Raw genomic sequence first — 288358 nt, 5'->3', positions numbered from 1 at the left:
TTGTTCACAGTTAAGATTAGCAGTAATTGTTTGATCGTTGTCTAATAGTTCGTAATGGACAATTCCTTCCATATCCCACCATACACTCAACATGATCTTCTTTGGATGAAGTCCTCCTCTTAGTTGTTGAACTCTTCTTCCTCCTCAACTGATCCACGATCGGTGGCATTTAATGTTATGGTAAAGGATCCACTTCTCAGCACCTGTAACAAGCCTACCTAAAAATGGTGCCTGAAGGTGTTACAAAAGCAATGATTCACAATAAGCAACACACTGTTGCAGATTCTCTGGAGACAGTGCGTGTGCGACCCATTTTCCAACTACTGAAACCTTTCTGATTCTTTCCAGTTGGTGTAGCACGGTTGTATGAGCTACATTAAATTGTTCTGCAAGTTCGCTAGAGGTAATGGTGGGGTTTTCTGTGATGACAGCTTCCAACAATTTGGAATCAAGTGTTTTGGCTTGATTTTGGCTCGTTTTTCAAACTGAAATCCCTACTTTGGAAACAGAAAAACCACATCCTGCAATTTCTACCCAGTCACTGCATCGTCCTCATAAGTGCTCTGAATAGACTTTGCTGCTGTACTTGCACTGGCACCTTTATGAAACTCATAGAGTAAAACATTTCTAATGTGGTCTTTAGATGGGATGAACATGGGTTCAAATATTGTGGATGATTATGAACAATACTTCAATAATCTGAAAAAATAAAGTATAAATTAGTCACTGTGACATCAAAAAATTATAAGAAGAGGCACAAATTTAATAAATACTATCTAAAACTTTATTTTAAAAAAGTCGAATGTTACTTTTGCACCAACCTGATATATTGTGTTGGAAAGAGAGATTCCAAGCAGCAAAAAAGGTTTATGCTTAAACCCAGTGGGCAGAGGGGGGCCCACTTTTAGAGAGCGCCAGTGGCTTTCTAGGTGGAGCAGAAAGCAAATAATAAATGACGTCTCTTTCTCCGATGGAGTCATTCAAGAATCACTTAATCTGCATTTACCCTGTGCCTGGTACGGTGTTTGTGGAGATTCAACCCCCAAAGAACTCTTGGCCTAGTTTGCAAAACAGATGCACAATCAGACAAAAGCAATACAAATGGAATATGATGATGGGGGTTTGGGGTGTGCATGTGTGTAAGGGGAGAGCATGTGCTGTGGCAGTGTGAAGAAGGGTTAGCTTTGGAATGTGAGAAAGGCAATCTAGGTGGAGAGAGTGGAAGATGGAGGCCTGGAGGAATGCTGGGGGCTGGATGTGGATTACAAAGCAGGTCAGTGTTACTGGAGAAAAAGATGTGAGAGATAGAACAGTGAAAGTGAAGGCTGGGAAGGGATTTGGAGACCAGGTGTCAGGAACTTCATGTGAAACATTAAGGAAATCCTCCCACTTTGCAACTTCTTCATGAATTTAGCAGTTATTAAAAAAACAAAAACAGATATCATTTATTGCGTCCAGGCTATATTTAATTCTCATAACAACCCTATGAAGTAGGTATTATGATTCCAGTGATGAAATGGGCTTAGGAAAATTTAAAGCTCTCCAGTCACATAACTAATAAATACTGGCATTTGGATTTGAACCCACAGCTTTATGACTTCAAAGCTTGTGCCTTTAGCTATTAGGTGACTTTTTAATGATGGGTTTACCAACATTTTCAAAAGCATAATACCTATTTTAAGAGGATTGCATAATCCATAATGGATTTACTGACTAATATATTTATTTGAAGGCTTTTTATCTGTGCTGTGGAGAGCAAAGAAGAAAATAAACAAATCTGGTATAATAATTAGTATTATAATAGCTGAATTTTTGATTACCTACCATGTGCTAAGCACTGTGCTAAATGTTTTACATGGCATAATTCAATTTATTAATCACAACTGTGAGAGAGATGCTGCGATAATCCCCACTTAAGAGATGAAGAGACTGAGGCACAGAGAGGTTATATAGTTCATCTAGAGAACGGGCAGCTGCTCTCTATGTACTTACAGTCTAGTTAGGTTCAAGTTAAAGCACACGACAGTGACTTTTAGACAAGCCTATTTCCCTACTATCTACCTTGGAGACCAGCGACAGGTTCATACTTGTCTAGGCTATTCAGTTACACAAGAGACTGTGGTAAGAGGTTGTGTGCCGCTCTATATAGCAAATTGTATTCCATACTGTAGTTCGAGTTCTTGTCTGTATACAAGGAGTTAGCAGAATTTATTTTTTTATTTACATAGATATTTATTTTCTTTCCCTCAGATCATGTCTGCCTCTGTTATTTCTCATCATAAGTGCCTAAACAACCCTGATTCGCTTTGTTACATCTGTAGCAGTTTCACCATTCCCAGTCAAAGGACAAGCATCAGTGCATTTGTCAGGCAAGCCTATTTTACATATTTTAAAGTAAAATTTGGTGATCAAGATAAGTCTTGGGCCACTCACAAGGTGTGTAAGCAGTGTGCCAAGAGTTTATGAATGTGGATGAAGGGAACACGTGACAAATCGCCATTTGGTATACCTATGGTTTGGCGAGAGCCCAGAAGTCATTCAAGTGACTTTTGTATAGTTAAAACATCAGTATATAACAAGAAAAATAAACATAAAATAGAGTAGCCTAGTCTACCATCAGCTATACACCCAGTGCCTCATTCAGCTGAAATCCTAGTGCCAGTTTTCATTGAACTACCCTCTAAAAAAAACAGGTGTATGGTGAAGAACTAAGTTACAGCAACAATGAAGATTTTGAAATTGAAGATGACTCAGTTCATAAGGATTTGATCAGCATGAGTGGAATGATTTGGCATGAGATTTGGGACTGTCCAAAAAGGCTTCAAAACTCCTAGCATCAAGACTGCACAAGAAAAACTCGCTTGAGAAAGGAGCAAAGGTATCTACTTTCGATCAAGAGAAAGTGCATTTCTGCAGTACTTTCAAAGGGAAAAGAAGGGCTTCTTTGGAGGAAGGTGTGCCAGGTACATCTCACCTGTCCAAAACCCTTTTGCCCATTATACTTAGTTTGGGCTGAGGGAAATAGTTTAGGTTTCCCCCCTCTCAGAACTCTGGGCTCTTTCTGTCCAAGCCATTAGGATAGAAAAGAGAAACCAGTTTTAAGGTGAAGCCCACAGACCACCCCATTCTTCACCAACCCAGCCACTTAGTTCAGTCAAACCATCGAGTCTCAGGAGGCAGCGAGTGATGCAGACAGGATTAAGTGAGGCCTATACGTACAGATAATCACTCAGGTAATGAGATCATAGGCTTATACCCTTTGAAAACAGAAAACACATGTTAATTTATGTAACATAACCCACACACAAGTCTCTAAATCTGTAGGACTGTCTTATCGGAAAGACATCCAGTTGCAAGGCATTTGACATTCTTCTTGCCTGTAAATTAAACATCTTTGTTAATACACAGACATAGTTTAATTTTCAAATCAAAACAAACTTTAAATGAAGATAAACTTTAAAGACGGTTAGCTGCACTACTTTATAGTCTACCACTGAGCATTGTGATTTTCCTTGAATCACGATTTTTCTCCCTAAGATTACCTTCCTTGTCATTAAAAGAACTGTATTAAGTCCATTTTTAATTTATCCTGTTCATTTGCATAAACACAACAAGAGCAAAAAATGATCACTTATGATCTTTAGTTCTCCTTTGCTGGAACTTACACAAGGAACATTTAGGGTGACCTTCAGTCTGCCCTTCAGGTCACAGAAGCAGAACCACATACCTGGCATTCAGCCTTGCCTGTAAACATCTGTCTTTTCCAAGTCCTTCTGGTTTTCCATTGTGCCTTAAGGTCCCTTCTAGCCATCTTTCAGGAAAACAACCTTCATTCCTTCCCTGGAAAGATTGCCATGGACCGCACATCCAACCAAGGTACCAGGCCTTTTATCTCATGGGCTTTTATTACCTTTGAAAGTCAATCCCAGTTCCTCAGGGCTTTTTGGTAACAACCAGAGCCCAAGCATGTCTCCTTTAGGCATGACATTCCAGTCAAAGTCTTAGTAAAAAAAACCCCTCTATTAACAACTGGTCTTATTAGTTTTATGCAAAGAAACCTATGTCATTACTTACTTGTTTAGAATGCCAAACTCTGGAGGGATCGGATAGGGAGAAAAATATACAGTGTGAAGAAAAATCCTTGTCCTTTCAATATTCACTGAACTTGGATTTCTATTCTTTATTTTTTCATTTTTCCCCCCACTAAAAATATTTTGTTTGTTTGTTTTTCCATTATAATTATCCCACTTTTCCCCCCCTCTTGCTTCCCTGCACCCTGCCCCCACTTCTCCAACATTCAGTTCCCATCCAGTTGTCCATGTCCATGGGTCATTTATACATGTTCTTTGACTAGACCCTTCCTCTTCTTACTCCTTCTCTACCTCCCATCTCCCCCTTTGTTACTGTTAGTTTATTCCTTGTTTACATACCTCTGGTTCAATTTTGCTCATTTGTTTGTGTTGTTCATTAGTTTCCCATAATAGGTGATAGCATAAGGTATTTTTCTTTCTTTGCCTGGCTTATTTCGCTAAGCATAATTCTCTCTAGTTCCATCCATGTTGTTGCAAATGGTAGAAGTTTCTTCTTTCTTTCAGTATTCATTGTCATTTTCCTGCTTTGTACTCATGTTCCTCTCTGTCTCTCTCTGTTTCTTCATCTTCTTAAAGCAGACCCTTTAGCATCTCTTGCAATGCTGGTTTGGTGGAGATGTATTCTTTTAGCCTTCTTTGGTCTGGGAAACTCCTTATTTCACCTTCCATTTTGAATGAGAGTCTTGCTGGGTAGAGTATTCTTGGTTGTAGGCCTTTGTTTTTCATTGCTTGGAATATTTTTTGCCATTCCCATCTGGCTTGTAGCGTGTCTGCTGAGAAATCTGATGATAGCCTTATTGGAGCTCCCTTGTATGTTATTAGTTGTTTCTCTCTTGCTGCTTTTAGGATTCTCTCTTTGTCTTTGAATGTTGCCATTTTAATGATGATGTGTCTTGAAGTGGGCCTGTTGGGGTTCATTCATTGGGACCTTTTGTGCTTCCTGGACTTGCGTGACTCTTTCTCTCCTCATGTTAGGGAACTTTTCTGTCATTAGTTTTTCAAAGAGGTTTTCTATCCCTTGCTCTTCTTCTCCTTCTGGAATTCCTATGATACAGATATTATTACGTTTCATGTTGTCCTGCAGCTGTCTTAGAGCCTCTTCAGTCTTGTTCAGTCTTTTTTCACTTTGTTGCACTGTCTGGGAGTTTTTGTCTACATTGTCTTCCAACTCGCTGATCCGATCTTCTGTTTCCTCTAGCCTGCTTTTAATTCGTTCTACTGTGTTCTTCAATTCAGAGATCGTATTCTTCGTTTCCTCCTGGCTCTTATTGATAGCTTCTATGTCCTTTTTCATGCTGGTGTAATTCTCAGTAAGTTCCTTGTAGTTTTTCTGGAGTTCCTTGTAGTTTTCCTGGAGTTCTTTGTAGTTTCTGCTGAGCTCATTGAGCTTCTCCATAATCCATGCTTTCAATTCCATATCTGATAGTTTTCTCCCCTCTATTTCATTTAGCACTCTTTCTGGGGATTCTACCTTTCCTTTCGATGGGGGGTTGTTTCTCTGTCTCCCCATTTTTGTGACTCCTATTGTTTGTTGGTGCTTCTTAGAATGATCTACATTTCCTGGGTCTGCCTCTGGTGGTGTTAGATCCTGTACTAGTCTGGGCTTAGGCAGCCTGTTGGAGACTTCGAGGGATCTACTGCCTTTGTCTGACTTCTTTAGTTGTTAATCTATTCAGTCTGTGATTAGCTGTCAGGTTTAAGGACCATGGGTGTAGCAGCTTAATTCCTGTAGGCTGGGCTTTTGCTTCCCCTCAGGCTGACGACACTTGGAGGCGGGGGGGGGGGTGGAATGATCTGCCTGCAGCACTGGGGATGAGTCATCACTAGGATCTGGTCGGCTGCTTCCCCCGTTCTCCCCTCAAAGCCACCACACCAAACTCTCCCCAAGTGTCTCTAGTCCTCTCTGCCTTCCCTCCGCTCGAGCCCAGGGTAAGTGGGGACAAAATACTTTCGTATGTGATCCACTTAAGAGCTCTTTTTCTCCCTCTGTTTCTCTCTGGCTAGCAAGAAACCCTGTGGCTTTTTGCTTTTCACAGTTGGATACTATTTTACTTTCCACTCTGTGTCTGTAGGCTGGGAAGCTCAGCTGGGGGTTTAGACCCTGCCCTTCTCAGGGGGAACCCCAAGCTGCTGAGCTGTTTCTCAGTCCCTTCAGCTGCCACCCGTGTGAGCCCAGCCAGCCCTTCCGCGTCTCTGCACTCCCTACCAGTCACATTGTGATGTAGCGGCCTTTTCTGTCTCTCCGTGGTTATAAGACTTCTCTCCAGCTAGTGTTTGGTTGGTTATTCCTGATGATTTCTCCAAAATTAAGTTATAAATCCAGACTGGTTCTGGGAGGAGATTAGTGTAGATTCCACTTACTCTTCCGCCATCTTGTTTCTAATAAACTCATTTTCTAGTGCCTAGTAGGCATCACCTAATAAGATATTGGACTTAAAACACTTAGTGCTTAACAGATAGTAGAGATGTGATAAATGGTAGATACCACTATTATTACCTGCCCCTTTCAAACAAACTTGAATGACAGCTTATGTTTGCTATGAGGAATAAATGTGATAATGCATGTAAGGTACTTAGGATACTGTCTGGCACATAATAAGTGTGCAGTAAATGGCACAGTGGATAGTGTTGTTGTTGGTGGTTTTATTATTTTTAGGTTCTACTGCACTGAAATGGAATATTCTGCCTCTGATATTCTGGTTTGTCTGACTCTGCAGTTTGTCCTATTACATTATTTCAGATATGATGACTCCAAGCATGCTTATGTTTAGAGCTTTTCCTTATAACAACCATTGGCCCAACCATCACTACCACTATCACTGACCATGTGGTGTACTCAAGTGATAGTCTTCAAAAGCATGTAGAAAATGGAAGGGCTGATGTTACAAGAAATGGAGCAGAACCCTGGTTGCCTTAGAAAATCCTTTCTGTGTAATAATGGGATAGTTTCTGGTTTTCAGATCAGTATAGCTCCTGTATTCCTAAGCTGAAGACAGCTGGCAGAAGTGAATCAAAGGCTTTCCCCACCTTTTTTGTACTTTCATTGTCTGGATCAGAGGGTAGAGTGTATGTAGGCCATAAGTGTGCTCCTTAGATCAACCCCATCTCTGCACCAGAGCCAGCAGAAACTCTTTCCCCACTAGCAGTTGTTGGTCATTCCCCACCCCATCCCCCGCCAGTTTTCCTAGCAAGTGCAACTGTTATCAGGGAGACCCAAGTCAGGGGGCTCTCCCTCCTCAGTTCTTGTCTTGCTCATAAGAGAAGAATTCAGACGAGAGCTAAACATGTATAGTGGAATGAGATAGCAAGTTTATTTATGAAAACACATGAGCATGAAGCTGCAAGCAGGCACTTGGCTAATCTGAATGCCCCATATATAGAGGAAATAAAATTGTTAGTAAGTTTGTTAGTTTGTTAGTAAGTTTATTCTATATACTTCAGCATCTGGCTACAAGGGGCACTCAGCTATCTGAGTGCACAGACTATTGGGGTTCAGGGGTTATATACTTTAGTCAGTTTCTAGGTTCCCCCTCCTCCTCTCTCTTCCAGACCTTGGGACAATTATAAAGGCTTTCTTTTTCAGCTAGTACAGATGATACACACAGAATTTCAAGGGCTCCCCTCATACTGAGCTATCATAATTTTCCTTGTGATGTTTGGAATGTCTGGCAATCTTAATCAGACTGGGCTAAGGACTGCTGAATCAACGGGTCAGACATGTCTTCCTTTTGTTTCTAGCCTCCTGTTTTAAGTTCTCTATTATATTGTACTAAATAGGGGTCCTGCTTTATTTCTCCTCCAGCCATTCATTCCTGGCTGCTACCTAACACAACTGTGTGTGTGTGTGTGTGTTTTGAGCTTCATGGATATTTTAATGGACATTTGTAAATGGTGGATATCAGACATTGCTACCTTGCTGCCTTAATAACCCAGAATTCTCCCTGGATATAATCTATCTTCTCACTAAAGACTTCAGTGAGAAGGCACAAAAGTCCTTGGCTTTCTTTCCGCTGCTTTTGTTACTAGCTTTGCATCCCACTCCATCCCGGGGATCTTGTTTTTACCAGTCATCTCATTTTACCCAATGCAGGAGTCCTCTTCTATTTTATAAGAAACACCTGTGTTGTACTTTCCCAAAGCCTTGATCTCCCCTGGAAAGAAGGAGAGTAAGGGCAGAGGGAAGCTGACTAAAGCTGGGGGCTGGCTGTCAAGATGTGGGGGTGAGGAGGGTTGGGGGTGGGGATGCTGCTTTCTGTCTTCCTATCTGAGCTGAGAATCCAGGCAAATTGCAGGGTAGGAGGAAGGCAAACATCTTGCAAAGATCTCTTGAAAGATCTTGATATTGTTTGTAGATTCCAGGCTGATTAGGGGTTCCTTACCTAATAAAATATAAAAAATGATTTGTGTTGTTGTTGTTGCTCTTTTTTAATATCCTTCCCAAGGTATATCTCCCTTTCTATATTAACTTTCAAAATCTTTATACTGTGCACTCAGATCGATCTATTTGCCTTACTTTCACTCCTTGGAGCATTCTTATTTATTTTTCCATCACCTCTGGAATTTTGGACTTGGTTTATGTATCCCTTTGTCACCACTCCAGTATGTTGACATACAAGTAGTCTCCAACTTGTACACAGTGTGAGATCTCAAAGTTCATTCTGAAGTCAGTTGTTCGGAAGGTGACATGCATTTTTCCATAGGAGAAAAAATTGTTATAAATGATTGTTATATTTCCAGGCCAGCTCACAAAAGATTTTTTCGTAGCTTTAATATACTAGAACTGTGGTCCATTTGCAATGAAAAAGTAGAAATCTTACTAATTCAGCAAAAGCCAGAAGATGGACCAATGGAATAAGAAATGCTTTAGCTTGACTGCTGGCTGGCCCTGGAATGAAGGAGGTGGAATTGGATGAGGTAGATAGGGCTTTAATGGAGGCTCTCAAGGGGACTTTTGTGGAGTTTGGAAGGCTGGAGAGGGTCCTAACACTAGTTCTTCATTATTTCTAACTTTACTTCAAAACTGAAGGCTTTCACTAATAATGACTACTATATACTGAGTACAGTAGCCCTGGCTGGTTTGGCTCAGTGGATTGAGCGTCGGCCTGCGAGCTAAGTGTCGCTGGTTCGATCTTCCAGTCAGGGCACATCAGAGAAGGAAAACTCTGACTCCAAAAAACCTCCGCTGCCTTGCGGCATACCTCTTCAGGGGAAAGGCTAAGGGAGTAAACCCCGACAGAAAATCCGGAGCCGGAGTCCCTAAGGCGGTTTGACGTTGTAGTCAACACCGGCAACTCCTGCGGCGCACCTGAAGCCAAGCTGTATTGACTCGTCTTTCCCTTGGACCCTTCAGCTGCGAAGAGAGGGGGGGTCTGCTGCATGGGCAACAGCAGACCCTCCATATCACCCTGCCCAGGCTCTGTAGCTTCAGCTTCACTGGAGAGGACACTTCAGCGTCATCGTAAGATGTCGATTCAACACGGGAGGAGACAGATACCGTGTCACTCCCGAGTTGGACTGCACAGCCATTCTCGGCGGTGCAGATAGACTCTTAAGAAGCTACACCATCGTCTCTCGAGACGGACGGCTGCCGACGATACTGAGTACCTACTGTGTGTCAGACAATGTGCTAGGCAGTTGACATACCTGTTTCTCATTTTACCCTCAGAACAGCACTATAAGGTAAATACTACAATGACCTTTATTTTACAGATGAGGAGACTGAAGCTCAGAAAGTTAATGAGCTTGATGAAGGTTACACAGATAGCAGAATTGGAAACCAAAGCAGTAGTTTCCCATTTCCCAAACCTGTACTTTACCCTATGTACCCCACCACCCTTTTCTTTTCCTTATATGTAGCACTACTCCTTGGGCTATCAGCCATAATTAGAGTTGTTTGTTATTTCACAAAGGAAACAAAGATAAGAGAAATCGAGAGCAGCGGAGGGAGGTAGAAAAGGAAGGAAGAAGGAAAAGAGTTTTACTAGGTAAAAATTCAACTAATAAACCAGGTGCAGAAGTGCTTCTCAACTGTACTGTGCATAAAAATCACCAGATGCTTGTTAAAATGTAGATTATTACTCAGCAGGTCTGGGAAGGGGCTTAAGTTTTTGCATTCCTAACAAGCTCCCAGGTGACGTTGCTCCTGTTGGATCATTGGCAACGTTTTGAATAGCAAGGCTATATGGTGCAAAGGATAGATGGACAAAAATTTAAGCATTATTAACACCTCATTCCTAATTTAATCAAGATCAACTTTTATACTAAATAGTCACCAGTTATTATCTTTTCTCCTGTAAGCTGTCCCCAGGCCATTGCCTCTGCTTTGGGTCTGCCTATCTGTTTTAGCTTATGTTTTACTTTTTTTTATTGTTACTCTATTACAGTTGTCTCAACTACTTTTTAAAATACAGGTGTGAAAGACATATGTACATCTTCTACCACTCTGAGCTTTAAGAAATCTCAATCACACGTTAGTTTCTCTTGATACAAGATTAAGTCTCTAGCCATGGGGTTCCAGGTCTCAAAAGCTGTTCTTAGCTCTCTCTTTTTACCACTAGGAACGGTCTTATGACATATAACACTGCTGTCCCAGCTCTTTTTAATTTCCCTTCTCAGAACTACTGCCTTCATCTGGAGCAGGAAACAGCCTGGCTTTTTAAAGAGTCCAGATCTTTATTTTTTTTCTGCATAGTTGAAGTAATACCAAGAGTTTATTTAAGGCAGCCATTGAAAAGGTTCTTTGTAGAGTCCTCCCACCGATTCCAGAAGACCAATAAAATTTGTTTCCTGGAAGGTTATTTGCTTTATCTTGCCACCTTCTTTCCTCCCTCCTCTTAAGATTTTGATTGTGATCATTTTGAGCCATTCAAGCTTTTCTTCTATTTTTAGATTCTCTGACTCATTCTTCCCCAATAACAAGAGTCAGGGAGGGCCTTCTATTCTAGCCAAGCTCTATTTTTTAAAGTAGGAAATAATCTCTCACAGTATCTACAAATCAACTTGAGGATCTGTAGCCCACAATGACTCCATTACTTTTCCATCTTCTCTCTCTCTCCAACTGTGGCCTTTCTAACACCCTTTGCATGTAAGTGTTCACCCAGCCTCCACTTGAATATGCTAGATAGGTTCACATTTCATCATCGGATAAAAAAAAATTTGCTGAAAAACACTTGCAATCTTCTCTTTGTAACTTCCATACATTAATCTAACTTTTACCATATGGAGCAGAAATAACCCTTCAAATGTTCCACAACAGCTGTCATATCTTTCTTTAACCATCTCTTTCCTAGACCAAACATGCCCAATTCCTAATCAGTACTTGATAGTTTCTTGACTCTCATCTAGATGCACTACAGTTTGTAATTGTTCACCTTAAAATAGGGTCCCTAGAAATGGACATACTACTCCATGTGTGGTTTGACCAGTGCTGAGTCCATTGAAACACTTCCTTCCCATGATATTCGAATGCAATTCTATGATTGTGTTTATGATTACAGTTGTTTCGACTACTTTTTAAAATACAGGTGTTAAAGACATATGTGCATCTTCTACAACTTTGACCTCTAAGCAGTCTCAATAACACATTAGTTTCTCTTGTCAAAAGATTAGGTCTCTGGCCATGAGGTTCACATTTATCAAACATCTACTTTGGGTCAGATACTTAACATCTACTAAGAAACTTTTCAAAAGGTTTAGTGGCAGAGGTTCTCTGTTCTTTCTTAACCCATGGGTCCTACTATTATCTACTGTCCTCCAGGTCTCTCACTTATTGAGGACCTCCACACCTTACTTATTGTCTCTCCAACATTGGCCACCTTCCTGAATGATTTTAATGTCCTTGTAAATGACCCATCTACAGGTTTCATCTTTTCCATTATTTTCACCTCCACTCCATTTCACCAACCTATTCCTATAATCCACTTTATTCCCAGCAGATGACCTCACCTCTTATTTCATTACGCAAAAGTAAGCCAACAGATGCTAACTTTCATTTTCCGCCCTCACCCCACCCTGCCACAAATCTGTGTCCTTACACATCCTAACCTCCTTTCTTTTTATCTTGCAGTGGTAGGCATGACTTCTCCATTTCAAGGCTAATCCATCTACTTATGTTTTGGAGACAATCGACTCCCACCTCCTTGAACTTCCCTTATCAGTTATTTCCTCTCTTTATCAGTATCTTCAACAACTTTTTTTTTCATTTACACAATAACTTTATTGATTTGGACATGTTGAGTATGTCAGCTATCTCCCGCATAGAACATTAATTGTTCTCAATTAATGTCTTAAAATTTTTTTTTGATTTATTTATCGTTTTTCTATTACAGTTGTCCCACCTTTTCCCCCATTGCTATACCCCCACCCAGCCCACCCCTTCTCCTACAGTCAATCCTCACCTCGTTGTACATGTCCATGGGTTATTTATACTAGTTCTTTTACTAAACCCTTCCCCTACTTACTCCCTTTCTCTCTCCATGGCCCCTGTCCCTGGTAACTGTTAGTCTGTTTCTTGTTTACATGCCTCTCATTCAAAAGTACTTGTTCGTTTGTGTTGTTCATTATTTTCCTGTATTAGGTGATATCATACGGTATTTGTTGTTACCTGGCTTATTTCGCTAAACATAATTCTCTCTAGTTTCATCCATGTTGTCGCAAATGGTAGGAGTTCCTTTTTTCATTCTGCTGCATAGTATTCCATTGTGTAAACGTACCACAATTTTTTGATCCACTCATCCACAAAGGGGCAGTTAGGCTGTTTCCAGTACCTGGGTATTGTAAATAGCACTGCTATGAACATAGGGTGCATAAGTTCTTTTGAATTGGAGTTTCAGAATTCTTCAGGTATAAGCCTAGCAATGGAATCACTGGTTCAAAAGGCAGTTCCATTTTTAGTTTTCTGAAGAAATTCCATACTGCTTTCCATAGTGGCTGCACCAATCTGCATTCCTACCAACAGTGCAGTAGGGTTCCCGTTTCTCCACATCCTCGCCAGCACTTGTTCTTTGTTGATTTGTTGATGATGGCATTCTGACTGGTGTAAAGTGGTTTCTCATTGTGGTTTTTATTTGCATCTCTCTGATGGCTAGTGATGTTGAGCATTCTTTCATATACCTATGGATCCTCTGTATGTTCTCCCTGGAGAAGAGTCTGTTCAGGTCCTTTGCCCATTTTTTAATTGGATTGTCTGTCTTCTTGATGTTGAGTTGTATAAGTTATTTATATATCTTGGAGATCAAATCCTTGTCTGAGGTATCATTGGCAATTATGTTTTCCCATATGGTTAGTTCCCTTTTCATCTTGCTAATGCTTTCTTTTACTGAGCAGAAACTCTTTAGTTTAATGTCATCCCATTTGTTTATTCTTTCCTTTATTTCCTTTGCCTTAGGAGATGTATCAGTGAAAACATTGCTATGTGGGATATCTGAAAATTTCCTGCCTATGTTTTCCTCTAGGACTTTTATGGTGTCACAGCTTACATTTAAGTCTTTGATTCATCTTGAGTTTATTCTGGTGTGTGGTGTAAGTTGGTGGTCAAGTTTCATTTTCTTGCACATCCCTATTCAGTTCTCCCAGCACCATTTGTTGAAGAGACTCTTCTCACTCCATTTTATGTTCCTTCCCTCATTGTCAAATATTAGCTGACCATATAGACCTGGATTTATTTCTGGGCTCTCTCTTCTGTTCCATTGATCTATATGTCTGTTCTTATGCCAGTAATAGACTGTTTTGATAACAGTGGCTTTGCAGTATAGTTTGATATCAGGTATTGTGATTCTTCCAACTGTTTTCTTCTGTCTCAAGATTGCTGTGGCTTTTGAAGTCTTTTGGGGTTCCATATAAATTTTTGAAGTATTTGTCCTAGGTCTGTGGAATATGTCACTGGTATTTTAATAGAGATTGCACTGAATCGATAAATTGCTTTGGGTAGTATGGACATTTTATTGATGTTGATTTTTCTCATTCATGACCATGGTATATGCTTCCATTTATTTGTATCTTCCTTAATTTATTTCTTCAGTGTTATATAGTTTTCCAAGTACAGGTCTTTTATCTCTTTGATTAAGTTTATTCCTAGGTACTTTATTACCTTGTTGCTATAGTAAATGGGATTTCCTTTTCAGTTTCTATCTCTGATATTTTATTTTTGCTGTACAGAAATGCCTTTGATTTCTGAATATTGACTTTGTACCCTGCTATTTTGCCAAATTCACTTATTGTGTCGAGCAGTTTTTTCATGGAGTCTATAGGATTTTCTATGTACACTATCATGTCTTCTTCAAATAATGAGAATTTTACTTCCTCTTTTCCATTTTGGATGCCTTTTATTTATTTTTCTTGTCTGATTGCTGTGACTAGAACTTCCAAGATTATATTGAACAGGAGTGGAGAGAGTGGACATCCTTGTGTTCTTCCTGATCTCAGTGGGAAGGTTTTCAGTTTTTGCCAATTGAGTATGATGTTAGTTTCAGGTTTCTCGTATATGGCCTTTATTATGTTGAAGTATGCTCCCTCTATTCCCAGTTTGCTGAGTGTTTTCATCATAAATGGGTGTTGTACTTTATGAAATGCTTTTCCTGCATCCATTGATATGGTCAGGTGGTTTTTGTCTTTCATTTTGTTTATATGGTGTACTACATTTATTGATTTGCAAATATTAAACCATCCTTGCATCCCTGGCATGAATCCCACTTGATCATGGTGTATGATCTTTTTAATGTGTTGTTGGATCAAGTTTGCCAATATTTTGTTGAGGATTTTAGCATCTATGTTCATCAGGGATATTGGCCTGTAGTTTTCTTTCTTGGTTGCGTCTTGACCTGGTTTTTGAATTAGGGTATTACTGGCTTCATAGAAAGAGTTTGGGAGTCTTCCCTTTTCCTGTATTTTTTGGAATAGTTTGAGAAGGGTAGGTGTTATTTCTTCCCTAAATGTTGTATAAAATTTGCCTGTGAAGGCATCTGGTCCACAGCTTTTGTGTGTCCAGAGTTTTTTGATTTCTGCTTCAATTTCACTCTTTGTTATCAGTCTAGTCAGGCTTTCTGCTTCTTCTTCATTCAGTTTTGGAAGATAACATGTTTCTAGAAATCTGTACATTTCATCCAGGTTGTCAAGTTTCTTGCCATACAGTTGTTTGTAGTAATTTCTTACAATCCTTTGTATTTCTGCGGTATCAATTGTGATTTCTCCTCTTTTGTTTCTGATTTTGTTTATTTGGGTCCTTTCTCTTTTTTTCCTGATGAGCCTGGCTAAAGGCTTGTCAGTTTTGTTTATCTTTTCAAAAAACAAGCTCCAGATTACATTGATTTTTTGAATTGTTTGTTTAGTCTTTATGTCATTCAATTCTCCTCTGATCTTTTTAAAAAATATGCTTTATTGATTATGTTGTTACAGTTGTCCCGATTTCTTTTCCCTTTGTCCCCCTCCACCCAGTGACACCCTCCCTCCAGTTGTCCCCCCACTTAGTCCATGCCCATTGGTTGTCATGTAGTTCTTCTCAACATCTTCCTGTCTAGTCCACTTCCTCCTACTATGCTTCTTAATTTCTGTACCATCTCCCTCCCTTTCTCCCTCCCCCTCCCTGCTGCCTTCCCCTATAATGTTACCCATACCTATAATTCTTTTTCCATTCTCGTTGCCTACTTAGTTTGCCTCTGTTTCGATTCCCTAGCTTCTGTTGTTGGTTGTTGTGATAGTTTTCACTTTTAATGTTCATAGTTTTGACACTCTTTCTCCTACACAAGTTCCTCTAACATTTCATATAACAGTGGTTTGGATCTGATGAACTCCTTCAGTTTTACTTTGTCCTGGAAGCACTTTCTCTGCCCTTCTATTTTGAATGACAGCTTTGCTGGATAGAGTAATCGTGGTTGTAGGTTTTTGCTTTTCATTACTTTGAATATTTCTTGCCAGTTCCTTCTTGCCTGCAGTTTCTTTTGAGAAAATAGCTGATAGTTATTGGGACTCCTTTGTAGGTAACTCTCTTCTTCTTTCTTGCTGCTTTTAAGATTCTCTATTTATCCTTAATTTTGACATTTTGATTATAATGTGTCTTGGAGTGGTTCTCCCTGGGTCCAGTTTTTTTTTGGAATTCTGTGCTTCCTGGACCTGTAAGTCTATTTCCTTCCCAAAGTTGGGAAAGTTTTGCTTCATTATTTTTTAAAGTATATTTTATTGATTATATTCTTACAGTAGTTCCAATTTTTTTCCCTTTGTTCTCCTCCGCCCAGTATACCTCCCTCTCTAGCAGTCCCACCCCCCTTAGTTCATGTCCATGGGTCATGCATATAAGTTCTTTGGCTTCACCCCTTTTCATATTACTCATAACATTCACCTGTCTATTTTGTACAAACTGATTATTTTTCTTAGTCCCTGTACCATTTACCCATTTCTCCCCCTTCCCCCTCACAGCTGATAACCCTCCAAATGATCCCCATACCTATGATTCTCTTCCCATTCTTCTTTGCTTAGTTGGATTATTATTATTATTTTTTTTTAAGATTCAGTTGTTGATAGTTGTGAGTTTGTTGTCATTTTAGCGTTCATAGTTTTTATCTTCTTTTTCTTAAGTAAGTCCCTTTGGCATATAATAATGGCTTGGTGATGATGAACGCCTTCAGCTTCATCTTGTCTGGGAAGCACTTCATCTGCCCTTCCATTCCAAATGATAGCTTAGCTGGATAGAGTAATCCTGGTTGTAAGTTGCTTTTCATCACATTGAATACTCCTTGCCAGTCCATTCCTGCCTGCAAAGTGTCCTCTGAGAAATCAGCTGATAGTCCTGTAGGCACGCCCCTGTAGGCAACTCTCTACCTCTCTCTTGCTGCCCCCCCCCACAGGACTCTGTCTTTATCTTTCACCTTTGGCATCTCAATCATGATGCGTCCTGGTATGGTCCTGTCTGGGGCCATCTCGCTCGGGACCCTCCGTGCTTCCTGGACCTGTATGTCCATCTCCTTCACAAAATTTAGGAAGTTTTCCTCATTTTTTTCAATTCTTGCTTTCTCATTCTGCACTGGTTCACTGTTTTTTTCTTCCTTATGTTTCAAATTATTGATTTGAACCTCGGTTTCCTTCCCTTCACCATTGGTTTTGTGTGGATTTTCCTTCGTTTCACTTAGCACAGCCTTCACTTCTTCTCTTATGCGTTTGTCATACTCAAGCATATCTTTAAATCCTGTGAGCATCTTTATCACCAGTGTTTTGAATTCTGCATCTGTTAGGTTGTCTCTCTCCTCATCTGTTAGCTTGGCTATCTCCTCATTGCTTAGTTCTCCCACTGGAATCTTGATCTGTTCCCTCTTTTGGGCCATATTTCTCTGTCTCCTCATTTTGACAGGTGCCTATGTTTGCCTCTGCATCTCTGGTAGAGCTGTCGCTCCTGTTATGTTGTAATGGGCGGAACCTTAGGGATTTGTCAGTACAGGGTGACCTGTTTCACCACGTTGTGGCACTGTATGTGAGGGAGGGGTCCGAGAGGGAACAATGCCTCCTGCCAAGCACTCGCCCCTTTTCCAAGCAGCTCTCTCACTTCCACACTGGACTGGAGCCCCTCTAGTTACTGCCCTGGTCATTGTTCCCAGAGTGGGTGGGTCTTTGGACGTTCTAGGACCGTGGGGGCCCTTTAAACAAGTGGACTCTGCTGAGACAGGCAGTTTCTGCCTCCACCCCAACCCCCATTGGTCTGCACAGTCAGAAGCAATGAAGCTTAATTTTTCCTGGTGCTGGGACTGTGAGCTGTGAGGTCCAGTGAGGAGTTGGGAACATTCCCCAGGTGTCCCTCCTCACTTTTTAAAATGTGTGACTGCGCTTTCTGCTGGTCTGCTGCTGCTGCTGCCACCGCTATTGCTGCCACCACCACATGGCATCCTCTCCACCTCGGCTCCACTCCTCCTACCTGTCTGGATGAGTATTTCTTCTTTATATCTTTGTTTGCTGGACTTCCATGCAGTTTGATTTTCTGGAACTTCTGGTTGTTTCTACTTTTGAGGTAGTTGTATTCCTTCATAATTGTGGAGGGAGATGCAGCGTGTGTGTCTACACCTCCATCTTGGCCAGAAGTCCTCTCATTATTTTTTCACATAATTTTTCAATTTCTACTTCTTCTTCTTCACCTTCTAGCAACTGTATGATTCAGGTGTTGGCCCACTTATAGCTGTCCCATAGGTTTCTGAGCTTCTCCTCATTTTCCTCACTTCTCGTTTCCTCTTTCTGCACTGGTTGACTGTTCCTTCCCTATGTTCAGATTTGTTGACTTGATCTCTGATATTCTTTCCCTCACCACTAGTTTCATATGTGTTTTTGTTCATTTCAGCAGGACTAGCCTTCATTACTTCCCTGTTTTGTTTTAGATCTGCTGTTAGGTCTGTAAGCATTCATATAATCAAAGCTCTCCAACAGTGCCTCAGAAAGATTTCCTATCTGCTGCTTTGTTAGATAGATATTTGCTGTCTGGTCAGCTGCATCACCGGGATCTCTATCATGATCTGTGCCATCCTGACAGTTTTGTGTTTACCTTTGCTTCCTGGGCGAGGCTGTCACACCTCCTATGCTATAGGGGGTGGAGCCCCGTACACTCATCACAACTGGGCGACCCTTCTTGCCTCGCTGTGGCGTTTTCTTTGGAGGTGGGGGTCCAAGATGGATTCCTGCCATTCACTCTCCACTGAGAGACTGGGAGCCTCCTCCTCTGTCCCCACCCCCTCCGGGTCTAACAGTTCAAGGCAATGGGGGTTTGCCTTCCCTGGTGTTGGAATCACAAGCTGACAGGTCAGTTCTGCAGCTGGGGGTGCTTCCAAGGCCCTTCTCATCTCCCCTTAAATACGGGTGTCTGTGCTTACTGCCATCCCGCCACCATTGCTGCAGCTGCCGCCACCAGCATAGCTTGACCTCTCTGTCCTGGCTTCGCACCTCCTACCTGTTTAGACAAGCACCACTTCTTTATAACTTCATATGTTGGACTTCCATTTATTTTCCAGAACTTCTGGTTATTTCTGGTTTTGCGGTAGTTGTATTCCTTCTTAGTTGTGAAGGAAGATGGAGCATGTCAGTATAGGCCTCCATCTTGGCTGAAAGTCTCCTGTGTCAATTCTGCTCTAATCTTGATGATTTCTTTTCTTCTACTCACTCTGGACTTTGTTTGTTGTTGTTCTTCTAGTTCTTGTAGCTGTAGGGTTAGATTTTTTATTTGAGATTCTTCTATCTTTTTTAGGTATGCCTGTATTGCTATGAACTTTCCTCTCAGGACTGCTTTTCTGTGTCTCATAGGTTTTGTGCTGTTGTGTGTTCATTAACAACTCTTTTTTTCAGTGGCTGTTTCCCATCAGCATTTAGTATGCTCAGGTTTGTCCCATTAAAATTGGAAAGAAACAAAACTCTTTTGACTCTGTCCCCAACTGTTGCTCACCTTATTTCTTCTCTTCAATTATCGAGGAAGCTCTTCAAAAGAGTAGTCTATATTTGCTGTATCCATTTCCTCACTTCCCCCCATTCAAACTAAGTACTGCCCCGCTCTCCAGTCTGGCTTTTCTGCCTCAGAACACCACTGTTACTGCTCTTGTTAGGGAAGCCAATGACATCCTTATTGCCAATCCAACTAAAAAAATTTAGCCTTTATTTTATTGGATGTTTCTTTGTTGCATTTGACATAATTGCTCACTCTTATTCTACTTCTGTGTTTGTGACCCTCTTGAAAATGCCTACTCCTTGGCTGCTGTTCCTCTCACGGTTCTCCTCCTTTCTCTCCAGTTACTCATCATGTTCCTTTGTGGATTTTCCTCTGACACCCCTTAAATGCTGGTCTTTTGCATGATTTTTTCCATTCTATGCCTTTCTCCTAAATCATCTCATCTATTTCCATGTTTTTATCTACTATGCTGTTTACCTCCTAATCTATATCCTCAGACCTCTCTTGTGAGCTCCAAACATGAACACTCAATTGCAGCTAAACAGCTGGGACATGGTATGTCTCATAGGTACCTCAAAAACAAACTCAGTTCAGTTTGTTCATTAGATTCCAAACTGAGACCAACTCATAGATAGAGAGCAGCATGACAGCTAAGGAGGAGGGAAGGTAGTGGGTGGAGAGATTGAGCAAAGAGGGCAAAAGGACTCATGGACATGGACACCATTGTGGTGATTGGAGGAGGAAGGGGAGTATAAGGGAACTAAATGGTAATGAAAGAAAATACAATAAAAAATTAAAACAATGGAAAACTGAAAAAAAAAACCCATCAGTATGTCACAAATTTATCATTCTTACTCAAATCTGCCACTCCTCCTCTATCTACCTTAAAATCTCCATTTTGGTGACTCAGACCTCTACCCACACAGTTGTCCAGGCCTAAAACTTTGGAGTCATCTTAGACTGTTTGTTCAACCAGTCACCAAGACCTGTGAAGTCTGTCTTCTAAGTATGCATCTGATATTTTTTTCTTTATGTTACTACAGCATATCAGTCCAGACTCTTCATCATTTCTTTTTTAAAAAACTACTTAAATAGCTTCTCAACTGGTCTTTCGCTTCTTGGCCTACTCCCCTTTAATCTGTTCTCCACACTGATGCTAACATGAGTTTTCAGTAATGCAAACCAGATCTTATCTCTCCTATGAGTCAAGCTCTATCACTGCTCCCCACTAATTTCTGGAAGAGTCCAAACTGCTTCACATGTCTTACAAGGACCTTTCACAACCTGGCCCTGCTTACCTTTCCACTCTTATTTCCTGTTATATTTTTCTTATTCTCTTGCCTGAATAATATTAAACTGAACACACCCCATCATGCCTCCATGTCTTTGTACACACTGTCCTCTCTGCCCAGAATGACCCCTTGTCTTCCAACCAAACCCTTATTCAGCTTTCAAAATTAGACTTAGATGTAAAGGAAATTAGTGACAGTGACTTGCCTCTGTAGAGAACTGGGTAGTGGGGGCACAGGGGTGAGGGGCAGACTTACTTTGCCCATTTTCATGTACTTGTTGTATTTTTGCACCACAAATTTGAATTGGTTAAACAAAAAAATGTAAAGTGATCTTTAAAAAAAAAAGTCAGAGGACTTCTGGCCAAGATGGAGGCCTAGACAGACATGCTAGGTTTCCCTCCACAACTAAGAAGGAATACAACTACCTCAAAACTAGAGACAACCAGAAGTTTCAGAAAATCAAGATGCATGGAAGTTCAAGAAACAAAGATATAAAGAAGAAATCGTCATCCAGACAGGTAGGAGGGGTAGAGCCAGGGCAGAAAGGACACAGTGTGGTGGTGGTGGCAGCAGCGGCAGTGGCAGCAGCGATGGCAGCGGTAGGTCAGCAGAAAGCTCAGTCACACATTTTAAAAAGTGGAGAGGGACAATGGGAAGCATTCCCAGCTTCTGACCAGACTGCGAAGCTCACGGTGCCAGTGCCAGGGAAAATCAAGCCTCATTGCTTCTGACTGTGCAAACCAGTGGGGTTTGGGTCCGAGGAAGAAACCGCTGGTCTCTCAGCAGAGTCCGCTTGTTTAAAGAGCCCCCACTGTCCTGGAATGTCCAAAGACTTACCCACTCTGGGAATGATGGCCAGGGAAACAGCTAGAGAGGCACCAGTCCTATATGAAAATGAGAGAAATGCCTGGAAAAGGGGCAAGTGCTGAGCAAGCAGCATTGTTTTTTCTCACCCCTCCCCCACATACAGCTCCACAACATATTGAAACAGGTCGCCCTGTATTGATGAATACCTAAGGCTCCATCTCTTACAACATAATGGGAGTGACAGCTCTACCTAAGACACAGAGGCAAACAAACACAGGAGCCTGTCAGGCTGAGGAGACAGAGAAATATGGCTCAAAAGGGGGAATGGATCAAGGTTCCACTGGGAGAACTAAGTGACGAGGAGATAGCTGACGTAACTGATGCAGAATTCAAAACACTGGTAATAAAGATGCTCACAGGCTTGACAGACATGCTTGAGTACGGCAAACACATAAGGGAAGAAGTGAAGACTATGCTAAGTGAAATTAAGGAAAACCCACACAAAACCAATGGTGAAGGGAAGGAAACCTGAATTCAAATCAATGATTTGGAACATAAGGAAGAAAAAAAAACAAAAAAAAAGTCAATCAGTACAGAATGAAGAAAGAAGAATTGAAAAAAATGAGGAGAGGCTTAGGAACTTCTAGGACAACTTTAAATGTGCCAACATCTGAATCATAAGGGTGCCAGAAGAAGAAGAGCAAGAGCAAGAAATTAAAAGTTTATGTGAAAAAATAATGAAGGAAAACTTCCCAAATTTGGCAAAGGAAATAGACATACAAGTCCAGGAAGCACAGAGAGTCCCAAAAAAGCTAGACCCAAGGAGGACCACACCAAGACACATCATAATTAAAATGCCAAGGTTCAAGATAAAGAGAGAATCTTAAAAGCAGCAAGAGAAAAGCAGAGAGTTACCTTCAAAGGGGTGCCTATAAGACTATCAGCTTATTTCTCAAAAGAAACTTTGCAGGCAAGAAGGGACTGGCAAGAAGTATTCAAGGTGATGAAAAGCAAGGACTTAAAACCAAGATTACTCTCTCCAGCAAAGCTATCATTTAGAATGGAAGGGCCGATAAAGTGCTTTCCAGACAAGGCAAAGATAAAAGAGTTCATTATCACCAAGCCATTATTGTATGAAATGTTAAAGAGACTTATTTTTAAAAAAAGATCAAAACTATGAACACTAAAATGACAACAAACTCACAACTATCAACAACTGAATCTAAAAAGTAAAAACAAAATCCAACTAAGCAAAACAAAATAGAAACAGAATAATAGGTATAGGGATCATTTGGAGGGTTATCAGCTGTGAGGGGGAAGGGGGAGAAATGGGGAAGTGGTGCAGGGATTGAGAAGCATAATTGGTTGATACAAAATAGACAGGGGGAAGTTAAGAATAGTATAGGAAATGGTGAAGCCAAAGGATGTATGTGCATGACCCATGGACATGAACTAAGGGGTTTGAGATTGTTGGCAGAGGAGGGGTACTGGACAGAGGGGAGCAAAGGAGATAAAATTGGGACTACTGTAACAACATAATCCATAAGATATAGTTAAAAGAAGTCAGGAGTCATGTCCTCTAGAAAGTTGTGCCCCGCCCCCTTTTTCACCCCTTTGTAGTTTTCCCTCCCTTCTCTGTGCTACCTCTGGCCTAGTATGTGCTCTTGTAAGTAGAATAATCACATTGTGTTGAAATTTTGATTTTAAATTGTCTGTCTTCCCAAGTTGTGAGCTCCTTGAGGAAAGGGGCTGCATCTTATTTTTGGTTATTTCTCCAGAATGTAGCATAGTCCTCCATGAATGTTTGTTGAATTAATAAAGAAATGAGTGAAGAAATAAATGAAGTATGGGAAGGCCCTATCATAAATCAGGGCTCCAAAACCTGTGCTCTTTCCTGACCTCATTTACTCTGTCCCTTTGTCATGTATTGAAGCTAAAAGTAATACATACTCTATGTTTATTCTTAAGTGTTATCCATCACTCTATCAATTTGGGTTCAGCATCATCCATGGCTGCTGAAATCCTTTCCATTTTCTTTTTCATTTTTAAAATAAAATTTATTGGGTTAACATTGGTTAATAACATTATATAAATTTGATGTATACAACTTCATAATATGACATCTTTACACTTTATTGTGTGTTCACCATCCCAAAATTCAGTTTCCTTCTGTCACCTTGTATTTGTTCCTCTGTGCCTTCCAGCTTCTTTCAAAGTCCCTCCTACATTTATGTTATTGGCAGATTTCATGTGTAGTTATATGTCCTGTTTTGAGTCACTGAATCACAGAATTGAAATAATTTGGCTAATACTTCCTATTTATGGAACACTTACAGTGTGTTCAGCACTGTGTTAGATGCTCTTACATATGATATTGTTACAGCACTTGATACAAATGAGGGCATTGAAATCAGTATGGTTAAGCACTTTGCCCAGGGTCACATTGCACATAAGTAGTGAAACAGATCTGAACTGTGGTTTTTTGACTTTTAAGTTCATGCTTGATTCCTAACACTGCACTGATTAAAAGGGCCCTCCCCACTGTTTGACTATCAGGCAAGGGTTGGCTTGAACCCCTTAGTGTCTGGTGTTCATTACACCTCAAGGCAACCCATTCCAGCTTTGGACAGCTCTGACTGTTTTAAGAGCTCTTGTTTATAGTAAGCCAAATTATAAAAAAAGTTGACCAAGACACAGCTAAGAATAGAGCATTTTAGCTCCCTGCTAGAGCTTCCCATACAGTGTCACACCCAAACATTTGTTTGTTCAACTAGTTAGTTACAAACTCATCTCAACAAACAGCTGAAGCATCCAGCCTGTATTTTGCCATCTCATTTATAAGGAAATTATGGGAAACTGTCCAATGCCTGGATGAAATGAAATTTACTATAGCTGTCACATTCACCGATCTGCCAATCTAGTAACCAGATTTTTTAAAAAAGGAAATGAAGTCTGAGAGGGATATTTATTTTGGGGGGACAATTTGTCAATGATTCAAAGTAATGAGTTTCCAGTGGCAGACTTTCAGATATCACTGACAGACTGTCAGGAAGGTGGTTTTCAGGCACTGGGCTTCCCACTTCTCTTCAAATGACATCTAAGTAAGTAGGCGCCCCCATTTTCATTGCTATGAATTATACAGCACTGTTGTTTGCACCTGGTTTTATTTAGGCTTCTATTTCAGTTTTCTATACTTTTTTTTTCTTTGACTACATTCTGCCCTTGCATGTGTTTTCTCTAGTTCATTCCCTAAATATCTACATCCTCACCAAATACACATACACACACTCTCTCTGTTTTTTTAAGATTTCAGTTATTTATTTTTAGAGGGGAATGGAGGGAGAAAAAGAGAGAGAGAAACATCGATGTGCCAGAGATACATTGATTGGTTGCCTCTCGCATGCCCACAACCAGAGACCCAGCCTGTAACCCAGTCATGTGCCCTGACTGGGAATTGAACCAGCAATCTTTTGGTTTGCAGGCCAGCACTCAATTCACTGAGTCACACCAGCCAGTGCTCTCTTTGTGTTTTGAGAATCAGTGCATGCAGCCCCTCTTCTGGAAGCCTTCTCTGATGTCGCCAAGCCAAGTAATTCCTTCTCTTCCTGTGGGATGTAGTAGAAAGTGTACACAGTGTTCACGATGAAATAGACCTCCAGAAAATATTAGTTCCCTTCTCCTTTTCCTCCATGTATATCTCTAAAATAGTATTGATTACACTATATTATGTTTCTTGTTTATTTGCCCGGCTTCATCACCAGTTCTGAACTCATGTGTTCATCCATTTAGCAGATATTTATTGCATGTTTAATATATGCACAAGTCATTGTTAATGTGAGGTGCTGAGAATACTATGATTTCTGAAAATTGTGCTTTCACTATGTCTTCTTCATTGATATATTTATAGCATCTAGTATAGTGCCTGGCAAATAGAGTGCTCATTACATGCTTGTTAAGGAAAATCTCCAAGTGTGGTCTGTGGACTACTTGCATCTGGATCACTGAGGGGTGAAAGTTAAATATAAGTTCCTGGGTCTTGTTATAGATATATGGAGTCAGAATCTGTTAAGGATGGGCTGCAAGAATCTGCATTTTATCTAGTTCCACAGGTTTTTCTTTTACTTTTAAATTTGGAAATCATTACAAAATAGGAGAGATAGAGGGGAAAACTAATGCTTATTTTTGAAAAATGTAACTAAAATAAATTGAATCATTTTTGGGGGGTACCCAATTACTTTAGTTGAAGGAGTGGTATAAATGAAAAATGTAAGTGGGTGATTTGGTATAAGCTATAGAAAAGGTAACTCCAACATGCACGTACTGCTTTGGTGACCAGGGAAGTTACCCTCATGGCTGTGGTAAGGCAGCCTAAGGTTTGGCTCTCTTTACTGTCTCCCAGAGTGTGCTTATGAAAGAGATACTCTGCTATTCCAGATTCAGGGGCCCCCAACTTGCACAAGTTGGTTACGTGGTCACCCAATTCTTTGATGGATTTCACCTGCTCATCCAGGTAGTGAGTCTCAATGAAGTCACACAAATGAGTGTTATTTTTTTCAGTGGCCAGTTTGTGCAAGTCCAGTAGTGACTGATTCACACTTGTTTCCAAGTGTAATGGACAATCCATTGCATTCAGTTGATTCTCCCAGTCATTATGGTCTGGTTTCTTGATATCCTGAAGGGTGATTCAGCTACCTGGTTGGTTCTGCTGCTTCATTAGTTTCTTAGCATGTTTCCTCTCTTCATGAGATTGGTGAAGAAAATATATGGAAAATGTTTCAAAGCCACAACATTGCAGTCAAAGTAGTAAGACATGGACAGGTGGATGGAGGAAGCATGGAACTCCAGGTTGATATGGCGGTTGATGGTAGCCTCAAGTCCTGTGGTAATTCTGGTGCACATGTGAGGTGGATGTGGTCGTCATGATGGGTGGCTGAGGACAAGCGGCTTTGTGGAACTGGAGTGGTGGTGGGGGCCTTGGGACAGTCAAGGGCACTATGAGGAGGTGGCAGAAGGATGGATCCGGGCAGCTGGCTGAGATAGGGGTTGAGCGCTGGGGTCCGTTCAAGTACTGTTGAAGCAGAAAACCACGGTGACCCTTGGCAAAGACTGTCTGAATAATTTTTAATGCCTCTCACCATAGTAGGAAAATTCAATAAAGGAAGGAAAAGGCATCATTTAAAATTCTCTGGGAAAGTTTTTAAAAATAGGCTTGGAATATTCAAGTAATTAAATAAGGGTCCTTCTAAGTTTAATATGACAAATGGAATTATAGCAAAAAAATCCAATCTTAATTTAGGTTAAGTTTATGATGCCAGAGGGTTTTAATTTTTATAGAGCTATTTGTATTGATAGTATATATAAGGACTCTTTGTCTAACCTATGATATGTTGGTTCCCACACTATAGCCTTGGATCACAAATTTATTATTTTAAATTATGAGAGAATATGTCACAACTGTATTTGTTCTCTGACCCTGGTTATATATGTGACCTATCTGATGTCTAGTCCTTAATCAGGAATGATAGTAGTATTCATTGTCCATGAAAATTAGATTCATTTTTACTGTTTTATGCCATACTTTCCAAGAGCATACTGTTATGAAACATATTCTTTGGTATTAAGTTAAGCATATAAGATTTGAGTCAACCAAAGACAACATAACTTCCATTTCAGGAAGACTTTCTGATTTTATGACCATGTTCTTGGGACCATGAACTTTCCATTTGGGGTTTGTCTTGACATGATTCTCCTGGTCAAGAGCTGAGGTGTCAGTGCATCTTGGCACAAACCTCCTAAATATCCATAGATTTTTATTTCTTCTTCTCTCCTTATAATTTTACCTTAAAAAGATTTTTAATTTAAGGTATTGTTGGTGTCACTGCTGCTGAGCTGAATCATGACCTGTTGCCCTCAAGAGCTCACTGGGCATCATAACCAAGGACCTGAAGATTCTGTGCAGTGACTGCTACCTGGAGCTGAGCAAGGACTGGTACCAGCATTTCAGTGGCGATAACAAAGATCATGGAAAATTACTGAAAGAAAGCTGCACTCTGTATGTGGGAAATATTCTCTTTTATACAACCAAAGAGCAAATATTTGAGCTCTTTAGTAGATGTGGTGATGTGAGGAATGTATTTATGGGCTTGGATAAAATAAAGAAAACACATGTGGTTTCTGTTTTGTAGAATACCACAACAGAGAAGATGCTGAAAATGCCATGGGTCCTTAAACGGGACCCTCTTAGATGACCATATCATCCATACAGATGGGGATCTAGGCTTTAGAGTGGGCAGGCTGTATGGCTGTGGCTGATCTATGGGCCAGGTAAGAAATGAGCTTTGTAAATACTTTGACGCTGGTAGAAGAGACTTTGGAAAAGAAGCTGAGGCCCATGATAAGAGAGGAAAACCTTAGTGAAAAACCTTCAGCTCTAGCCTCTCAAAAAGTGTTTTCAAGAACAACTTCAGGTAAGCAAATAGCTCATCATTTCATAAAAGTTTAAATTACTTTATTTGCTGACCAGAAACCCTTTTGATGTATGTTTCTCTCTGAAAATTTATTAAATGGCACAAGAACAAACGTTCTTTTGTTCTTGTATTTTTGAAGCTGGCTGTCAGATTACCAGTTTGACTGTTAGATCATTAAAAGTAAAATTGTAATCAGGAACAAATTAAGTATGTAAGATCTGAATCAACGAAAGCACAAATACATTTTCAGAAGACATCAGTTGGATTGTATGACCATGTTCCCAGGACTTGAAAATGATCAATTTTTAGAGCTTGCATGAAATAAAGTCAAAGGAATGGAAATTTAAAAGAATATCGCAGGAATACAAGCACATTATTTTAAAACATAAACAATTACAGAAGAGTTTACAATGAAAGCAAAAATCCTCCTTCTCCACCTCTTCCTACCTTAGACTTATTCCCTGGGCAATAACTTTTCATTTTTGGTAGGTTTTTTGTTGTTGTTGTTGTTCCTTTCCTGGTAGTTTCCTCCAAATTTCTAAATAACATAACCTCCTGTACTATTTATTTTCATTTTAAACATCAGGCATTGACTTCCTGCTTTAATAGATGAGTATTTAGCTTATTTATACTCACATTTAGAAGTCTTTCTATCCTAATATAGTTTACAATACTTACCTTTTCAATTGGTATATAACATAGGTTAGGAAACTGTGTCCATCATGAAATTATCCAGGGGTTGAATCAATTAACCTTAGAGCACACACTATGTCTGGATGTCCTATTATGTAAGATAATACATTATTTTATTGTGTAAACCAGTTTGTTAACATACAGTTGAATGCATGCTGATACCAAATATTTTTTCTTAATTTCATCCTTGTGTAAAGGATTTAAATTGCTCCCTTGGGAACCCAAGCATACCTCTCCGTGGTTCATGACTTTTTGTCTGGAAAGTTAGATGAAATAATCTTTTTACTCTTGATTCCTTCACCCTGTGACCTGAGGTCATCCTCTCTGCTCAGTAAGAATCTTTCTTGGGCAGGGGGGGGAAAGGATATGCTGATTTTTATGGAGGACTATTAGGTGCTGTGCACTTTGCTAGAGGCTTTAAAACACAATCTCCTTTACTCTTTCCCCAGGCTTGTGTGGCTTAGTGGAATGAGTGCTGGTCTGTGAACCAAAGGGTTGCCAGTTCGATTCCCTGTCAGAGCACATGCCTGGGTTTCTGGCCAGGTCCCCAGTTGGGGGCGTGTGAGAGGCAACTACACATTGATGTTTCCCTTTCTTTCTCCCTCCTTTCCCCTCCCTAAAAATAAATAAAATCTTAAAAAAATACAATTTCCTTTACTCTTAAAAACTCTGTGCCCACTACCTAGGTGAGGTAAGTGACTATTGGATAGGAAAGTTCACCAACTAGTAAGTGTCAGAGCTGGGGGTCAAATTAAGGGAGTCTATGTCAAAGTTGGTGCCCTTAATTTATGGCACTCTATTGTCTCTTTTCCTTACCTTCAGTTAGGCAACTAGGTCCAAACCTATGAGTTTCCTTTTTCTCAGGAAACTATCCCACTGACTATATCATATCTGAACCCTCTCTCCCCCAAGAAAGCTTCTCAATTATATTCTCCTTTTTGCCTTGCTGTCCAGGATCACTCACACTCCACATCTAATGCAACCCAACCAATATTTATATTTTCTCTCTGGGAGAAAGAGGAACATCTGGCATGCATTTCTGGCCAATTTAGCTTAATAAATTACAGCAATGGAGTTTACTAATTTTTTAGCATCTTCCCTTTGCAAATTTCCTAAAATAGAAAAAAAAAAAAAGAATTTAAAGTTCATGGGATTAAAATTTGTTTCTTACCACAGGAGGTTTCTGGAGGAGCAACTTGGCATTTTCTCAACCACTCCTTTGATGAGGCTAATTGATAGGGAAAACAAGAAAATGGGAATATAATTTTGAATTTTTTTTTTTTTTAGATTTAACAAAATGTTAAACAAGGTTTCTCCTGAAACCCTTACTGCTGCTATTTTTTTAATTCAATGACACCACACTTTTCTAGTTCCCCTAAAACTATTTTTACTTTGCCCTTCATGTGATCCCCCTCCTACATCAACATGTGGTTTTTGACCAAGGTTCTAGCCTAAGTCCATGGTTCTTTTCACTTTTCAAATTCTCTCAGATGGTCCCATTGATTCTACTGTCTTTTTTTTTTTTTTTATCTTTTCTCTGATGACATCAAAAGCTGTATCTCCAGGCCATAATATTACCCCAAACCTGAAAAATCCCACAGGTATTTCAAATTTAACATATCCAGAACCAAACCCATTATCTCCTCCCCAAGCCTGCTCCTTTTGTTATACTCCCTGTCTCAAACAATATCATTACCCAGTCACCCCCATACCTGTAACCTGCTAGTCATTTTACCTCCTTACTTTCTCTTACTCCCCTCATAGCTATACACTGACCCAATCTTGATTTTATATTTCTCCATACATCAGATACCTAGTATTTGTAACCAACTCTTAGCTGATTTCTCTGCCTCCAGTTTTGAATCTATCCAACTCTCCACACAGCCCCCAGAACTAGCTTTTCAAAGTGCAGATATGAACATGTAACAACCCATTGCCTCCCAGATGGAGTACAAGCTTTGTCAGGACCACACAGATCTCCTCAAACTTGACAGCTTCATCTCCCAGCTTCATGTCTCACTCATAGGTCATATTTCAGCAATACCAAAATGCTTGCAGCCTTACATTTCTCCAAACATTTCTATTTCTTTGCTCATGCTGCAGCTTTGAAGCCCATCCCACCACTATTTATTCCTCCCTTTGCCTAGCTGACTGCTTGTCATCCTCTCAGACTCAACCCAGGCATCATTTCCTTAAGGAAGGCTTCCCTTAACCTAACACCCTATCCTGAACTGAGTTAGATGTCCCTTTTCTGTGCTTTCAAAGTATTCTGAACTTGCCTCTATCACAGCACTTGTCCTGTCATAGTTTTCTTGCCTGTATGCATGTATCCTTCATTAGATTATAAGCTTCCAGTGGTCAGTGACTATGCTTTATTCAGAATTGTACTCATCACATCATGCACAGTGCCTGGAACATATAATAACCCAATCAATGTTTGATGAATCAGCTATTTTGTGGCCATAACACACTATTAGCTCATTGAACTGACTTGTAACAACTTTATTATTTTTTTCATACAAATAATCAATACATAGTGTGGTAAGTACAATGATAGAGGTAAAACAAAAGACTAGAAATGGGACTCCTAACTTGGCCTGAGATGAGGGGAGATAGAGAAAATGTACTAATTCAAACTTAGGCTACAGTAATAGAAATAGAGTAAGAAGTAATAGAGTGGAACCAGAGAGGAGATAGTTTTGGTTTATTCTGTATAGTAAAACTATGCCTGAACAACAATATTTTAACCAGTGAACTAAGTTGGATTACTCAATAAATGCCAGTGGTTTGGAAAAAATAAAGCCAAACCTCAGGAATAGTTGAAGGAACAGGAAATGTTTAACCATGATAAGGAAGACTATAAGGGATTTAATAGTTTTCTTCAACTACTTTTTGTATTTGATTGATTATACTTACTATTAAAGTTCCAAATTTTTCCCCTTTGCCCCCCTCTGCCAGGTACCCCACATCCCCCAGCAATCCCACCTTACTTCATGTCTATGAGCCATACATGTAAGTTCTTTAGCTTCTCCATTTCCTATACTATTCTTTTTTTGTATGTTTTATTAATTGTGCTGTTATAGTTGTCCCAGTTTCTTTTCCCTTTGCTCCCCTCCACTCAGCAATGCCCCTCCCTCCAGCAGTCCCCTCCTTAATCCATGTCCATGGGTCATACATATAAGCTCTTCTCTACATGCACCCTGCCCATTCTGCACCCTCTACTATGCTTCTTAATTCCTGCACCATTTCCCTCCCTCTCCCCCTTTCCCCCTCCCAGATGACCCCCCAGCATGCTCCCCATACCTATGATTCTGTTCCTACTCTAGTTGTCTGCTTAGTTTCCTTTGTTTCCATTTCCTAGCTTCTGTTGTTGATAGTTGTGATACTGTTTTCATTTTAATGTTCATAGTTTTGATCCTTTTCTTAAATAAGTCCCTTTAATATTTCAGATAATAGTGGCTTGGTGATGATGAACTCCTTCAGCTTTACCTTGTCTGGGAAGCACTTTATGTGCCCTTCCATTCTGAATGATAGCTTTGCTGGATAAAGTAATCTTGGTTATAGGTCTTTGCTTTCCATCACTTTGAACATTTCCTGCCAGTCCCTTCTTGCCTGCAAAGTTTCTTTTGAGAAATCAGCTGACAGTCTTATAGGTACCTGTTTGTAGGTAATTCTCCTTTTCTCTCTTGCTGCTTTTAAGATTCTCTCTTCATCCTTAACCTTTGGCATTTTTATTATGTGTCTTGGTGTGCCTCCCTGGGTCTAGTTTGTTTGGGACTCTGTGCTTCCTGGACCGGTATGTCCATTTCCTTCTCCAAATTAGGAAAATTTTCCTTCCTTATTTTTTCACATAATTTTTCAATTTCTTACTCTCCCTCTTCACCTTCCAGCAACCCTATGATTCTAATGTTGGCATGTTTATAGCTGCCCCAGAGCTTTCTAAGCCTCTCCTCATTTTAAAAAATTATTATTTCCTCCTTCTGTACTGGTCGACTGTTTATTTCTTCCTTATGTTCCAATTCACTTTCATTAATTTGAACCCTGGCTTCCTTTCCTTCACCACTTGATTCATGTGGATTTTCCTTCATTTCAGCCAGGATAGCCTTCATCTTTACCCTGTTCTGTTTAACATTTGCTGTCAAGCCTGTGAGCATCTTTATCACCAATGACTTAAACTGTGCATCTGTTAAGCTCATTATCTCCTTATCCCTTAGGTATACTCTCTGTTCATTGCTTAGTTGTGTCACTGGGACCTTATTCTGCACCTCCCCTTCTGGGCCATACTTCTCTGTCTCCTCATCATGACAGCTTTCTGTGTTTGCCTCTGTGATTTGGGTGGGGCTGTCGCACCTCTTACATTATAGAGGGCGGAGCCTAGGTATTTATTAGTACTGGTGACCATTTCACTGCGTTTTGGTACTGTAAGTGGGGGAGGGGTCTGAGAGGGAAAAGTGCCAGTTGCTGCTGCTTTTCCAGATACTTCTCCCCCATCCTGTACTAAGCAAGCTCTCTCCTTTTCGAGACTAGTATCTTCTTCCTCCACCCCAGCATCCACTTGCTTTCACAGTCAGAAGCAATGCAGCTCTATTTTCTCCAGTGCTGGAACCGCAAGCTACATGTTCTGGTGTGGGGCTGGGATCACTTCTCGGGTTTCAACTCTTTGACTGTGTTTTTCACCCCGGGTGCAGCTAGCTGCACGTCCGCCAAGCACTGCTCCAGCAGCCACTGCTCTGTTCCTCTTTCTCTCCATCCTGGCTCCACCTCTCCTGCCTTTGTGGCTGATTATTTCTCCTCTATGCCTTTCCGGAACTTCCCTGTAGTTTTGATGTTCTGGATTTTCTTTTTTCTTTTTAGTTTTGAAGTGGTTGTAACTTTCTTTTTAGTTGTGAAGAGGTGCAGTGTGTGTATTTATACCTCCATCTTGGCCAGAAGTCTTTTTTCTTTTCTTTTCAGAATGACAATCAAACATTGGTATTTTTTATTTATTTTTATTTTTTATTTTATTTTTTGGTTTTTCAATTACGGTTGTCCCATTTTCCCTCCATTTCTCCCCCCCTCCGGCCCACTCCTTCTCCCACAATCATATCCCTCCCCATTGTCCATGTCCATGAGTCATTTATACACATTCTTTGACTAAACCTTTCCCTTACTTATCCCCCTTCTCTCCCTCCCCCCTCCCCCCTATTGACTGCTATTCTGCTCTTTGTCCTATTTAGTTCATTTGTTTGTGTTGTTCTTTAGTTTCCTGTATTAGGTGATATCATATGGCATTTTGCTTTCTTTGCCTGGCTTATTTCACTAAGCATAATTCTCTCTAGTTCTATCCATGTTGTTGCAAATGGCAGGAGTTCCTTCTTTCTCTCTGCTACATAGTATTCCATTGTGTAAATGTACCACAGTTTTTTGATCCATTCATCTACAGATGGGCATTTAGGCTGTTTCCAGCACTTAGCTATTGTAAACAGTGCTGCTATGAACATAGAGGTGCATAAGTTCTTTTGAATTAGTGTTTTAGGGTTTTTCGGGTATAGTCCTAGCAGTGGAATCGCTGGTTCAAAAGGCAGTTCCATTTTTAGTTTTTTGAGGAAATTCCAAACTGTTTTCCATAGTGGCTGCACCAGTCTGCATTCCCACCAACAGTGCAGTAGGGTTCCCATTTCTCCACATCCTCGCCAGCACTTGTTGTTTGTTGTTTGTTGATGATGGTCATTCTGACTGGTGTGAGGCAGTATCTCATTGTGGTTTTTATTTGCATCTCTCTGCTGGTTAGTAATGTTGAGCATTCTTTCATGTGTCTACGGACCTTCTGTATGTCCTCTTTGGAGAAGTGTTTGTTCAAGTCTTTTGCCCATTTTTGAATTGGGTTGTTTGTTTTCTTGATGTTGAGTCATATAAGCTCTTTATATACTTTGGAGATCAGTCCTCTGTCTGTGATGTCATTGGCAAATATGTTTTCCCATATGGTTGGTTTCCTTTTCTTCTTGCTAATGTTTTCTTTTGATGAGCAGAAACTTTTTAGTTTGATGTAGTCCCATTTGTTTATTTTTTCCTTTATTTCTCTTGCCTTAAGAGATGTATCCGTGAAGATATTGTTATGTGAGATATCTAAAATTTTCCTGTCTATGTTTTCCTCTAGGACTTTTATGGTGTCATGGCTTACATTTAAGTCTTTGATCCATCTTGAGTTTATTCTCGTGTGTGGTGTAAGTTGGTGGTCTAGTTTCATTTTTTTGCAAGTTCCTGTTCAGTTCTCCCAGCACCATTTGTTAAAGAGGCTCTTCTCACTCCATTTTATGTTCCTTCCTCCTTTATCAAATATTAGTTGACTATAGAGGCCTGGGTTTATTTCTGGACTCTATTCTATTCCACTGATCTATATGTCTGTTCTTATGCCAGTACCAGACTGTTTTGATCACAGTGGCTTTGTAGTATTGTTTGATATCTGGTGTTGTGATTCCTTCTGTCTCAAGATTGCTTTTGCGATTCTGGATCTTTTTTGGTTCCATATGAATTTTTGAAGTAATTGTTCTAGGTCAGTGAAATATGTCATTGGTATTTTAATAAGGATTGCATTGAATCTGTAAATTGCTTTGGGTAGTATGGCCATTTTGATGATGTTGATTCTTCCCATCCAAGAACATGGTATTTGCTTCCGTTTATTTGTACCTTCCTTAATTTCTTTCTTCAATGTTATGTAATTTTCAGAGTACAGGTCTTTTATCTCTTTGGTTAAGTTTACTCCTAGGTACTTTATTTTCTTGTTGCTATAGTAAATGGTATTTTCTTTTTTGTCTCTGTCTCTGATATTTTATTGTTGGTGTATAGAAATGCCTTAGATTTCTGTATATTTAGTTTGTACCCTGCTATTTTGCCAAATTCACTTATTATATCGAGCTGCCTTTTAGTGGAATTTATAGGGTTTTCTAGGTATACTATCATATCATCTGCATGTAATGATAGTTTTACTTCTTTCCCAATTTGGATGCCTTTTATTTCTTTTTCTTGTCTGATTGCTGTGGCTAGGACTTCCAACACTATGTTTAATAGGAGTGGAGAGAGTGGACAGCCTTGTCTAGTTCCTGATTTCAGGGGGAATGCTTTCAGTTTTTGTCCATTGATTATGATATTGGCTTCAGGTTTCTCATATAGAGCCTTAATTATGTTAAGGTATGCTCCCTCTATTCCCATTTTGCTGAGTGTTTTCATCCTAAATTGGGTGTTGTACTTTATTTATTTATTTTTCTCAGATTTAATGTGTTTTTTTTTTTAAGTATATTTTATTGATTATATTGTTACAATAGTTCCAATTTTTTTTTCCCCTTTGCTCCCCTCCGCCCAGCACCCCCCTTCCCCAGCAATCCCCTCTCCAAGTCCATGCCCATGGGTCGTACATACAAGCTCTCCCGCCTCACCCTTTCATATATTCTTCTTCTTCTTTTTTAAAATTAATTAATTAATTAGTTAAATATTTTAACAATAGAAAATAACAATTCCTCCCTCTCAGACTTAAGACCCTTTACAATCTTATAAAGGACAATGGATGAAGGTCTCGAGCTCCTCTAGCTGCTTCAAGCTGGACATGGTCGTCGTCCTACCTACCCGTGGGTCAAGAAATCCCTAATAAGAGTGGGGATGTGGAGGGGAGGGTGGCCTTCCCACAAGGGGAAGGATCGTGCAGACTCCAGGTTGGTTGGCTGTCTCTGGACAACGGCATGCTTGGTTTGACAGGCTGGCATCCTTGTTGTATTCTGGGGGCAACAGGGTTAAAGGACATCATTTAATCCGTAACCACTAGATGACAAAAGACAGGTATTAATTTTTCAATGTCCCACATTAGGGAAAAGAAGGGCTTCTTTGGAGGAAGGTGTGCCAGGTACATCTCACCTGTCCAAAACCCTTTTGCCCATTATACTTATTTTGGACTGAGGGAAATATTTTAGGTTTCCCCCATCTCAGGCCTCTGGGCTTTTTCTGTCCAAGCCATTAGGATAGAAAAGAGAAACCAGTTTTAAAGTGAAGCCCACAGACCACCCCGTTCTTCACCAACCCAGCCACTTAGTTCAGCCAAACCATTGAGTCTCAGGAGGCAGCAATGCAGACAGGATTAAGTGAGGCCTATGCATACAGATAATCACTCAGGTAATGAGATTGTAGGCTTATGCCCTTTGAAAACAGAAAACACATGTTAATTTATGTAACATAACCCACATACAAGTCTCTAAATCTGTAGGACTGTCTTATCGGAAGGAAAATCCTTGTCCTTCTAATATTCACTGAACTTGCATTTCTATTCTTTATATTTTTATTCCCCCCCCACTAAAAAATTTTCTGTTTGTTTGTTTTTCCACTACAGTTGTCTCACTTTTTTTTCCCCCTCTTGCTTCCCTGCACCCTGCCCCCCCCCCTACAGTCAGTCCCCACCCAGTTGTCCATGTCCATGGGTCATTCATACATGTTCTTTGACTAGACCCTTCCCCTTCTTACCCCTTCTCTCCCTCCCATCTCCCCCTTTGTTACTGTTAGTTTATTCCTTGTTTACATACCTCTGGTTCAATTTTGCTCATTTGTTTGTGTTGTTCATTAGTTTCCTGTAACAGGTGACAGCATAAGGTAATTTTCTTTTGTTGCCTGGCTTATTTCGCTAAGCATAATTCTCTCTAGTTCCAATCATGTTGTTGCAAATGGTAGAAGTTCCTTCTTTCTTTCAGTACTTATTCATTGTCATTTTCCCCCTTTGTACTCGTGTTCCTCTCTGTCTCTCTGTTTCTTCATCTTCTTAAAGCAGACCCTTTAGCGTCTCTTGCAATGCTGGTTTGGTGGAGATGTATTCTTTTAGCCTTCTTTTGTCTTGGAAACTCCTTATTTCACCTTCCATTTTGAATGAAAGCCTTGCTGGGTAGAGTATTCTTGGTTGTAGGCCTTTGTTTTTCATTGCTTGGAATATTTTTTGCCATTCCCTTCTGGCTTGTAGTGTTTCTGCTGAGAAATCTGATGATAGCCTTATTGGAGCTCCCTTGTATGTTATTAGTTGTTTCTCTCTTGCTGCTTTTAGGATTCTCTCTTTGTCTTTGAATGTTGGCATTTTAATTATGATGTGTCTTGAAGTGGGCCTGTTGGGGTTCATCTTCATTGGGACCCTCTGTGCTTCCTGGACTTGCGTGACTCTTTCTCTCGTCATGTTAGGAAAGTTTTCTGTCATTAGTTTTTCAAAGAGGTTTTCTATCCCTTGCTCTTCTTCTTCTCCTTCTGGAATTCCTATGATAGGGATATTATTACGTTTCATGTTGTCCTGCAGCTGTCTTAGAACCTCTTCAGTCTTGTTCAGTCTTTTTTCATTTTGTTGCATTGTCTGGGAGTTTTTGTGTAGGTTGTCCTCCAGCTCGCTGATGCGATCTTCTGCTTCCTCTAGCCTGCTTTTAATTCGTTCTACTGTGTTCTTCAATTCAGAGATCGTATTTTTCATTTCCTCCTGGCTCTTATTGATAGCTTCTATGTCCTTTTTCATGCTCACGTAATTTTCTGTGAGTTCCTTGTAGTTTTTCTGGAGTTCTTTGAAGTTTCCGCTGAGCTCATTCAGCTTCTCCATAATCCATGTTTTGAATTCCATATCTGATAGTTCGCTCCCCTCTATTTCATTTAGCACTCTTTCTGGGGATTCTACCTTTCCTTTTGATGGGAGGTTGTTTCTCTGTCTCCCCATTTTTTTGACTCCTATTGTTTGTTGGTGCTTCTTGGAATGATCTGCACTTCCTGGATCTGCCTCTGGTGGCGTCAGATCATGTACCAGTCTGGCCCTAGGCAGCCTGTTGGAGACTTCCAGGGATCTACTGCTGTTGTCTGTCTTCTTTGATTGTTAATCTATTCAATCTGTGATTAGCTGTCAGGCTTAAGGACTGTGGGTGTGGCAGCTTAATTCCTGTAGGCAGGGCTTTTGCTTCCGCCTCAGGCTGACGACACTTGGAGGGGAATGGTCTACCCGCAGTACTGGGGATGAGTCAGCACTGGGACCCAGTCAGCTGCTCCTCCAGTTCTCCCCTCAAAGCCACCGTGCCAAATTCTCCCCAAGTGTCTCCAGCCCTCATTGCCTTCCCTCTGCTTGAGCCCAGGGTAAGTGGTGGCCAAAATATTTTCGTATGTGATCCACTTAAGAGCTCTTTTTCTCCTGCTGTTTCTCTCCGGCTAGCAAGAAAGCCTGTGGCTTTTCGCTTTTCACAGCTGATACTATTTTACTTTCCACTCTGTCGCTGTAGGCTGGGAAGCCCAGCTGGGGGTTTAGACCCTGCCCTTCTCAGGGGGAATCCCCGGCTGCTGAGCTGTTTCTCAGCCCCTTCAGCTGCCACCCGTGGGAGCCCAGCCAGCCCTTCCACGTCTCCGCACTCCCTACCGGTCACGTTGTGATGTAGCGGCCTTTTCTGTCTCTCCGTGGTTATAAGACTTCTCTCCAGCTGGTGTTCGGTTCGTTATTCCAGATGATTTCTCCAAAATTACATTGTAAATCCAGACTAGTTCTAGGAGGAAGTTAGTGTAGCTTCCACTTACTCCTCCGCCATCTTGTTTCTCGAGATTTAATGTGTTTTATTGATTAAAATATTACATTTGTGCCAATTTCCCTTCCCTCTGCTCCCCTCCACCCGGTGGCACCCCTCCCTCCAGTTGTCCCCCCCTTTTAGATTATGTCCATTAGTTGTGCATACAGTTCCTCCCAACCTCTCTCCGTCTATTCCATTCCCTCCTACCATGATCCCCAATTCCTATATCATCTCCCTCCCTCTCCCCACTCCCCCTCCCTGTTGACCTCCCCCCAATATGCTTACCGTACCCACAGTTCCTTTTCCACTCTCGTTGCCTGTTTAGTTTGCCTTTGTTTCATCTCCCTAGCTTCTGTTTTTTAAACCAGTCCCTTTAACATCTCATATAACAGTGGTTTGGATCTAATGAACTCTTTCAGTTTTATTTTGTCCTGGAAACACTTTCTCTGCCCTCCTATTCTGAATGACAATTTCGCTGGATAGAGTATTCGTGGTTGTAGGTTTTGGATTTTCATTACTTTGAATATTTCTTGCCAGTCCCTTCTTGCCTGTAGGGTCTCTCTTGAGAAGTCAGCTGATAGTCTAATTGGGACCCCTTTGTACATAATTCTTTTCTTCTCTCTTGCTGCTTTTAAGATTCTCTCTTTATCTTTAATTTTTGACATTTTGATCATAATGTGTCTTGGAGTGGTTCTCCCTGGTTCCAGTTTCTTGGGAACTCTCCTTGCTTCCTGGACCTGCAAGTCTATTCCCTTCCCCAAGTCTGGGAAGTTCTCCTTTATTATATTTTCACTCAATTTTTCAAGTTCTAGTTCATCTTCCTTGCTCTCTGGCAAACCAATGATTCTTATGTTGGGCCTTTTATAGCTGTCCCAGAGGTTTCTGATCCTCTCATTGTTGCTTCCCATTTCCTCTCTCTGCATTGGTTGACTGCTTGTTCCTTCTCCATATTCCAGTTTGTTGAAATGTACTCTGGATTTTTTTTCCTCACCATCTGTCTCGTATGTGGTTTTGTTCCTTTCGTTATGAATGTTTTTCGCTTCTTTCTTATCTTTTTCCTGCTCTTTTGTGAATTCTGTAAGCCACCTGATAACAATGGCCCAGAACTGAGCCTCTGACAGGTTTCTTATCTGTTCATCTGTCAGGTTCTCTATCTGTTGCCTGGTGAGCTGTGCCACCGGGATTTCTATAGTTGTCTGCCTCATTTTGACAGATGCGTTTTGTTTTCTTGGGCCGGCTGTAAGGGGCAGTGCCTGTGTACGCGTCACAATTCAGCGACTGGCGCCTGTCTGCGACCTATTTCGCAGCCCTGTGGTGGTTTCTTTGGGGGCGGGGGTTCAAGATGGATTCACACAGTTATTCAGCTAGGAGATCGGGATCCGTCCTCCCGCCCCCCTGGGCCTCACTGTTCAAGGCGATGCGGCGGCCGCTCTCCCCAGCGCCAGGGTCGCGCACCGCCAGGGGCTTGACCGCAGCCTGGATTCCTCGCCGCCCCGCCGCTGTCCCAGGTTCGACCGCAAACAGCGCTGCCCTCTTTAACTCTTACCTGCCCAAATGGCACCGCTGGTTTATAACTTCATATGTTGGGCTTCCGTGTAGTTTTATTTTCTGGAATTTCTAGTTATCCTTTGTTTTGAAGTAGTTGTATTCCTCTCTAGTTGTAGAGGGAGACCTAGCGTGTCCGTCTAAGCCTCCATCTTGGCCGGAAGTCGGGTGTTGTACTTTATCAAATGCTTTTTCTGCATCTATTGATATGATCATGTGATTTTTGTCTTTCATTTTGTTTAGGTGATGTATTATATTTATTGATTCGCGAATATGAAACCATCCTTGCATCCCTGGGATGAATCCCACTTGATCGTGGTGTATGATCTTTTTGATGTATTGCTGGATCCTGTTTGCCAGTATTTTATTGAGGATTTTAGCATCTGTGTTCATCAGTGATATTGGCCTGTAATTTTCTTTTTTTGTTGTGTCTTGAGCTGGTTTTGGGATTAGGGTAATACTGGCTTCATAGAAAGAGTTTGGGATTTTTCCTTCTTCTTGAATTTTTTGGAATAGTTTGAGGAGGATAGGCATTAGTTCTTCTCTAAATATTTTGTAAAATTTGCCTGTGAAGCCATCCGGTCCAGGGCTTTTGTGTGCAGGGAGATTTTTTATTACTGTTTCAATTTCCTTCTTTGTTATTGGTCTGTTGAGACTTTCTATTTCCTCTTGATTCAGTTTTGGAAGGTTATGTTTTTGGAAATGTGTCCATTTCTTCTAGGTTGACAAATTTCTTGCCATAGAGTTGTTTGTAGTAATTTCTTACAATTGTTTGTATTTCTGGGGTATCAGTCGTGATTTCTCCTCTTTCATTTCTGATTTTGTTTATTTGGGTCTTCTCTCTTTTTTTCCTGTTGAGCCTGGCTAGAGGCTTGTCGATTTTGTTTATTTTTTCGAAGAACCAGCTCCTAGTGTTGTTGATTTTTTGGATTGTTTGTTTAGTCTCTATGTCATTTAATTCTGCGCTGATCTTGATGATTTCCTTCCTGCTTTTTGCCCTAGGCTTGGTTTGCTGTTGTTGTTCTAGTTCTAGTTCTTGTAGATTCAGGATTAGATTTTTTATTTGAGCTTCTTCTATCCTTTTCAGATATGCCTGTATTGCTATGAACTTCCCTCTTAGGACTGCTTTTGCTGTGTCTCATAGGTTTTGGGCTGTTGTGTGTTGTCATTAGTTTCTAGAAATTTCTTGATTTCTTCTTTGAGGTCATTGTTAACCCATTCATAATTTAATAGCATGTTATTCATTCTCCATGAGTTTGGGCATCTTTGATTTTTTTCTCTGAGGTTGATTTCTAGTTTCAAGGCATTGTGGTCTGAAAAGATGCTTGATATAATTTCAGTTTTCTTGAATTTGTTGAGGCTTGTTTCGTGTCCTATCATGCGGTCTATCTTTGAAAATGTCCATGTGCATTTGAAAAGAATGTATATGTCGCTTCTTTGGGGTGGAAAGTTCTATATATCAGTTAAGTCCATATGTTTTAGTGTGTTGTTCAATGCCTGTATATCCTTGGTGTTTCTTTGCTTTGATGATCTGTTTATTGTTAATAATGGAGTGTTAAAGTCCTCTACTATGAGTGTATTGTTGTTAATATCCCCTTGTGTTCTTCTAGTATTTGCTTTATGTATTTTGGTGCTCCTATGTTGGGTGCATATATGTTTATCAGTGTTATATCTTCTTGATGGATTGTTCCTTTAAGTATTATGAAATGTCCTTCTTTGTCTCTTTTTATTGCCCTTGCTTTAAAATTCATTTTGTCTGATATGAGGACTGCTCTCCTGGCTTTTGTTTCAGGTCCTTTTGCTTGGAATATTTTTTTATATCTCTTTACTTTCAGTCTATGTAAATCTTTTGTTTTGAGGTGTGTTTCTTGAAGACAGCAAATATGTGGATCCTGTTTTCTTATCCATTCTGTTACCCTATGTCTTTTAATTGGAGCATTTAATCCATTTACATTTAAGATTATTATTGACGTGTATTTATTTATTTCCCTTTGTACCTCTGTTTCTCTCCTCTTTTTTTTTCTTTCTTCTTTCTTCTTAGAACATTCACTTTAGCATCTCTTGCAATGCAGGTTTTGTGGAGATGTATTATTTTAGTCTTCCTTTGTCTGAGAAACTCCTTATTTCACCTTCCATTTTGAATGAGAGCTTTGCTGGGTAGAGTATTCTTGGTTGTAGGCCTTTGTTTTTCATTGCTTGAAATATTTTTGACCATTCCCTTCTGGCTTGTAGTGTTTCTTTTGAGAAATCGGTCGATAGCCTTATTGGAGCTCCCTTGTATGTTATTTGCTGCTTTTCTCTTGCTGCTTTTAGGATTCTCTCTTTGTCTTGGAATATTGCCATTTTAATTATGATGTGCCTTGGAGTGGGTTTTTTTGGGTTCCTCTTTATTGGAACTCTCTGTGCTTCCTGAACTTGTTTAACTTTTATTCTTATCAGATTGGGAAAATTTTCTGTCACCATTTTCCTATCAGTTTTTCTATTCCTTGTTCTTCTGATCCCTTTAACTCCAATGATTCTGATATTGTTCCTTCTTATGCTATCCTGTAATTCCCTTACTTCTTCTTCGTACTTTTTCAATCTTTTTCCATTTTGCTGTATTGTGTGGAAAATTTTCTGTATATTATCTTCTAACTCACAAATCTGATCCTCTGCTTCGTTTAGTCTGCTTTTGACTGATTCTACTGTGTTTTTCAGTTCAGAGATTGAATTCTTCATTTCTTCCTGGTTCTTGTTAATAGTTTCTATGTCTTTTTTTTATGCTGGTGTAGTTCTCTTCAAGTTCATTGTAATTTTCTTGGAGATGTTGGCAGCTTCCTTGGAGGTTGTCATAGTTGTTTTTAAGGTTGTCGAGTATATTGTGCTTCTTCACCACCATTGTTTTGAATTCCGTGTCTGACATTTGGGCTGTGTCTATTCCACGTACCTCTCTTTTTGGGGATTCCTCTTTTCATTGAGAGGTTATTTCTGCGTCTTACCATGTTCAATTCTTCCTGTTTGTTTTCATTTTTTGGGTTTGTCTGCTTTGCCTTCCCACCTTTGTGGTATGAGATTCTTTATGGGAGATCTGGGGGTTTCAGTGTTGCAGTCTCTCTGATCTCCTGAGCCTGATGTTCTTGGGGTTCCCTTTATGTCATTTGTTTATGCTGTCTGGTTATATTTCAGATGCTCTTTGGTAGGATCTTCCTTCTGGCTAGTTGATTGAGAGTCACTCTATCCACCTTGTCTTGAGTTCTTTTGTTGAGATGCTGTTAAAAACATAAACACACAGCCCAGGCAGGAGACCTGCTCCCTCCAAAGTATCCCCCACCCTCTATCCCGCTATCGTCAGCCAACGAGCCAGTATTAATATAAATGTAGAGAGATTAGAGCTTTTATACTATAAGAAGAATAGATAAGAGTTCTTTTTAGGGAGGAAAAATATGATTTTTGAGAGAGGGGATGATAGAGTAATAATAGTTGGGACTGTGCAAGATAGTAGGTAATATTTACATTGTATGTTAATAAAAATAGAAGAAAAGGAGGGAAGAATGCAGAATATAGTAAGAAAGAGGGATTGTATAGTATTGGATTCATATGGTAGTTATATTTTATTTATTTAGAGTGAAAGGGAGGCTAAACTAGACACAGAAACAAATAAACAACAATTAAAGAGAAAGATGGGACGGAGAGATTGTATGAAACAGATTAGAGATATAATTTTTTTTTGTTTTTCCCCCTTTCTCTCTTTTCCCTTTAAGGAAGAAAAAAAAAATGTTTTTACTTAGTTCAGCCTTTGTGTGTTGTCTTCTTTTTCTGCGTCCATAGCTGGTCTAATAAGGCAGGTCAGAGGTTCCTGTTCCTTGTAGTAGCAGTGTGCGTCCACGGTAGCTGGCACGGGTGTTCCTTTGGCACCTGTTGGAGCTAGCCGAGTTGCCCCCACGCGTGCTCCCCTGCACTCAAAAGGTGGCCCGAGAGCTTGCCTCAGGCCTGCTGATCCGTGTTCAGGGAGTTGGTCTCTCGCCTCTTAGGGTGGGGCCTCAGACACTTGTGCACAGTGGAACTGAGAGTCTGTGAGTCGCTGCTGCCCACTGTTCCTGTGCCGCAGCCACCTGCCATTCCCGCACCTGCCTGGGCGGGCACAAGCAGAGCCTGAGCAAGTGGTCTGCGCTCTGGCCTGGCGCCCACTGGAGCTGGCCAGGAGTGTCTGTGCACGGTCTTTTGTGTGTCCAGTGGGCCCTCCCTGTACCCACTGGGGCACTGATTTTGTGTTTGTTGGAGCGTGTCCGAGGGGCACCTGGACTCACAGCCCCATGCACCTAGGCCAGTGAATGAGCGCACTTCCCTATGCGCACCCTAGCGACCCAAGGGGAGGGTTGAGGAGTTCACGAGCGCGCCTCTGCGCCTGTGCTCCTCAAGAATGTCCTACCATCCCCAAACTTTCCACCCCTCTCCACAGTCCACAAGAGAAAAATATAAAGGAAAATTACATTCTCACTTGCACAGCAGTATGCTGTCTCCTATCCTTCAACGCCAATGCCACCTGGTCGAGTCCTGTCTCTGCCAGCGGGCAGAGATCCGCTCTCCTCCCGACTCTTCTCTGGGGAAGCCTATGGTCACAAAAAAGCCTTTGTGTACTTCCAGCCGCAGCTTGGGCAGCCACCCCAGTCAGGAATCCCATTTCGTCTCTTTTTCTTCCGCTATCCTCACTAAACAGGTTGTTCCCAGATGGTTTTTCTCTAATCCAGTAGGGCCAAGGCTCAACTCCTGCCAGTGTCCAGCTGCTCACTGAGATGTTCTGTCTACAATTAGCCCAAACTACAGACGGGTCTCGGGAGCCTGAAAGCACAGCCTCCCTTCACTCCTCCGCCATCTTCCTCCTCTCCACAAGTCTTATACTATTCTTTTTAAAAAAATATTTTAAAAAATTTTAGTATATTTTATTGATTGTGTTGTTACAGAAGTTCTAATTTTTTTCCCTTTGCTCCCCTCTGCCCAGTGCCCCCCTTTCCTCCAGCAATCCCACCCGCCCTTAGTTCATGTCCATGGATTGTGCATTTCAGTTCTTTGGCTTAATCCTTTTCCATACATTTCTTAACAACCCTCGGTATATTTTGTATCTACCAATTATGCTTCTTAATCCCTGCACATTTGCCCTTCTTCTCCCCTTTACCCCTCCCCACTGATAACCCTCCATATGATCTCCATATCTATTATTCTGATTCTGTTCTGTTTGCTTAGTTTGTTTTTAAATTCAGTTGTTGATAGTTGTAAGTGTGTTGTCATTTTAATGTTCATAGTTGTGATCTTCTTTTTCTTTTTTTTTTTATTGCTTAAACTGCTTTTTTTAATCATTCAATTTAATGAACATCTAAATGATAAACCCCAAAATAAATACCAATTTGTAAAACTGGGTCATTTTAATGTTCTTTACAATAAAATAAATAGTTTTCTTGATGGCTGCAGACATGTAAGTTCCTGTAATATTGTACTATGAAGAAACATCACACTCAAGTTACTTGTATGAAACTGCTGTCAAACCAGTAAGACTGCATTTATACATCCATCATTTTCAGGATTATTGGTAACCTGGACATATTTTCCCCAAATAACCTTGCCTCCTTGGGTCATAAGGCTCAACTCACTTATATTCACCTAGATGACAGTACCTTTGGTAATAACACCCAAAGTTGTATAGAGTGGGGATGAGGGATTCTTCTTTACACCAAGTATTGGCAGGCAAAAGGTGACTTTCAGTTCAGGATGTGTTACGTGGGCCTTATTGAAATGTAAGCCCATTGGCCTAATGAATCTTTCATATTTAGGTGGTTTTTAGTAAAACCATCTCCAACAAAATAGACTTTAGTAACCATTCTCTTCCATGCTTTTTTCTTTCTCTTTCCAGTTCGAATAACTTTTATACCTCTCTTTCTCCCTGGGCACAAACTTTGGGTAGAGGGACTTCCCATTTTCCCACTTTCTCTTTTTGTTTTTGTTTAATCATATTGGAAAGTACTTTGGCTCGGGACTGTCCCTCTCTGTCCAGTAGGTATGCAGGTACTGCTCCTTCTGGAGTTTTTTCATCATTCTTTTGTTTGGTGTTTCTCTTTTCATGCATCTTGATAGTCTTTTTCATTTGTATTTTCTCAGCATGGCGCTGTTTATGGTAGAGCTTAGCCTTCAGACCAATCATCTTTTTTGCCTTCTTTGAATGTTCATGAGCCTCTCGGCCTTCCTTCTTCCTCTTTTTCTCATGGTAATCCAAACGATATCCATAGCGCTTCCGGTGTAACTCAATATACTCGTTTTGTGGCATGGTTACGACCGCTGGGTGGCCGGGCACAGTACCTCATGCATGAAGATGCTTTCAACTTTCAGGTCTCAGAGACCCACAAACTAACTCCAAGCAACTCGTGACAGGAAAAGTGATCTTCTTTTTCTTAAATAAGTCCCTTTAACACATCATGTGATAATGGTTTGGTGATGATGAATTCCTTTAGCTTTACCTTGTCTTGGAAGTACTTTATCTGCCCTACCATTCTAAATGATAGCTTTGCTGGATACAGTAATCTTGGTTGTAGGTCCTTGCTTTTCATCACTTTGAATACTTCTTGCCAGCCCCTTCTTGCCTGCAAAGTTTCTTTTGAGAAATCAGCGATAGTCTTATCAGAACTCCTTTGTAAGCAACTCTTTGCTTTTCTCTTGCTGCTTTCAAGATTCTTTATCTTTAACCTTTGGTATTTTAATTATCAAGTGTCTTGATGAGGCCCTCTTTGAATCCAACTTGTTGGGGACTCTGTGCTTCCTGGTCATGTATGTCTATTTCCTTTACCAAATTAGGGAAGTCTTCTTTCATTAATTTTTCAAATATATTTTCAGTTTCTTGCTCTTCCTCTTCTCCTGGCACCCCTATGATTCATATGTTGGTTTGTTTAAAGTTGTCCCAGAGGTTCCTAAGCCTCTCCTCATTTTTTTTGAATTATCTTTTCTTTTTTCTGTTCTGGCTGATTGTTTATTTCTTCTTTTTGTTTCAATTCATTGATTTGAATCCCAGGTTTCTTCCCTTCACTGTTGGTTCCCTGTATATTTTTTCTTTATATAACTTAGGGTATCCTTCATTTCTTCCTTTATTTTGTGGCCATACTCAATTAGTCCTCTTAGCATCCTGATTATCAGTGTTTTGAACTCTGCATCTGATAAGTTGGCTTTCCCTGTTTTGTTTAGTTCTTTTTCTGTGTTTTTTTTTTTTTCCTGTTCTTTCATTTGGCCCATATTTCATTGTCTCCTCAATTTGGTGGCCTCCCTGTTTTTGTTTCTGTGTATTATGTAGAGCTGCTTTTACTCCCTGTCTTAGTAACATGGTCTATGCAGAAAAAGCACCTGTAAATTATACAGGGCAGAGTCTTTGATAGTTGCCAGTGTAGGGTAACCCACTTCACAGCTTTGTGGCTCTTTGTGTGTTGTGTGTGTATGTGTGTGTCGGGGGCTCTCTGAGAGGTGACCATGCTACTACCTGGCTTCTGGAGGCCTGCTCGTCACCTGCTGTACTTTAGTCACTTCACCCACTTCCAGTATGGGATTGGTTCCCTTTCGCGTGGGGTTTGTGTGCATTCTAAGCCTATGTGTGACCTTTAAACAGAGAAAATACAACAGTTTCTTCTGCTGCCCCACCCCAACTGGTTTTTACAGCCAGAGGTAATTATTATTATTATTTTTTTTTTGGTGCTAGAACCCTGGGTTATGCAGTCTGGCCTGGGGCTGAGATGGTTTGCACCCAGGGTATCCCACCCAATTTTTATCCACCACACATGAACTTGAGACCATCTGTTTCACCGTGTCACTGCCGCCACTGCCACCACCTCCTCTTTGTGCCAAACTGCCTTTTCGCCCCATCTCTGTGACTACCCTCTCCTACCTGTCTGGATGAATGTGGCTTCCTTAAATTCTTGGTTGTTGGAGTTTCATTCAGCTCAATTTTCTGATGGTTCTGGGTGTTATTTATTTTTGAGATCTGGTTGTAATTCTTTCTATGGTTGTGTGATGAGGTGAAGTGTGTCTACCTATACCTCCATCTTGACAGGAAGTTTTCCTCAAATACTTGAAGGGTTGTGCTATGGGTTGAATTGTGTCCCTCCAAAAAGATATGTTGAAGCCCTACCCCCTGGAACATCATAATGTGACCTTATTTGAATATGGAGTCTTTGAAGATGCAGTCAGTTCAGATGAGGTCATATTGGCATAAGGTGGGCCTTCATCCTATATGATTGGTGTTCTTATAAGAAAATGGATATTCAGTCACGAAGAGAGAAGACTGCAATGTGAATACTGAGGCAAAGATTGGAATTTTGCTGCCACAAGCCGAGGAGCATTAGTCCCCAGAAGCTAGAAGAGGTAAAGAAGGATTCTCCCCTAGAAACTTCAAATGAAACAGCTCTGTCAATACCTTGATTTCAGACTTGTAGTCTTCAGAACTCTGAGACAATAAATTTCTGTTGTTTAAACTGCTCAGTTTGTGGTACTTTTTTGCAGCAGCCACAGGAAACTAATACAAGCTATCATGGAGCAGAGGGAGCCACAGGAAACTAATACAAGCTATCATGGAGCAGAGGGAGAAGTTTTTTCTGTGTAATACCCAATGGATGGAAGCTACAGAGAGACAGAAATACTTCTTTATGTTGAATAGAAATCTTGTAGTCATGCTATCCAAAGATAAAATGAGCTGCCATGGGAATTAGCAAGTTCCCTGTCACTGGAGGTCCAAGGTAAAGATTTGTGTGACAAAAACATTAATAATAATAATAATAATAATAATAATAATAAATTAATAATAATAATAATAAATTAATAATATTACAGTTTCCACCCCTATCCTGATTTTAACAAGCCAACTTCAAAAAGATGTTTATGAGACAATTAGAAATATGTTAATGCTAATTATATATTTGATTATATTAAGGGTTTAGTGTAAAAATAGATAAAAATAATGTCTTAATGTTTATTGAGAGAGAGAGAAGGAGACACTTATCTTTTCTTTTAGAGATGCACATAGAGTAAATGATATGGTATCTAGGATTTGCTTTAAAATAATCTGGAAGAGAGAGAGATGAGTTGTTATACAGATGAAACATGATTGGTCATGTGTCGATAATTGTTAAAACTATGCTATGAATACATGGAGGTTCACTTATACTATCCTCTCCACTTTGTGTGTGTTTGAAAAATTTTATAATCAAATTTAAAAAAAGTTACCAGCTACAATATACTAAGTGCTTATGATGTCCAAAAACCCTGCTGAGTGCTTTTAAACAATTATTTAATTTAATTCAATTGTAGCACATAAAATAGACTTAAATAATAAGTGACATATTCCTGTATAGGAAGGCACAGTACTATAAAAATCTCACCTTTGAATTATTCTGCATAATCAAGATGAAGAGAGAGATTTTAATTTGTTTGGATTGCTTTGAATTTTCAAAAGAATGTATCTGTGTTAATTTGTATACTTAAAAGAAATATCTACAGTAGTCCAATGAGGCACTAATATTTCAATTTTATAAATGAGGAAACTGAAGATCAGAGAATGAACTAAATTGCCTGAGATTGCACACCTACTGAATAGCAGAATTAGTATTTAAAGCCAGGTTTCTCTGACACCGCTGTTGTGTGCTTTTAATGCCCTTGTTATTGAAAGTGTTGCCCAAGGACCAGAAGTATCCTATAATAGGAGAGTTTCCTAGCAATGCACACTCTCAGCCCCCTACCCAGACCTACAAATGAAATTCCACATTAAAGTTTTAAGGGAACTGTATATGCCATACTGCTATCCTGGGTAGTTAAGCACTGGTGGGATGATTAGACACAATCAAAGATTCTAAACCCTGGCTGTTCATCTGAACTATTTAGAAAAATTTTAGAACTACTGATCTCAGATTGTACTGTATTATACCTCTGGGTGGGACCTGAGAATCTATATTTATAGACATCCACAGATGAGCTATCAGGGTTGGGAAACACTGGAAAATGAGGTGTATATAGATAGATCTTTTTCAACTCTTAGATTATCTCATTCTTGATAAGTTTTCAAGAAAGGGTAAGAATTGAGTTATGTGCAACTGTAGAAAATTAGCAGTTCACTGAAGATACTCATTTAGAAGAAACTTTAATTTTTTTTTCTTTAAAGAAATATAAGCTTCAAGGAGTAAAAATGGAGTCCAGGTGGACAGAATGAGAGTATTAGCAAATATATCAAAATATATGATGATTAATATATAAATCTTATATTTTATTTTAAGGAATTGTCAATGTATACATATGTAGTAAGCCTGTGACTATGAAGTAATTAGATTGGTTTCCATTGGTGCCTTATGTAAATCAAACTCATTATACTAGAGTTGATTTTTCCAATATATCCTGATCCCCTCTCCTCAAGGAGCCCATAGTCTAGTAGGGGAAACATAAGTGAACAGACAATTATAATAATGTGTTATAAAGTACTGAGCTATGATGCATACAAGCTGCTACAGAGCATGTAGGATAGGATCCTAATAGGTAGTGGAAGTGGGAGGATGGTAGTCAGGGAAAGATGAATCTTGAAAGCAGAGTAGAATTTATTTAGGAGAAAGACATTTTAGAAAGATGTCTTATAATAGCTATGTATGGTGCCAGGTAAGTACTTGAAATATCAGGGGGATCACTGTTATGGTTGTCTAACTACTATGCTGTACACCTGAAACTAAAACAAAATAATATTGAATATAAACTATATGAAAGTAAATTTTAAAAAAGAAAAAGAAAGTACAGTATGTACAATGGCACAGAAGTCAAAGGAAATGTGGTAACTTCAAAGAATGCCTAATATTGTATGTACATAAGCTGAGTGTGGAGTAGAAGGAAAAGATTGATGAAGAAGTCTGAGGATAGATCACAAAAGATTCTATATGGCATTCCAAAGAGTTGGACATTATCCATTAACTACCTTTGTGTGGGGGACAGACAGACATGGGGAGATGTGGGAAGCAGACAGGCTTGGTTTAAAAGACTCTGCCGGCTGTGCGGAGCCACTCCCAGTTGGGCCCTTAGCCAGCAGGTTGTATTCCAGGCCTGCTCTGAATCCCACCCTCTGGGGGATTTTAAAGATAGAATAGGAATACAAAGTGGCTTTTAAGGAAAAGGGAACCTGCTCTGTTTTTCTCTGTAAAGCCTCAAATCCTTGTCAGTAAAATGTAAAGAACAGAACGATTAAGTAAAAGGAAGTGCTTTTGACCATGTGTAAAATACCTGGATGTTTCAACCCTGTATTGATCTGCATTTCCCTTTCACTCCCTACAATTTGGGAAAGTGTTGCATATTTTGCTTAAGTACTTCCGCATGTGGAAAGTGGATAAAAACCCTGGCTAATAAAGAAATGGGGGCGATTTTCCACTAGAGAAAACCCCCTTCCTCCCTTCCTCAGATGGAGAGTGTCTGAGTAGTTTCTTCATCCACTCCGAGGGACCCAGAGTCTCTCTCACCTTTGAAAGGTTTTAAATAGGGGAATGGCACAGTGAAATTTGTATTTTAGAAAAATTACTCATGTAGCTATGAGAAGGATGAATAAATTCTAATGGGTTGGGACTGAAGCAGTAGAGTTGTTTGGGAACAGTTCAAAATGATAAACAAAAGATAACAAAGAGAGCCCATATATGAAAGAGATTTAAAAAACTGAATGAAACTTTGTGGCAAAAGAAATAAAGGATAAAGCAGAGTCAGGTTTCTGACTAAACACTGACCTAAAGAAGCCCACAGACTAATAGATGCATATATTTGGGAATGGTGGTGCCACTAACTAGGATATGGAATGCAGAAGGAGAACAAACTTTGGAGGAGTAATGGGGATAGAGAAATGTGGGAGAAAAATTAGGAGATCAATTCAGGACATGTTGAGTTTGAGGAGTCTATGGAACAACTAGGTGGAACTGGTGAATAGACAAATGGATATGTAGATGATGAGCTCAGAAGAGAGTTAATGACAAAAGATATAGATGTGGAAATAGTAAGATGCACATTGGAATTATTAGAACAGGTATGTTCATCTAGGAAAAGACTCCAGAGTGAGATGAGACATGGGCTGAGAACAGAACTCTGGGGAACATCAACACTTAAGGATCAGCAGAGGAGAAGGGAATCACTGGAAAGAAGAAAGAGGAGCAGCCTGAGGGACAGGAAAAGCAGGACATTGCAATATCATGGAGCCAAGTTTATTCATTTTTCATTGCTGCTGTGTCAAATTTCCACAAACTTAGGGGCTTAAAACAACAAAAAATTTATTTTGTAGGTCTGAATGTTAGAAATAAAAAAAACATCAGTCTCATTGAGCTGTCAACAGGGCTGGTTCTTTTTGGAGGTTCTAGGGAATAATCAATTTGCTCACCTTTGCCACCTCCATTCCTTGGCTCATGGCTTCTTCATTCATCTTCAAAGTCAGCTGCACAGTATTGTTACATCCCCTTCACTGTCTCTGCCTCTGTTGTCACAATAACTCTGACTGCTTTCCTGACTCTCTCTTATAAAGATGGTTGTGATTACATTGAATCCACCTGAATAATACAGGATACTCTCCCCATCTCAAGATCCTTAACTCAATCACACCTTCAAAATCTCTTTTCATACAAAGCAACATTCATAAATTGCAGGAATTAGAAGGTGGATATCTTTGGGGAACATTGTTCTCCCTATGACACTAGGGTAGCAGGGAGTTTCAAGAAGGAGGATTTTCAGCAAAGTCAGACACAGAGGAGACATAAAGGAAGATTAGTACCAGAGTAGTCTTTGGATTTAGTAATTACAAAAAAACACGGAGGCTTTGGCAAAAATAATATTGGTAAATATGTAGAACCAAAGCTAGAGTATTGGAGATTAAGAAGTGAAAATAATATATTGTGGATATTAATAGGTGAAGAGACTTAAACTATGGAAAAGGACAAAAGGAATCCTGTGGTGTTAAATTGGTAATTGTGGATCAGTGTGAATTCATTGTTTTAAAAATAGATATTTAGAGAGACAGATACATAAGTAGATATAGATGTATGTGGGTGTTCTTTTATGCATATATGTATATGTACATATACATAAGTATGTAGGTGCATATACATACATTTCGTAGCTTTGTATACTGAGAGGTTCTACAGGCAATGAGCACAATAAGATCTTGGTTTCTAAATTCTATTCTCCACTAAAAAGAACAGGGTTCTTGGAGAAATGGTTGATTCCAGCACCACTGGGTCAAGGAAAGTACAAAGAAATGGTTGATTCCAGTGCTGCTGGTTCAAAGGAAGTACATGATGAGCCTAGAAAATCTTGTTTGTGCAAGAAAGTAATAAAGCACCCAATGAATGATGGAGACATGTCAGACTAATAGAAGACTCAGCATGAAGAGACTTCCATTGGCCAAATCTGGAAAATTTGAGCATTAAAATAAATAACCATAGCACTATAAAAATCCATAAGTCAACACTAATAAAAATCAAAAAATGGAAGAGAAGGGAAAGGCCAGTTTTACTGTAATAATAAATATAGAAAGCTGGTGAAATGAGAAAAATACTTTGGCCACCATCCTAATAATAATTGAAACAAGCAGGAATCACCAGTAGCTGCTAAAACTAGTGAATGAAAGGTGGAGGGGTAAAACCATATTTATATAGTCTCAGTGTTTCCCTACTAGATATCTATTAGTAAAAGAGAAAAAATAACTTTGCAGTGGAAAAACTTAGCAAACAGAATCTTAACCAAGTGATCAAAGTTAAAATGGCCAGTAATGGGACAAATCAACATCATGTACCTATTGAGGACACAGCATTTCTGTGATGTTCTTTCCAAAAGTGTAAATATGAATCTAATCATGAGGAAAACACAGATACACTCGAATTGAAGGACATTCTACAAAATACCTGACTGGTACTCTTCAAAATTATCAATGTCATGAAACACAAAGACTGTAAAAACTATTCCATATTAAAGGAAATATGAAAGCTGAGTGTTACTCTGAACCAAAATTTTCTTCTGCTATAGAGAACATCATAAGGACAATGAATTCAGTGAAATCTGAATTAGGAATTAGATCTATAGCTTAGTTAATACTGTATCAATTTTAATTTCCTGATTTTGATCCTTGTGCTTGGGTTATGTAAGACAGTGTCTTTATTCTTAGGAAATGTACTCTGAAGTATCTAACAGTAAATGGCATCATGTCTGCGACTTAATCTCAAATATTTGAAAGTGAGAGAGACAGGGGAGGGAGAGAAGGAGAGAGAGACAGACAGACAGACAGACAAGGATGAAGCAAATGTTAACATTCGAGTAATCTGGGTGAAGGGCAAATGACATTTTTAAAAACTTCTTTACTTCAATCCATTTGTAACTTCAAGCTCTAATTGGATCCCTAAGATCCAATTATTAAAGGTCACAGAGGGCCAGTTGGCAAAGAATAAACAAAATAAACATTTAAAAACTCTTACTGTAACTTTTCTGTAAGTCTGAAATTATGTCAAAATAAGTTAAGGAAAAAGAAATGATTCTGAGATGAGGAAGTGGAACAGAAACTTCTTAACCAGTTTACTTTTAACTTCGTTCAATGCATTTGCCTGTGAAGGCAAGTTCAGAGGAAGGACAATGATAGTAATGGTTATATCTGTTCCTGTTGTACAGATGGGACATGTTTATGCCAGTTTATAGCCTCAGGGGAATCATCAAGTAGCAATAGGGTAAAGATACAGGAGAGAATAAATATCTCTGGCATGGAGCACACTGGTGGAGCTCCACTTTGATGGAGCATTAGCTTTAGGAGAAAGGAAAAAATCCCATGTAAAAAGGAAGAAAACATGAAAGTGTGCATATGTAGGTAACTTTGTATATAAGGGGCTGCTGAGAAAGATATTCCTCCTGATGGCCTATTTTCTTGTGAGTAGGAGGCAAAGTCATCTATGAAGTATGAGGAGAGAAGTACCTAGTGTGGAAAATAGGATATAGCCAAAATAGCTGTTCTGAGAAGTGGGAGAGGAAGCTAATGGGGAAATGTTGAGCTGCCTAGTATTGTTGAGAGCCCAACTGAGGTTTGGGGAGTTAAAGTCCAAACACAAAACTGGTTTCTTTGCAAAGCAGCAAACACACTGATTGACTCACACCCTGTAGATGACTTTGCCTTCTGTTCCACAAAGTTAGTGCTTCAGCTTGCATATGCATTCACCAATGGATTCTCGGTTGCTTGACCTATTCATCTCCCATGATATATTCTCTCCACTACAACCCAGATTCCTACTTCCATGGTTACAACCTGGACTTTATAATTACAAAAATTCCATGTCATTTTTATTTGAAACATTCTACTCTTCTGCCACCCATCCTTATTGCCAACACACACACACACACACACACACATGCACACTCCAATCCACACACACTCATACCTCCAGTCCATTTGCCATCACTTTTCTCACTATACATCAGCCTCTCTCCTGACTTTATTTAATTCCTTAACCAGTCCTGAATCTGTGTTTCATCCTTGCACCCAATTCCTTGTCCATCATTCTCTCTGTTGGCTCTACTGGCAAAACTGCAACCCCCTAATGAGCTCTGCCACCTGCCTTCTTAGAGCCTGTATCAAGCCACTGAATAGTGCAGGAGGGTATCACATAATGAAACTCATTGGTCTCACTTTAAGTTCATGAACTTAAACTTCAAGAAGGCACTCAGTCCCCCCACTGTGCTCTAAATCCAATTTCTTTTCTTTTCCTCAAGGAATTTTTTCCTTCAGTTACCTCCTTTCTCTTTTGCAACATCAATCTCTCTCTGTCATTTCCTGTTGATATTTAAAAAAAAAACACTCTATCATGACCTCCACCTTTCATCCCATTTATCATTCCCCTTTATAGCCTTTTTTTTTTTTCACATCCAAAGCTGTCTACATATGGTGTCTCCACTTCCTGCCTTCCCATTCAATCTTCCACCTCTACCATTTCACAAAAACAGTTCTTGTTACCAATAACTTGGATGTTGGCAGATCTAATGGGCATTTTTCTGTCCTCATTTTACTCACCCTCCCAACAGCATTCAACACTGTTGTCCACTCCCTCCATTTTGAAATATACATCTTCCTGGACTTTCTTGACACCAGTCTCATGGTTTTCCTCCTAGCTTCTTAACCACTACTCATTCTCCTTTGCTATCTGCTCTCTCTCCCTTTAGCTAATTTTTAAATATTGGTATTTTCATTGGTCTGTCATATATCCCCTTCTCTCTTCATTCTATATTCTCTCATTGGGTGATGTCATCAATTCCCATAGATTTAAATACCATTTTTATTCTGATGAAATCTCCACATCAGAGTTCTCCTCTGAGTTCTAGTTGTCCACTTAACCTCCGTATAGAAATATCTCACAAAGATATCACACTTTATATACAGTAGTCCCTTGCTATATCGCGGTTCACTTATCGCGGCCTCACTGTATCACGGGATTTTTAAAAGTATTATATTTAATTATTTATCGCAGATTTTCACTATGTTGCAGGATTTTGCGGTACTGTATACGTATGTTGTTAAAGTTACATAGGTTTAAGAGTGTAGAATAAATATAAGGTTCCTACTTTGTGGGGGGTCTGGAACATAATATCTGCTATAAGTGAGGGAATACTGTATCCTAAATCGAATTCTGAATTGACCTAATTATTTCTTTACTTTCAGTAGAGAGAACCACCATCAATCCCATTGCTCAAGCCAGAAATCTAGGTGTTATAATCAATTCTTCCTTTTCTCTTATCCTTTCCATTTTTCACTCATCAGCAGGCTGTATCTTCATAACAAACCTTAAATCTAATCACTCTTCTGCATCTTCATTGTCATCACTCTTAACTGCACTACTTTTAACTCCAGCTTAGATTGCAATATGACCTAATTTGTCCATTTGAATTCTTGCCCCCCTGTAACCCATTCTCCCATGGAAGCAAAAGTGACACTATTAAAACAAAAGATTGTTCTTTGATTAGTGCAGCTCAGTTGGTTGGGGTCGTCCCACAGGGCAAAAAGGTTGCCAGTTTGATTTCCAGTCAGGGCACATGCCTGGGTTGCATGTTTGGTGCCCGGTTGGGGTGCATGCAGGAGGCAACCAATGTTTCTCTCTCTCTCTTTCTCCCTCACTTCCCCTCTCTCTAAAAATAAATAAATGAAGTCTCTAAAATGACTCAAACATAATATTTAAAATAAAATGAAACAAAGCAAAAGATCATATCACTATACTGCTTAAAACCCTTCAGTGTAACCTTTTCCCTTGTTTTATTTTAACACTATGGAAATTATCATCATCCAAAATATATAGTTTACTTATTTATTGTCTGTCTTTTCTTTCTAGAAAACAAAGATCAAAGAAGGCAAGATTTTTTTCCATTTTGTTCATTGCTATATTTCCAAAACTTATGGAGTGGCTGGCACATAGTAGGCAGTACATAATTATTTATTTAATGAATATGAGTTCAAAATAGTGAAATAAAAAAAAGCATAGTAAAACCACATTTTTAAATAAAATATTTAGATAACTACTATGAGCATATTAAAAGATTTCTAACTTACCAGTTTTCCATCCTTTTCATTTCCCTGATTTCTTGATAGGCCTTGAATAATTTGTTATCTGCAGTTCCTATCTTCCCAACAGCAAATGAACCTGTATAATAAAGCATATGAGCAAACTCATTAAGGGAGTTTTGGGGGAATCCTATGAGATGAGATGAGATGCAAGATCCTATGAGATGAAATGTAAGGCCATTTTTAGCTTATTATTTTGTGTCTTGTGCCCAATTAACACCCACTGGGGACTACTAATAGAAGTTCCACTGTGATTTTTTTTTTAATTCAGAAAATTGGTGAAGATGGAGATTTGATTGGCCAGATGAAAAAAAGAAATCCAAGAGCATCAAGGGAACAGAGAAACTGCTTTTTAGAGAGGAGATGATCTAAAGGTAGCATTATATATCCATTCTAGTTATCCCTGGATTGAGATCAGTGCTTGGTTCAGTGCCCTAGCCTTACGCAAGCAAAGAGATAGCTCCTCTAGACAGAATACAGCAAAGAATCCAAATATCTGACTAAGTGCAATGGAAATAGTTAAAATTGGGAGATTTGAAAACAAGTAAATGCAGAATTATTTTATATTGGATAGTGTACTCAAGACAATGATGGTTGAGCTAAGTTATGAACAAAAAAGAATTAGCTATGTAGCTATCTTGGCAAAGTACTCTTCAGTCAGTCAGCTATTGTCCTGGGACCAAATCCTGTCCACAGCCTGTTTTTGTAAATAAAGTTTTATTGTTTATGCATTGTCTATGGCTATTTTTGCACAGAACTGAATCGTTGAAACAGAGACCATATGGCCCACAAAGCCTAAAATTTTTACTGTTTGACTAGTTATGAAAAAAGATTGCCCACCCTTGCTCCCAGCAGAGGGAACAGCAAATGCAAAGACCTTATGCAGGGATGAGCTTGGAGAGTTCAGGAAACAGAATGAAGTACTGAAATGGGTAAGAGGAAGAGTAGTATGAATCTTGCCTCAGATCAACATTAAACTCACTGGTCTGTAGTCTTCAGAATCCACCTTCTTTCCCCTTTTGAAAACCATTTATCTCAAGCCTTTGGGGATTTGATACTGGTACTTCTCCCATGTGTATGATTTCCCAGGATCACTGGTAGTGGCTCATTCCTCTTATTTGTGGGTTCTCAGTAGCCAATAGAGTAAGTAAGTCTTTCAGGTCCGAAGATTTGAACTAATTTAGAGCAGCACTATTTTTTAAAAATCTTCACCCCAATGATGCGTTTGTTGAATTTAGAGAGAGAGGAAGGAACAAAAAGAGAATAAAATATCTATGTGAGAGTGAAACATGGATCAGTTGCCTTCCATATGTACCCTGACTGGGGATCAAACCTGCAACCTAGGTATGTACCCTGACTGGGGATAGAACCTGCAACCTTTTGATTTATGAGATGATGCTCCAACCAAATGAAACACTTGGCCAAGGCTAGGGAAGCCTTCTTAACCCATAACAGGCCAGTATCCTCCTAACAGGTTGATATTAATAGGAGGCACTATCTGTAATCAAATTATTTAAAACTTGAATCACACTTGACATCATTTCACTGATATCTCTGAGTTGGAATTTAGTATCATGGATTTAACTCTGATTAATATTAATTATATATATCTAAAGACACACATCTATCTATGGTAGTGTTTCCAAAACTACATTTTGAGAGACACTAGTGTCTTGTTAGATTTTAATAAGTGAGTAGAACATGAAAGTCCCATGGTCAAATATATTTGGGGAATGCTAAACAAAGCTAGCATTGGTTTTATTTCTGTCAAGACTTCTTAAAGCCTTAATGTGCAAATGTGTGTTGTGAGTCTCTGAGAGGCAGATTCAGTGTGCAGCATTTTCCAAATTTATTTGATCAATTATTTTTCTCTCAGAACACCAGTTAATATCTTAGAGATACTACTGCTTCTTGAGTCAACTTGAGAATTGCTGGCATATAGGCAGTTGAGGCCCTGAGTAATGTGTCTGGCCTCCCAACATGAATCTGCTATAACTGTACTGGTTTGCCAAGAGGGCTTTTTCCATGTGTGACCTTCTCATTGTAGATTGAAGACTGGGATAAACTTATCAGGGTGGTGAAGGTAATTTTTGAATGACACTCTTCCCTGTTTATTGCCATTCATCCAGCAAATAGTAGCTACTATGAGCCAGGCACCATTCCAGGTACAGAATATACATCACTGATGGAGACAGACAAGGTTCATGTTCTCATGGAATGTATATACTAGCATTTGTGTGCATAACAAGGAATATAATGAACACATATAGCAATTTTAGCTAATAGTAAGTGCTCTAAAGGAATGTCATATTAGAGAATAATGTGCAGGGGTTACTTTAGATGAGGTGGTTAGGGAAGGCTTCTTTGAGTAGGTGCTGCATAACCTGAGGGATTTAACAGCTGTGTGAAGAGTGAAAGGAAGAGCACTCCTACAGAGACAAGAGAACATGCAAAGTTTCTGATATTTGCAAATTCTTGGCAGTTCAAGGGATAGCAGAAGGCCAGTGTGTTTAGATCACAGTGAGCAGGGAACAAGTGGGCAAATATAGCAAGAGGGAAACCGAATGAAATTGAAGGGGTAAGCAGGGCTCAGCCATTGCTAAGTCTTATAGAACAGTTTAAGTAACAGGCATTTTACTTTAATGGCAGTGAGAGGAAGGAATAAAATAATCAGATTTTCATTTTGAAAAAAACATCACTCTGGTTGCAGTACTGATTGCAAGGGGCGGGGGGGGGGGGCGAAGTAGAAGGGCAAGACCAAAATAAAACTTGATGATTGATTAAATGTAGGACATTTGGGGAGAGGCAGGTATCAAGGATGACACCCCAGTGTCTGGTATAAGCAGTGGATGGTGCCATTTAATGAGATTGAGAGGAGTAAAAATCAAGAGTTCTCTTTTGGTCACATTACCTGAATGCTTCCTATAAAAACATCCACGTGGAGATGTTAAACATGTGGATATGCAAGTCTGGACACAGGGGAGAGGTCTGAACTGGAAAAGTAAAATGGGGATTGTACTTAAAACCATAGGACTGGAGAGGTCATCTAGGGAGTGAGTGTAGATGGAGAAGACAGCAAAGGATTGAGTCTGGGACACATCAAACTTGGGAGGTAGAAGAGCAGGAGGAGGAAAGAACAGAGCTTAAGGAACAGGCAGTGAGATGGCAGAAAAACTAGGAGGATGTGGTGCCATAGCAGCCAGACTCTAAGTGACCTGGTACATTGGTTAGGAAGGCATGGCCAGCAGGTAGGTTAGCCTTCAATCTGAAGACTAATTAAAACTCCAGGAAAATGTTTACCAAAGTAATATAGATATCCAACATATTTATTGTAACAGAGAAATTTAGATAAATTATAAAATGAATAACATCAATACCAAAATGTAAATCAAAGGAGAATAAAAAGTACCTGGAGCATGCCATTTCTCTATACTAGGAGCATATTTATTTTGAAGCACTATCTCTTAAGCAGCCAAGAGGCCCATCCACAACTAGTTGTAGAACAATGTCCTATTGATGAGCCCTTGCCAGAAGTACTACTCATCATCCTGTTAAGGGCCTCCTGGTTAGAAAAGCCTTCAGGTCAACCTCTGGATTTCAGACAACTAGCTCCTTCTTTTAAGAGCACTATGAAGGTTCCCTTCTGCAGAAGGAACAATTCTCTTGTGCAACAAAATTTTCCTTCTGTGATTTTTCCCTCTTAAACAGACTGAACTCTGTGCTTCTCTCTGTAGAAAGTAATCTACAGCCATTTCCCCTCTCCCTCCCCTCTTCTTAGCTGGAAAAAAAAAGAGCCCATTGGCTGTCCCTTTTATACTTTAGGACTGTGAAGTGGTGAGTCTCCCTCAGATTAGTTCAATTAAACACCTCAAGCTGGAGCTGTCAAATGTCTTTTTTTCCCTCAATGGGCCTGATTTATTTTGTTAATAAGATCAGCACATGTTATATACAAAAGTAACTGTTAAATAATTATAAACAATTTCATCACATACTCCCAGCTCATTTTGCATCTTCTGCCAAATACAAAACATTTACTTTCATACATTTACAGCTACAATTTGCATAAAACCACTGAAAGTGGGGATATGTTCAAAGCAGCTGCTTATGTGATATTATCAAAATCTCCCCACACCCACATGCACCATTAGTTATTCCTTTCAGTTAATACATCGAAAGCCTTGTTAAAATTAAAACATTATTTGCCAACAGAGAGACAAATGAAGCTATTAACAGTAAGCTCAAATGAACTACAGTAACCCTTAATCAGGTGCTTTGTGAAAGGGACTCAGAAGCAGTTAAGTTTTGAGGAGGAAAGGCAAGGGCCAGAATATGGGTTGCTACCTGGGGAGGGAAAGTGGGGTTCAGCATTCTGTAGATGCTCTGGTAATCTATGGACTTGTTTGAAAGCACTGCTAATTCAGATAGAGGGGACACTGCTAAAAAGTGAAGGAAACAGGTAGTTTCTAAATGATAATAAAAGCCATTAAAAGCACATTTCTAAGTTCCAGTTCTACCAAGAGCTAGTAGCTAGCTTGGTTCAGGCACGTCTGGGATGAAAGTGGTCACTTTTTCATATTTTAGAAAATTCTCCAGCTATCTGTGGGGATCATATCAAATAAAGTTAAATAATTCTCAGGGATCAATTGACTCAACTTCATGGGTATCTTCTTAGCACGTAACTTTTAAAACTTTTAAATGACAAAAGAAGTACGCATTGTAGAATATCCAAACAGTTGTAAAATATATAGAATCAATCTTGAAAGATTCCCCTCAACACCCACTGGAATTCCAGGTTCACACTATTTACAGCGTTCCCCCTCCCAGATTCTTTTCTATGCATTTACAGAATATACATATATCTACCATCTTATGCAAATACAAAAATCTCTATCTGTTCTGCATACATTCTTGTTCTTTTATCTTCTTAAAATTTGTTTTATTGTGGCAAAATATAGCTACAGTAGCCTCCCACTTTATTCACAGGGGATATGTATGTTCCAAGAGGCCTGAAACTGAAGATAGTACTGAATTGTGTACATACTGTGTTTTTCCCTACACATACATACCTATGACAAAGCTTAATTTATAAATTAGGCACAGTAGAGATTGACAGCAATAGCTAACAACAAAATAGAACAATTGTAACAATATACTATAATAAAATTATGTGAATGTGGTTGCTCTCTCAAAATGTTTTATTGTGCTTCTTCTGATGATGTGAAAAGACACAATTTTTACGTGAGGCAGAATTTTCCATTTAATATTTTCAGACCGTGATTGACTTCAGGTAGCTGAAACCATGGAAACCTAAACCATGGTTGGTGTGGGATCTACCTTAACATAAAATTTACCATTTTTTGGTGTTTTTTTTTTTAATTTAAGTATATTTTATTGATTATGTTGTTACAGTAGTTCTAATTTTTTCCCTTTTGCTCCCCTCTGCCCAGTAACCCCTTCCCTCCAGCAATCTCACCCCCCTTAGTTCATGTCCATGGGTCATGCACATACATCCTTTGGCTTCACTCTTTCCTATATTACTCTTAACTTCCCCCTGTCTATTTTGTACCAACCAATTATGCTTCTTAATCCCTGCATCATTTCCTCATTTCTCCCTCTTCCCATTTCCAGCTGATAACCCTCCGAATGATCCCCATACCTATGATTCTGTTCCTATTCTGGTTTGCTTAGTTGGATTTTCTTCTTATTTTTTAGATTCAGTTGTTGATAGTTGTGAGTTTGTTGTCATTTTAATGTTCATAATTTTGATCTTCTTTTTTTTGAGTAAGTCCCTTTGACGTTTCATATAATAATAGCTTGGTGATGATGAACTTCTTTAGCTTCACCTTGTCTGGGAAGCACTTCATCTGCCATTCCATTCCAAATGATAGCTTTGATAGATAGAGTAATCTTGGTTTTAAGTTCTTGCTTTTCATCACGTTGAATACTTCTTGCCAGTCCCTTCTTGCCTGTCCAGTTATTTTTGAGAAATCAGCTGATAGTCTCACAGGCACCCCTTTGTTAGGTAACTCTTTGCCTTTCTCTTGCTGCTTTTAAGATTCTTTATCTTTCACCTTTGGCATTTTAATTATGATATATCTTGGTGTGGTCCTCTTTGGGTCTAGCTTGTTTGGAACTCTCTGTGCTTCCTGGACTTGTGTCTATTTCCTTCGCCAATAGGGGGAGTTTTCCATCATTGTTTTCTCACATAAGTTTTCAATTTCTTGCGCTTCGTCTTCTCCTTCTGGCACCCCTATGGTTTGGATGTTGGCATGTTTAAAGTTGTCCCAGAGGTTCCTAGCCTCTCCTCATTTTTTTCAATTCTTGTTTCCTCATTCTGTACTGCTTGACTGTTGTTTTCCTCCTTAGGTTCCAAATCATTGATTTGAACCTTGGTTTCCTTCCTTTCACCAATGGTTTTGTGTGGATTTTTCTTCATTTCATTTAGCATAGCTTTCACTTGTTCCCTTATGCATTTGCCATACTTAAGCATATCTGTCAAGCCTGTGAGCATCTTTAGCACCAGTGTTTTGAACTCTACATCTGTTAGGTTGGCTATCTCCTCGTCGCTTAGGTCTCCCACTGGAACCTTGATCGGTTCCCCCTTTGGGGCCATACTTCTCTGCCTGCTCATCTTGACAGGCTCCTGTGTTTGTTTGCCTGTGTCTTAGGTAGAGCTGTCGCTCCTGTTACGTTTAAGGGGCGGAGCCTTAAGTTCTCGTCAGTAGAGAGCGACCTGTTTCACCACTTTGTGGTACTATATGTGAAGGAGGGGTCTGAGATGGAACAATGTCACCCGCTCAGCTTGCCCCTTTCCCAGGCACTTCTCCCACTTTGTATGGGACTGTCGCCTCTGTAGTTGCTGCCCCAGCCATCGTTCCCAGAGTGGGTGGGTCTGCGGATGCTCTAGGACCATGGGGGCCCTTTAAACAAGTGGACTCTGCTGAGAGACTGGCTGTTTCTTCTTCTGCCCCAACCTCCACTGGTTTCCACTGTCAGAAGCAATGAGGCTTGATTTTCCCCAGCGTTGGAACCGTGAGATGCATGGTCCGGTCTGTCGCTGTGAATACTTCCCAGGTGTCTCTCCTGACTTTTTAAAAAATGTGTGACCGCGCCCTCTGGCAGCCTGCCACTGCCACCACTGCCGCCGCCACCACACCGCATCCTCTCCACCCAGGCTCTACCTGTCTGGATGAATACTTCTTCTTTATGGATTTGGTTTTTTTTTAAAGTATATTTTATTGATTATGTCGTTACAGTAGTTCCAATTTTTTCCCCTTTGCTCCCCTCTCCCCATTAGTTCATGTCCATAGGTCGTGTATATAAGTTCTTTGGCTTCACCCTTTCCTATATTATTCTTAACTTCTCCCTATTTTGTACCAATCGATTATGCTTCTTAGTCCCTGCACCATTTCCCCATTTCTCCCCCTCCCCACTCCCAGCTGATAATTCTCCAAATGATCCCCATACCTATGATTCCGTTCCTATTCTGGTTTGCTTAGTTAGATCTTGTTTTTATTTTTTAGATTCAGTTGTTGATAGTTGTGAGTTTGTTATCATTTTAGTGTTCATAGTTTTGACCTTTTTCTTAAGTAAGTCCCTTTGACATTTCATATAATGGCTTGGTGGTGATGAACTCCTTTAGCTTCACCTTATCTAGGAAGCACTTCATTTGCCCTTTCATTCCAAATATTGGCTTTGCTGGATAGAGTAATCTTGGTTGTGGGTTGCTTTTCATCACATTGAATACTGCTTGCCAGTCCCTTCTGCCTGCAAAGTGTCCTCTGAGAAATCAGCTGATGGTCCTATTGGCACCCCCCTGTAGCAACTCTGCGCCTCTCTCTTGTTGCCCCCAGGACTCTGTCTTTATCTTTCACCTTTGGCATCTCAGTCATGATGCATCCTGATGTGGTCTCCTCTGGGTCCAGCTCGCCCAGGACCCTCCGTGCTTCCCGGACCTGTATGTCCATCTCCTTCACAAAATTTAGGAAGTTTTCCTCATTTTTTAAAATTCTTGCTTTCTCATTCTGCACTGGTTGATTCTTTTTCTTTTCCCTTATATTCCAAATCATTGATTTGAACCCCGGTTTCTTTCTCTTCACCATTGGTTTTGTGTGGATTTTCCTTCGTTTCACTTAGCATAGCCTTCACTTCTTCTCTTATGCATTTGCCGTATTCAAGCATATCTGTGAAGTCTGAGAGCATCTTTATCACCAGTGTTTTGAATTCTGCATCTGTTAGGTTGTCCATCTCCTCATCTGTTAGGTTGGCTATCTCCTTGTCGCTTAGTTCTCCCACTGGAACCTTGATCCATTCCCCCTTTTGGGTCATACTTCTCTGTCTCATTCTGACAGGCTCCTGTGTTTGTTTGCCTCCACATCCCAGGTAGAGCTGTCACTCCTGTTACATTGTAAGGGACGGAGCCTTAGGGATTGGTCAGTGCACAGCGACCTGTTTCAGCACATTGTGGTGCTGTATGTGGGGTAGGGCTCTGAGAGGAAATAATGCCTCCTTCCCAGCACTTGCCCCTTTTCCAGGCACTTCTCCCACTTCCACAGTGGACTGGTGCCCCTCTAGCTGCTGCCCTGGCTGCCATTCTCAGATTGAGTGGGTCTGTGGATGTTCTGGGACTGTGGGGGCCCTTTAGACAAGTGGACTCTGCTGAGACTGGCAGTTTCTGCCTCCATCCCAACCCCCACTGGTTTGCATAGTCAGAAGCAATGAGGCTTGATTTTCCCTGGTGCTTGGACCATGGGCTGCGAGGTCCGGTGAGGAGCTGGGAATGCTCTCCAGGTGTTCCTCCTCACTTTTTAAAACGTGTGACTGTGCTCAATTTCTGCTGGCCTGCACCTGCTGCTGCCAACACATTGGGTCCTCTCCACCCTGGCTCTGCCCCTCCTACCTGTTTGGATGAGTATTTCTTATTTATAGCTTTGCCTGCTATACTTCCATGCAGCTCGATTCTCAGGAACTTCTGATTGTCTCCAGTTTTGAGGTAGTTGTATTCCTTCTTAGTTGTGGAGGGAGATGCAGCATGTCTGTCTAGGCCTCCATCTTGGCTGACAGTCTCTTAACCATTTTTGAGTGTACAGGTAGTGGCATTAAGTGCATTCACAATGTTGTGTGATCATCTATATCCAGAACCTTTTCAACATTCCAAATAGAAAGTGTGTACTCATTAAACAGTAAGTCACCATTATCTCCTCACATCAATCCCTGGTAACATCTATTCTAACTTGTCTCTATATGATCCCTTTTTTTAAACTTGCTTTTGAAAAGGTCACACGCAGACATTATTTAAAAATTCTAACAACAGGGAAGGGCATATACAGTGTTAAATACTTTCCCTTCCTAGGCTTGAACTCTAGGCAACTAGTGTAATCAGTTTCTTGGGTAACTTTACTGAAGAGCCTATGTATAAAAAAGCATAAATGGACATATACCATCCCCCCATTTTTTATAAAGTAGTAACGAACTATACGCAACCTGCCTTTTCCATTTAACAATATCTGATATATATGTAAACAATGCACATATAATATGTATATAATGTATACATATAAAATGCACATATGTATAACTCCTATTTATCTACTCCTTTCTTATGCGAGGATCAGCTTACTTCTCCAATTACCTTTTTAAAAATTAATTAATTTTTATTTTTGAAAAAAACACATAACATAAAATTTATCCTCCCAACAATTTAAACTGTACAGGACAATATTGTCAACCACATACCACATGCACATTAATGTGCAACAGACTCCCCAGAATCCCCCCAATCCTGCATGACCGAAACCCTACCCCCCACCGTCTCTTCCCTGAGCCCCAGGCAATCACTGTTTTACTTTCTGTTTTAATGAGTCTGACGACTTTAGATACATCCTATAAGTGGGATCATGCAGTATTTACCCTTCTGTGACTGTCTTATTTCTTTTTTTTTAAATGTTTTTTATTGATTATATTGTTACAACAGTTCCAATTTTCTCCCCCTTGCTCCCCTCCACCCAGCACTCCCCTCCACCAGCAATCCCCCCCCAAGTCCATACCCCTGGTTCATAAAAATTAACTATCCCCCCCCCCAAATATTAGGACCCTTTGTAAGCTTGTAAAGGAAAATGGGCGAAGGTCTCAAGCTCCTCTAGCTGCTTCAAGCTGGACATGGTCGTCGTCCTACCTACCCTTGGGTCCAGAAAACCCTAATAAGAGTGGGGGTGTGGAGGGGAGGGTGGCCTTCCCACATGGGGAAGGATCGTGCAGACTCCAGGTCAGTTGGCTGTCTCCGGTCAACGGCGTGCTTGGTTTAACAGGCTGGTGTCCTTGTTGTGTTCTGGGGGCAACAGATTTGGCGAAAAGGGTTAAAAGACATCATTCAATCCATAACTACTAGATGACAAAAGGCAGGGATTAATTTTTCAATGTTCCATATTAGGAAAAAAAAAAAAAAAAGGGCTTCTTTGTAAGAAGGTGTGCTAGGCACATCTCACCTGTCCAAAACCCTTTTGCCCATTATACTTAGTTTGGGCTGAGGTAAATAGTTTAGGTTTTCCCCCTCTCAGACCTCTGGGCCTTTTCTGTCCAAGCCATTAGGATAGAAAAGGGAAACCAGTTTTAAAGTGAAGCCCACAGACAACCCCATTCTTCACCAACCCAGCCATTTAGTTCAGCCAAACCGTTGAGTCTCAGGAGGCAGCGCTGCAGAGAGGATTAAGTGAGGCTTATGCATACAGATAATCACTCAGGTAATGCGATCATAGGCTTATGTCCTTTGAAAACAAAAAACACGTGTTAATTTATGTAACATAACCCACAAACAAGTCTCTAAATCTGTAAGACTGTCTTATTGGGAAGACATCTAGTTGCAAGGCACTTGAAATTCTATTTGCCTGCAACTTGAATATCTTTGATGATATCACAGACATGGTTTAATTTTCAAGTGAAACCATATTTTAAATGAGAAGAAACTTTTAAGACGGTTAGTTGCCCTGTTTTATACTCTACTACTGATCATTGTGACTGTCTTATTTCACTTAGCATATGTCCTCAAGATCATCCATGTCATAGCATACGGCAGGATCTCCTTTTCTAAGGCCGAATGTATATGCCACATTCCACTGTACGTATATGCCACATTTTCTTTATGCACTCATCTGTTAGTGGACATTTAGGTTGCTTCCAATTCTTGGCTATTGTGAATAATATTGCAATGAACATGGGGGTGCAAATATCTCTTTGAGGGTCTGCTTTCAATTTTAAATATATTTCCAGAATTGAGATTGCTGAACCATACATTAGTTCTGTTTTTAATTTTTTGAGGAAGCTCTGGACTCCTGAGCTTTTTCCGTAGTGGTTGCACCATTTTACATTTCCACTAACAGTGTACAAGTGTTCCAATTTTTCACATCCTTGCCAACACATTTTCTTTCTGCTTTCTTTGAATTCTTAATAATGGTCATTCTGACAGGTGTGAGGTGATAGCTCATTGTGATTTGAACTGCATTTCCCTGATAATCAGTAATGTAGAGTATTTTTTCATAGGCTTTTTGGCCATTTGTATATCTATAGCTTCTTTGGATAAATGTCTATTCAACTCTTTTCCCTATTTTTAAAAGATCCTCACCTGAGGATATGTTTACTGATTTGAGGGAGAGAGAGAGAGAGGGAGAGAGAGAGAGAGAGAAACATTGATTGGTTGCCTGCCATATGTACCCCGACCACGGTCTGAACCCACAACCTAGGTATGTGTCCTGACAGAGAATCAAACCTCACTCCCTTTTGGTGTACAGGTGGAGCTCCAACCAACTGAGATATCTGGCCAGGGCTACTTTGCCCATTTTTCTTTGGTTATTTATTGTTTTGTTATTGGGTTGTAGTTCCAGATATTAACCCCTTACCAAATATATGATTTGCAAGTATTTTCTCACCTTTTTAGTCTGTTGATTCTTTTGATGCGCTGAAGTTTTTAAGTTTGATGTAGTACCACTTTTCTATTTTTGTTTTCCTTCCCTGTGATTCTGGTGTGGCTCATTAACTTTTACTTCTCTTAGGGGCAGACTTTCATCAGGATGGCCTGGTTGTGATTTTTGTTTTAGGGTTTCCATTCCGATGCTCTCTATCTTGCACATTGTTTAACAAGGGTATTGCCTAATTACTATTGGTTCCCTGATGGGATACACCCAGAGGATCTTAATTTTTCTGGACTTGTTCACATGCACAGTAATGGGAAGCCTGTGTGTGTGTGTCTGGAGTGGGTGTTTCATCACATTTTTAAGCCTCTTTTCCCTTCCTCTCCCTTTTTATCCCATGTTTGGAACAGAATCTACTCCGAGCCTCCTCTTCCTTCTGGAATACTTCTTGTGAGTGGGGCGAGGCCTCTGAACCAATGACAGGTCAGCCAAGTGGCTAATTTCAGACCAGTGTAGTCTTCTAGGTTCCAAACGAAACAATTAACTTATTATGGACATTGAATAACTGGATAGCTGGTGTCTGTTCTATTGTCCTCTTAGTAAGGACCCTTTTGTTTTGCCCATCAAAGATCTGAATGTACAAATGAAACTTTACATTGTTTTTGTTGCTGCTGTTTTCTGTTTGTTTTTTTTTTTTTTTTTTTTAAATTTGGTGGCTTTAATCCATCCCACAGCTTTTTACCAAGGCCAAAAAACACAGCCATTCACCCTTTGTAAAAAAAATAAAATAAAAAGAGGGGTTGGGTTTCCTTCAATTGTCTGCCTTTTTTTGTCTCCTCCACTATTTTCGTTTTACTCTGTAGTTGACTTTGCATAGAGCAGCTTCATCTGAGGACCTGTGCTGTGGATCTGGGCTCTTATCTCATTGCCAGTTGCAAGGGACTTTTCCTTGTTTTTACCTGGGGGTTTGTGTGTCCAGAGGAGTGGTGGCTGGGAGAAGAGTTTGATCATAATCTGCTTTCTACATTTCATACACATTCTTTGCGCTCTCTCTCTCTCTCTCTCTCTCTCTCTCTCTCTCTCTCTCTCTCTCTCATGCGCGCGCGCCACTGTGCGCGCACGTGCACACACACGCCCGCCTGGCCCCTCTCAGTGTGTCTTCCTTCAAGATGACAGGGCGCTGGAGAAAAGGCTGCTGGAGTCAGCTGGTAGGTACAGTAGTAACCCGAACCCCACCCACCCGCTGCCTCTGCTTGCTCAGGTTTCTCCGGTCACTACTGTCCAGGGAGAAAACAAGTAAACGCGACTCCAGAGGAGGGGCTGGGGATCTGGGAGCAGCAGGGGAGGCGGAAGGTGAGGCCGGGAAGGTGGCCGAGTGTCCCTGCTGTTGTGGACCTTCCCCGTGCTCCGTCGGAGCCTCAGCCCCAGGCCTGTTTGCCCCGACTTCACCCCTGTTTTCTAAGGGATTCCCCCACCCCCCACCCCGCCTTCTCTGCGGTGGCGGAAATGACAGTGTGGTGCTGCCTTGGTGTCATGGTGCTACCCCTGGGCTGAGAGGGCGAAAACTCTTAAGTTTGGCTCTAGAGACACAGGCGCAGGAACGTCGCGGCTCCCTTGCTGTCCTTGGTGGGGCGCACAGGCGAGAGGATCCCGGTTGCTCCGAGGCGGCAGCGGTGAACGCGAAGGCGGGCGGCGGCCTAGAGGGGTGGCAGTAGCTACGGCGGCGGCCTGGGAGCTTGCCCTGGAGCCCAAGCCAGGTCGCGGCGGAAGCAGGCGAGCGCCCTGCACCTTGGGGCACGTTCAGGAGATGGCTGGCACTCGGGAACGCTCTGGGTAAAACGCGCCCCTTCGCCACGGTCCCTGGGGGCCAAGCGCCCCCATCCGCAATGGCCTTGGCCTCAGCTCCAGCCACCTCTCAGGTGTCGCAGGAGCCTGGCGCAGGAGGGCCCATGAGGCTCGAGGTGGTAACAGGGTCCCCGGCCCGGCCATGGCACCCCGTTGCGCCCTGGGGGCCCGGGCTCCAGTCACTGCTGCCCTCCTGGGATGGAGTTTGCACTCTGGGGTGCGGGCAGGGACTACCCGAGGCCTCCCGCGCAGCCCAGCAGGGCCCGGCGCTGCCACTCTAGCCGCTCCTTCCCACGAGCACCTTCCCACGCTCAGGCAGCCAGTAGCCTCCTCGACCAGGGAGGCGCGCCCCTCGACCAGCTGTCTGCCCTGCGGTGGCTGCTATGGCAGCCAGGGATGCTGCGGACACCCTGCCAGCAGGGAGGCCCGACGAAATTCCATCCCTTTTCTGCCAGGGCAGCGATCCTTGAGTCTCTTTCTGGGCGTTCCCTCATTTCTGGCCTAGCTCTGAAACCAGCTCAGTGGGGGAGAGGGGAAACTTATATACGTCCACTGGAGAGACTGCTACTGAATTGCGGAGAGGTCGGGGTTTTCCATTCCTGGTTCATAAGAATTAAGTAAGTAACGGCGGGGTACATTTACAGAAACATCTTTAGTGATGATAAGGTTTATGTTACTTAGCACTTTGTGTGCAACACATTATTTCTTGGAGGTGTCTCTCAGAGTAGAAAATTGGAATCCTGGGGTCTTTGGGTTCTTCACTGTCTCTTCCACACTTCCCACTCACCTTCACACTCATTCGCTGTCCTCCTACGTTATCACACACCCAAATCTCCCACCAGAACCCATTCTTCCCACATACCCTTCCCTCCATCAACCTGTGTTCTCCCAGCTTTCCAGCCATGCAGCTTCTTGCTTCTCAGCCAGTTTGACTTTTTCAAGATTTCTGAGTGTGGGGCTGGTGGTGTGATGGGTGTATGTCTCTGAGGAGCTCTTATAAAAGAATATATTGGAGACTATGTAAATAGACAAGGTACTGTGTGAGGGTCGATTCCTCTGACTGTCAGGTTGGACCACAAGGGCTGCCTTTAACCCTATTCTCTTCCCTCCTAGTACTCTAATCAGTTATCTGGCCATGTTCCAATAGAAGAAAAATGCTGAAAAGAGAGAATGTTCCTCCCCTACTTCCCTCTCTACCTCTAACAGTCACCCCCTCAACCTTCTACACTTATGCGCTGAGGAGGAAATAGTCTGCTATTTTTATATATTTCTGCCCAATCAATTAACTTAATACAGATATATAATGTGAATTAGTTTTTCCTGATTGTTCTCCAAAGCTTGATTTATGTGGTTGAAATACAGGTCAGGAGCCAAGATGATAAGAAAGTTCATTCCAAATCAGATGTTGCATTGGCTTTATGGCCTTAGGACATTCCTATGGCCTTTCTTTCATAGTTGGTACACTGGCGTAAAAGACATAATACTGTGTACTAAGTATTGTGGGTCTTGTCTTGGTCTTTTGAAGATGAAAGTGTCCTATAAGTTATCAGCATTACACTTTTCAAAGAAAGTGCTTCATTTATCTTTTTATTGGTATACTACATTGACTAGGTCTAAGTAGAAACTTTAGTTTCTGGAAACCTTAACTTGCCATTATTAGCCCACTGGAGCCAAATCTTTCACCAGTACTTAGGTCCTCAGTCTGTTTTCCCCTCTAATGCACATATAACTGAATGAAACATACATAAAAGTAGACATACAGAGTAACAATGATTATTTTAAATCAAAGCTTAATCATATCTAATGTACTCCAACCTAACAATCTGAGTTGGGCTCATTTGAAAACATAACCTCACCCATCTTTAGCCTTTATGGGGGCAGTTAGTTAATTTCTAATAAAAAGTGGCATAAATAATTTTAGGCATGGGTTTATAAGCATGATCAGTATCTAACAGTGGTGAGTCAACAATATTTATTAAGGACCTACAATGTGCAGATACCTCTGCTAACTGGACTGAGGCCCCAGCCTTGGCCTAGTATTTTGGCCTCCTGCTTGTTTGAAGCCTACCTCCTTACTTGCAGCTCCAAGATTTGGGCAGGGAGGGGCTGTGAGGGGCAGGGGTAGAGGCTAGGGACATGACCGGGTTGATTGTTTCTCTCTTGTTTACTTTTCTGACTACTAGCCTTCTCATTTTGCATGTTGTGCCTTGCATAGCCACCCCCTGGGAAGTATTGCCACAAATCAGAGTGACTTGATTGCTTCACAAATGTATCATCTGAATAGTGCAAATTGATTTAGATGAAGTTGGTTTAGTTAATCCCTCCTTCTTAAGTGCAGGGCAACCTGCTCCAACTTGCAGATCCTAAAGCAGTGCCAAAATTGCTCTAGGTAGTGAGCCTACCCATTCCCTCCTCCCTCCTCCCATAAAATCTGCTGACTTCATGGCAGTTGAAAAGGAAACTGTAGGAGGAGTATATATTTAACACTCAACAAACCTCATTGGCTTGGTGAAGGGGTGAGGATGTCTTCTTTTCACTGTATCTCCTAGCACTAAGATTCTCTTTCCCAACAGGATACAAAGCCCTAAAAAAGGTAGACAGGGCTGAGTCACAGAATGTGTCTCAAATGGCAGTTCTCAGAGGTGCCTGCTTGGCCTTATGTGTGTTTGTCACTCAATCTTTATGGATTTTGGAAACTCCCTAGCTGTTAGGCCATGGGATTTGGGTGCTCGTGGAGGCCAGGGGGTGATACATTTCCGTTTAGCATTAAGTTTTCGACTTCTGTGCAAAGGGAAACATGAGGTAGTATGTTTGCAAAGCAAGTCCTAACTTAAGCTGGATATCTTGGCTTAGAGCCTTGCATCATCAAAATATGACATATAACATGTTGATAATGGATATACGATAGTTCAGGAGAGTTCACAGTTGTTCACTTTCTGATAGGTGAAATTTTGGTACCAAGGTGGTGTTGTACGAATATCTGTATTTCATGTCTCTCAAAAAATGTGTTCATCACTGAGCAGGGCAGAGAAAAGACTAGAAAAGTGTTTCTCAACCATTGTATTGGATATGCTAGCAAGTAAGAATACCAGATGAGTGGTATTGAGAAAAGAAATTTAAATCAAATTATCCCCCTGTGCAGGCTACTACCTCCCTTTTTATATCCCCTCTTTTCCAAGGGTAAATATATGTTTCTCTCTCCATTTTTCATGAAGTAAAAGTCTGCTAAGAGCCTTCTATGGGCATTGGAGGTTTGTGGCTGTTTCTACCATTTGTCTTTTTTCATCTTCCCCTTCACCATGGCCATAGACAGACATCTTTGCAAAAGTCAATGCCCCAGCCTTTTCATTTTCCTTAGAAATCCTATAAGCTTCTAAAACTACTATATGGTTTAAGTATAGATGATAGAAAGATTTTGAATAATGTGCCAATATCCCACCACTCCCTTCTCCATGTGTGGTTCACCTGAATGCACACTAGGGTGTTGATTTAACCTAAGTGAGTTAGGAAAGTGTCCTTTGTAAGGCTTGTCCTCCTTGGGTTCTTGTCTCCCTGCAGAGCTCTGACTGCCTGACCTTGGGCTTTATCTCAGACTCTTTCCTGCAGGTCAGACTCCTTTAGCTGATGAAAAGAACAGCATCTCCAGCCTCTTGGTCTTCCTCTTACAGAGACCAAATGATCCGATAACAAACTTGTATAATCTAAAATCCTCCTGTAACAGAAAATACCAATATTTATAATTTGCTGGCTTAGGAGGAGCATAATGTTTGGGCATGGTAGACAATGCTAATGCAGGGTAGTGAAGTATCTAATGTACATAGCCCAGAAGTAAATGGCTGATGTTCCAGAATCCTCTATCACTTTGTATATAGCCCTTTGTTCAGTGTTGCTAAGATCCATGTGGTTCCCAAGGGAGTAGAAGCTTGATTTCAAACAGAATTCTGTTCTTTGTCCCTTGTTTCTGACCTGAACTTGGGGTCCTTTCAGCCTGACATTCAACAGAATGCCCTACATACATATATTGCCAGTTTTGTTCTGTGGAAGTAAGGTGCCTGTCCATTCAGGTGTGCCACTGAACATTTAAACATTTACAAATATTTCATTGGGTAAAAGAGACTGGGGAAAACAGTCCTAGAATGGATGAAAAGCTTTACTGATAGCAGTAAGTAAATTAAGTTTGTTCTCCATTTGTTCCCTAACCTTGTAATTGCCAGTGCAATCTGCATTAAGATAAAGATGTTATGAATTGTACTTAGGATTCTGACAATTATCATGTGTTACCTTGGCAAATCTGTTTCTTGGTTACTTACATTATATCTTTTGCAGTTGTGGCAGATCTAGGACTTTTAGTTCTGCTATTGTGATATTCATTTTAATATTTATGATGACTATATTGTATAAAATACCCAATGGTTGGATTTAGGAGCTAATGATTTTGAAGAAAATATCATTAAATCCACATACTATAAAATATTAAGTAGGCTTAATAACCTATTAGACAGGAAATGACTCTGATGCTCTCTGCCAGTTGGTAATCAACCTCTAGTTCTGCGATCTCCCTGTGCATGATAAAAGCTTAAGAGTAAAGAAGAGAGACAGTACCTCCCTTGGGGAACTCCAGTGTAACAGGGGAGACATATGAGTATAGTGAATACCACAATCAGACTCGTGGTCCTCCAGAAAACTCGTGGGGGAGTGTGATTGTCCTCTATTATGTCAACCATGTGTTTGGGATAAATTTTCAAACATATTCTGCTTTCCTTGATAACTTGCTTTGCATCTGTCATCTGTGACTGCATGGTGAGAATATATTTGTAAAGCAAATAAATTATTTTATTCTATCTGATTCTCATAAAAGCTTCTGAGATGGGTAAGGCAGGAAGTTTTCATTAAACAGATGAAGAGGCTGTGGCCCTAATAGTTTACATGTCTTACCTAGGATCAGTCAGCTAATTAAGTTTAGAGCCAGCACTACGACCAGGCTTTATTATGAGGATCAAATGAGATATTGGCTTTGGAACCACTTGAAAAGTATAAAATGGTACACAAACATAAGATGACTGTTATTGTTAATTATGCTTACTGACTACCTAGCCTCTTGTTTGGGGGGTTTCAATTTTCAGTCTTTATCCTTTTAGGGTGAGAATTCTATGCATTGGTTGCCTTTTATGTTCTCAAATGATCTTTTTTGAGGTCCAACAAGTTTTTTCCTCTTAATAGTATTCTAGGACTTCATTGTCTTTTTTCAGTTCCAAAAGGTGTTCTCACTCATTTATACACCTGTGTGACTCCTCTCCCCTTTAGTTGACCTCTGGAACACCACTATATCTTTCTTGAGTTACAACAGGCAAAATTACATACTGCCCTTCATCATCTTGGCTTAGCTGAGGAAAATTAATGCATTTTATTTCCAGTTCCTCTCATGAGGATGCCCATTGCTTGTTAGTCTTTCTAGTCACACTAATAAATAAGAGTTGTGTTTTGAGGGGCCATTTTTTAATAATCCAAGATGTCTTTTCTATGTGATAACAGATAGCAAGAGCTCTGTAATAATAGGATGTCAGAGCTGGAAAGCATCTTAAATAGATCATGTGGTGATTTTAGTCCAACTTGAATGACATTTTACAGTTAAGGAAAAATCAGACTAAGCCAGGACTTGTTTGCTCATTCCCCAAGGCAAGAAAACAGTTTCTTATGTTTTAAGGAAGAACTCTTAGAGCATTAATGTTAATATCCTGAAGAATGTTTATTTTATATTAACTTTTTAAAACAAACTCTACAACTCAGTTCAGTTCTCATTCTATAGCCCAGAGGTCAGGCTTGGTTTTGTATTCATGGCTTTTCTCTGAAGAAGGAGAGACTGTGGCTCCTAAGGGAGGTGGTGAGAACCCAGAGCCACGCTCTACAGATCTAAAAGATGAAAATTAGATAGAATATAAACTTTTGAAATAAGTGAGCACTTAATTATGTTAAAATAACATTTGAAATAATAGAATTCTTCTAAGTGCTGGTCATGAGTTCTCTCTCTGATCAGAATTAACTAAATGCTGGATTTGAAAGGTGATACTAAAATTGATCTTTTCACTTTATAATGCAGAATATATTGTTTTTATCTTACTCACCTGCTTTTAAACTGCTCTTTTCTATTTCTACCTACTCACACAGCCTTATACCTTCTTATAGTTTATTCTCATCCACTTTTTTTTCAGAGACTTAGCCTGAAGGAGATGCGGGGTGAAGATAAGCCATGGATAACACTTTTATAATAGAGCAAGGGCAAATACATAAACATACTTAGTCCCTCTCTATATCGCAGTTCGCTTAACACGGCCTCACTGTATTGTGGAATTTTAAAAAATATTATATTTAATTATTTATCACAGATTTTTCGCTATATCGCGGGATTTTGCGGCACTGTATATGTATGTTGTTAAAGTTACGCAGGTTTAAGAGTAGAATAAATGTAGGGTTCCTACTTTGTGGGGGGGTCTAGAATGTAATACCCATGATAAGTGAGGGAATACTGTACTTAGTTGATGACATAGAAGTAACTAAATTATATAGAAGGAAACAAATCAGTGTATGTGGTTGTGGATATTTGTTTCTTAACATGGCAGTTGGGCTGCTCTCCTGAGCATTTCATCAATGCATTTTTATGACAAACAATTGTGTTTTCTGGAAAATACTTCATGATTACCTGTCATTGGGTTGCACCCTATCAGGTTCATATACTGTCTTCATTCTAAGCAAACATTCTAATTCTGCATAGATTAGTGATTCACAAACTTTGAAGTTGCAACACTCTGTCATTGTTTTATTTTTGTCATACCATCCCCCCTGTACTTCCTAAAAGTATTTTGTGATATAGGAGTAAAATATTTTGGGGAGTTTTATATTTTTTAAATGAATAAAATTAGGAACTGAGAGCTTTCTAACACCCATTAAAGATATTCCAGAATATTGCAAAACCTAGACAGGGAATTACATACCTTGAAAAACAATTGAAAGGAGTAAGCAATCCAGTAGAGTTTAGAAATACTACGTAATTACATAGTTGGCAGTATAGTATAATAGTTAACTGTTTACATTCTGGGTTCAGACCTGGGTTTGAAAAATTTTTAATTGAGATATAATTCAGTATCATAATATTAACCATTTTAAAGTGTACACTTCACTGGTTTTTAGTATATTCACAAGGTTATACAACCATCACTACTATCTAGTTTCTGAACATTTCATCATCCCAAAAGAAACCACATACCAATTAGAAGTAACTTTCTTTTTAAATATTTTGTTTACTTACTTTTAGAAAGAGGGGAAAGGAGTGAGAAAGAGAGGGAGAGAAACATGCAAGAGATACATCGATTGATTGCCTCTCACACGCCCCCAACTAGGGACCTGGCCTGCAACGCAGGCATGTGCCCTAACTGGGAATTGAACCAGCAACCTTTTGAATTCCAGGCCCATGCTCAAGCCACTGAGCCAGACCAGCCAGGGCAGTAGTGACTCTTTATTCCCTTAATTCCCTAGCCTTGCCAACCACTTAATTTATTTTCTGTTCTTATGGGTTTACCTATTATGGATATTTCATTAAATGAAATAATATAATTTGAGGCCTTTTGTGACTGGATTCTTTCACTTAGAATAATATAGCATGTATTTACTTATTTAGAGAGGGTAAGAGAGGGGGAGAAAGAGGGAGAAAAACATCAATGCCAGAGGCCAGAGAGAAACACTGATCAGTTGCCTCTTGTAAGCACCTCATCTGGGGACCAAACCTACAACCCAGGCATGTGCCCTTACCGGGAATTGAACTGGCGACCTTTCACTTTGAGGGGCGATGCCCAACCATCTGAACCACACCAGTCAGGGCTCGTTTCTTTTTCATTGAGATGAACTTTGAGAAAATTATTCTAAGTGAAAGGAATCCAGTCACAAAATGCCTCAAATTATATGATTCCATTTATATGAAAATCCATAACAGGAAAATCCATAAGGACAGAAAATAGATTAAGTGGTTGCCAAGGACTAGAGGTTTGGGGAAATAAAGAGTTACTGCTAATTGGTATGGGGTTTCTTTTGGAATGATGAAAGTGTTCAGAAATTAGATAGTAATGATGGTTTTATAACTTTGTGAATAATATTTCATTATATGGATATACCACATTTATTTATCCATTCATCAGCTGATGGACATTTGGGTTATTTCCATCATTTGGCTATTATGAATCATGCTGCTATGAACATTATGTACATGTTTTTGAGTGAGCATGTATTCAATTTTTCTCAATCATTTGATAACTTTACATTTATCCTGTTGAGGAACTGCCAACTATTTCCCAATGCAGTTGATCATTCTATATTCCCACCAGCAATGTATGAGGGTTTCAATTTCCCCATATCCAGGTTGACATTTTCTATATTTTAAAAATTAAAGCTATCTTAGTGGTTGTGAAGTAGTATCTTAGTGTGGTTTTGATTTGTATTTTCCTAATGACTGATGATGGTGAGTATCTTTTCATATGCTTATTGATGACATATATATTCTTTTGAGAAAGATCTATTCAAATCCTTGCCTATTTTTTTTTTTTTGGTGAGATGTAAGAATTATGTGTATTTCTAGATAGTAGACCTGTATCACATATATGATCTGAAAATATTCTTTCTCATTCTTTGAATTGTTTTTTCACTTTCTTGGTGGTATTATTTGCAGCACAGAAAATTTCAATTTTGATTAAGTCTGATTTATCTATTTTTTCTTTTAGTTGTTTGTACAGTTGGTGTCATCTAAGAAACCCTTGCCTAACCTAAGTTCAGAGATTTACACCTATGTTTCCTTCCAAGAGATTTATAGTTTCTGCACTCATATTTAGATCATTGATTCATTTTGAGTTAACTCTTATATATGGGGTGAGGTAGGGCTCTAAGTTTATGCGTTTGTATACGGATATCTAGTTATTCTAGCACAATTTGTTGAAAATATTATTTTCCCCCATTGAATGGTCTTGGAACCCTTGTCAAAAGTCAATTAACCATTAATATAAGAGTATATGAGTTTATTTCTAGCTTCTTGGTTGTATTCTGGGTTTAAATCTTAGCTTTGCTACTTGTAAACAAGTGTGACCCTGGGTAATTTGTCTTTTTAAAAAAATAACAGTATTTATCTTTTAGAGGGATGTTCTGAAAATTAAATGAGATAATGCTTATAAATATATGTAAAGGCCATTATTTAGTTCTCGGCCTATAGTAAATGCCCAATAAATTTTAAGGGGAAAGATGCTTAGATAACCGGGGAAGTAGGAAAAATGAGGAATAGTTGAAAGGATATTGAAATATTAGGAGTCACTAGAATAATACATTGATAAGGTGGCCTTATAAGTGAGAGATGAGATGAAGAGATGTTTGAAGAAATTGAAAAAGTATTCAGTTCCCCCAAATTAGCTAAAGCAGTTACTATATAAGTGGGGACCTCAAAAACCATGAATTATCTTTTGGAGGGCAGGCCCCTTGCAGTGCAGGCTTCTGCCACTAGGTAGGTGTTCTAAGAACCCATCTGTATCAGTGTGTCAGCTGGCGTTGTTGTGAGAGGCTGTGTTCAGCTTCAGTGAATTTTTTTTGAGGACCCTTCCACTACATTTGCCCATTTCATGATGGGTGATTTACGAGTGCACTTGCCCACACTGTGCTGAGTGTTCAGCAGTTTTTGACCAAAGACAACATGACCCCCCGATGCCCCACCATCCCTATTCACCTGATATTGCCCCCAAGTGACTTTTCTTTTGTTCTCCTGGATGAAAAAAAGCACTCAAAGGGAAATGCTTTGCCAGTGTGGAAGAGGTGAAACAAGCAAACAAATAAAAAAAAATGGCGGAAGCACTAAAGGGCATCAAAATTGATGAGTTCAAAACTGTTTTGAGCAGGAATAAATGTCTCAATAAGTGTATTGCATCAAATGGAGAGTGCTTTGAAGGTTACTGAAGTTTAAACATGTAAGAATAAATACATGATCTTTTATAAATAAATTCCAATTTGGGGGAGTTTCTCCCCTCATATGATGATAAAATGGAACTGTGTAGAGAAGTTGCTTATCATAAACAACAGACTGTAATCACCACGTATTATTCTTTATAAGAGCTGAAATTAGTTAAAGTAAGTTATTATAGAGCACTTATGTTTCACTTTTTTCTATGTCAAGGATTCTTTTGAGAACATTTTTAATGCTATGGACAACCTTCTCACCCATGAAAATGTGCATATGACATACACACAACATTCTTCAAACAGTTCTAGAAGATTCAGGAATCCCTAGTTAAAAATCCTATTTTGATCTTATCTAAGACAATCCTGACCCATACCATACTTTCCTAAGCTTAATTTCATGGTGATTTTCAAGTGTCACACTTAATTGGGAACAATTTTTATGATCCTAGGAAAATTTAAAGAGCTTGTACTCAGTACAGAAGAATTTATACAACACCATCTTAAGACTTAGAAGACTTGTGGTACTCTGATTTTTTTATATTGCTTTCAACATATAGACATACCTCTTAGCAAAGCTCCTGACCAATTGTAATTTTGGTGGGAGACCATACTTGATCCTTTCAGGTAGCTTATAACACAAACATTGAGGGATGAACAATGTAGTTCTGGTAAAGACAGTAATGGAAATGCAGTGTAAGATGGAGATAAGTCTGAAAGAAAGAGATATAGCTCTGGAAGGGACTCGGAATAAGAGGCAGATATTCAGAGCAACTCAGAAGAACACAGAGACAAAAATAGAAGTGCAAATATGCTGTTTAGAAACCCTTTTGTAAATAGTTAAGATAAACGTCAGTGAAGGAGGTGAGGTGATAGAAATAGAGGTGTAGGGAAAAGAGTACAGGCATTGTGACACAGTGCTCTGAGTATGTATATTCTAGATTAATTTACTTAACAATTCTGAACCCCAAATTCCTTACCATAGTACGAGTATTGTAGTAGTACCTTCCTCACAGGCTTCTTTATAGAATTTAATGAAATAATGTATGTATAGTGCTTAATATGGAACTCAGAATACAAAAGGCGCTCTATTAATGCTAGGTCATCTCATGACTTCTTCTACTTTAAAGGATCTATTATTTAACAATTATTGAATAACTAGTGTGTGCAAAGCATCGTACTTTGAATAAAAGTATGAAATAGTTGATGCCCTCAAAGAGCAGGGAGAGTTAGCTGAAGAGACAGATATATAGATGAAATAAAACAGAATGTTCTGGAAGCCACCAGTGGTTGAGGTGATAAACATGTAAATGAGAAAACTGGTTTTCTAGGCTTGGATGGTGATATTCACCATATAGAGAAAACTTGAAGAAGAACAGGTGCTTTTGTTTTCAAGGAGGAAAGGTTAATAAGTTTACTTATTTACACATTGAAATGAGCTGTGGATTTTCAAATGCAATGTTTCTGCCTTGAGTAAAAATTGGGATCTTTCATCTCCAAAGTCTCTTCTAATCTAAGATTCTATGATAGATGTACATTTTAATTGTTTTACTTTATCTCTATAGGTGAATGCTGATAGATGTTATAAGCTACAAAATACTAGGCAACAATTTTAAGCATTGTAAAATAAAAATACCATGTCTTATTTAAAAAGTGGTTAAAAAACATTTGAACTTACCAAACCAACTGAGAGTGACTTTTTGACAAAAATATTCTTGACTTTTACAGCTTAGTTTCCTGTAGATTTCTACAAAATAGTTCAGTGTACTTAAAAAGTTTGATTTAGAAACAGCTTTTAGGGATACAGCTATTGTACTTTTGCAGAGGGTATAATTGTACAGTACTTAATATTTAAGTATCCTGTGAGAAGGCTATGTGGGTATCTATGATAGATGACCAAATCTGAAGAAATATCAATGGCAGAGTCATATTCTTAAGTCCTGTTGAGTGTCTCCAATGATAGTGAGATGACGAACAAAAGTTGTTCAAAAGCAAAAGGATAGCTCTGGCTGGTGAGGCTCAGTTGGTTGAAGTGTTATCCTGTAATCCAAGGGTTGCAGGTTCAATTCCCATCAGGGCACATACCTAGGTTGTGCGTTCGATTCCTGGTTGGAGCATGTGTGGGAGGTGACCAATTGATGTTTCTCTCTCACATTGATGTTTCTCTTTTTCCCTCGCTCTAAAAGCAATGAAAAATGTCCTCTGGTGAGGACTGGAAAAAAAACAAGATGATCATAGGATTAACATTTCAGTCAATAAGACATTTTATATTGTTCCTTAGTTAAGTCTAGCTTACAATATTTATGTGTGTTGATTTTAATTAATGAAAAACTTATGGCAACAAGTATGTATATGTTCAGCTCAGAAATATCTGTGAGAGAAGAGATAGATTGACAAAGAGGTTAGTTTCTTTTTGGTTTAGTTTGATGCACACTACAATGAAGATTGCCAGGTCCTGACTGGTGTGGCTCAGTTGGTTGGTGTCATCACACAAAGAGAAAGGTCACCAGTTTGATTCTTAGTCAGGGCACATGCCTAGGTTATGGGTTCAGTGCCCAACTGGGGCATATGAGAGGGAACTGATTGATGTTTCTTTCTCACATCAATGTTTCTCTCCCTCTCTTTCTCCCTCCCTTACCCTCTCTCTAAAAATAAGTAAATAAAATCTTGAAAATGAAGATTACTGAGGGATCCAAGACGACATAGGAGAAAGTGGAAGCTACGCTAATCTCCCAGGACCAATCTGGAATAACAACTAAATTGTAGAGAAATCATCCTGAATAACCAACTGAACACTAACTTGAGAGAAGCTTTGTGACCATGGATAGACAGAAGAAACCACTTCACCACAATGAGACTGGTAGGGATTGTGGAGGAGGTGCGAGAGGACTGGCTGGGTTCCAATGGGCAGCAGCTGAAGTTCCAGAGGGATATTTCAGTGGCCAAGGGGTTCCCACTGAGAAATGTGGGGTCTAAGTCTCAAGCTGGGCTCCTGAGCCTACAGACCCAGAGCCAGAAAGGAACCCAGATAACATCTAACTGTGAAAAGCAGGATTTTTCTCTGCCAGGGAAAGACAACTGGAGATGTAGAGAGCATCTTAAAGGGCCAAAGCACTAAATTTAATTTGCCACCATTTCCCCTGGGGTTCAGCAGAGGGAGGGCTTAGTATACTAGAGACGCTTGAGGAAATCTGGGGTTGGTGGCTCTGGGGAGAGAACTGAAGGAGGAGCTGCCAGGATCCTTGTGCTGAATCGTTCCTCATACAGCAGAAGCCATCTTTCTCAGGCAGAGCACTCCTCTCCAAATAGCATCAGCCTGAGGGGAACCAATAGCCACACCCACAGAAATCATCTTCCCTACCCTGTGGAGTTTAAGCGGCCACTGATTATAGCTTGGTGCTATATCACTAATTAGTTTAACAACTAAGGTGGATCTCTGGGAGCTCTACGAGACTTCAACTGACCCTACCCAGGACTTGGTGATGGTAAAAGTCAGCTTTAGCGCACAGCCTGGTTCTTTCTGCACACAAACATGCTCAACAGCAGGAGCCACACAATGTGGATCATTGATAGTTCCAAACAGGTGGACCAGGGCCAGTCTCAAGCAATATCTGACAAAGGCTTACACAGAATCTTTGCAGATCTACCTAATACATATAAACAAATACAAAGGAGCAGCCAAGATAAGAAGACAAAGAAACAGAACCCAAATGAAAGAACAAAAGAAATCTGCAAAAGAAGAGCTAGATGAAAGGGAGGCAAGCAATTTATTAGACAATTCAGAGTAATGTTTGTAAGGATACTCAACAGCATGAAAAAAGACATAGAAATCATTTTAAAAGACCAGTCAGAAATAAAGAATACAATTTCAGAAACAAGTATTACACTAAAAGGAATAAATAGTAGGTTAGATGAAGCAGAAGATCAACTTAGTGATTTGGAAGACAAAGTAGAAAAAAACAGACAGAGAAGCAAAAGAAGAAAGAATTAAAAAACGAGGCAAGCTTAAGTAACATTTTAGACAACATGAAGCATAACAACATCCACATCATGAGAATACTGGGAGAAGAGAGCAAGCAAGGGATCGAGAACATATTTGATGAAATAATGACCATAAACTTCACCAAAATCTGGTGAACGAAAAAGACACACATGTCCAGGAATCACAGAGAGTCCCAAATATGTTGGGCCCAAAGAGGCCTACACTGTGACACATTATAATTAAAATGACAAGGCTTAAAGACAAGGAGAGAATCCTAACAACTGCAAGAGAACAGCAGGTAGTTTTTTACAAGGGAGCACCAATAAGACTGTCATCTGATTTCTCAACAGAAAAATTTCAGGCTAGAAGGGAGTGGCATGAAATATTCAAGGTGATGAAAACCAAGGACCTACATTCAAGGCCACTACCTAGCAAAGCTATCACTTAAAATTGAAGGAGAAATAAGGAGCTTCCCAGACAAGAAAAAGCTAAAAGGGTTTGTTAACACCAAACCAGTACTGCAATAAATGTTAAAGGACGTCCTTTAAGAAAAAGAAGAAGAAAAAGAAAAAGAAAAAAGAGGAAAATAGTCTAACAATAAAATGGCACTAAATATGTGTCTACCAATAATCGCCTTAAATGTAAATGGCTTAAATGCTCCAACCAAAAGATATAAGGTAGCTGAATGGATAAGAAAACAAGACCCATATCTATGCTGCCTCCAAAAGACCCACCTCAGATAGAAAGATACATGCAAAAAGTAAAGGGATGGAAAAAGATATTTCATGCAAATGAAAAGGAATAAGAGGTTGGGGTAACAATACTTATATCTGACAAAATAGACTTTAAAATGAAGGCTATAGTAAGAGACAAAAAAGGACACTACATAATAATAAAGGGAAAAATCTAACAAGAGGCTATAAATCTAGTAAACATTTACATACCCAACATACAAGCACCTAAATATGTGAAGCAAATATTGATGGACATAAAGGGAAAAATTGACAAAAATACAGTCATAGTTAGGGGTTTTAGCACACCATTGACTTGAATGGAGAAATCTTCCAGGCAGAAAATCAACAAGGAAACAGTGACCTTAAGTGGTACACTAGATCAAATGGATTTATCTGCTATCTTCAGAGCATTTTATCCCAAAGCAGCAGAATATACATATTTTCAAGTGCACATGGAATGATTTCTAGGATGGACTACATGTTAGGACACAAAACAAGTCTCAATATATACAAGAAGACTGAAATCATATCAAGCATCTTCTCTGACCACAAGCTATGAAACTAGAAATTAATCAGAAGAAGAACACTGAAAAATATGCAATGATATGGAAGCTACATAACTTGTTATTAAACAATGAATGAGTCAACAACGACATCAAGAAAGAAATCATTTATTGAAGAGGCTATTTTCACTTCATTTTATGTTCCTTACCCCTTTTTCAAATACTAGTTGACCATATAGGCCCGGGTTTATTTCTGGCTCTCTATTCTGTTTCATCGATCTATATGTCTGTTCTTATGCCAGTACCAGACTGTTTTGATTACAGTGGCCAGGTATCATGATTCCTATTACTGTGTTCTTCTTTGTCAAGATCGCTGTGGCTATTTGGGGTCTTTTTTGGTTCCATATAAATTTTTGAAGTATTTGTTCTAGGTCAGTGAAATATGTCATTGGTATTTTAATAGGGATTGCATTGAATCTATAAATTGCTTTGGGTAGTATGGACATTTTAATGATGTTGATTATTCCTATCTATGAACATGGTATATGCTTCCATTTATTTGTATCTTCCTTAATTGCTTTCTTCAGTGTTATATAGTTTTCTGAGTACAGGTCTTTTACCTCCTTGGTTAAGTTTATTCCTAAGTACTTTATTTTTTTGTTGCTACAGTAAATGGGATTTTTTTTCTAGTTTCTATCTCTGATATTTTATTGTTGCTATACAGAAATGCCTTTGATTTCTGAATATTGACTTTGTACCCTGCTATTTTGCCAAATTCACTTATTAGGTCGAGTAGTTTTTTTGTGGAGTCTATAAGGTTACCTATGTACATTATCATGTCATCTGCAAATAATTACAGTTTTACTTCCTCTTTTCCAATATGGAAACCTTTTATTTTTATTTTTTTTCTTGTCTGATGTTGTGGCTAGAACTTCCAAGACTATGTTCAATAGGAGTGGAAAGAGTAGACATCCTTGTCTTGTTTCTTATCTCAGGGAGAATGCTTTCAGTTTTTGCCCATCGAGTATGATGTTGGATTCAGGTTTTTCATATATGGCCTTTATTATGTTGAAGTATGCTCCCTCTAGTCCCAGTTTGCTGAGTGTTTTAATCATAAATGGGTGTTGTACTTTATCAAATGCTTTTCCTGCATCCATTGATATGATCATGTGGTTTTTGTCTTTCATTTTGCTTATGTGGTGTATTACATTTCTGATTTGCGAATATTAAACCATCCTTGCATCCCTGGCATGAATCCCACTTGATCATGGTGTATGATCTTTTTAATGTGTTGTTGGATCCAGTTTGCCAATATTTTGTTGAGGATTTTAGCATCTATGTTTATCAGCGATATTGGCCTATAGTTTTTGTTCTTTGCTGGGTCTTGATATGATTTTGGAATTCGGTAATACTGGCCTCATAGAAAAAGTTTGGGAGTCTGGGAGAACTGGACAGGAACATGCAAGAAAATGAAACTAGACCACCAACTTATACCCTACACCAGAATAAACTCAAGATGAATAAAAGACTTAAATGTAAGCCATGACACCATGAAAGTCCTAGGGAAAAACATAGGCAAGAAAATTCAGGTCTCCCACAAAGCAATATTTTCTTTGATATATCACCTAGGAAAAGGGAAATAAAGGAAAGACTAAACAAATGGGACTACATCAAACTAATGAGTTTCTACTCAGTAAAAGTAAACATCAGCAAGATGAAAAAGGAACCAACCATATGGGAAAACATATTTGCCAATGATACCTCAGGCAACAGATTGATCTCCAAAATATATAAAGGACTACATCTCAACACCACGAAGACAGACAACCCAATTAAAATATAAGCAAAAGACCTGAACAGACACTTCTCCAAAGAAGACATACAAAGATTCCATAGGCATATGGAAGAATGCTCAATGTCACTAGCCATCAGAGAGATGCAAATTAAAACCACAATGACGTATCACTTCACACCAGTCAGAATGGCCAGCATCAGCAAACCAAGAAACAACAAGTGCTGGTGAGGATGTGGAGAAAAGAGAACCCTAGTGCACTGTTTGTGGGAATGCAGACTGTGGTGCAGCCACTATGGAAAACAGTATGTAACTTCCTAAAAAAACTAAAAATGTAACTGCCTTTTAAGCCAGTGATTCCACTGCTGGGATTACATCTGAAGAATCCTGAAACACCAGTTCAAAAGAACCTGTGCACCCCTGTGTTCATAGCAGTGCTATTTACAATAGCCAAGTGCTGGAAACAGCCTAAATGCCCATCTATAGATGAGTGGATTAAAAAACTGTTGGACATTTACACGATGGAATACCTTGCAACAGAAAGAAAAAGGAATTTCTACCATTTGCGACAACATGGATGGAACTAGAGAGAATTATGCGTAGTGAAATAGGCCAGGCAACTAAAGAAAAATACCATATGATATCAACTAATACAGGAAACTAATGAACAACACAAATGAAAGAACAAAACTGAACCAAAGGCATGTAAACAAGGAGCAGACTAACAGTTATCAGGGGGTGTGGGGGAGGGTGTGAAGGGGGGTAAGTAGGGGAAAGGTTTAGCAAAGGAATTAGTATAACTGACCCATGGACATAGAGAACGGGGTGGAGATTGACTGTGGGAGAAGGGGTAGACGGGGTGGGGTGGGAGCAATGGGGGAAAAAGTGGGACTACTGTAATAGAAAAACAATAAATAAATTAAAAAAAGAAACTCTAGAACTGATAAATGAATACAGCAAAGTAGTAGGACACAAAATTAATATCCAGAAATTAGTTGCATTTTTATATACCAATATGAGCTAATAGAAAATGAAATTAAGAATATAATCTCATTCACAATTTCAACAAAGAGAATAAAATACCTAGGCATAAACTTAACCAAGGATGTAAAAGACTTTTACTTGGACAATTATAAGACACTGAAGAAATAAACTGAAGAAGATACAAACCACTGGTAGCACAAATTGTATTCATGGATAGGAGAATTAACATCATTAAAATGTCCATACTACCCAAAGCAATCTATGTATTCAATGCTGTTTTTATCAAGATTCCAGTTATGTATTTCACAGAACTAATACAAACATTTAAAAAATATATGGAACCATAAAAGGTCCCACACTGCAACAGTGATTCTGAGAAAAAAGAACAAAGTTGGAGGAATCATGGTACCTTATCTCAAACTATACTATAAAGCCATAGAAATCAAAACAGCATGGTACTGGCATAAGAACAGACACATAGATCAATGGAACAGAATAGAGAGCCCAGAAATAAACCCACACCATTACAATAAATTAATATTCAACAGTGGAAGCAAGCATATACAATGGGCTAAAGATTGTCTATTCAGTAAATGGTGTTGGGAAAATTGGACAAATACCTGCGGAAAAATGAAATGACCACCTTCTTATACTGCACAAAAGAATAAATTTAAAATGGATCAAAGACTTAAATGTTAGATCTGAAACCATAAAAATTGTAGAAGAAAACAGGCAACAAAATCTCAGACATTCATTGATCGTAGTGAGCTTTTATTGGATATATCTCCGCAGGCAAGGGAAACGGAAAAAAATGGGAGCACATCAAACTAAAAAGTTTTTGCATAGCAAAGGATATCATCAACAAAATAAAAATATTACCCACTGAATGTTCTCTAATTCATATAATTGCCCATACATCTGATAGAAGGTTAATATTCTAAATTTATAAACAATTTACAAAACTCAACACCAAGAAAACAAACAACCTAATTTAAAAATGGACAAAGGACCTAACTAAACACTTCTTCGAAGAAGACATACAGATGACCAATAGATATATGAAAAGAGGCTCATCATCACTAATCATCAAAAAAATGCAAATTAAAACCACAATGATATGTCACTGCTGTTAGAATGGTCATCATCAATAAATCAACAAACAAGTGCTGGCGAGGATGTGGAGAAAGAGGAACCCTAGTGCACTGTTGGTGAGAGTCCAGCCACTGTGAAAAGCAGTATGGAGGCATCTCAAAAAATTAATAATAGATCTGCCTTTTGACCCAGGTATCCCACTTCTGGGAATATATCTGAAGAAACACAAAATACTGATTTACAAGAACACTAGCACCTCTATGTTCATTGCAACATTATTTACAATCGCCAAGATATAGAAGCAGCCCAAGTGTCCATCAGTAGATGGGACATTTATACAATGGAATATGACCTGGCAGTAGAAAAGATTTTACCCTTTGTGACAGCATAGATGGATCTGGAGAACATTATGCTAAGTGAAATAAGCCAGTCAGAGAAAGACAAATACCGTGTGATTTCACTAATATGTGGCATCAAGTGAGCAAACTGAATTAACAAAGACAATGGGGACATACTCATAGATGGAGATCCGGATGACAGCTGGTGAAGGGAGGTTAGTGGGTGGAGGGATTGAGCAAAAAGGAAAAAGGACTCATGGACATGAGCAATAGTATCATGGTTGCTGGGGAGGAGGGGTATAAAGGAACTAAATGGTAATAGCAAAAATGCAATAAAGATTAAATAAACAATGATGATTACCAGATCTGAAAATTTCTGGCTCCTCAGTTAGCTAATATATATCTAGATTTTGATATGTATCTTGTTATGTTTTAGGAACTATGAAAAGACACATGGGGAGGTGAGCTTCATAGCAGGCTTGTGCTAGTTCAGCAGGTGTTAAAGCCAACTGAAGCCACAAGGTAATTTGTCTCCATTATTGATCAGCAACTATTGCTGAGTAAGTTGAAAAGGTGAAATCATTGCTCATTTAGTTTGATGAAATGAAGAATTTTCTGAAGGTGAGGTAATAAAATGAAAATGAAAACTATCATCATTTGTTTCTAGTACCTCAGTTTACTTGAAATGGGATGGAACAGAAATTTCTGTGTTAATAAGAAGTAATTTAAGTTCACACTCTGGAGAACCCATTATCCTACAAACAAGAACTGCATTTTTCTAAAGCTCTCTCTTATTATGCAGACGCACAGAATGGAATCATTTCATGAACTAGAGAGTTAGTTTGAAATCTGGCCTTGTTTTCCTTCCACTAGAAGTGAAATAGGAGCAGCCCCTATATTTTACCTTGAAGTAAAATACAGAGCAATATTGGAGAATGGAAATTGAGACTTTTGCAGGGTCTCAGGCTCATTATAGTCGAGGACAAGAAATGTCAGTGGAGAATATGTAAGAGAATGATCAATGTCAGTGTTGTGAGCTGGAATAGTAGTAATGTTAATCAGTAAACCAGGATTCAGAGGTTGTCACTGGGTTTTATTATTAGTACAGGAAAATAAACTCAGGCATTTGTCAAAAACAAGGTTTGAAGGGGGAGAAAGTCTTTCTGATTAATTTCTGAATCACTTTCCTGTTACTTCAGCATCCCTGGGGAATCCAACCTGTAAAGTCCCATTGGTCAGTGAATAATTATATTACATCTACCTTCCCTTAGAAGTTCTTAATGACTCTTGCTTTGTATTTCTTGCAGGTGAAAGCCCAGCTTCTGTGGTTGTTAATGCCTCAGCAGGATTATTTTCACTAAAGATGGAAACACTGGAGTCTGAATTGACCTGTCCAATCTGCCTAGAGTTGTTTGAAGACCCCCTTCTGCTCCCTTGTGCTCATAGCCTGTGCTTCAGTTGTGCCCATCGCATCTTGATCTCCAGCTGCAGCTCTGGTGAACCCATTGAACCCATTACTGCTTTCCAGTGTCCTACCTGTAGGTATGTTATCTCGCTGAACCACCGGGGCCTGGATGGCCTCAAGAGGAATGTGACTCTGCAAAACATTATTGACCGCTTCCAGAAGGCTTCAGTCAGTGGACCCAATTCCCCAAGTGAGAGCCGCCGGGAGAGGACCTACAGGCCCAGCACCACCATGTCTAATGAGCGAATTGCTTGCCAGTTCTGTGAACAGGACCCGCCAAGGGATGCAGTGAAAACATGCATCACCTGTGAGGTCTCCTACTGTGACCGCTGCCTGAGGGCCACACACCCCAACAAGAAACCTTTCACCAGCCACCGCCTAGTAGAACCACTGCCAGATGCACATCTTCGAGGGATCACCTGCCTGGACCATGAGAATGAGAAAGTGAACATGTATTGTTTATCTGATGACCAATTGATCTGTGCCTTATGCAAACTGGTGGGGCGTCACCGAGACCATCAGGTTGCATCTCTGAATGATCGATTTGAGAAACTCAAGGTAAGGGATCTGGGAAATATCACTTACACAACTTTGTCTCTTTATACAGTTATATAGTTAGCAAGTTCTCTCATAAAATGGGTCACTTTTTAAAATATAAGCCTTGTGAGGAATAATCTACTCACCTGCAAGCTCTCACTGGAACTTATTTCATCTGTTGCATAAACCTGCTTGCATCTGACCAGTTCTGGGGAAGTTAGCCCATGACCCACCACACCAGTAGTTCACCCAGGGAAACAGCACTCTCTTTCCTCTTTCAGTGCCATATTGCATGCTACATATCTTTACCATGGTCTTTCTACTTCTTTTAAGTATGTGCATACCTGTGTAGGTGTGCTGCAATTAGCATTTGTGCTGATTTTCATATTTATGAGTATAGCCATGGGAAGGTTGGGTGTATCTTTGTGTAGGTGTAGGTGTCTCAGTATATCTCTATATGTGAGAGATTTTTATGGAGGACAGTAGTGTATGTTTGCACACTCAGTACTCTAAAGAAAAAAGTTTGGCATTGGCTACTACGAATTCCCATCAAGCCCTTAATGTGGGGCTAATTCTAAGTCTGCTTTAAAAAGCAAAAGGAAACAAAATTAAAATTACAACAAAACAAAACAAACAGGCAAAAAAGGAACTTCAATGAACCATGAAGTCAGGAGGAATGATCAAATACCTGAACTAAACATTTAAACTGAAGGCCATAAATATTTAATCCAGTATCAGATTTTGTGCCAGTGTTTATTTTTGTGGTTTATGGACTGAAGCACTTGTTTGCAGTCCCTGCCTTGGAAGTTCCTAGTCTTTCATTTGTGTTCAGTGGGCAGAGTTTTCCAAAGCTCTTGGGCCATATAATACTTATGAGCAAGTCTAAGTGCCTATTATAAAGCCCTGTTGATGTTAAAATGTCAGATCCAAGAAATTGTTTTATTCCCATTTCCTGCCTGGTATGCAGTTTACATTCTCTTACAAAAAGGAGCAACTTAGAAATTCCAGAAAAATAAATTGTGTAAAACAAGTAAGATTATCACTGCTAAATAGGGCCCGAATATATAAGCCAAGCTCTAAGGAAGATTTACATAGGATGGAAGGAGGGCAAGAAGGGGGTGGAGAGTTTCTTCTTTCCATACTCTGGAATAATGTAACTTAGGTAAAATTTATTATGTTTGTGAGGGCAGCAATACTCAAGATAGTATACATATTCTCTTTTGTAATTTGTGGCAAGCAATATTGAGCCTAGTCAGACTGACAATGCTTTGTGCCTTTTTTATTGTTATTTATTCCTAATGTTTATAAACTTGTATGAAGTTCAATGTTTATGTTGATTTCACTCAAGGTGATATTCTCATTCATATCAAGACTGCAATTCTTAGGATCATAAAAAGTTAGACCTTGATCTTGGTCTAGTCGAAACCCTACACTTTAAAGTAGTATAAACTGAGAGTTTCATAGGTTAAGCAGTTTGGTCAAAGTCACAAAATTGAAACTGGAACTCAGCTTCTAGTTTGTGAATTAAGGACCCTTCCTACTGCATCCTGCTGCCACTTTATTTTAGACCTAATTTTTCCCCATGAAATGCGATTTGAAACTAAACATTATCCTCCAGCAATTGCACATATTTCGGGTCACAGATAAATTATTACCAGCATCCAGGAAAAGATATTATATAAACTTACAGCTTCATAACTGGAAGAGATGGGGACAGGTTTGCAGGAAGAGTGAGCAATATGGAGAGGATGAAACAATCTCTGCCAAATATTTGCAGGTGTTGGAACTATAATAAAGCATTGGCCTTGAGAAATGCTTCAAACAGAAAAATCTGTATCCATATGTACTACTGAGATAACAAAAAACTGGATAGAATAAGCCTGTATCTACAAAACATCAGCTTTTTAAAAACATCCAAAAACATGAAAACATTGGATGATTGATTAGATACTTGTCATAATGCAGCTATCGCCCTTGTCCCTAGGGATGGATGGAGCGCAAAAACATTTAACCAAAAGATACTTTAGTCTGTAACTAATCATTAATATTTGGAGAGAGAAAGGCCAGATTTTGAATTGTTCCCTTTTAACTTTTTAAGGAAATGAGCAGAAAAATCTGATTATAAATTAAGTGGAAACTTTTTTTGTTCATTTTTGGATGGAAAGTGGAAACATATGAATCATTCCAAACCGTGTGGTTTGTTATATTGTCTGGAACATCTTGGACTTTGGGGAGGGAGAGGGAGGTGCTGCTTGTGTATGTGTGTGGGGTCACTTTGGTTTGATGCCAGATGTGAAAGGATATTAGTTCTCCATGTAAAGCAGAGGGAAAAATCTGACTTGCAGTGTCACATATACTCACTTTTTAAAAAAGTTAATTTTAATTTAGAGGAGCATTTAGGATTATCCCCTTAATTTGTTTGATTCTTCCCCTAGGAAAAAGAAAATGCTGGCCGTCAGAAGCTATAGGGGATATGGCCTTGAGCATACTCTCCTGGCCCCAAGGAGAGCACAGCAGTTCTATAAGAGAAAGGGAAGAATGATAAGTTTGACTTTCTGGCCAGTAGCTGATATGGTATTTATTTGTACTTTTTGGTTCTGGAGCTTCATTATTGGCACTTATAACTCTCCTTTGTACAGACGTCCCTGATTAAGATTAGTAGTCTTTAATATTTATTTGTTCAATAAAGAACAAATGCAAGGTCAGAATAACCAGAAGCTAGTCTGTCTTCTTAACATGTACGCAAAATGAATTAGAGGGTTTGGGATACTTAGTATAGTTTGTTTTCATTATTTAGTTGTCCAGTCTACTTACATGTCCTTTTGAAGACTACTAGTTTGAAGAATAATTGTGTTCATGACAGTTATTGTAGTAGTAAGACCTATCAAAGTAGTTATTTTCTCCATTACTTCTTTTCACTTACTAGTCCCATTATGTAAATTAGTTCATGATATATTTTGTCTTTCTATAAAACTTTCACATTTTTGAGTTTTCATTGCCGCATGAGTTTCTCCCCTTAGAAAATATTGATATTATTGTATTAATAAGTGTTGGCTTTATAAAAAGATGGTGACAGATCTCAACTTTATATTCTAAGTCCTGTATATCTTGGTCCACATGCTGCCCTTTTTTTTTCCCCTTACAACTCTCAGACATGCTACCTTCATTTACCCAGGGTAGCCTCCTGTCTGCTAAACACACAGTTCTCTTTTCAAATTCTGAAATTTCACTCTCACTCATGCTCTTCTCTTGGCCTGCTTAGGAATGTGACCTATTCTTTAGTGCTCAGTTGAAACCCCAGAAGGACACGGCCACTCCAACTATATCATAAATTCTTTGAGGCCAGGCACAATGTCTTTTATTTCTTCAATATCCTCCTGTTGTCTAACACACATAGTCTATGCTCAAAAAATCAAATGTTTAAACCTTTGTAATGGATTTTCAGGAAGTATATCAGCATCTCTAGCTTGCTTTGGTGCTCATCATTTTTTTATTTTATTTTATAAGTATATTTTATTGATTATATTGTTACAATAGTTCCAATTTTTTCCCCTTTGCTCCCCTCCACCCAGCATCCCCCCTCCCCCATCAATCTCCCCCCTAGTCCATGCCCATGGGTCGTACATACAAGCTCTCCTGCTTCACCCTTTCATGTATTCTTCTTCTTCTTTTTTTTAAAAAAAATAAATAATTGATTATTTTAACAATAAAAAATAACAATTCCTCCCTCTCAGACTTAAGACCCTTTATAATCTTATAAAGGACAATGGGCGAAGGTCTCGAGCTCCTCTAGCTGCTTCAATCTGGACATGGTCGCCGTCCTATGTACCCTTGGGTCCAGAAAGCCCTAATTAAAGTGGGGGTGTGGAGGTGGGGGTGGCCTTCCTACGTGGGGAAGGATCGTGCAGACTCCAGGTCAGCTGGCTGTCCCCGGACAATGGCATGCTTGATTTAACAGGCTGGCATCCTTGTTGTATTCTGGAGGCAACAGATTTGGCAACAGGGTTAAAGGACATCATTCAATCCATAACCACTAGATGACAAAAGAAAGGTATTAATTTTTCAATGTCTCACATTAGGGAAAAGAAGGGCTTCTTTGGAGGAAGGTGTGCCAGGTACATCTCACCTGTCCAAAACCCTTTTGCCCATTATACTTATTTTGGACTGAGGGAAATAGTTTAGGTTTCCCCCCTGTCAGGCCTCTGGGCTCTTTCTGTCCAAGCCTTTAGGACATAAAAGAGAAATCAGTTTTAAAGTGAAGCCCACAGACCACCCCATTCTTCACCAACCCAGCCACTTAGTTCAGTCAAACCATTGAGTCTCAGGAAGCAGTGCTGCATACAGGATTAAGTGAGGCCTATACGTACAGACAATCACTCAGGCAATGAGATCGTAGGCTTATGCCCTTTGAAAACAGAACACACATGTTAATTTATGTAACATAACCCACATACAAGTCTAAATCTGTAGGACTGTCTTATCGGAAAGACATCCAGTTGCAAGGCACTTGACATTCTTCTTGCCTGTACATTAAACATCCTTGATAATGCCACAGACATAGTTTAACTTTCAAATGAAAACAAATTTTAAATGAAAAGAAACCTTAAAGATGGTTACCTGCACTAATTTACAGTCTACCACTGAGCATTGTGATTTTCCTTGAATCGCGATATTTCTCCCTAGGATTACCCTCCTTGACATTAAAGGGACTGCATTAAGTCCATTTTTAATTTGTCCTCTTCATTTGCATAAATACAACAAGAGCAGAAAATGATCACTTATGATCTTTAGCTCCGCTTTGCTAGAACTTACGCAAGGAACATTTAGGGTGACCTTCAGTCTGCCCTTCAACACCCAGAAGCAGAACCACATACCTGGCATTCAGCCTTGCTTGTAAACACCTGTCTTTTCCAAGTCCTTCTGGTTTTCCATTGTACCTTAAAGTCCCTTCTAGCCATCTTTCAGGAAAACAACCTTCATTCCTTCCCTGGAAAGATTGCCATGGACCGCGCATCCAACCAAGGTACCAGGCCTTTTATCTCGTGGACTTTTATTACCTTTGAAAGTCATTTCCAGTTTCTCAGGGCTTTTTGGTAACAACCAAAGCCCAAGCATGTCTCTTTCAGGCATGACATTCCAGTCAAAGTCTTAGCTAAAACAAACAAACAAACAAACCTCTATTAACAACTGGTCTTATTAGTTTTATGCAAAGAAACCTATGTCATTACTTACTTGTTTAGAATGACAAACTCTGGAGGGATCAGATAGGGAGAAAAATATACAGTGTGAAAATCCTTGTCCTTCTAATATTCACTGAACTTGCATTTCCATTCTTTATATTTTCATTTTTTCCCCCACTAAACATTTTTTGTTTGTTTTTCCATTATAATTATCCCACTTTTTTCCCCCTCTTGCTTCCCTGCACCCTGCACCCCCTTCTCCTACATTTAGTCCCCACCCAATTGTCCATGTCCATAGGTCATTTATACATATTCTTTGACTAGACCCTTCCCCTTCTTACCCCCTTCTCTCCCTCCCATCTCCCCCTTTGTTACTGTTAGTTTATTCCTTGTTTACATACCTCTGGTTCAATTTTGCTCATTTGTTTGGGTTGTTCATTACTTTCCCGTAATAGGTGATAGCATAAGGTATTTTTCTTTTGTTGCCTGTCTTATTTCGCTAAGCATAATTCTCTCTAGTTCCATCCATGTTGTTGCAAATGGTAGAAGTTTCTTCTTTCTTTCAGTACTTATTCATTGTCGTTTCCCCCTTTGTACTCATGTTCCTCTCTGTTTCTTCATCTTCTTAAAACAGACCCTTTAGCATCTCTTGCAATGCTGGTTTGGTGGAGATGTATTCTTTTAGCCTTCTTTTGTCTTGGAAACTTCTTATTTCACCTTCCATTTTGAATGAGAGCCTTGCTGGGTAGAGTATTTTTGGTTGTAGGCCTTTGTTTTTCATTGCTTGGAATATTTTTTGCCATTCCCTTCTGGCTTGTAGTGTTTCTGCTGAGAAATCTGAGGATAGCCTTATTGGAGCTCCCTTGTATGTTATTTGCTGTTTTTCTCTTGCTGCTTTTAGGATTCTCTCTTTGTCTTTGAATGTTGCCATTTTAATTATGATGTTTCTTGAAGTGGGCCTGTTGGGGTTCATCTTCATTGGGACCCTCTGTGCTTCCTGGACTTGCATGACTCTTTCTCTCCTTGTGTTAGGGAAGTTTTCTGTCATTAGTTTTTCAAAGAGGTTTTCTATCCCTTGCTCTTCTTCTTCTCTTTCTGGAATTCCTATGATATGGATATTATTACATTTCATGTTATCCTGTAGCTGTCTTAGAACCTCCTCAGTCTTGTTCAGTCTTTTTTCATTTTGTTGCACTGTCTGGGAGTTTTTGTCTAAGTTGTCCTCCAGGTCGCTGATCCAATCATCTGCTTCCTCTAGCCTGCTTTTAATTCGTTCTACTGTGTTCTTCAATTCAGAGATCGTATTCTTCGTTTCCTCCTGGCTCTTATTGATAGCTTCTATGTCCTTTTTCATGCTGGTGTAATTCTCAGTAAGTTCCTTGTAGTTCTTCTGGAGTTCCTTGTAGTTTTCCTGGAGTTCTTTGTAGTTTCTGCTGAGCTCATTGAGCTTCTCCATAATCCATGTTTTGAATTCCATGTCTGATATTTTGCTCCCCTCTATTTCATTTAGCACTCTTTCTGGGGATTCTACCTTTCCTTTTGATGGGGGGTTGTTTCTCTGTCTCCCCATTTTTGTGACTCCTATTGTTTGTTGGTGCTTCTTAGAATGATCTTCATTCCCTGGATCTGCCCCTGGTGGCATCCGATCCTGTACCAGTCTGGGCCTAGGCAGCCTGTTGGAGACTTCCAGGGATCTACTGCCTTTGCCTGTCTCCTTTAGTTGTTAATATATTCAATTTGTGATTAGCCATCAGGCTTAAGGACCATGGATGTGACAGCTTAATTCCTGTAGGCTGGGCTTTTGCTTCCCCTCAGGCTGACGACACTTGGAGGCAGGGAAATGGTCTGCCTGCAGCACTGGGTATGAGTCAGCATTGGGACCCGGTCGGCTGCTCCCCCAGTTCTCCCCTCAAAGCCACCACACCAAACTCTCCCCAAGCATCTCCAGTCCTCTCTGCCTTCCCTCCGCTCGAGCCCAGGGTAAGTGGGGGCCAAAATATTTTCATATGTGATCCGCTTAAGAGCTCTTTTTCTCCAGCTGTTTCTCTCCGGCTAGCAAGAAACCCTGTGGCTTTTCGCTTTTCTCAGCTGGATAGCATTTTACTTTCCACTCTGTTGCTGTAGGTTGGGAAGCTCAGCTGGGGGTCTAGACCCTGCCCTTCTCAGGGGGAACCCCTGGCTGCTGAGCTGTTTCTCAGTCCCTTCAGCTGCTACCCGTGTGAGCCCAGCGAGCCCTTCCGTGTCTCCGCACTCCCTACCGGTCACGTTATGATGTAGCGGCCTTTCCTGTCTCTCCATGGTTATAAGACTTCTCTCCAGCTAGTGTTTGGTTGGTTATTCCAGATGATTTCTCCAAAATTAAGTTGTAAATCCAGACTAGTTCTGGGAGGAGGTTAGTGTAGCTTCCACTTACTTCTCCGCCATCTTGTTTCTCTCCTGTTTATTTTATTTTTAGAGAGAGGGGAAAGGAGAAAGAGAGGGAGAGAAACATCACTGTGTGGTTGCCTCTCACTCGCGCCCCCAACTGGGGACCTGACGTGCAACCTAGTTGTGTGCCCTGACTGGGAATCGAACCAGCGACACTCGGTTCACAGGCCGACGCTCAATCCGCTGAGCCACAGCAGCCAGGGCCTGGTGCTCATCTTAAAAGATATAAATTTGTCTTACCATTATGAATACTTTAGAAATCTAAAAAATATCTTCTGTGAACTACTGATAATTAAAAACCAGAGAGTTATAAAAAATGTCATGTTCTTAACTGTAAGTGGCTATTCATTTTGATTTCTGGATTTTCCGACTGCCCATTCTTATGGTGACATCTGTATAAATCAGACGTGATTATTATAATTCTCTTTGAGAGTGATGTCTTCACATTTCCATGCCCACGGCCTGCCAAAAATATAGCTGATGAAAACCAGGGGAAATAGAGGAATTTCCTGAAAGGAATAAACAAGCACATTTTCTTCTTCTCATTGCATTTCCCCAATTTCATTACTACAAATAATTCTTAAATGCAGTTCCATTTACATATCAAGCATCTCGTTGTTATAAAATATTACCTGGCACTAGGATTAGCTTTTTGTTATGGGAAAGTAAGACAGGCGCGTGCACACACACACACACACACACACACACACGGGAAGTGAGACTGTGACAGAGCTAAAGATTGCCAGGCAAAGAAGAAAGATATGAGACTTGGAGAATGTTCAAAGAAAAGCCACAATGAGAATTAAAAAGTTGGAAAATATGATATCCTGGAATCTTATCATAATTGATTACTTGTCCTTCTTCCTACTCAGTCACTCTGTCATTTATCCTCCCCCATTCTCACTCAGCCACTGCCTTCTCACAGGTATTTATCTACTTATGCATTTGACACCCACTTCTGTCTGCTAAGACAGATACCCTTTAAACTTACCACCAATGGGTGTTTGACTGTTTTTGAACCAGTATGAGTATGACTATAAGAGAAAGAAAAATATCTGTATGAGCCTGACTTGATAGAGGGTATATTTGCATATATATGCATGAGTCACTATAGACAAAGGTGTGTGTTTCTGAATGGCCAAGTGGTTGAGAATGACTCTGTTTGTATGTCTATGTGTATCTATAAATGTGCATCACTGTGTGGTGGAGGAGATAATTTCTGTGTTAATTTTTTGTGGGTTTATCTGTACATAAGTTGGATACGAGAGGAAATTGAGTATAAGGCAAGTTTTCTGTGGCCACCCTAGAGAAGGTTAGGACTTCAGTAGAATCTATCATGATACTAAAGATCTCCCTAATAAATGGGCAAATTCATGTATCCTTATGATAAGAAAAATCTCCAGTGGTTATCATAGGTGAGGGAACAAAAAAAGTTGTTTCTTGCTTTCACTCACTTAGGTACTGAATCACAGTAGCTAAATAGAACAAGAGCAAAGAATTTGAGTCCAGATTTGTCCTTTTTAAGGTACGGTGGTGGATGGGTGTGTATTGGGTTGGGGTAGTATGTGTTATGGGGTGTTTCAGCAAAACCAGCCTTCAACTCATGATTATAAAAATCATTCTTTCTTATAAATTAGGCTTCTCTGTTGTTTCTTAATTATTTATGACTTGCTCCTTATTATGTATAACATGTATAAATCTGTATGTGTTTTGCTTGTGTAAGGGGGTAAAAATGCATTTTATTTCTTCTCTACTGGAACTGTGTGGTAAGACTCATTTGAAGCTCTGTTCTTTTCCCTCTAATAATTATATTGATTCTCTGGCTCTGCTCTCATGTAGTATTAACAGGCCTTGTGTTTGAAGATGATTTCTATTATTTCTTAGGTTTGAGGTCAAGATTAGCAAGTAGAAATGACAACTATCTGTACTTTTATTTTTCTGTTTTTCTGTTACTTCTTTTGTCCTAAGTCTTCTCATCAACATCTGAAACGAGCTAACAATCATAAGTCTAAGAACAATGTACAAAATGTTGACTAAGAGATTGTTATTGGGGTGGAGAGGAAGATAGCGGAGGAGTGAGGGGAGGCTGCACTCTCAGGCTCCCGAGACCCGTCTTTAGTTTGGACTAATTGCAGACAGAATAGCTCAGCGAGCAGCTGGACACTGGCAGGAGTCGAGCCTTGGCACTGCTGGATTACAGAAAAACCATCTGGGAACAACCTGTTTAGTGAGGATAGCGGAAGAAAAACAGACGAAACAGGATTCCTGACTGGGGTGGCTGCCTGAGCTGTGGTTAAAAGGACACAAAGGCTTTTTGGTGACCACAGGCTTCCCCAGAGGGGAGTCAGGAGGAAAGCGGATCTCTGCCCGCTGGCAGAGATGGGACTCGACCAGGTGACATTGACGCTAGAAGACGGGAGACAGCATGCCGTTGTGCAAGTGAAAATGTAGTTTTTCCTTTGTATTTTTCTCTTGTGAACTACGGAGAGCGGGGGGGAAGTTTGGGGATGATAGGACATTCTTGAAGAGCGCAGGCACAGAAGTGCACTCGACACCTCCCCAACCCTCCCCTTGGGTTGCGTGGACGCGCATAGGGAAGTGCCCTCATTCACTGGCACAGGTGCCTAGGGCCACGCGTCCAGGTGCCCCTCGGACACACTCCAACAGACATATCAGTGCCCCAACGGTTGCAGGGAGGGCCCACTGGACACGCAGAAGACTGTGCGCAGTCACCCCTGGCCAGCTCCAGTGGGCGCCAGGCCGGAGTGCCAGGCTGGAGCGCAGAACACTTGCTCAGGCTCTTCTCATGCCCGCAAAGGTGAGCGCAGGAACGGTGGGTGGCTGTGACATGGGAACAGTGGGCAGCAGCGACTCACAGACACTCACTTCTACTGAGCACAAGTGTCTGGGGCCCCACCCTAAGAGGCGAGAGACCAACTCCCGGGAACGCAGCTCTGCAGACCTGAGGCTAGCTTCCCGACCTCCCGGTCACCTTGGGTAGGCCCGTGTGCCCACAGGCGCGCGAGTGCAAAAGCACCTCGCCTGCTTCAATAAGCGCCAATCGCTCACTTGCACTGTGCACCAGTGTCTGGGGCCCAGCCCTGGGAGGCGAGAGACCAAATCCCAGAGAGCAGCTTGGCAGGCCTGAGGTGGGCTCTCGGGCGCCTTGCACGCAGGGTCACCTCAGCTAGCTCCAACGGGCGCCAAAGGAACGCTCCATGCTGGCCACCATGCGCACACCGCTGCTGCAAGGAATAGGAACCTCTGACCCACCCCATTAGACCAGCTGTGGACGCAGAAAAATAAGAGGATACACAAAGGCTGAACTGACATCTCCACAAAAGAACTCAAGACAAAGTGGATAGAGTGACTCTCAATCAACTAGCCAGAAGGAAGATCCTAACAAAGAGCATCTGAAATATAACCAGACAGCATAAACAAATGACATAAAGGGTAACCCAAGAACATCAGGCTCAGGAGATCTAAGAGACTGCACCACTGAAACCACCAGATCTCCTATAAAGAATCTCATACCACAAAGGTGGGAAGTCAAAGCAGACAAACCCAAAAAACAAACATGAACAAGAAGAATCCAACATGGTAAGACGCAGAAACAACCTCTCAATGAAAAGAAAAGAGGAATCCCCAGAAAGAGAGGTAGATGGAATAGACATAGCCCAAATGTCAGACATGGAATTCAAAACAATGGTGGTGAAGAAGCTCAATATACTCGACAACCTTAAAAACAACTATGACAACCTCCAAGGAAATTACCAACAGCTCCAAGAAAATTACAGGGAACTTGCAGAGAACTACAGCAACATAAAAAAGACATAGAAACTATCAACAAGAACCAGAAAGAAATGAAGAATGCAATCTCTGAACTGAAAAACACAGTAGAATGAGTCAAAAGCAGACTAAACGAAGCAGTGGATCGGATTAGTGAGTTAGAAGATAATGTAGAAAAAAATTCTCAGATCATACAGCAGAATGAAAAAAGATTGAAAAAGTATGAAGAAGAGGTAAGGGAATTACAGGATAGCATAAGGAAGAACAATATCAGAGTCATTGAAATTAAAGAGGGATCAGAAGAACAAGGAATAGAAAAACTGATAGGAGAAATAGTGACAGAAAATTTTCCCAACCTGATAAGAATAAAAGTTATACAAGTTCAGGAAGAACAGAGAGTTCCAATGAAGAGGAACCCAAAAAAACCCACTCCAAGGCACATCATAATTAAAATGGCAACATTCCAAGACAAAGAGAGAATCCTAAAAGCAACAAGAGAAAAACAGCAAATAACATACAAGGAAGCTCTGATAAGGCTATCGATCGATTTCTCAAAAGAAACACTACACGCCCGAAGGGAATGGTCAAAAATATTTCAAGCAATGAAAAACAAAGGCCTACAACCAAGAATACTCTATCCAGCAAGGTTCTCATTCAAAATAGAAGGTGAAATAAGGAGTTTCTCAGACAAAGGAAGACTAAAAGAATACATCTCCACCAAACCAACATTGCAAGAGATGCTAAAGGGAATGTTCTAAGAAAAAGGAAGAGAGAAAAAAGAGTAGAGGAACAGAGGTACAAAGGGAAATAAATAAATACATGTCAATAATAACCTTAAATGTAAATGGATTAAATGTTCCAATTAAAATACATAGGGTAACGGAATGGATAAGAAAACTGGACCCACATATTTGCTGTCTACAAGAAACACACCTCAAAACAAAAGATTTACATAGACTGAAAGTAAAGGGATATAAAAAATTATTCCAAGCAAACGTACCTGAAGAGAAAACTGGGGTAGCAGTCCTCATATCAGACAAAACGGATTTCAAAGCAAGGGCAATAAAAAGAGACAAAGAAGGACATTTCATAATACTTACAGGAAAAATCCATCAAGAAGATATAACACTGATAAACATATATGCACCCAACATAGGAGCACCCAAATACATAAAGAAAATACTAGAAGACCACAAGAAGGACATTAACAAGAACACACTCATAGTAGGAGACTTCAACACACTATTATCAACAATAGACAGATCATTGAAGCAAAGAAACACCAAGGATATACAGGCACTGAACAACACACTAAATTAAACCACATGGACTTAACTGATATATATCGAACTTTTCACCCCAGAGAAGCAAAATACACATTCTTTTCAAATGCACATGAGACATTTTCAAAGATATACCACATGATAGAACACAAAATAAGCCTCAAGAAATTCAAGAAAATTGAAATCATATCAAGCATCTTTTCAGACCACAATGCCTTGAAACTAAAAATCAACCTCACAGAAAAAAATCAGACACCCAAACACATGGAGAGTGAATAACACGCTATTAAACAATGAATGGGTTAACAATGACCTCAAAGAAGAAATCAAGAAATTTCTAGAAACTAATGACAATGAACACACAACAGCCCAAAACCTATGGGACACAGCAAAAGCAGTCCTAAGAGGGAAGTTCATAGCAATACAGGCATATCTGAAAAGGATAGAAGAAGCTCAAATAAAAAATCTAATCCTGAATCTACAAGAACTAGAACTAGAACAACAACAGCAAACCAAGCCTAGTGCAAAAAGCAGGAACGATATCATCAAGATAATAGCACAATTAAATGACATAGAGACTAAACAAACAATCCAAAAGATCAACAAAACTAGGAACTGGTTCTTCGAAAAAATAAACACAATCGACAAGCCTCTAGCCATGCTCATCAAGAAATAAAGAGAGAAGACCCAAATAAACAAAATCAGAAATGAAAGAGGAGAAATCACGACTGATACCCCAGAAATACAAACAATTGTAAGAAATTGCTACAAACAACTGTATGGCAAGAAATTTGACAACCTAGAAGAAATGGACAAATTTCTAGAAACATATAACCTTCCAAAACTGAATCAAGAAGAAGTAGAAATTCTCAACAGACCAATAACAAAGAAGGAAATTGAAACAGTAATCCAAAATCTCCCTGCACACAAAAGCCCTGGACCGGATGGCTTCACAGGTGAATTTTACAAAATATTTAGGGAAGAACTAACTCCTACCCTCCTCAAACTATTCCAAAAAGTTCAAGAAGAGGGAAAAATCCCAAACTCTTTCTATGAAGCCAGTATTACCCTAATCCCAAAACCAGCACAAGACACAACAAAGGAAGAAAATTACAGGCCAATATCACTGATGAACATAGATGCTAAAATCCTCAATAAAATATTGGTAAACAGGATCTAGCAATGCACCAAAAAGATCATACACCACGATCAAGTGGGATTCATCCCAGGGATGCAAGGATGGTTTAATATTCGCTAATCAATAAATATAATACATCACCTAAACAAAATGAAAGACAAAAATCACATGGTCATATCAATAGATGCAGAAAAGGCATTTGATAAAGTACAACACCCATTTATGGTGAAAACACTCAGCAAAATGGGAATAGAGGGAGCACACCTTAACATAATTAAGGCTCTATATGAGAAGCCTGAAGCCAACCTCATACTCAATGGACAAAAACTGAAAGCATTCCCCCTGAAATCAGAAACTAGACAAGGTTGTCCACTCTCTCCACTCCTATTCAACATAGTGTTGGAAGTCCTAGCCACAGCAATCAGACAAGACAAAGAAATAAAAGGCATCCAAATTGGCAAAGAAGAAATAAAACTATCACTATATGCAGGTGACATGATAGTATACCTAGAAAACCCTATAAACTCCACTGAAAGACTACTCGATATAATAAGTGAATTTGGCAAAATAGCAGGGTACAAAATAAATATACAGAAATCTAAGGCATTTCTGTACACCAACAATAAAATATCAGAGACTGAGACGAAAAAGAAAATACCATTTACTATAGCAACAAGAAAAATAAAGTACCTAGGAGTAAACTTAACCAAAGAGTTAAAAGACCTCTACATTGAAAATTACGCAACATTGAAGAAAGAAATTAAGGAAGACACAAATAAATGGAAGCAAATACCATGTTCTTAGATGGGAAGAATCAATATCATCAAAATGGCCATACTACCCAAAGCAATTTACAGATTCAATGCAATCCTTATTAAAATACCAATGACATATTTCACTGACCTAGAACAAATACTCCAAAAATTCATATGGAACCAAAAAAGACCTCAAATAGCAAAAGCAATCTTGAAACAGAAGAACACAGCAGGAGGAATCATGATACCAGACATCAAACAATACTACAAAGCCACTGTGATCAAAACAGTCTGGTACTGGCATAAGAACAGACATATAGATCAGTGGAACAGAATAGAGAGCCCAGAAATAAACCCAGGCCTCTATGGTCAACTAATCTTTGATAAAGGAGGAAGGAACATAAAATGGAGTGAGAAGAGCACCTTTAACAAATGGTGCTGGGAGAACTGGACAGGGACGTGCAAAAAAACTAGACCACCAACTTAAACCACACACCAGAATGAACTGAAGATAGATCAAAGACTTAAATGTAAGCCGTGACACCATAAAAGTCCTAGAGGAAAACATAGGCAGGAAACTTTCAGATATCCCACCTAACAATATCTTCACGGATACATCTCTTAAGGCAAGAGAAATAAAGGAAAAAATAAACAAATGGGACTACATCAAACTACAGAGTTTCTGCTCAGCAAAAAAAAAAAAAAAAAAAAGCATCAGCAAGATGAAAAGGAAACCAACCATATGGGAAAACATATTTGCCAATGATATCACAGACAGGGGACTGATCTCCAAAATATATAAAGAGCTTATATGACTCAACATCAAGAAAGCAAACAGCTCAATTAAAAAATGGGCAAAGGACCTGAACAAACACTTCTCCGAAGGGGACATACAGAAGGTCCATAGGCACATGAAAAAATGCTCAACATCATTGGCCGTCAGAGAGATGCAAATAAAAACCACAGTAAGATACCACTTTACACCAGTCAGAATGGCCATCATGAACAAATCAACAAACAGCAAATGCTGGTGAGGATGTGGAGAAACGGGAACCCTACTGCACTGTTGGTGGAAATGCAGACTGGTGCAGCCACTATGGAAAACAGTATGGAATTACCTCAGAAAACTAAAAATGGAACTGCCTTTTGAACCAGCGATTCCACTGCTAGGATTATACCCAAAAAATCCTAAAATTCTAATTCAAAAATCTTATGCACCCCTATGTTCATAGCAGCCCTGTTTACACTAGCTAAGTACTGGAAACAGCCTAAGTGCCCATCTGTAGATGAGTGGATCAAAAAACTGTGGTACTTTTACACAATGGAATACTATGTAGCAGAAAGAAAGAAGGAACTCCTGCCATTTGGGACAACGTGGATGGAACTAGAGAGAATTATGCTTAGTGAAATAAGCCAGGCAAAGAAAGCAAAATACCATATGATATCACCTAATACAGGAAACTAAAGAACAACACAAACAAATGAACTAAATGGGACGAAGAGTAGAATAGTAGTCAATAGTGGGGAGGGAGAGAAGGGGTATAAGTAAGGGAAGGGTCTAGGCAAGGAATGTGTATAAATGACTCATGGACATGGACAACAGGGAGAAATATGATTGCGGGAGAAGGGGTGGGTTGGGTGGGAGGGAGTAATGGGGGAAAAATAGGACAACTGTAATTGAAAAACCAAAAAATAAAATTAAAAATAAAAGAGATTGTTATTGGGTAGATGAAAATTCTGTCTCTGTTGGACGAAAGAACATATTGCAGAAATATAAGTGAAAAAATGTTAAGGAAACAAGGATTATTGAACTAAAAGAAGTGAAGTATAAAGGGAAATGTGGTAACGACATTCAGGTTCATAAAGGGTTGATATAATGATTCAATGTGTTCTTTATCTCCCTCAAATATAGAACACACAATAAATTAAACTGTAGCACCAGGGATTTAGGCCAGGGTTTCATTCACTCATTTACAAAAACTTAATGAATTCTCATTTTGTTCACTGAACACTTAAAATGTTTACATCATTGTAGGAGCTGGAGACACAGAAAATAAGGCACAATTCCTGCCCTGAGGTGCTCTGAGCTGAGTAAGTAAGGGTGATAGATACATACACTAAAATTTCTAATTTAGTGTAGTAAGTGCCTTGATGGAGGTTTGCACAGAAGCTCTGAAGCACAGAGAATCAGTCGGGAAGGAAGTCACCAAGTTCAAAAACAGGGACTCATGAATGGATTGGTTGGAGAAGAGAGGAAACTGGAGAAAGAGTTTGAAGAAAGTATTGATAGGATTTGGTTGATGATTGTAGTGGTTACAGACAATGGAGAGAAAGTTTTTAAAATTATTTTGAGTAGATGTCTTAAATAATGGTGGTATCAGGGACAGAAATGGAGGGAATTGGGAAGGAGCTAGTAGTTTTTGTGGGATGACTTACTTTAGATTTAGTTTAATGTGATTTTGGGTCATTCAATATTCACTCATTTATCATACCATTTATCATTTGAACACCTATTATGTGGCAACCACCAGAAGAGATGCAGGGGTTAAATTATAAAGACAGAGACAGACAAGAAAGGACACAGTTACAAGAAAATGTGGTGAGTGCTATGACAGCAGAAGCACAGAAGGCTGTGAGAGAGCACAGGAGGGATATCAAAATAGACTTTGAGTGGGTTTTTGTGCACCCTCCATTGGGAGAAAGGGCTACAGTAAGGGACAAGGAGTGTTCTAATCAAGATAAAAGAGCTTGTTCAAATATCTGGAGGAGAGAAAGCATGGGTTGCTCTTAGAATTGAAAGGGCAAGTGTTCTAGAAGGAGTTAAAATACATACCTTTATGGTGGCTGAAAGATGAGGGCTAGAGAAATAAGTTTGGTGTCTTTAGTATGGAGATAAAGCTATGTAATGGTAGCTGAATGAGGGCATCACATTGAAACTTGTGGCACATAAATGGTCTAGAAGTTGGACATGAAGGAAGAACAAGGGGAGGATGTGTGTGAGAGGCAGGGACTGAAGAGGAGTAGTGCAAATGGAATATAATGTTGAGGCCTCCAGGAAAGTAGGATTGCCTTTGACTCACTATTCTAAGTATTATCTAAATAAACACTGGAGGGAGTTCTGGCCAAGATGGAGGCATAGACCGACACGCTCTGTCTCTCTCTACAACTAAGAAGGATTACAACTATAGTAAAACCAAAAATAATAAGTTCCAGAAAATAAAGCTACAGGGAAGTCCAACGTATAAAGTCATAAACAAGTCGTGCTTGTCCGGACGGGTAGGAAGTGCGAACCCGCAGCTGAGGAAGATCGAACTGTTCTGGAGGCAGCAGCTGCAGCAGCGAACAGCAGGACCCGGTAAGCAGACACCTGTATTTGTGGGAAGGAGAGAAGCTCCTGGGAGCTGGCCCCGGCCCTGGCTGCAGACCAGATCATTAGGCTCGCAATTCCAACGCTGGGGAAGGCAGACCCCATTGGAAGGCGACTCCCTGTTCCTCAGCAGAGAGTTATAGCAGGAATCAGTCTTATATCCCCGCCCCCATGCAAAACGCCAGAGTGTGGTGAGAAAGGTCGCCAGGTTGTGACGAGCACACGGGGCTGTGCCCAATATAGTGTAGGAGGTGTGACAGCGCCCTGCCCAAGAAGGAAAGATAAACAAAACAGTGAGAATGGCAGAATTAATGATTGAAATACCAATCACATGGCTAACGAAAAAACAAATAAAAGCATGGACTAAGTGGGGGGGACAACTGGAGGGAGGGGGGAACAGGGGGAAAGAAATTGGGACAACTGTAACAGCATAATCAATAATAAAAATAAAATAAATTTAATAGTAAAATGTTAAAAAAAAGAAATAAATTGTATATCATGACCCTAAATAAATAAATAAACACTGGATTTAGGTTTTTAGTACAGGTTTTCATTTAGAAGGTCCAAATATAATGCTTTACACATATAAACAGAGAAGGAAAACTCTGACTCCAAAAAACCTCCGCTGCCTTGCGGCATACCTCTTCAAGGGAAAGGCTAAGGGAGTAAACCCCGACAGAAAATCCGGAGCCGGAGTCCCTAAGGCGGTTTGACGTTGTAGTCAACACCGGCAACTCCTGCGGTGCACCTGAAGCCAAGCTGTATCGACTCCGTCTTTCCCTTGGACCCTTCAGCTGCGAAGAGAGGGGGGGTCTGCTGCATGGGCAACAGCAGACCGTCCATATCACCCTGCCCAGGCTCTGTAGCTTCAGCTTCACTGGAGAGGACACTCCAGCGTCATTGCAAGATGTCGATTCAACACGGGAGGAGACAGATACCGTGTCACTCCCGAGTCGGACTGCACAGCCATTCTCGGCGGTGCAGATAGACTCTTGTGAAGCTACACCATCGTCTCTCGAGACGGACGGCTGCCGACGACACATATAAACTAGAGATTTAACGATGTTATGCACCTAAAGAGAGAGGAAAGAAAAGAATGCATGATGGTTTGTATAGCAATTTCTGATAAGGGGACTTGGGGAGTGTGGGTGGTGTAATTAATATATAATGTGACAGACTGAAGCAAAAGCAAAGTATTTTAAGACAAGCAGTTTAAAAAAGAAGGCCCCGTAGGATTGTGATAAAGTTTTGGTTCCAGTCTTGTGGAGCAGCTAGAAACATCCATGAGTAGACAGGATGTCAAAAAAGAGTATGTCCAAGAATAGTAATGGGGTCACTGGCTCGGGTTATTTTTAAAGATGAAATTAATTCTGTCAATTGGGAAGGCGCAGGTTTGGAATGAATTGGCCATTTTTTTCCTCCTTCCTTTCCGTTCCTGCACCCCTCAAGGTTCAATTCCCTATTCACAACAGTTAGGATCTTGTCTAGGTTTAGAAAATGTACCCCATGTACCTTTTTTTTATTTATTTATTTTAATAGACTCTGGTAGGATTCTACCGCTTGCACCATTTATTTTTTTATTCATCTTTCTTTTTTATTATTGTTCTATTACAGTTGTCGCAATTTCCCCCCAATGCTCTCCACTGCCCTGCCCAACTCCCCTCCCACAGTTAATCCCCACCCTGTTGTCCATGCCCATGGATCATTTATACTTGTTCCTTGATTAGACCCTTCTTCTATTTCCCTCCTTTCCCCCCTCCCCCCTGCCCTCTGGTCACTGTCAGTCCGTTCCTTGTTTAGATGCCTCTGGTTCTACTTTGCTCCTTTGTTTGTTTTGTTCATTAATTTCCTGTATTAGGTGAGATCATATGGTATTTATCTTTCACTGCCTGGCTTATTTCACTAACCATAATACTCTCCACTTCCATCCATGTTGTTGCAAATGGTAGGAGTTCTTTCTTTTTTTTTTTTTTTTTTGCAGCATAGTATCCCATTATGTAAATGTACCGCAAACTTCTGATCCACTCATCCATTGATGGACACTTGGGCTGTTTCCAGCACTTGGCTATTGTAAATACTGCTGCTATGAACATAGTGGTGCATAGGTTCTTTTGAATTGGGGCTTCAAGATTCTTCGGGTATAATCCCAGCAGTGGAATCACTGAGTCAAGAGGCAGTTCCATTTTTAGTTTTTCGAGGAAATCCCATACTGTTTTCTGTAGTGGCTGCACCAGTCTGCATTCCCACCAACAGTACACTAGGGTTCCCTTTTCTCTACGTACTTGCCAGCACTTGCTATTTATTGATTTGTTAATGATGTCCATTCTGACTGATGTGAGGTGATATCTCATTGTGATTTTAATTTACATCTCTCTGATGGCTAGTGGGCCCTCTGTATGTCCCCCTTGGAGAAGTGTCTGTTCATTCCTTTGCCCATTTTTTAACTGGATTTTTTTTGTCTTCCTGGTGTTGAGTCATATGAGTTCTTTATATATGTTGGAGATCAGACCCATGTCCAAAGTATCATTGGCAATTATGTTTTCCCATATAGTTGGTTCCCTTTTCATTTTGCTGATGTTTTCTTTAGTTAAGAAGAAATTTTTTATTTTGATGTAGTCGCATTTGTTTATTCTTTCCTTTATTTCTCCTGCCCTAGGAGATATATCAGTGAAATATTGGTGTGTGGGATATGTGAAATTTTACTGCCTATGTTTTCCTCTAAACTTTCATGGTGTCATGGCTTACATTTAAGTCTTTTATCCATCTTGAATTTATTCAGTTGTATGGTGTGAGTTGGTGGTCTTGTTTCACTTTTTTGCATGTACCAGTCCAGTTCTCCCAACACCATTTATTGAACAGGCTATTTAACTCCATTTTATGCTCATGCCCCCTTTGTCAAATATTAATTGACCATAGAGACCTGGGTTTATCTCTGGGCTCTCTATTTTGTTCCATTGATCTATGTGTCGATTTTTATGAAAGTATCAGACTATTTTGGTAACAGTGGCCTTTTAATATTGTTTGATATCAAGTATTGTGATTGCTTCTAGTTTGTTCTTCTTAAGATTGCTGAGGCTATTTGGGGTCACTTTTGGTTCCATATAAATTTTTGAAATACTTATTCTAAATCTGTGAAATATGTCATTGATATTTTAGTAGGGATTCCACTGAACCTATAGATTGCTTTGGGTAGTATGGACATTTTAATGATGTTAATTCTTAGAATCCATGAATACGGTATATGCTTTCATTTATTTGCATCTTCCTTAATATCTTTTTCCAGTGTTCTGTAGTTTTTGTAGTGCAGGTCTTTTACCTCCTTGCTTAAATTTATTCCTAGGTACTTTATTTTTCTTGTTGCTATCATAAATGGGATTTTTTCCCTATTTTCTCTTTTTGATATTTCATTGTTGGTGTACAAAAATGCCTTCGATTTCTGAATATTGACTTTATATACTACTATTCTCCCAAATTCAGTTATTAGGTCAAGTCAGGGTATTTTTTTTTTGTGTGTGTGTGTGAAACCAATACTATGTTGAATAAAGGTGGTGAAAGCAGACACTCTTGTCTTGCTCTTGATGTTAGGGGGAAAGCTTTTAGTTTTTGCTTATTGATTATGATGTTGGCTGTAGGTTTCTCATATATGGCCTTTATTTTCATGAGGTGTGCTCCCTCTATTTTCACTTTGCTGATTGTTTTTATCATAAGTAGGTGTTGTACTTTGTCAAATGCTTTTCTAGCATCTATTGGTATGATCATGTGATTTATTTTTCATTTTGTTTATGTGCGGTATTATATTTATTGATTTGTGAATATTATATCATCCTTTCATCCCTGGGATGAATCCCACTTGATCATGGTGTAGGTTCATTTTTTCTTTTTTTGAAGTGGTTTTATTTATTTATTTCCAGTAAATATTTTTATTTATTTATTTTTAATTGTTGTTTTATTACAGTTGTCCCAGTTTTTTTCTGTGGCTCTCCACTGCCCTGCCCGCCCCACTCCCACAGTCAATCTCCACCCTGTTGTCCATGTCCATGGGTCTTTCCCCCCTAGTCAAGGAACTAGGGGGGAAAAAGAGGGAAGGATGTGTGATCTTTCTAATGTATTACTGGGTCCTTTCTGCAAATATTTTGCTGAAGATTTTAGCATCTATGTTCATCAGTAATATTGGCCTGTAGTTTTCTTTTTTTGTTGTGCCTTTACCTGGTTTTGGAATCAGGATAATATTGGCCTCATAGAAAAAGTCTGGGAGTCCTCCCTCTTTTGAATTTTTTGGAATAGTTTGAGAAGGATAGGAATTATCTTTTCCTCCTTACACCTTTTAGAAAGCAAGAGTATATGTAGATACTCAGTGACAATACGTACTACATGTTTTTTTTTTAATTTTTGATTTATTAATTGTTTTTCTATTACAGTTGTCCCACTTTTTCCTCAATTGCTGTCCCAACCACCCAGCCCACCCCTTCTCCCACAGTCAATCCCCACCTTGCTGTACATGTCCATGGGTTATTTGTACCAGTTTCTTTACTAAACCCTTCCCCTACCTACACCCTTTCTCTCTTTCACACCCACCCTCCTGGTACCTGTTAGTCTGTCCCTTGTTTACATGCCTCTGATTCAATTTTGCTCATTTGTTTGTGTTGTTCATTAGTTTCCTGTATTAGATGATATCATATAATATTTATTTTTTGTTGCCTGGCTTATTTTGTTAAGGATAATTCTCCCTAGGTCCATCCATGTTGTTGCAAATGGGAGGAGTTCCTTCTTTCTTTCTGCTGCATAGTATTCCATTGAGTAAATGTCCCACAGTTTTTTGATGCACTCATCTACAGATGAGGACTTAGGCTATTTTCAGCACTTGACTATTTTGAATGGGGTTTCAGGATTCTTCGGGTATAATCCTAGCAGTGGAATCACTGGTTCAAAAGGCAGTTCCGTTTTTGGTTTTTTGAGGAAGTTCCGTACTGTTTTCCATAATGGCTGCACCAGTCTGCATTCCCACTAACAGTACACTAGGGTTCCCGTTTCTCCGCATCCTTGCCAGCACTTGTTGTTTGTTTATTTGTTTATTCTGACTGGTGTAAAGTGGTATCTCATAGTGCTTTTAATCTGCATCTCTCTGATGGCTAGTGATGTTGAAAATTCTTTCATATGCCTATGGACCCTCTGTATATTCTCCCTGGAGAAGAGTTTGTTCAGGTCCTTTGCCCATTCTTTAATTGGATTGTCTGACTTCTTTTTTTTTTTTTTTTTTTTTGATTCTTTTTTTTTTTAAATATATTTTATTGATTATGCTGTTACATTAGTTCCAATTTTTTCCCCTTTACTCCCCTCCACCCAGTATCTCCCTCCCCCAGCATCCCCCCCCCAAGTCCATACCCATGGTTCGTAAAAAATAATTATCCCTCCCTCTCAGATATTAAGACCCTTTGTAATCTTGTAAAGGACAATGGGCGAAGGTCTCAAGCTCCTCTAGCTGCTTCAAGCTGGACATGGTCGTCGTCTTACCTACCCTTGGGTCCAGAAATCCCTAATAAGAGTGGGGGTGTGGAGGGGAGGGTGGCTTTCCCACATGGGGAAGGATCATGCAGACTCCAGGTCAGTTGGCTGTCTCCGGACAACGGCGTGCTTGGTTTAGCAGGCTGGCATCCTTGTTGTGTTCTGGGGGCAACAGATTTGGCAAAAAGGGTTAAAAAGCATCATTCAATCCATAACTACTAGGTGGCAAAAGGCAGGGATTAATTTTTCAATGTTCCACATTAGGAGAAAATAAAAAAAAAAAAAAAAGGGCTTCTTTGGAGGAAGGTGTGCTAGGCACATCTCTCCTGTCCAAAACCCTTTTGCCCATTTTATTTAGTTTGGACTGAGGGAAATAGTTTATGTTTCCCCCCTCTCAGACCTCTGGGCCCTTTCTGTCCAAGCCATTAGGATAGAAAAGAGAATTCAGTTTTAAAGTGAAGCCCACAGACCACCCCATTCTTCACCAACTCAGCCATTTAGTTCAGCCAAACTGTTGAGTCTCCGGAGGCAGCGCTGCAGAGAGGATTAAGTGAGGCTTATGCGTACAGACAATCACTCAGGTAATGCGGTCATAGGCTTATGCCCTTTGAAAACAGAAAACACATGTTAATTTATGTAACATAACGAACAAAAAAGTCTCTAAATCTGTAAGACTGTCTTATTGGGAAGACATACAGTTGCAAGGCACTTGACATTCTACTTGCCTGCAACTTGAATCTCTTTGGTGATATCACAGATATGGTTTAATTTTCAAGTGAAACCATTTTTTAAATGAGAAGAAACTTTTAAGACGGTTAGCTGCCCTACTTTACAGTCTGCCACTGATCATTGTGATTTTCCTTGAATACTGATTTTTCTCCCTAAGATTACTCTCCTTGTCTTTAAAGGGACTACATTAAGTCCATTTTTAATTTATCCTGTTCATTTGCATAAGCATAACAAGAGCAGCAAATGATCACTTATGATCTTTAGTTCTGTTTTGCTGGAACTTACCCAAGGAACATTTAGGGTGGCCCTCAGTCTGCTCTTCAGTGCACAGAAGCTGGGCCACATACCTGGCATTCATCCTTGCCTGTACACACCTGTCCTTTCCAAGTCTTTCTGGTTTTCCATTGTGCCTTAAGGTCCCTTCTAGCCATCTTTCAGGAAAACAACCTTCGTTCCTTCCCTGGAGAGATTGCTGTGGACCGCACAACCAACCATGGCAGCAGGCCTTTTATTTCGCGGGCTTTTATTACCTTTGAAAGTCATTCCCAGTTCCTTAGGGCTTTTTGGTAACAACATGAGCCCAAGCATGTCTCCTTTAGGCTTGACATTCCAGTCAAAGGCTTGTTCAGAAAAAGGAACCTCTATTAACAACTGGTCTTATTAGGTCTATGCAAAGAAACTTAAGTCATTACTTACTTGTTTAGAATGCCAAACTCTGGAGAGATCAAATAGGGAGAAAAATATACAACGTGAAGGAAAATCTTTGTCCTAATATTCACTGAACTGGCATTTCCATTCTTCATATTTTCATTTTCCCCCACTAAAAAAAATTTTTTTGTTTGTTTTTCCATTACAGTTGTCTCTCTTTTTTTTTTTTTCCCCTCTTGCTTCCCTGTATCCTGCCCCTCCCTTCCCCCACATTCAGTCCCCACTCAGTTGCCCATATCTGTGGGTCATTTATACATGTTCTTTGATTTTACACTTCCCCTTCTTACCCCCTTTTCTCCCTCCCCCCTACCCCCTTGTAACTGTTAGTCTACTCCTTGTTTACATACCTCTGGTTCAATTTTGCTCATTTGTTTGTGTTGTTCATTAGTTTCCTGTAATAGGTGACAGCATAACGTATTTTTCTTTCGTTGCCTGGCTTATTTCGCTAAGCATAATTCTCTCTAGTTCCATCCATGTTGTTGCAAATGGTAGAAGTTCCTTCTTTCTTTCTGCTACATAGAACTCCATTGTGTAAATGTACCACAGTTTTTTGATCCACTCATCTACAGATGGGCATTTAGGTTGTTTCCAGCACTTGGCTATTGTAAATAGTGCTGCTATGAACATTGGAGTGCATAGGTTCTTTTGAATTGGTGTTTCAGGATTTTTCGGATATAATCCCAGTAATGGAATTGCTGGTTCAAAAGGCAGTTCCATTTTTAGTTTTTTGAGGAAATTCCAAACTGTTTTCCATAGTGGCTGCACCAGTCTGCATTCCCACCAGCAATGCACCAGGGTTCCCGTTTCTCCGCATCCTCTCCAGCACAAGTTGTTTGTTGATTTGTTGATTATGGCCATTCTGACTGGTGTGAGGTGGTATCTCATTGTGGTTTTTATTTGCATCTCTCTGATGGCTAGTGATGTTGAGCATATTTTCATATGTCTATGGGCCCTCTGTATGTCTTCTTTGGAGAAGTGTTTGTTCAGGTCCTTTGCCCATTTTTTAATTGGGTTGTCTGTCTTCTTGGTGTTGAGTCGTATGAGTTCTTTATATATTTTGGAGATCAATCCCTTGTCTGAGATGTCATTGGCGAATATATTTTCCCATATGGTTGGTTTCCTTTTCATCTTGCTGATGTTTTCTTTAGCTGAGCAGAAACTTTTTAGTTTGATGTAGTCCCATTTGTTTATTCTTTCCTTTATTTCCCTTGCCTTAGGAGATATATCAGTGAAAATGTTGCTACGTGGGATATCTGAAATTTTCCTGCCTATTTTTTCCTCTAGGACTTTTATGGTATCACGGCTTACATTTAAGTCTTTGATCCATTTTGAGTTTATTCTGGTGTATGGTGTAAGTTGGTAGTCTAGTTTCATTTTTTTGCATGTCCCTGTCCAGTTCTCCCAACACCATTTGTTGAAGAGGCTCTTTTCACTCCATTTGATGTTCTTTCCCCCTTTGTCAAATATTAGTTGACCATATGAACCTGGGTTTATTTCTGGGCTCTCTATTCTGTTCCATTGATCTATATGTCTGTTTTTATGCCAGTACCAGACTGTTTTGATTACCGTGGCCTTGTAGTATAGTTTGATATCAGGTATTGTGATTCCTCCTACTGTGTTCTTCTTCCTCAAAATTGCTGTGGCTATTCGGGCTCTTTTTTGGTTCCATATAAATTTTTGAAGTATTTGTTCTAGGTCTGTGAAATATGTTGCTGGTATTTTAATAGGGATTGCATTGAATCTATAAATTGCTTTGGGTAGTATGGACATTTTAATGATGTTGATTCTTCCCATCCATGAGCATGGTATATGCTTCCATTTATTTGTATCTTCTTTAATTTCTTTCTTCAATGTTATGTAGTTTTCTGAGTACAGGTCTTTTACCTCCTTGGTTAAGTTTATTCCTAGGTATTTTATTTTTCTTGTTGCTATGGTAAATTGAATTTTTCTTTCAGTTTCTATCTCTGAGTTTTTATTGTTGGTGTATAAAAATGCCTTTGATTTCTTAATATTGACTTTGTATCCTGCTATTTTGCCGAATTCACTTATTAGGTCGAGTAGTTTTTTTGTGGAGTCTATAGGGTTTTCTATGTACACTATCATGTCATCTGCAAATAATGACAGTTTTACTTCCTCTTTTCCAATTTGGATGCCTTTTATTTCTCTTTCTTGTCTGATTGCGGTGGCTAGAACTTCCAAGACTATGTTGAATAGGAGTGGGGAGAGCGGACATCCTTGTCTTGTTCCTGATCTCAGGGGGAATGCTCTCAGTTTTTGCCCATTGAGTATGATGTTGGCTTCAGGTTTCTCATATATGGCCTTTATTATGTTGAGGTATGCTCCCTCTATTCCCATTTTGCTGAGAGTTTTTATCATAAATGGGTGTTGTACTTTATCAAATGCTTTTTCTGCATCTATTGATATTATCATGTGGTTTTTGTCTTTCATTTTGTTTATGTGGTGTATTACGTTTATTGATTTACGAATGTTAAACCATCCTTGCATCCCTGGGATGAATCCTACTTGATCGTGGTGTATGATCTTTCTAATGTGTTGCTGGATCCGGTTTGCCAATATTTTGTTGAGGATTTTAGCATCTATGTTCATCAGCGATATTGGCCTGTAGTTTTCTTTCTTTGTTGTGTCTTGACCTGGTTTTTGAATTAGGGTTATACTGGCTTCATAGAATGAGTTTGGAAGTCTTCCCTCTTCTTGTATCTTTTGGAATAGTCTGAGAAGGATAGGAGTTAGTTCTTTCCTAAATGTTTTGTAGAATTCACTTGTGAAGCCATCCGGTCCAGGGCTTTTGTGTGCTGGGAGTTTTTTGATTACTGCTTCAATTTCACTAGCTGTTATTGGTCTATTCAGACTTTCTGCTTCTTCTTGATTCAGTTTGGGAAGACTATAGTTTTCCAGGAATCTGTCCATTTCCTCTAGGTTGTCAAATTTCTTGCCATATAGTTGTTCATAATAATTTCTTATAATCCTTTGTATTTCTGTGGTATCAGTTGTGATTTCTCCTCTTTCATTTCTGATTTTATTTATTTGGGTCCTCTCTCTTTTTTTCTTAATGAGCCTGCTTAAACGCTTGTCAATTTTGTTTATTTTTTCAAAGAACCAGCTCCTACTTTTGTTGATCTTTTGAATTGTTAGTTTAGACTCTATGTCATTTAATTCTGCTCTGATCTTGATGATTTCCTTCCTTCTACTTGATCTGGGCTTTGCTTGTTGTTCTTCCTCTAGATCTTGTAGCTGTAGGGTTAAATTTTTTATTAGATATTCCTCTAGCTTTTTTAGGTAGGCCTGTATTGCTATGAACTTTCCTCTTAGGACTGCTTTCGCTGTATCCCATAGGTTTTGGGTTGTTGTGTGTTCATTATCATTAGTTTCCAGAAACTTTTTGATTTCTTCCTTGATGTCATTGTTAACCCATTCATTATTTAATAGCATGTTATTCATTCTCCATGAGTTTGAATGTTTTTGAGTTTTTTCCTTGAGGTTGATTTCCAATTTTAAGGCATTGTGATCTGAGAAGATGCTTGATATAATTTCAATTTTCTTGAATTTGTTAAGGCTTGTTTTGTGTCCTACCATGTGGTCTATCTTTGAAAATGTTCCATGTGCACTTGAGAAGTATGTATATTTTGCTTCTTTGGGGTGAAAACTTCTATATATATCGACTAAGTCCATTTGATCTAGAGTGTTGTTCAGTGCCTCCATATCTTTGGTGTTTCTTTGCTTCGAAGATCTGTCCATTGTTGACAATGGGGTGTTAAAGTCCCCTACTATGAGTGTGTTGTTGTCTATATCTTTCTTGGAGTCTTTCAGAAGTTTCCTTATATATTTGGGTGCTCCTAAGTTTGGTGCATATATATTTATAAGGGTTATATCTTCTTGATGGATTTTTCCCTTAAGTATTATGAAATGCCCTTCTTTGTCTCTTTTTATGGACTTTGCTGTGAAATCTGTTTTGTCTGATATAAGTATTGCTACCCCAGCTTCTTTTCATGTCCATTTGCTTGGAATACATTTTTCCATCCCTTTACTTTCAGTCTGTGTAGATCTTTTGTTCTAAGGTGGGTCTCTTGTAGACAGCATATATGTGGGTCATTCTTTCTAATCCATTCAGCTACCCTATGTCTTTTAATTGGAGCATTTAATCCATTTACATTTAAGGTTATTACCGATAAGTACTTATTCATTGTCATTTTTCCCCTTTGTACTCGTGTTCTTCTCTGTCTCTCTCTGTTTCTTTATCTTCTTAGAGCAGACCTTTTAGCATCTCTTGCATTGCTGGTTTGGTGGAGATGTATTCTTTTAGCCTTCTTTTGACTTGGAAGCTCCTTATTTCACCCTCCATTTTGAATGAGAGCTTTGCTGGGTATAGTATTCTAGGTTGTAGGCCTTTGTTTTTCATTGCTTGGAATACTTTTTGCCATTCCCTTCTGGCTTGTAGTGTTTCTGCTGAGAAATCTGATGATAGCCTTATTGGAGTACCCTTGTATGTTATTAGTTGTTTTTCTCTTGCTGCTTTTAGGATCCTCTCTTTGTCTTTGAATGTTGCCATTTTAATTATGATGTGTCTTGAGGTGGGCCTGTTGGGGTTCATCTTCATTGGGACCCTCTGTGCTTCCTGGACTTGCGTGACTCTTTCTCTCGTCATGTTAGGAAAGTTTTCTGTCATTAGTTTTTCAAAGAGGTTTTCTATCCCTTGCTCTTCTTCTTCTCCTTCTGGAATTCCTATGATAGGGATATTATTACGTTTCATGTTGTCCTGCAGCTGTCTTAGAACCTCTTCAGTCTTGTTCAGTCTTTTTTCATTTTGTTGCATTGTCTGGGAGTTTTTGTGTAGGTTGTCCTCCAGCTCGCTGATGCGATCTTCTGCTTCCTCTAGCCTGCTTTTAATTCGTTCTACTGTGTTCTTCAATTCAGAGATCGTATTTTTCATTTCCTCCTGGCTCTTATTGATAGCTTCTATGTCCTTTTTCATGCTCACGTAATTTTCTGTGAGTTCCTTGTAGTTTTTCTGGAGTTCTTTGAAGTTTCCGCTGAGCTCATTCAGCTTCTCCATAATCCATGTTTTGAATTCCATATCTGATAGTTCGCTCCCCTCTATTTCATTTAGCACTCTTTCTGGGGATTCTACCTTTCCTTTTGATGGGAGGTTGTTTCTCTGTCTCCCCATTTTTTTGACTCCTATTGTTTGTTGGTGCTTCTTGGAATGATCTGCACTTCCTGGATCTGCCTCTGGTGGCGTCAGATCATGTACCAGTCTGGCCCTAGGCAGCCTGTTGGAGACTTCCAGGGATCTACTGCTGTTGTCTGTCTTCTTTGATTGTTAATCTATTCAATCTGTGATTAGCTGTCAGGCTTAAGAACTGTGGGTGTGGCAGCTTAATTCCTGTAGGCAGGGCTTTTGCTTCCCCTCAGGCTGACGCCACTTGGAGGGGAATGGTCTACCCGCAGTACTGGGGATGAGTCAGCACTGGGACCCAGTCAGCTGCTCCTCCAGTTCTCCCCTCAAAGCCACCGTGCCAAATTCTCCCCAAGTGTCTCCAGTCCTCTCTGCCTTCCCTCTGCTTGAGCCCAGGGTAAGTGGTGGCCAAAATATTTTCGTATGTGATCCACTTAAGAGCTCTTTTTCTCCTGCTGTTTCTCTCCGGCTAGCAAGAAAGCCTGTGGCTTTTCGCTTTTCACAGCTGATACTATTTTACTTTCCACTCTGTCGCTGTAGGCTGGGAAGCCCAGCTGGGGGTTTAGACCCTGCCCTTCTCAGGGGGAATCCCCGGCTGCTGAGCTGTTTCTCAGTCCCTTCAGCAGCCACCCGTGTGAGCCCAGCCAGCCCTTCCGCGTCTCCGCACTCCCTACCGGTCACGTTGTGATGTAGCGGCCTTTTCTGTCTCTCCGTGGTTATAAGACTTCTTTCCAGCTAGTGTTCCGTTGGTTATTCCAGATGATTTCTCTCTGACTTCTTGGTGTTGAGACATAAGGTTCCTTTATATATTTTGGAGATCAGTCCCCTGTCTGTGATATCATTGGCAAATATGTTTCCCCATGTGGTTGGTTCCTCTTTCATCTTGCTGATGTTTTATTTTGCTGAGCAGAAACTCTTTAGTTTGATGTAGTCCCCTTTGTTTTTTCTTTCCTTTATTTCCCTTGCCTTAGGAGATGTATTGGTGAAAATATTGCTATGTGGGATATCTGAAAATTTCCTGCCTATGTTTCCCTCTAGGACTTTCATGCTGTCACAGCTTACATTTAAGTTTTTGATCCATCTTGAGTTTATTCTGATGTGTGGTGTAAGTTAGTGGTCTAGTTTCATTTTCTTGCATGTCCCTGTCCAGTTCTCCCAGCACCATTTGTTAAAGAGGCTCTTCTCACTCCATTTATCTTCCTTCCCCCTTTGTCAACTATTATTTGACCTTATATAGACCTGGGTTTATTTCTCGCCTCTCTATTCTGTTCCATTGATCTATATATCTGTTCTTATGCCAATACCAGACTGTTTTGATTACAGTGGCTTTGCAGTATAGTTTGACATCAGGTATTGTGATTCCTCTTACTCTGTTCTTCTGTCTCAATGTTGCTGTCTCTATTTGGGGTCTATTGGAGCTCTACATAAATTTTGAAGTATTTGTTCTAGGTCTGTGAAATATGTCACTGATATTTTAATAGAGATTGCATTTAATCTGTAAATTGCTGTGGGTAGTATGGACATTTTAATGATGTTGATTCTTCCCATCCATGAACATGGTATATGCTTCCATTTATTTGTATCTTCCGTTAAAAAACACAAGAGTGTTTGAGGGTATGGCAGGATGATTCTTGTGATTATTAATTTCATTTCCCATTTATAACTAACTACCCAACCCAAACCGCTCTTCTTTCAAGCAGGTGGCCTGGGCTCCTCTCTGGCCCTGCCCTGGGGTACTGGCAGGGCCCAAAAGAGATGCTGTTGGAAAAATAAGTCTTTCTTTTCTGTTCAAAGACTCATGTCTTGGAAGAGATTATGCTCAGCATCCTGAGTGGGAGGGGAGAGGACAGTGCCTGAAAGAAAGAGCGGGGAGAGGAAGAAAGAGATTGCTTCTGGTTGGGAAAGGAAAAGACACCAGTGGGTCACCAAAGAATCAGAGACAGAAACCTGGTGACCTGTATCTAAGCATGCACAGGTGCCTCAGAGAAGTCATCCCTGGGCACTGCCACTCCCTCCTAAGCAAATACCTCAGTAGCTCAGTTGGTACAACCTGGAGAGATGTCCATACTTCAAGAACCATGTAGGTTTGGCAAATGAGGATTATCAGTGGCAGCCACAACAGAATAAATCTTAGAAACCACCTGCCATTTTTCTAGGCACCATGTAAACTTACTGGTCCCTTGAACTAGTCTAGGAAAAGGGAAGGAACTTCATTAAATACTGTGATTGAACTTTTAGTCAGCTGTAAGAATAAGGGCTTAGAGTTAGATTCAATTGGACTTTTAAAATGTGGTATTTTTGAACACTTAGGTCTATGGAGTAAAATTCATGTGCCTATTACAAAGTATTTTATAAAGGAAAATAACACGATCAGACTTGTGTTATGGAAAGATGATATTGGAGAGAATATATTTGACATCCAAAAACTTACAGAGATTTGGGAATCAAGTTTTTCTAGAAAATAGTCAAAAGGGACAAGGGGACAGAGAGAAGGTCCACAAAGGAAAAAGGACATTAGTCTTCTAAAAAGCTCAGCCCTTCCCAGACAGAAGGAGCATATCCTAAAGTCTGTGCCCAAGGAATGAGAGATCAGAGACAGAGGCTAGCATGGGGCACATTCTCCACAGCTCAGGAAGTGATATTGCAGTGCAGCTGCCCAACTCAGTTCAGTCTTAAAGATACCTGTGTCCAGTAAAATATATATTTTAAGTTGGTCAAAGGGTACAAACTTTCAGTTACAAGATGAGTCTGTTCTGGGGATCTAATGTACAGCATGGTGACTATAGTTAACAATACTGTATTGTGTACTTGAAAGTTGCTGAGAAAGAGAGATCTGAAGTGTTCTTACCACACACATAAAATAACTGTGAGGTGATGGATATGTTAATTAACTTGACTGTGGTAATCATTTCACAACGTATACATATATTAAATTATATTGTATACCCTTACTACCTACACTTTGGTCAAGTGTATTTCAATAAAGCTAGAAAAAATACATAAAAAGTAAAAATAAATATTTAAAATAAAACTTTATTAGAATAAATTATTGTTCTTAAAAATATATAAATATACTTTACAGTCTCATGTGTAATCGTAGATTATAAAAAGGAACCTGGGGTTTATTGGATCTAAGTTCATGCCTTGAGGCATAAAGTATTGTTATTCCCATTTTAGGGTTAAAAACCTCAAATCTCAAAGAAATTAAATTCATTCATTAAACATTTATTCAATGAACATGGGCTAAGAACCATCATATTCCAGACATGCTGCTAAGAACTGCTGTAGAGAAGTCTAGTGATGGGAAACATATATAAGTAAAAATGGATTATATATATTAAGTGCTATATACTTGTGTGTTTCCTTTGGGATATGTCTGCCCCCAATAATGATTCCATTTTTCTGAGTACGCTGCTTTCTCTCTCCCCTACGTTATGACCCCTGGCAGATACGTTTTACAATTTGATCCAACACTCTGGCTTTAATTGATTGTATCTGGTGTGGTCACTGTTCTAAAGAAAGTCCAATTAAATTCTCCCTTCAGGGAATTTAAAACTAGCCTTGCGAAATAGTCTCTAGGTCTGAGCTTGTCTCTCAGGTTAAAGGCAGTTCTAGTATATTATACATTTCTGTGAATTTCATTAAAATTTTCTAAATTATTGACATAAAGTTGTTAAGAATAACTTATCTTTTTAATATCTGCAGCACCTACAGAGGTAGCCTTCTTTATTCCTGATATTGGTTATTTGTGTCTTATCTCTTTTTTTTAAGATCGGTCTTGCCAGAGGTTTTTTAATTACATTAGCTTTTCAATAAACCAATATTTGGTTTTGTTAATCCTATCCTAGTTTATGCTTGTTTGTATTTTATTACATTTTGCTCTTCTTTCATTCTTCTTTTTGTGTGTGTGTTTATTTTATGGTTCTTTTTTCTACCATCTTGAGATGGATGCTTGCTTATAAATTTTTAACCTATCTTCTCTAATACAAGCATTCAAGGTTATAAATTTCTAAGTGCTGTTGGAATTGCATCCCATATGGTTTGAAACTATTTTCTTATAGTTAAGCTGAAAATGTTTCTAATTTCCATTATGACCTCTAATTTGACCTTTGGTCTATTGAGAAGGTTTTTTTTTTTTTTAATTTTCAAATACATAGGAAAGTTTCTAGATATCTTGTTACTGACTTCTAGCTTTATTGCAGTGTGGTCAGAGAACATAGTTTCGATCCTCTGAAATTTGTAGAGAATTGCCCAACTGAAATGCCATTTATATTCAATATTTGTTTAGGTTTCCCACATATTTTCTTTTCCTCCCTTCTTGAACCTCAGATTTTCCATTTTACATCATCTTTAAAAATGTAATAAACATCCTTTATAATGTCCTTTAGTGAAAATCGGATAATGGCACACTTTTTCAGTTCTTTGTTCTTTCAATATTTCACCCTCACTATTGAAAAGTACTTCGGATGGGTATAGAATTGCAGATTAGGCATTATTTCTCAACACCTTAAATACATCACTCTGGTATATCTAGCTTTTATTTTCACTATTGAGATGTCAACTGTCAGTCTGTTACTCCTAGAGGGTAATATATACATTTTATCTGGCTGTTTTCAGATTTTTCTCTTTGTCTTTAGTATTTTGCATTTTTTCTTCTTCTTTTTTATGTTCTGTTTTTGTGTAAATTTATTTTTGTGTATCCTCCTTGGGTTCATTCAACCCCTTGAAAATAATTTGTGAACTGGGCACTGAATCAATTATTAAATGTATTCTATTTATACCTTTAAATATTGTCACTACCAGATTCTTTTTTTCCTTACTGCTATAAAATATAATTAGGATATATATATATATATATATATATATATATATATATTAAAACTTCTTATTTCTTTCAAGTCTTTTAAGAACTATTTTATTTTTCCATTTTATATACATTTTATGCTGCATTGTGGATAATTTTTAAGACAACTTCTAGCTTATTTCACTCTTTATCTAAATAATTTGTTGTTAAACTAGCTGAGTTTTAAAATTTCAAATATATTTTTTATTTCTAGAATGTCTGTGGGTTAAAGCCTCTATCTCTGCTTGGTTATATTCCTTATAGTTTCTGTTTCCCTGTATATATCTTTAATTTTGTCTTTTATAATGTATACATAATAGGCATAATTATTTAAATTCTGTGTCTGATAATGCCAATGTCTGAAGTTTTTGAGGATCTTTTGCTGCCCTTTGCATTAATAAAACACTATTTCCTTGTGTGCTTGTTGCATATTTTATTTAGAAAATTTACTTATGGGAATTCTTTGAGGATTGGGATAAAGGTGCATTCCTCTGGACAGATTTTACTTTCCTCATAAACATTAGCCATTTGAGATTCTGAAATTAAAAAAAAAAAGGACTAATGATTTGTGATCTTTTTGGAGTACCTGGGTGATTTGGGTTGCAGATACAAATGAGTTAGTTTACTTGCATGCTTTTATAGTGACAGTATAGCTGTTTGGGGTGTTCCCATCTTTTGGGAGATTACCTACTAGGCTCCGTACCTTGGGATGTTCTGGGCTTTATCTTCTATCCATATCTATGTATATGTTATCCATATGATCTCATGAATACTTAGCCTCAAGTTTATCAGATTTAATCAATTATCTAAGGCAGAAGCAACTTCCATATTCCTCTTGTATCTCTGGGTTCTCTTAGTACTGATAAAATCTCTTTTTTCCTCTCTTCTTGCCTCTTAGATAATTTCAAAAGGTGTTTTCTATATCTTATCACTCATTCTAGTTCTCAGTATTGGAAGGGTTAGTCCAGATACCAAGCCAAATATATTACTAGAAAGAGAAGCCCCACTTTTACCTTTGAATAGTAATATAGCTATTATTCCTGGAACATAAGTTTTTTTAGAATTCTAGAGTGACAGTTTTCCTCTCAAATTTTCAGATATTATTTACTATTTATTTATTATTCATTTCTTGGATTCTATTTTGCCAATGTTTAGTATACAAATGTTTTAAGGTTCATTACTACATCCTATGCCTGATTGTTTTTAAGATTTTTATCTTTTTCTATGAAATTATATCACAGCACAGTTTTGGTTACCTCTCACAAGTTTGGATATAGCCTATTTTCATTATAATCCAGTTAACATGCTTCCTCAAATTCACTGAAAGTTTTAGAAGTATATTATTAAATTCAAAATCATTTGGGGATATTCAAAGTTATCTTTTGTTATTGATTTCTATGTTTCTTCCATTGTAGCAAGAAAATACACTCTGTTTTTCAATATTTAAAATATATCAACATTTGCTTCATAGCCAGACATAAGGTTAAATTTGGTACATAGTACACATACATTGGAAAAGACTGTATTCTGCAATTATTGGTTACAATATTTTATAGACACGCAAGTATTCTTTACATCTTCTCTATTTTTAACTAATTTTTTAACAGAATAGAATTTAAAATCCTTAGCTAGACCTATAAAGCCTCATACTCTGAACTCTTCTTCTAGTCTTTTTCTTTCTCTGTATCTCTCAAGCCGTGCAGAACTACTAACAATCCCATCATGCTATTCTAAATCATTTTTATGTTTAAGTGACTATGTTCAAGTCTCTCTCTCTCTCTCTCTCTGCACTCATATCTCCCTAGGAAATACCTATTCATTCACTGGCAAAGGCTCAACTCCAGGATTGTCCTCTCAGGAGACTTGTGCTGACTTCCCCACATAGGAATGGCTGCTCTGTTCTGTAGATACCACTTTGTTACAGTTTTTTAATATAAATGACTGTCTTACTCTATTACCATATAAATCTTGAAAAGAGCAAACATGCCTATCCATTCCTCCATCCCAATATCTGGCCCATGTTTGGCTTATGGACGGTGTCCCATAAATAACACATATAGAGAACTAAGGAAAGCAAAATGAAAAAAAATAGAATCAGCATGTTTGGACCTACAATGTAGTCATAGAGGCCTTGACCTCTGAGGTGTGTGTGTGTGTGTGTGTGTGTGGTGTGTCACCACCTTCAGTGTAGGGTTATTTTATATATAGGAAGTATATCCTCCCAACAATATTTATGCCAGAGCCCCATTTTTTTTCAGTACTTTCTTACTTAAAATACTTTACATTTGCGGCCTGGGTGTGTAGCCATTGATTCCTGGGACTGCTACTGAAGATTTCACCAAGTGTCTAGGCTGGAGATTCCAAACATGCAAACCAGTCAATGTATAGTTCAGCCATGTTTTCGTTGCTCAGCAAGCAGTTATATCTACTGCTCAGCTCTTACAGACACTTAAATCTGTGTTCCCTAATCTATGCCACCCTGGCTGGTTTGGCTCAGTGGATTGAGCGTCGGCCTGCGAGCTAAGTGTCGCTGGTTCGATCTTCCAGTCAGGGTACATCAGAGAAGGAAAACTCTGACTCCAAAAAACCTCCGCTGCCTTGCGGCATACCTCTTCAGGGAAAGGCTAAGGGAGTAAACCCCTACAGAAAATCCGGAGCCGGAGTCCCTAAGGCGGTTTGACGTTGTAGTCAACACCAGCAACTCCTGCGGCGCACCTGAAGCCAAGCTGTATTGACTCCGTCTTTCCCTTGGATCCTTCAGCTGCGAAGAGAGGGGGGGTCTGCTGCATGGGCAACAGCAGACCCTCCATATTACCCTGCCCAGGCTCTGTAGCTTCAGCGTCATCACAAGATGTTGATTCAACATGGGAGGAGACAGATACCATGTCACTCCCGAGTCGAACTGCACAGCCATTCTCGGCGGTGCAGATAGACTCTTAAGAAGCTACACCATCGTCTCTCGAGACGGACGGCTGCTGATAATTTGTATCTTCCTTAATTACCTTCTTCAATGTTATGTAGTTTTCTGAGTACAGGTGTTTTATCTCTTTGGTTAAGTTTATTCCTAGGTGTTCTATTTTTCTTGTTTCTATAGTAAATGGGACTTTTTTTTTCTAGTTTCTATCTGATATTTTATTGTTGGTGTAGAGAAATGTCTTCGATTTCTGAATATTGTCTTTTTACACTGCTACTTTGCTAAATTCACTTATTATATTGAGTAGTTTCTTTGTGGAGTCTATAAGATTTTCTACGTACGCTATCATGTCATGTGCAAATAATGACAGTTTTACTTCCTCTTTTCCAATTTGAATGTCTTTTATTTCTTTTTCTTGTCTGATTGCTGTGACTAGAACTTCCAAGACTATATTGAATAGGAGTGGAGAGAGTGGACATCCTTGTCTTGTTTCTGATCTCAGGGTGGATGATTTCAGTTTTTCCCATTGAGTATTATGTTGGCTTCAGGTTTCTCATATATGGCCTTTATTATGTTGAGGTATGCTCCCTCTGTTTCTGTTTTGGTGATTGTTTTCATCATAAATGGGTGTTGTCCTTTATCAAATACTTTTCCAGCATCTATTGATATGCTCATGTGAGTTTTATCTTTCATTTTTTTTATGTGGTGTGTCATGTTTATTGATTTGTGAATATTAAGCCATCCTTGCATCCCTGGGATGAATCCCACTTGATTGTAGTGTATGATCTTTTTAATGTGTTTTTGGATCCGGTTTGCCAATATTTTGTTGAGGATTTTACCATCTATGTTCATCAGTGTTACTGGAATGTGGTTTTCTTTCTTTGTTGTGTCTTGACCTAGTTTTGGAATTAGGGTAATACTGGCTTCTCAGAAGGAGTTTAGGAGTCTTTCCTCTTCCTGTGTTTTTTGGAATAATTTGGAAGGGTAGGCATTAGTTCTTCCCTAATGTTTTGTAAAATTCATCTGTGAAGCCATCCAGTCCAGGGCTTTTTTTGTGCTGGGACTTTTTTGACTATTGCTTCAATTTCACTCTTTGTTATCGGTCTATTCATGCTTTCTGCTTCTTCTTCATTCAGTCTTGGAAGATTACATGTTTCTAGAAATTTGTCCATTTCATCCAGGTTGTCAAGTTTCTTGCTATACAGTTTTTTGTAGTAATTTCTTACAATCTTTTGTATTTCTTTAATATCGGTTGTGATTTCTCCTCTTTCATTTCTGATTTCATTTATTTGGGTTCTCTCTCTCTCTCTCTCTCTCTCTTTTTTTTTTTTTTTTTTGATGAGCCTAGCTAAGGGCTTGTCAATTTTGTTAATCTTTTCAAAGAATCAGTTCCTAATTTTGTTGATCTTTTGAATTGTTTGTTCAGTCTCTATGTCATTTAATTCTGCTCTGATCTTGATGATTTCCTTCCTTCTACTCACTCTGAGCTTTGTTTGTTGTTGTTCCTTTAGTTCTTGTAGCTGTAGGGTTAGATTTTTTATTTGAGAATCTTCTATCCCTTTTAGGTATGCCTGTATTGCTATGAACTTCCCTCTTAGGACTGCTTTCGCTGTATCCCATAGGTTTTGGGTTGTTGTGTGTTCATTATCATGTTTCCAGAAACTTTTTATTTCTTCCTTGATATCATTGTTTACTCATTCATTATTTAATATCATGTTATTCATTCTCCATGAGTTTGAATGCTTTTGTGTTTTTTCCTTGAGGTTGATTGCTAGTTTTAAGGCATTTGATCTGAGAAGATACTTCATATAATTTCAATTTTCTTGAATTTGTTCAGGCTTGCTTTGTGTCCTACCATGTAGTCTGTCTTTGAAAATGTTTCATGTGCACTTGACTAGAATATATATTTTGCTTCTTTGGGGTGAAAAGTTCTATATATATCAACTGAGTCCATTTGACCTAGTGTGTTGTTCAATGCCTCAATATTATTGGTGTTTCTTTGCTTCGAAGATCTGTCCATTGTTGAAAATGGGATGTTAAAGTCTCTTAATATGGGTGTGTTGCTGTTGCTATCCTTCTTGTAGTCTTCCAAAATTTTCCTTTTATATTTGGGTGCTCCTATATTCGGGGCGTATATGTTTACCAGGGTTATATCTTCTTCTTTTTTGCTGTAATTTAATTTTTATTTTATTATTTTTTTCAGATTTAATGTGTTTTATTGATTAAAATATTACATTTGTGCCAATTTCCCTTCCCTCTGCTCCCCTCCACCCGGTGGCACCCCTCCCTCCAGTTGTCCCCCCCTTTTAGATTATGTCCATTAGTTGTGCATACAGTTCCTCCCAACCTCTCTCCGTCTATTCCATTCCCTCCTACCATGATCCCCAATTCCTATATCATCTCCCTCCCTCTCCCCACTCCCCCTCCCTGTTGACCTCCCCCCAATATGCTTCCCGTACCCACAGTTCCTTTTCCACTCTCGTTGCCTGTTTAGTTTGCCTTTGTTTCATCTCCCTAGCTTCTGTTTTTTAAACCAGTCCCTTTAACATCTCATATAACAGTGGTTTGGATCTAATGAACTCTTTCAGTTTTATTTTGTCCTGGAAACACTTTCTCTGTCCTTCTATTCTGAATGACAATTTCGCTGGATACAGTATTCGTGGTTGTAGGTTTTGGATTTTCATTACTTTGAATATTTCTTGCCAGTCCCTTCTTGCCTGTAGGGTCTCCCTTGAGAAGTCAGCTGATAGTCTAATTGGGACTCCTTTGTACATAATTCTTTTCTTCTCTCTTGCTGCTTTTAAGATTCTCTCTTTATCTTTAATTTTTGACATTTTGATTATAATGTGTCTTGGAGTGGTTCTCCCTGGTTCCAGTCTCTTGGGAACTCTCCTTGCTTCCTGGACCTGCAAGTCTATTCCCTTCCCCAAGTCTGGGAAGTTCTCCTTTATTATATTTTCACTCAATTTTTCAAGTTTTAGTTCATCTTCCTCTCTCTCTGGCAAACCAATGATTCTTATGTTGGGTCTTTTATAGCTGTCCCAGAGGTTTCTGATCCTCTGATTGTTGCTTCCCATTTCCTCTCTCTGCATTGGTTGACTGCTTGTTCCTTCTCCATATTCCAGTTTGTTGAAATGAACTCTGGATTTTTTTTCCTCACCATCTGTCTCGTATGCGGTTTTGTTCCTTTCGTTATGAATGTTTTTCGCTTCTTTCTTATCTTTTTCCTGCTCTTTTGTGAATTCTGTAAGCCACCTGATAACAATGGCCCAGAACTGAGCCTCTGACAGGTTTCTTATCTGTTCATCTGTCAGGTTCTCTATCTGTTGCCTGGTGAGCTGTGTCACCGGGATTTCTATAGTTGTCTGCCTCATTTTGACAGATGCGTTTTGTTTTCTTGGGCCGGCTGTGGGGGGCAGTGCCTGTGTACGCGTCACAAGTCAGCGACCGGCGCCTGTCTGCGACCTATTTCGCAGCCCTGTGGTGCTTTCTTTGGGGGCGGGGGTCCAAGATGGATTCACACAGTTATTCAGCTAGGAGACCGGGATCCATCCTCCCGCCCCCCTGGGCCTCACTGTTCAAGGCGATGTGGTGGCTGCTCTCCCCAGCGGTGGGGTCACGCACTGCCAGGGGCCCGACCGCAGCCGGGATTTCTTGCTGCCCCACCGCGGTCTCAGGTGCGATCGCAAACAGCGCTGCCCTCTTTAACTCTTACCTGCCCAAATGGCACCGCTGGTTTGTAACTTCATATGTTGGGCTTCCGTGTAGTTTTATTTTCTGGAATTTCTAGTTATCCTTTGTTTTGAAGTAGTTGTATTCCTCTCTAGTTGTAGAGGGAGACCTAGCGTGTCCGTCTAAGCCTCCATCTTCGCCGGAAGTCCCCTGCGGCTCCCAGCGCAGCACTTCCGGCGAGGGTTATATCTTCTTGATGGATTGTTCCCTTAAGTATTATGAAATGTCTTTCTTTCTCTCTTCTTATGGCCTTTGCTGTGAAACCTCTTTTGTCTGATATAATGTGGGTACCCCAGCTTTTTTTCCATATCCATTTGCTTGGAATACATTTTTCCATCCCTTCACTTTCAGTCTGTGTAGATTTTTTATTTTGAGGTGTGTCTCTTGTAGACAGCATATGTATGGGTAATTTTTTCATATCCATTCTGCTACCCTTTGTCTTTTGATTGGAGCATTTTATCCATTTACACTTAAGGTCATTATTGACAGGTATTTATTCATTTCCCTTTGCAGCTGTGTTGCTTTCCCTATCTCTTTTTCTTCTTTTTCTTAAAACATTCCCTTTAGCATCTCTTGGAAGCTGGTTTGGTGGAGTTTTATTCTTCTAGTCTTCCTTTGTCTAGGAAGCTCCTTATTTCACCTTCCATTTTGAAAGAGAGGCTTGCTGGGTAGAGTAGTCTTGGTTGTAGGCCTTTGTTTTTCATTGCTTGACACATTTTTTGCCATTCCTTTCTGGCTTGTAGTGTTTCTGTTGTGAAATCATTTGATAGCCTTATCAGAGCTCACTTGTATGTTACTTGCTGTTTTTATCTTGTTGCCTTTAGGATTCTCTCTTTTGTCTTGGAATGTTGCCATTTTAATTATGATGTGCCTTGGAGTGGGCCTTCTTGAGTTCATCTTCATTGGGACCTTCTGTGCTTTCTGTACTTGTGAGATGTTTTCTCTTCTTATGTTCAGGAAGTTTTCTACCATTACTCTTTCAATCAGTTTTTCTATCTCTTGCTCCTCTTCGGCTTTTGGTATCCCTGTGATATGTATATTGTTTTGTTTCATGTTGTCCTGCTATTCTTTTAAATTCTCTTCATTCTTTTTGAGTCTTTTTTCATTTTGTTGCATTCTCTGGGAATTTTTTTCTACGTTGTCCTTTAACCCATTAATCTGATCCTCTCCTTCATTTAGCCTGCTTTTGATTCCTTCTACTGTGTTCTTCAGTTCAGAAATTGTGTCCTTCATTTCTTCCTGGTTCTTATCTATAGATTCTATGTCCCTTTCCATGCTGGTGTAGTTCTTAGTAAGTTCCTTTTACCTTCCCCGGGGTTCTTTGTAGCTTCCCTGGGGTTCTTTGTAGTTCCCCTGGAGTTCATTGTAGTTTTCTTTGAGTTTGTTGAGTTCATTGAGCTTCCTTATTACCGTTGTTTTTGACTCCATGTCTGATAGTTTGCTTGCCTCTATTTCAGCTACCCCTCCTTCTGTGAATTCCTCCTTTCCTTTTGGTGGGGTGTTTTTCCACCTCCTGTTTTTAGGTGGCTATTCTTGTTTGTTTCTGCTTATTAGATTGATCTGCTTTTATTTTCTGCCTTTGTGGTGTGACTTTCTGTGGTAGGAATCTATGCGATTCAATGGTGCAGACTCCTTGATCTCCTTAACTTGATGCTCTTGTGATGCCCTTTATACCTTTTATTTGGACTCTCTAGTAGTATTTTGGTTTTGTTTGTTGTGCTGCTGTTTGGTGGGTCCTTCCCTTAAATTAGCTGACTGAGAGTTACTCTGCCTACTTCCAACAGTTTTGAGCTGCCTCTGGCTGATGCCTCTTGGAGGGGAGTAATCTACTTATGAGATTTCTCCCAAAGCCCTGGGGTTGAGTCTGCCCTGCGATCTGGTCTGTTGCTCCCCCAGCTTTTGTTTCAGAATCAGCGTCCAAAATTTTCCAAAGATCCTCTAGTCAATTTCACCCTCTTTCAACTGTAGCCCTGGTTGAGTGTGACTAGTGCACCTTTTTCCTGCCAGCTGGTAGTCAGACCGGACAGCGGATGGGTCAAAGGCTGGGGGACATTTCCCTATACTGGCGAGTGTGTCGGGGGTGTTCCCCTACACTGGCAGGCGGGAGCGTTACCCCACACCTGGCCGGCATGCACGCTGACAAGGGGAGTTTCTCTGGACCTGCGGGTGGGCCAAGGGCATCACCCCATGCTGGTTGGTGGCTGCACCATCCAGTAGCATTCCCCTGCACCGGCGCGTTGGTGGGCCAGGGACATTCCCCCTGCTCTGGCTGTCCAGCAGGCGTGTTCCCCTGCAAGTGGGCTCCTGCATGTGTGCTCCTCAATAATCTTGCCCCACCCCTAGCCTTTCCTCCCTTATTCACAAAAAAAAAACAGTCAATAAATAAAAAATAGAAAAAGAAAAAGAAAAAAAACACAAAAAGAGCACGCTGCTCCCAGCCTCTAAGAGCCAGGCACCACCTGGCCAACTCCTAGCTCTGCCAGCGGGCATAGCTTGGATCTCCACCTCCGACTGCTCTTAGGGAAGACCCAAGGGCATTGAAAAAACTTTGTGCTCTGCTGGCCACTGCCTGAGGAGCCAAGCTAGCCAGAACTCACACCTCTCCCGTGTCTCCTCTGCATCTCCTCTGCAAACCTCACCAGACAAGTCACTCAAAGGTGGCCTCCTCCACCACCAGCAGCACCAAGGTTCAACTCCTACCAGTATCCAGATGTTAGCTGAGATGCTGTGTCCACATTTAGCTGAAACTGTAACCAGTCTCAGGAGCAAGCAAGGGCAACCTTTCCTCACTCATCTGTCGTCTTCCTACCTCCTCACATGTTTTGATATGACATGTAGTATTTTAGGCTTCAGGATTTGCTGTTTCAGTCAGGAGTCTGTAAGTGTGCTCATATTGCATGAATACATGTGCCTTCATGGAGCATGACAAATGGAGATCATGGTCAAGAATGTGCCATCAGGGGAATTACTCTGGCTTTAATGAAGAGCTTGTATGTTAATGTATAGTAGGCTTCTTGGGGAAGCCAATGAGAAAGTAACCAGAAATAACTTATGTCTAAGAAACAGAAAAAAAAGCCCACCAATACTTGAGAGGTTTAGAGAATCCATCTCCTTTTATGGGATCCTGTCTAGAAGAAGAATAGCCTTACCTGGCTTCCTCAGAAGAAGCAAAAACATTTTCCTCTTTAGAAAGGGTATAAAAGAAGACAAATAGGCCAAGTCTATATGACACAAATGAAGTGGAACTTGGGTAAAATTGGCATTTGTATAGGAGACTGCCAATTTAGCTAACTTGGACCTTTAAAATTTTAATTATGTAAATAAACCTAATCTTTTCTTCAATTTGTGCTGTTTAGACACATGTACAATTTTGTGAGAGCTTTAATGATACAATCATCTGAAGGGGAAGAGAGTCTCATAGTATTATAGCTCAAATGGCTTCTCTAACTCTCACACAAGGGAAACAGAGGAGGATCCAGAGGTAATCTCCTGCAGCAGGAAATGGAAGCTTCATCCTGCTCCCCCTGCCAACCTCCTGTCCCTGTTTCCTCCCAGCAGATATCTCCACTCCAATCTCCCCTCCACTTTGGCTTTCTCACACTGTCATAATTCAACTGTTCTTATAAAACTACACTAACCAGGCTTACACAGAGAGTATCTGGCCCAGTCATTAACTGGAATGCAGAAGAAAAGAGAAAAGTAAACCAATTTTTTTCAAAACCAAACAAAACAATAAGGAGACATGTTTAGTTTCACACAAGGTTGTACATATATGCATGTGTCTAGACATACCTACATATACATTTATACACTTTGTTTACTTAGTCAGAGTATAGACATGATAATTACTTGGCCAAATCTGTAAAACCTAGAGTGAACCAGAATATCTCGTTCTAAACTATTTGTCAGTGCTAAGCATGAGAAGTAAGGATGAAGAGAGAGGCTGCATAATTGCTTCAGTTCTCCCCTTCCCTGTGCATATGTTCATTATTGAGAATCAATTCCTGTTTCAGAGGAAGCTTTAGTATGAATAGGAAGTTAGTAAGTAAATGCTTGGTATTTTCCCCAAATTTTCTCTCATAATGTATGAAAACAGTGGCAAAAAACCATTCAACAGATGGTGTTTTTATTAACTAAAGATTTATTTTTCAAAGCATTTTCATATTAATGAAGTCAGGTTTAAATTGGTGTCATCTTCTCAGTTCTAGTTGTGTGTTGTTAAAATGTGCTTGCCTTCTGCAAATTGCTGGGGGGCACAGAGCAAAATAACCATTTGCCATAATTTTGTGATGTTAACCCAAGTTCTATAATCTAATCAGACCCCACATTATGTGCTCAGCCATAACTTCTGTTTTCAGTGGCTTTACAGAAGCTGTAAGTCTCAGTTCTGTGCTGTAAATGAGGAACACACAGCAGGGATCTTAGTCTTGCTCTGCACTATGAATTATTTATAAGGTATCCGTTTCATGACAAGTGTTGCAACAAGTTGCATGTACTTGTTAGAAAACATTCTCCCCATGGCATCTTATGTTTGAGTGGATACATATTATAGTTTGAAACACAGATTTCTAATATTATATCTGCTCTGAGTTCATCAGTCTGCATTATGTTTACCTAATATGTCAATATAGCCATTTGTGATAAATGAGGTTTCCATTGATCTAGGAGTCTGGACCACTATGGAAGAGGAAATCATAAACTGATTGGGTTCATTACCTATGCCAAGTCTCTAACTTAAGGTGGATATTTTCATCAAATTACAGCTCTATCATACTCATATTATGGTTAAACTTTTTAAGAGGAGTCCAGACTTGTAGCCTCCATTTTATCACTACCTCCATGCTTAACCCTGTACAGTTTGGCATCTGCTTCCAAAACTCTACTGAAAGTCATTTATCAAAGGTCATCAGTGACCTCTAATTACCAACTCCAGCTTCCTTTCTTGCATTCTCTGCATGTATGACAGTGACAAATCCTTTATTGAAACAAGCTTTTCTTGATTATCACCTTAGCTTGACTCAGACCCACATTCCCAACTGCTTTGAAGACTGCAGCCTCCTCCTAACCAGTACCCCTGTTCCCAGACTTCCTGTTTCACTCTGTCCCACATATTACTGGTAGGTTAATCTGATAATTGCAGCGATGATTATATCATTTTGCTCAAAAGCCTTTGATAACTTCCCATTACTTAAAAAATAGGTACAGGCTCCTCACTTAGGCATTCATAACCTTCATAACAGCTTTGATCTTCATTTGTAGTCTTTCCCCCAACACTATTCTTTTATACTCTCTGTTCTAACCAAACATCACATCTTTTCCCTGAACATGTCCTATACTTTATTCCCTTTTACTTTTGCCTAGTGCCTGCAACATCCTGCCCCACTCCATATCTATTAAAATCCTACTTATCCTTCAAGACCCATCTGAATCTCACTTCCTCTTTATTTCTGAAGTCACTGGACCTTGAACAGAAGTAGGTACTCAATACCTTTTGTTGTATTAAATCTGTGAACTGCCATTTCTTTTTCCCCTCTGACATCTACTTAGCTTAGAGATCATATTCAAATCAATGATTGCTACCCTTCTTTTTTCCTTCTTCCCTTTCTGTCCTTGCTAAGGAGAAGGCCACAGTTGGGATGGTCATGAAGTTAAAGAAGACCAAGGGAGGCATTGCACCCAAGCTATGAAAAATGGAATAAATTGTGAAAAATTACTTCCATGCTAACAAAGCCAAAGGAACCAAGAGAGATCTGGCAAAAAGGGAAGCAAAAACTAAGCTGGTGTTCATAATCTGGTTTGAGAATAAGTGAAATCAAACTGCCTGTCCTAGAAATACACATACCCAGGAGAATACATCTTTTGGGATAGATTCATGCGTCAGTGCCAAGGATACTAAGGAGCAAAGCTACTCAGTAGACAAACGGCCATGTACACGAGTCCTCTCCCCTCTTCCCCACTTCTCCTTGCCTGCCCCTTCCCCCACTGAAAACATGAACTTTGAACAACTGTAGTACAAACCATAAAAAACTATGGAGACAACAATGAAGCCATGAACACAACCAAGGGAAAGAATGATAGCAGAATAGCGGCCAGTAAGTTGGGCTATTAATTTGGAACAGGCTCTGTGAGGATATTGGGATGGTGGGTGAGAGAGAAGTGGACATGGGGACAGGTCCTGGGGTAAAAGCAGCCAATATAGCTGAAGACTTTGGAATGGGATAGAATAAAAAACTCATTATCAATCTAGAGTGAATAACATTCTTCTTCTTTTTTTTTACATAAGGAATGGGAGAGAGTTGCTTGCTCAACTGAAAATGTGCTAAGAGTTCTGAGTGCTGTTGAACTATGTTATATTAAACAGATTTGAAAAGTGCTTCTAATGTGTCCCTAAAAGGTTCTGTATAGCAATAAGCAATGATAAGCAATGGATGTCATATATTTATACTGTCAGGCTTTGTGTTTTGAAGTCTGGCATCTTTCATGGGCTATTCCTTAATGCCAAAGAAGGGAAACTGAGATATGATGTTAAATTTTGATGAATACCAAACTTAAAATACCATTTTTTCTTGAACAAATCTACTGACAAATATAAAATGTTATCAGTAACAACAAAAAAAGCACAAAAAAAGGTGGAGTACTGGAGCAAAGCTGTGAATGAAGGCTAGAGACCTGGGTTCCAGCCCTAGCTTTGCCATTTACTAATTATATGACTCTGCAAAAACATTTTACCCCCACTCTGAAGCTCAGTCTTCTCATCTGTAAAATGCTAACATCTCTTACTTCATGGGTTGTTATGATTATTCAATGATATATATGAAAATGTCTAGTATAGTGTCTTGCAAGTAGTAATCATTAAATAAATTATGGTTTTCTTAGTCTACTAATCTTTAAAAGAGAAAATAACATATGCTCTCCCTATGTCACAGGATTGCTATGAGGGTAAGATGAAATATTGACTATGAAATACTTTAAAAAGTTAAAAATATTACAGAAAACACTAAGTAGTTTTAATGCCATTAAAGTCCAACATCCACAGTCATGAATGTCAGTTTTTTTAAAGTGGCACCAAGAAGAGTTCTTAGCCTATAGCTTGTGCTCAATTAATCTTTGAGATTGTGTATTTGCTGACTGACTGACTGATCTCCACATGGTACTGGTTCACAAGCTCATTGAATGTATGTTCTTCTTCCCCCTCTTACCCATTTCCCTCTTGCTTCGTACTCTGCAATGACAGCAAACTCTGGAGATGAACCTCACCAACCTGGTAAAGCGAAACAGCGAACTAGAAAATCAAATGGCCAAGCTAATACAGATCTGCCAGCAGGTTGAGGTATGTAACAGAAATATCTGGGATTTCTTCAGAGGACCTGTATAGATTTTGTGGGAGGGGGCTTGACTTAGTTACTTAGTTAGTTAGTTAATTAATTTGCTTAATCCCTTCACCTTTTTCACCCAGCCGCCCAACCCCACTCACCTCTGACAGCTGACAGTCTTTTCTCTGTGTCTATGAGTCTGTTTCTATTTTATTTGTTAGTTTATTTCATTCATTAGATTCCACATATGAGTTAAATTATATGGTATTTGTCTTTCTCTGTCTGGCTTATTTTACTTAGCATAATGCTCTCCAGTTCCATCCATGCTGTCGCAAAAGGTAAGAGTTTCTTTTTTTATGACTGAGTAGTATTCCATTGTGTAAATGTACCACAGATTTTTTACCTACTCATCTCCTAATGGGCACCTGGGCTCATTCCAAATCTTTGCTGTTATAAATAATGCTGCAGTGAACATAAGGGTGCATATATTCTTTTGAATTGGTGTTTCAAGATTCTTTGGATATTTTTCCAGAAGAGGAATCGCAGGGAGGACTTGAGTTTTGTCACAATGTAGCTCAGCCCTTTGGAGCGAAGGACTGACTGGTAATTCTAGAAAGTCTCATACCTTTAGGATGCTTGGGTTCCAAGATAGCTATTATTAAAAAAAATTCGGTAGGCAGTGGTGATGAGTTGGTGAGACAACAATGCAAGATGCAATCGCCTCTCCTTTCCAAATAGCAGGCAGTATGAGAATCTGACAGAAGTGTGTTTCTTCCTTTATCAAACTAGACAGCATAGCTCCTTGGAGAGATTGCTGGGGTGCCATAAGGAAGTTGGGCATCTGGGTCTTCAGGGTAGGGTGAGGCTTGTTCATTGCAGTATTGTTTGTGTAACAATATCAGGAATGCTTCTCCTCTTCCTAGCCTCTTCTGCCTTTGTCCCCATGCCCCTTACCTGGTCCTCACTCATTAATTTTCCACTTATTCCTGTCATTAACTAATGATATATATGTTAAAGCTGTGAACTATAAAGTATTACACATGAATAAGGTTTTCAAAATGTGTTACATCAAATCTCAGAGCACAGCTTACGAGAGGAGTCAAACTCTTCTTAAGTGGATGTAGTAAAAGGAAGGCATTATTTTTCTCTCTTTTTCTAGAACATGAAGCTTTAGCTGTAGCATTTGGTTTTCCATTGATTTTGTTGAAAAGCTGATGGTAGTGCTTAAAGTATAAGCAGAATCATATAAAATATGATAGAATTCCTCATGGGCAGTGGTTGGATTAAAATGTTTCTAATTCTGTGTGTTGTACAACCTGATAGTCTAGTTTTAATCTTACTTGTATGACAAAGAAATATAATGGTTCCAATTTGTTTTATTTTAAACAGTAAAATAATTGTATTATGATCTCATCTCTTAAGCTCACCTCGTCGTCGTCGGCAGCCGTCCGTCTCGAGAGACGATGGTGTAGCTTCTTAAGAGTCTATCTGCACCGCCGAGAATGGCTGTGCAGTCCAACTCGGGAGTGACATGGTATCTGTCTCCTCCCGTGTTGAATCGACATCTTGCGATGACGCTGGGCTTCTTTCTTTCTTTTTTTACTTTTTTTATTGAATTTATTGGGGTGATACTGGTTAATAAAATTATATAAGTTTCAGGTGTACAATTCTATAATACATCATCTGTATATTGTATTGCGTGTTCATCACCCCAAGTCAAGACTCCTTCCATCAACACTGATGCCCCCTATACCCTTTTACACCTCTACCCACCCCTCTTTCCCTCTGGAAATCCCCCATACTGGTGTCTTTGTCTATGGGTATTTTTTTTCTAAATCTCTTCACCTTTTTCACCCAGCCCTGCAACTACCCTCCTCTCTGACAGCTGTCAGTCTGTTCTCTATAAATGACTGTGTTTCTATTTGGTTTGTTACTTTGTTTTGTTCATTAGATTCTACATATGAGTGAAATAATATGGCACTTGTATTTCTCTGACTGGCTTATTTCACTTAGCATAATGTTTTCCAGGTCCGTCATGCTGTCATGAAGGGGAAGATTTCCTTCTCTTTTTATGGCCAAGTAGTATTTCATTGTGTATATATACCACAGCTTTTCTACCCACTCATCTACTGATGGGCACTTTGGCTGCTTCCAAATCTTGGCTATTGTAGATAATGTTGCAATGAACATAGGGGTGCATAAATTCTTTCAAAATAGTGTTTCATGTTTCTTCAGATATATTCTCAAAAATGGAATCACTGGGTAATAAGGCAACTTCATTTTAATTTTTTGAGGTAACTACATACTGCTTTCCACAGTGGCTGCACCAATCTGAATTCCCACCAACAGTGCACGAGGGTTCCCTTTTCTTTATATTCTTGCCAACACTTGTTTGTTGAATTATTGATGATGGCTATTCTGACAGGTGTGAGATGATATCTCATTGTGGTTTTAATTTGAGTTCTTTGATGACTACTGACATTGAGCATCTTTTCATGTTATTGGCCATCTATATGTTCTTTTTGGAGAAGTGTTTAGTCAGGGTCTTTACCCAATTAATTGAATCGTTTGGGTTTTTTGGTGTTGAGTTTTTTAAGTTCTTTATAAACTTTGGATATTAACTCCTTGTTATATATATCTTTGGCGAATATGTTCTCCTATTCAATGGGTTGTCTTTTCACTTTCTCGATGGTTTCTTGTGCTGTGCAAAAAATTTTTAGTTTGATGTATTCTCAGTTGTTGTTTTTTTCTATTCTTTCCCTTGCCTGAGGTGATATATCAGAAAAAAATATTTCTATGAGAAATGTCCAAGACTTTTACTGTCTATGTTTTCTTCTGGGATATTTATGGTTTTGAATCTAGCATTTAAATCTCTAAACCGCTTTGAGTTTATTCTTGTGTATGATATAAGAAGGTGGTCTAGTTTCAATTTTCTTACATGTATCTGTCCAATTTTCCCAATATAATTTATCGAATAGACTATTCTTAACCTATTGTATGTTTTTGCCTCCTTTGTCAAGTATTAGCTGAACATAGATGCATGGGTTAATTTCTGGGCTCTCTAATCTGTTCCATTGATCTATATGTCTGTTTTTATGCCAGTCCCACGCTGTTTTGATAACTATGTCCTTGTAGTATAGTTTGATATCAGTTAACATGATTTCTCCAACTTTGTACTTTTTTCTCAAGATTGCTGTGTTATTCAGGGTCTTTTATGGTTCTCTATATTTTCTGGAATATTAGTTCTAGTTTTGTGAAATATGCCATTGGTATCTTGATAAAAATTACATTGAACCTATAGATTACTTTGGGTAGTATGGACATTTAAATCATGTGAATTCTTCCTATCCATGAGCATGGTATATGCTTCCACTTATTTCTATTTTCTTCCATTTCTTTCTTCAGTGTCTTATAATGTTTCAAGTGCAGATCTTTTACATCTTTGGTTAGGTTTATTCCTAGGTATTTTATTATTTTTGTAGCAATTGTGAATGGGATTGTTTTCTTATCTTTCTGTAAGTTATTGGCATATAAAAATGGAACTGATTTCAAGATATTAATTTTGTATCCTTCTACTTTCCTGAATTTATTTATAAGTTCCAGTAGTTTTTTTTTGTGTGTGTGTGTGTGTGTGTGTGTGTGTGGAATCTTTAGGGTTCTCTATATACAGTGTCACAGTACCATGTCATCTGCAAATAATGGCAGTTTTACTTCTTCCTTTTCAATTTGAATGCCTTTTATTTCTTCTTCTTTCTGATTGATGTAGCTAGGACTTCTAGTACAATGTTTAATTAGAGTGGTGAAAGTAGACATCCCTGTCTTGTTCCTGATCTTAAGGGAAATGCTTGTAAATTTTTCCTATTGAGTTTAATGTCTGTGGGTTTGTCATATAAGGCCTTTATTACATTGAGGTATGTTCCCTCTATTCCCACTGTGCTGAGACTTTTTATCATAAGTGGGTGCTGGGTGTTCTCAAATGCTTTTTCTGCATTTATTGATATGATCATGTGGTTTTTATCCTTCATTTTGTTTATGAGGTGTATCACATTTATTGATTTGTGGATATTGTACCAACCTTCCATCCCCAGAATAAATCCCACTTGATCATGGTGTATGATCTTTTTAATGTATTGCTTGATCCACTGTGCTAATATTTTTTTGAGGTTTTTGCATGTATGCTCATCAGGGATATTGGTCTTTAATTTTCTTTGTTGTCCTTATCTGGTTTTGGAAGCAAGATAATGCTGGTCTTGAAAATTTAGATTGGGAGTCTTTCCTCCTCTTGAATTTTTTGAAATAGTTTGAGAAAGGCATTTGTTAGTTCTTCTTCAACTGTTTGGTGAAATTCACCTATGAAGCCATCTGGTCCAAAACTTTTGTTTGTTGGGAGTTTTTTTTATTACTGCTTCAGTTTCAGTAGTTGTAATCTGTTTGTCCAGATTCTCTGACTCTTCCTGGTTCAATTTTGGAAGATTATATGTTTCTAGGAATTTATCTTTTTTGTTTAGATTGTCTAATTTGTTGACATATTCAGATTGTCCAATATGTTGACATATAATTCTTCATAATATTTTTTACAATATCTTGCACTTCTGTGATGTCAGTTGTTACTTCTCTTTCATTTCTGATTTTACTTGTATCCTCTCTGTTTTTTTCTTGATGATTTGGTTAAAGGTTTGTCAATATTGTTTATATTTACAAAGAATCAGCTCTTGGTTTCATTGATCTTTTGCATCATTTTTTTAGACTCTATTTTGTTTATTTCTGCTGTGATCTTTATTATTTCCTTTCTTCTACTCACTTGAGGCTTGTTTGTTGTTCTTTCTCTAGTTCCTTTAAGTATAAAGTTAGATTGTTTATTTAAGATTTTTCTTGTTTCTTAAAGTAGCCCTGTAATGCTATGAATTTCCTTCTTAGGACTCCTTTCACTGTGTCCCATGTGTTTGCAGTTGCTATGTTTTCATTTTCATTTGTTTCAAGATATCTTTTTTAATTTATTATTTTTTATATTTTATTGTTTATGCTATTACAGTTGTTCCACTTTTTCTTTCTTCCCCAGCCCACCCCCACTTCCATATCAGTCCCTTTATTGTTGTCCATGTCCATGGGTCCTCCATGTACATTCTTTGACTAATCCCTTCATCTTCTTTCAATCAGTGACCACCTGCCCCCTCCCCTCTTACAGATGTCAGTCTATTCCCTGGTTCCATGCCTCTGGTTCCATTTTGCTTATTAGTTTATTGTGTTCATTAGATTCCTCTTATAAGTGAGATCATATGGTATTTGTCTTTTGCCAACTAGCTTATTTTGCTTAGCATAATAGTCTACATATCCATATATTCTTTTGCAAAATGTAGGAACTCCTTTCTTTCTGTTGTTTAGTATTCCACTAAACAACAGATGTGGTACATCTGTAGATGTACCACAGATTTTTTTATCCATTCATCTTTTAATGGGCACTTAGACTGTTTCCAAATCTTGGCTATTGTAAATAGCACTGCTATGAACATGTGGGTGCATAAATTCTTTTGAATTGGTGTTTCAGGATTCTTCAGGTATATTCCCAACAGTGGAATCACTGGATCAAAAGGAAGTTCCTTTTTTTTTTTATTTTTTTGAGGCAATTCCATCGTGTTTTCCACAGTGGCTGCACCAGTCTGCATTCCCACCAACAGTACCCTAGGGTTCCTTTTTCTCTGCATCCTCGCAAGCACTTGTTGTTTGTTGATTTATTAATGACAGCTATTTTAGCAGGTGTGTGGTAATACCTCACTGTGGTTTTAATTTCATTTTGCTGATGGCTAGTGACATTGAGCACTTTTTCATATGTATATGGGCCCTCTGTATGTCCTCCTTGGAAAAGTGTCTGTTCAGGTCCTTTGTCCATTTTTTAATTGTGTTACAGTCTTCCTGCTGTCGAGTTGTATTAGTTCTTTCTTTTTTTAGTTTTTATTATTTTTTTTTTAATTTTATTTTTTGGTTATTCAATTACAGTTGTCCCATTTTTCCCCCATTGCTCCCCCCTCCCAGCCCAGTTCTTTCTTAAAAACATTTAAATTTTTCTTTTTAGAGAGAAGGAAAGGAGGGAGAAAGAGAGGGAACAAAACAGATAGGTTGCCTCTTACACACTCCCAGCTGGAGACCTGGGCTGCAACCCAGGCATGTGCCCTGATCCAATGGGGAGTTGAACCAGTGACCTTCAGTGCGCAGGTCAGTGCTCAATCCACTGATCCACACCAGCTAGGACTCTATTTAGTTTTTTATATAGTTTGGAGATAAAATCCTTTTCCAATTTATTGTTGACAAAGATATTCTCTCATAGAGTCTGTTCCCTTTTCATTCTGATGATCGTTTGTTTAGCTGTGCAGAAGCCTTTTAATTAGATGTTGTGCCATTTGTTTATTTTTTCCTTAATTTCCCTTGCTCTAGGAGACATATCAGCAAAAATATTGCAACATGAAATATCTGAAATATTACTGCCCTTGTTTTCTTCTAGGATTTTTATGGAATCATGACTAAATAGTCTTTTATCCATTTTGAGTTTATTCTGGTGTATGGTGTAAGATGGTGGCCTAGTTTCATTTTTTTGCATGTACCAGTGCAGTTCTCCGAACACCATTTATTAGAGAAGCTATATATCTGCCATTTTATGTCAGTGCCTGCTTTGTCAAATATTAATTGACCATAGAGAGATGGGTTTATTCCTGGGCAGTCAATTCTGTTCCATTGATCTATGTATCTATTCTTACACGTGTACTAGACTGTTTTGATTACAGTGGCCTTGTATTGTCATATAGTTTGATATCAATTATTGTGATTCCTCCAACTTTGTTCTTCTTTCTCAAAATTGCTGAGGCTATTCAGGGTCTCTTTTGGTTCCATATAAACTTTTGGAATATTTGTTCTAGATCTGTGAAATATGTCATTGGTATCTTAATAAGAATTGTGTTGAATCTATAGATTGCTTTGGGTAGTATGGACATTTTAATGATGTTAATTCTTCCAATCAATGAACACATTATATGCTTCCACTTATTTGCATCTTCTTCAATTTTTTTTCAGTTCCTTATAGTTTTCTGAGCAATACTCTTTTACCTCCTTTGTTAAGTTTTTTCCTAGGTACTTTTTTTTTTTTTACTATTACTACTGTTTTTAGGTATATATTGATTTTTTCCTTCATCTCATTTTTAACTCATCCATTGTTTAGTAACAATATTTTTCTCCATATCTTTGTGTATTTTTCAGTTTTTTTTATGATTGATTTCTAGTTGCATACATTATAGTCAGAGATGATGCTTGATGTGATTCCAGTCTTCTTGAATTTACTGAGACTTGTTGTGTCTTAACATGTGGTTTATCCTAGAAAATGTTCCATGTGCACTTGAAAGTATATTCTGCTGCTTAGGTGTGGAACATTCTGATGATATCAATTAAATAAATCTGGTTAAGTGTGCCAGTTAAGGCTGCTGTGACCTTGTTGATTTACTCGCTGGAACATCTATCCCTTGATGTCAATGAAGTTTTAAAATCCCCTATGACTGTATTACTGTCAATTTTTTCCTTTATATCTGTCAAGATTTGTTTTACATACTTAGGTACTCTTATGTTGGGCGCAAAAATGTTTACAAGGGTTATATCCTCTTCTTGGATTGCTCGCTTTCTCATTATGCATTGTCTTTTTTTGTCTCTTCCTATAGCCTTTATTTTAAAATCTATTTGGTCAGATATAAGTATTGCTACCCCAGCTTTTTTAAAATTCAAATTTGCATGAAACATATTTTCCACCATTTACTTTTAGTCTTTTTATATCCTTCATTCTAAGGGGTATTTCTTGTAGACAGTGTATATATGGGTCTTGTTTTCTTATCCATTCAGCAACCCTATGTCTTTTGATTGGAGCTATTAAACCATTTACATTTAAAGTGATTATTGATTGGTACATATTTATTGGCATTTTATTCTTTTAACTATGTCTCTTTTTTCTTTTTCTTTTTAAAAAAGACCTTTTAACATTTCTTGTAATACTGGTTTAGTGGTGAAGATCTCTTTTAGCTTTTTCTTGTCTGGGAAGCTCTTTATTTCTCCTTCAATTGTAACAGATATCCTTGCTAGGTAAAATAGTCTTGGTTGTAGGTCCTTGCCTTTCATCACTTTGAATAGTTCATGCCAGTCCTTTCTGGTCTGAAATGTTTCTGTTGAGAAATCAGCTGACAGTCTTATGTGATCTCCCTTGTAGGTACTGTCTTTCTCTGCTGCTTTTAAGATCCTCTCTTTGTCCTTAACTTTTGCCATTTTAATTATGATGTGTCTTGGTTTGGGCCTCTTTGGGTCCATCTTGTTTGGGAATCTCTGTGCTTCCTGGACTTGTGAGACTCTTTCCTTCACCAGGTTTGGGAAGTTTTTGGTCATTATTTCTTCATATAGGTTCTCAATATCTTGCTCTCTCTCTTCTCCTCTGGCACCCTTATGATGCAGATATTGTTATGTTTCATGTTGTCCCAAAGATCCATTAAACTACCCTCATGAAAAAAAATTTTCTTCTTCTCTGAATTGGTGCATTTTTCTGCCTTGTCTTCCAAATCTCTGATTTAACCCTCTGCTTTATGCAACCTATTGTTTATTCCTTCTAGAGTATTCTTCATTTCAGATATTGTGTTCTTTATTTCTGACAGGTCTCTTTTATAGTTTTTACATCTTTTTTTCATGCTTTTCAGCATCCTTATAACCATTACTTTGAACTCTATATCTGGTAAATTGTTTGCCTCCATTTCTTTATCTATTTTTCTGGAAGTTTCTCCAATTCTTTCATTTGGGGGCTTGTTTTCCCATTTTGGCTGCCTTTTTTGTTTGTTTCTATGTGTTATGTAGATCTTCTGTGATTCCCAGTCTTTGTAGGGGGGTCTTATGTAGTAGGTGTCTTGTGGGGTCCAGTGATCTTTGATTACCTGAGTTCTGAGCTCCAAGCTCCAGGAATGTTCATGTTTTATATTATGTGCGCTTCTATTCTATAATTGAGTCTTGATTTCTATTGACCTGTTTCTGCATGGGATCAACCCATGCACAGTTGACTGTGATACTCAACTTTGACCATGGCATTCAAACTGCTCTGCAGGTGCTGACCACATGATGTAGAACTCACCTCAACAGGATCTCATGCCTGCCTAGATATCCATATGTATATGCTCCTTGTGAAGTGTTTTGGATTCTGCTCTGATGTTGTCTGAACCTGGCTACTGGGAGTGTTATGCTGGGGCCTCTTAGGAGGGACTCTGGTGCAGGCTAATGTCAGACATTGCCTCTGAATTGACTTGAGCAACCTGTTTGGAGCTACAAGCAATCTAAAATTTTTAGTTTCCTTTACTGGGCTTGTTGCTCATGGGAAGGACCAAGTGGTATTCCATGGCCAGCTTTTACCAGCATTGGGCCTGGTTGCAGGTCAGCAAAATTCCCAAGGCACCCTGAATTTTTCCTCTGTTTGTCTCTGCCTTCCGGCTGCCTGTTAGGCTCAGTCACTGAAAGAGCTGTTGGTGATACTCGAGTTGCTTGAGGTAGGTTCTCAGTGAGTCACCAGATAGGGGTGAGTGGTGTTTAGAAAATTGATACAGGTTCAAACTCAGTGTTAGTGCTGGTTCTAATGCCACTTAGTAAATGTCCTTGGGTAAGCCAAGTCTAGCTGCCATCAGCTGTGTGCTCACACACATTTGTGTTGGTATAGGGCCTTAGGGAGTTATCGGGGTGAGGCCAGCAGACTTTCTCAGGCCCAAACACATCAAGATTTGGCCATGTGAATGGAGGGCTTTGAACTGATTGGTCATGCAAGGGAAAAATATCCCCTGTCCTAGAGCCACACCACTCAGTCTATTCCAGATTCTGCTGGGAGGAACCTGAGCTCAGCAGGATGGGGTCCCTGTGAGTCAGGAGGGTATGGTTCCTGGACCTCCCATGAGGGGGAGGTGTTGCAGTCAGGCTGCAAGGCAGATGGAGGCTGTGTCTCCCACGCCAGAGCCACAAAATTCAATCTGTCATGGATTTTGCTCAGCCACTAGGAGTTGGGTGGTTGGGGTTGCCAAGAGTCTGGAGGGTGGGGCTTGTGATCTTCCATGAGGAGAAAGCACTAATCAGGTTCATGGGAAAGTGGGGTAATGGCCCCAGCCACAAAGCCACACAACTCAGTGACTGACACCTTTTGAGTCTGCTCAGATATTTACATCCCAACAAAGGCAGTTGACACCTCAGGAAGGTGTAAGCTCCATAGGGTGGGGCAAGAGAGAGTCCAGAGTGTGAGGGTATTGCTTTCCCCTAGGTTGGCTGATGCCGCAAGGGAGGGAGTGCTCCACCCAAGAAAGATGGTGTCTGTGGCATGGTAGAGGGACTCATCACAGGAACTCTGGAGGCTGTCCCTTCAGCTCTCTCCCCAGAGCCACAAGCCCCAGACTCCTCATGCAACTCTAATCTGGTCCACTTTCCCCTACCAGATCCTAGGGTAAGTGGCTGCAAATGAAATTATGCATTCGCCCTTTAAGAACGATCCTGTGTCTCTAGTGTACTCCTGTCCCTGATGGACAGAATTCCTGCTGATTTCCACAGCCATATATTATGTGGGTGCCTCTTCCTTGCTCTGGTGCTCTGGGATTATGGATCCAGCTTGGAGTTGAGACCCTATGCTTCTCAGGGGGAACTTTCTGCAGCTGAGATATTCCTCCAGAACCTCAGCCACTACCTATGGGAGCAGGACCAGCCTTTTCACATCTCCACCCTTCCTACCAGTCTTGAAGTGGCTTCTTCTATAAATTCTTGGTTATAAGACTCTCTTCTGCTAGTCTTCAGTTGGTTATTCAGGTTGATTGTTTTGTAATTTAGTTATAGCTTCCACCTGCTCTGATGCCATCTTGAATCCCAGCAGTGAGTCAAGTATTGTGTTTCTTAAAGTAGAGTGTACTTGTATGATGTACTTGTATGACAGCAATTTAATCACTGCTGCATACTTCATTTGTGGAAGACAGTGGTGTTTTATTTAGGGTATATAGGACACTGGTTAAACTCAGGTGTGATTTTGTGCAATGGCTGGGGAATTTAAGAAGCATAAAGAATGAAAAGAATACTGGAATGTAAGTTGCAAAACTAGGTTCTAGACTTAAGTCTGCCATTAACTGGTAGTATAAACTTTAATACATCATTTAGCCTCTCAGCTTCAGTGTTCTTACCTATGCAATGAGTGGTTGAACTATCTGACTTTTGATGTCTCTCCCAGATTTCATGGGTCATGATTCTGTGAATGGTTACTTTCTTCGTTCTTTTCTTTCTCTCTTCAGCCTCATCCTTTCCAAGGGGGAATAAATAAAAAAGAAGGCATTTTAGAGTGGTTTTCAGCTTATCAGAATCCCTCTGAGTTTCACTGTATCAAAGCTTCTGATTATGCTGTTAGATTACAGTGTAATAAACCCATACTGGAGAAGAGGCAAGGAAGTATTGTAAGTAGGAGACAAGATAAGGAATCCCTTGGTTTAGAATTTGCATGATTGATGGTGGGGTATTAGCTAATAGTAAATAAATTTTGGTTATAAATTATAATCATCGCCTCCCTCATTCTCATTTAAATGACTATTAAGTGTAGAGCAATTTGTAGTAAAATTAACAAAGTAAGCAGTTTATTTTCATTATTTGTTCACTTCAGGACCTCTCTAATATCTTATATTACCCCTGGGAAGCTTATCACTCCAGCCAGCCTCACCCAAATGTAGCCTTGTTCCAACATTTCCCAGCCCATTGCACCAATCAGACCTTTATATTCAGGGCCCTTCTCTTTTCAAGTGGCAAGGAGCTGGTCAAATAAAACAACGTATCGTTGTGTTAATAGAGGAGGACTCATTCTTCCCCTCTAGGTAACAGGTGATAACTTTCTGAAGTTAGTATCCCTGCTTAGCCTCAAGGGATGAAATAGTGCTTATAAATATAAGCAAAGTAGGAGGGACTAGCAGCCCCATCATAAACCACCAAAGGAAGTGTTTAAGAGGCTCCCTTAGGGATGCTTATTAAACTTATCCTGTAGGTCATTGTTTGCTCTGGCACAAAAAAATTCACCTTTTACTAATAGCTATGTACGCATTGTACCAGGTACAAAGAAAAATGGCATAAACACAGTATTTATATTGAAGGGCTTACATAATACCCAAACCCACCCTGATGTGGATACACCTGTGCAGGAAATATAGACAATGGAATTAAAATGTTAACAATTGGGAAAGAATCATGAGACACTGTATTACATGTCAAGTGTCAGGTTATATTTTGGGAGTTAAGTTCAGAGTAAGGTTCTGTCTTTGACGGTGGCCCTACAAGATGGCTTATGGAAGACCATGGCTGTCCTTTATGACATCATCCCTTCTGAAAAGTTAGGAATGTGCCCAAATTTCCCCTTAATAATAGGGTAAATTCAGGGTACTTATATTCATTCAGCACAGAGCTCGTGTGTCCAGAAGGCTTCAGGATAAGCCTCTGCATTAGATATGCAGTTAAAGAAAGTACTAGATACTTCATAAATGCTTACAAATACTTTATACAATGAAGTAAATAATAGCATACTGTCCACCATGAGAGCCAGACACTGAATGGTGATTTGAAAGTGTTTCAGTTTATCTAATCCAGATTTGTATGTAGTGAATGATTATATTCATAGTGTAAACCAGGCATTTCACATTGGGTGGGCGTGGAGGGTACCAGCGAAGCCATTTCTGAGAAAACTGAGAGGCTATTTTCCTGCCAAACCTGTTCCCCTCCCATATTGTCTGCCAATGTTTTTGTCACAGATTGACTTTTCATAAGGGAGCTGTAAATACTGCCTCCCTCTCTTGGTTCTTTTTCCCAGTTCTCTATTCTGCTCAGAAAGTAAACAAAGCTGCAGTCTTCCTATTATTATAGAAACAAAGATTAGGATCACCACAGATTTGTTAGCTGAATTCTTTGATAATGCAGCCTGCTGTAGATGCTGCCCATCTTTCAGAATTCAGTGGATAAGCAGTTGGAAATTTTTATTTTGGGGCTGGAGAGCATAGGAGGGATGTTGAAGCAGAACCAAGATTTCATTAATCTAGTTATAGAAGGTTATGCTTTGACCTTGTGACTCTGGCAACTTGATCTCTATTTGTAGTTCTTTGTCCTGTGTCATCATGCATCCTTTGTTTACATTTCCAAAGGAAATATCTGTTTAATGTATAGCCAAAGCAAAATGTATACTAACAAATGACTGTTTACTTTTGGCTTCCAAGACTGTAGAGTTTTGTGAATAATTAGCATTCCTGAAAATATAGAGGGGAAGAAATATAGTTAAATATTTTGTAATCAGTCAGTCAACATTTCTTGGACAAACACTATGTACTTACTGTGGTGAGCAATTTGAGGGCTACTAAAGAAACAGAAAAAAAAAAGACATCTTTTAAAAAAAGTTTTATTTATTTATATTTAGAGAGAAGAGAAGGGAAGGAGAATGAGAGAGAAAGAAACATTAACATGTGGTTGCCTCTTGCGTGCCCCCAACTGGGGACCTGGCATGTGCCCTGACTTAGAATTGAACCAACAACTCTTTGGTTCTCAGGCCAGTGCTTAATCCACTGAGCCATACCAGCCAGGGCTAAAGAAACATTTTTTTAAAGTATATTTTATTGATTATGTTGTTACAGTAGTTTCAGTTTTTTCCCCTTTGCTCCCCTCTGCCCAGTACCCCCCCTTCCCTCCAGCAATCCCACGCTCCTTAGTTCATGTCCATGGGTTTTGCATATAAGTTCTTTGGCTTCACCCTTTCCTATATTATTCTTAACTTCCCCCTGTCAATTTTGTATTTACCAATTATGCTTCTTAATTACTGAACCATTTTCCCATTTCTCCGCTTTCCCCCTCCCAGCTGATAACCCCCAGAATGGTTTGCTTAGTTGGATTTTGTTTTTATTTTTTAGATTCAGTTGTTGATAGTTGTGAATTTGTTGTCATTTTAATGTTCATAATTTTGATCTTTTTTTCTTAAGTAAGTCCCTTGGACATTTCATATAATAATAGTTTGGTGATGATGAACTCCTTTAGCTTAACCTTGTCTGGAAAGCACTTCATCTGCCCTTCCATTCTAAATGATAGCTTTGCTGGATAGAGTAAGCTTGGTTGTAAGTCCTTGCTTTTCGTCACCTTGAATACTTCTTGACAATCCCTTCTTGCCTGCAAAGTTTCTTTTGAGAAATCAGCTGACAGTTTTATGGAAACTCTTTTGTAGATAACTGTCTGCTTTTCTCTTGATGCTTTTAAGATTCTCTTTTTACCTTTAACCTTTGGCATTTTAATTATGATGTGTCCTGGTGTAGTCCTTTTTGGGTCTAGTTTGTTTGGATCTCTCTATGCTTCCTGGACTTGTGTGTCTATTTCCTTCACCAAATATGGGGAGTTTTCCTTCATTACTTTCCCATATAAGCTTTCAATTTCTTGCTCTTCCTCTTCTCCTTCTAGCACCCCAATGGTTTGAATGTTGGCATGTTTAAAGTTGTTCCAGAGGTTCCTAAGCCTCTCCTCACTTTTTAAAATTCTTGTTTCTTCATTGTGTAGTGGTTGACTGTTGTTTTCTTCCTTATGTTCCAAATCATTGATTTGAACCCCAGTTTCCTTTCCTTCACCATTGGTTTTGTGTGGATTTTCCTTAGTTTCATTTAGCATAGCCTTCACTTTTTCCCTTATGCGTTTGCCATACTTAAGCATATCTGTCAAGCCTGTGAGCATCTTTATCAACAGTGTTTTGAACTCTGTGTCTGTTAGGTTGGCTATCTCCCTGTTTGTTAGGTTGGCTATCTCCTTGTCACTTAGTTCTCCCACTGGAATCTTGATCCATTCCCCCTTTTGGCCCATACTTCTCTGTCTGCTCATCTTTACAGGCTCCTGTGTTTGTTTGCCTCTGTGTCTTAGGTAGAGCTGTCACTCCTCTTACATTGTAAGGGGCAGAGCCTTAGGTTTTCTCATCAGTAGAGGGCAATCTGTTGCACCACATTTTGGCGCTGCATGTGGGGGAGGGGTCTGAAAGGGAACAATATCACTTTCTCAGCACTCGCTCCTTTTCCAGAAGCTTCTCCCACTTTGTATGGGACTGGCGCCTCTCTAGCTGTTGCTCTGGCTGTCGTTCCCAGAGTGGGTGATCTGTGGACATTCTAGGACTGTGGAGGCCATTTAAACAAGTGGACTCTGCTGAGAGACTGGCTGTTTATCCCTCCACCACAACCCCTACTGGTTTGGACAGTCAGAAGCAATGAGGCTTTATTTTCCCTGGCCCTGGGACTGTGAGCTGTGTGGTCTCGTCTGGTGCTGAGAGTGCTCTCCAGGTTTTCCTCCTGATTTTTAAAATGTGTGACTGTGCTTTCCGCTTGCCTGCTGCTGCCACCACTGCTGCCGCCACCACACCACACCCTCTCCACCTCGGCTCCGCCCCTCCTACCTGTCTGGATGAGTATTTCTTCTTTATATCTTTGTTTTTTTGACTTCCATGCAGCTCAATATTCTGGAACTTCTGGTTGTCTCTAGTTTTGAGGTAGTCGTACTCGTTCTTAGTTGTGGAGGGAGATGCAGCATGTCTGTCTAGGCCTCCATCTTGGCTGGAAGTCCTGAAATATTTTTGATGGCCTCCAGGGACTTTTAGTCTAGTTAGGCAAAATGCAGTGTCTAGTGAGAAAGTGGAGTATTTATAAAACACCATGCACTACAGTATGGAGTACAAATGAATGTAGTGTAGCTCTTCCATTTTTACTTATTTAGCCTTGTTGTTAACTTTTAGAGCACTTGAAACTATTAAAGCACTTTCCTGAGTATTTTGTGTGTCACCTGTTTTCCAGCCCTCCAAAACTGCTATGGTACCATGGGTTAGTCCATTCCAGAAGCTCTGTGGGCAGATAAATTTCTTTCTGGCTCTTCTCAAGCCTCTTATGGAACTGGGTGACACTGGTTTTTAGTTTAAGAGAGAAAAGAAAGAAAAGGTATGAATTGTAAGAGAGAGAGAAGTTTTCCATAGTTTGGGAAAGTTCAGCTTTCTGTCTTGCCACCAGATCTTAGCTTCAGTAACTTTCAGAAGTCTTTCTCTTAGAGTTCAAACTGTAGGTGGCTTGGTGTTCTCCCCTTTCTGCTCCTATTGCTCACTGAAAAATTATTTGTTTTGGGAAAAGCAAGAATTGATGCTGACTGCTTCTTCAAGCATAAAATAGATGTTTTAACAGAAATTAATTAAAACAACACTGTTAATAGATGATTTCAGAAGATGACCCTTAAATGTTTTAGAGTAGTCCAGCTTAAAGAAAGAATAAAATCCAAATCATTAAAGTACAAATGTTTGTTGGAGCAGTCTTCTCCAAGCACTGAGGACATGATAAAATGAAGGAGTGATTAGAGTGAAGTAAGTGTAATCAGGGAAAAGTTAATAAAGACAACGCATTTTAGTCAAATGTTGAAGGAGGAAAAATAAATTACTCTCTGTACTGAGACAGAGAGAAGACTTATTAGTGGAGGTATAAATGAGCAAATTCTCTTGGCAAAATGGTACTCTAAACCCTGGGCATACACTGGATATATAGAGATAAATAGAAATAGTTTCTGCCCCCAAAGAACTTACCTGACAGGTAAAAATGTCAAATATAATGTGAAGTGATAATTATTGTAATGAAGATAAGTGCAAGATGACAAGCTGGCACAGAGAAAGAAACACCTCAGTCTGCTTGAGGGACTTAGGAAAGACTGAATAATGGATAGTAAAATAGAGTTAATTTGAGATAAAAGTAGAATTTTGTCAACAAAAATGAGATACAGGAATGAAGGGAACCACATGCAAGAACATGGAAGGGTAAACAGCATATAAGTATTGAGGGAACTACCAGAACTTTGGTTCAGCCAGAATGTGAAATGTGAGAATCGTTTCAGGAGCTGAGTGTGGAGAAGTAGTTAGGTCCTAGATAATGAGAGGCCCTGTGTACCATGTATAGGTGTTTGGATTTCATCCTGAAGACTCTGGGAAGCCACGGAAGGATTTAAAGCAGGTGAATAACTGAATAAGATCTGCATTTCAGTATTTCTCTGGCAGTCCTGAATGGAGCCATATGGAGAAAGGCTCAAGGGTCAAAAATGAAAGCAAGAAAACCACTTAGGTGGGAGAGATCAGGCCCAACTTAAGGCAGTGGCAATAGGGTTAGGGAGGAAGGGATAAATGGATAAATTCAAAACATTTCTAACAGGTGGAATCAATACTACCTGATGATCAGTTAGATGCAATGGGTGAAGAAGTGAGAAAATAATTGGATGATCCACAGGTTTCTGACTTAGGTGACTGAATGAATGTCACTTTTAACTAGATTAGCGAATACAGACAGAATTCTTTTTTAGATATGTGATGTTTGTTGTGCTGTGGGGTCAGAGAGTCAGGTTGGAAATGCCTAGTAGGCAGGTGACTGGCTGGACCTGGAAGTCAGGAGAGAGGTCTGGGAAAAGGATGAAGACTTAGGAGTCATTTGCATCCAAGTTGGCACTTAAAACCACAGAGAATATATAGAATGAGAAGAAGGCCTAGGACAGATTAATACAATTGTTTGTCATTTGGAATACACCAACAAACTCACCTTCTAAAAATAAGTGGAATACTGTGGAGCCTTCTATGTGATTACTAAGGGACAGTGTGCATTTAAAAAAAATTGATATCAGAGTAAATTATTTATTTTGGAAATAATTGGCATTTTATATATTACCTTCGTAAAGACTAAGTAATGCTTAATAAAGATTCCCTATGTTCTAGGCAAGCATGTTACATCTGTTAACCCATTTAATCTTCACAACAAGTCTATGAGGAACATGCTATTATTATTCCTGCTTTACTGATAAGTGCATTGAAATGCAGAGAGATTGAAGTGCTTTGTTAAGGTCTTGCCATTAGGTAACACAATGGAGATTTGAATCCAGGCACTTTAACTCCAGAGCCTGAACCCCTAAACACATCATTACACTTTCTTTTATAAAGCCAAGGTACACACCACTTGGATATCCCTTTTTTATCACCAGGGGTTCCTGACCCATCCCATGAGGATGACTTGTAGTGTGTAAGGGGTATGAGATAAGGATGTGAATTCTGGAGGAGAGCAAAAGAGAAACAGGAAAGGGCATATTTATGTCCTAACAAACCTTCATGGGTTAGGGAAAAGAGGAGAGGACTACTGCTAGAGTTTGCAGAAGGAAGCAGCAGTGCCCACTATTAAGGTACTTATTTGCTCATATTACTTTTGTGCCATGAGACCCAAGTGAGGGTTGAAAATAGAGTGGGCATTTCCAGGTATCGATATTCACCCCAGCTATACAGTCAGGTTACTGTGGGACATGCAATGCCTTCTTGAGACTGCCTTGCTAGATCCTCTTTCTAGGGCTGTGCATGACCTTGCTCTAAGGTCAAAGTAGTCTCAGCGCAATGCAAGGTTTTCTTAAGAGTCACAAAAGTTTGACAGTAAAGATCTATTGTCAAAAGTATACTTAACCTTATCACATTTAAGCAGAATATAAATAATATAATACTACAATGACTGCATATCTATATCTATATCTATATCTATCTATCTATCTATCATCTATCTATCTATCTATCTATCTATCTATATACAGGGTGTCCCAAAAATGTATACACACTTTAAATAATTATAAAGTTGGTGTTTATTAAAATAAATTTCATTTTCAAAATGTAATAGAATCTACAGACATTACTTAATTGTTTTGTCAATGCCTGTTTTCAAACTGATGTCCATTCTGGTCCAGGCACTGCTGACAACGCAAAACAATGAAATTGCAAACACCGCAAAACAGCAAGATGGGGCACCCCCACACTACCATCTTGATGTTAGATCCTACCTTGATGAGATCTTGCCAAACAGGTGGATTGGACGAAGAATACCCTCGCATTCACCAGACCTCACACCACTAGACTTTTTTTTATGGGAATACTCAAAAGACAGAGTCTACACTATGAAACCTGCAACAGTCATTGAATTGAGAGCAACTATTTAACAAGAATGCACACAAATACCAAATGAAATGTTTCGTGATGTTTGTGATTCCGTTGTTTCGCTTTTTCAGCAGTGCCTGGTCCAGAACGGACATCAGTTTGAAAACAGGCATTGACAAAACAATTAAAAAATGTCTGTAGACTCTGTTACATTTTGAAAATGAAATGTATTTTAATAAACATCAACTTTATAATTATTTAAAGTGTGTATACATTTTTGGGACACCCTGTATATAGATAGATAGATAGATAGATAGATAGATAGATAGATATAGATATCTGCAGAAAAAGAGTGGCTACATTGTTACTATTAATGATGGACCCATGTCCTTTGATGGAATGATTAATGAAGAGTGCATGTAAGCCCAAGGAATAAGCTATTTAGTACCTCAGGACAGAAAGAAAATTCCACAACATAGCTCATTCCCAATGCTTCTCCTCCCACCTAAGTCACATCTTGAACCCAAATTTACCCCATTTCAAGTTCTAAGAATTCTTGTTACTCCTAACGGAAGATCATTTAATTCTCACAATAACTTTATGAGATTAGTACTGTTATACTCATTTTACAGGTGGGGAAACTGAAGCACAGAGCAGGTAACTAATTTGTACATACATAGGGAGTAAGTGGCAGAGTGAGGGTTTTCATCTAGTCAGACTTTAGAGTCCATGCTCTTAACCACTGTGCTATATTAAAAGTGAAGGGCAAAGGTAACAAGATTCATCAATCAATGGTTCTATGTGCAGTGTTTTGCAAGTTGCTGATCATTGTGCCTATAGTCTGGCTAAGGACAGACATTTGTCTGTATAATGAGTCTGGGTGTGTTGTGTGAGGTGTATGTGCATGTGGAAATGGCACAATATGTATCAAGAGCAGTACTTGGGCATGCCTTTCTTTGTGGTGATAAGCTTTCTATAGAGCATGTATCTTAAAGCCCTTAACATGCTATGCATCTGTCTGTTTCATAGATATTGCTTGGGTGTTCATCATGTGTGTATGGTGGGGTGTATTGTAAAGAGGATATATGTGGAAAAAAGAATATGTGTCCAGTGAGAGAGTTAGTAGTTAAGCTGGGTGGTGATGACTGCTTTGATCCTTGATGTTTTCCACATATAGAGGGAGAAACTGGGACATAACTGGAGGAGGTTGTCTTTTATGTCCTGTGATTGGAAACACTGTGTTCAGAGCAGGTTTCCCCCCTCTTCTCCTCAGAACTGTTCCAGCTTCTCTTTAGTAACATCAAAGGCACAAGATAATTATTGCCTTTGGGATCATTTCTAAACCAATAAAAGTTTAGCCAAAAGATTATATTGTGAAAAAAGAAAAAAGATTATATTGCACCAATGGAATTCCATGTCACATGGAACCATACAATTTCACCTTTGGCTCCTGCACACCAAATCTGTATGGGTAATTGTGCACTGGAACAGAACAGCAGAGATACAGGTGCACAGAGATGTCTCCTTAGAAACAGCTCAGGTAGAGGGGCAGGCACACAGCCTGAGGAGGATTCGAGTAGAAGGTGAGGGGACTAGGCAGGAAGGAATCACAATGGTAGATGGCAAGAAAGTATATGAAAAGTGGGGGGGAAACCATCACAATATGCCAATTTACTATGTAGTACACATACAACAAAATTCTTGCCAAATTTGTGGGGTGTTCTAGCATCTGAAGAACTTTGAATCTTCTAGCCTCCTGAGTCTATTCTGGGATTCTGATTGCCACCCAGTCGTCATCCAATAAATTCAAACCATTGACTTTTGAATGAAATAGAATTTATATTATAATGAATTGTAGCACAGAGAGAACATTTATATTTAAGTAAAAAATTGGGGATCTGGTCCCAATGGAGGCATAGGTGGATGAGCTTCACCTCCTTGCTCAACCATAAGAAGAATCACAACTAACCTCATAACAAACAAAAGAAACACTCAGAACTGCCAGAGAATCAAAGTGTAAGGAAGTCCTACAACCAAAGATTTAAAGGAGCCAATTTCATCCAGACAGGTAGGAGGGGCAGAGCTGGGGAGCTGGGGTGGAGAGGACGATGTGGTGTGGCAGCAGTGAGGAGGTGGCAGTGGCAAGGTGGCAGCAGTGGTGGCTGGCAGAATAGGTGGTCTCACATTCATGTGTGATGGATAAAAATTAGGAGGGACACCTGGGGAATGAGTGGTCCCAGGCCCAGGCAGATGGCACATCCCAGAGTTCCAGCACCAGGAAAATAAAGCCTCATAACTTTTGGCCATAAAAACCAGTGGGGGTTAGGGTGGCGGAAGAAACTGCCAGTTTCTCCAGAGAGTCTGTTTAAAGGGCCCAAACAGTCCTAGATCATATGCAAATCCACCCATTCTTGGATCCACCACCAGGGTAATAGCTAGATGGAGCACCAGATACATATGTGAAGTGGGTGAAGTGAGTGGAAATGGGTGAGTGCTGAGCAAGCCTCTAGAAGCCTGATGCAGCATTGTCCCCCTCTCTGATCCTTCCCCCACATACAGAGCCACAAAATGGTGAAGCAGGTTGCCCCGCTCTGGCAATTACCCAAGGCTCCGCCCCATACAACGTAACAGGTGCGCCAACATGGAGTCAAAGCAGCTTTACCTAATATACAGGAACAAACACAAGGAGGCTACCAAATTGAGGAGACAAAGAAACATGGCTCAAATGAAAAACAGAACAAAACCCCAGACAAAGAACAAAATGAAACAGAGATAGCCAACCTATCAGATATAGAGTTCAAAACACTGGTGATAGGATGCTCAAAGAACTAATTGAGTGTTGCTGAAACATAAGAGAAGAAATGAAGGCTACACTAAGTGAAATAAAGAAAAATCCACAGGGAACCAACAGTGAAAGCAAAGAAGCCAGGGTTCAAATCAATGATTTGGGATAGAGGGAAAAATGATGGCAGGGTAGTCAGCAGCCTTCTGGGTGTGCTCCTATTGCAGAGGAGACTTGGAGGACAGAGAGCAGAGAGTGGGTGAGAGCAGCTTTCAGATAGGGCAAACTGGGACAGACTCATGGGAACAGCATGGTAGAAGAAGGGAACCTGGCCTGCAATTTATAAGGCAAGTAGCCAGGCCCTTCCCCCGACCCCAGCACCTCAGGCTTCACTGGGAAGGGACACTGGCAGATCAACTCAGTAGCAGGGATCCGATGGGGGTAAAGAGCGAGCTAAGGCTGGGCAAGTGCAGAGGCCTGGAGGCTGTGCTCCCTACATGGGCACCCTGTCCAGCGATATCTGGGAGGGACTCAATGAAAAGGTGAGCTGGCCTTCCCCTGGGTCTGGATCTTCAGCTAAATTGTTGATAAATCATATGTACGACCACTGGACACTGGACACTGCCAGGAGCTGAGTTTTGTGGCTGTGGCTGATGCAGGAGGCTGCTTCCTAGCAACCTGTTGGGTACAGATTGCAGAAGAGACGCATTGCCAGCTCGGTGCCTATGGATAGTTCTGTTCACAGACAGATTTTACAGCAACCCGGAAGGTTTTCCCTGAGAGGTTTGGGGGCTGAAACTCAGGCTGGGCCTGCTAGCAGAGCTGAGAGTAAGCCAGGAGGGGTCTGGCTCTAAGAGAATTAAAGTCATGTTTTATTTTTTTTGTTGTTTGTTTGTTTTCACCAACCTTGGAGGAACAGCTGGAGAACCAGTGAGATTCTTAGGGGTAGCTTGCATGCACACTTGCCCTGGGCTCTGGCAGGGGCAAGAGGTGGCCTAGAGACCTTGAGTACTGAGGGAGAAACTGTTTGGGGAGATTGCTCTCCTCCTGTTGGCAACAGCCAGAGGGGAAGCAGTAGCTCCACCTGAAGAAAGTACCTGGCCCAAACCCATGGTGCTTAAGCCTGACTGTTGATTTCAGAGTGACTAGAGTAAACAGCGAAAGAGAGAGATACTGGCAAAAGAGCACCGATAGTTGAGATTAGGCTGCCTAGGTCCAGACTTGGACACAAGCTGAAGTCAATAGGGGAGTTTCAGGAAGAGACAAAAGTGGAAAAAATATAGAATCTACAGAGACAAATTCCACTGTGACCTTCTCATTTATATCCTTTACAGAGTCAATATTTGTCCTCCCAGTCTATGCATTATAAGTAAATAGTCTTTATGTTATAGTTTATTTTAAAGCTCATATTTTGCTCCTCCCTTTCCTCAATCAATTTTACCATTTGATTTCCTCCTCTTATTTTGTTTTAAATCCTATATTTTCTCTCACTACCATTCATTTCCAATTGGCACTCATTTTTCCTTACCTCTCCAGCCTCTTCTTTTTTCAGTCATAAAATAACTTACTCTATTCCCACCTTGACCAATCTGTGACATTACTGCAACTTTATTCATAGATCTTCACTATTCTGGTACTTCAAATCTCAAGTCTTATTATTCTCCTCTCCTAATCCATCTGTACCTTCCTCCAGGCCTTTCTTTCTTTCACTTTAAATTTGAAATTTTCCCTGTCTTAGCCTCATTTTCATTCCTCACTCTCTAAGTATTCCTGCTTCCTCTATCATCTCAGAATCACTTCCCTTTCCTTCAGACATCTCTTAATCTTCTCTTCCTTTCTTTTTTACCTTTTACTCCCATCCCATCTACATTAATGTTAGCTCATAGGTCACTGTTAGTGCCATGGCAAATTTTTCTCTCTAATTTGGGGCTTATTTTTTTCCTTTTTCTTATTCATCTTATTTTTTTCTGTGTGTGTGTGTTCTCTCTCTCACACACACTATATATGTTATATATAATATATATATATATTATATATATATATATTTCTGTTTAAACCTAATACCACACATTTCCCTTCTCTTAATTTATTCCACCTTCATCCCTCCCCCTTTAATATACAATATAAATTTACTTTATTTCTCTCACCGCCTTGTCCCTACTCACTACTATTATTGCTCCTCCACCTCCCCTCTCAAAAATCATTTTTCTTTCAGTTAGTCCACTCTTATTTATTTTACCTTTCTTATAATAGTCTCAATCTCATTACATCCTTATTAATATAGCTCATTAGCAATTGATACGGTGGTTGAGAGCGCGGATATCTTTGTGGGTGTGGGATTCTTGCCTGGGCAGGTGGCTTTGTTTTAGAAGCACCTCAACAACTATTTACAAAATGAAGTGGGTGGAGTGACTCTCAGTCAGCTAGCAGGAAGGAAGGACCCACCGAAGAGCAACACAAAAGCAAGCAAAACCAAAATTCTACCAGACAACCCAAATAAAAGGCATAAAGGGCATCCCAAGAATATCAAGTTCAGGAGATCAAGAAGTCTGTGCCATTGAATCCCAGAGAACTCCTACCACAGAAAGTCAAAACAAAAAGCAGGAAGTTAAAACAGATCCATCTAAGAAGTAAAAACAAACAAGAAGAGCCACATAAAATGGGGAGACCAAGAAACAATACCACATTGAAAGGAAAGGAGGAATTCCCAGGAGGAGGGATAGATGAAATAGAAGCAAGCAAACTATCAGACATGGAATTGAAAACAATGATAATAAGGAAGCTCAATGAACTCAACAGACTCAGAGAAAACTACAGCGAACTCCAGGAAACTACAAAGAACTCCAGGAAACTACAAAGAACTCCAGGGAAGCTACAAGTAGCTTACTGAGAAATACACCAGCATGAAAAGAGACATAAACACTATCATTAAGAGCTGGGAAAAAAATGAAGAATTAAATTTCTGAACTGAAGAATAGAGTAGAAGGAATCAAAAGCAGGCTAAATGAACCAGAGGATAAGATCAGTGAGTGAGAGGACAACGTAGAAAAAAAAAATCCAGACAGTGCAACAAAATGAAAAAAGACTGAGGAAGAATGAAGAGGCTTTAAGAAAACTACAGAACAACATGAGACGTAATAATATCTGTATCATAGGGCTACCAGAAGGAGAAGAAGAAGAACAAGGGATGAAAACCTGATTGAAAAAATGAAAGAAAACTTCCCAAACATGAGCAGAGAAAACATCCCACAAATACAGGATGCACAGAGGGTTTCAATGAAGATGAACCCAAGGAGACACAATCCAAGGCACATCATAATTAAAATGGCAACATTCAAAGACAAAAAAAGAATCCTAAACGCAGCAAGAGAAAAACAGCAAATAACATGCCAGGGAGTTTTGATAAGGCTATCAGCTGATATTTCAACTGAAACACTACAAGGCAGAAGGGGATGGCAAAAAATATTTCAAGCAATGAAAAACAAAGGCCTACAACCAAGACTACGCTACCCAGCAAGGCTCTCTTTCAAAATGGAAGGTGAAATAAGGAGTTTCCCAGACAAAAGAAGACTAAAAGATACATCTCCACCAAAGCAGCATTGCAAGAGATGCTAAAGGGAATGCTTTGGGAAGAGGAAGAAAAAGAGAAAGGGAGAGGAACACAGGTACAAAGGGAAAAACTCACAATGAATAAATGCCTATCAATAATAACCTTAAATGTAAATGAATTAAATGCTTCAATTTAAAGACATAGGGTAGTGTAACGGATATGAAAACATGACCCACATATATGTTGTCTACAAGAGACCCACCTCAAAACGAAAGATCTACACAGACTTAAAGTGAAGGGGTGGAAAAAAGTATTTCAAGCAAAAGGACATGGAAAAAAAGCTGGGGTAGCAATACTTACATCAGACAAAATAGATTTCACAACAAAGCACATAAAAGGAGACAAAGAAGGACATTTCATAATACTTAAGGGAACAATCCATCAAGAAGATATAACCCTGGTAAACATATATGAACCCAACATAGGAGCACCCAAATATATAAGGAAAATCTTGGAAGACTATGAGAAGGATAGCAACGGCAACACACTCGTAGTAAGGAACGTTAACACCCCATTGTTAACAATGGAGCAAAGAAACACCAAGGATATTGAAGCGTTGAACAACATTCTAGATCAAATGGATTTAATTGATATAATACATATAGAAATTTTCACGCCAAAGAAGCAAAATATACATTCTTTTCAAGTGCACATGGGACATTTTCAAAGATAGACCATATGGCAGCACACAAAACAAGCCTCATCAAACTTAAAATTAAAAATGAAATTATATCAAGCATCTTCTCAGATCACAATGGCTTGAAACAAGAAACCAATCTCAAGAAAAAACTCAATAACACTGAAACTCCTGGAAAACGAATAACATGCTATTAAATAATGAATGGATTAATAATGACATCAAGAAAGAATCAGAAAGTTTCTGGAAACAAATGATAATCAACACACTACAGTCCCAAACTTATGGGACACAGCAAAAGCAGTCCTGAGAGGGGAGATCATAGCAATAAGGCCTACCTTAAACGAATAGAAGAATCTCAATTAAAAAATCTAACCCTAGAGCTACAATAACTAGAGGGGGAAAAAAAACAAGCCCAGAGCGAGCAGAAGGAAGGAAATCATCAAGATCAGAGCAGAATTAAATGACATAGAAACTAAACAAACAGTTCAAAATAGCAACAAAACCAGGACCTGGTTCTTAGAAAAGATAAACAAAATAAAAAAGCCTTTAACCAGAAAAATACAGAGAGGGCCCAAACAAACAAAATCTGAAATGAAAGGAGAAATCACAACTGATACCACATAAATTCAAAGAATTGGGAGAAATTACTAAGAACAATTGTATGACTAGAGATTTGACAACCTGGATGAAATGGACAAATTTCTGGAAACAAAATCTTCCAAAACTAAGAAAAAGAAAGCCTGAATAGACCAATAAAAACTAGTCAAATGGAAGCAGTAATCCAAAAATTTCCAACACAGAAAAGCCCTTGACCAGATAGCTTCACAGGCGAATTTTACAAAACATTTACGGAAGAACTAACACCTACCCTTCTCAAACTATTCAAAAAAAAAATGGGAAGAGGGAAGACTCCTAAACTCTTTCTATGAAGCCAGTATTACCCTAATTCCAAAACCAGGTCAAGACACAACACAGAAAACTACAGGCCAATATTGCTGATGAACATAGGTGTGAAAATCCTCAATAAAATATTGGCAAATGGATTCAGGAACACATTAAAATGGTCATACATCACAATCAAGTGGGATTCATTTCACAGATGAAAGAATGGTTTAATATTCACAAATAAATAAATGTAATACACCACACAAAATTAAAGACAAAAGACACATGATCATATCAATGGATGCTGAAAAAGTATTTGATACAGTACAACACTCATTTATGATTAAAATACTCAGCAAAATAGGAGTAGAGGGAGCATGCCTCTACATAATAAAGGCCATATACAAGAAACATGAAGTCAACATCATACTCAATGGACAAAAACTGAAAGCATCCCCCCTGATATCAGAAACAAGACAAGGACACTCTCTCCACTCCTATTCAACATAGTCTTGGAAGTTCTAGTCACAACAATCAGACAAGAAAAAGAAATAAAAGACATTCAAACTGGAAAAAAGGAAGTAAAACTGTCATTATTTGCAGAAGACATGATAGTGTACATAGAAAATCCTATAGACTCCACGAAGAAACTACTCAACATAAGTGAATTTAACAAAGTGGCAGGGTACAAAGACAAAATTCAGAAATTGAAGGCATTTCTGTACACTAACAATAAAATATCAGAGATAGAAACTAGAAAAAAAATTCCATTTACTATAGCAACAAGAAAAATAAAGTACCTAGGAATAAACTTAACCAAGGAGGTAGGAGTACTCAGAATACTGCAGGACACTGAAAAGAAATTAAGGAAGATACAAATAAATGGAAGCATATACCATGTTCAGGGATGGGAAGAATCAACATCATTAACATGTCCATACTACCCAAAGCAATTTATCGATTCAACGCACTCCCTATGACAATACCAATGACACATTTCATAGACCTAGAACAAATATTTCAAAAATTTACATGGAACCAAAAAGACCCTGAATAGTCACAGCAATCTTTAGAGAGAAGAACACAGTAGGAGAAATCATAATACCAGATATCAATCTATACCACAAGCTACTGTAATCAAAATAGTCTGTTACTGGCATAAGAACAGACATATAGATCAATGGAACAGAATAGAGAGCCCAGAAATAAACCCAGGTCTATATGGTCAACTAACATTTGACAAACGGGGAAGAAACATAAAATGGAGTGGGAAGAGCCTCTTCAACAAATGGTGCTGGGAGAACTGGACAGGGATGTGCAAAAAAATGAAACTAGAGCACCAACTTACACTATACACCAAAATAAACTCAAGATGGATAAAAGACTTAAATGTAAGCCATGACACCATAAAAGTCCTAGAGGAAAACAGAGGCAGAAAATTTTCAGATATCCCATGTGGCAATACTTTTGCTGATATATCTCCTAAGGTGAGGGAAATAAAACAAATAATAAACAAATGGAACTACATCAAACTAAACAGTTTCTGCTCAACAAAAGAAAACATCAGCAAGATGAAAAGGGAACCAGCTGTATTGGAAAACATATTTGCCAATGATACCTCAAACAAGGGATTGATCTCCAAAATATATAAAGAACTTATATGTCTCAACACCAAGCCGACAGACAATCCAATTAAAAAATGGGCAAAGGGGATACTTCTGGCCAAGATGGAGTCCTAGACTGATACGCTCAATCTCCCTCCACAACTAAGAAGAAATACAACTACCTCAAAACCAGAAATAACCACAAGTTCCAGAAAATAAGGCTACATGGAAGTCCAACGTATGAAGTTATAAAGAAGTGGTGCTCATCTGGATGGGTAAGAGGGGCGAAGCCGGGGCAGAGAGGTCAAGCTATGCTGGCGGAGGCAGCTGTGCTGACAGCAGTGGGACAACGGTAAGCACAGACACCTGTATTTAAGGAGAAGCAAGAAGTGCCTGGGGAGCATGCCTGGCTGCAAACCAGACCCATCAGCTCATGGTTTCAACTCCAGGCAAGGCAGACCCGCATTGCCTCGGACTGTGAGGGCCGAAAGACGTGGGGATGGAGGAGGAGGCTCTCGGTCTCTCAGCAGCGAGTGAACGGCAGGAATCCATCTTGGACCCCCACCCCCACACAAAGCGCCACTGTGTGGTGTGAAGGGTTGCCCGGTAGTGATGAGTGCATGGGGCTCTGCCTCCTATAGCATTGGAGGTGTGACAGTCCCAACCAGGAAGCAAAGGTAAACACAAAACTGTCAGGATGGCATAGATCACAATAGAGATCCCAATGTTAAACTGCTATACAGCTAGCTTACCCAGTGACACAGCATTCGCTCAGGAGGAGAAAGAAAATGGTGTTCCCAGAGTTGGGTATTCATTATGTATGGTCTTTAAAAAATAACTCCCTTACAGAGTCAGTAAAACCTCTGTCACTTTTTTCTTTGTGAACCTCTATCAGAAGGTATTTATTAAATATAATTGTGTGCTCACCATTCTGCAAGGGACTAGAACAGGTATGTAAATCATTATCCTTGTCTTCAAGGACATTACAATACAGTTGGGGAAGCAGAACTAACAGTACGAAGCAATAGAAAGCAACACAAAATAAAAGGATTGAATACTAAATTGTACGATACCAACTATAATTGCTATTATGAGTTCAGAGGACTGGGACGTGAAAGGCTAACAGTATCTTTCCTATCATTAGTTGCTAACATTGATTAACAGATAATATGTGCCAGGTCTTGTGCTAAGTGCTTTACATGTATTAGCTCATTAAATCCTTTCAACTACCTCAGAGATAGGCAATGTTATTATCCCCATTTTTTTCAAATGAGGAAACTCAGCTCAGATAACTAAGTGACTTATCCAAGGGGAGCAATGAAACATGAGACTTAGAGATGCAAAGAAAGACCTTATCACAAAGGACCTTAAAAGCTGTGTTAAGAATTTTGAAATTTATCCCAAAGTTAGAGGGAAGCCAATTGAATGTTAGTATGAAGCTGTTTTAAGCATGGGAGTAGTGTGTTTTTTCTTTTGAAGACTACACTTTCTTGCTACTGGATTAAGAACATACTAGGAACATACAAGACCAGAGACAGAGGGATCAGTTAAGTGACTTTGTATCACAATGCCTGTTACATAGTAGACACTCAATGCGTATTTGTTGTTTGGATGGATAGATCGATTGCTTAATTTGGGGAAGATATTCTTCTATTGGACAAAACTGGTGAAGTAACAATAAAGGACAGAAATGGATAGATTTGAATTATATTTAGGAAGTAAAATATATGTGATTTCATGATTAATTGGATGTGTGGGGGATGAGAAAGAGAAATTAAGAATGATGCACATCCAGGATTTCTGAAAGGCTTGTGGTGCCATTCATTCAATTAAGGAACATTAGTGAAGAATTGGATATAATGGAAAACAATGTGGGAAGGACATGAGTTCCATTTTGGAAACATTGAGTTCATGGTGCCTGTGGTAATGCAAATGAAAATGTCCTGTAAGCAGTTACATATATTGGTCTAAATTTCAGAACAGGGATTTAAGATGGAAATAAAGATAAGTGAGGAAAATAAGGATCTTTTAAGGATTCTGAAATTATTATATAATTGGATTGTGGTAATGGTTGGACAATTCTATAAATTTACCAAAAATTATTAGATTATTCAGTTATAACACATGAATTTTTTGGTATTAAATTATATTTCAAGATAAAGACACTGCAAAGAAAGAAAATTATAGGCCAGTATCCCAGACGAATATAAATGCTAAAAACTTCAACAAAATATTAGCAAACTGAATACAGCAATGCATCAAAAAGATCATACACCATGATCAAGTGGGATTTATTCCAGGAATGCAAGGTTGGTACAACGTTCACAAATCAATAATTGTGATTCACCACATAAACAAAATGAAGGATAAAAACTATACAAACATATTAATACATGCATAAAAAAGCATTTGGTAAAATACAGCACTTATTTATGATAAAAACTCTCAGCAAAGCAGGATTAGAGGGAACATACCTAAACATAATAAAGGCCATATATGACAAACCCACTGCCAGCATCATACTCAATGGGCAAAAACTGCAAGTGTTCTGCTTAAGATCAGGAACAAGACAGGGATATCTTCTTCCACCCCTCTCAGTCAGCATAGTACTGGAAGTCCAAGCCACAACAATTAGACAAGAATAAGAAATAAAGGCATCCAAATTGTAAAGGAAGAAGTGAAACTGTCTTCATTTGGGATGATATGATACTGTACATAGAGAACCTCAAAGATTCCACCAAGAAATTACTGGAACTGATAAATGAATTCATCAAAGTAGCAGGATACAAAATTAATATCCAGAAATCAGTTCCATTTTTATATGACAATAACAAACTAACAGAGAAATTAAGTAAACAATCCCATTCACAGTTGCTTCAAAAAGAATAAAATACCTAGGAATAAACCTAACCAAGGATGTAAAAGACCTTTACTCAGAAAATTATAAGACATTGAAGAAAGAAACTGAACAAGTTTCCACAAACAAGTGGAAGAACATACTGTGTTCAGGGATAGGAAGAATTAAAATGTCCATGCTACCCAAAGCAATTAATAGAATCAATGCAATTCCTATCAAGATTCCAATGACATATTTCACAGAACTAGAACAAATATTTCAAAAATACACATTGAACCACAAAAGGCTCCACATAGCAACAGCGATCCTGAGAAAGAAGAACAAAGTTGGAGAAACCATGCTACCTAATCTCAAATTATGCTATACAGCCATAGTGATCAAAACAGCATGGTCGTCGGCAGCCGTCCGTCTCGAGAGACGATGGTGTAGCTTCTTAAGAGTCTGTCTGCGCCTCCGAGAATGGCTGTGCAGTCCGACTCGGGAGTGACACGGTATCTGTCTCCTCCCGTGTTAAATCGACATCTTGCGATGACGCTGGAGTGTCCTCTCCAGTGAAGCTGAAGCTACAGAGCCTGGGCAGGGTGATATGGAGGGTCTGCTGTTGCCCATGCAGCAGACCCCCCCTCTCTTCGCAGCTGAAGGGTCCAAGGGAAAGACGAAGTCAATACAGCTTGGCTTCAGGTGCGCCGCAGGAGTTGCCGGTGTTGACTACAACGTCAAACCGCCTTAGGGACTCCGGCTCCGGATTTTCTGTCGGGGTTTACTCCCTTAGCCTTTTCCCTGAAGAGGTATGCCACAAGGCAGCGGAGGTTTTTTGGAGTCAGAGTTTTCCTTCTCTGATGTGCCCTGACTGGAAGATCGAACCAGCGACACTTAGCTCGCAGGCCGACGCTCAATCCACTGAGCCAAACCAGCCAGGGCTAAAACAGCATGGTACTGGCATAAAAACAGACACATAGATCAATGGAACAGAATAGAGAATCCAGAAATAAACCCACACCTTTAGTGTCAATTAATATTTGACAGAGGAAGCAAACACATACAATGAGCTATAGTGTGTTCAATAAATGGTGTTGGGAAAATTGGACAGATATATGCAGAAAAATGAAACTAGACTACCTTCTTACACCACACACAAGAATCAATTTGAAATGGATTAAATACTTAAAGGTTAGAGCCAAATCCATAAAAATCCTAGAAGAAAACATAGGCAATAAAATCTCAGACATTTCTTGTACCAATATTCTTTTTTGGATATACCTTCCCAGGCAAGGGGAACAAAAATAAATAAATAAATAAACAAATGGGACTAGATCAAACTGAAAGGCTTTTGCACAGCAAAGGAAAAACATAAACAAAATAAAAAGACAATTCACAGAATGGAGAACATGTTTGCCAATTGATGTGATAAGGAATTAATATCTAAAATTTATAAAGAACTTAAAAAACAACCCCCCCCAGAAAAACTCCCAAACAACCCAATGGGCAAAGGACCTGAATAGATAATTCTCCAAAGAGGACATACAGATGGCCAGTAGACATATGAAAAGATGCTCAACGTCACTAATCATCAGATAAATTCAAATTAAAACCATAATGAGATATCATGTCACATCTGTCTGACTGGTTATCATCAATAAATAAACAAACCAAAAGTGTTGGTGAGCATGTGGAGAAAGGGGAATCCTTTCCACTCTTGGTTTGAATGCAGATTGGTGTAGCCACTGTGGAAAGCAGTATGGAGATACCACAAAAAAGTAAACGGATCTTCCTTTTAACCCAGTAATCCCACTTCTGAGAATATATCTGGAGAAACCCAAAATACTAACTTAGAAGAACATAAGCACCCATATGTTCATTGCAGCATTATTTACAATCTCCAAGATATGGAAGCAGCCCAAGTGTTCATCAGTAGATAAGTGGATAAAACAACTATGGGACGTTTACACAATGGAATACTACTGGACCTTAGAAAAGAAAAAAAATTACCCTTTGTGAAAGTATGGATGGACCTGCAGAACATTATTCTAAGTGAAATAAGCCAGTTGGAGAAAGACAAATACAATATGATTTCACTCATATGTGGAATTGAATGAATAAACTGAACTAACAAGGAAAGAGAGACAGACTCCTAGATAGAGGAGAGCAGGATGACAGCTAAGGGAGGGGGAGGTAAGGGGTGGAGGAATTGAACAAAAAGGAAAAAGGACTCATGGACATGGACTGATTGCAGGGGGCAGCAGAGTTGGGGTATAAGGGAACTAAGTGGTAATGGAAAAAATATAATACAAAATTTAAAAAATAAGTTATATTTAAATAAAGCTCTTAAAAAGAAGATAAGCAAGTCACTGGCCATACAAGGGTGAGCAAAAGTAGGTTTACACCTGTGAGTACATCAAATATGGAGTTTATTCTCATATTATTTATAAATTACTGTATTATTTCCCATAGGGACAATTATAAAACTACTTTTGTGCCACCCTGAATAGGTGGTGTTGCGGCCTTAGAAATGGATGAGCTCATTTAAGACAGTTTGTGTGATAGAACTGTTGTTCTGTCCAGCCCCGTAACAGGAAAAATAGAGACATTTATTGAAGAAGGTACAAGATACAAGAAACATTGTACATAGACAATAACGCCTCAGTCCCCTTCAAAGTAGGCCTCCTGGGACCTCACACAGTTCTCCCAGTATCTCTTCCACTGTTCAAAACACTGCAAAATCCTTTTTTGGAATTGCCATAAGCTGCTCCATTATATTTTCTTGAATTTCATCAATGGTCTGAAATATCTTCCCTTTCAAAGGTGATTTTAGTTTTGGGAAAGGCCAGAAGTTGCAGGGCACCAAATCTGGGCTATAGGGAGCCTGAGTCACCTGTCTGATTTGATGTTTCACCAAAAATCTCTACATGAGATGTGACGCATGAGCAGGCATGTTGTCGTGATAAAGCTGCCAATCACCAGTTACCCATTGCTGCAACCATTTTTATCGTATTGCATCTCTCACCTGAGAAAGAACATTGAGGTAGTACTCATTCATTGTTCGGCATGGAGGGGTGTACTTATGATGGGCAACACCTTCTCAATTAAAAAAACACACAGTTAACATGATTTTGATCTTGCTATGACTTTGCCGTGCCTTCTTTGGGCATGGAGAAACAAGCAAGTTCCATTGGGACAACTCGGCCTTCATTCCCAGATCATAGCCATAGACCCACAATTCAACTTCGATTATGACCTTCTTAATGAAATCTGTTTCATTGATTGCGATTTGAATCAAGTCATCAGCACCTACAGCACAATATTTCTTCTACTCTGGTAGCAGAAGCCGAGGAGTGAATTTTGCCATGGCACATTTCATGCCAAGATCCTGTGTTAGAATCTTGGACACAATAGTTTTTGGAACCCCCAGATCAACTTCTAGTTCTCGCACTGTCAGTCACCGACCTTTGTTGATTGCAGCCCATACCTGATCAACATTCTCAGATGTTTTGCTTGTTGCAGGCCTTCCAGAATGTGGATCACTTTCAACAGATTTTTGTCCATTTTTGAAGTGCTTGTGCCATGCTTTTATTTGCACTTCATTCGTTGCATCATCCCTGAAAGCCTTCTGAATCATCCAAATAGTTTCCATGGAAGAATGTTCAAGCTTAATGCAAAATTTGATGGAGATTCATTGCTCTACTCACTCAGTCATTTTGAATGCAATGGCCACACAGTACACATGCTCACTTAACAGTGTATACCACTACCACCAACTAGTACAGTGAAGTTGTCATTGTTCACACATCACATTCCAGTCCACTGTCCTTGGCTGCCAGGTTTCATGGATGTTGCATAAACAGTTCTTGTTATATTAACAATGGCTGGACTTTTTCCAGACAAACCTCATCATATATATATCATTGTATTATTAGTGATATTAACCTTTTATTTGTCACACGATGCAATTTTTTCCCCAGTTTGTCATTTATTTTTCTGCATGACTTGGTTTTTTTACTCTCACTTATGGAGGAAGGTCTCTCCTTAAACTATTTTTTCATTTTTTCAGCTATTTTAATTTTTCTATGTTAAGTCTTTAATATATCTGGAATTTATTTTAGGATATGAGGCTTCGACATTTTTTTTAGGATATATAATTTTGTCTTCTTCCAGATAAATAAATAGCTACTGCAGGATGACCATTTATTCACATGTGTTTTTCCAGTTGAATACATATGCCAACTATGCCATATATTGGGTTTCCATATGTACTTGGACTTACTCTAGACTCTACTCTGTTCCATTGATTTTATTTTCTATTCTTATGCCAATCCCTTATTATTTTTAAGTATATTTTATTGATTATGTTGTTACAGTAGTTCCAATTTTTTCCCCTTTGCTCCCCTCTGCCAGATAGCCCCCTTCCCTCCAGCAATCCCACCCCCCTTAGTTCTTGTCCATGGGTCATGCATGTAAGTTCTTTGGCTTCACCCTTTCCTATGTTATTCTTAACATCTCCCTGTCTATTTTGTACTAACCAATTATGCTTCTCAGTCCCTGCACCATTTCCCCATTTCTCCCCTTCCCCGCTCCCAGCTTATAATCCTCCAAATGATCCCCATACATATGATTCTGTTCCTATTCTGGTTTACTTAGTTGGATTTTGTTTTTATTTTTTAGATTCAGTTGTTGATAGTTGTGAGTTTGTTGTCATTTTAGTGTTCATAGTTTTGATCTTCTTTTTCTTAAGTCCCTTTGACATTTCATATAATAATGGCTTGATGATGATGAACTCTTTTAGCTTAACCTTGTCTGGGAAGCACTTCATCTGTCCTTCCATTCTAAATGATAGCTTTTCTGGATAGAGTAATCTTGGTTGGAGGTTACTTTTCATCACCTTGAATACTGCTTGCCAGTCCCTCCCTGCCTGCAAAGTGTCCTCTGAGAAATCAGCTGATAGTCCTAAAGGCACCCCCCTGTAGGCAACTCTCTGCCTCTCTCTTGCTGCCCCCAGGACTCTGTCTTTATTTTCTACCTTTGGCATCTCAATCATCAATCCCTTATTATTTTTTATTATAGTGCCTTTATGGCAACTTTTAATGCTTAGAAATATCTGGTATTTCTTTGTCATAATTTTCTTTCTACTCTTGGATAGTTTGTTCTCTATATAAACTTTAAAATAATTTTATCCAGTTACAAAATACACCCAATTTGTATTGTGATTATCATTGTATTATAGTTATATATTTATTTTGGGAAGAAATAATGTTAAATCTTCCCCCCCAAAATTATGCTGTATCTCTGCATTTTTTCTTTTTTTTTAATTTATTTTTTATTGTTGTTCTATTGCAATTGTCCCAGTTTTTCCCTGTTGCTCTCCACTGCCCTGCCCATCCCCCACTCTCACAGTCAATCCCCACCCACCCTGTTGTCCATGTCCATGGATCATTTATACATGTTCTTTGACTAGACGTTTTTTGGGAACTTCTCTTTATTACTTTATTGGTTTTTTTTTTTTTCAAATAAATACCTTTCTCATTAAATTGACACCGGTATTTTACAGTCTTTTTTCTGTTGTGAATGAGTTCCTTTTCTATTTTTATCTTTAAAATCATATGGTGAGAAGTTCTGAGTTTTACATATTATCTTGTATATAAAGATCTTACCAAATTAATAATTTTAGATTAAAAAGAGTAGAGTCTATTAGGTGTATTTGAAGTATTTATATCTCTTCTTTATCAATATTTATACCAATTATTTAATTTTTTTATTTTCTTTTTTGCCTCAGCTAAAACACTAAAAACACTGTTGAATAATAGTGGCGGTATCAGACATCCTTTCCTTGTTCCTGCTCTCAGAAGGACTTTAGCTTATTCTCCATTTAGTATGATGTTTGCTATTTGATTTTTTAAAATCATATTTCAGTGCTGTCTTTCTTTAGACTTTTTATTTAGATTGGCTGCTAAATTTTGTTTAAAAGCCATTTGGAATGTAATATAGGACTAGATGTTAATATATTTTCTAATGTTGAATCATTCTTTTACTTCTGGAATAAACCCTGTTTGGTTAGTGTTTTATTCTTTTGTTGCCCTTTTTAATTTCATTTTCTATTTTATATAAAAATTTTGTGTCTATTCAGAAGTGAAATCAACCTATTGTCTTATTATTTCTGGTATTGTTTTTAGGTTTCTGGTATTGTGGTTATACGAGATTCACTAAATGTTTGGGACCTTTTGATCTTACTCTGTGGTCTTAAATAGTTTAAACAGCATGGAAATGCTGTGTTCTCTAAAGAGTTTGTGGAATTCATCTCTAAAAGCATTTGAAATTGGAGTCTTAAAAAAAATACACAAATTTAGTCACCTCTCCAATCTGGACTAAAGTCATCAGTGTCTCGAGGTTTTGTTACTTTGGGGTGCGGGATAAAATTGGGTAGTATTTAAAAGATTTTTCAACTGTGTGACATAAGTTACACATAATATTCCTGGAACTAGCTCACCACTTGGCACATTTCTTCCTATCTTTGAGTTACTGACTACACACTGGTAGTCCACCATGGTGGAAGCTTTTACACAATGAAAGTCAGCAAGCACTACAAATAGTGGCTTTTATTGAGAGCTCATTTAAAATTTATTTATTTATTTATTGTTTTTCTATTACAGTTGTCCCACTTTTTCCCCCATTGCTCCCCACCCCAGCCCACAACTTCTCCCACAGTCAATCCCCACCTCGTTGTACATGTCCATGGGTTATTTATACTAGTTCCTTTACTAAACCCTTCTGCTATTTACCCCCCCTTCTATCCCTCCACCCCTCCTGCCTGGTCACTGTCAGTCTGTTCCTTGTTTACATGCCTCTGGTTCAATTTTGCTCATTTGTTTGTGTTGTTCATTCGTTTTCTGTATTAGGTGATATCATATGGTATTTTTCTTTCATTGCCTGGCTTCTTTCGCTAGGCATAATTCTCTCTAGTTCTATCCATGTTATCACAAATGGCAGGAGTTCCTTTTATCTTACTGCTGCATAGTATTCCATTGTGTAAATGTACAGTTTTTTGATCCACTTATCTACAGATGGGCACTGTATGCTCACTCCCCAGGTGACCCTTCCTATATTATCCACCACACAGGAATGTGGGACTGCCTGTTTTCTGGCCTCCACTGTCACTGCCTCTCCTCTGCCACCTGGCTGCCACCACACTGCATCCTCTTCACCCTGGGCACGTCTCTGCCCCTCCTATCCATCTGGATGAATGTGGCTTCTTTAAATCCTTGGTTGTTAGACTTTCATACAGTTTGATTTTCTGGAAGTTCTGAGTGTTTGTTTGTTTGTTTGTTTGTTTTTGACATTAGTTGTGATCCTTCTTATGGTTGTGTAAGGAGGCAAAGCATGTCTACCTACACCTCCATCTTTTCCAGAAGTCCCCTGTTCCTGTTTCTGTGGTAAGATCTTTATTCCTATTAACTCACTTGATTCACACAACATCTTGTGAGATAGGTAATATTGTTTCTATTTTACCTGACAGGAAGATAGGATCAGAGATGTTAAGTAACTTGGCCCAGGTCACTCAACTTGTAAGTGTCAAAGCTGGAATTCAGACTCAGTCCTGCTTGACTTCAAATCCAGGGCTATTCCCACTATACTTTTTTTTTGCCTTCTAGGAGAAAAAAGAGTTAAGAAGAAATGGAAATTTAGCAGATGAAAATTCTCAAAAAGAAATTAAAATGGAGGGTTCTTTTTGCCTCTAAAAAATAGTTGTAGTTACAAAGAAACTAATCAAAAGGCAGGATTTTTTTGACGGTTAGAATGAAAACATGGGGAATCTGAAGGAGCTCTGGCCTTGGAATTAGCCTAGTTTGGATTGTAACTCCATCATCTGATACCTTCTATGCCTTTGGTAATTCACTTTATCTCTCTGGATCTTCATTTTCTCATCCATAAAATGCAGATAGTAATGCATACTCATACGCTTGTAGTGAAGATCAAATATAGAGATCAATATATCTGAAAAGACTCTGTAGTCTAAACCATAACAACTCTACAGATATAATAAGTACACAACTGTAATGAATGATATTTTTGATTAATTGTAACAAGGTATTAAGATGATCAGCTTTTTGGAATTTCTCAGCAAGCTGAGAGTCTTTCTCCTCTGCTTTATATTTTCTCTAGGAAGCCACTGGACTTCCCAGAGGAACTGAACCTTGATCCCTAAGCAGAAAGTAAAGACCCAAAATAAATCACACTTGTGCCCCCTAATACCCTCACCATTTATATATAGGTAAAGGAGGTTAAGAAAAACATCAAGGACAGACTTATAAGGGAAAATGATCTCCATAAAGTTAGCCCTTTGTCTGAGAAAGTGTGAGGATGAAGGACACATACCTACCTGCTTTGCCCTAATGATGATGGCAAGAGATTATGAATTATGGGCATTATAGGCACAAAAATACTCACACATATGTGAGCTTCCAGTCTTTTTACCATAAGGCAGCACCCATCCAGATAAGATCTCTGGTTAAGCTGTGTAATCAAGGCCAATCTCTACCTCTAGTAATCCTTTCCTAATACTACACTATGTTTATATTTTTGACAACTGTGTTTTATCCTTACTAATCAATATTACAAGCAGGCTAATGACTGGATTCTCTGCTCTGTAGAGCAGGAATTGGAAGGTGCATATTCATCAATGCATTGACGAGTATTTTAATGAGACTTCAATGTATAGAACTCTATTCAACTTGGAGCTCAGAGTACAGGACAGATGGTGTCCTCTATCTCAGAGGGAGCAATGACAAGACCAAAATGTGATATAATTACAGTATTTATTTTTATAAGAGAGGAAATGTGTTAGATAGCTTTATTGCTTACACACCTATTTCTTCTGGATCCAAGCTAATATCTTTTGGGCTCTGAGCCTGTAGGATTGTGTTAATTATGGGGAAGCCCAGAGCAGAAAAAAAGAGAATAACAAGCTCAGGCCAGCCAAATTCCTTCCCAGCCAAGGATCTGAAATGGATCAGAGTTTTGTCAGAAATCAGCTGTTGACCTGCTTCCTGGCTTCAACCTTCTTCTCTGAATGGAGGGAGTAGGTGATGGTCTGCATTGTGGTAGGAAAAGAGGCAATCCTACCTTCAGAGACAGGAAGAGCCTTGTGTTGCATTGTGGAGGTAACTACATTTGGGAATGAGGTCTCAGTACTTATGTGTGGGAAGACTAAGAAAAGGAACATGGTAGTCTTTCTTTTTAAAAATTACATCGTTTTAATTTCTATTGTATTTTTCCATTACTATTTAGTCCCCTTATACACCCTCCCCCCCAGTAATCACCACACCATTGTCCATGTCCATGAGTTCTTTTTACTTTTTTCTCAATCCCTCAACCCCCTCACCTCCCTTCCATTAGCTGTCAATCTGCTCTCCATTTATGAGTCTGCCTCTGTTTCACTTAGTTCAGTTTGTTCATTAGATTCCACATATGAGTGAAATCATATTGTATTTGTCTTTCTCTGACTGGCTTATTTCACTTAGCATAATGTTCTCCACATTGATCCATGCTGTCACAAATAGTAAAGCTTTCTTCTTTTTTACAGTTGAGTAGTATTCCATTAAGTAAATGTCCCATAGTTGTTTAATCCACTCACCTACTGATGGACACTTGGGCTACTTCCATATCTTGGTGATAGCAAATAACGCTTCAACAAACATAAGGGTGCTTATGTTCTTTTGAATTAGTGTTCTGGGTTCCTTTGGATATGTTCCCAGAAGTGAGGTTGCTGGGTCCAAAGGAAGACCTATTTTTACTTTTTTGAGATATCTTCATACTGTTTTCCAGAATGGCTGCACCAGTCTGAATTCCCACCAACAGTGCAATAGAGTTCCCCTTTCTCCACATGCTCACCAGCACTTCTGATTTGTTGACTTATTTATTTTTTTAATTAACTTATTTATTTGTTTGTTTATTTATTTTATTTTTAGAGAGAGGGGAAAGGAGAAAGAGAGGAAGAGAAATATCACTGTGTGATTGCCTCTCACTCGCGCCTCCAACTGGGGACCTGACGTGCAACCTAGTCATGTGCCCTGACTGGGAATCGAACCAGCGACACTTGGCTTGCAGGCCGATGCTCAATCCACTAAGCCACAGCAGCCAGGGTTGATTTGTTGATTTATTAATGATAGCCATTCTGACAGGTGTGAGCTGACACCTCATTGTGGTTTTAATTTGGATTTCTCTGATGATTAGTGATGTTGAGCATCTTTTCATATGTCTACTGGCCATCTGTATGTCCTCTTTGGAAAAGTGTCTTTTCAGGTCCCTTGCCCATTTTCAAATTGGGTTTTTTTGTATGTGTGTGTTGAGTTTTGTAAGTATTTTATAAATTTGGGATATTAACCCCTTATCAGGTGTATTGGTGAATATGTTCTCTCATTCTATGTAATGTCTTTTTATTTTGTTGATGTTTTCCTTTGTTGTGCAAGAAACTTTTTGTTTGATGTAGTCTCATTTGTTTATTTTTTCTTTTGTTTCTCCTGACTGGAGAGAAATATCTGATAAAAAAATTGTTATGAGCAATGTCTGAGATTTTGCTGCCTATGTCTTCTAGAATTTTATAGATTCAGGTCTAACATTTAAGTGTTTAATTCATTTTCAGTTTATTCTTGTGTGTGGTGTATCAAGATGGTCTAGTTTCATTTTTCTGCACATATCTGTCCAATTTTCCCAACATTGTTTATTGAATAGACACCTTTAGTCCATCGTATGTGCTTGCTTCTTCTCTCAAATATTATTTGACTATAAAGGTGTGGGTTTATTTATGGGTTCTCTATTCTGTTCCATTGATCTGTGTGTCTGTTCTTATGCCGGTACCACACTGTTTTGATTACTACAGCCTTATAGCATAGTTTGAGATATGGTAGCATGATTCATTCAACTTTGCTCTGCTTTCTCAGGATTGCTATTTCTATGCAGGGCCTTTTGTGATTACATATAAATGTTTGAAATATTTGTTCTAGTTCTGTGAAATACATAATTGGAATCTTGATAAGAATTGTGTTGAGTCTATAGATTGTTTTTGGTAGTATGGACATTTTAATGATGTTAATTCTACATATCCACGAACACAGTATGTGCTTCCACTTGTTTGTATTTTCTTCAGTTTCTTTCTTCAATGTCTTGTAACTTTCTGAGTGAAAGTTTTTTATATCTTAGATTAGGTTTATTCCTAGGTATTTCATTCTTTTTGAAGTGAATGCGAATGGGATTGTTTACTTAATTTCCCTTTCTGTTAGTTCATTATTGGCATATAAACATGCAACTGATTTCTAGATATTAATTTTGTGTCATGATTCTTCAGGAATCCACTTATTAGTTTTAGTAGTTTCTTGGTGGAATCTTTGGGCTTCTCTATGTATAGTATCATGTCATCTGCAAATAAACTCAGTTTTATTTTTTCCTTTTCAAACTGGAAGCCTTTTAATTCTTATTCTTGTCTGATTGCTGTGGTTAGGACTTCCAGAGCTATGTTGAATAAGAGAGGTGAACACAGACATCCTTGTCTTGTTCCCAAACTAAAGGAGAACACTTGTAGTTTTTGCCCATTGAGTATGATGCTGGTAGTGCATTTGTCATATATGGCCTTTATTATGTTTAGGAATGTTCCCTCTAATTGCACTTTGCTGAGAATTTTTATCATATGTAGGTGCTGGGTGTTATCAAATGCTTTTTCTGCATCTGTTGGTATGATCATGTGGTTTTTATCCTTCATTTTGCTTATGTGGTTAATCATATTTATTGATTTACAAATGTTGTACCGACCTTGCGTTCCTGGAATAAATCCCTCTTGATCATGTTGTATGATCTTTTTGATGTATTTATCTCTTCTGTTTTCTAATATTTTGTTGAAGATTTTAGCATCTATGTTCATCTGGGATATTGGTCTATAATTTTCTTCCTTTAGCGTGTCTTTATCTGGTTTTGGAATTAGGATAATGCTGGGCTCATAAAATGAGTTTGGGATCCTTTATTACTCATCATTTTTAGGAAATAGTTTGAGGAGAGGTGTTAGTTCTTCTTTGAATGTTTGGTAAAATTCACCTGTGCAACCACGCAGTCCATGATAATACCATACTTGCTTGCTTGTTCTTCAGAAAACCCACAAAGATTTAGTGATCATAGTAATAATATTCATAGTCATTGTCATCATAATAGTATTAGTAAGAACAAAACAAAACAAAAATATTTGAGACCTATCATGTATCATAAAGTGCATTGAGTATTTTAATTCTGTTGTTTAATTTAATAAGCATTTACAAAACCCTATGAGGCCAAATATTTATCTTATGTTCATTTATAAAAGAAGAAACTTGGACCCCATATCCAGAATCAGACAAGTAGTTGGAATAGCATCAGAATCAAGAGGTTCACCTGGGGCTATCTGACTTCAAAACCCATTCTTTTGAATTTTCAATTTTGATTTTGGTACTTTTTTATTTGTAATTATATTTTACTGATTATGCTATTACAGTTGTCCCAATTTTTCTTCCTTTGGCCCCCTCCACCCAACACCCCCCACTCTCTCAGGCAATCCCCACACCGTTGTTCATGTCCATGATACATGCATATACATTTTGTGACTACTCCATTTCCTATACTTTACATCCCAATGGCTATTCTGTAATGACCAATTCGTACTTCTTACTCCCCTCACCTCCTCATCCATTTCCCTACACCCCCCTCCCATTTGGTATCCATCAAAACACTCTCCATATCCATGATTTGGTCTCTGTTCTTCTTCTTTGCTTAGTTTGTTTTTTAGATTGAATTGTTGATAGATATATATTTTTGCCATTTTATTGCTTACAGTTTGATCTTCTTTTTCTTAAATAAGTACCTTTAACATTTCATACAATAGTGGTTTAGTGATGATGAATTACTTTAGCTTTCTCTTGTCTGGGAAGCTCTTTTTCTGCCCTCTGATTGTAAATGATATCTTTGCTGGGTAAAGCAATCTTGGCTATAGGTCCCTGCTTCATGACTTTCAATATTTTTTATCAATCCCTTCTAACCTGCAAAGTTTCTTTTGAGAAATCAGCTGACGGTCTTATGGGAACTCCACTATAGGTAACTAACTGCTTTCCTCTTACTGCTTTTAAGGTTCTCTAATCATGATGTGTCTCAGAGTAGGCTTCTTTGCATACATCTTGTTTGGGACTCTGTGCTTCTTGGACTTGCATGTCTATTTCCTTCACCAAGTTAGGGAAGTTTCTGTAATTACTTTTTCAAATAATTTCAAATTTCTCTTTCTCTTCTCCTTTTGTCAATCCTATGATGTAAATGTTGGAATACTTAAAGTTGTCTCAGAGGCTGCTACATTATCCTCATTTTTTTGGATTCCTTTTTCTACTTCTTGTTCTGATTGGTTGTTTTTTGCTTCCTTATGTTCCAAAACATTGATTTGATTCTTAACTTCATTTACTCTATTACTGTTTCCCTGTAAGTTGTTCTTTATTTCAATTAGTGCATCCTTTGTTTCTGGATTTTTTAAAATGCTGTTGAGTTCCTCCATTAGTTTCTCAAGCATCCTTATAACCAGTGTTTTCAACTCAGCATCTGATAGATTGTTTATATCCATTTCATTTAGTTCTTTTTCTGGAGCTTTGATTTGTTCTTTCATTTGGGCCATGTTTGTTTGTCTTCTCATTTTGGCAGCCTCTCTGTTTTTGTTTCTATGTATTAGGTAGAGCTGCTACATCTCCCAGGCTTTATAGAGTGGCCTAATGTAGTAGTTGTCCTGTAGGATCCAGTTGCAGGGGTTCCTGAACCTGCAGTCCCCTAATTGCAGATGAAGAAATTGACTGAGACATGGATGACCTTGGGAAGAAGGGAGAGCACCCCTCAGAGGAGAATGCTGCTGATCCCTTTCTCAGTAGAGCTTTTATTGAGTTAGCTACATGCAGAAATGCTTGGCTTGTGAAAGCAGTGCTCCATGCAACCATAAGGAGGATTATCAAAGAGGAACATAGATAAAAACGTTGTAACAATTAGTTAGACTTTCTGGCATCAGAGCACATTGCAAAAGATTACATTGTACTCCTTGAGTTAAGCATTCTGTTGATAGTTAAACATCCTGCTGATACAGATCTAAAGCTGGATAGAGCAGGACAGGCCTCAAAAGATACATCGCACTTCAATTCCTTCCCCCTAGTGTGTGACCAGTGGTGTGGTATTTGGAGCATGCCACCAGCTGCTTCCCGTGTTTGGTCAAGTCTTACAGTCCCATTTTTGGGCCTGGCTTGTGCAGTGGTTACAATCTCCTATGCCACACAAAACGGTCTCCTACATCTCCCCCGTTTTTAACTATTTGAGTTACAGTGCTAAGGCCAATGAATCCTGCTACTTGCTTTCCACAGATACTATCACAAGCAAACAATTTTCAAAGTCACATTAACACACAGAGAATCGCAAGAACCAGAATGCAACCTATAGCCCCCATAACCCAAGTTCGTAGGTTCAGTCCACAAACCAGTTCTTAGGATTGAGCCATTGTAAGTTCTCTTGCAGGGTTTGGAAAACCTTTTGCTCAGTAAGTTTCTTAATGTCCTGAAGTTGCTGATGGAGTTCAAACTGCAACTGGTCTACCTGGCCCTTAAGGTTGGTAGAAAAGTCCCCCTTCAGATAGTGCTAGATCTCTTCCCATGAATGTTGGCTAGAGTTATTTTAAGGGGGTGACACAGAGTTTAGAAAACCCTGGGTTACAGGTAATCTGTTGGCAGGTGACTAGAGCATCCTGCTGCTCTCCCAGCCATATTACTTCAGATTTTACAGCTGAGAGTTAGGCAAGGACTTTTTGGTCAATTCACGCCTGCTGAAGCATTTCCTGTGTGGTGTTGGTGAGGAGATCTACCACATGGGCAGTTTGAGTGGACTCCGACAGGACTGTGGCAGTGGTGGCAGCTGCTGCCGCAATAATGATGGCAGAGACAATGCAGGCAACGAGAGCACCCAGGAACCATCGCATCCACATTTTGGAAAGGGCATGGTTAATGGGCACAAGTCCTCCTGGGTCTTCCCACTCTCTGGTGACATTAACTGGTAACCATAACTCCACCTGTCTTTGGATTCCAAAAATAGTGGTTAGATTGAGTTGAGTAATGTTACTGAGTTGAGTAAGGCAGCTGGCATAAATGCAACCTGGTTGGAATTGGAGGAAACCACCACCAGATAGGCTAGAGATCTGTTCTCTGGATTATCTTCCATCCCTGTATTCCGGAGAATGGTCCTCACTTCCCGATTGCACTTCTTTAAGCTGCCCCAGGTCACCGGAATGGAGGTGTTTGTTCTGCCATGATGATATGGTTTCACCCATTTTGCCAGCAGCCACAGCAGACCTGTAAACACAAGCATACCCTCTCCTCCAAGTTAATAAACCAACCGGTCCCTCCCAATTTCCCATCGTAGTTTAAAAAATTATATGTATATATATATTACCAGCATTGTAGGGCTTTTTAGGGGAGGATTCCATACTCCTTTTTTTTTGTTTTTTTAAGGAGATTTTCAAGTGTATGATGGGCCTGCTCAACAATGGCCTGGCCTGTAGAATTATAAGGGATGCCTGTTTTTTGCTTTACATCCCATTTTTGTAGAAATTCCTGGGTGGAGTGGACAATGTAGCTGGGTCCATTGTCATTTTTAATTTGCTGAGGATGAAAGGCATGAAGGAAAAACCTTGTCCTTCAAAACTTTGTTTTCATGCATTACACCTTCCATTACTAAAACCATACAATTTCTTTTCAAAATGTTCACAAACTTCTAACAAACCTTCTATATGCCCTTCATAAACCTTCTTCATATCAATGCCTTACACTTTCCTTTGCTTTCTTTCATGTGAAGCTCAACATTCCCTGGGAAACCTCAGTTTTTCCTTTCAGAGTATAAACAGCAATAATCCAAAAACACAGAAAGCTAAGCACAATCTTACCAGTATGTCCACTGGCCTCCTAGAGAGAGGTGCCCTTGGCAGAGACATGCTCCCTTGCTTAGGCTGGAATGCTCATTAGCCCTGAATGACCCTTCCTGGGTCCTGGGTGGCAGTCATTTTTCTTGACTGGTTTACAGATGACCTTTTCTAGATCTCATTGGCTAAAACAGATACAGAGAATTCAAGAACAAAACAGAACAAAATTCAGAATTCTAAAATTCAAAGCATATTACACTTTTATAAAATCAGAACACAAGTAGCTGAGGTGTCCTCTTATCCAGGTTCAAAACTTTCACAATTATTTTCCATCTATTTTTATGACTTTCCATAGACCTTTTGCAATATTCAAAAACTTTCCGAATACCTTTTGCTTTTTCAGATTTAACCATACCATACTTCCAATCTTTGTTCTTTTCCATACTATGAAGGACTGTACTCAAACTCAGTATCTGGCAGTTAAAAGTTCCTAGATTTGCAGAGGTATCCTGCAGCTTTCTGAAGCTTCTACTTTTCCTTCTCCCTTCTAATGCACATTTTATGAGCTTTCCTGAGGAGTTTCTTAATTGTTCTATCTGGCCCATTCATCACCTTCTGCAATTTCTTACAAAGATTTGGCCAGATTTTTGTTACAAAGGTGACTTTTTTTATTTTATGTTATTTTTTTTATTTTGGTTTTTCAATTACACTTGTCCCCTTTTCCCCTAATTTCTCTCCCCCACCCATCCCACCCCCTCTCCCGCAATCATATCCCTCCCCATTGTCCATGTCCATGAGTCTTTTATGCAGGTTCTTTGACTAAACCCTTCCCTTATCCCCCTTCTCTCCCTCCCCCCTCCCCCCTATTGACTGCTATTCTGCTCTTTGTTCTATTTAGTTCCTTTGTTTGTGTTGTTCTTTAGTTTCCTGTATTAGGTGATATCATATGGTATTTTTCTTTCTTTGCCTGGCTTATTTCACTAAGCATAATTCTCTCCAGTTCCATCCATGTTGTTGCAAATGGAGGAGTTCCTTCTTTCTTTCTGCTACATAGTATTCCATTGTGTAGATGTACCACAGTTTTTTGATCCACTCATCTACAGATGGGCACTTAGGTTGTTTCCAGCACTTAGCTATTGTAAACAGTGCTGCAATGAACATAGGGGTGCATAAGTTCTTTGGAATTGGTGTTTCAAGATTCTTTGGGTATAATCCTAGTAGTGGAGACGCTGGTTCAAAAGGCAGTTCCATTTTTAATCTTTTGAGGTAATTCCATACTGTTCTCCATAGTGGCTGCACCAGTCTGCATTCCCACCAACAGTGCAGTAGGGTTCCCGTTTCTCCACATCCTCGCCAGCAGTTGTTGCTTGTTGATTTGTTGATGATGGCCATTCTGACTGGTGTAAAATGGTATCTCATTGTGGTTTTTATTTGCATCTCCCTGATGGCTAATGATGTTGAGCATTTTTTCATGTGTCTATGGACCTTCTGTATGTCCTCTTCGGAGAAGTGTTTGTTCAGGTCCTTTGCCCATTTTTTAATTGGGTTGTTTGTTTTCTTGATGTTGAGTTGTATCAGCTCTTTATATATTTTGGAAATAAGTCCCCTGTCTGTGATGTCATTGGCAAATATGTTTTCCTATATGGTTGGTTTCCTTTTCATCTTGCTGATGTTTTCTTTTCCTAAGCAGAAACTCTTTAGTTTGATGTAATCCCATTTATTTATTTTTTCCTTTATTTCTCTTGCTTTAGGAGATGTATCCGTGAAGAGATTGTTACGTGAGATATCTGATATTTTCTTGCCTATGTTTTCCTCTAGGACTTTTATGGTGTCACGGCTTACATTTAAGTCTTTGATCCATCTTGAGTTTATTCTCGTGTGTGGTGTAAGTTGGTGGTCTAGTTTCATGTTTTTGCAGGTCCCTATCCAGTTCTCCCAGCACCATTTGTTAAAGAGGCTCTTCTCACTCCATTTTATGTTCCTTCCCCCTTTATCAAATATTAGTTGACCATAGAGGCCTGGGTTTATTTCTGGACTCTCTATTCTGTTCCACTGATCTATATGTCTGTTCTTATGCCAGTACCATACTGTTTTGATTACAGTGGCTTTGTAGTATTGTTTGATATCTGGTGTTGTGATTCCTCCTGCTGTGTTCTTCTGTCTCAAGATTGCTTTTGCTATTCGGGGTCTTTTTTGGTTCCATATGAATTTATGGAGTATTTGTTCTAGGTCTGTGAAATATGTCATTGGTATTTTAATAGGGATTGCATTGAATCTGTAAATTGCTTTGGGTAGTATGGCCATTTTGATGATGTTGATTCTTCGCATCCAAGAACATGGTATTTGCTTCCATTTATTTGTATCTTCCTTAATTTCTTTCTTCAATGTTACGTAATTTTCAGAGTACAGGTCTTTTATCTCTTTGGTTAAGTTTACTCCTAGGTACTTTATTTTTTTTGTTGCTATAGTAAATGGTATTTTCTTTTTTGTCTCTGTCTCTGCTATTTTATTGTTGGTGTACAGAAATGCCTTAGATTTCTGTATATTTATTTTGTACCCTGCTATTTTGCCAAATTCACTTATTATATCGAGTAGTCTTTTAGTGGAGTTTATAGGATTTTCTAGGTATACTATCATGTCATCTGCATATAATGAAAGTTTTACTTCCTCTTTCCCAATTTGGATGCCTTTTATTTCTTTTTCTTGTCTGATCGCTGTGGTTAGGACTTCCAACACTATGTTGAAAAAGAGTGGAGAGAGTGGACAACCTTGTCTAGTTCCTGAGTTCAGGGGGAATGCTTTCAGTTTTTGTCCATTGAGTATGATGTTGGCCTCAGGCTTCTCATATATAGCCTTAATTATGTTAAGATATGCTCCCTTTATTCCCATTTTGCTGAGTGTTTTCATCATAAATGGGTGTTGTACTTTATCAAATGCTTTTTCTGCATCTATTGATATGATCATGTGATTTTTGTCTTTCATTCTGTTTAGGTGATGTATTATATTTCTTGATTTGCAAATATTAAACCATCCTTGCATCCCTGGAATGAAGCCCACTTGATCATGATGTATGATCTTTTTGATGTATTGCTGGATCCTGTTTGCCAATATTTTATTGAGGATTTTAGCATCGATGTTCATCAGTGATATTGGCCTGTATTTTTCTTTCTTTCTTGTGTTTTGACCTGGTTTGGGGATTAGGATAATACTGGTTTCATAGAAAGAGTTTGGGATTTTCCCCTCTTCTTGGATTTTTTGGAACAGTTTGAGGAGGATAGGAGTTAGTTCTTCCCTGAATGTTTTGCAGAATTCGCCTGTGAAGCCATCCAGTCCAGGGCTTTTGTGTGCAGGGAGATTTTGGATTACCGTTTCAATTTCCTTTTTTGTTATTGGTTTGTTGAGACTTTCCACTTCTTCTTGATTCAGTTTTGGAAGGTTGTATGTTTCTAGAAATTTGTCCATTTGTTCTAGATTGTCAAATTTCTTGTCATACAGTTGTCTGAAGTAATTTCTAACTATCATTTGTATTTCTGAGGTATCAGTCGTGATTTCTCCTCTTTCATTTCTGATTTTGTTTATTTGGGTCTTCTCTCTTTTTTTCTTGATTAGACTGGCTAGAGGCTTGTTGATTTTGTTGATTTTTTCGAAGAACCAGCTCCTAGTTTTGTTGATCTTTTGGATTGTTTGTTTAGTCTCTATGTCATTTAGTTCTGCTCTGATCTTGATGATTTCGTCCCTTCTTGTTGCCCTAGGCTTTGTTTGTTGTTGTTGTTCTAGTTCTTGTAGCATTATGGTTAGGTTTTTTATTTGAGATTCTTCTAGCCTTTTCAGATATGCCTGTGTTGCTATGAACTTCCCTCTCAGGACTGCTTTTGCTGTGTCCCACAGGTTTTGGGTTGTTGTGTGCTTATTATCATTAGTTTCTAGAAATTTCTTGATTTCTTCTTTGATGTCATTGTTAACCCATTCATTATTTAATAGCATGTTATTCAATCTCCATGAGTTTGGGTGTCTTTGATTTTTTTCTCTGAGGTTGATTTCTAGTTTCAAGGCATTGTGATCTGAAAAGATGCTTGACATGATTTCAATTTTCTTGAATTTTTGAGGCTTGTTTTGTGACCTATCATGTGGTCTATCTTTGAAACTGTCCCATGTGCACTTGAAAAGAATGTATATTTTGCTTCTTTGGGGTGAAAAGTTCTATGTATATCAGTTAGATCCATGTGGTTTAGTGTGTTATTCAATGCCTGTATATCCTTGGTGTTTCTTTGCTTTGATGATCGGTCTATTGTTGATAATGGACTGTTGAAGTCCCCTACTATGAGTGTGTTGTTGTTGATAACCTTTTTGTGGCCTTCTAGTATTTGCTTTATGTATTTGGGTGCTCCTATGTTGGGTGCATATATGTTTATCAAAGTCATATCTTCTTGATGGATTGTTCCGTTAAGTATTATGAAATGTCCTTCTTTGTCTCTTTTTATTGTCCTTGCTTTGAAATTCGTTTTGTCTGATATGAGGACTGCTATCCCAGCTCTTTTTTACGGTCCGTTTGCTTGGAATATTTTTTTATATCCCTTTACTTTCAGTCTGTGTAAATCTTTTGTTTTCAGGTGTGTTTCTTGTAGACAGCAAATATGTGGGTCCTGTTTTCTTATCCATTCCGTTACCCTATGTCTTTTAATGGGAGCATTTAATCCATTTACATTTAAGGTTATTATTGACGTGTATTTCTTCATTGCCCTTTGTACCTCTGTTCCTCTCCTGTCTTGTTCTTTTCTTCTTTTTTCTTAGAACACTCCCTTTAGCATCTCTTGTAATGCTAGTTTGGTGGAGAAGTATTCTTTTAGTCTTCCTTTGTCTGAGAAACTCCTTATTTCACCTTCCACTTTGAATGAGAGCCTTGCTGGGTAGAGTATTCTTGGTTGTAGGCCTTTGTTTTTCATTGCTTGAAATATTTTTGTCCATTCCCTTCTGGCTTGTAATGTTTCTGTTGAGAAATCAGTTGATAGCCTTATCGGAGCTCCCTTGTATATTATTTGCTGTTTTTCTGTTGCTGCTTTTAGGATTCTCTCTTTGTCTTGGAATGTTGCCATTTTAACTATGATGTGCCTTGGAGAGGGTTTTAAGGGGTTCCTCTTCATTGGAACTCTCTGTGCTTCCTGAACTTGTATAACTTTTTCTCTCATCAGGTTCGAAAAATTTTCTGTCACTATTTCTCCTATCAGTTTTTCAATTCCATGGTCCTTTTCTTCTCCCTCTCTAATTCCTATGATCCTGATATTATTTCTTATCATGCTATCCTGTAATTCCCTTATATCTTGTTCATATTTTTTCAATCTTTTTTCATTTTGCTGTATTGTCTGGAAGTTTTTCTCTACATTGTCTTCTAACTCACTAATCCGATCCTCTGCTTTGTTTAGTCTGCTTTTGACTGATTCTACTGTGTTTTTCAGTTCAGAGATTGCATTGTTAAGTTCTTCCTGGTTCTTGTTAACAGTTTCTATGTCTTTTTTTATGCTGGTGTAGTTCTCTGCAAGTTCCCTGTAATTTTCTTGGAGCTGCTGGTAACTTCCTTGAAGGTTGTCATCGTTGATTTTAAGGATGTCGAGTATATTGAGCTTCTTTACCATCATTGTTTTGAATTCCATGTCTGACATTTGGGCTATGTCTATTTCATCTATCTCTCTTTCTGATGATTCCTCTTTTCCTTTCATTGAGGGGTTATTTTTGCCTCTTACCATGTTGGATTCTTTTTGTTTTTTTTATTTATTTGTTTGTTTTTATTTTGGGGGGGAGGGTAGTCTGCTTTGACTTCCCTCCTTTGTGGTGTGAGATTCTTTATCGGAGATCTGGGGGTTTTGATATCCTGAGCCTGATGGTCTTGAGTTACTCTTTATGTCGTTTGTTTATGCTGTTTGGTTATATTTCAGATGTTCTTTGATAGAATCTTCCTTCTGGCTAGTTGGTTGAGAGTCACTCTATCTGCTTTGTCTTGAGTTCTTTTGTGGATATGCTGTTAAAAACATAAACACACAGCCCAGGCAGGAGACCCACACCCTCAACAAGTATCCCCCACTCTATCCTGCTATCGTCAGCCAACGAGCCTGTATTAATATAAATGTAAAGAGATTAGAGCTTTTATACTATAAGAAGAATAGATAAGAGTTGTTTTTGGGGATGAAAATTATAATTTTTGATAGAGGGGGTGATAGATTAATAATAATTGAGACTATGCAAGCCAGTAGGTAATATTTACATTGTATGTTAATAAAAATAGAAGAAAAGGATAGAAAAATGCATAATATAGTAAGAAAGTGGGATTGTATTGTATTGGGTTTATATAGTAATTATATTCTATTATTTAGAGTGATGGGGGGGCTAAACTAGACACACAAATGAATAAACAATGATTAAAGGGAAAGGATGAGAAAGAGAGGTTATATGCAACACGTTAGAGATAAAGTTTGTTATTCTTCTTGGAAAGGGAGAAAAAAGAAAAAAAAAACATCCCCCCCAAAATCCCAAGAAAATAGAAGAAAGAAATAAAGAAAGAAAAGAAAGAATATAGAAGAAAGAAAGAAGAGAGAGAGAAAAAAAATAACCACAAAAGAACCCCCCCAAAAAACCCAAAATGGAAGAAAGAAGGGAACAAAGAAAGATATAAAAGAAAGAATAAAGAGGAAAGAAAGAAAGAAGAAAGAGAGAAAAAAATTTGAGAAAAAAAAGAAAAAAACAATTATACCTCCCCAACCCCCCCCCAAAAAAAGCCCAAGAAAAGAATATAGAAAGAAATAAGGGAAAGAAAGAATTAAGAAGAAAGAAAGAAAAAGGTAGAAATAAAATTGGAAAAAAAAATTATACCCCCCCAAAAAAAGCCCAAGAAAAGACTAAAGAAAGAAAGAAAGAAAAGACTTAAGAAGAAAGAAAGAAAAAGGGAGAAAAAAATTGGAAAAAAAAATTGGAAAAAAATAAAGCAATGTTTTTACTCCGTTTTAGCCTTGGTTTGTTGCCTTCTTTTTCTGTGTCCACTGCTGGTCTAGTGTAGCAGGTCAGAGGTTCTTGTTTCTTGCAGCACTGGTGTGCGCCCGCGGTTGCCGCAATGGCGCGCGCCTGCGGTTGCCGGCACGGCGCGCTTCCTTGCTGCCCGCTGGAGCCAGTTGAGGTGCCCTTGCGCGTGAGCCCCTGTGTGCTCGGGTGGCCTGAGAGTTTGCCCCACAGTTAGAGCCTATTGTTGCCGGTCCGCGGTGGTTCTGCGTTTGAGCCGAGGTGACCTGCACGTGTCCCTGCACTCGCGGGCAGCCCAAGAGCTTGCGCCGGGATTGGCGCGTATTGTTGCCGGGCCACGGTGGTTCCGCATTCGCGCCGAGGTGACCTGCGCGTGTCCCTGCACTCTCGGGCGGCCGGAGAGCTTGCCCCAGGATTGGCGTCTATTGTCCCCAGGCTGAGGTGTTTTCACACTCGCGCACGGCCCGTGCCCTTAGTCCCGCTGAGCCGAGCTCCGGGAGTTGGTCTCTCGCCTCTTAGGGCAGGGCCACGGACACTTGTGTTCAGTGGAAGTGAGTGCCTGTGAGTCCTGCCCGCTGTTCCGGTGCCTTCCCTCACCCATCTGGGCCGCACGAACAGAGCCTGCGCTAGTGGTCTGCTTTCCGGCCTGGGGCCCTGCGCCCACGGGAGCTGGCTAGGGGTATCTGCGCATGGTCCTCTGCCTGTTCACTGGGCCCTCCCTGTGCCCGTTGGGGCACTGATCTTATGCCCGTTGGGGAGTGTCCGAGGGACGCCTGGACTCACGGCCCGCGCACCTGGGCCAGTGAGTGAGAGCACTTCCCTATGTGTGCCCCCGCGACCCAAGGGTAGGGTTGAGGAGTGGATGAGCGCGCCTCTGCGCCTGCGCTCCTCAAGAATGGCCTACCACCCCCAAACTTTCCTCCCCTCTCCACCGTCCACTAGAAAAAAATATAAAGGAGAATTATGTTCTCACTTGCCCGGCAGCACGCTGTCTCCTGTCCTTCAGCGCCAATGCCACTTGGTCAAGTCCAGTCTCTGCCAGCCGGCAGAGATCTGCTCTCCTCCCGACTCCTCTCCGGGGCAGCCTGTGGTCGCCAAAAATCCTTTGTGTGCTTCCTGCCACAGCTCGGGCAGCCGCCCCAGTCAGGAATCCCATTTTGTCCCCTTTTCCTCCGCTATCCTCACTAAACAGGTTGTTCCCAGATGGATTTTCTCAAATCCAGCAGTGCCTTGGCTCGACTCCTGCCAGTGTTCAGCTGCTCACTAAGATGTTCTGTCTGCAATTAGTCCAAACTACAGACGGGTCTCGGGAGCCTGCCGCAGCCTCTCCTCACTCCTCCGCCATCTTACCTCTCTTTCCAAAGGTGACTTTTTAAGAGTCCCTGCCCTACAGCGTTCTCTGGATTTAGATTAGAATACTTTCTTATCTGTTCCCTGAGCTTCTGTAAGAATGCGATGGAGTTTTGTCTCTTTTTTTGCTGTATCTCAAATGCCTTGGAGACATTCTGTGCTTGGGAATGGACTCCTAAATTCCCATGATAACAAGACTTCTAAAGTCTCTTATCAGAGCTCTATCCTCTGGCCTGTTATTATCCCATCTAGGATTTATATTGGGAAACTTGTTCAGCTGGGACAACTCCCTGACCGGGAGCATGCTTTTCTTCCCACACCCTTATAACAGCCCCTCTGATTATTCCTATTTCTTCCCCACTGAAGAGGATGTCTAGAATGGACACTAATTCCATCCACACATGAAAACAACACTCTTCCTTAAGACATAGACATGTCTCCCCCGCTGAAACAGTGAGGAGGTTGAGGGACCTCCAGTTTTGTAGAGCTATCCCTGCTAGGGATTCTAGCTGTTCCTGGAGTGCAGCCAAAGTTTCCCCCATCAAAGATGGTGCTTCAGCTGTGTCTTGGGGAAACAGTGCTGTATGCCTAGTGAGGTGCCCCCTGTTACAACCCTAGAGGTGGTGCTGATTGGCAGCCAAGCCATGTGTCTCTTCCTTTGCCACTGGAGAAGGGGAGAGCAGCTGCTACCACTGCTGCTTCCACCACAATTTGAAAAAAAATGGCTTGAGTTTTAAAAGTGGCACTTTTTTTCCCCTCTGCTTTGAAAGACAGGCACCCTGCTACTTTTTGCATGGATTTGAATAGCAGGTTAATTACCCTATTGTTCTTAGGTTTTAGTAGTTCCTAGGTTTAGAATTTAGTTACAGTTTTAAAGTCTTATTTTTTCATTGGAATTATAAATGAAAGTATATTAGAATTTTGTAGCCTTTTGGAGATTCTTATAGAATTTCCTTATTTGGCAAAGCTTTCCAATTATCTCAAAATGTATAAACCCTGACTGGTCTAGAATCTTCTTTTTGATAAGAAGAAAATAATTGTTAGAAATAGTAAAACCAAAACCAAGAAAGCTGAGATGCAAGATTTATTAAGAGGAACCTGCCGGGCTGTCTCAAAGGAGAAAACAGCAGCTGGTGTACAGGCTGACAAGGTTTTAAAGGGAGGGATAGGGAATGACTGGAACAGGGTATCGGGGCACCTAGTGATTGGTTGGGCAGGAACAATGGGTTGGGTCTGGGGGTAACGGCGGGCACAATGGTGGGAACAACAAGGCACTTGGTGTTTTGTTGGTCATGTTGCTGGGGAGAAGAATAGAATAAGGAAGTAAAAAAATTTCTACCCCCTACTGGTGTTTTGTAAGATTTGAGAAACTTTTCACTGGACTCTTCAATAGTCATTGTTTGTGGTTTTTACTTCCTGCTAATTAACTTATTGGGTGGGGGGTTTTGAGGCTCTTACTGAACCTAAGAATAATAAATCCTTGAGATATTTCAAGGGCCCTTTGAAATACATCAAGGCCACAAGAAAGTCTTCTAAATTTTAACTTTTGGAAATTTTGTCAACTAAGGAATATATGTTATGAAATGATATTTGACTATTCATTAAAGTGATAATAAAAGGTATATAACATTAATATAGGCTGACAAAAATTCAGTTCTTAGCATTGAGAGTCATGAATTTTTGAACATTAGTTAAGTATTTAAATAATATACCATGACACATAATTATTTTACTAAACAGCAGGGGGGTGCTAGGCCCAATTTGAACAAGAAGGTTTATTTAGGAGATCAGGACCTGGAAAAGCCAGAAATTTTCATTGTAGGCTAAAATATTGCTCTCTCCTCTTGAGAGCTATACCTAAGTAGGGAACTGCCACAGGGATGGGACTGTGATTGCTTTACAGCAGTGGTTCTCAACCTTCCTAATGCCGTGACTCTTTAATACAATTCCTCATGTTGTGGTGACCCCCAACCATAAAATTATTTTTGTTGCTACTTCGTAACTGTAATTTTGCTACTGTTATAAATTGTAATGTAAATATCTGATATGCAGGATGTATTTTCATTGTTACAAATTGAGCATAATTAAAGCATAATGATTAATCACAAAAACAATATGTAATTATGTATGTGTTTTCCGATGGTCTTAGGTGACCCCTGTGAAAGGGTCGTTCGACCCCCAAAGGGATCGCAACCCACAGGTTGAGAACCGCTGCTTTACAGTGTGCCTAACGTTGCATGGACTTTTTCTTCCGGCTGGCGGGAAAACCTAGCATTCTGTCCCAGTCCACATTCCAGTTTATCCGTTCATTAAAGTCTTCTTGCGGCAAGCTCCCTAGTGGCTTTTAAATGCTGAACCTGCGCCCATGGGGTGTGGCAGCTTTTTGAGAAGAGAGTTCAAGACATTTACCAGACAATGTTAACATTACCCCTCCTTGCTGCTCTGGTAAGGGGTATTGAGATGCAAATTGAGTTGCTAAAAGTTACCTGGGTGTGGAAAGAAATGCTGTAAGCTTACAACAGATCAGTAATTTAAACTGATTTTCTTTTGGCCAGATTCAGAGGCAAAAATGATTAAGGAATCTGTGTAGTGGGTCAAAGTGTGTTTATTATAAATAGGGCTCCCTCTCTGGAGCCTGTCCTTGCCTGATGATGACAAGGAAAGCAAACAAGGGCTTTTCCTTAAGACAGCTTTCCATAGGAGTAGGCTGATCTGTGTCAGCTGGTGGAGGTGACAAGAGCCATTCTGGCTTTCCAGGATCCCAGGGGGAGGTGCTGGCAGAACTGATCGTTTGGCGGGGATTGCATGCTCTGCATGTCCCCTTCTCCCTCCCCCTTTCTTACTTTCATTGCAGCTGTGGCATCTTCTAAGCCTAAGTTATTTTCCTTACTTTCCTTTTGTTCCTTTAAGGCCATGGCACTTTGAGCCACAGCAGTATGCAGGGGGTAAAGAGCCGTGAGAACTAAGCTCCAAGTCAGTAAATTCTGATGACCTATAGAAGTTCCATTTTCCTGGAGCCACTTGAGTTTCTGCCCTACTTCCTCCCAAACTTCTAGATTTAATGAACCTTTGTCCAGGAATCGAGGACAATGATGTTTTACTGTTTATAACAAATTGATCAAATGCTGCTCCTTCACCTGGCAACCTGAAGCCTTTAAAAGCTGCTGGAGCAAGTGAAAATAAATTTCCTGCTCCTTAGAAAGACCCGTCCCCATGACTGAGCAATGGGGAGACAGAAAGAAATGAGAAGAAATTCTTTCCTCTTAACTAAGCATGCCAGTGGCCTTACCAAAGAGTGGTGCCAATGTCCTTTACCCCGGATGAGTTTGTGGCCAGAAGGCCTCCCTTCTTCTTGACGTGCTCTCTGTAATCATGGCTCGTAGCCAGCAGTGTTCTGGCAAATCCTTTCCACTGGTCCCTGTTCGGGTGCCACTTGCGGGGGTTTCTGAACCCGCAGTCCCTGATCGCAGATAAAAAAAAAAATTGACCCAGAGATGAATGACCTGGGGAGGAAGGGCGAGCACCCCTCAGAGGAGAATGCTGCTGATCCCTTTCTCAGTAGAGCTTTTATTGAGTTAGCTACATGCAGAAATGCTTGGCTTGTGAAAGCAGCGCTCCATGCAACCATAAGGAGGATTATCAAAGAGGAACATAGATAAAAACATTGTAACAATTAGTTAGACTTTCTGGCATCAGAGCACATTGCAAAAGATTACATTGTACTCCTTGAGTTAAGCATTCTGTTGATAGTTAAACATCCTGCTGATACAGATCTAAAGCTGGATAAAGCAGGACAGGCCTCAAAAGATACATCGCACTTCAATTCCTTTCCCCTAGTGTGTGACCAGTGGCATGGTATTTGGAGCATGCCACCAGCTGCTTCCCGTGTTTGGTCAAATCTTACAGTCCCGTTTTCAGGCCTGGCTTGTGCAGCAGTTACAATTTCTATGCCACACAAACGGTCTGTTACATCCAGTGGCACAGCCTCCCCTATCACCCAAGCTGGGTACTCAAGCTGCACCCTTTTTGTGGGTTGAGTCCACCCTCCTAGTTGAGTCTTGATTTCTATTGGCAGGTCAATGGGAGGGATTTACCCAGGCCCAGGAGCTGCAAGGACTGGCTGTGTCCACTTACCACCAACTTATGCCCTCTGTTTAGGATCAGCTGTGCACCGATAGGCTGGTGGTGCTCTGATGTGGCCTGTAGCTGTCCACTGGGTGTGTAGGCTTTGGGGTTTCCCAGGCGGTGCAGGCCAAGGTCAGCTCCCACCTGTGTTCAGCCCAGGGCCACATTGCATGAAGTATAAAGCAATCTGAGATGGCTTCTGCTTGTGCTGGGTTGGAGTTTCCCAGGTGAAGCCAAGCTGTAAACATAGGCTGGCTGCTATTAGTGTGAGGCCTGGGGCCATAAAGCAAGTGGTACAGGGACTAGGGGCTCACTGAGGTCAGCTGTTGCTTGTTTGAAATGATTTAGGAAGTTGAGAAGCATGAGACAAGACCAACCATTCATATGGAAAAGCCACTGTTAACAGATTGGGTGGGCCCATAAGTTGGGTGGGACAGAGCTGCAGGGGATTCACAAGGCACTGCAAACAGTATTAGCAAGGTTGATGGAGTCTCACATATGGCACCTGCTTGCCAGCTCTATGGCTCTGTGAGGGGAGGGTTCAGGAATGGGATAATGGCCTCTGCCCACTTTTCTATGTGGGAGAAAGCTGTCCCCTAGCTCTTGTCTTGATGACAGACACTTCAGTTCTTCTCTGTATCCTGCTGGTGCCTTTGAAGCTGCTGCCCCAGTGCTGGAGCTCAGAGGGAGTGAGTATGAGTAAGTCCATGTGTGGGCTCTTTAAGAGGAACAATTGGGACTCCAGAAGTTTCTTCCACTGACTCAATTCTCCTTGGTTTTTGAAGCCAGAAATTATCAGTACTTATCTTCCTGGCACTGGAACCCTGTGTTGGAGGGCCTTGTGGGGGGCTGGGACTCCTCACTCTAAAGATATCCCTCCCAAATTTTTATCCACCACACATAGATGTGGGACCAGCCTGTCCTGCATTTCCAGATTTCCTACTAGTCTGGATGGATGTGGCTTCTTTAATTATATAGTTGTAGGACTTCCATTCAAATTGATTTCTGATGTTTTTGGGTGATGCTTGTACTATAGTTTAGTTGTAATTTTGATGTGGTTGTGCAAGCAGGCAGGCTGTGTTTACTTAAGCTGCTCTCTTGACCATAAGCCCCCAATTTTGTTTTTTAGTTCAGTAAAGATACTCCTTCTCGAAGACTCACAGGGACCCTTCTCAGAGAGCACCTGCTTTCTCTCTCTCTCTCTCTCTCTCTCTCTCTCTCTCTCTCTCTCTCTCTCCCCCTCCCTCCCTCTCTCACCCCACCTCTTTAACCCAATCCACATCTCCACAAAGATAATCTAAGGGTTCTGCTCAGGAACCCCTTCCCCCCTTGAGTTTTACCTCATAGAAACCTGTTAACTCTCGTCTCTGTCCTGAACCATGAGGTGGTTGGGGCACCTGGAAATATGTTTCCTAGACATCTTTGTTACCTAGTCATGGAATAGGGTATTTACCTGAGCCTCTTTTCCCACTGATGCTCTCATACAGAATTCTTCAGATCCTTATCCTGGGGCTCTTTCCTGGTACTTCTCAATCTTTTCCCCCTACCCTACATTCTTCCATTCTCCATAGCTTAGAAACAACATAGGCTCTTTTTCAGCTATTTTTACTCTTCCACTTGGGTTCTTGCTTCTTCTAGTGACCATCTGCCTTTTCTGAACTTGGAGCCAGTTTTTTTTTTTTTTTTTTTTCTATTGCCATCCAAATTCCCCTGTCTCAGAAAGAATGACTTATTTCTTAGAATGATGCCCTTCCTAACCTTAGCTGTCAGGGCATGAATTTCCTTGGCCCTTCCAGTACAGATCCCTTGCTATGTATGTATCTAAGAGAGTATCAGAGTGCTAAGCCATTTCTGAGAAAACAAAGGTCTTTGAGGGAGGGATGCTTCTGTCAACCATGAGTGCAGAGCAGGGCTAAATGCTTTCCACAGTCTAGTATGAGGCAAAAGAAGGCATGCTCTTTCAATGACTTGCCCTTCTCTCCTTCCCTTACATAATTCCATGGTTGCATTTTCTTGAATTTGTTGTTATAAGAAAATAATGACTTTGTTACAGCTCAGTAGGTGACAAAACTGTTCATATGCCCTTTATAATCCCTCAGATGTTCAACTTACCCCCCACTTTTTCTTCTCACCTCCTTTGCACAGAAAGTGACTGCATGTTGAACAAAAGTCACCTTAGCCTCTTTTCTCTGATGTTGTAGAGTCTGAGCAGTGGCATAGTGGTCACTTGAGTCATCCTGTGCAATAATAAAAAGTTAGAAGTTTGTTGTACCTTCCCACTTCTTTGAGTATTGTGCATGTTTTTTCTCTTCACCTTGTTCTTAACTAAGTGTTAATTAATTAAGGTGTTATTATACTATTAAGATCCTGATATTTTATCCAGGTATACTGAACATCTAAAAAGGACAGTGCAGGTGTCCATAATATGTCTACAACCTCCATTTCTAGCTTTACTCTATTCTCTTGCATGTGTCAAGCATATTTGCTTTACCCAAACATGTTCTCTACTTTCCTGCCTTTATTTTCAGTCATGCTATTCATATCATTCTCTTTGCCTAGAATTCTAACCCTCTAAACCTCATTTCTGTGTGCCCAAGTCTTTGCTCATCCTTTAAGAGCACCTCTACTACATGAAACCTCTAATGCCCTTATTGTCCTTTCCCACATGCAAAATTAGTTTTTTTTCTTTTCTGTGTTCTCATAGAGCTTTGCTTGTATTCTATTCTATTACTTATTCTGCTGTTCTTTTAATTGTAATTAGCTAAATTCACAGTCATCTTCCCCACTATATTGTAAGTGCCTTGAAGGCAGAAGCTAAGTTTTTTCACCATTCTGTCCCACTTAGAGACCTTCATAGTGCCTTGTACATGGTGTAGGCACTCAATAAATGTTTACTGAAATAAAAACTTCACCAGACTGGTGCTTGAACCTGAGTCTTGACCTCTTGCTTTTTTCTCTGAACAACATGAGCTTCAGCACCTTCTCTGGCTTCACAAACTACTAGACCCTGGACTCTGTGCAACCACTGTGTCTGGCTGGCCAGCAGCATGGCCAGTGTCTATGCAATCACTGGGGCTCTGGCTAAGATCTTCATGTCCCATTCCACTAGCATGTAGGGAATCTGGGGATCCAGGGTCCTGGCTGTGGGGACAGCCAGGGATCTGGCAGGCATAGGGTGCATCTAGAGCAAGAAGGAGACTATTCAGTATCTGGATGACTGACTGGACTCCTATCTGGAGAGCATGAGAAGCCTGGAGGCTGATAACTGGAGAATGAAGAACAAAATCTGGGAATACCTGGAGAAGAAGGGACCCCAGGTAAGAGACTGGGGGCATTATTTCAAGACCATGGAGGACCTGAGAGCTAAGATCTTTGCAAGTGCTGTGGAAAATGACACAGAGCTGAGACATATGGTCCAGTCCTTGGAGATTGACCTGGACTCGAGAAATCTGAAGGCCAGTTTGGAGAACAGCCTGAGGGAGGTGGAGACATACTATGCTATGCAGATGGAACAGTTCAACAGGATCCTCCTGCACCTGGAGTCACAGCTGGCCCAGACCTAGGCAGAGAGGCAGTGCCAGGCCCAGGAGTATGAGGCCCTGCTGAACATCAAGGTCAAGCTAGAGGCTGACATAGCCACCTACCACCACCTTCTGGAATAAGGGGAGGACTTCAATTTTTGTGACACCCTGGACAATAACCACTCCATACAGTCCATCCAAAAGAGCACCACCTGCAAAACTGTGGACAGAAAAGTGGTGTCTGACATCAATGACACCAAAGTTCTGAGACATTAAAGGCAGCATAAGTTAGACACCCCCTGGGGAGGCAGGAGGTCAATTAAAATTCAGAGATCATTGAAATAAAGCTTCCCCAAATGATCTTTAAAAATGGCATTTTAAAATCTTCTAGATGGAAGAGGATGATCAATTTCGGCAAAAAGTTTAGTGAATAAACTAGGCTGATGTTCACTGTGTAGAGCGGAGGACCCTGGGATGGAGATGCCAACGACAAGTTGTATTACCCTATAAAATGAGTTTCATTTTAATCCAGGTATAAAGCTCAGCCACAAGCTCATACATATTGTTCCACCTGAACGGGAAATGTCAGTTCCTTCTGGACTCCTGTGCGGTGTTCTGCAGGACTGATGGATGTGACTGAGCTGAAAGGAGGGGATTAATGGGGACATTTCTCACGGGGGTGGATTAGAGGGAAGGCTGATGAACTTTAAACCCAAGAATAAAAGACATAGAATGAGCATGTGGGAGATCTCCAAAGAAACTATCAAATAAGCCTTCTGAAAGAAGCAAGGGTAAAAGGGGCTAGTCCATTTGCATTTCAATACATAGTAGAAACAATTGCTAAAATAACTTTTTGCCATCTTTTAAACCTTTGCATCTTGTAGTGACCAGCAGTAAAATCCTTCAAATAGAGAATGTGTGTGTCTGTGTCAGAAAAGGGTGGAAATTGGGGAAGACTAGGTTTGACTCTTAAGTTTAATCTTTGGGCTGGGAGGTAGGAAAGACCTTCAAGAAATAGAGTAGGGTGGGCAGTTGTAAGAAACGTGCAAGTCAAATTCTTGATGACTTAAGGAAGAAATAAAAGAGCCTAGAGCCTAGAAGAGGATCTAGAGGAGACTTAACTGGACTGCCTCTGTTCCCTGGTGCTCAGGTCTTGGAAGGCTGGCTCAGATACTCAGTCTTAAACATCGGAAACTGCTCCAAAAGTCTTTTGGGGGTGGGGAGACTTACACAAGTAGGTTGCCAAGATTATCATCATCATATTTTCAGAGAGCATAGATTTTTCCACAGGCATAAAACCATTCAGTCAAACCCACTAACCCAAACCAAAGAGCAAATGCCAAATAAGGAGCTGGAGCCTTCTACCAATCAACCAAACAGCTAACCAACCAAGAATGCTTATCAAGATAACCCTGGTTGTTTTCAATTGTGGTTAATAAGCAAGTGAAATACTGCACTGTATTTTCAGAGAAAACTGCAGACTAGGAAACTACCAGAGCTTTCAAGTGCCTTCCAAGCTAATTGAGGTGTTTTATTCACATGAAGACTGTTTTTCCCTGGAGCATTTCCTTTTCAGAAAACACTTAAGAACCCTGCTCTTTCAGGCTGCTTCTTGACATGGAAAGATTTTAATGTCACTGCTTTACCTTTAGTTTGGAGTTTTGCCTATTCAGCCAACTTTCTGCACTGCTCTCCTAGTTGTGCCTGGCTGTTATATCTCACCCAGTGCAACTGTCCAAACCCCAACATAGCTCCCTCACTTCAATCTACATTTTATCTACAGTATATGTTTGTTATAGTATATTTTCCAGTCATTCTTACCTTATCTTGATTTTTATCTTGATTTTTCTCACTTTGTTAAATCAATCAGTAAAAATTTCAGTGTTTGTTGTAAGTCATGTGCCTGTAACAGCAGAAGAAACAAAGTGGCATAAAAACTTTTCTCAAGGAGCTTGTTGTCTAATTGAGAAATTTTCAGGAAATGGAGTGCTTCTCATATTTGACCTTTCTTTTCTATTTCTGTTGTCTCCTTGACTTGGCCACATTCACATCACAATATCCTTCTAAGGTAAATATGGTCTTCCGGCCAAGATGGAGGCTTAGACGGAAATGCTCGGCCTCCCTCTACAACTAGAGAGGAATACAACTACTTCAAAACAAAAGATAACTAGAAATTCCAGAAAATAAAACTACACGGAAGCCCAACGTATGAAGTTATAAACCAGCGGCGCTCTTTGGGCAGGTAAGAGAGAAAGTGGGTGGTGCTGTTTGTGGTCGCACCAGGGACAGCGGCAGGGAGAACAATCCCAGCGGCAGGGAGGACAATCCCAGCTGCAGTCAAACCCCGGCGGCTCGCGACCCCAATGCTGGGAGAAGCAGCCACCACATCGCCTCGAACGGTGAGGCCCAGGGGGCAGGAGGACGGATCCCGGTCTCCTAGCAGAATAACTGTGTGAATCCATCTTGGACCCACGCCCCCACACAAACTGCCACAGGGCTGCGAAATAGGTTGCGGATCGCCACTGGTCACTGGGTTGTGACGAGTACACAGGCACCGCCCCCTATAGCCGGCCCAAGAAAACAAAATGCATCTGTCAAAATGAGGCGGACTACTATAGAAATCCCGGTGGCGCAGCTCACCAGGCAACAGATGAAGAAACTGACAGATGAACAAATAAGAAACCTGTCAGAGGCTCAGTTCAGGGCCATTGTTATCAGGTGGCTTACAGAATTAACAAAAGATCTGGAAAAAGATGAGAAAGAATCGAAAAACACTCATACTGAAAGGAACAAAACCACATACGAGACAGATGGTGAGGAAATAAAATCCAGAGTTCAAATCAACAAACCAGAACACAAAGAAGGAACAAACAGTCAACCACAGCAGAGAGAAAAAACGGGAAGCAAGGAAAATGATGAGAGGATCAGAAACCTCTGGGACAGCTTATAAAAGGCCCAACATAAGAATCATTGGTTTGCCAGAGGGCGAAGAAGATGAACTAGAAATTGAAAAATTAAGTGAAAATATAATAAAGCAGAACTTCCCAAACTTGGGGAAGGAAATAGACTTACAGGTCCAGGAAGCACAGAGAATTCCGAAAAAACTGGACCCAGGGAGAACCACTCCAAGACACATTATAATCAAAATGTCAAAAATTAAAGATAAAGAGAGAATCTTAAAAGCAGCAAGAGAGAAGAAAAGAATCATGTACAAAGGGGTCCCAATTAGACTATCAGCCGACTTCTCAAGGGAGACCCTGCAGGCAAGAAGGGACTGGCAAGAAATATTCAAAGTAATGAAAATCCAAAACCTACAACCACGAATACTCTATCCAGCAAAATTGCCATTCAGAATAGAAGGGCAGAGAAAGTGTTTCCAGGACAAAGTAAAACTGAAAGAGTTCATTAGATCCAAACCACTGTTATATGAGATGTTAAAGGGACTGGTTTAGAAAAAGGAGGATCAAAACTATGAACACTAAAATGAAAACTGCATCACAAGAAACAACAACAGAAGCTAGGGAATTGAAACAAAGGCAAACTAAACAGGCAACGAGAGTGGAAAAAGAACTATAGGTATGGGGAACATACTGGGGGGAGCTCAGCAGGGAGGGGGAAGGGGGAGAGGGAGGGAGATGAGATAGGAATTAAGGAGCATGGTAGGAGGGAATGGAATAGACAGAGAGAGGTTGAGAAGAACTATATGCACAACTAATGGACATGGTCTAAAAGGGGGGGACAACTGGAGGGAGCGGGGCCACCGGGTGGAGGGGAGAAGAGGGAAGGGAAATTGGGACAAATGTAAATTATAATCAATAAAACACATTAAAAAAAATAGCCTTCTAAATTGTCTCAAGCCTCAACCCACTTCATCTTTTTTAAAAAATTTAAAGACATTAAAAATAGAATAATATTATTTAACTACCAAATATGTTAGTTTAATCATAGTTATAAAAATGAAAAATAATTCAACATTTTCTTTTCTAAAAATGTTTTATTGATTATGCTGTTTCAGTTGTCCCAATTTATTTTCCCTCTGCTCCCCTCCACCTGGTGGCCCCCCTACCTCCAGTTGTCCCCCCCTTTCAGTCCATGTCCATTGGTTGTACATATAGTTATTCTCAACCTCTTCCTGTCTACTCCATTCCCTACTACTATGCTTCTTAATTTCTATACCATCTCTCTTCCTTTCCGCCTTCCTCCTCCCTACCGACCTCCCTCCAATATGTTCCCCATACCTATAGTTCTTTTTCCACTCTCGTTGCCTATTTGGTTTGCCTCTGTTTCGATTCCCTAGCCTCTGTTGTTGATTGATGTGATGCAGTTTTATTTTTAATGTTCATAGTTTTGATCCTCCTCCTTCTAAACAAGTCCCTTTAACATCTCATATAATAGTGGTTTGGATCTAATGAACTCCTTCAGTTTTACTTTGTCCTGGAAGCACTTTCTCTGCCCTTCTATTCTGAATGACAGCTTCACTGGATAGAGTATTTGAGGCTACAGGTTTTTGATTTTCATTACTTTGAATATTTCTTGCCAGTCCCTTCTTGCCTGTAGGGTCTCCTTTGAGAAATCTGCTGATAGTCTAATTGGGACCCCTTTGTACATGATTCTTTTCTTCTCTCTTGCTGCTTTTAAGATTCTCTCTTTATCTTTAATTTTTGACAATTTGATTATAAAGTGTCTTGGAGTGGTTCTCCCTGGGTCCAGTTTTTTTGGAACTCTCTGTGCTTCCTGGACCTGTAAGTCTATTTCCTTCCCCAAGTTAGGGAAGTTCTGATTCATTATTTTTTAACATAATTTTTCAATTTGTAGTTCTTCTTCTTCACCCTCTGGCAATCCAGTTATTCAAATGTTCAGTCTCTTATAGCTGTCCCAGAGGTTTCTGAGCCTCTCCTCATTTTCCTTACTTTTTGTTTCCTCTTTCTGCACTGGTTGACTGTTTGTTCCTTCCCTATGTTCCGGTTTGTTGATTTGATCTCTGGATTTTATTTCCTCACCACTTGTCTCGTATGTGTTTTCTTTTGTTTCAGTATGAGTAGCTTTCCTTCCTTCCCTGTCTTGTTCCAAATCTTTTGTTAATTCTGTAAGCCACCTTATAACTATGACTCTAACCTGAGCCTCAGAAAGGTTTTTTATTTGTTCGTCTGTCAGGTTTCTTCATCTGCTGCCTGGTGAGCTGCGTCACCGGGATTTCAAGTGTTGTCTGCTTCATTCCGACAGACTGTTTAGCTTTGCTTCCTGGGAAGGCTATAGTGGGCGGAGCCCCACGCATTTGTCACAACCCTGCGACTGGCTATGATTGGTGACTTTTTTTTGCTGCACTATGACACTTTGTGTCGGGGCGGTGGTCCAGAATGGATTCCTGCCGTTACTGTCTGCTGGGAGACCGGGATCCGTCTCCCCTCCCTCTGGGCCTCACCGTCCGAGGCATTGTGGGGGCTGTCCTTCCCAGCGTTGGTATCGCGAGCTGTGGGAACTCGACTGTAGCCCGGTGTGCTCCTCTGGCGCTTCTCACAGTCCCACCACTATGCCCGCTACTACCACGGACAGGACCACGTTTTCTCGCCCCTCCTACCCGTCCAGGCAAGCACTGCTGGTTTATAACTTCATACGTTGGGCTTCTATGTAGTTTTATTTTCTGGAATTTCTAGTTACCTTTTGTTTTGAGGCAGTTGTATTCCTTTTAAGTTGTAGAGGGAGACTGAGCATGTCAGTCTAAACCTCCATCTTGGCCGGAAGTCTTCAACATTTTCTTCTAAAGCATTTTTAACTGTTCACTCTAAGATTGGTTTTGCAAAAAGTTAAAAGGCAATTGTGGCAATTTTTCCCATAAATTAAAATTTATTAACTTATTTAAAATTTTTATTGTTTTTATTGGGGTGACATTGGTTAATCAAATTACATAAGTTGTAGGTGTAAAATTCTACAATATATCATCTGTATACTGTATTGTATGTTCACCACCAAAGTAAAGTCTCCTTTTATGATTATTTATCCCCACTTTACTATCTTCTACATCTCCCCAACCCCCTTTTCCTCTGGGAATTATCATACTGTTGTCAGTGTCTATGAGTTTTTTCTTTGGCTTAATACCTTCACCTTTTCCACCCAGCCTCCAAACCCCCTCCATTGCAGCAGCTGTCAGTGTGTATTTTTGTATATATGAGTCTGCTTCTGTTTTGTTTTCTTGTATATTTTGTTCATTATATTCCACATATAAGTGAAATCATGTGGTATTTGTCTTTCTCTGGCTTATGTAACTTAGTACAATACTCTCCAGATCCATCAATGCTGTCACGAAGGTTAAGATTTCCTTCTTTTTAATGACGGGGTAGAAATCCATTGTGTATATGTACCACTGCATTTTTATTCATTCATCTACTGATAGGCACAGGAGCTCCTTCCAAATCTTGGCTATAGAAAATAATACTGAAATGAACATAAGGGTGCATATACATTTTTTTTTCATTTTTCTTATTGTTCTATTATAGTTGTCACAATTTTCCCCTGTTGCTCTCTCCTGCCCTGTCCATCCTCTACTCCCACAGTCAGTCCCCACCCTGTTGTTTCTGTCCATGGGTCCTTTATACATGTTCCTTGATTAGACCCTTCCCCTTGTTTCCCTCTTTATCCCTGTACCCCTGCCCCTCTGCTTGCTATCATTCTGTTCTTTGTTTAGGTGCCTCTGGTTCTATTTTGCTCATTTCTTTTATTCATTAGGTTCATCTTACAAGTGAGATCATATGGTATTTATCTTTCACTGCACTTAACATAATATTCTCCAGTTCCATCTGTGCTGCCACAAAAGATAGGAGTTCTTTCTTTCTGCTGCATAGTATTCCATTATGTAAAGGTACCACAGTATTTTGATCCACTCATTTACTGATGGGCACTTAGACTGTTTCCAGCACTTGGCTATTGTAAATAATGCTGCTATGAACATAGGGCTGCACAGGTTCTTTTGAATTGGTGTTTCAGGATTTTTAGGTTGTAATCCCAGCAGTGGAATTGCTGGATCAAAAAGCAGTTCCATTTTTAGTTTTTTGAGGAAATTCCATACTGTTTTCCGCAGTGGTTGTACCAGTCTGCATTCCCACTAAGAGTGCACTAGGGTTCCCTCTTGTCCACATTCTTGCCAGCACTTGTTATTTCTTGATTTGTTAATGATGGCCATTCTGACTGGTGTGAGGTGGTATCTCATTGTGTTTTAATTTGCATCTCTCTGATGTTGAGATGCTGAGAATCCTTTCATATGTCTATGGGCCCTCTGAATATCCTCCTTTGAGAAGTGTCTGTTGATATCCTTTGCCCATTTTTTAACTCGATTGTTTGTCTTCCTGGAGCTGTGTTGCATGAGTTCTTTATATATTTTAGAAATCAAACCCTTGTCTGAGGTATTATTGGCAGATATATTTTCCCATATGGTTGGTTCCCTTTTCATTTTGATGATGTTTTCTTTAGCCATGTCAAAGCTTTTTAATTTCGTGTAGTCCCATTTGTTTATTCTTTCCTTTATTTACCTTGCCCTAGAGGATGTATCTGCAAAAATATTGGTCTGTGGGATATCTGAAATTTTACGTCCTATGTTTTCCTCTAAGATTTTCATGGTGTCATGGCTTATGTTTAAGTCTTTTATCCATTTTATTCTGGTGTATGATGTAAGTTGGTGATCTAGTTTGATTTTTCTGCACGTGCTAGCCCAGTTTTCTCAACAATTTGTTGAAGAGGCTATTTTTATGATATTTTATGTTCCTGCCCCCTTCGTCAAATATTAATTGACCATAGAGACCTGAGTTTATTTCCAGGCTATCTCTTCTGTTCCATTGATTTATATGTCTGTTTTTTTTATGCCAGTGCCAGACTGTTTTTATTGCAGTGGTATTGTAATATACTTTGATATGTAGTATTGTGATTCCTCTGGCTTTGTTCTTCTTTCTCAAGATTGCTGACGCTACTTGGGGTTGTTTTTGGTTACATACAAATTTTTGAAATATTTGTTCTAAGTCTGTGAAATATGTCATTGGTATTTTAATAGGGGTTGCATTGAACCTATAGATTGCTTTGGGTAGTATGGACATTTTAATGATGTGAATTCTTCCAATCCATGAACAGGGTATATACTTCCATTTATTTGTATCTTACTTAATTTCTTTATTGAGTGTTCTTTAGTGTTCTGAGTACAGGTCTTTTACCTCCTTGTTTAAGTTTATTCCTAGATGCTTTATTTTTCGTGTTGCTATAGTAAATGAGATTTTTATTCTAGTTTCTGTTTCTGATATTTCATTGCTGGTATACAAAAATGACATCAATTTCTGAATATTGACTTTGAATCCTGCTATTTTGCCAAATTCACTTATTAGGTCGAGTTGTTTTTTGGTGGAGCTGATAGGGTTTTTTATATACACTATCGTGTCATCTGCAAATAATAACAGTTTTGTTTCCTCCTTTCCAATTTGGAAGCCTTTTATTTCTTTTTCCTCTCTGACCACTGTGGCTAGAGCTTGCAATACTATGTTTAATAAAAGTGGAGAAAGTGGACACCCTTGTCTTGTTCCTCATCTTAAGCAGATAGCTTTTAGGTTTTGCCTATTGAGTATGATGCTGCCTATAGGTTTCTCATATATGGACTCCATTATGTTAAGGTATGTTCCCTCTATTACCACTTTGTTGAGGGTTTTTATCATGAATGGGTGCTGTGCTTTATCAAGTGCTTTTTCAGCATCTATTGATATGACCATGTGACTTTTTAAAGTCTATTTTATTGATTATGTTGTTACAGTAGTTCCAATTTTTCCCCTTGCTGCCCTCTGCCCAGTACCCTTCTTCCCTCCAGCAATCCCACCCCCCTTAGTTCATGTCCATGGCTCGTGCATATAAGTTCTTTGGCTTCACCCTTTCCTATACTATTCTTAACTTCCCCTTGTCTATTTTGTACCAACTGATTATGCTTCTTAGTCCCTGCACCATTTCCCCATTTCTCCCCCTCCCCACTCCCAGTTTATAATCCTCCAAATGATCCCCATACCTATGATTTTGTTCCTATTCTAGTTTGCTTAGTTCAATTTTGTTTTTATTTTTTAGATTGAGTTGTTGATAGTTGTGAGTTTGTTGTCATTTTAGTGGTCATAGTTTTGATTTTCTTTTTCTTAAGTAAGTCCCTTTGACATTTCATATAATAATGGCTTGGTGATGATGAACTCCTTTAGCTTTACCTTTTCTGGGAAGCACATCATCTGCCCTTACATTCCAAATGAGAGCCTTGCTGGATAGAGTAGTCTTGGTTGCATGTTGCCTTCATCACATTGAATACTGCTTGTCAGTCCCTTCCTGCCTGCAAAGTGTCCTCTGAGAAATCAGCTGATAGTCCTATAGACATCTCCCTGAAGGCAACTCTATGCCTTTCTCTTGCTGCCCCCAGGACTCTCTATCTTTCACCTTTGGCATCTCAATCATGATACGTCCTGGTGTGGTCCCCTCTGGGTCCAGCTCACCTGGGACCCTCCTTGCTTCCAGGACCTGTATGTCCATCTCCTTCACAAAATTTGGGAGCCTGTGAGCATCTTTATCACCAATGTTTTGAATTCTGCATCTGTTAGGTTGTCTATCTCCTCATCTGTTAGGTTGGCTATCTCCTTGTCACTTAGTTCTCCCACTGGAACCTTGATCTATTCCCCCTTTTGGACCATACTTCTCTGTCTCCTCATTCTGACAGGCTTCTGTGTTTGTTTGCCTCCGTGTCCCAGGTAGAGCTGTCACCTCCTATTACATTGTAAGGAGCTGAGCCTTAGGTATTCGTCAGTACAGGGTGACCTGTTTTACCACATTGTGGTGCTGTATGTGAGGAGGGGTTCGAGAGAGAACAATGCCACCTGCCCAGCACTTGCCTCTTTTCCAGGCACCCCTCCCACTTCCGCACCAGACTGGTGCCCCTCTAGCTGCTGCCCTGGCCACCACCTTCAGAGTGCGTGGGTCTGCAGATGTTCCATGATCGTGGGGGCCCTTTAAACAAGTGGACTCTGCTGAGACCAGCGGTTTCTGCCTCCACCCCAACCACACTGGTCTGCACAGTCAGAAGCAATGAGGCCCAACCTTCCCTGGTGCTGGGACCTTGAGCTGCGAGGTCCAGTGAGGAGCTGGGAACGCTCCCTAGGTATCCTCCTCCGCCGACTTCTCAAAATGTGAGACTGCGCTTTCTGCCAGCCTGCCGCTGACGCTGCTGCTACCGCCACCACACCACATCCTCTCCGCCGTGGCTCTGCCCCTACCACCTGTCTGAATGAGCGTTTCTTCCCCACATCTTTACTTGCTGGACTTCCATGCAGCTTGATCCTCTGGAACTTCTGGTTGTCCCCAGTCCTGAGGTAGCCGTATTCCCTCCTAGCTGTGGAGGGAAACGCAGCGTGTCCATCTATGCATCCATATTGTCTAGAATTCCGATCATGTGACTTTTGTATTTCATTTGTTTATGTGGTTAATTACGTTTATTGGTTTGAAAATATGGTTCCATCCTTGCATGTCTGGGCTGAATCTCACTTGTTCATGGTGTATGATCTTTTTAATGTTTAGCTGATTCCAGTTTGCCAATATTTTGTTAATGATTTTAGCATCGATGTTCATCAGTGATATTGGCCTGTAGTTTTCTTTCTTTGTTGTGTGTTTACCTGATTTTGGAATTAGGATAATACCGGCCTCATAGGAGTTTGGGAGTCTTCTCACTTTTTGAATTCTTTGGAGTAGTTTGAGAAGGACAGGAGTTAGGTTTTCTTTAATTGTTTTGTAAAATTCACCTGTGAGGCCTTCTGCTCATGGGCTTTTTGTGCTACAGTTTTTTTGATTACTGCTTCAATTTCACTAGCTGTTATTGTTCTAGTCAGGCTTTCTGCTTATTGATTCATCTTGGAAGATTTTGTGTTTTTATAAATTTGTCCATTTCACCCAGGTTGTCAAATTTCTAGGAATATAGTTGTTCCTGGAAATTTCATACAATCCTTTGTATTTTTGTGGTATCAGTTGCGATTTCTCTTCTTTAGTTTCTGATTTTATTTATTTGGGTCCTCTCTGTTTTTTTCTTTTTAGCCTAGTTAAAGGCTTGTCAGTTTTGTTTATCTTTTTAAAGAAGTAGTCCTGGAATTTTTGATCCTTTGAATTGTTCTTTTAGTCTCCATGTCATTTAATTCTGCTCTGATCTTGGTTATTTTCTTCCTTCTCTTCACTCTGGGCTTTGTTTGTTGTTGTTCCTCTAATTCTCATAGATGTAGGGTTAGGTTGTTTATTTGAGATTTTTCTCTCCTTGTTAAGTAGGCTGATATTGCTATGAACCTCCATCTCAGGACTGCCTTTGCTGTGTTCCACTGGTTTTTGGCTGTTGTGTGTCCATTTTCATTCATTTCCAGAAAGTTTTATTACTTCCTTTATCTCATTATTAACCACTTCATTAATAGTATGTTATTTAGTCTCCATAAATTTGAATGTTTTTGTTTTTTATCCTTGAGGTTGGTTTCTATTTTCAAGCCATTATGATCCCAGAGAATGCTAGATATGATTTCAATTTTCTTGAACTTGTTGAGGCTTGCTTTGTGTCTTACCATGTGGCCTATTTTTGAGACTGTTCCGTGTGTATTTGAAGAGAATGTATATTTTGCTTCTTTGGGTGAAAGATTCTGTATGTATCAATTAAGTCCATTTGATTTAGAATGTCATTTCAGTGCTACGACATCCTTCTTGATTCTTTGTTTGGAAGATCTGTCCATTCTTGACAATAGGGTGTGAAAGCCCCCTCCTATGGGTGTGTTGCTGTTGATATCCTTCTTGAAGTCCTCTAAGATATTTCTTATAAATTTGGGTGCTCCTATATTTGGTGCATATATGTTTACAATGGTCACATTTTCTTGGTGGATGCTTCCCTTAAGTATTATGAAGTATCCTTCTCTGTCTCTTTTTATGGCCTTTGTTTTGAAGTCTATTTTCTCTGATATTTGTATGGCTACCCTGGCTTTTTTTTAATGTTCATTTTCTTGGTTTATTTTTTCTACCCCTTCACTTTCAGTCTGTGTCAATCTTTTGTTCTGTAGTGGGTCTCTTGTAGACAGACTATATGTGACTCATGTTTTCTTATCCATTCAGCTACCCTATGTCTTTTTGATTGGTGCATTTAGTTCATTCACATTTAAGATTATTTTTGTTAGGTACTTATTCAATGCTATTTTTCCTTTTGTACCTGTATTACCCCCCTGATCTTTCTTCATCTTCTTAAAGCAGTCCCTTTAGCATGTCTTGCAATGCTGGTTTGGTGGAGATGTATTCTTTTAACCTTATTTTGTCTGGGAAACTCCTTTTTTTGTCCACCATTTTGAATGACAGCCTTGCTGGGTAGAGTCGTTTTTGTTGTAGGCCTTTGCTTTTCATTGCTTGGAATATATTTTGCCATTCCCTTCTGCTTTGTAGTGTTTCTGTTGCAAAATCAGTTGAGAGCCTTGTCGGAGTACCCTTGTATATTATTAGCTGCTTCTCCCTTGCTGCCTTTAAGATTCTCTCTTTGTCTTTCAATTTTGCCATTTTAATTGTGATGTGTCTTGGAGTGGGACTTTTGGGGTTCATCTTGATTGGAACCCTCTATGCTTCTTGGACTTACATAACATTTTCTTTCATTCTGTTAGGGAAGTTTTCTGTCATTACTTTTTCAAACGGGTTTTCTGTCCCTTGCTCCTCTTCTATTCCTTCTGATATCCCTATTATATGGAAATCTTACATTTCATGTTGTCCTACATTTCCTTCAACCCCTCTTCTTTCTTTTTGGGCATTTTTTTTGTTGTTGTTGTTGCTCTGTATGGGAATTTTTTCTACCTTGTTCTCTAGCTTACTCATTCAAACCTCTGCTTCATCTAGCATGCTTTTAATTCCTTCTACTGTGTTCTTCATATCAGCAATTGTATTATTCATTTCCTCCTGTCTCTTCTTGATATTTTCTGTGTCCTTTTTCATGCTGCTGTAGTTTGCAATAAGTTCCTTGTAGCTTCCCTGGAGCTCTTTGTAGTTCTCACTGAGCTCATTGAGTTTCTTTATAACCATTATTTTGAACTCAAGGTCTGATAGTTTGCTTACCCCAATTTTGTTTAACAGTCTTTCTGGGGATTCATTCTTTCCTTTCAAATGGTAGTTATTTCTTGGTCTCCCCATTTTTGTTAACTCTTCTTGTTTGTTTCTTTGTATTAGGTTGTTCTGCTTTGCCTCCCTGTATTCATGGTGTGACCTTCTGTTAGGATTCCTGTGAGACTCAGTGGTGTAGTCCCTTTGAGTTCCTGAGCTTGATGCTCTTAGGTTGCCCTTTATGCTGTTTATGTGGGCTCCTCATTATAATTGTATTTTGGTTGTTGTTGGGTTGTTCTTTGGTGGGTCCTTCCCTCTGGCTGGCTGACTGAGATTCACTCTACCCACCACATCTTGTATACTGTTGTACAGATTCTGCCAGTACAAAACCAAACAGACCAGGGGACAAACTCACACCCACAAAAATAACCCCCACCCACAATCACCCTATCAGCTTCAAGTAAGCCAATATTAATGAAGGTGTAAAGAACTTAAGACTATTATAAGAAAAAAAAAACAAATATGAGATAACTAACTGAGAGAAGAGTGCTTTTGTGATTGTAGGGGGTAGAGGAATAAATAATAAGAGTAGTGGATAGAGAGTCAGCAAAGAAAAAAAGAAAGTAAAGTTTTACATCATAAGTAACAAAAGGCAGAGGGAGGATGGAATTGAGTAAGAGAAAGAAAGCATATAATATTAGCTTTAAACTGAAATTAAACACACACACACACACACACACACAAAATATCCAGTGGGAGAAAAAGAAGAGAAAAATAACAGTCTTAAAATTATATATGTAACAATTAATAGGGACCTAATTGGAGAAGAGGATCCAGCCCATCATTTTCAACAACAAATGAGATAAGATTTATATAGATGGGTTGGGGATAAGAGGGAGGAGAGGATAGAGGGAGAAGGAATACTGAAAGTGGGGAATGAAAACCAGGCTAATACAGAGAATATTTTACATTAAAAAAAAAAAAAAGAAAAGAAAAGGCAGGAGGAAGGCAAGATGGAGTAGGAGAGGGAAATGATAAAATTTGAGATTTGAAATGCAAAAATAGTGGCTATCTAGATATGAGTTTGAAGAAATGTATCAACAATCATCTGCATCTACTGAGCAAAGATTAATAAAGGTGGAGAGAGAATAAGGGTATTTTAAAATATAATTTATTTGTTTGTTTGTTTATTTATTTTTAGAGAGAGGGGAAAGGAGAAAGAGAGGGAGAGAAACATCACTGTGTGGTTGCCTCTCACTCACGCCCCCAGCTGGGGACCTGACGTGCAACCTAGTCATTTGCCCTGACTGGGAATCAAACCAGCGACACTTGGTTCGCAGGCTGACGCTCAATCCACATAGCCACAGCAGCCAGGAGAATAGGAAAAAGAGCGTGAAATGGCTAATGACAATCACCAATGGTTCTGAGAGGCTGGAGGGAGGAGAAATAGCAGGAATGCAGAATGGAAACAAGTCAGAGTGAGAGAGAAAATAGAATTTAAGTCTATGGTACGAGAAAGGAAGAAAGTAAAATGGAGTTAGAGAAGGGAAGAGCAATATGTGAGGTTTGAAATAAACTATAATATAAAATCTGGTGATTTGCAATTTTTAAACCCTGGCTGGTGTGGCTCAGTGGATTGAAGTTGGTCTGCAAACCAAGTGCCACTGGTTCGACTCCCAGTAAGGGCACATAACTAGGTTGCACGTCAGGTCCCCAGTTGGGGACATGAGTGAGAGGCAACCACACAGTGATGTTTCTCTCCCTCTCTTTCTCCTTTTCTCTCTCCCTAAAAATAAATAAATAAATAAACAAATAAATAAAGTATTTAAACAAACAAACAAACAAAAAACCTGGTGATGTATTAGGCCCAAACTTAGGCCCAATGTTGAATGCTAAAAAGCTATCAGTGGAGAAGTTTGCACCTTGTTGTGCCTGTCTCTCTTCTCTCTTCTCTACTGGGTTTAGTAGATCAGGGCCTGAGAAACTGTGTAGCTCCTGCTGTCTGGACAAGGGCCTTTTCAGAGCTTTTTCTTCTTTCCACTGTTGAAATGTTCCTAGTGGGATACTCCTGAACCTGGGATACCACAGGTGGAGCGTGGGCTCACCTGTCAGTGAGGAGATCTAGCTGGATACTTCAAAACTCTGGCATTCAGCTCCTGCTTCCCAGTCCTGAGGCTGCTGCTTTCTTCTGGCAGCTCTGCTGATCTCTCCTCTTATAACAGCCCTCCGCTCTGAGCCATGCTGGGTCAGGTCCCTCCAACTGGTCCTGCGGTACACTCTAGCCCTCTGAGTTTTTGTTCGGCAGAGCCACTGTGCCCACACACAAGTATGTGAGCCCAGAGTCTCTGCTGAGTCTCAGGCCTTGCCTTGGTTCTCATTCTAAAAGTGTCTGTGTGACCTCCAAGATGTAGAACTGGTCCCTGGGTGCCCCCCGTGCTCTGTGCACTCCCCTTCCCCCAAATCACACAGTCTCTCATGGGCAGCACTGGCCTCTGTCTTCCTGCATCTCTGACTGTTTCATACAAAATTAGTCACTGGATCCTCCCCAGATGGCACTGGGAAGGGCCCTGCAGTGATATAGTAATGCTGGATGGTGGTGGAGTGCTGACCCTGCTCCCTTCAGAGATCTTTAGCCTACAGCGGGCCTGCTTCCACTGCAGTTTCTAGGGCCTGTACCTCCCAGGCCTTCTCTCTCCACTGCCATAGCTCATGGCTAATGAGCCACTCCGCAGCTGCTCCCACATGGTGCAGCTGGAAGCACTGGTCTGGGCAGCCCTGGTAGTTCCACTTAGAAAGCACTGGCTGCCAACTTTTGCCCACTCTATGAAGTCCCCTTGTTCTCACCTGTGTTTGCACTCACTCACAGCCATTCTCACTCACTCTTCATTCTGTGATTTTACTCCAAGTCTGGTCTGTGATGGAAGCAACTAGATAGGGCTGGTAGCTACTCTGCTGCCATTTTCCTGCCTCTCTATGTCCTTTTTTATGCCTGCTATTTCTGTGTTGAATTTCTTACTAAGTTCTTTCTGCTTCCTTGCAACCATTTTTTGAAGTTTGTACTGGTAAATAGCTTGCCTCCATTTCATTTAGGGTTTTTGTTGTCATTTTTGATGGTTTTTCAAGATTTCTACTGGTTTTTTCTTTTTTTTTTTTTTGTATATTTTATTTATTATGTTGTTACAGTAGTTCCAGTTTTTTCACCTTTGCTCCCCTCTGCCCAGTACACTGTTTCCTTCCAGCAAACCCACCCCCCTTAATTCATGTCAATGGGTCTTGCATAGAAGTTCTTTGGCTTCACCCTTTCCTATATTATTCTTAACTTCCCCCTGTCTATTTTGTACCAACCAATTAAGCTTCTTAATCCTTCCACCATTTCCCCATTTCTCCCTCATCCCCCCCTTCCAGCTGATAACCCTCCAAATGATCCCCATACCTATGATTCTGTTCCTATTCTGGTTTGCTTAGTTGGATTTTTTTTACTTTTTAGATTCAGTTGTTGGTAGTTGTGAGTTTGTTGTCATTTTAGTGTTCATAGTTTTGATCTTCTTTTTCTTAAGTAAGTCCCTTTGACATTTCATATAATAATGGCTTGATGATGATGAACTCCTTTAGCTTTACCTTTTCTGGGAAGCACTTCATCTGCCCTTCCATTCTAAATGATAGCCTTGCTGGATAGAGTGATCCTGGTTGCAGGTTGCCTTTCATCACATTGAATACTGCTTGTCAGTCACTTCCTGCCTGCAAAGTGTCCTCAGAGAAATCAGCTGATAGTCCTATAGGCATCCCCCTATATGGCAACTCTCTGCCTCTCTCTCGCTTCCCCCAGGACTCTCTCTTTATCTTTCACCTTTGGCATCTCAATCATGACGCATCCTGGTGTGGTCCCCTCTGGGTCCAGCTTGCCGGGGACCCCATATGCTTCCCAGACCTGTATGTCCATCTCCTTCACAAAATTTGAGAAGTTTTCCTCATTTTTTTCAATTCTTCCTCATTCTGCTCTACTTGACTGTTTTTTTCTTCCTTATGTTCCAAATCATTGATTTGAACCCTGGTTTCCTTCTCTTCACCATTGGTTTTGTGTGTATTTTCCTCCATTTCACTTAGCATAGCCTTCGCTTCTTCTCTTATGCATTTGCCGTACTCAAGCATATCTGTCAAGCCTGTGAGCATCTTTATCACCAGTGTTTTGAATTCTGCATCTGTTAGGTTGTTTATCTCCTCATCTATTAGGTTGGCTATCTCCTTGTCGCTTAGTTTTCCCACTGGAACCTTGATCCATTCCCCTTTTTGGGCTATACTTCTCTGTCTCCTCATTCTCACAGGCTCCTGTGTTTGTTTGCCTCCGTGTTCCAGGTAGAGCTGTCACTCCTGTTATACTGTAAGGGGCGGAGCCTTAGGGATTTGTCGCTACAGGGCAACATGTTTCACCACCTTGTGGCACTGTATGTGGGAGAGGGGTCTGAAAGGGAACAATGCCCCCTACCCAGCACTTGCCCCTTTTCCAAGCACCTCTCCCACTTCTGTATGGGACTGGTGCCTTTCTAGCTGTTGCCCTGGCCATCGTTCCCAGAGTGGGTGGGTCTGCAGACATTCTAGGACTGTGGGGGCCCTTTAAACAGGCAGACTCTGCTGAGAGACCAGCAGTTTCTTCCTCCGCCTTAACCCCAACTGGTCTGCACAGGCAGAAGCAATGAGGCTTGATTTTCCCCAGTGCTGGGACCATGGCTGCAAGGTCTGGGAAGGAGCTGGGAACACTCCCCAGGTGTCTCTCCTGACTTTTTAAAATATGTGAGTGCACTTTCTGCCAGCCTGCCACTGCCGCCACTGCTGCCACCAGCACACCACGTCCTCTCCACCCCGGCTCCACCCCTCCTACCTGTCTGGATGAATATTTCTTCTTTATATCTTTGTTTGCTGGACTTCCATGCAGTTTGATTTTCTGGAACTTCTGGTTGTCTCTAGTTTTGAGGTAGTTGTATTCTTTCTTAGTTGTGGAGGGAGACGCAGCATGTCTGTCTATGACTCCATCCTGGCCGGAAGTCCTCGGGTTTTTTGGGGTTTGTGTGGGGGGACAGGTTTCTTTGTCTTCCTATTTTGGCTCCCTTTTTATGTTTGTTTTTATGTATTAAGTACATCTACTGTGACTGCTAGTCCTAGTCTGTTGGCTTTATGTAGTGTGTGTCCTATGGGATCCGGTGTTGCTCCCTCCTTGATCACCTGACCTGAGTGCTCCAGGAACATCTTTTGTGTGGACCTTCATGGTGTAATTGAGTCTTCATTACTATTGCCCTATTTGTGTGGGGGGTTGATCTTCAGGCTGAGTGACTGTGAGGATTGACCCCAACCACAGTGTTCAAGCTGTTGTGTAGTTCCTGACCACACAAGACATAATTCTCCTCATCAAATCTGGTGTCTTCAGACACCTTCCTTTGGATATACCGGTTGTGAAACTAATTTGGCTCTGCTCTGATGTTATTTGGCACTGACTACTGGTTGTGTTTGTTCTTGGGCCTTTTGGGAGGGAGTCTGGTGCAAAATAATGTCAGATGCTTCCTGTGACTGGCCCTGGGCAACCTGTTTGGAGCTACAAAGTGATACACAGTTTTTAGCTGCCTCTACTGGGTGTAGGTGTGTGCAGAAGGGATCAAGCTGTGCACTAAGGCCAGATTTTATCAGCACTGGCCCCAGGGGAAAGTCAGCAAAAGTCCAAAGGCACTCCGAGATCCACCTCCACCTGCCTTCACCTGTCTGCTGCTTGTTAAGCTCAGTCACTGAAACAGCCTCTGGTAGTACTCAAGTTGCATGAGGTGGGTTCTCAGTGAATCACCTAGTAAGGGTGAGTGGTGTTCACCAGATTCATACAGGTTCAAACTCAGTGCCAGTGCTGGGTCTGAGGCCACTCAACAAATATCGAAGAGCATATCAAGTCTAGATGCCACCTGTTGGGTGCCTTCAGACTTTTGTGGTGGGGCAAAGTCTCAGAGTCATCAGGGTGGGCCAGGTGAGTGTACCAAGCCCAAATACACCAATATTTGGCCATGTAAAGGAAGGCCTCTGCAGTGGTTGGACATTTGAGGGAAAAATGGCCCTGTCTTAGAGCCACACAACTTAGACTGTCCCAGATTCTACCAGGAACCCAATATGAGCAAAAGAAGGGGGCCACTGAGTGTCAGGAGGGTGGAGCTAGTGGATCTCTGGTGAGGGGGAGGTCCTGTTCAGGCTTGAGGGACAGTGGGAGAGTGGCCCCTGCCCCATAGCCACACAATTTAGTCTGATTTGGATTCTGTCCAGACCTCAGCAAGGAAGGGCCACAAGGAGTCCAGAGGATGGGGTTATCTGGAGCCTGGAGGGTGGGACTAGCTTATCTCCCATAAAGGGGAGGCACCAGACATGCTCATGGAAAAGGGGAGTGGAAGTGGCCTCGCCCCTAAGCCACACCACTCAGTCACTGATGACTCTGAACCTGGCCGGTCCTCTGCACCCTGACCAAGGCAGCTGACTCCTCAACCAGGCATGCATACTGCAGGTTGGAGGGACAAGGCATCCAGAGTGTGGGGCTATTGCATTTCACCAGGTGGATGCCCTAAGAAGGAGAGTGCTCCACTCAAGAAAAATGGCATCTGCTGGATAGGAATGTGACTCAGCACCGAGACCCAGCAGCTGTCTGGTCGGCTCTCTCCCCAAAGCCACAAACCCGTTTCTCCTCACATGACTTTAGTCCACTCTGCCCTCCCTCTTCTGGAGCCCAGGGTGAGTGACTGTATATGAGATTTTATGTGGTGGTCCTTTAGGAGAGTACCTGTGTCTCTAGCAGACTCCTGTCTGTCCTTGGCAGACAGAATCCCCACTGATTTTCACAACCATATTTTATGTGGACACCTGAATTTAGGGTAACTTGAGAAACCACATGGATATATCTAGCCAGCAGTGAGATACTTTCCCCTTCCAATTTAACTCAATTCAACAAATATTTACTGAACATCTAACATATCCTTGAAATATAGTCAAATGAGATACAACCTTTGACCTCCAGAGCTCATGTTTGTGTGGGAAAGACAGACTAATAAATATCTATGATATAAGGTAGTAAATGGTAAAATTAAATTATATATAAAGTATTATAGGAATATAGATAAGGGACCAATTGTTTTCAAAGCAGGTAAGAAATAGTACAGAAGTGGTGAAATTTCAGCAGGACCTGGAAAGTTAAGTAGGAGTTTGTTCAATAAACAAAGAGAGAAATGACTTAATTGAAAGGCGGGTCTCCAGCAAAGGCACAGGACATGGAGGTGCAAGAAGTCTAGGGGAATAGCAAGTAGTCTAAAATGACTAAAAAGAATGGAATGACAAAACAAAGATGGATAGTGCAAAAGAGGTAACAATTATCAAAAACTGAATACAGGAATTTTGTTACACTCCACTCAGGAGGAAGTATAGTGTGATAGTTAAAGGCCCAGGCTCCCTGGGCCCAGATTCCATCTCTGCCACTTACTAGGAGTGTGGCCTTGATCAAGTCACTTAGTATATCTGTGACCAGGTTTCCTCATCTGTAAAATGAGACTAATGATACCTGTTTCATTGAGTTGTTTTGGTGATCAAGAGAAATAATACAGTTGTATCTCTGGGGGATTAGTTTCAGGACCCCTTGCAGATACCAAAATCTGGATACTCAAGATTCATATAAAATGGCATTGTATTTTTATATAACCTACACACATCCTCTCCTATACTTTAAATCATTTTTCAATTACTTATAATACCAAATACAATGTAAGCACTATGTCAATAGGTATTATACTGTATTGGTTAGGGAATGATGACAAGAAAACAGTCTGTACATGTTCAGTACAGACGGCACCTTCATAGGCCTAACTACACTGTACACATCAGCAACAGCATAACATTTTTTTCTAATATTTTCAATTCGTGGTTAGTTGAATTCAAGGATACAGGACCTGTGGATATGGAGGGCTGACTGTACATGTACCTGGCATATAGAGTATTATATAAAGGTTAGTCCAAGGGCTAAATTATAAGAAACAAGACAGTAAACCATTTTATACTACACCATCAGCAGCCTAAAAAACAAACTATAAATAAGAATGGTCTAAGTCTCCAGATACTCTACAGATCCAAGGAGTACTAGAGGAATCTCTTGTTCTCACATGAGTAGATGTTCCTTGAGAGGGTGAGATTATTTCCTTGAAAAGGTAGATCTAATTTAGGGAAAGGGTAAGGAGTCAGAGAAAAATTAGAATGAACACAGTACGACTGTTCATTCAGAATAAATGGAAGCTCTCACTGTAGCGTTCTCCCTAGAAAATGGAAATAAAACAAAATAAGGTTGAAATTCAACAAGCATTTTTATTTCGCTTAAGAAAGAGACAGAAAATTGGCCAACAGGAATGTCAGAGGATGACACAGGAGGCAGCAGGGCCCAGTCATAGGTATTTTTCTGGGCTTAGAATATATAAAGGAACCCTCTGAAGAGAGCTAGTAATTGGAAATGCAGCCCTACCTTGCTAATGAAGCACATCTAGCCCCTTGAGATTTGATGCTCTCAAGTAACCCATAGTCTGTTCCTCAGCCTTCTAGCGCTCTGCTCAAGAGATCCTTAAATAGACTCTTGGAATGGTTGTGCTTCCCTGCATAACTGCTCTGTGTATGGCTGAAATGGAACTGAGCGTTGTCAGCCTACCCAGCCGGCCCTGGGGTTTCACTTGACAGAACTCAGTTAGAATTCTGGTGTTACCACTTGCTAGCTTTGTGATATTAAGCAATTCACTAAAATTCTCCGAGCCTCAGTTTCCCCATCTGCGAAACGAGAATAGAAATAGCTCTATATTGTAAAATGGTTATGATAACTACATGAAATAATTGATCTATAAAGCAGTTGGCACATTAAGTGCTTAAAAGATGTAAGTTGATTTCTCCTTCCTTTCCCTTTACACTTGGGCAGCACAAAGATCCTCTGCTTTCATTTAACCCTACTGAGAGCTCCATATCATCTGATGTCAAGAATAGTGAAGATGGAAATGAGGAAAATAAGTACACAGAAAGACAATAAACAATGGTGGGTTTTTTCCCCAATTGCACCCTGATTTTGAAATGGAGATACTTTAATGTAACAAGTGTCCAAAAATTGGAAAGCTATTCAGATACTGGACAGCCCAAGATGAGAAATATCTACTAAGACATGATGACAACTGTGTGAAAACATACCTATACATGCATGTATTCAATGTGAAGATATAGCTGCACATTCATAGGTTTTAAAATTAGAAGGGAATAAGGAAAACTGAAAACATGTTTGTTAGGATGGTATAAATATATTGTTGTAGTGTTATCTTAATATTATAGAGCCTGTGAAGAGGCATACTCTCCCTGACATACTTAAATCTCCTTACCCTCTTTCTACAAGAACAGCAGGACAGGGTGCTGGAGTGAAGGGAATTGCACAGTGGGAATAACATGCCCCCATCTCATCTGTTCTTCTGCCCAGCCTTCCATTAACCACCATGATCTACCAGAGGCCAGAGTTTCCTTTCTGTGGTGCTTCAATGCTCTTGCATCATTAATATCATCTCTACCCTTCTTCTAGGAGTGGATCTTATGAGGGAGGTATGGAAGAAGTTGTGCATGCTTAGCTGTCAGTCCGAACCTTTCAGAAAGCTAGCAGGGGACAAAGGCAGCAATCACTGTGTAACATTCTGGACTTTCTTGGCAGGTGAATACTGCTATGCATGAGGCAAAACTTATGGAAGAATGTGACGAGTTGGTAGAGATCATCCAGCAGAGGAAGCAAATGATTGCTGTCAAAATCAAAGAGACAAAGGTAAAGCATAATGCTTCAGTGAGGCCAAGGCAGAGCTGACTTCACAAACATCAAGGTTTCATCCTGAAGATTCCAGTCTGAAGAAATGAGGTTTTAGGGAAGGAGACAAAGAAGCAATGTCTGGCTTAGTGCTATAAATCACCTAAAAATGCTGGCAGTTCTGGGGTGTTGGAAACATTCTATATCTTGACCTGGTTAGTGATAACATGGATGTGTGGATGTATGCAAAAAATCACCGAATTGCATACTTTAGATTTGGGTTCTTTACTGTATGCATAAGTCAATACAAAAAGAAAAAAATTTAGTGGTAAAAATGTAGGCTAGAATTATGGAAGGACCGTGAATGCCATAAATAGTTTAGGTTTAATCTGAAAGGCATTGATAAATTATTCAAGTGTCTCAGGAAGAGAGAACACTGATTGATATGGCAGAGGTGTGCAGGGTATATCAGAACAGGATGATACTGAAGTCAGAGAAGCAAGTTAGGGCACTTATGGAATGATTGTTGGAATGAGTTGGTAAAGACCTAAATCAGTAAAGTGGCAGCACAAATGAAAGAGAAGAATGTAACAGGCATCTCTTGAAAGGAAAGGATGGCAAGCATTGATTGATTAGATAGAAAAGATGAAGGAGAGAGAAAAGATTTCCAGGCTTTTGGCTTGGGAACTGAAGAATCATGATCAAGAAAGTCAGGCATGAGCCTCCATGCATCTATATGGTTTTAGGCTTGTTGGTCTGCTGGTCAGTGCAGTGATTATAAACTCATGCTGTGTGTACAATGTGAGAAGTTATGAGAGCCCAGAGTGATGACCAATATTTTATGCCATGCTGGGTGGTTCTAACTAACATAGAAACTGAAGTTCTCAAGAGCACAGATCTGTGAACACATAGGTATTTGTAAAGATGCTTAGAGAAATATATACGTAGAAATGTAGGCCTTCATTAAAAAAAGAGGAGATACTTTTTATTAAACATGTATGTGAAAACATGTTGACAATAAAATGTAAACAATGGTGATCCCTTGGTGATAGGGTTTTTTATACTTTTTACATTCTACATTTTCTTTGTGAGCATGTATTGCTTTTATGACCAGAAAAATTAATATTATCAATAAAAAGAGGAGATAGACAACCTAAAGTATATGACTGTCTTGTAGGGTAAATAAGCGGGCTGTAGGTGGGAGGAGAGGTCAGCATTACAGACATTTAGGGTAGAGTTAGGAGGTGAGTGGTTAGTATAGGGATCTTGTATATTAATATTAATAGGCCTTATTTTTAGAATCACTGCAGCAGATCTCCTTCATGTTGTTTTATCATTTCTAATTAAGCACTAGATGTTTTATTTTTCTGTTCCTAATTCCTTTAAGGTTATAAAACTGAGAAAATTGGCACAGCAGGTTGCTAATTGCCGCCAGTGTCTTGAACGGTCAACAGTCCTCATCAACCAAGCTGAGCATATCTTGAAAGAAAATGACCAAGCACGATTTCTCCAGTCTGCAAAAAATATTGCTGAGAGGTGAGCTCCTTATATTTTTTGACATGCCTGCTCTTATGAAAAGGGGCCAGCTTAAAATCACATAATTCTGTTCAGGCATGTATTTAGCAACTGCCACTTGAAGAGTTTATGAGCTAGTTAGTTATTAAGCTTCAGTGATTGTTCATCCTGTGGATTTCTGGCACCCTTCTCTGTCTTTGCAGCCTAATAGTTCTTCATTTACGAAGAATCTGAAGTCTAAAGTGAAACATTGTTCAGTATATTCACCAAGGTTTCAAGGGGCTACAGGGGCCCATTCAGCCAGATTTGACTTCCTTATATGTCCCTATAATTCTCTGAAGACTTGGGCTCCAGGTTCACAGTATTCTTTTCTACTGTGTTTGCAATCATTCTTGGTGATGTTAGCAGTATCCACATGGCTGACCCATCTAATAATCTAGCCATCTAGTTCCCTGGATCCTTGCCATGTCCTCCTCTAGTGACCCTCACTTCTGCTCCACTTCATCCACCCACTTCCATGGCCCACATGCTAAACCTCACTATCACTCATAATTACACAAGTCATAAATTAAAACATTCCACTTTCAAACTACAACCTCTGTAATTAAGTTGTCTTTTTTTCTTTCAGTACATCTATTCTTCAGCTTCATTGGGACCTCTAAATTCTGACTCCTACCGACCAGCTACTGACTATTTTCATGACTTTTTTCACTGCTTCTTTGGCCTACTTAGGGTCTGTGATTTCTCACTTCAGCCACTCACTTCAATACCCCCAGTTCTCTCACCCCACTGTCTTTTTTTATCACACCAACCTGATAATAGCCCAACCAGCTATTCTCATCTTTTTCATGCCTATATTTGAGTTGCAGAATCCTGTTGGAGAAGATCACATAACCAAAGAGATTGATACTACCACACCACAAATTCATGGCCTCTAGTCTCACCTGGGCTCTCAGGACTGACCTGAAATCCTTCTGTGTAGCTTTGATCAGCTTTCTTTTTCCCTTGTTTCCATAATGGCCTTCAAATTTTCTATATTCATCTCAAAATTGCAATCCTGCCACCATCCGGCTCATGCTCAGCAAATGGTTTTACCTCCTACTTTAAACAGAGATTAGTAGGTATGAAATGATAAATTCCTCAACTTCTCATACAAACTGCTGGGCATACCTACAACCACATCCATCATTTCATTTTCCTTCTGGTTATAATGGAGGAGATTTTCCTTCATTTGTGCTTTGTTTACATGCCTTCTTCTTTTCCATAACTTCATTTCCTTCCCCACTCTAGGTGACCTCACATCTACATTTAAACTCATTCATGTCTCTCATATCAAAAAGAAATAATATTACCCACAATTTTCCTCTACCTCCTAATCCATGTAGCTATTTCCCTATCCCTCCCCTTTGCTTCACAGCAAACTTCTTGAAAGTTTCCACTTCCTCACTTCTAATTTATTCTTAAACATTTAAAAGTTATTTATACAAAAGCACTACTTGTATAGTTAAAAAGTCAAGTATTACTAATAATCATATTGCAAGAAATAACTGTCTCCTTCCCACCCCAATTTCTGCTCTCCAGCAATAATACTATTGAGTATTTACTTGTTGCTGGGCATTATTCTAAGCCTTTAGAAGTATTAACTCAATCCTCAAAAAACATTATGAAATAGACACTGTTATTATCCCCATTTTACAAATGAAAGAATGAGCCCTTGCTGGTGTGGCTCAGTGGATTGAGTCCCCACCTGTGAACTGAAAGGTTGCCGATTCAGTTATCAATCAGGGCACATGCCTGGGCTGTGGGCCAGGTCCCCAGTTCAGGGTGTGAGAGAAGCAACCGATTGATGTATCCCTCCCTTTCTCCCTCCCTACCCCTCTCTAAAAAATAAATAAATCTAAAAAAAAAAAAGAGAGAGAAAGAGCCTCAGAGAGGTTGCATGACTTGCCTAAGGTCACCCAACTAATAAAGAGTAGAAGCAGGATTCAAACCTAGGAAGTCTAGTGCCATAGTGTGCACATTTGCAATGAAGCCAAGCAATTTTAGCTGTATTAGGTGTTTCTATTGACATAACCTTTATGTTTCTAAATAACATTCTTATACTACTATTTTTCAATTTTATTTTATTTTTAATTTAAAATTTTATTGAATTTATTAGGATGACATTGATTAATAAAATTTATATAGGTTTCAGGTGTACAATTCTATGATACATCAACTGTATATTGTAGGGTGTGTTAACCACGTAAAGTTAAGTCTCCTTCCATCACCATTTTTTTCCCTTATATTCTCCGTTACCTCTTTCTTCCCTCATTCTTCCCTCCTTCCCCTCTGGTAATTACCATGCTATTGTCTACATCTATGTCTCTTTATTTTTTTATTTTTTGCTTAATCCCTTAACCTTTTCACCCAGTCCCACAACCCTCCTCTCCTCTGACAGCTGTCAGTTTGCTCTCTCTCTCTATGCCTCTGTTTCTATTTTGATTGTTAGTTTATTTTATTCATTATATTCCACATATGAATGAAATTATATGGTACTTGCTTCTCTCTGACTGGCTTAGTCCACTTAGCATAATGCTCTCCACGTCCACCCATGCTGTCCCAAAGGGTAAAGTTTCCTTCTCTTTTACAACCCAGTAGTATTCCATTGTGTAAATGTACCAAAGCTTTTTATTCACTCATCCATTGATGGATACTTGGGCTGCTTTCAAATTGGCTGTTGTAAATAACACTGCAATGAAAATAGGAATGCATATATTCTTTTGAATTAATGCTTCAGGTTTCTTCAGATATATTCCCAGAAGTGGAACTATTGGGTTATAAGGCAGTTCCACTTCTAATTTTTTGAGGAAACTCCATACTGCTTTCCACAATGGCTCCACCAATCTTCATTCTCAACAACAAACAATACATGAAGGTTCCCTTTTCTCCACATCCTTGCCAACACTTGATGTTCATTAATTAATTTATTTTTAAAGAATATTTTATTGATTATATTGTTACAATAGTTCCAATTTTATACCCTTTGCTTCTCTCTGCCCAGCACCACCCCTCCCCCAGCAATCCCCACTGCCCCAGTCCATGCCCATGGGTCATACATACAAGTTCTCTGCCTTCACCCTTTCTTATATTATCTTTTTTTAAAAATTAATTAATTAATTAATTAAAAAATAAAAAATAACAATCCCTCCCTCTCAAACTTAAGACCTTTATAATCTTATAAAGGAAAATGGGCGAAGGTCTCGAGCTCCTCTAGCTGCTTCAAGCTGGACATGGTCGTCATCCTATCTATCCTTGGGTCCAGAAATCCCTAATAAAAATGGAGGTGTGGAGGGGAGGGTGGCCTTCCCACATGGGGAAGGATCTTGCAGACCTCAGGTCAGTTAACTGTCCCCAGACAACGGTGTGCTTGATTTAACAGGCTGGCATCCTTGTTGTATTCTGGGGGCAACAGATTTGGCAACAGGGTTAAAAGACATCATTCAATCCATAACCACTAGATGACAAAAGGCAGGTATTAATTTTTCAATGTTGCACATTAGGGAAAAGATGGGCTTCTTTGGAGGAAGGTGTGCCAGGCACATCCCACCTGTCCAAAACCCTTTTGCCCATTATTTCTTTTTTATTTATTTATTTTATTTTTTGGGTTTTCAATTACAGTTGTCCAATATTTCTCCCATTGCTCACCCCCACCCAGCCCACCCCTCCTCCCACAATCATATCCCTCCCCGTTGTCCATGTCCATGAGTCATTTATACACATCCTTGACTAAACCCTTTCCTTACTTATCCCCCTTCTCTCCCTCCCCCCTCCCCCCTATTGACTGCTATGCTGCTGCTTGTCCTATTTAGTTCATTTGTTTATGTTCCTGTTTAGTTTCCTGTATTATGTGATATCATATGGTATTTTTCTTTCTTTGCCTGGCTTATTTCACTAAGCATAATTCTCTCTAGTTCCATCCATGTTGTCGCAAATGGCAGGAGTTCCTTCTTTCTTTCTGCTACATAGTGTTCCATTGTGTAAATGTACCACAGTGTTTTGATCCACTTATCTACAGATGGGCACTTAGGCTGTTTCCAGCACTTAGCTATTGTAAACAGCGCTGCTATGAACATAAGGGTGCATAAGTTCTTTTGAATTAGGGTTTTAGAATTTTTCGGGTATAATCTTAACAGTGGAATCGCTGGTTCAAAAGGCAGTTCCATTTTTAGTTTTTGAGGTAATTTCATACTGTTTTCCATAGTGTCTGCACCAGTCTGCATTCCCACCAACAGTGCAGTAGGGTTCCCATTTCTCCACATCCTCGCCAGCACTGGTTGTTTGTTGATTTGTTAATGATGGCCATTCTGACTGGTGTGAGGTGGTATCTCATTGTGGTTTTTATTTGCATCTCTCTGATGGCTAGTGACGTTGAGCATTTTTTCATGTGTCTATGGACCTTCTGTATGTCCCCTTTGGAGAAGTGTTTGTTCAGGTGCATTGCCCATTTTTTAATTGGGTTGCCTGTTTTCTTGATGTATAAGATCTTTATATATTTTGGAGATCAATCCCCTGTCTGAGATATCAGTGAGAAATATGTTTTCCCATATGATTGGTTCCCTTTTCATCTTGCTGATGTTTTCTTTTGCTGAGCAAAAACTCTTCAATTTGATGTATTCCCATTTGTTTATTTTTTCCTTTATTTCTCTTGCCTTAGGAGATATATCCATGAAGATATTGTTACGTGGGATATCTGAAATTTTTCTGCCTATGTTTTCCTCTAGGACTTTTATGGTGTCATGGCTTACATTTAAGTCTTTGATCCATCTTGAGTTTATTCTCGTGTGTGGTGTAAGTTGGTGGTCTAGTTTCACTTTTTTGCATGTCCCTGTCCAGTTCTCCCAGCACCATTTGTTAAAGCGGCTCTTTTCAATTCATTATATGTTTCTTCCTCCTTTATCAAATATTAGTTGACCGTATGTTCCTGGATTAATTTCTGGCTCTCTATTCTGTTCCACTGATCTATATATCTGTTCTTATGCCAGTACCAGACTCTTCTGATTACAGTGGCTTTGTAGTATTGTTTGATGTCTGGTATTATGTTTCCTCCTACTGTGTTCTTCTATCTCAAGATTGCTTTTGCTATTCGAGGTCTTTTTTGCTTTCATGTGAATTTTTGGAGTATTTGTTCTAGGTCTGTGATATATGTCATGGGTATTTTAATAAGGATGGCATTGAATTTTTAAATTGCTTTGGGTAATATGGCCATTTTGATGATGTTGATTCTTCCCATCCCTGAACATGGTATTTGCTTCCATTTATTTGTATCTTCCTTAATGTTTTTCTTCAATGTTTTGTAATTTTCAGTGTACAGGTCTTTTATCTCTTTGGTTAAGTTTATTCCTAGGTATTTTATTTTTCTTGTTGCTATAGTAAATGGTATTGCCTTTTTTGTTTCTGTCTCTGGTATTTTACTGTTGGTGTACAGAAATGCCTTAGATTTCTGTATATTTATTTTGTACCCGGCTATTTTGCCAAATTCACTTATTATATCAAGTAGTCTTTTAGTGGAGTTTATAGAGTTTTCTATGTATACTATCATGTCATCTGCATATAATGGTAGTTTTACTTCTTCTTTCCCTATTTGACTGTCTTTTATTTCCTTTTCTTGTCTGATTGCTGTGGCTAGGACTTCCAACACTATGTTGAATAGGAGTGGAGAGAGTGGGCAGCCTTGTCTTGTTCCAAAATTCAGGGGGAATGCTTTCACTTTTTGTCCATTGAGTATGATGTTAGCTTTAGGTTTCTCATATATAGCCTTGATTATGTTATGGTATGCTCCCTCTATTCCCATTTTGCTGAATGTTTTCATCATGAATGGGTGTTGAACTTCATCAAATGCTTTTTCTGCATCTATTGATATGATCATGTGATTTTTGTCTTTCATTTTGTGTAGGTGATGTATTATATTTATTGATTTGAGAATATTAAACCATCCTTGCATCCCTGGGATGAATCCTACTTGATCGTGGTATATGATCTTTTTAGTGTGTTGGTGATCCTGGTTGCCAATATTTTGTTGAGGATTTTAGTATCTCTGTTCATCAGTGATATTGGCCTGTAGTTTTCTTTCTTTGTTGTGTCTTGACCTGGTTTTGGGATGAGGGTAATACTGGCTTCTTAAAACGAGTTTGGGATTTTTTCCTCTCCTTAGATTTTTTGAAATTGTTTGAGGAGGGTAGGAGTTAGTTCTACCCTAAATGTTTTGTAAAATTCGCCTGTGAAACCATACAGGTCAGAGCTTTTGTGTGCAGGGAGATTTTTGATTACTGTTCAATTTCCTTTTTTGTTATTGGTCTGTTGAGACTTTCTACATCTTCTTGGTTTAGTTTTGGAAGGTTATATGTTTCTAGAAATTTGTCTATTTCTTTTAGGTTGTCAAATTTCTTGCCATACAGTTCTTTGTAGTAATCTCTTACAATAGTTTGTATTTCTGTGGTATCATTCGTGATTTCTCCTCTTTCGTTTCTGATTTTGTTTATTTGGGTATTCTCTTTTTTTCTTGATGAGCCTGGCTAAAGGCTTGCCAATTTTGTTTATTTTTTCAAAGAACCAATTCCTAGTTTTGTTGATCTTTTGAATTGTTTGTTTGGTCTCTATGTCATTTAATTCTGCTCTGAGCTTGATGATTCCTTCCATCTTCTTGCCTTAGGCTTTGTTCATTGTTGTTGTTCTAGTTCTTGTAGCTTTATGGTTAGATATTTTATTTGAGATTCTTCTATCCTTTTCAGATATGCCTGTATTGCTATGAACTTCCCTCTTAGGACTGCTTTTGCTTTGTCCCATAGGTTTGGGGCTGTTGTGTGTTCATTATCATTAGTTTCCAGAAATTTTTTGATTTCTTCTTTGATGTCATTGTTAACCCATTCATTATTTAATAGCATGTTATTCATTTTCCATGATTTTGGGTGTCTTTTTTTCTCTGAGGTTGATTTTTAGTTTCAAAACATTGTGGTCTGAAAAGATGCTTGACACGTTTTCAATTTTCTTGAATTTGTTGAGGCTTGTTTTGTGTCCTATCATGTGGTCTATCTTTGAAAATGTCCCATGTGCATTTGAAAAGAATGTATATTATGCTTCTTTGAGGTGAAAAGTTTGATATATATCAGTTAAGTCCTTGTGGTTTAGTGTGTTGTTCAATGCCTGTATATCCTTGGTGTTCCTTTGCTTTGAAGATCTGTCTATTGTTGATAATGGAGTTTTAAAATCCCCTACTATGAATGGATTTCTGTGTATATTCTTGTTGCGGTCTTCTAGTATTTTCTCTATGTATTTGGGTGCTCCTATGTTGGGTGCATATATGGATTGTTCCCTTAAGTATTATGAAATGTCCTTCTTTGTCTCTTTTAATTGCCCTTGCTTTGAAATCTGTTTTGTCTGATATGAGTACTGCTACCCCAGCTTTTTTTTTATGTCCACTTGCTTGGATACTTTTTTATATTCCTTTACTTTCAGTCTGTGTAAATCTTTTGTTTTCAGATGTGTTTGTTGTAGACAGCAAATATGTGGGTCCTGTTTACTTATCTATTCCATTACCCTATGTATTTTAATTGGAGTATTTAATCCATTTACATTTAAGGTTATTATTGACTTGTATTTATTCATTTCCCTTTATACCTGTGTTCCTCTCCTCTTTTTCTTTTTTTTTTTCTTATTTTTCTTAAAACATTCCCTTTAACAAGTCTTGCAATGCTGGTTTGGTGGAAATATATTCTCTTAGTCTTCCTTTGTCTGTGAAACTCCTTATTTCACCTTCCATTTTAATAAGAGCTTTGCTGGGTAGAGTATTCTTGGTTGTAGGCCTTTGTTTTTCATTGCTTGGAATATTTTTAACCATTCCCTTCTAGCTTGTAGTGTTTCTGTTGAGAAATCGGTCGATAGCCTTATCAAAGCTTCCTTGTATGTTATTTGCTGTTTTTCTCTTCCTGCTTTTAGGATTTTCTCTTTGTCTTTGAATGTTGCCATTTTAATTATGATGAGCTTTGGAATGGGTTTTTTTGGGTTCTATTTCATTGCGACTCTCTGTGCTTCTTGAACTTCCATAACTTTGTCTCTCATTAGGTTGGGAAAATTTTCTGTCAATACTTCTCCTATCAGCTTTTCTATTCCTCATTTTTCTTCTTCTCCCTCTTTTATTCCAATGACTTGGATGTTTTTTTTTCCTCATGCTATTCCCTTACATCTTCTTTGTACTTTTTCAATCTTTTTTTCATTTTGTTGTATTGTCTGGGAATTTTTTTTTTTACATTGTCCTCTAACACACTGATCCAATCCTCTGCTTCGTTTAGCCTGCTTTTGATTAATTCTACTGTGTTTTTCAGTTCAGAGATTGTATTCTTCATTTCTTCCTGGTTCTTGTTAATAGTTTCTATGTCTTTTTTTATGTTGGTGTAGTTCTCCGTAAGTTCCCTGTAATTTTCTTGGAGCCGTTGGTAACTTCCTTTGAGGTTGTCGTAGTTGTTTTTGAGGTTGTCGAGTATATTGAGCTTCTTCACCACTATTATTTTGCATTCCATGTCTGGCATTTGGGCTATGTCTATTGCATCTACCTCTCTTTCTGGGGATTCCTCTTTTCCTTTCATTGAGAAGTTGTTTCTGTGTCTTACCATGTTGGATTCTTGTTATTGGTTTTTGTTTTTTGGGTTTGTCTGCTTTGACTTCCCACCTTTGTGGTATGAGATTCTTTATGGGAGATCTGGGGGTTTCAGTGGTGCAGTCTCTTTGATCTCCTGAGCCTGATGTTTTTGGGGTGTTCTTTATGTCATTTGTTTATGCTGTCTGGTTATATTTCAGATGCTCTTTGGTGGGATCTTCCCTCTGGCTAGTTGAGTGAGAGTCACTCTGTCCACTTTGTCTTGAGTTCTTTTGTGGAGATGCTGTTAAAAACATAAACACACAGCCCAGGGAGGAAACCCACACACTCAAAAATATCCCGCACCCTCTATCCTGCTATCGTCAGCCAATGAGCCAGTATTAATATAAGTGTAGAGAGGTTAGAGCTTTCCTGCTATAGGGAGAATAGATAAGAGTTGTTTTTAAAGAGGAAAGATATGATTTTTGAGAGAGGGGATGGTAGATTAATAATAGTAGCAAGTAGTGTCAAGACTATGCAAAACAGTAGGTGATATTTACATTGTATGTTAATAAAAGTAGCAGAAAAGTATGGAAAAATGCAGAATATAGTAAGAAGGTGGAATTGTTTAGTATTAGATTTATATAGTAGTTATATTCTATTTATTTAGTGTAAAAGGGATGCTAAATTAGACAGAAACAAATAAACAAAAATTAAAGAGGAAGGATGAGAAGGAGAGATGGTATGAAACAAATTAAAGAAATAGTTTTTAAAGAAAAAAGTTTACAAAAAGTAAAAGTTAAAATTATAAATAAGAACTTTAAAAAATTAATATAAAATGAAATACAAATAAAAAAACTAAATTAAAAAATAATAACTAAAAATATATATTTAAGAGAAAGTTTTAATCAGTTCAGCCTTTGTGTGTCATCTTCTTTTTCTGGATCTACAGCTGAGGGTTATATTTTCTTGATGGTTTTTTCCCTTAAGTATTATGAATTGTCCTTCTTTGTGTCTTTTTATGGACTTTGCTGTGAAATTTGTTTGTCTGATATAGGTACTGCTTCCCCAGTTCTTTTTTTTTTTTTAATGTCCATTTGCTTGAAATACTTTTTCCATCCATTCACTTTCAGTCTTTGTAGATCTTTTGTTTTGAGGTTGGTCTCTTGTAGACAGCATATATGTGGGTCATGCTTTCTAATCCATTCAGCTACCCTATGTCTTTGGATTGGAGCATTTAATCCATTTACATTTAAGGTTATTACCGATAAGTACTAGTTCATTGTCATTTTCCCCCTTTGTACTCAGGTTCCTCTCTGTCTCTCTCTGTTTCTTCATCTTCTTAAAGCAGACCCTTTAGCATCTCTTGCAAAGCTGGTTTGGTGGAGATGTATTCTTTTAGTCTTCTTTTGTCTTGGAAACTCCTTATTTCACCTTCCATTTTGAATGAGAGCCTTGCTGGGTAGAGTATTCTTGGTTGTAGGCCTTTGTTTTTCATTGCTTGGAATATTTTTTGCCATTCCCTTCTGGCTTGTAGTGTTTCTGCTGAGAAATCTGATGATAACCTTATTGGAGCTCCCTTATGTATTATTAGTTGTTTCTCTCTTGCTGCTTTTAGGATTCTCTCTTTGTCTTTGAATGTTACCATTTTAATTATGATGTGTCTTGAAGTGGGCCTGTTGGGGTTCATCTTCATTGGAACCCTTTCTGCTTCCTGGACTTGCGTGACTCTCTCATCACGTTAGGGAAGTTTTCTGTTATTAGATTTTCAAAGAGGTTTTCTATCCCTTGGTCCTTTTCTTCTCCTTCTGGAGTTCTTATGATACGGATATTATTATGTTTCATGTTGCCCTACAGCTGTCTTAAAACCCCTTCATTCTTGTTCAGTCATTTTTCATTTTGTTGCACTGTCTGGTAGTTTTTTTCTACGTTGTCCTTCAGCTCACTGATCTGATCTTCTGTTTCCTCTAACCTGCTTTTAATTCCTTCTACTGTGTTCTTCAATTCAGAAATTGTGTTCTTCATTTTCTCTTGGTTCTTATTGATAGCTTCTTTGTCCTTTTTCCTGCTGGTGTAATTCTCAGTAAGTTCCTTGCAGTTTCCCTGTACTTCCTTGTAGTTTCCCTGGAGTTCTTTGTAGTTTTCCTTGAGCTCGGTGAGCTCATTTATCTGTCCCATAATCCATGTTTTGAATTCAATATCTGATAGTTTGCTCCCCTCTATTTCATTTTAGCACTCTTTCTGGGTATTCTACCTTTCCTTTCGATGGGGGGTTGTTTCTCTGTCTCCCCATTTTTGTGACTCCTATTGTTTGTTGGTGCTTCTTAGAATAATCTGCACTTCCTGGATCTGCCCCTGGTGGCATCAGATCCTGTACCAGTCTGGGCCTAGGCAGCCTGTTGGAGAATTCCAGGGATCTACTGCCTTTGTTTGTCTCCTTTAGTTGTTAATATATTCAATCTGTGATTAGCCATCAGGCTTAAGGACCGTGGGTGTGGCAGCTTAATTCCTGTAGGTAGGGCTTTTGCTTCCCCTCAGGCTGACGCCACTCAGAGGGGAATGGTCTGCCTGCAGTATGGGGAATGAGTCAGCACTGGGACTGGTCGGCTGCTCCCCCAGTTCTCCCCTCAAAGCTACTGCACCAGATTCTCTCCAGGCATCTCTATTCCTCTCTGCGTTCCCTTTGCTTGAGCCCAGAGTAAGCGGGGACCAAAATATTTTTGTATGTGATCCACTTAAGAGCTCTTTTTCTCCAGCTGTTTCTCTCTGGCTAGCAAGAAACCCTGTGGCTTTTCGCTTTTTACAACTGGATTCTATTTTACTTTCCACTCTGTTGCTGTAGGTTGGGAAGCCCGACTGGGGGTCTGGACCCTGCCCTTCTCAGGGGGAACCCCTGGCTGCTGAGCTGTTTCTCAGTCCCTTCAGTTGCCACCTGTGTGAGCCCAGCCAGCCCTTCCATGTCTCCACACTACCTACTGGTCATGTTGTGATATAGCGGCCTTTTCTGTCTCTCTGTGGTCATAAGACTTCTCTCCAGCTAGTGTCCAGTTGGTTATTCCAGATGATTTCCCCAAAATTACGTTGTAAATCCAGACTGGTCCTGGGAGGAGGTTAGTGTAGCTTCCACTTACTCCTCTGCCATCTTGGATCTTGTTTGTTAATTTATTGATGATAGCCATTCTGTCGGGTGTGAGGTGATATCTCATTTTGGTTTTAATTTATGTTTCTCTGACGATTACACATGTTTAGCATCTTTTGATATGTCTATGGGCCATCTGTATGTCCTCTTTGGAGAAGTGTCTATTTAGGTCCTTTGCCCAATTTTTAATTAGATTGTTACCTTTTTTTGTTTATAGTTTATGTTCTTTATAAATTTTGTTTATTAGCCCCTTATGAAATGTATCATTGGTGAATATGTTCTCTCATTCAGTAGGTTGTCTTTTCATTTTTTCAATGGTTTCTTTTGCTGTGCAAGAACTTTTTAATTTGATGTAGTCCCACTTCTTTATTTTTTCTTTTGCTTTTCTTGCCCAGGGTGATATAGCAGAAAAAATATTGCTACAAGAAATGTCTGAGATTTTACTGGCTATGTTTTTTCTTTTAGCGTTTTTATGGTTTTGTGACTTACCTTTAAGTCTTTAACCCATTTTGAGTGTATTCTTGTGTATGTTGTAAGAAGGTGATCTAGTTTCTTTTTTTGCATGTACCTGTCCAATTTTCCCAACACCATTTTTGTTCCCAACAACCTTTATTTAAGTGACTATTTTACTCCGTTGTATTTTTTGCTTCCTTTGTTAAATATTAATTGACCATAATGGTGTGGGTTTATTTTTGGATTCTCTATTCTCTTCCATTGATCTATATGTCTGTTCTTGTGCCAGTACTATTCTGTTTTGGTTACTACAGCCTTATAGTATATTTTGATATCAGGTAGTATGATACCTCCAACTTTGTTCTTCTTTCTTAAGATTGCTGAGGCTATTCAGGGTCTTTGTGGTTTGTGGTTCCAAATAAATTTTTGGAATATTTGTTCTAGATATGTGAGATATGGCTTTGGAATTTTAATAGGAATTGCATTGAATCTGTAGATTGCTTTTGGTTGGATGAACACTTTAATGATTTTAACTTTTCTTATCCATGAACACCATGTATGCTTCCACTAACTTGTATCTTCCTCAATTTCTTTTTTCAGTATCTTATAATTTTCCAAGTACAGGTCTTCTCCCCCCTTAAATTTATTCTTAGGTACCTTTTTTTTTTTAGTTGCAATAGTATAATGGATTGTTTTCTTAATTTCTCTTTCTTACAGTTCATTATTGGTGTACAAAAATTCCACCAGTTTCTAAATATTGATTTCGTATACTGCTACTTCAACAAATTCATTTATTAGATCTAGTAGTTTTGAGTGGAATCTTTTAAGATTTTCCACATACCATGTTGTGTCATCTGCGAATGCCAATTTCACTTCCCTTTTTCCAATTTTGATGCCTTTTATTTCTTCTTCTTGTCTGAGTACTATGGCTAGGACTTTTAGTACTATGTTGAATAAGAGTGCTGAAAGTGGATACCCCCATGTTTTTAATTATCTTAAGGAAAATACTTTTAGTTCTTTCCCATTGAATATGATGTTAGCTATAGGTTTGACATATATTGTCTTTATTATGCTAAGGTATGACCTATTTCTTTGCTTAGAGTTTTACCATAAATGGGTGCTGGATTTTTCAAGTGCTTTTTCTACACTGATTGATATGATCATGTGGTTTTTATCCTTCATTTTGTTTATGTGATGTGTCACATTTGTTGATTTGTGAATATTGTACCAACCTTGCACCTGGAGAGTAAATGACAATCACGGTGTATGATCTTTTTAATGTACGAGTAATGCTGATTCTGGTTTGCTAATATTTTTTTTTTGAGGATTTTTACATCTGTCTTCATCAGGACATTGGCCTTTAATTTTCTTTGTTTGTATTGTCTTTATCTGTTTTTGGAATTAGGATAATGCTGGCCTCAAAAAATGAGTTTGAGAATTTTTTTTTCCTCTTGAATATTTTTTGGAAAAGTTTGAGAAAGATAGGTGTTAGTTCTTTGAATGTTTGGTAAAATTTGCCTGTGAAGCCATCCAGTCCAGGACTTTTGTTTGCTGGGAGTTTTTTGATTACTGTTTTGGTTTCATTAGTTGTAATCTGTCCATTCAATTATTTTTATTCTTCCTAATTCAGTTTTAGAAGATTGTGTATTTCTAGGAATTTATCCATTTCAACCAGGTTGTCCAATTTGTTGGCATATAATTGTTCATAGTATTTTCTTACAATCCTTTATATTTCTTTGGTGTCAGTTGTTACTTCTCTTTCATTTCTGATTTTTTAAACTTGGGTCCTCTTTTTTTTTTGATGACTCTGGTAAAAGGTTTGTTTATTTTGTTTATCTTGTCAAAGAATCAGGCCTTGATTTCACTGACCTTTTGTGTATATGTGTGTGTTTTCTTTAGCCTCTATGTCATTTGTTTATGCACTAATCTTTATTATTTCCATTCTTCTATTTACTCTGGACTTTGTTGCTCTTTCCCTAGTTCTTGTAGGTGTAGGGTTAGATTGTTTGAGATTTTTCTTTATTCTTAAAGTATTCCTCTAATACTATGAACTTTCGAGACTGTTTTTGCTTTGTCCTATAGATTTTGGACTGTTCTGTGTTCATTTTCATTTCTCTCCAGGTAACTTTTAATTTCTTCCTTGATCTCATTGTTAATCCATTCATTGCTTAATAGCATGTTTTTAACCTCCATATGTTTGAATGCTTTTAATTTCTTTTATTGTAATTGATTTTTAGTTCATACCATTGTGGTCAGAGAAGATATTTAATATGATTTTAATCTTCTTGAAGTTATTAAGACTTGTTTTGTGTCCTCACATGTGGATATATCCTAGAGAATGTTATATATGTACATGAAAAGAATGTACAGTCTGCTGCTTTGGGATGAAATATTCTGTAACTATCAGTTAAATGTATCCAATCCAGTGTGTCATTTAAGGTCACTGTTGCCTTGTTGATTTTTTTGTCTGGAAGATCAATCTGTTGGTATCAGTGGGGTGTTAAAATCCCCAACTATGACTGTATTGCTCTTATCTCTCCCTTAATGTCCACCAAGATTTTCTTTTTTAGGTGCTCCTATGTTGGTTGCATATATATTTATAATAGTTATAACCTCTTGTTGGATTGATCCCTTTAGTATTATGTAGTGACTTTCTTTGTCTCTTGTTATGGCCTTTGTTTTGAAGTTTATTTTGTCTAATATAAGTATTGCTACTCTAGCTTTTTTTTTTTTTTTTCATTTTCATTTGCATGGAATATTTTTTCCATCCTTTCACTTTTTTCTGAAGTGGGTCTCTTGTAGACAGCATATATATGGGTCATGTTTTATTATCTATTCAGCTATGCTATATATTTTGATTGATGCCTTTGATCAATTTACAGCTAAGGTCACTATTGATAAGTACTCATTGTTATTATATTTGTATACTATATTCTTTTCTATATATTTGTTTCTCTTTTCCTCCTCCTCTCTCCTCCTCCTTCTTCCTTCTTTTTATCCTTCTCCTTCTTCAAGCACGTCCTTTAACATTTCTTGCAATACTGGTTTGATGTTATGAATGCCTTTAACTTTTTTTTTTTTTTTGGTCTGGGATGCCTTTTATTTCACCTTCTATTTTAAGTGATAACCTTGCTGGATAGAGTAATCTTGGTTGTAGATCCTTGATATTCATCACTTTGAATATTTCATTTCAATCCCTTCTGGCCTGAAATGTTTCTGGTGAAAGATCAGCTGACAGCCTTATGTGATCCCCCTTGTAGGTTACTAACTGCCTCTCTCTTGCTCCTTTTAAGATTCTATCTTTGTCTTTAACCTCTGCCATTTTAATTATGATGTGCTTTGGTATAGGCCTCTTTGGGTTCATCTTGATTGGAACTCTTGTGCTTCCTGAACTTGTGTGACTTTTTTCTTCACCATGTCAGGGAAATTTTCATCCATTATTTCTTCCAACAGCTTCTCAATTCCTTGCTCACTTTCTTCTTCTAGTACCCTTGTGATATGGATGTTTTTATGCTTGATGTTGTCCTAGAGCTCACTTAGACTTTTCTCATTTTTTAAAATTCTGTTTTCTTTTTGATGTTCTGCTTGCATACTTATTGTTATCTTGTCCTTTAAATCAGTGATTTGATCCTCTGCTTCATCTAACCTGATGCTGATTCCTTCCAGCACATTATTCATTTCAGATATTGTATTCTTCATTTCTGAATGGTTCTTTTTTATGGTTTTTATGTCCCTTTTTAATGCTTACTCTCTTTGTTTAAGTTCTCACTGAGATCATCCATTCTTCCCATAAGGTGCTTGAGCATTCTTAAAACTATTGTTTTAAACTCTGCATTTGGCCCTGAGTGGTGTGGCTCAGTGGGTTAGGCATCGTCCCACAAGGGTTGCTGTTCAATCTCCGGCCAGGAAGCGTGCCTGGTTTGTAAGCCAGGTCCCTGTTTGGAGGCATGCTGGCCAGGTCCCTGTTTGGCGGCATGCACATTAATGTTTCTCTTCCTCTCTTTCTCTCTCCCTTCCCCTCTCTCTAAAAATAAATGAGTAAAATCTTTTTTAAAAACAAACTCTGCATCTGGAATCTTGGTTACTTCCATTTCATTTAATTATTTTTCTGGGGATTTCTCTTATTCATTCATCTGTGGTATATTTCTTTGCCTCCCCACTTTGTCCCTGTGTATTATATAGATCTTCTATGACTCCTAAACTTGTTATGATGGCTTTTTGGGCTCAGTGGTGCAATCTTCCAGATTACCTGAGCTCAGTGCTCCAGGAATGTTTCTTGTGGGTTGCATACCCCCTCCTGTTGTAGTTGAGCTTTGAATGCTGTTTGTCCTTTCATGGGTGTAGTTAACCCTTCATGCTAGTTGACTATAAGCATAAATCTCAATCATTGTGTATGAGTTGCTGTGCATGGACTTTCCCCTGAGGTTTAGTTGTTTCCAGCAGACTCTGGTTCCTGTTGGAATCCCCCTTTGAGTGTGCCACTTATGTGGCTAATTTTGTCAAGATCTGTTGTGACTTGAAGCCTACTAATGGTTGTGTTGGTCCTGGGTCCACTTGGGCAGGGTACAAGTACAGGTCAATGTCAGATGTTCTGTGTAACAAGCCTTGGGCTACCTGTATGGAGCTATCATGCTATTCAATGTTTTTGGCTGCATATACTGGTCCTCAGTGTGCCTTAGAGGGGCCAAGCAGTGTACAAGGATCAGCTTCCTACAGCTTAGAGCTGGGGGCAGACCTATAAAATGTCCGAGGTTCCCTGAGGTCCACCTCCACCTGTTAGTTACTGAAGTTACCTGGTCTTCCTCCAAAGCCTTCCAAGGAAAAACTATAGAGTGGCCCAGGCTGCCATGACCCACAGATCGTTCAACACATTGCATGCTCAGTAGGGCAGGGTGACTAGGGTTGGGAGGATGGGGTTAGTCGGTTTCCTACTGGGGGACACGTGGTCAGACAACCAATAGGGGAAAAGTGACTTCTACTCCAGAGTCATGCCAGTCTCTGCCAGTCTCCATCTCTGGTTCCTTCAGGAGGAACATGCTGCAGGTTCAGGTTGAATGCAGCCAGCCAACCTCTCTGCAGGAGGAAACTCAGCAGGGAGAAACACTCCAAATGTCCCAGCTTCAAGCAGTACTTCCTTCATCCCCTATCCCTGTGGCCTTGGAGCTGAACTGAGCAGGGTGAGGCCACTGAGACTTGGGAGGGCAGATCCAAACTGTCTCTCATTGGAGGTGGTACCAGCAAGCCTGTAGGAGGAGAGAGACACTTCTTCCCTTTTCTGGGTACTAGCCCTCAGGTAGATGTGCACCAAAGGTCCTGACTTTGAGCAGCCCTCAGATCCTCTGCCTCCGCTGGACTAAGCTCAGCAGGGAAGGGCCCCCAGCTGCTGGAAAGGCAGGTAAAATGAGTATCCTGTTAGACGAATACTGCAGGCTGAGCTCACAGGAGAGATAAGAATGCCCCTCACCCCTCACTGTAGTTACACAACCCAGCACTTTCTCATCTGATTCCCAGACAAGAGCCTCTCAAGGAGACAACCTCCAAAAGTCCCAGCTCTGCCAGGAAGTCTGACTTCCCTGTATTACTTAACTCAGAAGGAGAGGGCATGGTAAGTGGAAGGGCAGGCCAGTGATTTAACCAATGGGGGGAGGGGCACTGGCTTTACACTCAAGCTGGGTATGAATGGTCCTCTTTCCAAAGCTACACAATTCAATCACTGTCTGCATCTCCACAAAGAGCTTCTCTAGATAGAGAGTGCCCCAAAGGTTCCTACTGGGTGTAACCAGCAGGACCCACTGCAGGACCCAAGCACAAGAGAGTGGTATCACCAGTAGTTGGAGGACCAGTTAGTATACTCCCCAGGCTGGTGCTGTAACAATAGGATTACTTCACCCTTGGAAGGTGGTGTCTGGGTGTCTAGCAGACTCCCTTCTCTCCCAGGTGACTGAATCCCCACTGATTTTCACCACCAAATGCTATTCGGACTCCTCTTCTTGTCTCTGTTACTCTGGGTTCTGACCCCATGCTCCTGTTTGGGGAGTTTTGCAGCTGAAGTATCTCTCTGGCTGAGCCACCACACGTGGGTGATGGGGTTAGCCATTTTCTACATCTCTGCTCTTGTTACCAATCTATATGTGGCTTCTTCTGTAAATCCTTGGTTATACTATTTCAGATCAGATCGCCTTCAGTTGGTTATTCAGGTTGATTGCTCTATAATAATTGTAAATACATTTTGGCACTGGGAGCTAGTGAGTGTACCTTTCACCTACTCTTTAGCTATCTTGGAATCCATACCTCCATTAAAAAAAAAAGTAACTGTCTTAAATGGTTAAGGGTATACAATTGAGAAGCCAATAAACATGGGTTCAGTGATATATTTTTTCCTGTCCCTTACTGGTGGTGTGACCTTGGACAAGTTACTTAACCTTTCTATGTATCAACTTTCTCATTTAAAAAATGGAAATAACACTTTCTACATGGGGTTATGATAAGGAATAAGCCACATAAAATACTAAATGCTCAATAAATGTTAGAAGTTCTGTTGTTGTTAGTCATTCAGTTACTCATTCAACAATTATGTATTCACCATGTGTCCAACACTGTGTTAGGAACCATGGAAGATATGAGGTACAAAATATGAACCATGTTTCTGATCATATCAATAGATGCTGAGAAAGCATTTGATAAAATGCATACCCATTTATGATGAGAACACTCAGCAAAATGGGAATAGAGAGAGCATACCTCAACATAATAAAGGCCATATACGAGAAACCTGAAGCCAACATCATACTCAATGGACAAAAACTGAAAGCATTCACCATGAGATAAGGAACAAGACAAGGATGTCCACTCTCTCCACTCCTATTCAACATAGTGTTGGAAGTCCTAGCCACAGCAATCAGACAAGAAAAAAGAAAGACATTCAAATTGGAAAAGAGAAAGTAAAACTGTCATTGTTCGCAGATGACAGGATAGTGTACATAGAAAACTCTATAGACTCCACTAAAAAGCTACTTGACATAATAAGTGAATTTGGCAAAATAGCAAGGTACAAAGTCAATATTCAGAAATCAAAGGCATTTCTGTACACCAAAAATAAAATATCAGAGACACAAAATAGAAAAAAATCCCATTTACTATAGCAACAAGAAAAATAAATTACCTGGAAATAAACTTAACCAAAGAGATAAAAGGCCTATACTCAGGAAGCTACATAACACTGAAGAAAGAAATTAAGGAAGATATAAATGAATAAATAAATAAAACATATACCATGTTCATGGATGGGAAGAATCAACATCATTAAAATGTTCTTACTACCCAAAGCAATTTATAGATTAAACGCAATCCCTATTAATTTACCAGCAACGTATTTCACAGACCTAGAACAAAAACTTCAAAAATTTATATGGAACAAGAAAAGACCCCGAATAGCCACAGCAATCTTGAGACAGAAGAACTCAGTAGGAGGAATCACAATACCTGACATCAAACTATACTACAAAGCCACTGTAATCAAAACAGCCTGCTATTCACATAAGACCAGACATATAGGTCAATGGAACAGAATAGAGATCCCAGAAATAAACCCTGGTCTATATGGCCAACTAATATTTGACAAAGGGGGAAGGAACACAAAATGGAATGAGAAGAGCCTCTTCAACAAATGGTGTTGGGAGAACTGGACAGGGACCTGCAATAAAATTAAACTAAACCACCAATTTACACCACACACCAGAATACACTCAAGATGGATCAAAGACTTAAATGTAAGATGTGACACCATAAAAGTCCTAGAGGAAAACATATGCAGGAAAATTTCAGATAACCCACGTAGCAATATTTTCACTGATACATCTCCTAAAGCAAGGGAAATAAAGGGAAGAATAAACAAATGGGACTACATCAAACTAAAGAGTTTCTGCTCAGCAAAAGAAAAGATCAGCAAGATGAAGAGGGAACCAACCATATGGGAAAACATACTTGCCATTGATACCTCAGACAAGGGATTGATCTCCAAAATATATAAAGAACTTACACATCTCAACACCAAGAAGACAGACAGCCCAATTAAAAAGTGGGCAACGGACCCGAACAAATACTTCTCCAAGGAGGATATACAGAGGATCCATAAGCATATGAAAGAATGCTCAACATCACTAGCCATCAGAGAGATGCAAATAAAAACCACAATGAGATACCACTTTACACCAGTCAGAAAGGCTATCATCAACAAATCAACAAACAGCAAGTGCTGGTAAGGATGTGGAGAAACGGGAACCCTAGTGCACTGTTGGTGGGAATGCAGACTGGTGCAGCCACTGTGGATAACAGTATGGAATTTCCTCAAAGAACTAAAACTGAAACTTACTTCAAACCAGTGATTCCACTCTTAGGATTATACCTGAAGAATCCTGAAATACCAATTCAAAAGAACCTGTGTACCTCTATGTTCATAGCAGTGCTATTCATAATAGCCAAGTACTGGAAACAGCTTAAGTGCCCATCTGTGGATGAGTGGATTAAAAAAACTGTGGTACATTTACACAATGGAATACTATGTAGCAGAAAGAAAAAAGGAACTTCTGCCATTTGTGACAACATGGATGGAACTAGAGAGAATTATGCTTAGCAAAATAAGTCAGGCAATGAAAGAAAAATACCATATGATCACCTAATACAGGAGACTAATGAACAACACAAACAAATGAACAAAATTGAACAAGGAACAGAGTAACAGTTATGAGGGGGGAGGGGGAGGGGGAGGGAGAGAAGGGGGATAAGTAGGGGAAGGGTTTAGTAAAGCAACTAGTATAAATAACCCATGGACATGGACAACAGTGTGGGGATTGACTGTGGGAGAAGGTGTGGGCTGGGGGGGGGAACAATGAGAAAAAAAGTGGGACAACTGTAACAGAAAAACAATACAAATAAAATTTAAAAATATATATGAACCATATTCTTGAGGTACTTAGAAGTAGTTAGGGAGATAAAACTAACAAAACATCATACAATTAAAGAATAATACAATTAAATGTAAATATTATAAAATATCAAATAAGTTACAGTATTTAGGGGAAGCCTTTATCTCTCAGCTCCAGTATACTGACTTGTTGATTAGCATAATAAACAGATGGGGAGAAAAAAATCTCTCAAACTGCTCTTACTAAGCCTTCAGAGGTCTAGTTTTGATGCTGCCTGCCAGATAGAAATTGATGTAGAAGGGGAAACATTCTGTATTTACTTCTGAAAATTAAGACAGGATGGGAGAATGTGTTTGAGAGGTGAACATATGTGAATAAACATGATATAACCTTTGATTGGTTCTTGATGATTAACATTAAAATATTTCCATTGGCAAAACACAGATATGTATTTCTCACTTAATGAATCAAGCCCTACAAGTCATTTATTTCCACCTTGTTAAACCAGAAATCAAACACTGGATAAAGGTTGCATACCTAATTTGATGTATATTGATGTACTTTTCTCTTTTGCAGGGTCGCTATGGCAACTGCATCTTCTCAAGTTCTGATTCCAGACATCAATTTTAATGACACCTTTGAAAACTTTGCTTTAGATTTTTCCAGAGAAAAGAAACTGCTGGAGGGGCTAGATTATTTAACAGGTGTGAAAATACTATGTTTCTTTTCCCATTTTAATTCTTTTGTTGTGTTTTTACTTCAAAATAATCTGAAAAAGACAATATCATTAAAATGCTTTTATAACCTATAAAATGATATATGTATCTTTCTAGGGAGAACACATTTTAGTTCATGTAATGAAAAGGAAAGATGATTTGTCAAATACTTCTAGGGGCAGAATAAATATACCATCCATACTTAAAGGTAAAAAACAAGAAGTTGCTGATGGATTTCTCCTTGTGAGCCTATCAGTAATATATTGTTACTCGTTATGAGGGTAGAACTCAGGTGACAATTATAGAATATTAGAGAATGTCCCACATAGGTACAGATACCACTCAAATTGTTTTAAGGAAACTTAATGATTATAAAATCAGGAAGAAAAATGTGAGAACTACCTGACTTGCAGATAGTTTTATAAAATGAGGGAATACAACCAGCCTTTTAAAAATGCTGGCTATATTCAGGATTATTTGAACGATCATTTTATGAGGGAAATACACACATATAGTAACTTTGTATTTGTAGTTATTTTTGTTAATATATTAAAATAATTGTCATTTATTGAACATCTACTTTATGCCAGACACTGTATATTAATTTTATGTCATGAGTCCCTGCAACAAATCTATGATGTAATTATCATCCCTATTTTACAGATGAGGGAACATATATTATTTTGCAGATGGCTATACTGCCAAACTTATTTTGAAATAAAAAGAAATAGGTTTAAGGTCATGTAATAAGAAAACTGTGTGACCAGTTTGGTCTAATATTTACATGTGTTGTGCAGACAGAGTAGACAATTGGTTATTCATCTTAATAACTTAGGCTTATATCTTTGACTAAAATATATTTATCATTGAAGCAAAAGTGAGTTGGGGGAACTTGAGCTCTTAGCTCTTTGCTTCAGGTTGTATTATGTGCAATCTAAAATTGTTTATTAAAACCTCTCCATGACATGTTGGATTGGGTGGCATGAGTAATGATTGTAAAATTCCAGAACAGAGAGTGTGCTTTCCTTACCTTCTTTTCCACCTTTCCCTACAGCCCCAAACCCACCATCTATCCGAGAAGAACTCTGTACTGCCTCCCATGACACCATTACAGTCCACTGGATCTCGGATGATGAGTTCAGCATCAGCTCCTATGAGCTTCAGTACACCATATTCACTGGCCAGGCTAACTTCATCAGTAAGTCATGGTGTAGTTGGGGCCTGTGGCCAGAGATAAGGAAATGTAAGGAAGCAGTAAGCTGCTCAAGATTGGCCGTGGCGCCACGAGGCAAGTGTTTGTAAGACATGTTAGGTTGTTTAGAACAGTGTTTCGTAGACAATGTAAGCTCCCCCAGGGCACTGCAAAGGGCATTCTGAAGTGTTGCCCATCAGCAGGTTGTCAGTTTTCTTGCAGAGCAGTCACTGGGGCCACTCCCATTTGTTTATGTAATTCTTAGCCTTTCCTCAATTAATCCATGTCACCCCACTCTCCCAAGTTAGGACAGAGCTCATAATTCATTCCTGGGTAGTTAAGTCACCATCATTGCTTATTCTATACGTGTGAACATCTCTCCTTGACTCTTCTTCCACTTCATTATCTTGTCTCTGTCACTCTCCCCTTGATTCCTTCTCCCTTTCCTCCAAGAATTACACCAAATATAAAACTGTGTCAGTGGGCCACAAAATGAAAGATGTTCCAAAAGCAGTCATTTAGCTCTCATGTTATGGTTTCACCTCTGATGAATTGGAGTAAGAACTTATCTCATTGATTGCCAGACAAGAGAGTCTGAAGTGCAAGTTCTCCTCGATGCACTGGAAAAAAATGGAAATGAAAGCAGAATTAAAGCTGGATTAAAGACTGGAACTGATTCCCACCCTAAGTTTTCATCTGCATAGCTACAAATTAGTTTTTGATTTTTTTTTTTTACCTGTGTGTTTGTGATTCTGTTTCTGACTTCACAGGCTTGCTTGAGTTGAGTTTTTCCAGTGAAACCCTCCCTATAGGCTTCCTTTTCCTGAACTGTGACAATTGTAGACCACATAATAGGGTGGAGAGGTGAGAAGACATTTGGGGTCAAACTCTCAAAATCACTTGCCTCGTGCAGCTCAAACCTAAGCCACTTAGCCCAGGTAGCTGTGATCCTGCGTGTTCCTTCAGTTTGTGAAGTCGCAAACTCTAAGCCTTCCAAACATGATTTTCTGCACTTGTCTTTCTTGCTCTGAAAAGTCTTAGAGCCAGCAACTGTGCTTCTTCTTCCCAATACAGAGATAAAAGTGGTATCCTGGAGTAGAGAATAAGTCCTAGAAGTGGCAAAGGTCTAATGACTGTTACCTTTATTTTCAAGTATATATAGTTCTTTGTATCAGAGAAGGAAAACTCTGACTCCAAAAAACCTCCGCTGCCTTGCGGCATACCTCTTCAGGGGAAAGGCTAAGGGAGTAAACCCCGACAGAAAATCCGGAGCCGGAGTCCCTAAGGCGGTTTGACGTTGTAGTCAACACCGGCAACTCCTGCGGCGCACCTGAAGCCAAGCTGTATTGACTCCGTCCTTCCCTTGGACCCTTCAGCTGCGAAGAGAGGGGGGGTCTGCTGCATGGGCAACAGCAGACCCTCCATATCACCCTGCCCAGGCTCTGTAGCTTCAGCTTCACTGGAGAGGACACTCCAGCGTCATCGCAAGATGTCGATTCAACACGGGAGGAGACAGATACCGTGTCATTCCCGAGTCGGACTGCACAACCATTCTCGGTGGTGCAGATAGACTCTTAAGAAGCTACACCATCGTCTCTCAAGATGGACGGCTGCCGACGACGATAGTTCTTTGTAATGAAAAGCTTAAAGGATAATTCTTTTTTTTTAGTTGGATTTTGTTTTTATTTTTTAGATTCAGGTGTTGATAGTTGTGGGTTCGTTGTCATTTTAATGTTCATAATTTTGATCTTCTTTTTCTTAAGTAAGTCCCTTTGACATTTCATATAATAATAGCTTGGTGGTGATGAGCTCTAGCTTTACTTTGTCTGGGAAGCACTTTATCTGCCCTTCCATTCTAAATGATAGCTTTGCTGGATAGAGTAATCTTGGTTGTAAGTCCTTGCTTTTCATCACGTTGAATACTCCTTACCAATTCCTTCTTGCTTGCAAATTTTCTTTTGAAAAATCAACTGATAGTCTTATAGGCATCCCTTTGTAGGTAACTCTCTGCTTTTCTCTTGCTGCTTTTAAGATTCTCTCTTTATCTTTAACCTTTGGCATTTATAATTCTTAATAGTAATTGGAGCACAGCATCTTAGAATTTGAAGGGACAATCTTAGAAGTCATTTAGTCTAATCTTCTGTTCTACCAGACACCCAGTAGATAATTATCCTGTCTCTGATTGAGTGTTTCCAGTGATGGATCGCTCACTTCTAATAGAACAGCTCATTTAATTGTTTTGCAGCTGCAAGTTATTTTCAGGTCTTGCTCTTTCTCCTAGTAAATAATGACAATAATAACTTACATGTGTATTGTTTTGCCATTTACAAACACTCTCACATACATAATCTCATTTAGTCCTCATGAGTTCTTACTTAGCCTTATGAAATAGATTATATAAATTCTATTTTATAGATGAGAAAATGGAGGCTCAACTTTAGTGAATTGCCCAGGGTCTCAAAGCTATAAACTGATGAAGTCAAGATTTGAATCCTAGCTTAATGGCCCTTGTATTAAACAACAGCTGCCAGTTATTCCTTGGCCTGCTCTTTTATGCCTCACTAGCAAACCTAATCAACCTTTCACATGACAGTTCTTCAAATAATTTTAGATAGCTCTTGTGTCCCTTCTAAATGTTCTCTTTTCCAGGCTAGACATCCTCAGTTCTTTGAATTGCTTCTGATGTTTCAGACCCTTTACCATCCTAGTATTCTTTTTATGGACTCACTCCTGTTTGTCTAAAATGCTTTATAAAATGTGCTGTGAAAAAAAGTTAATACACTCCAAAAGTAGTCTGATGAGTCCAGGGGATAGCTGGATTATTTCTCTTGTGTATTAGCGGATGCCCCTCTTCTTCTTGGAATTTTTTTTTTAAATAGTAGCCACATTGACTACTAAATGTTGGCTGAGCATATGGTCAGCTGACATCCATACAAATTTCAAATTCTATTCCTGTTCAATTGATTGTCTAAATGGAAATACAACAACTTGAATTCATCCTTATTACATTTTATCTAGTCAGCTTTGATTCCTCATTCCAGCCTGCCAATATCCTTTTGAATTAAGTTTCTGCCTCCCAATACATTTACTTCCCCTCCCAGCCTGCCTTCCATGTCTTTCCTCTGATCATTGATAGAAAAGTGGAATAGGACTGGGACACGAGCAGACCCTGAAGCAAAATTTTGGATGGCAATGGGAAGATAAGCTGAAATGTTTTACTAAGAATAAGTATGCATGAAGGTTCAAGGTCCCAATCCTACCTGCCAGTCTGGCTGGCCACTCTTGACTGAACCTCACATTTAAGAGCTACCCTCCCATGTTTTTCCACATGTTCTGTCTTTTTAAACCTTTTTACTTAGATATAGTTAAAATACAAACAGTTATATATTCGTAGATGCATGGATAAATAAAATGTGGTATATATACACACAATGGAATATTACTGAGTCTTAAAAAAGAAGGAAACTCTGCCACTTGTGACAGTATGCATGAGCCTGGATGGCATTATGCTAAGTGGAATAAGCCAGATCTAGAAGGACAGATACTATGATACAGCATATAGGGGGAATCTTAAAATAGTCAAACTCTACATTTTCTTTAACTGGAAAGTTTATCATTGTTGCTTAGAATTTTGTCACATGTAGTTCCCCTTATTATTTTGAAGTTTCTTCCTTCTTTGTAAAATAATTAATTAATTTTTTATTGTTGTTCTATTACAGTTGTCCCAATTTTTCCCCTGTTGCTCTCCACTGCCCTGCCCTCTCTTCCTTCATTTTTAACTTTATCTCCACCTTATCTAAGGTATGGAATAGTCATAAGCCAGTATTGTTTCAGATCATGTTGTTAGCTGAATGAGAATTCCAGCAGATGTTTGGATGATTGTCTTCTCCATTACTGTATATCTTTCCTCTGTTTCAATTTTGTGTTTTGTGTTATGAAAGTTCTGGCTATAACCTGTGTCTGGCTAAGAAGTCTGTAACATACTACTGCAAAGATGTAACTTCTGTTTCCCCTCCTTTTCTTTTTCATGGGAATGCTTTCCACCACACATTTACACTCAGGTTTATGGATTTCCATATTGCGGCCTTTCCCTTTGAACAAAGTATATAATTCCATTACCATAATTCAATCATAAATACCATCTCACCAAGACTCAGGCATACCTAGAGGATCATATATTTACCTTTATTAAATTTAGAAATGATTTCAAAATTACAGAAAAATTTCAAGACCAGCACAAAGAATACCCAAATACTATTTACCCAGATTCAACCATTGTTAATATTTTGCCCAATTTCCTTTATCATTTGCCGGCTTTTTCTATGCCTCTCATTTTTCTTAACCATTTGTAAGTAAATTGCATACATGATGGCCTTTTACCCCTAAATTCTTCAGTGTTTCCTAGGATAAGGAAATTCTCTTACATAACCACAGTACGGTTATCAACTTTAAGAGATTTAACATTGGTGCAATACTTTTATCTAACTCACCATTTATATTCCAATCTTGACAGTTGACCCAATAATATCCTCTATAATATATAAAGGACCCAATATTGTCCTTTATAGTCTAGGATTAGGTATTGCATTTAATTGTCATATTTCTTTTTTTTTTTTTAACAGTTATATAGATTTAGTTATTTGCAGATTTCTGTTGTTAAGTCTTATGCTCTTTAAAACACCCACAAACACATATCCTTGCCTACCTCTCTTCTAGACCAGGCTAGTTTTAGGAAAGTTAGAGAAACCGTTTCCCTACTTTCCAAACACACTTCAGCTTTACCAGTAGCTGCCAATCACTCAATCCTGATTGGGGAGGTCCTTTCTGTGCTGTGGTGCCCTCCAGCTCTCAATGCAGAACCGCCTGGATTCTCAGCCTCCTTGCAAACTGCCTTCTTCCTGCAAACCACATGGATCTTCTCTCCTTCTCAAAACTGCATGGCGAGAGCCTCTTAAAGCAGCCTGGAGACCCCTTCTCCAAGCCACATGGAGAAGGCCCCTTCACCAAGCCACGTGGAGGGAGCACACGAGAGAGCGAGAGAGCGAGAGCCCGAGAGCGAGAGCGAGAGAGCGTGCGAGCGAGATTGCGAGAGAGAGCTAAAATGTCCGCAGCTGCTTATATATCCCTGACTGCGTCCTCTGACACAGTGGGCATTGCAAACATTCTGACCATTCACAGAACCCCACGTAGGCTCTGTGTGCTTTCCATACCATCCCCTGGTTCAAGACTCCTCCCATCTACCTGAGGCTTTGGATGCATTAAAGCCATTTTGCATAAGAAAGACATTGGCCACCAGCCTCAGGCATGTGGAGGCATTATGAAAGCTGCTTCCTTCTCCCCATCCCCCAGCAGCAAACTCTGGGGATTTTTGGACTCCCCTGTTTCTGTAACAGTTTCCCCCCTTTCAGACTAAGACCCTTTATAATCTTATAAAGGACAATGGGCGAAGGTCTCATGCTCCTCTAACTGCTTCCTGCTGGACATGGTCGTCGTCCTACCTACCCTTGGGTCTAGAAATCCCTAATAAGAGTGGGGATGTAGGGGAGGGTGCCCTTCCCACATGGGGAAGAATCTTGCAGAGTCCAGGTCAGTTGGCTATTCCTGGGTAGCAGCATGCTTGGTTTCCAAGGGCTGGTACTGCTGGACAAGCTGGCATTCTTGTCGTATTCTGAGGGCAACAGATTTGGCAACAGGGTTAAAAAAACACAATTCAACCTATAACCACTATATACAAAAGTTAGGGATTAATTTTTCAATGTCCCACATTAGAAAAAAAGAAATGGCTTCTTTGGAGGAAGGTGTGCAGGGCATGTCACACCTGTCCAAAGCCCTTTTGCCCACTATACTTAGCTTGGGCTGAGGGGTATAAATTTTGGATTTCCCCCCTCTCAGACCTCTGGGCCTTTTCTGTCCAAGCCATTACAACAGAAAAGAAACCAGTTTTAAAGTGAAGCCCACAGACCATCCCATACTTCACCAACTCAGCCACTTAGTTCAGCCAAACCGTTGAGTCTCAAGAGGTGGCAAGGCAGATGGGCTTCTTAAGTGAGGCCTATATGTACAGATAATCACTCAGGTAGAGATCAAAGGCTTATGCCCCAAAATGGCAGTATACCTATGAGGCTCAGTGTCCAAATCACAACCTTCATGCGGGCTCTGGAGGGAGAGACCCATTTCTCCTCCTGCAGAAGTGGAGTCATTGGCTTTGCAGTCACTTCAGAGGCCATAACCCTAATTGTCATATTTCTAACCTCCTTTAATATGAACAATTTCCTCAGCTTTGTCTTTAATGACATTGACATTTTTAAGTGCCTTTTTATTTCTTTAATATGCTGTTCCTCATTTTTGGTTTATCTGATGTTTCCTCATGATTATATTCTGATGATGCATTCATGATTGGAATACCACAGAAGAGACATGTCCTTCTTAAGACATCACATCTGGAGGCACATCATATCCACTTTTCCTTCATTGGCAATGCTAATTTTCATCACCTGGTCAAAGGTGTTGACTGATATGTTCACTGGGTACTGTTTTCCTTTTGCAACTAATAAGCAATTTGTGCAGTAATACTTTAAGATCATGAATATATCTTGGTTCATCATCAAACATGTCCCATCATCACTCCTGTTTTAACCTCAGTCAATAATTCTTGCCCGATCAGATCTTTGCTCTGATGATTGCAGTGATGATTTTCTAACTGAGCATTCCCTCCTGCATTTGCAAGCTGGCACTCTGCATTCTACTGTAAACAAAAGCCCCACCCTCTACTTGTTTGTTTATTAATCTGCATATTGGTATGGACTCCTGAATTCTTTTTTCAATGGTTGATAATTATTTACTGTCCTTACTTATTTCAGTACTCAGATTGCTTAGATTTAGCCAATGGAATCTGACTCCTGGGTCTATATTTTCCCATCATTTTCTTGAGCACTTCCTTACTTTCCAACATAGCAAGAGGTTCTGGGCTAATTTTGAATTTATCCTGCCCAGTTTTTAATAAGCCATTTTCCTAACAAACCCTGGTTCCTTTTAGGAGGAGAATGTTATTAGAGACCAAGATGTGGAGACTAGAAATACACACATCCACCCATGTACATATACATATACACACATAATACAGGGTGGGCAAAAGCAAATTTACAGTTGTTCATATGGAAAATAATATAATAATTAATAAATAATAGTACAAGATTAAACTCTTTCATGTACTCACAACTGTAAACCTACCTTTGCCCTCCCCTATATATATACACATATACTTAACATGTGTGTACATATGTATGCACATGCACATACACATACATATATATTTTTTAGATATCATGAGTTTCTACCAGTACCTCCAATTCCAGTCCATCCCCACAGGTTCTTTCTTACCTTTCCCAATTTCATATTTATATATTCCTACTTCAACAATGAGAACCCTGGCTCCCAACATCAATACATGTACTCATCTACTCACTCCCATAATATATCAACAATAGCTTCAGAATTTGCTTTGCCCACACCACTACAAAATCAAACAATAGTTCAAAACTTGTTTGCAATTCTCCTCTTGCCCCCATCCCTTTGGTGTGGTTATTTTTAATCTGAAAATGCAGTTGGGTTCATTGTTTCAGTTTGCCTACAGTTTTAGTCCTCAGCCTTCCCGTATCCTTTTAATTCTGTTTCCCCACTCCCATCCCTTGTAGGTAATCAACTTCATTATTTTCTGCTTTTTCCTTCCTGTTGTTATTGCTGTTTTATAATTCCAGGCAAATGTATGTATGTTTTCTTATTTGCCTTTCTTTATTGAAAAAAAGCATATTATATATATATATATATATATATATATGCTCTTATATAATTTACTTTATTCAATTAACAATATACCCTGGAAATTACTGTATATCTACTCCTAGAGATCATCCTCATACTTTTTTACAGCTACATAATACTTCATTGTGAAATCTGTTTTGTTTTGCATTGCTGTAAGTATGTCTGGAAGGTCATATATTTCCTTCTTTGTATTAAAATTCCATATATAGTTTATTATTCATACTATGCATTGGTACATAGGCAGCCAAACCCTCAAACACTGTCTCTGATTTGTGTCCTTTATTGTCTTTTCCTAAGAATCATTAAGCATTTGCCCCAATTATTCTTCTTTCTATAGCATATCTGTTTGCCCTCCACTGTGCTTCTTTTTCTAGTTTTAATTCAGAATTTTTATACTTGCCACTCAAATTAGTTATAAACCCTCCAGATCAGATTGCTTTAAAAAATTAATTTGTTTTTATTTTCAACCTCACTTAATCCATTTACTACAGCTGCATAGAACTGACTAAATCCGCTGCTCATTTTCATTGCCCTTCCCTTTCTGCCCTCTGATAGATTGTGTTTAAAAAGCAGTAGTGTCTGAAAACAAGATAACAGAAGAAACATAGTTAATCCACAGACTAGAATGTTGATTTTTATTAAAAGTTAGCCAAATACTTGTTTTTAATTATGTACATTTTTCTCTGTTTAAGTCAATGTTTATGGTCTAAAGATTTTCAAAGGCAGAAACCTAGCTCTCTTATCCTTTTCCCTACTTGGACAGAAGATTCCAGACAACAGTGTATTTCTGGGCCATCCAACCTTGAATGGCTATTGGAATCAGAACCCAGAAGGGATAAAACTGTAGTGTCAAGTGAAGAGATGATATTTTGCTTTGGTTATCATGTCACCTCCTTGGCTTCTCTGTGATACCTTGAAGTCCAACTAGTCTTGGAAGTAAGAATGAGGATGGAGTAAGATAATTGAGTCATAAGCCCTGAAAGAGTTGTTACCTTACAGAGACAACAAAACATTGTTGTTCACCCTGTGACTTGTGATGTAGTGGAGAGAACAGCACACTAGGAATAAAGTGATCAGGGTTTTACTCTCATCACCATCACCAGTTCTCTGTGGCTTTGGGCAAGTCACTTTTCTTCTTTGCATTTTAGTTTCCCATTTGTGAAATGAGGGAAACATGGTTCTAGGTGTCCTTTCAGCTTTGAGGTTCAATATTCCTGTGCTCTGCACAGGACTGCTTCATCCATACGAGGCCAGACTCAGCTCTCAGAGGATTGGACCTTTGTGAAGAAGATCTAGAGACTCCACAAAAGATATGTTTCTGTGATTTTTGTAGGGTACTTTTTCCTATATTATTTGGAAGAAAATTGGAGTAGCCTAACTTTTACTAGTGATTGTATTTAATTATCAGAAGCAAGGTATCAGATATGAACCTAGCTGTATGGGAGGAAGGAAACAGAGGAGGTTTATATCACTATGTCTTCCGGGAATCAAAAGGAAACAAACTAAAATTCACTTTTGTTGAGCTTATGATGAATTTTCAGTGTGCTTCTTATCCTATTTCTGTTACCTTCTGGTTAATGTCCTTGTCTTTCCACGTGTTACAGGCCTGTATAATTCGGTGGATAGCTGGATGATTGTGCCCAACATTAAGCAGAACCATTACACAGTACACGGACTCCAGAGTGGGACACGCTACATCTTCATTGTTAAAGCCATAAACCAAGCAGGCAGCCGGAACAGTGAACCTACCCGACTGAAAACAAACAGTATGTTATGGTGATTGTGAAAGGAGACACCAGAATCCCCTCTGTGCTGGGGAATACACTTAGCCTGAGCAGACATCCACAGCTGTTCAAGAAAGCAGAGGCCTGAGATAGAGGAGCTTTACTGTTATAGTTTGTGCTCTGGTCAAGGGGTTTGTTCAAACCTTTGGAATATATATGGACACAGATATACATAGAATAGCTGGTGGATTGGGAAGATGTTATTTAAGAATTTTTCGTTGCACCCTACCCTCATGCTTGGGGGAGAGTTGGGTAAAAGAGTACTACAGACATGTGCTGCTTAACAATGGGGAAACATGCTGAGAAATGAATCATTAGGTAATTTCGTAATTGTGAAAACATCATTGATAATACTTACAGAAACCCAGATGGTATAGCCTACTCCACACCTAGGCTATATGGTATACCACTGTCCTATATATGATTCATCATTAAGCGAAACGTCGTTTTGTGGAGCATGACTATATTTGTGATAATCTGGTAAAATTCTACTATAGAGAAGCCATACTTGTTAGAACACTTTTGACTGCAAATGACAGAAAATTCAATTAACTTAGCTTAACAAATAGTTGTTTGTTAGTAGCTTAAACAAAGTATTTTTTTCTCTTTCTAATATAGCAAGAGGTTTGAAGGTAGGGCTGTTACAGCAGTTTTGTGATGCTGTAAAAGACCCAGGCTCCTCTTTTTCTATATTGGCTTTTTGCCACATGATCACAGTATGGCCAATGCAACCTCTAGATGTCATACATTATTTTCTTTCAAGATAGGAAGAAGGGGAAAGGGTTAGTGTAAATGATGAGTATTCCTTTTATCAAGAAAACATGCACTTTCTCAGAAGGTTCTCCCACCCTGTCTGACTTCTGCTTCCAACTACTTACATCTTATTAGCTACCTGTAACAACAAGGGAGGCTGAGTGCTGGAGTATTTAGCTTTTCTGGCCTCTATAGTGAAAGCGAGTAAGGGAGAAAAAGTAGGGAATGGATGTTGTGTTCGCCAATAATGTCTGTCACACACGAATTTTGTATAATACAGCTCTTGACACACACAGCAATTGGTTCTTAGTAACTTGGTTTAATCATATGACTATAAGGAATTCTCTGTTGTGAATGATCCTATCCAACAAATATTTTATCTGGTTATTGATGACACAATAGTCACTCTAATGAAGTTACCTAATTATATTATTTACATCTCAGTTGTAAGAGGGCAAAAAAAAAATTGTCCTGTTGCTGAGTTATTCTGAACTTTGTTCTATCACCCAGCAGCAACTATTTCATCAATTCTCTCACTTTGTCTCACCTTAAACACTTCTTTCCCTAAAATCCATTCAAATACCAAATCATGCATTGAAATAAAAGCAGTACAGAACACATTTGAGATCCTGAGAGTCCTCTTTTAATTTGACAATATATGAAGGGGGAAGTATATTCTTATTTTATTGAAAATAGTGTCTTCTAACCCTGGCTAGTGTGGCTCAGTAGATTGAGTGTCGGCCTGTGAACCAAGTGTCACTGGTTCTATTTCCAGTCGGGGCACATAACTAGGTTGCACGTCAGGTCCCCAGTTGGGGGTGCGAGTAAGAGGCAACCACACAGTGATGTTTCTCTCCCTCTCTTTCTCCTTTCCTCTCTCTCTAAAAATAAATAAAAAATAAGTAAATAAATAAACAAACAAATTTAAAAAAAATAAAATAGTGGCTTCTGTGGGGTAAAATGGGACAACTGTAATAGAACAAGAATAAAAAATGGGAAAATAGAAGAAAATGATAGTGTCTGACCTGCTTCCTTAATATAATCAAACAGCAGCCAACTTGCACTGACCCAAGAATAATCATCACATTGAGGCTTCTCTGGTAGTAATGTTCCTGGAGGACTAAGAACTCTTAAATAAATCCTCATGCATTTTCTTTTTTCTACTTTTTTCAGGCCAACCCTTTAAACTGGATCCCAAAATGACTCACAAGAAGTTGAAGATCTCCAATGATGGATTGCAGATGGAGAAGGATGAAAGCTCTCTGAAGAAGAGCCATACCCCAGAGAGGTTCAGTGGCACAGGGTGCTATGGGGCAGCAGGAAATATATTCATTGACAGTGGCTGTCACTACTGGGAGGTGGTCATGGGTTCCTCAACGTGGTGAGTGGATCTCACTTTTCTTTTCTCTCCCTTGTTGTTAGGCTTCTGGGAGAAACATTTCTATAACACAAACATAATACCAGTAAGTCACGGTTAAAATACCATGATGAAAACTACTCCTAGAAAAATATGCCAGCTTTTTAAAATAAAATAATGGAAAATATACTGAGCTAGGAGTTGGAAATTACTACATCACTCTAATTGCTAACGTTTTAAAGCTCTAGTAGTATCAACATTATGGATCTAACTATAAACCATTTAAAGAAGAAACATGTGTCCTATTTCTTATATAGTCTGTATAGTATTAAGCACAACTCAACTCATTAATAAATGTTTATTTCTGTCTCCTTTCCACTGTCTCACAGGTATGCAATTGGCATTGCTTACAAATCAGCTCCCAAGAATGAATGGATTGGCAAGAATGCCTCTTCATGGGTTTTTTCTAGATGCAACAGTAACTTTGTAGTGAGACATAACAACAAAGAAATGCTGGTGGATGTACCCCCACAGTTGAAGCGTCTGGGTGTCCTTCTGGACTATGACAACAACATGCTGTCTTTCTATGACCCAGCTAACTCTCTTCATCTTCATACTTTTGATGTGACCTTCATTCTTCCAGTTTGTCCAACATTCACAATCTGGAACAAATCCCTTATGATCTTGTCTGGCTTGCCTGCCCCAGATTTTATTGATTATCCTGAGCGCCAGGAATGCAACTGCAGGCCTCAAGAATCCCCTTATGTTTCTGGGATGAAAGCTTGCCGTTAAGTTTCAAGTGAGCATATAATTCATTGGCTTTCCAGTTCAGCAGTTCTTCCTCTCCTAAACTTCAGTTAGTGTCCAATATACAAGATAAAAAATAAAGTTCATTTGCAGCATCCAAAATAACTAGATATTATAGATTTAATTTTTGTGCATCAAAGCTTGTATTTCAATTAATGTTTTGAGTTTCTCAGAACAAATTATCTGGGTTCAAGCCATTGGAGAAAAAATTTAGAGAATGCCTCTTTTGTCATTGGAGAACTAAAAATTTTCAGTGATTTAGAAGTATAAATTGTACTGAAAGAAATTAGGGCAATTCTTGGTAAAAATGTAGAATGATACTCTGAACGAGGGGTTAGCCAGCCAGAAAGGAGGGTGTCAGCTTTTCTAGTACTGGCCAATTTGGCCTAGTAGAATTTTGAAGTGTTTAAATGATTGCTTATAATAATAGATTATAATAGAAATCTATAATCAAGGATTTGTTATAAAGAAAATATGTATATGTATATAATTATAAAATGAATAAACTGTATTTATTCATTTTATATGTTTCATATACATAATAAACTTTTTAATTTGTTCATTTGGGTGAGAAATATACTGGAAGGGAAAATAAATTATACCATTCATTTTTGTCCCCTACAGGGAACATCAAAATCAGTCAACATTACTCACCTCTCTCCATTCGTCCCTCTTTCCCCCCTTCTGTCACATTCATACACATGCAATAATGATGTAGATGATAGGAAGAGCTCTAGGTTGAATTAGGATAGATTGAGGGACAATACTGCACAAGAGATACTATTGCTAGATAGAAAGTTGATCCAGACAGAAGTGTTATATGTAGCAGTTTCATCGATACTACCTAATAGAGGAGGTTCCTTTGAATTGTTAAAAATTCTGTCACAGGATATTTCAAAACATAGGTTTATTTTTCGATCTCAAGTACATACAGTCACTAAAATTATGCTAAAAAATAATGGATGTTCTTTAAGAACCTTCTTTATTTAATCAGAATGGAGTGTTATAGATATAACTATTTGCACATAAATGTACTTGAATTTTCTTAAGAATGCCTGAAAACAATTTGTCTTCTTAAACAGGTTAAATAGTTACTCCTTTTGCATTCTTGTTTATACTCTTTATCTGCTTATCCAACCCTTCATTGCAAATGCAGTTATAAACTTCACCCCAGTCCTCATCACTACTGTTGAAGGGAATCAAGCTTTATGGTCGGTGCTTTTGTCAATTTCACTGCAGGGATTAGGGATGTCAGAACCAGAACTTTTTCCTTTCCAGGAACTGAGTCTGCTTCAAGGAATCTGCTTTTGGGGATTTGTGAAAACATTACTGTTATACAAAGTGGTAGCTGTAATAAGCCCCCAGATTGGAGACTTGAAACAAAGCCAAAACTTCTTTCCTCTTTCTTTCCAATACCTTGGTGGATATTGATTCATTCAACAAACTACTGGATGCCAGGTACCACACTGCTGCTGAAATACTGATAAAACCCAGTTTCTGCTGTCAAACAGCTTACTATTTTATAGGAGAGATGAAGTAGCTATATAAATCCTCTAAATAAGACTTTTGTATTGTCTGTTCACCTAACATGGAAAGCAAGCTGGAGGCAGATACAGATAGCAGGCTCAAACTTAAATATCTAGTAACAAAGTGAGTTTTTTGGTTAAAAAAAAATGTACTTACTGCTAAATCAGAAAATGAGCAACCTCAATAAGATTATGCAGTGCTGGGAAATAGCTTTCTGTAATGGAGAGCTCATTGCCTTTAGAAAAAAATAGTCATTGTTCCTCTGCCATTTACTAGCAGTATTACCTAGGGCAAGTACTTCATTTCTCTGAGATTCTGTTGCCTCTTTTGTAAAGTACCTATCCAACAAGGCTGTTGCAAAGATTTTAAAAGATAGCACATGTAAACTGCAGAGCACAGCACCTGGCATTTAGTTAAGTGTATAATGATTATTAAACCACCCCCACCTCTCCAAGCCCCTGCCCCATTAGTGTAGTGGTGCTTTGAAATGTATGCCTTTCATTTCCAAGTTACTCTGGTCTCCCTTATGGCATATCCTCAAATTCTTAAACAAAACAAATGATTTCCCCCACTTCATAAAACCTTTCACTGTCCCCATCCCACCCTGTAGCACTCAATAGAAGGTCCCAATTACTTAAGGTTTGGCTTTTCAGGTCTCTGTGTTTTCCCAGCTTCATCTTTCATGTCACTTTCTCCCTCACAGTGGTTACCCTAGCGCAGCTTAACTATTTACATAAGTTGTTCTCTGGGCCTAGAACAGAGACATTATAACATTTTTTGACATCCACGGGAAATAAACAGTAGTAATGTTTCTCAAGGGAATAGAATGAAAATACTATAAGTGCAAAAAAAAAAAAAAAAAAAAAAAAACACCAAACTTCTCCAGCTCCACCCCAGTCCAATTTCCTTTACCTTGTCCTTGGGTCTCCCAGCCATTTATTTTTTGCGCCCTTTAGATTTCAGTGCCTTGAGACAAACTTTCAACTTCCCCATCCTACTTTTGAGTCTGTCCTGGACTACCTTTTCCCATCCTCACCCCTCTTAAATTAACTTCTGACCCTCTAGATTGGGTATGTTCTTCTCTTCCCATGACATCCTGAACATTCCCACCCCGCCTTCCTCAGTAATAATCATACTGGATAGCAATGTTTTTCAGAGTGTGGTCCTGAGACCACTTGTTAGAATCACTTTTGGTGTTTGTTAAAATAATTGATCCCTAGAACACACTCATGGTCTACTTAATTAGAGTATCTGGACACATGGGTGAAATTTTACCTTTTTTACAAACTTTACATTTTTTACAAGCTCTTCAGGTAATTCTGATGCACACAAATGTATAATGTATAATAATCATCTTCCCTACTAGACTATGAACACCTTGAGGGAAGGGACTGTGTCTTTTGTTTTTGTTGTATTTTTAACACCTGACATAGTGTGTGGAACAGAACAATTGTCTGGCTAGTCTTTATTGAACAAATGTATAAATGAATGAATAAGTGAATAATCTAAGTTACCGGTGTTTATTGTCCTGGGCAAAAAAAGCTTGATTACATCTCCATTTGAGTTATACTGGTGTTATTTTGCAGATTTCCCAGGACTCATATACATAAATGAGTATCGTCCTCCTCAAAAGTTCTTTGGTAATTGACTTGGGGAATTGTCTGGAGTATGTGGCACCCTCTTTTCAATCACTTTTCAATATTCCAACTTTGAAGTTTTGGTTATAGTCAAAAATCACTCAGAGCTACGCCTACTGAATAAAGTAGAAAATAAAACCGGGTTTGAGGTAAGCACTGAAGTTTCTGAGTCAACTAATGAAATGAAAATTATTTTCCAAGAAACAACATGATAACAAGGTACTCAGTGAAAGTGTGGTGAGTCCCAGATATTTACTTCAGTAAACTTAAGACTTTCATAGGATACTGGCAATGCCAGGAACCTTAAGAGAAGTCATTGAGTACCTTCAGCTGAATCCAGTTGAATAAAGGGAATAAGACCTGTATTTAATACCTTCAAGGAAGGTAACTCCGTAAGTTTTCATTGTTGCTCTACTAAATTGATTCTACCACAGTCCTTTCTGCTAGCAAATCATTCTGTCTACAATTTATGCTTATTTCCACTTTTATACTGTCTTATTGAAGAAAGCACAAAAATAATAAAAAATAAGGTTAAAACTGTTTTGAGTATATGAAAGAAAATTTAATGCTACATTGGGGTTCTGGCTTCTTGTAAGTAAGAGTAACTGCATCTGTCTATGTTTTTTATCATGCAATTACATTGTGTAATTTTGGATGCAGTGATATTCAGATGGCAGCAAAATCACTCACATATTCTTTTCAGCTAAAATACACTAGGTGAATTTTCTAAGTTTCCATGGTTTACATATTTATATATGACTATATGGAGCAATCCATGGATGGACTTCTTAAAAGGTTCCAACATTTGACACCCTTTCCTTCACAAAATGGATAATGTGAGCCTGCCTGATGGATAAGAACCACTCCCTCAATTACTTCAATCCCTGAAGCCAATTGCAGCCTTGGAGCAATTGGGCTGTATTTGGCTGTGTATTACAGGTTGGCCAGGTTGAATGCCATCAGGTCAGGTAAAACTGCTTTTTATAGTCTCATCTTCCAGCTTCAGACAAATGCTGTGTTTTTGTTCGCTAGAATATTTATTAGACTACTGTTGGACTATTTTTCATTAAACATTGTACCCCAAGATTGTTTTTACTGAAAACTGGCCCAATAGTGCCTCTCCTAGTGACATAAATCTGAGCATCTGTGGATTACACAGCCTCATCCCTCTGAAGCATCCCAACCCATCCAAAATGCTATATTATGAATTTAATAAATATATATGTATTAATGAGTTTTTGATTGTCTCTTACTGGAGTTTAAAGTGGGGGGAATTAAAGACAGCCACAAATTACTGGAATTGTCTAAATGATTTGGGGAAAATAGGTGAAGGTTTGGGCTGAGGGGATGCAGTGCAAATGAAAATTGAGATCCAATCATGAAGAATTTGGTTTTAGGAGCAGTATACATTCAGGAAGACTAATGAAATAAATGTATAAGTCCCAAAGAAACATGGCACAATTTCAGAGTTTGAGGCAGAAGGTGAGAATTAAGGAAAAACAAAGAAAATCCCAGTGCTGGAATCTATTGATTAAGGTCAGTGTAGGGTCAGGAATGAGCTGATTTGCTATTCAACTGCTGGTTTGTAGAAGGAGCATGGGAGGGTTAGGATATGCCTGTGAACTGGGTTTGGGTATACTTGAATCAGTGGTGGTTGCACTGAGACTAAAGTGGAGTATGTAATATGAGGCGAAGCAGGCTAGTCAAGGGTGGCAGCTAGAGGAGTGACTTGAAACAGGTTGTCATACCAAGAGCCTAAAGGAACTATATTCCAAAGACAAGAAGATTAAAATACAAAAGAGTCAAGAATTTGGAATGTTGGGGGTTAGTGGTCTAATTGGAGAGCAACATGAGCAAAGGCCAAATCTAGGGCTATTACCCACAGCTAAGATTTTATATAATTTTTTCGGTGTGATTTTTTAAAGAAAGGCTGGCTCCATTTAATGTGCCAGGCCAGAGCAGAAATTGTGTCCTTTATGTTCCCCCACCTAGTAATAGGGTTGGTCCTAAAGTCTCAGGGAACCTGAACCTTCAAGTTGCAGAGATGTGGTCTGTTACAAAGATTAGGAGTGAAAGAGGCCAAGTATGTTGTTACATGGATATTGCAAATGTATATAGCATGATAAGAATGCCTCTCCTCCACTGAATTTCTAGGAGTGGAGGATCTAGGTGGTCTTCCTATAACTGTTGGGCAAAATATACAAATTATAATTGTGACTGGTCTGACTTGGTCATTCAAGAGGCATTTATTGATCACTCTTTATGGTCCAAGTGCTCTTCTCATTTCTGTGGGGGCATATTAAGATGAAAGTATTCCTAATATTTATAATTTATTTGGGTACCCAGTTTAATAATTCTTCCCAGGTAGTTCTTGATCTATAACCTTGAGTTATTAGTGGTAGCTGAAAAAAGAAGCCTTTAATGTAAATGCTGGGATAAGAATGGAAGCTCTTACCAGACTTGTACATAGGAGATACTCAGTAAATGCTGGTCAAATAGAATTAGAACCTGATAAGCAGAATGGGAAGTGGACCACCTCTTACACTGTGAGGTTTGTTTTAGGCAAACTCTGTACCACCACTCCTATAATCCCCCCAGACACATATGTCTGGTCCAGCATTCACACAACTGCCTCTCAGTAAGAGGCTATTGTTCTTTTTTTTCTTTTCTTTTTTAACAGTTTATAACCTTTTATTTCTTTCTCTTAACATAATACATTTGAATTAATTCCATGTTGTGGCACAGATCAATAGTTTGTTCTGTTTTCTTTTTTCTTATTTATTTATTTTTTATTTTTTGGTTTTTCAATTACAGTTGTCCCATTTCTCCCCCATTTCTCTCCACCACCCAGCACATCCCTTCTCCCACAATCATATCCCTCCCCATTGTCCATGTTCATGAGTAATTTATACACATTCTTTGACTAAATCCTTCCCTTACTTATCCCCCTTCTCTCCCTTCTCCCTCCCCCCTATTGACTGCTATTCTACTCTTTGTTCTATTTAGTTCTTTTGCTTGTGTTGTTGTTTAGTTTCCTGTATTAGGTGATATCATATGGTATTTTGCTTTCTTTGCCTGGCTTATTTCACTAAGCGTAATTCTTTCTAGTTTCATCCATGTTGTTGTAAATGGCAGGAGTTCCTTCTTTCTCTCTGCTACATAGTATTCCATTGTGTAAATGTACCACAGTTTTTTGATCCACTCATCTACAGATGGACACTTAGGCTGTTTCCAGCAGTTAGCTATTGTAAACAGTGCTGCAATGAACATAGGGGTGCATAAGTTCTTTTGAATTGGTGTTTCAAGATTCTTCGGGTATAATCCTAGTAGTGGAGTCGCTGGTTCAAAAGGCAGTTCCATTTTTAATCTTTTGAGGTAATTCCATACTGTTTTCCATAGTGGCTGCACTAGTCTGCATTCCCACCAACAGTGCAGTAGGGTTCCCGTTTCTCCACATCCTCGCCAGCACTTGTTGTTTGTTGATTTGTTGATGATGGCCATTCTGACTGGTGTGAGGTGGTATCTCATTGTGGTTTTTACTTGCATCTCTCTGATGGCCAATGATGTTGAGCATTTTTTCATGTGCCTATGGACCTTCTGTATGTCCTCTTCGGAGAAGTGTTTGTTCAGGTCCTTTGCCCATTTTTTAATTGGGTTGTTTGTTTTCTTGATGTTGAGTTGTATAAGCTCTTTATATATTTTGGAGATCAGTCCCCTGTCTGTGATATCATTGGCAAATATGTTTTCCCATAGAAGTTAGTTCTTTTCACATCAAACTAAAGAGTTTCTGCTCAGCAAAAGAAAACATCAGCAAGAAGAGAAGGAAACCAACCATATGGGAAAACATATTTGGCAATGACATCACAGACAGAGGACTGATGTCCAAAATATATAAAGAGCTTATATGACTCAACATCAAGAAAGCAAACAACCCAATTAAAAAATGGGCAAGGGACCTGAACAAACACTTCTCCAAAGAGGGCATACAGGAGGTCCATAGACACATGAAAAAATGTTCAACATCATTAGCCATCAGGGAGATGCAAATAAAAACCACAATGAGATACCACCTCACACCAGTCAGAATGGCCATCATCAACAAATCAACAAACAACAAGTGCTGGTGAGGATGTAGAGAAATGGGAACCCTACTACACTGTTGGTGGGAATGCAGACTGGTGCAGCCACTATGGAAAACACTATGGAATTACCTCAAAAGATTAAAAATGGAACTGCCTTTTGAACCAGCGACTCCACTACTAGGATTATACCCGAAGAATCTTGAAACACCAATTCAAAAGAACTTATGCACCCCTATGTTCATTGCAGCACTGTTTACAATACTAAGTGCTGGAAACAACCTAAGTGTCCATCTGTAGATGAGTGGATCAAAAAACTGTGGTACATTTACACAATGGAATACTATGTAGCAGAGAGAAAGAAGGAACTCCTGCCATTTGCAACAACATGGATGAAACTAGAAAGAATTATGCTTAGTGAAATAAGCCAGGCAAAGAAAGAAAAATACCATATGATATCACCTAATACAGGAAACTAAAGAGCAACACAAACAAACAAACTAAATAGGCAAAGACTAGAATAGTAGTCAGTAGGAGGGAGGGGGGAGGGAGAGAAGGGGAATAAGTAAGGGAAGGGTCTAGTCAAGGAACATGTATGAATGACTCATGGACATGGACAACGGGGAGGGATATGATTGTGGGAGAAGGGATGGGCTGGATGGGGGGAGCAATGGGGGAAAAATGGGAAAACTGTAATTGAAAAACCAAAAAATTAAAAAAAAAAAAAGTTGGTTCTTTTCTAAATGTTTTGTAAAATTCGCCTGTGAAGCCATCCAGTCCAGGGCGTTTGTATGTTTGGAGATTTTTGACTACTGTTTCAATTTCCTTCTTTGTTATTGGTCTCTTGAGACTTTCCGCTTCTTCTTGATTCAGTTTTGAAAGGTTATATGTTTCTAGAAATTTGTCCATATCTTCTAGGTTGCCAAATTTCTTCCATACAGTTGTCTGTAGTAATTTCTTACTATCGTTTGTATTTCTGAGGTACCAGTGGTGATTTCCCCTCTTTCATTTCTGATTTTGTTTATTTGGGTCTTCTCTCTTTTTTTCTTGATGAGCCTGGCTAAAGGCTTGTCAATTTTGTTTATTTTTTCCAAGAACCAGCTCCTAGTTTCGTTGATCATTTGGATTGTTTGTTTGGTCTCTATGTCATTTAATTCTGCTCTGATCTTGATTTCCTTCCTTCTACTTGCCCTGGGCTTTGTTTGTTGTTGTTGTTCTAGTTCTTGTAGTTTTACGGTTAGATTTTTTATTTGAGATTCCTATATCCTTTTCAGATATGCCTGTATTGCTATGAACTTCCCTCTTAGGACTGCTTTTGCTGTGTCCCATAGGTTTTGGGTTGTTGTGTGTTCATTATCATTAGTTTCTAGAAATTTCTTGGTTTCTTCTTTGATGTCATTGTTAACCCATTCATTATTTAATAGCATGTTATTCAATCTCCATGAGTTTGGGTGTTTTTGAATTTTTTCCCTGAGGTTGATTTTTAGTTTCAAGGCATTGTGGTCTGAAAAGATGCTTGACATGATTTCAATTTTCTTGAATTTGTAGAGGCTTGTTTTGTGTCCTATCATGTGGTCTATCTTTGAAAATGTCCCATGTGCCTTTGAAAAGAATGTGTATTTTGCTTCCTTGGGGTGAAAAGTTCTATATATATCAGTTAAGTCTATGTGGTTTAGTGTGTTGTTCAGTGCCTGTATATCCTTGGTGTTTCTTTGCTTCGATGATCTGTCTATTGTCGATAATGGAGTGTTGAAGTCCCCTACTATGAGTGTGTAGTTGTTGATATCCTTCTTGTGGTCTTCTAGTATTTGCTTTATGTATTTGGGTGCTCCTATGTTGAGTGGATATATGTTTATCAGTGTTATATCTTCTTGATGGATTTTTCCTTTAAGTATTATGAAATGTCCTTCTTTGTCTCTTTAATGCTCTTGCTTTGAAATCCGTTTTATCTGATATGAGGACTGCTACCCTGGCTTTTTTTTCCGGTTCGTTTGTTTGGAATATTTTTTTACATCCATTTACTTTCAGTTTATGTAAATCTTTTGTTTTGAGGTGTGTTTCTTGTAGACAGCAAATATGTGGGTCCTGTTTTCTTATCCATTCCGTTACCCTATGTCTTTTAATGGGAGCATTAATCCACTTATATTTATGGTTATTATTGACGTGTGTTTATTCATTTCCCTTTGTACCTCTGTTCCTCTCCTCTTTTTTTCTATTTTTTCTTCTTTTTTCTTAGAACACTCCCTTTAGCATCTCTTGCAATGCTGGTTTGGTGGAGATGTATTCTTTTAGTCTTCCTTTGTCTGAGAAACTCCTTATTTCACCTTCCACTTTGAATGAGAGCCTTGCTGGGTAGAGTATTCTTGGTTGTAGGCCTTTGTTTTTCATTGCTTGAAATATTTTTGACCATTCCCTTCTGGCTTGCAGTGTTTCTGTTGAGAAATCGGTCGATAGCCTTATTGGAGCTCCCTTGTAAGTTACTTGCTGTTTTTCTCTTGCTGCTTTTAGGATTCTCTCTTTGTCTTGGAATGTTGCTATTTTAATTATGATGTGCTGTGTAGTGGGTTTTTTGGGGTTCCTCTTCATTGGAACTCTCTGTGCTTCCTGAACTTGCATAACTTTTTCTCTCATCAGGTTGGGAAAATTTTCTGTCACTATTTCTCCTATCAGTTTTTCAATTTCAAACTCCTTTTCTTCTCCCTCTCTTATTCCAATGATCCTGATATTATTTCTTATCATGCTATCCTGTAATTCCCTTACATCTTGTTCATATTTTTTAAATCTTTTTTTCATTTTGCTGTATTACCTGGGAGTTTTTCTCTACATTATCTTCTAACTCACTAATCCGATCCTCTGCTTCGTTTAGTCTGCTTTTGACTGATTCTACTGTGTTCTTCAGTTCAGAGATTGAATTCTTCATTTCTTCCTGGTTCTTGTTATAGTTTCTATGTCTTTTTTTATGCTGGTATAGTTCTCTGCAAGTTCCCTGTAATTTTCTCGGAGCTGCTGGTAACCTCCTTGGAGGTTGTCATAGTTGTTTTTAAGGTTGTCATGTATATTGAGCTTCTTCACCACCATTGTTTTGAATTCTGTGTCTGACATTTGGGCTATGTCTATTTCATCTACCTCTCTCTCTGAGGATTTTTCTTTTCTTTTCATTGAGAGGTTATTTCTGCATCTTAACATGTTGGATTCTCCTTGTTTGTTTTTATTTTTTGGGTTTTTCAGCTTTGACTTCCCAACTTTGTGGTATGAGATTCTTTATAGGAGATCCTGGGGTTTCAGTGGTGCAGCCTCTTAGATCTCCTGAGCCTGATGTTCTTAGGTTACCCTTTATGTCATTTGTTTATGCTGTCTGGTTATATTTCAGATGCTCTTTTGTAGGATCTTCCTTCTGGCTAGTTGATTGAGAGTCACTCTGTCCACTTTGTCTTGAGTTCTCTTGTGCAGATTCTGTTAAAAACATAAACACACCGTCCAGGCAGGAGACCCACACCCTCAAAAATATCCCCCACCCTCTATCTCTCTATCATCAGCCAACGAGCCAGTAGTAATATAAATGTAGAGAGCTTAGAGCTTTTATACTATGGGAAGAATAGGTAAGAGTTGTTTTTAGGGAGGAAAAATATGTTTTTTTGAGAGAGGGGATGATAGATTAATAATAGTTGAGACTATGCAAAACAGTAGGTCATATTTACATTGTATGTTAATAAAAATAGCAGAAAAGTATGGAAAAATGCAGAATATAGTGAGAAAGTGGGATTGTATAGTATTGGGTTTATATAGTAATTATATTATATTTATTTAGAGTGAAAGGGAGGCTAAACTAGACACACAAACAAACAATGATTAAAGAGGAAGGATGAGGAGGAGAGATTATATGAAACAAATTAGAGATATAGTTTTTTTTTCTTTTTTTTCCCCCCTTCCTCTCTTCTCTCCTTCCTTCCCTTTTTTAAGGAAGGGAAAGAAAAAGAAGGGGAAAAAAAGGAATGTTTTTACTCAGTTTGGCCTTCATGTGTCATCTTCTTTTTCTGGGTCCCCAGCTCATCTAATGTGGCGGGTCAGAGGTTCTTGTTCCTTGCAGCAGTGGTGAGTGCCCGCGGTGGCCGACACAGTGTGCTCCCTTGGCGCCCACTGGAGCCAGCTGAGGTGCCTTTGTGCGCACAGGGTGGCCCAAGAGCTTGCCTCGGGACTGTGGAGCCTCAGTCTGGTAGCTCGTCTCTTGCCTCCCAGGGCAGGGTCCCAGACACTCGGGCACAGTGGAAGTGAGCGATTGGCACCTATTGAAGCAGGGCCAAGGTGCTTCTGCACTCGCTTGCCCTTATGCACGCAAAGTGGCCCGAGAGCTAGCCTCAGTCCCACAGAGCCGAACTGCGCTCCGGGAGTTGGTCTCTTGCCTCTTAGGGCGGGGCCCTGGACACTTGTGCACAGTGGAAGTGAGCGTCTGTGAGTTGCTGCCACCTGCTGTTCCCATGCCACAGCCGCCTGCTGTTCCTGCACCATCTGGGCGGGCATGAGCGGAGCCAAAGCAAGTGGTCTGCGTTTCGGCCTCAGGCCTGGTTCCCACTAGAGCTGGCTATGGGTGTCTGTGCACGGTCTTCTGTGTGTTCAGTGGGCCCTCCCTTTGCCCGTTGGGGCACTGATCTTATGTTTGTTGGGGCATGTCTGAGGGGCACCTGGACTCGCGGCCGCGCACCTGGGCCAGTGAATGAGGGCACTTCCCTATGTGCAACCGCGTGACCCAAGGGGAGGGTTGGGGAGTGGACGAGCGCACCTCTGCGCCTGCGCTCCTCAAAAATGTCCTACCACCCCCAATCTTTCCACCCCTCTCCGCAGTCCACAAGAGAAAAATATAAAGGAGAATTATGTTCTCACTTGCACAGCAGTACGCTGTCTCCTGTCCTTCAGGGCCAATGCCACTTGGTCGAGTCCCGTTTCTGCCAGTGGACAGAGATTTGCTCTCCTCCTGACTCCTCTTTGGGAAAGACTGTGGTCGCCAAAAGGCCTTTGTGTCCTCCCAGCTACAGCTCAGGCAGCCACCCCAGTCAGGAATCCCGTCTCGTCCCTTTTTTCTCCACTATCCTCACTAAATAGGTTGTTTCCAGATGGTTTTTCTCTAATCCAGCAGTGACAAGGCTTGACTCCTGCCAGTGTCCAGCTGCTCACTGAGATGTTCTGTCTGCAATTAGTTGAAACTATAGATTGATCTCGGGATCCTGAAAGCGCAGCCTCCCCTCACTCCTCCGCCATCTTCTCTCTCTCGAGGCTATCGTTCTTTAAAGCCAGTCTGCTTCAAAGAAAACAACTAGAAGAATTAATAAATTAGCTATCAATAATGTACAGCCAGAGTGTAAAGTCCCAGAAAATGGAATTTGGGCTGACTTTCTCTTTGCTGTACAGTGGTGGGAAAAAGCCGTTATGATCTGCACATCTTTTTTTTTAAGATACAATGTTTTATACCTGACTTCTGTGGCTCAGTGAATTGGGCGTCATCCTGCAAACTGAAAGGTCACCAGTTCAATTCCTGGTCAGAGCACATGCCTGGGTTTCAGGACAGGTCTCCAGTTGGCAACCAATTGATGGTTCTCTTGCACATCAATGTTTCTCTCCCTCTCTTTCTTCCTCCCTTCCCTGGTCTCTAAAAATAAATAAAATCTTCTACATTTAAAAAATTTTATTTTTCAATTACAGTTGACATTTAGTATTTATTAATGTTAGTTTCAGGTGTGCATCATTGTGGTTAGATAATTGTCCTCATACCTTTTTGTCCAGCTCAGTGCCCTTAGTGATGAGAGAGGGTGGTTTGATTACCAAAACCCACTGCCAACCTCATGATCAATGGGCAAAAACTAAAAGTGTTTCCCTTAAGATCAGGAACAAGACAAGGGTGTCTGCTTTCACCACTCTTACTCAACATAGTACTGGAAGTCCTAGCCACAATAATCAGACAAGAAGAAGAAATAAGAGGCATCCAAACTGGAAAGGAGGAAGTGAAACTGTCTTCATTTACAGATGACATGATATTGTACATAGAAAACCCTGTAAGCTCCAACAAAAAACTACTTGACCGAATAAGTGAATTTGGCAGACTACTGGGATACAAAGTCAATATTCAGAAGTTGATGACATTTTTTTTATACACCAGCAATGAATTATCAGAAAGTGAAACTAAAAAAATATCCCATTTACTATAACAACAAAAAAACATACCTAGGAATAAATTTAACCAAGGCAGTAAAAGAGCTGTACTTGGAAAACTATAGAACACTGAAGAAAGAAATTGAGGAAGATATAAATAAATGGAAGCATATACCATGTTCATGGATTCTAAGACTTAACATCATTAAAATGTCCATACTACCCAAAGCAATCAATATATTCAATGCAATTGCTATTAAAATACCAAAGGCATATTTCATAGATCTAAAAAAAAGCACTACAAATATTTATATTGAACCAAAAAAAGACCCCAAATAGCCTCAGCAATCTTGAGAAAGAAGGGAAAAGTTGGAGGGATCAAAATACTTGATATCAAACTATACTACAAGGCCACTGTAATCAAAACTGTCTGGTACTGGCCTACAAACAGACACGTAGATCAATGGAGTAGATTAGAAATTTCATAAATAAACCCATGTCTCCTTGGTCAATAAATAATTGACAAAGGGGGAATGAACATACCATGGAGTAAAGATAGTCTCTTCAATAAATGGTGTTGGGTGGTCTGGACTGACACATACAAAAAAGTGAAACTAAACCACCAACTCACACAGTACTCCAGAATAACTCAAGATAAATAAAAGACTTAAATATAAGTCATGATATAAAAACCCTAACGGAAAACATAGGCGGTAAAATTTCACATATCTCACATAGCAATATTTTTGCTGATATATATCCTAAGACAAGGGAAATAAAAGAAAAAATTAACAAATGGGACTACACAAAATTAAAAAGCCTCTTCATGGCTAAAGAAACCATCATAAAAATGAAAAGTGTACCAACTGTATGGGAGAACAGATTTGCCAATGATATATCAGGCAAGGGTTTAATCTCCAAAATATATAATGAACTCATGTGACTGAACATCAGGAAGAGAGACAATCCAATTAAAAATGGGCAAAAGACCTGAACAGAGACTTCTCCAAGGAGAACATGCAGAGGGCCCACAGGTATATGAAAAAATGCTCAATGTCACTAGTCATCGGAGACATGTAAATTAAAACCACAATGAGATATCATTTCACACCTGCCAAAATGGCTACCATTAATAAATCAACAACCAAGTGCTGGCAAGGATGTGGAGAAAAGGGAACCCTGGTGCACTCTTGGTGGGAATGCAGCCTGGTGCAACCACTGTGGAAAACAGTATGAAATTTCCTCAAAAATTAAAAATGGAACTACTTTTTGACCCAGTGCTCCCACTACTAGGACTATACCCTAAGAATCCCAAAACACCAATTCAAAAGAATCTATGCACTCTTATGTTCATAGAAGTGTTATTTACAATAGCCAAGAGTTGGAAACAGCCTAAGTGCCAATCAGTGGATGAGTGGATTTAAAACTTGTGGTACATTTACACAATGGAATAAATAGAAGGAAGTACTACTTTTTGTGACAACATGGATGGACATGGAGACTATTATGCTAACTGAAATAAGCCAGTCAGTGAGAAATGGGCCATATGACCTCACTTATGAGGGGAATCTAATGAACAAAATAGAACCAGAGACATAGAATTATGGAATAGACTGACAGCAGTAAGAGGGGAGGAGAGAGATGGGAACTGTTTGAAAGAGAGTGAAGGGACTAGTAAAATAAAATATATGAAGGATCCATGGACATGGACAATGGAGTGGGCGTTGACTATAGTTGGGGGTGCTGGCTGGGTGGACAGGGATGAAGGGGAAAATATTATAGTATAAATAATAAAACATAAAAAATAAATAGATATACAATGAATCATCTCAGGCCAGATTGCTCAGTTGGTTAGATTATCATCCTGATATGCCTAAGCTGTGGGTTTGATCCCTGATCAGGGCACAAACAAGGACCAATTGGTGAGCCCTGTCTGGTGTGGCTTAGTTGGTTGGGCATCATTCCACAAAGTGGAAGGTTGCCGGTTTGATTCCTGGTTGGTGCACATGCCTGGGTTGCAGGTTCAAGTCCCTGGTCAGTTTTTCTCCCCCTCTATTTCTCCCTTTCTTCCCCTCTATAAAAATGAATAAGTAAAATATTAAGAAAAGAAGCGGTGTATGTGTCCATAAATAAGTGGAACAACAAGTTGCTGTTTCTTTCTCTCAAATCAATGTGTAAAAATAAATTTTAAAAGATACAGTGAATCACTTTTAGATTCAAACAATTTATTATTTACACAGGGAAAGAAAAATTAGCCAATTGCTCCTTCTGCTAGTGGTCCTTGTTCTAAACACCAAAAATGACAACACTAAACAAAAAGGGCCAGAATACTGCAGTGGTAGTTGTGGGATATTCTGTTGCTAAGAGCTAGAGACTATAACACCAATTGTAGCATTATAGTCTTTAGCTCTATTCTGAGAGGATGAGCCAGAAAGACTTTCATGTCATCAGATCCCAGCATGTAGGAGGCAATGAAAAACCACTTACTGACAGTCTCTTAGGGCAGAGGGGGGTAAGATGGGGAGTGAGAGATGGCCTTGAAGCAGTTCCTTGCAGGCCTCCCATTCTCTTGTTCTCTTGGAGGAACACAGGTGTTCTTCTATGATTCAGGTTAGTTGCACGCTAAGCTTTTACCTGTGGGGTTTATGTGGATAGAGCAAGGCTGCCAGGGTACCATGGTGAAACTACTCTACAGCATTAAGTTGAAGGCCCAGGTACAAGTATTCCCCATATAACACAGTAGTTCTATAACATGGTTTCACTCTAACACGATTAGAGAATTGGAGAAACCACCCATATAACATGGTACATACTTTTTTATAACTCAGTTTCACTCTGACACAGTTATAGAATTGGGGAAAACTCCCATATAACACAAAATTAGGGAAATTCCCATACAATACTGAATGTGATAAAATTTTGGACTGTATTAATCTAATAAACTCATCCATCAAAGAAATAAAACTGACAACATTAAATGCTTGTTGGAAAAATATATGGCTGGAGTCAATTCAAAGAGAAAATCTAATTCAGTCAGCAGAAAACAGGATGGATGCAATAGTAGAACTTGCTAAGTCTTTAGGAGAGGAAGATTTTGATGATATGACTGCAGAAGATACTCAAGAATTGCTGGTAGAAGAAGAAACTGATGAAGCAATTTTGATGGAGATGACATCTGGAATGCGCCAAGGTAACTTAGGGGATGATAACACTGATGAAAATGAAGAAGTTAAACAGTTTACTCTAAGAAGCTTAAAGAAAGGCCTAGACTTAGCCAAACAGAGTCATACTTCTTAAGTGAAGATCCTTGCACTGAAAGGAGCACAAAATTTAAGAGGAACTTCAAAAGTGCTAGCACCATACAATGAAATTTATAAAGATCTTTCAGCTAAAAGCAAGTGATCTAAAATAACAGATTTTTTTTTGCAAAAAGTAGAGCATAGAAATCAAGATAATGCTGAAGAAAGTTCAGAGGATGAGGATATCTTGTCAAAAAGAAAACAGATTCTGTTAATGGAGCTTAGTAGTGATGATGAAGAAAACATTACTTAATTCATATTAATATGTAATATTTTTGATGAAAATTGCTTTAATAAAGATATTTCTCCTAATTATAAAAATATAATAGTATGTTTTCTTTTAAAAAAATTTTGGAACCTAACCTCCCTCTTTTTTCTAGTTCTCTGTTTCGTATAACACAGATTCACATAACACAGCATTTGTTAGAAACCTAACAACAGTGTTATACAGGGCTTACCTGTACCTTCCCTGTGCCTTAGTAAAAGGAAGTGAAGTCAGAGTCTATTGAGGATCTTCCTCTCTCCATCCTGTCCTTTCATTAATCTCTTTAGGGTTGGATAAGGTGGTGCAGGGATTAAAAGAATAATGGGACACACAAATAATTCAGGCCCTGCAAGATTCATTACAAAGGCCAGAGAATCCTGAAGCTCAAGTCCTTTGTTAATTTAGATAGGGGAACTCAAGAACTAAAGATTTAACCCTAGTTCACATGCTTAAGTGACTAACTCATGTGGAAAGCTGTTATTCCAGAAACTAGAATGTATGACCATGTGGCTCCAGTAGGAGAAAAGCAATTCAACCTTTGTGCCACAGGGGATGTGCAAGATGGAATCTGAGACATTGTGTTCCAGGGAGGGAATATCCATGATGCCGGTAAATAATTGTTGATCAACAGATAAAGAAGTCCTAGGAAAATCACTGCTGGACTACAACTCTTATTTAATTAACCTTTTTCCAAACCCCTTACACACCCTGTCTTCTTATAAAAAGGTCAGCTTGAAATGAGAAGTTAAGGCAGTTTTTGAAGTACATAACCAATCATCTTCTCAGATCACCAGCCATCTGAATAAAAGTCCCCATAAAGATTCAATCCCTCTGACTGCTGTGGTTCAGTGGATTGAGCATCGGCCTGCAAGCCAAGTGTCGCTGGTTCGATTCCCAGTCAGGGCACATTCCTAGGTTGCACGTCAGGTCCCCAGTTGGGGGTGCGGGTGAGAGGCAGCCACACAGTGATGTTTCTCTCCCTCTCTTTCTCCTTTCCCCTCTCTCTAAAAATAAAAAAAAGTAAAAAAACCAAACAAACAAATAAATAAATTATTTTTAAAAAAGACAAAAAAAGATTCAATCCCTGTCTCTACTTACTGGTTCTGATAGTGACAAGCAGCACAAACACCGACCTTTCCCGTTTCACTTTGGCTCTTAGATTTTCATGTATGACTTGAAATGTGTGAGTAATATCTAAGGTCCCTTCTAGCTTTAACAGTATAAATTTTCATAAATGCAAATTTATTGAATGTACCGGTAGGAGCCTAATCTGCATACCTACTTCCAAAATGTTTGGACATCAGGGCATATCATCAGAAAACCTATGACTAAAACAGAGAGGTAGATAACATTGTTACTTTAGGACTTCCATCAGAATCCCTTTTGCTGTGACTATACTGCTACATACATACTTCAATTCACATGGAACATTTACATTTGAACCAATGTTTTTGAGCTTTCCACTACAGCTCTCCTCACTTCCATCCTGCTCTACTCACTAACTACAAAAAGATGCAAATACTGCTCTAGCTAGCCATGCTTCAGTTTCAAATTTCAGGTCAGCTGTCTGACATTCTTCAATGTGTCCATTTAGGAAACTGCCAAAGACATTCCAATTTCCAAGGGTAGAGCAAGTCACTTTATATCACAACCAACAAGGGTCCTATTTGCCACCCCAATCATAGTCTTTCTTCCTCAGACCTCCACAAATGCACCCCCTACATGGCAGAAGAGAGGGTTTTGGCATAGCCACTAGTCCAAGTTATTCAAGCACTCATCTATCCATTTATTAAATAATTTATTGATAGCCTCTTTGTATCAGGTGCTGCAGTTCAGTGATGAATGAAATACATACACTCTGCCCTCAAGACATACTCTGTGTGCTCATGGGACTTATAATCTAGAGGGGAGACAGACAATCAGCAGGTGAATACTTTTGTAATAAATAGGAGCTATCACTGATTGATTGCTTCCAGTGTCCCTGACACTATTCTAAGCACTTGAAATGCAGTAGTAATTTATTCCTCTGATCAACCCTATGAGGTAAAGATTATTATTGTCTCCAGGCTTGCCTCTCCCTCTGAGCTGCCTCCTCTCTGAAGCATTTCTCATTTTCCACTTTTCCTTCTGGCAGGAAGCAGAGGAAAGGCAATCTGGCTTTGGGAACCAGGTGAGTCCTTTGCCCAGCAAGGATGAGCAACCATCCCAAATACTCTTCATTTGGAGAAAATGAAATCTAGGGAGTTTCCTCTGTCTTCTGAAGGCCACGGTGGCCGAATGAATGTAGGAGGTGCCACACCCTGCCCAGTGTCTTCTGGCATGTGAGGAGGGAACCGGCAGCCAAATCAGACAGTGCAAGGTTGCTGTGGGCTCCAGTGGTTTGAGGACAGCGTGCTTCCTGGGATAGACCTTGCTGCCTGGGAAGCTGGGGCATGGAGGAGGGCTGGCCTGCCAGGCCCAGAAGTAAGCCCCGGAGAGTGGAGAAGGGCAAGGCTCCATGGGATGTGCACGTGGATGAGTGTATAAATGAGCATATGTAGAGATGTGTGTATGTGTGGAGGGGTGGAGTGTGTGCCAGGAGGGGGCAGTGGGTGTATGGAAGTGTATAGAGAACTGTAACATGCGCGTAGTGTGTGAGCATGGGGTGTGTGAGGGAGGGGAGAATGGAAAAGAATGCTCATGTCCCTGTAAGGAACCCAGAGTGGGGTCTACCTGGGGGCCTGTAGTATGTGAGTTCTTGACTTGTGCAGGAATGATTTCACAACATGAAGGCAGGTGCTTTTGTGCATAGATTTATTACAGCTGGGAACAGCGAAACAGAGGAATGGCTTGGGATAAAAGAAGCAACAGGAGAGCCTAGGTGGGTCTGCTTTGGCCCTCTAGAAAAGTCAGAAAAAAGAGGGCCTTGCAGACAGGTATAAGGGGTAAGTACAGGATGAGCTGCCACTGCCCATTCCTCCCCTGGTTGCAAGTCTCTTGGGGTCCCTTAGAGTTTAGGAGAAAGTTTATGTGAGACAAAAGGCATAGGCGTGCTCCTGAAAGAGCCAGGCTGGTCTCTTTTCTCTTGAGGGCTTTTCTCTCTTTTGTAGGTGGGAACCCTAGAGGAGGGCTTTAGCAGAATATTCATCAGTTTTCCAGGTGTGTTTTTTAATATGTTGATGTGCCAAAATGAGTATGTTAAGGGGCCAGGGTCATTCTCTGATCAACTTTGTCTCTATTTTGGATTTGATTCTAGTGGGGTTTTGTTTGTTTATTTGTTTGTTATTTATTCCCCTGACTTTATCAATCCATGGGTTTGGCTGGCACTAATTGCTATAACTGAGCCTCTGTTTTCACTCTCCCTGACAATGTGATTTAAGCTATTTAGTCTCTCCTTAGGGAGGAGAAGTGTAAACTATTTGCTTTCAAGTGTCCTTGGTAAGGTGAGATAACATCTTGTGATTTACTAGTTGGCTGTAAATTGCTTGATTTGTTTGACACTATTTGTCTAACCATATGGCTCAGTTTCCCTTTACCCCGTTGTCAGAAATTTTCCTAACATCTAACTATCTTGCCTCACTGACAGACAACATAGGGTGCAGGGTAGGGGGAGAGCATATTGGGAGTATCATTGCATGCACACAGGGCCAAGGTAAAGATGTCAGCAAAGCCCTGGCTGATGAGGCTGAAATTAATGCTTCTCAAATTTTTGTTTTTGAGGTGGTAGGGAGGGTGCACATGTGGAAACCTGAGGAAAACTATTGACCACCTATTCAAAAAAGAGGGCAAAGAAAGTATAGGCAAATGGTTTGCATGTCATCATAGAGGGTTCTGGAGTCCATGACTGGCCATCTGCAGACCCCAGGTTATGGTTTAAAGGGAGGAGAAAACCCAAATATTCTACTTTGGTACTGGCCATGTGTAATTTGATTCTGTGAGAAGAGAAAAGGAACAGGTGACTGAGCAGTTGCTTACTTTTCCTGTGAGCCTGTGCTTGGCTTGGTGTGGCTTCCAGGCTAGGTTTGTTGATACTCATAAACATGGTTCCCTCCAAGTGGGGTACAAAATGGGATTGATAGGGGTACTGAAGAGTTAAGGTTTTTAGCCTTAGCTATGGTTCATAAACTTACGTGATTAATGCATGTGGAAACTGTCATTTCAGGAACCAGAATGCATGACCATGTGTCTACAGGGGGTTGACAAACAATTCAACTTTGTGCACCAGGGGATCTGAAAGCTATGAAGATGGTATCTGAGCCATTTTGTTCCAGGGATGGATCCAGATAAGAAATTGTTGATCAACAGATAAAGAAGTACTAGGGACTTCCAGCCAAGATGGAGGCATAGGTATGGCGGAGTTGCCACACACACCCTAGGCTTGATTGGAAGTTGCTCTGTCCAGTAGAGGCTTCGTGACCATGGTAGAACAAACTTTTACCCAGGACACTTTATTATGTCTGGGGGAAGGAAGGTGAGTGCCTCTCTAGTGGAGACCAGCAGCCAAATCTTCATCCCTCATGTCTTTTATTGAGGAGGATACATACGAGAGATACAAGGTTAAAATTCATAAATTGTCTATTGTATTTAGGTGTTTTACAGTAACAGATAACATACATTAATTCTGGAATCACACTGACTGATTAGAGTCAAAGTCTATAAAACATTTGGACCAGGTGGAGGGTTCCATATACTCCCTGCTAAAGATAGCTTACACTACATTGCTGATAAGGAAAGCAGAGCAAGTTCTAAAGCACAATGAGTGTAACAAGTGCTCTTTGATCTAATTCCCATGGCAACCCTCTGAGTGGTTGACAGTTATGTTCCGCACACAGTTTTATGTCGAGACTTAGCGGCAAGCATGGCCAGGATGCTGGAGGCTCATCATACTCAGGTCGGGTCTACAATTCCTTAAACCATGAGGAGTGGTTGCCCACACATAGGTAGACATGCTGCGTCTCCCTCCACAACTAAGAAGGAATACAACTGGCTAAAAACTGGAGACAACCAGAAGTTTCAGAAAACCAAGCTGCATGGAAATCCAACAAACAAAGATATAAAGAATAAATACTCATCCAGATAGGTAGGAGGGGCAGAGCCAGGGCAGAGAGGATGTGGTGTGGTAGCAATAGCTGTGGCAGGTCAACGGAGAGTGCAGTAACACATTAAAGTTGGAAGGGACACCTGTGGAGTGCTCGAAGCACCAGACCAAACAAAAGAGCTCACAGTTCCAGTGCCAGGGAAAATAAAGCCTCATTACTTTTGACTGTGCAAATAAGTGGGAATGGGACAGAGGAAGAAACTGCCACTCTCTCAGTAGAGTCTTCTTGTTAAAGGGTCCCCATGGCCCTAGAATGTTAGCATACCGACCAACACTGGGAACACAGCCAGGGCAATAACCGGAGAGGTGCCAGTCCCATATGGAGGTGGGAGAAGTGCCAGAAAAAGGGGAGAGTGCTGAGAAAGTGGCATTTTTACCTCTCAGACTCTCCACCTCCATATACAGCATGACAGCATGGTGAAATTGGTCACCCTGTACTGATGAAATACCTAAGGCTCTACTCCTTAAATGTAGCAGATATGACAGCTCTACCTGAGACACAGAAGTAAACACAGGAGCCTGTCAAGATGAGGAGACAGAGAAGTATGGCCCAAAAGAAGGAACAGATTGAAGTTCCAGTGATAGAACTAAGCAATAAGGAGATAGACAACCTAACAGACCA

At 39.5% G+C, this 288358-nt stretch overlaps 2 protein-coding genes and 1 pseudogene across 3 annotated transcripts; 2 read left to right on the top strand and 1 right to left on the bottom strand.

The window, feature by feature from the left end:
* The first annotated feature begins 26426 nt into the window (after nt 1-26426).
* On the top strand, nt 26427-28007 carry NCBP2L (nuclear cap binding protein subunit 2 like). Its single transcript, XM_090264057.1, is given in 4 exon segments — nt 26427-26492; nt 27509-27755; nt 27758-27811; nt 27814-28007. Coding segments are annotated over 4 exon segments (561 nt in total).
* Nucleotides 28008-46361: 18354 nt separating this feature from the next.
* On the bottom strand, nt 46362-47122 carry LOC149991008 (ribosome biogenesis protein NSA2 homolog; annotated as a pseudogene).
* A 24321-nt stretch (nt 47123-71443) lies between these two features.
* MID2 (midline 2) lies at nt 71444-268102 on the top strand. 2 transcript variants are annotated; one of them, XM_090264667.1, is made up of 10 exons: nt 71444-71525; nt 92873-93588; nt 142363-142458; nt 228553-228660; nt 230027-230175; nt 251858-251985; nt 253052-253195; nt 262615-262776; nt 264721-264928; nt 265294-268102. In XM_090264667.1, exons 2-10 carry the CDS (start codon nt 92929-92931, stop codon nt 265694-265696), a joined length of 2058 nt encoding a protein of 685 aa, XP_090120793.1. In that variant the 5' UTR covers nt 71444-71525; nt 92873-92928; the 3' UTR covers nt 265697-268102. The 2 variants fall into 2 exon arrangements, with proteins under 2 accessions (XP_090120793.1, XP_090120792.1); XM_090264666.1 differs by lacking the exons at nt 71444-71525; nt 142363-142458 and having other exon boundaries at nt 92875-93588.
* The last annotated feature ends 20256 nt before the right edge of the window (nt 268103-288358 follow it).

The sequence above is a fragment of the Furipterus horrens genome, unplaced genomic scaffold (assembly GCF_987537825.1).
Source record: "Furipterus horrens unplaced genomic scaffold, mFurHor1.1.pri manual_scaffold_17, whole genome shotgun sequence".
Classification (NCBI taxonomy): Eukaryota; Metazoa; Chordata; class Mammalia; order Chiroptera; family Furipteridae; genus Furipterus; species Furipterus horrens.
The sequence above is the reverse complement of the archived record's forward strand: the minus strand, read 5'-3'. Positions and strand labels throughout refer to the sequence as shown.

Excerpts from the sequence above, each read along its gene's own strand:
- MID2 (XM_090264667.1), top strand. The coding sequence starts at position 92,929 with ATGGAAACACTGGAGTCTGAATTGACCTGTCCAATCTGCCTAGAGTTG. Across the intron at positions 228,661-230,026 it reads TCAAAATCAAAGAGACAAAG|GTTATAAAACTGAGAAAATT; the intron begins GTAAAGCATAAT and ends AATTCCTTTAAG. Across the intron at positions 262,777-264,720 it reads TACCCGACTGAAAACAAACA|GCCAACCCTTTAAACTGGAT; the intron begins GTATGTTATGGT and ends TACTTTTTTCAG.